Source organism: Dreissena polymorpha, chromosome 5, assembly GCF_020536995.1.
Source record: "Dreissena polymorpha isolate Duluth1 chromosome 5, UMN_Dpol_1.0, whole genome shotgun sequence".
NCBI lineage: Eukaryota > Metazoa > Mollusca > Bivalvia > Myida > Dreissenidae > Dreissena > Dreissena polymorpha.
Genome location: NC_068359.1, coordinates 102,626,171 through 102,914,528, shown reverse-complemented (window position 1 = coordinate 102,914,528; position 288,358 = coordinate 102,626,171). Strand labels below are relative to the sequence as shown.

Genomic DNA, 288,358 nt, shown 5'->3' with positions numbered 1-288,358 from the left:
CCCCAATTTTTTTTTAAAACGGTTAAAAAACAACTATTTATTTTTATTATTTTATGTTTGAAATACCGTCCAACCATCGCACCCAAGAATCCCTCCCCACCCCCCCCCCCCCCCACCCGAATCCCCCCCCCCTATTTTTTTTTTTTTTTTTTAAGATCATCTCACAAATTACCACCACACTCTCACACTATACCCCGCCCCCCCCCCCCCCCCACCTCACCCCCCACCCAATTTTTTTTAAACGGTTAAAAAACACAAATATATTTATTTTTATTATTTTATGTTTGAAATACCGTCCAACCATCGCACCCAAGAATCCCCCCCCCCCCCACCCCTGGATTTTTTTTTTTTGCATTTTTTTCGCATTTTTGGAAGATAATGTAATAAATGTCCACACCCCCACACTATACACCCCTCTTCACTCCGGTGCTCTTGTTTATTTTGATTTCATTAATTCGCGCTTATGAAGTATCATCTTCACCTTAAGTTGTTGAGAATGTGAAAATTGCATAATTATGCAAGTGTATTCAAGTTTGAATATTTGGCAAATTATTATTTAGTAATGTACTTTCACTGCCTTTCGCTGTTGACCGCTAGAATTAAAGCTAAAATCTTTGTTTTGAGGAATTTAAGGGATTTGTCTGTGTCAATATACATTATTGGGACTTTTTAATAGATTTCGTATTTTAGAAAAATTGTCATGAAATGTACTTACTGAAAAATACTGTTAAATTTGGAAGATATAAAACATTGTATCAAGATTTACAATGAATAAATATCATGTAAAAAATAGTTGAACCAAAATATTTTCCTAGCCCTAAGATAACCGTTGGGACCGAAATATTAAGAGTTTCCACCTGGCACTGAAGATTACTTTGTGTGTGCATTTTGAGCGCAATTTTAGTAATACACACATTTATCAACATTGGGAATGAGTCCGCAAAAACGTGTTAAACCATCGTTAATTCAATCTATAAAAATTAGCAAATACGAAAACCGACAGAAAATATACAATTCTGAAAATCCCGATGAATATTGCATGGCACCTAGGTACATCGGAACTCCATAACATACAGGTGTATTTTCGTAACAAAACATAATTATCACATTATTCGTTGTATGGTTTACATTTGTTGGTCAATCAGTTTGATAATTTCATTACAAGTATCAAAACTACTCCTGAGTTAGAGGTTATTGTAAGAAACAACGAAATATTTGAAGAGTTTAATCGAATACTATGTCTTCCGGACGAAACGGTGAACGTGTTTTATGACACTACTTTTTGGTTAGGCGATTTCCATTTATCCGTTATATCTTTTCTTTTGATGTTCCGAGAAAAAACAATTGTACAAATAGCCTTCATGATTCACAAAAGAAAATTTCAAAAGTGCCACGAACAGTTTCTTGATTTAATTTAATCTAATTCTCCGAAGATGGCTACCGGTAATTAAAAATTGTGCGTTACTATGAACAGAGGAATATGAATTGTAAACGCTTTTAAGAATGGCCTTCCAAACAGTAGAGTTTTGATTGGTTGGAAACATATCTTAAAAGATTTTAAGTGTTGACTCATGGTTCATGGCGCTAAAGCGGATGACAAAAAGATTTATGATAAAGATATTCGATCCTTATTAACGTGCGAATCCCTCAAACAATTCAATGTAAAGTATAAAAAGTTAAAAATGAAATGGAGTGAACCGATTGTAGTATACTTGGATAAAAACTGAGCGAAACAATAAGCGAACATGCGGGTAGATGGATTCTCGAACAATATGATTATTACAATCCGTATTCCGACATTACAAACCACGCTGCAGAATCTATTAACGCGAAACTTAAGCGACGTGTTGATTTTGAAGAGAGGGAATAAGAAAGAGAAAAAATAGCACTGTTTTATTTTTTAAATTCTTGCAATGGAACAAAGTAACCGAACGTATACGTGTTTTTTGTGGCGAAACTGAATGGTACTTACTACCGCGATTCCATTACACTAAAAAAGATCCCGACACAGTAGTTATTCCTTAAGCATGTTGTCAACCGGATAAGATCATAGATTTAATAAGAGCTAACATAACTTCTTTAAATCAGCCTACTTCAGTTCCTTGTACGTCAGAAGACATTGTCAATTATGCAGTTTGTACGGCAAAAGACGTCCCTGATCAATTACAAACAAAAATACGTACTCAACTTTCCTTGGCCTTGAATACACATAGTAATATCGGTATTGTTTTAGTACCAGAAATGGGCGCGTTTATGGTGAAATGTTCTAAAAAGTATAAGTATTCTCTGACATTCTTTCCAAACGAAAAATGTAATTGTCCATCAACTACGCGCTGTTATCACATTATCGCTGCTATGCTTGCCATCGGAATGCCAATACGTAGTGAAAAAAAGAAATACAATCTTAGTAAACTTAGGCGAAATTCACGTTCAAAACAGAAAACAAAATGTGATACTAAAAAGGGTCGCCAGGGGGATCGCGATTTTGAATACTAAATAATTCCAGCGCCTGATTCTGCGGTTAAAAATCGTTCATTGGCATCGGCCGAAAGTCCAACATCTAAAAACAATACTTAAGAAATGTCGGTGAAATTCCTAGTACAGCAAAAAAAAAAATTTTTTTAGAATCAACACCAAAATCCGTTCTTAAGAAACGCGACAAACCAAAATGTCAAACTTTTAAATCGGAAAACAAACGAAAATTAACGTTTCATTACAATTTGGAGACACAACTTGAAAAATCCCCAAAATTGATACCGAAAGTAATATCGGCGAAGATTTCTTAGAACTGTCTCATCCGGTTAATATTGAGTCGCAATACGACAACACCGCTAATGATTTAGATGTTTTAGTATATCATAGTTATGTAGAATCCAATATTGAAATAAATCATGTATTGGGTCTGACACAAGCAACGTTGACGAGTAGCTTGAATAAAACTCAAGTAGAGACGACACTGAAGTCGAAGAAATCATTTTCTGGAAAGACACCTCGGTTTAAACGAACAGGACAAAAACGATATGTTAAATAATAAAAAGCCTAATTCGCATCATATGGAGGCAGTAAATATTTTACGTAAGAGAAAAGTTAGTAGTATTAACAGTAAACAGAACAGGTTCGCTTCGGAAAATTCGAATAGATGGGTAACCGCAGTCCCAATTAAGTTGTAACGTAGTAATTAATACATGATTACACGTAGACAAGTCCGTTTCATTTTCTTTGCGTTTTATTTCTATTTATTAAAAACAACACAACGTTTTCAAATGTTTGTCAAATTCAAGATATGATCGAAGACCCCCAACGGTCTCCGCCCGTGACAACCCGTGACAACAAGAAATTATGACCTCTCCTATCCGACTGTGGGCGTGATACTGATTTTACTAAAGTCAAAATACAGATATAAAACAACGAAACAGTCGATTGTTACGTGTGCAATTTTGATTTGTCGTGTTTAAGTCACGTGTCTAAAAACTGCAACGTAAATATGACGTATGCAACGGACACATAACGAATACATACGGAATTGACCGGTGTTTTGACAAACAAGGTACGTGTAATTAAATACTCGTGTCCGGTACTAATTGACGTTTGATATCCCGAGGCAATTGAATGTTGATCTAGGCGTGACTGCCTTGTGAAGATTGTATGAAATTTGGTTTATTGCGTTGATACAAATTTCGCTTATTACATTAATTCAATAGTGCCCCAAATGTTCGTTACGTTACACAGTCAGTAATTGAACCTACTTGTCAAATCCCTCACACACAAAGAGATCATTAGGTTTCGACTATCTTATTCAACAAAAAAATCTATTTCTTGGACAGTTTAGGTATCGAACGCTTGTACGATGCAATTTTTCCAGACGGTTTAAAAATTCAGTTATCATATATATGAGGGCGGGATAGGAAACAAATTTGTATTGAAGTACCCGAGGTTATGCGTCAAAATAATAATACCGATTCATTTTGTTTTCGTAAAGAGCTTTGTTTAGACCTTATATTCGATACGACACAAATGCGCCAACACCTATATATAATTTATTGTAAAATAGACACCGAACAAATGACAGAATTCCCATAAGCAAATAAAACAATCAGCGTACGACGACAAAAACATTGTAAAACGATTATTAATAACAAGAGGCCCATGAGGGCCTGAATCGCTCTACTGGCTTGAATCAATAGGGATCAAGCCCTTGATAGTATGAACAATCTGAGTAAGTTTTAAATAAACAGATCCAAAAGGGGAAATTTATCGCATAAACAAGAAGAAAAGTAAAATTTAAACTTCAAATGGCTCCTTTTCAAAACAATAAGTTGGACAAATTTTCTTCACTCTCAATGAGGTTCTGGCACTTGATGATATAAAACATCCGTTGAAGTTTCAAAAGGATAGAACTTTATATGTAAACAAACAAGAAATGTGTTTGTCGGAAACACTATGTCCCCTTCTGCGCCGCTTTGATTTTTTTTAAACTTTTGACCTTGAAGGAGGACCTTGACCTTTCACCACTCAAAACGTGCAGCTCCATGAGATACACATGCATGCCAAATATGGAGCTGCTATCTTCAATATTGCAAAAGTTATGGCAAAATGTTAAAGATTTTCTTTTTTTCTCAAATTCAAGGGGAGATAATTCTGGACTTATAACTCCGATATTGCTCATTTTCAATAGGGTTTGACTCATCATTCAGATAAAGACACTGTGCAAGTTGGGAAATGATTTGATGAAAACTGTGGACTTTATTGCGTAAACAAGCCTTATTTCAAAATTTTCTCAAATTCAAGGGGAGATAATTCTGGACTGTTTACTCTGATGTAACCCATTATCAATAGGGTTCGAGTCCTCATTAATATAAAGACACTGAACAAGTTTGAAAAGAAACGGTTGAAAACTGTGGACTTTAATGCGTTAACAAGCCTTATTTTACAATTTTCTCAAATCCAAGGGGAGATACTTCTGGACTTTTTACTCTGATGTAAGCCATTTTCAATAGGGTTCGAGTCCTCATTAATATAAAGACACTGAACAAGTTTGAAAATAATCGGATGAAAACTGTGGACTTTATCGCGTAAACAAGAAAAAGTCTAACGCACGCACGCACGGACGGACGACGGAAACCACGCCATGACATAAGCTATTCAGGCCTTCGGCCAGTAGAGCTAAAAACTATTGTATTTGTAATTTGCCTGATTGCGTTGATGTTATGGTTCAATGTGATAACTGCAAAAAAAATGGTTTCATAAAAATTGCGTTTCTGTTCCACAAGATATATCGCTAGAGAAGTTTTATTTCTCGTGTATTGTGTGCCTTGTAAATTTTTACGTACCGGTAGTTGAAATGATCTTCGTAAGAAACCAAGGTCTCATTCTCGTATTTCCACTTTTTGTTTTATATCATTTCGAGAACAACAGTTTGCTTTCATTTAGTGCCACTATAATCTCACGGCTTTTGCAAAAAAAGGGGGTTTCCTGTACGAAATAATGGGGCGGATTCCCATGTTCAGATTCTAAAACATAATTATTTGGGAGTTTTTTATACTTAATTTGTGAGAAGCTGAAAAGGAGACAGACTTCTGAACTTGTGACTAGTGATCATGAATTATACTCTAAGATTTTGCATTTATTGGCATTGCTGTTAAAAAATTCAAAATTTAGGATATAACAATAACACATTTTAATTTTAATTATAACATGATCTACGCTCTAGGAGTGAAATAACGTAATGCTCAATTTAGTTTATTACACGGGTGTTATTACACTAGTTATATAACTGTGAAATAACGTATTTTTTGACGAAATGACGTCATATTATTCCAGCGAATTTCTTCAGTTAAAGTCTTTTACAATGTGAATAAACAGTGAAAAGAACATAAAAAAAAATAATTGTTGGTCATGTTATAAATAGAATCTTAGATTCGTGGTCATTTTGCAAGCCTCGTTTTTATCTTTATTTAGATGACTCATTTAATAAATTCAATACAAATTAAACGTTTAAATGTTTTCTATTGCTGACTTTTACACTTTCCACTTATAATTTTAAGTCTGAGGGATGACCTGATGCATTACAAATCTATTTACACTTATTTTTAATGCAGTCCTTTAATTCTTCTTATTTTTGCAAATTTTGCTCCTTTTTAATTATTATTTCATAATTTCAATAATGACTGTAAGGTTTAAGACTTGGTTGTTTTCATCATTTTAAGGTTTCCTTTAACAAAACATACAACAGTCTAAATAGTTTAATATTATTTGTTTATATCATCAATATGAATGAAGTTTATCTGCATGTTAAACTATAATAGAAATGTATAGTAGTTTAGATTTCCCCAGTCAGGCTTACACTGCATAAAAATGTACAGAAATATACCAATGTTAACTTACATGTAATCAGATAAACACTGACAACCAGCTAACTTGAACTTGTGGTATTTTGCTGCCCCAATACCACTGAGACCTGAGTCACACCTGTACATGTTTATAAACCTAATGCTTATCAGGCTTCAGTGGATTGGTTTGGAGGTTAATATCACACGAAGTTGCTGTTTGAATTGAAATCAAAAGCGGTTAAGCAATTGACTCCGAACTAAATTGAAGGTTTAATGCTTAAGCAATATGAGTACTAAAATGTAGTGAAAAAAATGTCTTGCAATTCTGACATCCAGTGTGTATTGTGTAAAAAACAATTTGTATTTAATTCAATGTGGAAATGAACAATAAGTTTGTAGCAAAAGAGGTTCAAAGTGGCTGGTTTAACTTTTATTTAGATTATTTAATGATTTAATTGTAGTTATATTTGTGTACAGTCTTTGTGTGAAATGTAAAGGATGATGAAAAGTAGATGTTGTATGGCATTTGAAGGAAAAACAACACAATTTGAAACCAAAATAGATGAAAATACACATATTTCTTTAAAATATATATTAAGTACTTAAATTAACATTTCATATTATGTCATAGGATTGGGGAGAAAGGTTGCTGGTGGCGTAACATTTCCCATCTAGGACCTCGAATGCCGCGTCACAAATGGAGGAATGTGTTTGCAAGAAAGCACTGTTGGAAAAAACATCTTGTGAAAAAATGATCATTTTTATATTTGCCGTGACTGTGCCGCGCCCGGATGAGCACAAATGGGCTCTTGACAAAAGAAAGCTGGATTTGTTGATAGGTAAACACATTTTGACTATACAAGTTATTGTATTAATAGTTTAAAATAGTTAAGTTCAAAATAAAAATTAATTTGAATTGTACGGTGCTCCTGGCTGGGCCTTAACAGAGGGTCGCAGTTCCCTGCTGGCCCAAGATCCAAACCTGCCCCCTTGGACCCCCAACATGCCCTTAATTGGATTCAATGAATTTTCAATATAATAATTTTATTTTAACATGAAACTATCAATTATCAATTAAAAAAATATTTTTTTAATGAAAATGCATGATATATTCAATATGTGCATATATAGCACATGTTATTTGAAAATATGCCACAGGGATAATATCGAAGCACGTTCAAAATTGCACTATTGACAAATTAGGATCCTGCTTTTTTCAAAGCCTAGATGGGGCCCTGGATTAGATAAAAAGTTTGAAAAAGCGATTAATTCTATTCTAAATAAGTTATTAACAGTATTTACAAAAGGTGAACTGTATTTGAACTAACTATCAATTTGCATTTCAGATAATGCCATAGCATGGGGGGAGAATCGCGGACCTGAACAATGCTGTGATAGAGAGGAATTCCTACTCAAGAAAGCAGTTTAAAAAACGCCTTGTGAAAGAGTGAACTTTTTTATTTTGGCCGTGTGTGAGAACAGTTTGTTTAAAAAAAAGTGCATGTCTTTCATATTTTTTTTTGTATGTATACATTATGAATATTTGTGTTGTATGTCTTTGAAAGCTTTCTTAAAAGTATCATCGAAATGCGGAACTAAAATGCAAACATTTTCCGCATACCGGTAAGTTCCTTATTTTTTGTGACTGCGGAAAAAAATGCGGGATTTTGGCATTAGTTCCGCATTTGCAGAAGTATAAATTTCATCATTTAATGACGAAGAAAAAAGTTCCGCGTCTAATACTCTGCATTTCGCAGTTTTTCCGCAGTCTGTGATTTCTCCGCATTTCCGCACTCTGGGTTTTTGATGCGGATCTCCGCGTCCAATACTCCGAGTCTTTTCCGCACAAATTGTGGATAAAGTTATGCGGAGAAATTGCGGAATTTCGCATTTGTTTGGGAAATTTGAGATAAGGCTGATTTATCTTTTTAAAATGTATTATCTTAAAATAAATACAAGATAAGTATTGATGCAAAGCATCAAAGGGCGTCGGGAATTTCAGTGTAAAAGGCACTCAATGAAGTTACATGGAACGATTTTTTTTCTACTGTAAATATTAATATATTGGCCGATTATTTTAAACAAAATAGAAAAAGATACTGGTATAACCATTATCTATGATTTTGTGTCATAACCCCCAAATAACCATTATCTATGATTTTGTGTTGTAACTCCCAAATATTTCATAGTTCATTTTATTTACATTGGTTTCCTTTTTTTACTGGCATCCGTGTGCAGTTTTCATTAATGGAACAGCTGTGTAGGTTTTTAAAAATCTGCTTCATCTTGTAAGCGTAATTTCATATATTTTCTCAACTTCAAGGGGAGATGATTCTGAATTTATTCTTACGTTGTTCATTTACGATAGGGGTTGAGTACTCATTGATATGAAAACACTGTAAAAGTTTTAATGTGTTTACGAACCCCCCTCCCCACCCTCTCACAGATATTTCATGGGCATAATAAAAACAAAAAATGGTTACAATTAAACAGCATATTTATTTAAACTAAAATGTCTACATCAAAACAAAAAGTTAACATATAACACATATAAAATAATTTGATTATACTGGGGCTCGAACCATGGGCCTCTCACATGTGAAGCGAGCGTGTAACCACTACACTACGGAACCGCTGTGAAAATCACCTTCTAACTAACATATTAATAAGCAATTAATAGTCGGTTTAAATGTAAACCCGAAAGTTTAAACGCTGGATGGTGAGCGGGGTTAAAGGTCCATACCAAAGGGTCCATACCACTGGCAAGATACGGGTCAGGCCTGCGGCCTTCTATATGTGGTTCTTACAAAAAAAAAACTCTAGGAGGACTTGATAGTAATGAAACTGGGGTGCTGTGATCGTGCTCCTCATTGATAAGCGGCTGCTTCCTTTATCAAGACTCATTATTACAATTAATAATACGTGTCGCGCTTCGCGCTCTATAGCGCCTTTATTAGTAACTAGGTGGTTGCTAGGAACGTGGAACAAAGAAGTTTTGTTTTTATACAAAACCAGAAAGTTTCACCGGTTCGCGTATTTGCCCAGTCCCTGTGATCTTTCCCCTGTGATTAGTTATTAATTAAAACAATTAGCTTTGCATTATTGGCAATAAATGTTGTAGTTAATGTAATAGGCACAAATGCAGTACTTATTCACACTAATTTACACAAAAAATCACCACTATGCAAGATATTCTGACAACAAAAATATATACATTGATCCGTCAAATAACTTCTCCTCCCATAAGCGAAAAAAAACGTATTGCATACTAGTCGCCGCACTTCAGTGCGACGCCAATAAAGATACTATGTTTAAAATAATTTGTCATAATTTTGATTAGTTTTTAGCTAACCTGGGCACAAAGTGCTTATGGTGAGCTTTTGCGATCGCCTTTTGTTTTTTTCAAATGGCCTGTCCTTATATGGGTATATTTACAAAATGCATGTAATCCGATTTCCGCCCGGTATCTTAATTATGCCCGTAATCTAAGTTACGCCCGTAATTTTAAAATTCCGCCTGTAATCTGAATTCCGCCCGTAAACTGCTTTCCGCCCGTAATATATATTTCCGTCCCACCTCATTTACATATTTCGCCCCTGTTTTCCGCCCGGATTACTCCCGAAATCCGCCCCTCTTCTTAAAATTATATATAGAAAAATACGCCCGGAAATATTTTTTAAGCCCGGAATTTAGTTTGCTATTCCGTGCCAACTCCGGGCGGAACATTTCGTACAGGTTAAGACAATTATTAAAGAACAAATGACGAAATAGTAAATTTTATTTAATGGTTCATAATACAGTATGTTATTGCTAATCCTTGTACCATGCGTTCACATTAAAACATTTGAGTATCTTTCATGTAAATGTAAATAAAGGACCAAGATTTAGTAGTTTGTATTGATTTGTTTAATATCTAAAGCTTGCGAGTAAACTGGTAATTGATTTGGTTGCACTTAATCTGCGAAGTATTTTTCGGCGTAAGCTGCATAAGCCAGCTTTTCACCCTGACTTGACCTTTGTAAGTGTCCAATAAAATTCAAATAAAATTTCCCGCGGCTAGGTACGAATGAATACACTTCATTTATTCCATTGGCTGATTTGAGTATACCACCAGAACATTGGAAACATATCCGCGTCTTTGTAACACTGTTTTACTGTATAAAACAATTTTATCTCTAATGAAAAGGCTTAATAGATAGAACAGTTTTACACTCAATTCTCGACATCAATACAGTTTGTGCGTACACCTTTTATTTTCAGAGTATTACCAGCGCAAAAGCGTTTATACTTAAAAGGCTATGTTCTCATATTTAGTACTTACTTCCATATTCCTGTCAACATGTTAACATGTAAAAGTATAAAGAGCAGTGGAAGCGAGGCCTCACTTTAAAGAATTGCATTTCAACCCGCGAGGTTTCGGGTCAAGTCGCGGACATTCAGAGTTTATATACAGGTCATCACCGGAGTTCGCGGTCAGTAAAATAATCGTTATATAATAAAGACGCTATCCGTGAACTAGGTGACCTGGAATTTTCTTTAGACCAGAAATATGTTAAAAGAAGATATTCAGCAATATAATTATGGTATGTCAATAATAGATTCTTAATGTGTTTTCAACAATACAATGATAAATATTATTTTTAATAAATTTAACAATAATTATTCCACCATATTGCCTAATGTACTAAAGTGATATTATGAGCATGTAACAGTTTATAGGTGTCTATCGCAACCGTTGATTATTTTTGATGTTTCTACTTCATATACACTTATAGTAATTAATGCAGCATCAACATACTAAAACAATATACCAGAAAGAGAAAAATAATGCATTTGAATATTAACCGTACTTTCGTTTGACAACTGATCATGCGTTTACGAGTTGAACCTAAATTTAGTTTTAGTGCAGATTTGTTCATACGACACAAAGACACAATATTGTTTTACGGATCATTTCGGCTTACAGGACTGGGTGGGTCACGTAAGAATATCGAATATAAAATATATTTTTATAAACAACTGGTAGCAAGGTGAGTTGCAGATAATTGATCAGTAACCACATTTTAACTAACTATTTTGACCTGTTAATTCTTTTCAGCTCAATTCAACAGTGCAAAATGCCCATAATATCACTTTAAGCATGAGCACGATGATTCTCGATACTGTTAATAATCGAATCAAATAGCAATGCCCGACAGACCACTAAAACAGGTTTGTTCTCGTGTGGCCGGTTGACTCATATGTTTAAATTTCACTTCCATTCTTCTTTTGGTTTTCTGTTTTGTATCTATAGGTTTATGACCAGCAATATGTTATAATGTAAAATAAGCCGCGAAAACTCCCCGTAACATCCCGTACTGCGTGTGATGCAGCTAAGAACTGCACAGAAAAAGACATTCGCTATCCTTGATCTCATTCATTAAACTATTTACGCCGTATATCTTTTTTAAAGAAATTTCTTGTTTAATGTATGTTTTAGTCCCGTATGTGCACGGTAAACTTTAAAAAAAAAACAATAAGAATTATGGAACAGGTCCATGTTTTCTATGATTTACTCGTGTCCTTTTTATGATTTAAGTAGCTATCATAGTTTGTGAATGTTATCTTGTTGTTTTACTATTAGTTTTGTTGTTGTTGGTATAATTGAAATAAAAATAAATTCATAGAAAATATCTGTGCTAATATTTTAATTTTTTTAGTTAGTAGCTATTGTCTTGAGTGATGTTTATCTTTTTGTTTTAAAGGGGCCTTTTTTAACAGATTTTGGCATGTTTTGAGGTTTGTCATTAAATGCTTTATATTGATAAATGTTGGATATAAAAAGCTCCAGTAAACAATCAAGAATAAAAATAAAAATAAAATAAAAAAACTGTAAGTCTCAGCAGGGCTCAAACCACTGGCCCCTGGTGTCCTGAAGTAAATAGTCTATCGTTTAGACCACTCGGCCATCCTTCCGGATACTATGATAGATGTATTTTATACTTTATATCAGCAATCCTCTTAGTTTCACAAAATATAACGATAGCAACAGAACTCTCCAAATTATTAATTCGTTTCGCGTTGCAACGCTTTATTATTATCGGGTTTTAAAATCGTCAAAAGATGCATATAATGGCTATTTTAGAGCATGGTAAATGTTCAGTATTACTGTTTCCTCACAAATATCATAACTAAAACGAAAATTTGCGAATCTGACAGAACTTTTTTCAATTTTGTCAATTTACCCAAACGTGAAAAGGCACCTTTAATATGCTTGTTGTTTCTTATGGAAAACTGGAGGTACAAAAAAATGCTTTGTTTATATTTTGATTATATTTGTTAGTGTTTTGGTGATTGTAATTTATTGTTGCACTATAGTTGGTGTTGCTGATAGAATAATGGAAATACAAAGAAATTAAAAGAAAAACGCTGTGTTTCGATTTTATTTATATTTAATGAGTTACACATGCGTGCATATTACGTGCACGTGAATTACAGGGCAGTATGCAGGATTTTTTTACTGGGGGCGAGGGGCCAACCGGAGAGGGTGCGGAAGGAGTCTTCCCTCCCTATCTTTTAAATTTGTCACTTTTCAGGGTGGTTTTTAATGCTATTTCGTAATATAAATTTATGGAAAATAACAAGTAAATCAGCACCTTTCTTAAGTCTAAAGCTTTAAACATTGGTGTAAAATTCACACCAATGTTTAAAGCATTAGATTTCAGAAATGTATGATGTTTGATGAAGAAAGAAAGCAAACTTTGAAAATCAAAAACCTTTATTAAAAAATGTATCGTAAAGTATGACCCGTCTACTCCATTTGCTTCAAACCATCTGCTGATTTACACGTTAAATGATTTCTTGTCTTTAAGTGCGACATCAAGCCATACGCATAGGCATTTGATTGGCTTTTCAACCAGCTGTGGGATTACCTCTCTCTGAATCATCAGCACAACCCCTGCTCAGGACCAGCAGTCTGGACGCCCTAGGTTTGAAAGCCATCCTTCCGGTCCACGTAACAACGTCTTCAAATGCTGCCAAGATCCAACGTACTTGTACGCGCGATTCTGCAAGCACATTCACTGATTCAGATCATTCATGAATTCTCTCTGCCGTGAAAGCCTAATGTCTGTCTTCATTTTGTTGCAACGCTTCTCTCTGTTTCCTGATCTGATCATAAAATTAATGGCCATGACTAACACTATCAATCCGCCCCGTCGAGTAAAGGCCAGAAGTTCAACGTATCTATCCAGTTCCAGATCCATATCCAAAGTCCCACTACATCAGTATTTTTTTAAGTACAATTGGTCAATCACAGAAGTAGGAAGTCAACAATTTAATGATGTCATCTTTCAAAAAAATGTATTCAAAATAAAGTGAAGTTCACCACCTTAACGGTTGAAAGTACAAGCTTGGGTCGATCTAGATAAAATAAGCGACACTTTTTTCAGTTGTTAATTTATGCTTCTGCTTTTACGTGAAGACTTAGAAGCTGCAGTAGATAATCAAGAATGCAAGAAATATATGTTTAAGAGTGTTCTTTTTCTTATTAATGCGAGGAGTTTGGTTATCAAGTGGGAAAAACTTTTAATCAGCAGACGATTCATTGCCTACATCAATCTGTCATACGACACCACTCTCTTTACACTGCGGTTCATTGCATTCACATGTATGGTGAGGAACGAACGACAACTCTGCTAGGAGAATGATACGACACATGTTTCACGAGTGTTAAAAAGGTATTGTGTAACCTTATGGAAAGAGTTACATCCCTTTCGTGTTCTTCCAGTTTTAAAGAGAAAATAGAGAAAAATAGAACACATCTAACAATTTGCGTTTTTAAATATAAAAAAAAACGTGTAGATCATTCAAATATGGCTGAAATTTTCTTAAGTTCGCTGCTAGAAATGGGTTTTCCAAAGCACAGAGCGTAAGATTTTTAAAGTACATTTTTAGGGGCCCACCAAGTTTAGAATTAAAAATGTTAAATAACATGTCACTTGTTAGTTGCAATAATTCAACTCTCAGCTTAGGCTGAGAGTTGCAATGCGCTCTCTCTTGTCCATGGGTGCAAAATGTTATCAACAATTCAAAGGTTAATGAACACTGAAACTGCAAGAGCTTATTAAAATTTACCTATCTAAACCACAAACTCATCCAAATGGTACCATTAAAGCAAGAAATAATTGATTTGTATTGACAAAGGTTTTGTTTTGCACGCTGTATCCGCCATATTGGAAAATTGACCCAATATGAGCTCCAGATAAGGATTTTTGAAATTAGTAACGGTACTGATACTGACAGAAAGAAAAGGAGTAACGCTTAAAATCAATTAGTACCTGGGTACCCTAGTACCTGTACTACCATACCCAAAAATACAGGTAGTACTGTACTACCCGTGTTCTTGGATATTGAAGGGTGTATAACTGACTTTACAGAAACATTTGCAGCAATTATAATAAATATATGTAGCTTCTAAAACAGTTACTGTATTAGGTTTTCCATTCTGAATTATGATGCTAAAACAACTACACATTAAAACTCATGACTAATACTATTTCTCTCTGATTATACTCCTTTAATTGACGTTTCGGCATAATGCCTTTATCAAAACATTGGAAATTATATGTTTACTACATTTTTACGTCTTCTGACTGCACAATTTAAATAACAAAGAAAAATGTTTTTAAACGTCAAATGACGTTGTACATGATGACGTCATAAATGGCGTTATATAAAATGGCGCCAAAAAAAATGTAAAAATTCGCCAAAAATGAAATGACGTTAAACACTTACATATTGAATCTTAATCTTATGTTAAATGTGTGCTTTATATATTTAATAAATTGATATTTTACAATAAAACAATCATCATCATATGTAATTATAATCTACCTTAACTTATTATCATAAATTAAATAGGGTAAACTTATTTAATGACTCTAATTATTTCAATCCATATCTATGTATAATATTCTAATGATATTTGATTAAATAATCATATATACTTGCTATTCTATATATCATATACACATTATGGACAAGATAAATTGCATAAAGTACTATTATTTTTACATTCATTTATGTTGATGATTAATATAAAATGTTTTTCACATATATTTTTTACAAGATAGTTTCCCGTAGCAGGACATCAAGTTGATTTTTTGTATTTAGTCCATTTGGTGATTGCGTTTGAAACTTCTTTATAAATTCCAATTCTTTAATAAGTCTGTAATAATGGGAACTGTCTCTTATTTGTGTTAACACTGATACACCCATATCCTGCACTCTGTGGCCAGCACCATTGAAATGTTCTGAGATTGGTTTCTCTCTTCGTAGTCGCACGTCAGCCTCGTGTTCTTTGGCACGTTCCTTTAATGATCTGCTTGTCTCTCCGACGTATACCATCTTTTGGCATTTAATACAAAATATACCGTACACCAAGTTATAAATGTTACAGTTCTGTTTTATTGCTTCGTTTGGAATGTCACTTTTTGGGTTGTTATGAAAACCTCTTTTCAACCTTTTACAGACTATACAATTAGTCTTACACGATTGTGGTATTAGTTGAAAACGTTTGTTTATTTCTTTGTTTGTTTTTCCATGAACTAAAATGTCACCGATATTCCTATCTCGTCTGTATGCAACTATTGGTACGTCTGGGAATATATTTTTCATTCTGTCTGACTCAGACCATCCAACAAATGTGAAGAAAGCAATACCCTATGGATTAGGAATACGTTTAAAAAGAATATGTTCTGACGAAAACAAATACAGACATCGTAAAAAAGAACTAAAACAGAATCTACAAAAAAGAGGATATCCAAATAAATTTGTAAACCATGAGCTATCCCGAGTTGATAATTTAAATAGGAAAGACTTACTTAAGAAGAAAGAAACAAATAAAACAGCCAACAAGAGAGTACCACTAGCTATAACTTATTCTAACAACCTTCCAAATATCCACTCAATAATTCGAAAACATACAGACAAACTATATAAATCAGACAGAATGAAAAATATATTCCCAGACGTACCAATAGTTGCATACAGACGAGATAGGAATATCGGTGACATTTTAGTTCATGGAAAAACAAACAAAGAAATAAACAAACGTTTTCAACTAATACCACAATCGTGTAAGACTAATTGTATAGTCTGTAAAATGTTGAAAAGAGGTTTTCATAACAACCCAAAAAGTGACATTCCAAACGAAGCAATAAAACAGAACTGTAACATTTATAACTTGGTGTACGGTATATTTTGTATTAAATGCCAAAAGATGGTATACGTCGGAGAGACAAGCAGATCATTAAAGGAACGTGCCAAAGAACACGAGGCTGACGTGCGACTACGAAGAGAGAAACCAATCTCAGAACATTTCAATGGTGCTGGCCACAGAGTGCAGGATATGGGTGTATCAGTGTTAACACAAATAAGAGACAGTTCCCATTATTACAGACTTATTAAAGAATTGGAATTTATAAAGAAGTTTCAAACGCAATCACCAAATGGACTAAATACAAAAAATCAACTTGATGTCCTGCTACGGGAAACTATCTTGTAAAAAATATATGTGAAAAACATTTTATATTAATCATCAACATAAATGAATGTAAAAATAATAGTACTTTATGCAATTTATCTTGTCCATAATGTGTATATGATATATAGAATAGCAAGTATATATGATTATTTAATCAAATATCATTAGAATATTATACATAGATATGGATTGAAATAATTAGAGTCATTAAATAAGTTTACCCTATTTAATTTATGATAATAAGTTAAGGTAGATTATAATTACATATGATGATGATTGTTTTATTGTAAAATATCAATTTATTAAATATATAAAGCACACATTTAACATAAGATTAAGATACAATATGTAAGTGTTTAACGTCATTTCATTTTTGGCGAATTTTTACATTTTTTTTGGCGCCATTTTATATAACGCCATTTATGACGTCATCATGTACAACGTCATTTGACGTTTAAAAACATTTTTCTTTGTTATTTAAATTGTGCAGTCAGAAGACGTAAAAATGTAGTTAACATATAATTTCCAATGTTTTGATAAAGGCATTATGCCGAAACGTCAATTAAAGGAGTATAATCAGAGAGTTATAATTTTTTAATATCCCTTCGGATAATTCAACTGAGCTAATACTATTTCTTCATTTTTCTTGACAAGAAAACACAAGCCAACTAGTAAGCTAAGTAAATAAACACTTATTTCACTGTCTCATTCGTTTCCGATCGTGTCCAACGTTTAACGCCACCGATGCAATCAAATCGTTTATATTGGGGCGACAATGTCTTTTTCTGGGTTTACAGATTTAATGTCAGGATGGTTAGAACACACCATATGTAGTCATTATATGACAACAAAGTGTTGTTTTGAGCTGCTTTCGGTTAAGCTGGCATTCAATTGCGCGCAGACATATCGTTTTTGACGGATTTACAAGTTACAGGAAATCACGAGACAGAATAGACAATCATATATCAACCCAGTCTACAACTTTTCGGTAATTTAAATTAACAAAAAGCGCCCTTAGGTTAGAGACCAACAAATCATGCGGCGCTGACGCAGACGTATCGGTACGGCCAGATTTTTTATGTAAATGCGTAAAATGGATATTAATGTCGTAATTGGACGTCCAGTTTATAAAAATAAATGCGTAAATCTTCATGAAAAAGGCGTATTTACGGCTGTACGACCCTTATCTGGAGCTCTGATATAGGTCAGGTCGCATTACACCAATATTTTAAATGTCGCGTTATGTGTTGGAGCCAAAAAGTCGATAAAGATGTGGTATTCAAAACAGATACACTGTTTCAAATTTAAACATAACAATTTCAGCGAGAAAAGTGTGTTGAAACATCGTCGTGTTTTTATCGGATGCATGCAAAGGATAACATCCGTAGGTTTCCATTCAGGTAAATTTAACATGGTTATGAAGTTTATTCATTATTTTCCTCAATTTGTCTAAAGCGACGTCTGTAACTTACTCTGTTTAGTGAAGCGCACGGATTCCGTGCGCTGAACTGCACCCATGTGTATGAAGGAGTGCATATGAACTCTCAGAGCCGCCATAGCAAAAAATTATCAAAGGTTCTGGGAGTCCGTTTATATGGACTAGTCACTTGTAAGAAAGAATACAAGCTTTTCAGTGTTCGGGCTGCAGCTAAGATCTACAAAAAAAATAACATTTAAAAATATGAATGGCAAATAGATCTCTTGGTGGTGCTCTTCTCTCCCAGGGCCTTTAAAATGATAAAATTATCCTGTGATGTAGTGCGTGCTAAATGAATGCTCTGAGCTTTTATGAGTACATAGATTGGTACTGCTCAGAGTTCTTCCATATAAAACAAAATTGCATGTCAAAAAAAGTCTTAAGTTTGTCTATAAAATCGAATTCAATTAACCTAGACATTGTAACAAACGACTAGATTGAACTTTACCGGTATGCAGTTGTTTACCAGTATCGACAAAGCAGGGTTTGGGGGCGGTAGCACCCAAAACTAAGGAAATATATTGGATAAAAAGGATTATTAGGTGTTGCATTTGGTGTTTTGTGTTGGTCGCTAAGCAACAATAAAATTATATGATTTTCCAATCTTTTTAACATACTGGGAAAGTTCAAATGTCCCTAACAAACACAATACGTATTCACATCGACATCAATTTGCGCGTTTTTTGTGGTTTAATGCTCATAACAAAAAGTTGATAAAAACCGTTATCAAACCCAAACTGAAGTTTTGAAGTTAGGATTCAATCTAACTTGCGTAAGCCCCGGAGATAGTCAGTGTAGCGCGATTGGTTGATTAGACACAAGATCTATCTTGCCGATGCAGTAGGGTTAGGTAATAGGTAAAAGGAGAACTTATACTGCCTTGCTATATGAGCTAGCTTTATTGAAAACCCGGGGGCAGTGTTTCCATGAAAATTCTTGTTATCAGTTGCAACTCCAAGAGACCCGGAGGGTCAATAGCTGGGAGTTGGATTATTGCAACTAGCTGGATTGGCGGTTGTACACTGGGTTGTAACAATTAACACAGATAGAATTCAAATCTGTTACAGTTCCAACAGTGCACTTGAATATGGCACATAATTTGGCGTGGCAGTATAATTTTTTACCACATTTGCATGTCCTCAATAATGTTCATCATGTCTTTTATATTTTATAATCACAATATAATGCGCAGACTAATCATGTGTACATTGGAATTCTTCTCAGTTACATGTTTGAAATGTATTCTTCTTGTTTTATATTATACAAGATCCCTCCATAGGCAATCACTTTACAAGAAACAAATCAAAAGTGGTGGTATGACAGTTAAAAGAAGTACATAGCCATTTGTGTATTAATTTGATCCCATCTCTTATTTGAAACCTTCAAGGCTGGGAGATATCACAAGGTGATTTGGCTGTTGATTCCACAGTCTTGTTGTTTATATCAATTTTTATAAGATTTATTTATTTTCTTCAGGGAAAAAGCATTGGCAAAGACACACAATGCAGGTGTCCAGCCTGCCATGGAATGGTAAGCTTAGAATAGGATCGTTTGCTTCTATGTCCCTAGGTGATTTTCCTCCCAGTGATGTCATAAAACATAGCTTTTGTTTGCACTTACTTTTCATGGAGTCTGAATATTAAAATTATACATTTCGTAACATCTGGAAAAGTCCCAAAAATCTTACTGGCCACTTGGTTAGATAATTTTGGTTTTAGGTTTCTTATAAATATAGAGATGTAAACAAATATCCACATATCTTGAATACAGGTTAAGTATTCAGATAGTTATAAAGTATCTGAATACGTGATTGAAAAAAAATTGAATGAAATTAATCTTATTGTAATTCACACTCTGTTAATTATCATTTAGTTCTATGTTAATCTGTATGATCTTTGACAGTCTGACATTATTCCATTTATTTGTTTCTGGCGTAAGTGGGAGTCAGTGAGTACGTACATGTATCATTTTAGTGATACTAGTCACGCCACTAAGACTTATGTCTCCCTGTTAGGTTTTAAGGCCTTTTCTTCTTGATAATTGGCACTATTTGGCCACATTGTTTTGGTTTACAGAAAAATAATTTGAAAACATGTTTTCTGTTGAATCGAAATCAAAGTTTCAACATTTTTTTCAATCAAAATTTATTTGAAATAATATGCTGAAAAAATAAAGGATACAGGTGGGAAAACTTACATGTCAGTTTTTTAAAAAGGTTCAGTGCTTGTTTTGTAATCAAAGTGTTGTGGATGTTAAAAGGTTATTTAAAGCATATAAATATGCGGATATGTATTTCGAATACCAAATACAGATATCCGAATACCGATGTTGAAAATGATTCCCATCATTTAATATTTTTTATTTTGTATATATATTAACAGTACCTGGTAAATGATTCCCATCACTAAATAAATATTTAACTGGTAACATTCCATAAAACCAGAAATGTTCACTGTTGTCTTAGATACATTTCTTGCTAATTATAAAACAACTATACGAGTATGTTCAAGTACTGATTAAAAAAAGTATCAAATTTGTATTTATTTTCTTTATTCAGGTTATTTGCTCATGAAGATGATCCAGACATTGATGACCCGTTTACAACCCCCCAGGGTAATACTCTTGGTGCCTCAGGTATGTTCTCCTGCCCCCAAGGCACTCGTCAAGAAAGGTTCCTTAATTAGTTTTTTATACCCCCGGATCGAAAGATCGGGGTTATATTGTTTTTGGCCTGTCTGTCTGTCATTCATTCATTGTATGTGTGCAGTGCTTTCCACAGGATTTTTGTCAGGCGCCCCGGGGCTGATAGGGTTGGTTCGGTAGGGGTGTCCCATCCCGACATTGATTTTAAAATAAATTAACGTGTCAATTCATGTTCTGTGGTGCGTTATAACTCGAAGAAAAACAGCGTCAATAGACGTCATTTGGTGCGCTATGACTCAAGAAAATCCCCCAGTCATTAAAAAATATATAATTTCTTATATTGTTTAATTGTTTTAAAACTTTCCCACACAGATAGTAAAATCCCAACTCAAACGATTCCCCAATACATCCATTTCAACCATACTCTATTACTGTATACTTACTACTTTTCAAGTTTCTATTTAGTACCCGATAATCCTGTTTTTATAATTCACTTTCTGGTAAATATTTGCGATAAAAGCTCTCAATTATTTCTTACAAACCTTGCCATTTTTCTATAGTATCAAATAAATTTTAAGAGACTATTTATAGATTTGATGAAATATTGCCTCTGAACATACGTCTTTCCCTGACGTGTTGTGTGCTTGTTAAAACGCTCAATACACGCACGCTTTCTATGCAAATGACGCAACTTTGTACATGCTGCATAATTTTTGTGCTCTTTTTTATTGAGAAAAAGATTCGACACAAAATAAATTTGCACTGCTAATTTGAAGCAAGAATATTTTAAAGTTGCGGTAACATTACATTCCGAAGTGTGTTTCAGATTAAAAACGCGTTAACATCAACTTACAGAAATGGGTTTCGGATTACAAATTTAATTATTCCCATTTAAGATTTCAACAAATATTAACAGTTGCGTTATGAATTCAACGATAATTTGTTTAAACACATTACGAGTCAAATAAATGTTTTGACGGAATTATGCATGAAATTCACGTTGTCCACGAGGATTAAGGCTGCTTGCCATCATTAGTCTTCTAAGTATCCATTATCGGACGAAAAATTTACAAATGTGCGTAATTAATTCAAAGAAAATTTGTTTAAGCGCATTACGTGTCGAATAAATGTCAGAAAAACAAGAATCAGTTGTATAGATGGACATGATGAAATATACATGTACTGAAATTAAATGGTTATCGCATAATTGTAACCGGGAGTTATTTGCACAACTTACTCGCTATAAGTAATTAATTGTTTACCACTTGCAATTAATTGCTCGTCTTTAATTATGAGTCATAGGTAACACTTGTTTACAGTAAAAAGGTGTGATGATGATACCCGAAACCGTCTTTAATGTACTGTACTGTACTAGTTACCGGTTTTATATTACGTAAAGGGTATATCTTCTTGCTAATCAAGCTGCGATAAACTCTTACTTCGTGCCCGACGTCAATCAAAAGTAATGGTCGATAGTTAACCCCGCCCTCATAAACATTCGCGTAACCCATTGGACAATGAACATCACAGTTTGACGACTGGAAAGTTACCTGATACATCCTTGTCAGCATTTAAATGACTTTGTAATGTGGCTAGAATAATTCATACGCATGTCATGCTATTCTCTTATCAGTGGATTATCCATTACCCCATGTGGTGTTTATGGCGATTACTTGTGAAAGTAGGTGCCGAGTGCTCTTTTAAAACAGGGAATATTGATACACTGATAGAGAAACCTTGATTTTTTTTGACAATCTCCACTTTCTTTTACTAAAAATACACTGGTCTAAAAATTTCAAGCGCCCCCGGGACTCTGATTTCGAAATTCAACTGCCTCGGGGAGGGATCGTAAAATGGCCTTTGGAAAGCCCTGGTGTGTGTCCCAAAACTTTAACCTTGGTTAAAGTTTTGCAATAATTTTTGCATTATTTAAGATAGCAACTTGATATTTGGCATGCATGTGTATCTTATGGAGCTGCACATTTTGAGTGGTGAAAGGTAAAGGTCCTCCTTCAAGGTCAAAGGTCAAATATATGGCTTCAAAGCGGCGCAATAGGGGGCATTGTGTTTCTGACCAACACATCTCTGGTTGCTATTTTAGATGGTTATGTCAGTCTCAACAGGGCAGTCAGTAAACCTATTAACACTTTTTCTGGGTTAGCTGGTTTTCTAGTGCAAAGTGCCTATATGACAGAAATTGAAAACTGCCATACTTATATCGGAGATAGGGTGAGAAACGTTGTAGATATAATTTCATGACCAATCACTGCTTAAGTTATGTGGTGAAGCCGTGAATCGAACCAATGTTCCTCTGATTTTCAGTCCAGCGCTCTACCATCTGAGAAAGTCGTTACAATTGTATTCAAATGTAGAAAGAGCAATTCCGAAATTCTCATATTACTCATTGCAAGCTAAGAAAATGTTGCACACCTGCATATTAACAACTGAGTACCTGAGGAAAAACATTTAAAAACTTTACAGCACATGGCTTACAGGCAGGTGAAAATTTCGACTACTGCCATAGATGATGCTGCTGCTGTCAGCTGATCGTTTTACAACATTATGAAACATTTGTATAAGGAAAGGTTTTGGATTGGAAAATGTATAGGTTGCTGCTAAAAGGTGCAAGACAGAACACAAAACAATGTTCAGGCAAAGTAAATCAAGGGTTTTAAACATATACCTGTTTAATGTTGTAATTAAGGTTTGAAGGTAAGGTCAGTAACATAATTTATCTCAAAGAGCAGTGGTACCACCTCATTTAAGCCTTCTTTTCAATAGTATAAATGTTGCATTATTTTTGAATTCAAGTCACTGTTTTTAAGGGGCATTAACCAGAACCAGAGTGTAAGGGAAAGGCTCACCTTACACAAGCCGGATACAAGGCTCATCCTAATATTCAGCGATCTTCAAAAACAGGGCTTAATGCCTGTGCATAAAATTTCATCCCAGATTAGACTGAGCAGTCAGAGACAATGCTTTCCTCCTAGACTGGATTTTCATATAGAAGATACAACATTTAAACGAGCAATTCTATAATAGTGGAAAGTGTTGTCCCTGATTAGTCTGAGTGGACTTCTTTAAGCCCCATTTTCCTAGATCAAGGCTCAACTGCTTTTCAGACTTAGGTGGCCCTCCTGCAGGGCCTGTCAGTGTTCCCATGGAAACATCAGAGGGGGCCCAAGGGGAGAACACAGCAGGGGGAGATAACCCACAGCCTGAACAGCCCCAGGAGGCCAAGTCCTTTAAATGTGATGAGTAAGTTAACTCTTTCAGTGCTGGAACCGAATTTTGAAGGCCTTTGCAAACAGTTTGGATCCAGATGCCTAGGCCATGTTTGAATTTGTATAAAATGGGGTCAAAAACTAGTTCCTTAAGTCAGATCTAAGAAAAAACATTGTAAACTCTCTGTAAGCCACATTTATTAATCAATCTGAAAGGGGTTTTTCACCTTATATAACATCCACAGTGGCTTCCCCCATTAAAATAAATGTCTGCACTGAAAAAAATCACCCCTCCCAGTGGTAAAAAATTTGAGATAAAATAAATGTATTTACTTAGATTTGTTTCAAAATGCAGGGTTTTTATTCCTAGTAATTCACTCTCACTTATGCACAATTTTCTGAAAATATTTGGTAAATTTTGCATTCATTCTAAATTTAAATTGACTTGTTGATTATTGGTTATTTATAAATGTACATGATGCTTGCACAGTCAGTTAAGAGATTTGCACATATCGAAATGAATAGAATTACATCCTTTGTGCCACAATTTACTTTTTACTTCTACTAATATAAAATATCCGATACTTGTGTTTATGAAATTTGTATACTCATTTATTGTTAATATTGGACATATTTTGCTGTCTAAAATAGAAATGATGAGTTTACTTAATTATTGTTTTTAGGCTTTTGTGTCTTTGAATACCAATGATACTTTCAGCTGACGGAACATCTAAAAAGCGGCTCCCTGCATACAGCAGCCACCTGCATACAGCAACCACTTTGACCACCTCCTTTGACTGGCTGCTGTACACAGGTTGCACTGTATTGCAATTTGAGAAAAACCTTAAGATAATGGTTTCCATTATATATGAGCATCGTTTTGGACAATATAGCTTAATGCATGTGTCTTACGTCGAATAGCCTGCACAGTCCACACAGCTTATCAGGGACTAGTAAGCAAAACTTGCCATGAAAGCTGAAAGTGTCTTTGATTAGCATGTGAATTGAACAGGCTAATCTTTGACCACACTTTACACACACACTTTCAGTCCGGTTCTCATAGAGAGAGGCTCCTATACTTATTGTGCTTTTGTAGATGTGGGAAGCTACTGAAGGATGCAGATGCAGTCCAGTTTCATGCAGCCAAGACTGAACATTCCAGTTTCTCCGAGTCCGTCCAAGAGATCAAACCACTGACTGAGGAAGAAAAAAGGGAGCAACTGGCTAAGTATGCATAGAAAGCTGCAATATTGTTGTTTGCCTCATCTTCTCCTGTAGGTTTCAAAATATTATTTATTATATATATATAAATTTATGGAGTTGACTTCTCACAAGTTTCTTAAGGGTTTAAATTGAAACGTATAACAGGTAATCACCATGAAGTGTAGGTTTGCAAACATTTTTATCCTCAGTGGTTCACACCATCCGGAGTAATTGGAGATATGTGACAAAATGAAGCTGTGATACGTAATATTCACAAGTCTCTTGTTAGAAAATGATACCACTCTGGCTGGGATATCCAGTCTTCTTTTACTGTACCTTGTACCTTTTTATGATCCTAGATCTTTCTCTATAGTAAAGTTACAAATGGTATGCACAGATTGCAGGAGAGATTGAAACAGAAGCGACTGGAGAAAGAAGCAGAGGACAAGAAGCTAGAAATACAAAGAGAGAAACAGCGAAGACACTTTGGCAAGGATGTTGTGGCTGCAAAAGAAAAGTGAGCTTTTTGATGTGGGTTTTATACTATTTGTTAAAATCTTTTAAGGTTATGATAGCATGGTTTGACATTAAAGGTAGTCAGATTGTCGTGGAAAACCAAAACATTAGTCTGGATAAGTATATAAAAAAATTCAAGAAAGAAATAAGACCCCCCCCCCCCCCATTTTCTTATTCAAAATTAGCATGTTTAATCTTTGCTGTGACCATTGTCCCATGTGGCTTAACATGGTGTGGGTTTTTATTCAGACTGGCCGAGCTTGAAATGAAGAAGATAGCAGAACAACGAAAGCGAGAAAAGATGGAGGAGAAGGCTGCAAGGTAGGAGTCTTGTAGCGGGGGGAAACAAGGCTTAATACATTTGCGTTATGTATGGTCCCAGATTAGCCTGTGCAGTTCGAAGTCTTATCTGGGATGCTTTGTTTGTGATTAACCATTAGAGAAGCATCAAATGTGTTCATTTATTTTTATGAATAATACTACCATGTTCTTTTTTATGCCCCCGGATCGAAAGATCGGGGGTATATTGTTTTTGGCCTGTCTGTCTGTCATTCATTGTGTGTGTCCCATAACTTTAACCTTGGTTAAAGTTTTGCGATAACTTTTGCAATATTGAAGAAAGCAACTTGATATTTGGCTTGCATGTGTATCTCATGAAGCTGCGCATTTTGAGTGGTGAAAGGTCAAGGTCATCCTTCAAGGTAAAAGGTCTAAAAAAATAAATCCAAGGAAAGTAATAAGCTTTTAAAGGGAGATAATTACTAAACCTGCCAAATGATATTGAAATTTTATTTCAAAGCAGCGCAAAAGGGGGCATTGTGTTTCTGCCAAACACATCTCTTGTTTACTTCTAAAATGCTTACCACATTGTAGGCCTTTAAAAAACAATAATTGAGCCTTGCCCAGGGAAAACAAGGCTTAATGCATGTGTGTATAGTTTTTGTCCCAGATTAGCCTATGCAGTCTGCACAGACTAATTCCGGATGTCACTTTCCGTCTGAACTGTTTTTGGTTCAGAAGTAACTTCCTTTTTATTATTTTTTTTATAAAAGCCAAGAGTATCGTCCCTGATAAGCCTGTGCTCTTTTAATATTCATTGAAGTAAGAATATAATGAGCACCAGGTATTAACCCTAAAATTTTCATGAGCACCAGGTATTTACCCTCAAATTTTCATTGTACTAAAATTGACCATAAATTGCTATAAGTTTTGTAGCTCACCTGATTGCTCAGGTGAGCTTTTGTGACCGGTCTTTGTCTGTTGTCCGTCCGTTAACATTTGTTCGCAAACACTCTAGAGGGCATATTTCTTTTCCAATCTTCATGAAGCTTGGTCAGAAGCTTTGTCCCAATGATATCTCGGTAGAGTTCAAAACTGGGTCATGCCGGTTCAAAAAGTAGGTCACTAGGTCAAAATAAAGAAAAACCTTGTAAACACTGTAGAAGTCACATTTCATGCCCAATCTTCATGAAACTTTGTCAAAATGTTTGTCTTAATGATATGTTGGTTGAGTTCAAAAGTGGTTTTGGTCTGATGAAAAACATGGCCACCAGTGGGTGGGGCAGTTTTCCTTATTTGGCTAAAGAGATACCTTGTAAGCACACTAGAAGTCACAATTTTTGCCCAATCATCATAAAAGGTGGTCAAGACATTGGTTTTATTGATATCTCGGACGAGTTCGAAAATGGTCCAGATCGGTGAAAAAACATGGCCGCCAGTGGGCGGGGCATTTTTCTCTATATGTATATAGCAGGGATCATATTTTCCCGCAACATCAATCGGTCCGGATATAAATGGGGAAAAGTATCCGAAAATGTATATCCGAAGTCATGACAAATTACGTTAAAATATATACCATTGATTTTGCCATTCATAAAGGTGGTATAATACATGTACAAGTAAAATTCCCTTAGGCATATTTTTAACAGAACGAGTTTTCTCAACTGGTTTTATCATTTGGTATTTCATTGTTGTTTCGTGTGCTGTTTTATCAGACTTTTTTCATCGTTGTCAATATTATTAATCTGTGTAAGTCTATACCGATGTTTTAATGTCATAAATACTGACCTGTTATCGTATGCTTATACTTTCCAAGGGGAAATAACTCATCCGGAATTTTAACTGGGAATCCGCCACCTCAATACCGTAATACAGGCCAGGTTAAACATAGTGCAATGCAACCTAGCCAAAAATCAGTAACCAACCCTCAATATTCTTTCCGGATCAACCAGGTGTATACGTGTCTTTTACGGCTCTGAATTAAAATATTGTTTTTCACTTGGTTGATTGGGGTTTTGAATAGATAAATTGTGTTATTTATCTTTTTATTTCTCATTCGGATTAATTTGTGTGGATTTAATGGATTTTGTTTCATTTGTAAAAGGTAAGCCATGCTTGTTTTTATCGAACAATGGTTTATTTCTACCATGCTGGGTGTTTTCAGGCGCGAACGACCACGTGCAAAACGTGCTCTTCTAATACATTGCTAGAACGTGCAAAGCATGTTCTTCTAATGTGTTACGAGATCGTGCAAAGCGTGTTCTTCTATTGACAGATTGTTTATCATTTGCCATTGTGTGCAATAATGATTTTAACGTTCCGTATGACAATCTAATTGATCGTCATTTTATTTTTCATCTGTTTTGAATTAAACTTTTGTTTAATTTATGATCTACGGCAGTATTATTATAATTTTCATTATGGTCAAATAATGATTTTATGTGCCGTATGATAATCTGGTCTGTGACCAGTTTATGGTTGAATATGCTTTGCTCTTGTTTTTCATATATTCGACTACATGATGGTCGCAGAAACAAGAGTGGATAAATACCCGGTGACTTCGCAGATCATGGATGATAGTTGCAGTATCAGTCACCGGGTATCGGGCACGATCGAGACCGTACTATGCTAAGTCTCTTAGACAGTCGGTCAACATCAGACCATATGGCGACACCCGTCAGCCGGTCTTTGCCCGATGGCATTGGTCAAGGACATCGACCAATGCCGGACCATTTGGCATCCGCCATACGGTCATTATCCGGTGACAACACTGGTCATGATATGACCGGTACGTCACCGGGGACGTTGATCACGGACCATTGATCGACGTCTGACCGGCCGGTCATGTCACCGGTCCGGTCATTGATCACCGGTCATGTCACCGGTCCGGTCCGGTCACCGGTCATGTCACCGGTCCGGTCATTGATCACCGGTCCGGTCCGGTCACCGGTCATGTCACCGGTCCGGTCCGGTCACCGGTCATGTCACCGGTCCGGTCCGGTCACCGGTCCGGTCATTGATCACTGGTCCGGTCACCGGTCATGTCACCGGTCCGGTCACCGGTCATGTCACCGGTCCGGTCACCGGTCATGTCACCGGTCCGGTCATTGATCACCGGTCCGGTCCGGTCACCGGTCATGTCACCGGTCCGGTCACCGGTCATGTCACCCGTCCGGTCATGTCACCGGTCCGGTCATGTCACCGGTCCGGTCATGTCAACGGTCCGGTCACCGGTCCGGTCATTGATCACCGCTCCGGTCACCGGTCAACAGTCAACAGTTAGGCCTGCCACCGATAACACCAGTCACCGGTCAAGAAGAAGAACTCGGTCTTCTTCATTGAATTATTCTCCTATTCTTCGTTAAATACATCGTCTTCATCAAGGATTAGACATCGGACACGCTCTTCTTCGTCGAGCAGTTCTCATCGTCGCGGCTCTCGTAAGCGATCACGTCGTCACTCACGGAGACGTTATTCTAGAAGATCTCGGTCTCATCGCAGCCGATCCACATCTCGGCCGATCCAGATCTCGACATCGCAGGAAACGAGGACGTCGTCAACCTTCACGTAGACATCAGCGGACTGCATTGAGCACCACTGGATAGTTATCGAACATACCTCTCCTTCATTGAGCAGTTCTCGGCGTTGATACGCTTGTAAGCGATCATGTCAATGCTCACGGAGACAATATTGTAGAAGACAATATTTCCAGCGTAGCCGAACAATATTTCGGCATCGAAGTTATATGGATGTCGCCACTTCTCACGTAGCGGTTAATGAACCTACTGGTCATATCGACGTTCTCCATTTTATTCCTTTAGGAATATCATGTCTCCATTCCACGTGTGATGGTTCTTCTTATGGCATCCACACATGTTGCAGTCACCGAGCCGTAGTTGTATACGAACACTAGTTCGTTTAACATTCAGGCTTCTGGATAAGCTGTTCTTTTCTCCACTACGACTACAAGGACAAGTATGCCTATTAATACTGATAATCTACCGTTGTTTTTCCGGTTAACATTATCAGATGACTTCGTGGATGGTCATTCTTCTGCACCAGATATTTCCATTCTGACGCAGTTATATTATACCGGTCCCGATCACCGGACATCGGTCACCATTCATCGGTCATATCACCGGTCACTGATCACCGGTCAGAATAAGTGATGTCTCATCGCCATCGGATTGGATTTTTTTGGCATGATCTTCTTTTCCGAGCAGTGCTTGACATTGATAACAGACCATATGGATTCCACCATTTTTCGGTCTTTAACTGGTAACGTCACCGGTCATATTATGACTGGTCCGTTCACCGGGCTACAGTTACCGGTCATTGACCGGTCCGGTTCGGTCACCACTTACCAATTACCGGTATTCCACTGTGTTTTCATCGGTCAATTTTTAGTATCACGGGTATCGACTACATTACATAGTTGTATACCCCTGGCTATGATTGTATTGAATACTTTATTTTATGGATTCAACAATCTACATGACTTTTTGTGTTTTTCAATACTGATGTTCTACCGGCGACGGTTACCAAATCATGCTATATCTGTTATTTGTACTTCTATCTCAACCGGCTCCATGCAGACTACTGGTCTTGCAGATAGATCGGCTGAAGTGGGCTCGGAGACTAGCATTGAGGTCGAACATTACTATTTGACCTCTATTAATTTATGTTCGAGACCCGAAGGATGAATTGTTTTAACCGCCTTTACCTGTCGGCTACAGACTTTGCAGTCAGTGTCACGGAACAGTTGGGACACATTAATGACGCTAGCAGGATTAGCAAGACGACAATTGTATCGACTTCTGCTTTTCTATTGCTCCTACGGCAGTGCATATTTTCAAGCTACTGGAATCAACAAGAGTTCTGATACCTAGGATTGCCTATCAGATTGACCGCATAGCGGCTACAGTCTTGTAGATGGCTTAGGACCTATTGAACTCAGATCTTAGATCCTAGGATCTGGAGGGACCTCATCTTAAAGTTATTCTTCTATTACACTTCTGGCCATAACAGGCCGTCTTCCTATAACTGGTCGTATTCCTTTCGGAATTCGTCCCGGTTAGAAGTCTTGAAGTAAATGGATTAATCAAGTCAGAATTTAAGACTTCCATGCATTCTACCGGCAAGCGTGGACCCGCTTAAGGTTACCCCTAGGGTTTTCACCTTTTTCTGCCATCACACCTCCGATTCCGGAGGTACCACTATCAATCATATTTCCGTACTTCGTAATCGATGACTTCGTGACCTGTATTATCCAGGATTTTAAAGGCGCCTGTTATTGGTTCAAGAAGAGGCTATATTCTGTAGATAGGTCATAAACTTATAAGTGTTAAACACTGTCCTATTCTACCAATTTTCAAGTGTGTTTGGAGTAGGAAAGTTCGGCTTGCCGTGGTTTCTTTGCCCACCCATCCTTGACAAATGGTTCCGGTCACCGGTCGGTATTTACCGGTCCGGTCACCGGTCCTTCTGCTGAGACGTCTTTTCTTACGTCCGTTTCAGCTTTATTTTTAAGATAATTGTATTAATCTCGGGATTATTTAAGGACACAGATTTCCATCTTTTTGTCATTATTTACCACTATTCAGTGGTGTCTAGACTAGAAGATTATCTTGGCAAGAATATAGTTTATTCTACCACAACCTTCCTTACATCTTATACAGATGTGAGCAGATAAGGTTATGGACGATCACATAGAACAACGTATCTTGATTTTCTCAATTATGTGGTATCCTAACGAATATCACCTGCACATCTACATCTTGAAAAGCGAAAATTCTTTTTAGCTGTTTTTCATTTACAACACATTTTCACGATTCCTTTGTGATGGTTTCAACTATCACACATCGGTCGTGGTTTACTTACAGACACGGAGGTGATCATATTATCACTCCTTGTAACTGGAAATCAGGAACTTATTCGTTCTTTGCAAGAACAACACATTTTCTCTATCGTCTTTCTCATACCAGTTCGTCTCAACGCCCTGTTGGACGTTTTGTCCTGCAGTTCTTTCTTTCGAATTATTTTTCCGTTGGGTTCAATAATGTAATTGCGCATGCGCGGCAGTGAAGTTGCAGACGAGTTGCATGGTGTACATAGTATATCAAAGAATGTTGTTTATCATCAAACGCTAGTTATTAGCGTTATGCGATCGTATATCGCAGTGTATACCGGTATGCTGAACAACGTCAACAATGCAGTTCACAGAAATCGATCCAGCAGGGTGTGCGATTGTTATACATTCGTCCATTGACATAAACTGGAATATCTTGCCTTCTTGGTGAGTTTTTGCAATAACTGAGTTTTTGCCATAATTTCATGAAATATACTTAATGAACCATGGGATTATGGTTCTACGACCTTTTAAGTCTCCTGTACAATTATTTTCAGGAAACTTCTTCACAGGTCAAATATCATATCTCACTGAGACATATTTTTACTGATCCAAACATGTGCCACTTCATGTCTGGCCATTAATAACTTTTAGTTATCTCTACCGAAGAACGTTTTTCTGTTAGAGTATCAATCCTTGTTACTTGTGCAAGGATAATTCCATCAGAACTGTATAAAGGTTCTATGGAAATTCATTTTTTACTGGGTAATTGAGAGCATAGTTATTACCTTAATCACTCTGCTAGATACATAGAGGTTTTTCTCATCTTTTTCTTGATGATAAGAAATTTGTTCTTTTCTTCATCAAAGGATAGAGATTATGCTTTCGTATACCTTGTTTTGTGTAAGTCATCGCAACTCTGTGCTGTCTTACCTATTTTGGAACTGATCCAAACTATGGAACGTCAACACTATGTTTTTCGTTCCTTTACCTTCTTAAGCGGTTTTGACTTGTGTAACATGTTGGGATGCTTAATGAGCTCCCTATGAACCTTTTTCATCAGGCTTATTAACAGTTCCAATATAATTTTAAGACGGTTTTCCTTCTTATTATGGCTTTTACCATACGGAGAAGTGAAATTCATGCTTTTTCTGTTGAATACGACCAATTCTAGTTGGATCTACTGTCGTTTTCACTTTGTTGTGTCAGCCAGGATTCCTTGCTTAATATCAAGTCCTCTATATGGCTTCTACCTTCAAGTTTCCAAGTTTTCTTAAACTGGTAGTCATGAAGATGAGGATAAACTTCTTTGGGCAATCAGGGCTTTGAAGTTCTATCTCAGCAGTGTTAGTCAGAAGTCCATTCGAGGTTCTCACAGACACTCTTCTTTTCCCCAAAAAAGGGGGGGGAGATGTGTCTGCGGCTTCTATTTCTCGGGGTTAGACCTCGACTAAGGAAAGTTAATCTTATCCTATCTAAGGATTCATTCCTTTTTAGGATCTGACCACATGAATTAAGAGCTCTGTCTGTTTTGTGGGCATATATTAATCACACCCCACTTTTTGACGTGCTCTAAGCTGTTTACTGGAGGAATCCGACCACCTTGTCATCTTTTTATCTTCGTTTTCTGAAGTGCCAACAATACAATTTGTATACGTTTGGGCTTGTTGTGGTTTCACTAACGGTAGTGTCTTCTTTACGACATAGACATATTACTCTGTCCGAGAAGTCATAATTAATACCGTTTTAACGAAGATTACTTGATATCATTAGCTGATAACCCTGTTTATGGGTTCTACTGTGTTGGGAAAATATATACGAACCTTCCCACCGCAGCTGCAAAATCAGCATACGATAACAGGTCAGTATTTATGACATTAAAACAATTTTTTTTAATAAAATTCATTTTAATTATTAAATACTTACCTGTTATCGGTACGTCCCACCTCCCACCCCGCTATTCGATTAATATTTTTGTATATATATTGAAAGAATATTGAGGGTTGGTTACTGATTTTTGGCTAGGTTGCATTGCACTATGTTTAACCTGGCCTGTATTACGGTATTGAGGTGGCGGATTCCCAGTTAAAATTCCGGATGAGTTATTTCCCCTTGGAAAGTATAAGCATACGATAACAGGTAAGTATTTAATAATTAAAATGAATTTTATTTAAAAAATTTGTTTTAAATTGTTGTCGACTCGATAATAGCTTACAAACATGCACTGAACCAAACACATGTCTGTGCGTAGGTTGGCTACTGACAATAACAAACCAAATAATTAAGAAATAATTTGTTGTCAAATAACCCCCGGCCGATAGTTTAGATGCGTAGGGATTTAATCACGAGAGCGAAGCATTTGAAACCACGCATCTAATTTTCCGGTCGTGACTTATTCAACAACAAAGTATAAAGTACACGAATTATTTCGATTCTAACACGGTTTTACTAAAGATTTATTCAATGTATATTATTTTTCTTGTGTTCTATTTTATGTGAAGTTCCGCCCATAAAAATAACTTTCGGCTGTTCTGTCGATCAGATCCGCGACTTTCATTCATAATTATATTACCGGATTATTACGCTGGTTGAAAATGTATCGGCATGTTTTGTTTAGTTACAGCGCGTGCATTCAGACGTGTCTTTTCAGATGCGTCTTCAATCCGCTGTTCACAAGTTTTTGATTCTTGGTCTGACGTGCAATAAACCGGTCCAGACCGGTTTAGAGACTGCAGCGAATGTTTTATCACACCTTATCGAGATAAGAATGTCATTAGGGTGTGTTAGCATGTACACTGTGTAATCGATTTCATGACATGGGAATTTTAATAGCAAACTGAATCGGACCGACTGTTTGGGATTTTCAATCGGTCTTTCATGACCCCAATCGGTCTAGGACCGACAAAACCGAAAAAAATATGATCCCTGGTATATAGTGAAAACATGTGAACACTCTTGAAGTCACATTTTTGGCCCAATTTTCATGAAATTTTGTCAGAACATTTGTTTCCTTGATACAAGAGTTGAGTTCAAAAATGGCTCTGGTCATTTGAATAAAAACTTTTGAACACTCTAGAAGTCACATTTTTTGCCCAATCATCATGAAACTTGGTGATAAATTGGTTTTATATACATCTCAGATAAGTTCGCAAATGGTTCCGATCGGTAATAAAACATGGCCGCCAGGGGGGTGGGGCAGTTTTCCTTATGTTACTAGAGAGAAACCTTGTGATCGAACACTATAGAAGTCACATTTTTTGCCTAATCATCATGAAACTTAGTCAATACATTGATTTTATTGATTTCTCAGACAAGTTGGAAAATGGCTCAGATCATTGAAACACACTTTTTAGCTGACCTGATTGCTCAGGTGAGGTTTTAGGATTGGTCTTTGTCCGCCGTCCGTCCGTCCACATTTGGTTTGTAAACACTCTAGCATTCACACTTTTCAAGCATTCTTTATGAAAGTTGCTGAAAGATCTCAGTCAAGTTTGATAATGAGCAAAATCACATAATTAATGCCATAATTATTATCCCCTGCCATAGGCGGAGGGATATTGTTTTGGCGTTTTCTGTCCGTCCGTCTTTCCGTCCGTCTGGAGCCATATCTTGAAAGTGCTTTTGAGGATTTCATTTAAACTTGGTATCTTGAAAAAAATGCTTTTTTTGTGTGTCCGGGGCCATATCTTGGAAGTGCTTTGGCAGATTTAATTGAAACTTGGTATGAGTATATATATGAATAAGAGGATGATGCACGCCAAATAGCATTGTACACCATCTGTAAATAACAGAGTTATGGCCCTTTGTATCTTGAAAAAATGCTTTTTTGAGTGTAAAATGTAACACTTTTGTGTCCAGAAGCATATTGGCGAGGGATATCAATTTAACGAATTTGCTTGTTGCCCTTAGATTGTCCAAATTTTCATTATATTATACAAAATCCTTGTAAACATTCTAGGGGTCACAATTTTGTTTCAGATTTTATGAATCTTGGTCAAAATATTTATTTTTGTAAGCAAAGTTTGATGTTTGGTAAGGGGGGTCAACTCAAAATATAGGTCACCAGGTCAAATCTTACAAAAACAAAATCATTCCATAAGCCAGAGGTTTGGTTCAATAATGATGAAACTTGACCAGGATGTTAGTCTGGACAATATCTAGGTCAAGTTTGACGTTAGGTAAAGATTGAATGAACCGACTCCTCACAGGTGAGCGAACTAGGGCCATCTTGGCCCTCTTGTTTGACATTTACGCGGGTGAAAGTTTTCAATGTTAACATATTTCAGTATTTTGTAATCATCGATAAATTTAAGTGAAAACTATTATTTGGGTATTCTCAAAATTCCATTCATTAACACATGCATTTATTTAGAAAATGAAGAAACACAGTCAGCTTGAATGTTTTCAATTTAACTAGGGATGGGAACGAATATCCGAATACTTGAAAGTCAACCAAATATTCAAATCCACAATTCATATTCGAAAATGTTCATTTTTTTTAAAGCAAACTTCCGAAAAAATGTGTAAGTGCATATTCGCATTTATTAATGAGATGGTAATTGGCACACGGGTGCAAATCAGAAGAGGGGTAGTGCCTCTATTTGTGTTACCTTGCAGTTTGCAAATGTGCTTATACACTGTGTTTGATCTATTGACTTTCTAAGATAATTGACATGTTATTCACAGTTCAGTGTCTCAAAGTTAAGACAATAGAGGCAACCCAACATGTGTTAACATAAAATAATCAGTCATTTTCATTACTATATCCATGTATAAAATCCATTATAATCTACTCAGCATTAAGTTATTCAAATATAAACCAGTCAATTTTGTTTGGAATAAGTATCAATTTATTTAGACTCAAAAGCGTTTATTTAAAACTTGCTATGTTATAGATACATCTTCAATTTAGAGTTAAAGCAAGTGAAATCGATTTACAATGCCATCCTCTCCTGTTCTGAATTCTTGTACATGCTCAGGAGTTAATCAAAATACATAAGAATTACAGCAATATGTGTACTAGAAATATCTGACATATTTTGAAAATTTAAAAATTACGTGAACATGAGGAATATACCGGTAATAATCATTTTCAAGAATGATTACTCTATCTCTTTTTTAAAAGTTACATTTAAGGTTATAGTGTTATTTGTGTCATTTAGGTAACTTACTCCAAACGTTCTGGAGTTTGGACATTTAAATATAATGTAAAAAATCTACTATTTGAATATATTCAAATAAAAAGGAACGAATATTTGATATAATTTTCAGTATTTGTTCACATCCCAAAATTTAACAGTTCTTTATTAAGACTTAAAACAAGTCTTTGTGTGAAATAGTGTGATACAATGTTTTCAGTCTATTGTTTTTCACAGAGAAAAAGTGAAAGCCCAGATAGAAAAGGACAAAAGGGACCGGGCTGCCAAGGTGAGATAACTGCTGGCTTTGCTGTTGAAATGCAAATACTGTTAAATCATAATTATTCGTAATTTTAATTTTTAGCCGGATTTTTTTCGAAAAAATCTCGGCTTATAGATTGATGTTGTCGGGCGGGCGGGGGGGGCGGGCGGGCGGGCGGGGTGGCGGCGTGCTCGAAAATGTTAAAGTTCTTATTTCATGGTATAACTTTGGTATGCTTGGACCTAGAGTCTTCAAACTTGACATGAAGGTTGGCCAGGATTAACAGATGACCACTGGTCATTTCAAGGTCATTCATTTGAAGGTCAAGGTCACTGTGACCTTCAATATAAAAAATGTTAAAGTTCTTATAACTTTGGTATGCTTGGACCTAGAGTCTTGAAACTTGACATGAAGGTTGGCCATAACTAGTTAGTAACCACTGGTCATTTCAAGGTCATTCATTTGAAGGTCAAGGTCACTGTGACCTTGAATGTAAAAATGTTAAAGTTCTTATTTCATGGTATAACTTTGGTATGCTTGGACCTAGAGTCTTCAAACTTGACATGAAGGTTGGCCAGGATTAACAGATGACCACTGGTCATTTCAAGGTCATTCATTTGAAGGTGAAGGTCACTGTGACCTTCAATATAAAAATGTTAAAGTTGTTATAACTTTGGTATGCTTGGACCTAGAGTCTTGAAACTTGACATGAAGGTTGGCCAGAACTAGTAAGTAACCACTGGACATTTCAAGGTCATTCATTTGAAGGTCAAGGTCACTGTGACCTTGAATGTAAAAATGTTAAAGTTGTTATAACTTTGGTATGCTTGGACCTAGAGTCTTGAAACTTGACATGAAGGTTGGCCAGAACTAGTAAGTAACCACTGGACATTTCAAGGTCATTCATTTGAAGGTCAAGGTCACTGTGACCTTGAATGTAAAAATGTTAAAGTTCTTATTTCATGTTATAACTTTGGTATGCTTGTACCTAGAGTCTTCAAACTTGAAATAAAGATTGGCCAGTACTAGAAGATGACCACTGGTCATTTCAATGTCATTCATTTGAAGGTCAAGGTCACTGTGACCTTAAATGTTAAAATGTTAAAATTGTTATAACTTTGGTATGCTTGGACATAGAGTCTTCAAACTTGACATGAAGGTTTGCAAGCACACTTAGATGACCACTGGTCATTTCAAGGTCATTCATTCTAAGGTCAAGGTCACTGTGACCTTGAATGTAAAAATGTTAAAGTTCTTATAACTTTGGTAGGTAAAAATGTTAAAGTTCTTATTCCATGTTATAACTTTGTATATGCATGCATTCAAAACATAACACAAGGTTTGCTCATGCCTTGAAAAGTACTTACATTTCATTTTGACCTTTGAACAATATTTCAGTAATTTAAGTATTGCATTGACAAAAACACGAAAGGTACTTTCCTGTCATTTAAATAAAAAATCCGGCTTCAATGCGGTCATCTCCGACCGCGGAACTCTTGTTTCATTAATTAGTGGATTGACTGATCCACAAATTTAACATAAACGGATCAGAAAATGATCGCTGCAGAGTCCTCATGGTTTTCCTAAATCGGAAATCCACAAATCAACGTGTCCATGAAAGCCTTGTTTTTTTTAAACACAAAATTTCATGCTGACAAATATAAATGATTTTACAGAAGTAAATATTAGAAACACTGGAGCTGATCATGTAATGCAGGGCTTAAAGTATTGTAGTATGAATTGATTCACAGGCACTGGATATTTTAGTACTTATTTATTTCAAATAATATTTGATCTGTAAGTTCATTAGAAATTAAGACTAAACAGGTTTGTGAATGTCAACCATTAGTAAAGTAAATATGCATTTCTAAGGTAACAAAGTCTTGCTGTATTCACTCAATCCTTTGCGGGACTTTGAAGCAATGCACCTTTATTTTCCACATATGTTGAGAAGGGCTTTGTTAAAACAAAAAGTGACATAAAAGAAAACAGAGTTGTTTTGGATTGCCTGATGTAGATTGCTCAGTCTTGTCCAGTGCAAACAATGAAGTGCAGTATTCCCGATGTTCCCACATAACCATCCTTGTTTTCTATGGCAGTTTACAAAAGCCAGCACTGACAGTGCAGGGGCCGGTGCTGCCAGTCCTCCAGTCACCTCTCCCACCCAGACCAGCAACCCTGTACTGGCAGAGAAGAAAGACTACACAGAGACACGCATACAGGTGGGCACACACATGTTCCAATGTGTCGGAAAATCAATATTTGGATTTAAGCATATTCAGCATCTGTGTTGTAGTGTTTTTCCCAGGAGGGCAAAGGGGCATGGCGCATTGCATTCAAAAAGAGCATTTTACCATGCAATTTAGGCAAAAACGGCAAAACGTTTTGTGAATACCTGGTTTTAGAAGAAACATTTAATCTCATCAGAGGCAGTTGTGGGGCAATATAAAAAATATGAACAAGCACATTTAATGGTAATTGATGCATTAAAGCGAGATTATACGATTTTTTATATGTGTTAAATTGTAATATATTGATCAGATATGTTACAATTACACAAAATAGGCATGAAAAATTATACATTGAAGACTAATTTCATAAAATGCAGCAAAGACAAATTAGCGCCCAGAGCCAATTGTGACGAAGATATTTTGTACATATTTTCCTACAATAACCGAAGCATTCGTCTTTTTAGTTAGTGTTCGTGTGTCGTATGAATAGATATCGTTGCAGGAACTTAAAATGAACCGTTAAACTAAATTTAAATTCACATCGTACATGCATGATTTACATGCTGGCAAATTCGACTGTACAGTCTTTTTCGAGTTAAGAATAAAATCTGGCTTATTTCGCATTTTTCGACACATGTTCTTTTTTATTTTAATTTATATTAAAAAATATGTTTTATAAGTTTTTTTACACCTTTTACATAAATTAATAAATATTTGACAAAATCGTATACTCTCGCTTTAAACTTCTTATTATACTTTTTCAAAACTTCATTTGTGATTGCAGATGTGGTCAAGATCAGTTAAGTAAATATGGACTAGTACAGGCTACTCTGGGACCATGTTAAACACACATGCATCATACCTAGTTTTTCCAGAACAATACTCAATTACTGACTTGGTGTTTCAGATTCGTCTCACCAATGGGCAGGCTATCACACAATAGTTACTTGTTTCAGATTTGTCTCACCAATGGGCAGACTATCACACAATTGTTACTTGTTTCAGATTCGTCTCACCAATGGGCAGACTCTCACACAATTGTTACTTGTTTCAGATTTGACTCACCAATGGACAGACTCTCACACAATTGTTACTTGTTTTAGATTCGTCTCACCAATGGGCAGGCTATCACACAATTGTTACTTGTTTCAGATTTGTCTCACCAATGGACAGACTCTCACACAATTGTTACTTGTTTCAGATTCGTCTCACCAATGGGCAGGCTATCACACAATTGTTACTTGTTTCAGATTCGTCTCACCAATAGACAGGCTCTCACACAATCATTACTTGTTTCAGATTTGTCTCACCAATGGGCGGCTATCACACAATAGTTACTTGTTTCAGATTTGTCTCACCAATAGGCAGGCTATCACACAATAGTTACTTGTTTCAGATGTGTCTCACTAATGGGCCAGCTCTCACACAATTGTTACTTGTTTCAGATTCGTCTCACCGATGGGCAGACTCTCACACAATTGTTACTTGTTTCAGATTCGTCTCACCAATGGACAGGCTCTCACACAATTGTTACTTGTTTCAGATTTGTCTCACCAATGGACAGGCTCTCACACAATTGTTACTTGTTTCAGATTTGTCTCACCAATAGGCAGGCTATCACACAATTGTTACTTGTATCAGATGTGTCTCACCAATGGGCAGACTCTCACACAATTGTTACTTGTTTCAGATTCGTCTCACCGATGGGCAGACTCTCACACAATTGTTACTTGTTTCAGATTCGTCTCACTAATGGGCCAGCTCTCACACAATTGTTACTTGTTTCAGATTTGTCTCACTAATGGGCAGACTCTCACACAATTGTTACTTGTTTCAGATGTGTCTCACTAATGGGCAGGCTATCACACAATCATTTCTTGTTTCAGATTCGTCTAACCAATGGACACTCTCTCACACAATTGTTACTTGTTTCAGATTCTCACACAATAGTAACTTGTTTTAGATTCGTCTCACCAATGGACACTCTCTCACACAATTGTTACTTGATTCAGATTCGTCTCACCAATGGACAGGCTCTCACACAATAGTTACTTGTTTCAGATTCCGATCATTCGTCTCACCAATGGGAAGGCTATCACACAATAGTTACTTGTTTCAGATTTGTCTCACCGATGGGCAGACTCTCACGCAATTGTTACTTGTTTCAGATTCATCTCACGAATGGGCAGGCTGTCACACAATAGTTACTTGTTTCAGATTTGTCTCACCGATGGGCAGGCTCTCACACAATTGTTACTTGTTTCAGATTCATCTCACGAATGGGCAGGCTATCACACAATAGTTACTTGTTTCAGATTTGTCTCACTAATGGGCAGACTCTCACACAATTGTAACTTGTTTCAGATTCGTCTCACTAATTGGAAGGCTCTCACACAATCGTTACTTGTTTCAGATTCGTCTCACCAATAGGCAGGCTATCACACAATAGTTACTTGTTTCAGATTTGTCTCACTAATTGGCATACTCTCACACAATAGTTACTTGTTTCAGATTCGTCTCACCGATGGGCAGACTCTCACACAATCGTTACTTGTTTCAGATTCGTCTCACCAATAGGCAGGCTATCACACAATTGTTACTTGTTTCAGATTTGTCCCACTGATGGGCAGGCTCTCACACAATTGTTACTTGTTTCAGATTTGTCTTGCTAATGGGCCGGCTCTCACACAATTGTTACTTGTTTCAGATTTGTCTCACCGATGGGCAGGCTCTCACACAATTGTTACTTGTTTCAGATTTGTCTTGCTAATGGGCTGGCTCTCACACAATTGTTACTTGTTTCAGATTCCGATCATTCGTCTCACTAATGGGCAGGCTCTCACACAATAGTTACTTGTTTCAGATTCGTCTCACCGATGGGTAGGCTCTCACACAATTGTTACTTGTTTCAGATTTGTCTCACCAATGGGTAGGCTCTCACACAATTGTTACTTGTTTCAGATTCCTTTCACCGATGGGCAGACTCTCACACAATTGTTACTTGTTTCAGATTCGTCTCACTAATGGGCAGGCTCTCACACAATTGTTACTTGTTTCAGATTCGTCTCACTAATGGGCCTGCTCTCACACAATTGTTACTTGTTTCAGATTCGTCTCACTAATTGGCAGGCTCTCACACAATCGTTACTTGTTTCAGTTTCGTCTCACCAATAGGCAGGCTATCACACAATTTTTACTTGTTTCAGAATTGTCCCACCGATGGGTAGGCTCTCACACAATCGTTACTTGTTTCAAATTTGTCTCACCAATGGACAGGCTCTCACACATTTGTTACTAGTTTCATATTCGTCTCACCAATGGACAGACTCTCACACAATCGTTACTTCTTTTAGATTCGTCTCACCAATGGACAGGCTCTCACACAATCGTTACTTGTTTCAGATTCGTCTCTCCAATGGACACGCTCTCACACAATTGTTACTTGTTTCAGATTCTCACACAATTGTTACTTGTTTCAGATTTGTCTCACCAATTGACACGCTCTCACACAATTGTTACTTGTTTCAGATTCGTCTCACCAATGGACAGGCTCTCACACAATAGTTACTTGTTTCAGATTCGAATCATTCGTCTCACCAATGGGCGGCTATCACACAATAGTTACTTGTTTCAGATTTGTCTCACCAATGGACAGGCTCTCACACAATTGTTACTTGTTTCAGATTTGTCTCACTAATGCGCCAGCTCTCACAGTCACACAATCGTTACTTGTTTCAGATTTGTCTCACCAATGGACAGGCTCTCACACAATTGTTACTTGTTTCAGATTTGTCTCACCAATGGGCAGGCTCTCACATAATTGTTACTTGTTTCAGATTCGTCCCACCGATGGGCAGACTCTCACACAATTGTTACTTGTTTCAGATTTGTCTCACCAATAGGCCAGCTCTCACACAATCGTTACTTGTCTCAGATTCGTCTCACCAATGTGCAGGCTCTCACACAATTGTTACTTGTTTCAGATTCGTCCCACCGATGGGCAGACTCTCACACAATTGTTACTTGTTTCAGATTTGTCTCACTAATGGACAGGCTCTCACACAATTGTTACTTGTTTCAGATTTGTCTCACCAATGGGCCAGCTCTCACACAATCGTTACTTGTTTCAAATTTGTTTCACTATTGCGACAGCTGTCACAGTCACACAATCGTTACTTGTTTCAGATTGGTCTCACCAATGGGCCAGCTCTACCACAATTGTTACTTGTTTCAGATTTGTCTCACCAATGGACAGGCTCTCACACAATTGTTACTTGTTTCAGATTCTCACACAATAGTAACTTGTTTTAGATTCGTCTCACCAATGGACACTCTCTCACACAATTGTTACTTGATTCAGATTCGTCTCACCAATGGACAGGCTCTCACACAATAGTTACTTGTTTCAGATTCCGATCATTCGTCTCACCAATGGGAAGGCTATCACACAATAGTTACTTGTTTCAGATTTGTCTCACCGATGGGCAGACTCTCACGCAATTGTTACTTGTTTCAGATTCATCTCACGAATGGGCAGGCTGTCACACAATAGTTACTTGTTTCAGATTTGTCTCACCGATGGGCAGGCTCTCACACAATTGTTACTTGTTTCAGATTCATCTCACGAATGGGCAGGCTATCACACAATAGTTACTTGTTTCAGATTTGTCTCACTAATGGGCAGACTCTCACACAATTGTAACTTGTTTCAGATTCGTCTCACTAATTGGAAGGCTCTCACACAATCGTTACTTGTTTCAGATTCGTCTCACCAATAGGCAGGCTATCACACAATAGTTACTTGTTTCAGATTTGTCTCACTAATTGGCATACTCTCACACAATAGTTACTTGTTTCAGATTCGTCTCACCGATGGGCAGACTCTCACACAATCGTTACTTGTTTCAGATTCGTCTCACCAATAGGCAGGCTATCACACAATTGTTACTTGTTTCAGATTTGTCCCACTGATGGGCAGGCTCTCACACAATTGTTACTTGTTTCAGATTTGTCTTGCTAATGGGCCGGCTCTCACACAATTGTTACTTGTTTCAGATTTGTCTCACCGATGGGCAGGCTCTCACACAATTGTTACTTGTTTCAGATTTGTCTTGCTAATGGGCTGGCTCTCACACAATTGTTACTTGTTTCAGATTCCGATCATTCGTCTCACTAATGGGCAGGCTCTCACACAATAGTTACTTGTTTCAGATTCGTCTCACCGATGGGTAGGCTCTCACACAATTGTTACTTGTTTCAGATTTGTCTCACCAATGGGTAGGCTCTCACACAATTGTTACTTGTTTCAGATTCCTTTCACCGATGGGCAGACTCTCACACAATTGTTACTTGTTTCAGATTCGTCTCACTAATGGGCAGGCTCTCACACAATTGTTACTTGTTTCAGATTCGTCTCACTAATGGGCCTGCTCTCACACAATTGTTACTTGTTTCAGATTCGTCTCACTAATTGGCAGGCTCTCACACAATCGTTACTTGTTTCAGTTTCGTCTCACCAATAGGCAGGCTATCACACAATTTTTACTTGTTTCAGAATTGTCCCACCGATGGGTAGGCTCTCACACAATCGTTACTTGTTTCAAATTTGTCTCACCAATGGACAGGCTCTCACACATTTGTTACTAGTTTCATATTCGTCTCACCAATGGACAGACTCTCACACAATCGTTACTTCTTTTAGATTCGTCTCACCAATGGACAGGCTCTCACACAATCGTTACTTGTTTCAGATTCGTCTCTCCAATGGACACGCTCTCACACAATTGTTACTTGTTTCAGATTCTCACACAATTGTTACTTGTTTCAGATTTGTCTCACCAATTGACACGCTCTCACACAATTGTTACTTGTTTCAGATTCGTCTCACCAATGGACAGGCTCTCACACAATAGTTACTTGTTTCAGATTCGAATCATTCGTCTCACCAATGGGCGGCTATCACACAATAGTTACTTGTTTCAGATTTGTCTCACCAATGGACAGGCTCTCACACAATTGTTACTTGTTTCAGATTTGTCTCACTAATGCGCCAGCTCTCACAGTCACACAATCGTTACTTGTTTCAGATTTGTCTCACCAATGGACAGGCTCTCACACAATTGTTACTTGTTTCAGATTTGTCTCACCAATGGGCAGGCTCTCACATAATTGTTACTTGTTTCAGATTCGTCCCACCGATGGGCAGACTCTCACACAATTGTTACTTGTTTCAGATTTGTCTCACCAATAGGCCAGCTCTCACACAATCGTTACTTGTCTCAGATTCGTCTCACCAATGTGCAGGCTCTCACACAATTGTTACTTGTTTCAGATTCGTCCCACCGATGGGCAGACTCTCACACAATTGTTACTTGTTTCAGATTTGTCTCACTAATGGACAGGCTCTCACACAATTGTTACTTGTTTCAGATTTGTCTCACCAATGGGCCAGCTCTCACACAATCGTTACTTGTTTCAAATTTGTTTCACTATTGCGACAGCTGTCACAGTCACACAATCGTTACTTGTTTCAGATTGGTCTCACCAATGGGCCAGCTCTACCACAATTGTTACTTGTTTCAGATTTGTCTCACCAATGGACAGGCTCTCACACAATTGTTACTTGTTTCAGATTCTCACACAATAGTAACTTGTTTTAGATTCGTCTCACCAATGGACACTCTCTCACACAATTGTTACTTGATTCAGATTCGTCTCACCAATGGACAGGCTCTCACACAATAGTTACTTGTTTCAGATTCCGATCATTCGTCTCACCAATGGGAAGGCTATCACACAATAGTTACTTGTTTCAGATTTGTCTCACCGATGGGCAGACTCTCACGCAATTGTTACTTGTTTCAGATTCATCTCACGAATGGGCAGGCTGTCACACAATAGTTACTTGTTTCAGATTTGTCTCACCGATGGGCAGGCTCTCACACAATTGTTACTTGTTTCAGATTCATCTCACGAATGGGCAGGCTATCACACAATAGTTACTTGTTTCAGATTTGTCTCACTAATGGGCAGACTCTCACACAATTGTAACTTGTTTCAGATTCGTCTCACTAATTGGAAGGCTCTCACACAATCGTTACTTGTTTCAGATTCGTCTCACCAATAGGCAGGCTATCACACAATAGTTACTTGTTTCAGATTTGTCTCACTAATTGGCATACTCTCACACAATAGTTACTTGTTTCAGATTCGTCTCACCGATGGGCAGACTCTCACACAATCGTTACTTGTTTCAGATTCGTCTCACCAATAGGCAGGCTATCACACAATTGTTACTTGTTTCAGATTTGTCCCACTGATGGGCAGGCTCTCACACAATTGTTACTTGTTTCAGATTTGTCTTGCTAATGGGCCGGCTCTCACACAATTGTTACTTGTTTCAGATTTGTCTCACCGATGGGCAGGCTCTCACACAATTATTACTTGTTTCAGATTTGTCTTGCTAATGGGCTGGCTCTCACACAATTGTTACTTGTTTCAGATTCCGATCATTCGTCTCACTAATGGGCAGGCTCTCACACAATAGTTACTTGTTTCAGATTCGTCTCACCGATGGGTAGGCTCTCACACAATTGTTACTTGTTTCAGATTTGTCTCACCAATGGGTAGGCTCTCACACAATTGTTACTTGTTTCAGATTCCTTTCACCGATGGGCAGACTCTCACACAATTGTTACTTGTTTCAGATTCGTCTCACTAATGGGCAGGCTCTCACACAATTGTTACTTGTTTCAGATTCGTCTCACTAATGGGCCTGCTCTCACACAATTGTTACTTGTTTCAGATTCGTCTCACTAATTGGCAGGCTCTCACACAATCGTTACTTGTTTCAGTTTCGTCTCACCAATAGGCAGGCTATCACACAATTTTTACTTGTTTCAGAATTGTCCCACCGATGGGTAGGCTCTCACACAATCGTTACTTGTTTCAAATTTGTCTCACCAATGGACAGGCTCTCACACATTTGTTACTAGTTTCATATTCGTCTCACCAATTGACAGACTCTCACACAATCGTTACTTCTTTTAGATTCGTCTCACCAATGGACAGGCTCTCACACAATCGTTACTTGTTTCAGATTCGTCTCTCCAATGGACACGCTCTCACACAATTGTTACTTGTTTCAGATTCTCACACAATTGTTACTTGTTTCAGATTTGTCTCACCAATTGACACGCTCTCACACAATTGTTACTTGTTTCAGATTCGTCTCACCAATGGACAGGCTCTCACACAATAGTTACTTGTTTCAGATTCGAATCATTCGTCTCACCAATGGGCGGCTATCACACAATAGTTACTTGTTTCAGATTTGTCTCACCAATGGACAGGCTCTCACACAATTGTTACTTGTTTCAGATTTGTCTCACTAATGCGCCAGCTCTCACAGTCACACAATCGTTACTTGTTTCAGATTTGTCTCACCAATGGACAGGCTCTCACACAATTGTTACTTGTTTCAGATTTGTCTCACCAATGGGCAGGCTCTCACATAATTGTTACTTGTTTCAGATTCGTCCCACCGATGGGCAGACTCTCACACAATTGTTACTTGTTTCAGATTTGTCTCACCAATAGGCCAGCTCTCACACAATCGTTACTTGTCTCAGATTCGTCTCACCAATGTGCAGGCTCTCACACAATTGTTACTTGTTTCAGATTCGTCCCACCGATGGGCAGACTCTCACACAATTGTTACTTGTTTCAGATTTGTCTCACTAATGGACAGGCTCTCACACAATTGTTACTTGTTTCAGATTTGTCTCACCAATGGGCCAGCTCTCACACAATCGTTACTTGTTTCAAATTTGTTTCACTATTGCGACAGCTGTCACAGTCACACAATCGTTACTTGTTTCAGATTGGTCTCACCAATGGGCCAGCTCTACCACAATTGTTACTTGTTTCAGATTTGTCTCACCAATGGACAGGCTCTCACACAATAGTTACTTGTTTCAGATTCGTCTCACCGATGGGTAGGCTCTCACACAATTGTTAATTGTTTCAGATTTGTCTCACCAATGGGTAGGCTCTCACACAATTGTTACTTGTTTCAGATTCCTTTCACCGATGGGCAGACTCTCACACAATTGTTACTTGTTTCAGATTCGTCTCACTAATGGGCAGGCTCTCACACAATTGTTACTTGTTTCAGATTCGTCTCACTAATGGGCCTGCTCTCACACAATTGTTACTTGTTTCAGATTCGTCTCACTAATTGGCAGGCTCTCACACAATCGTTACTTGTTTCAGTTTCGTCTCACCAATAGGCAGGCTATCACACAATTTTTACTTGTTTCAGAATTGTCCCACCGATGGGTAGGCTCTCACACAATCGTTACTTGTTTCAAATTTGTCTCACCAATGGACAGGCTCTCACACATTTGTTACTAGTTTCATATTCGTCTCACCAATGGACAGACTCTCACACAATCGTTACTTCTTTTAGATTCGTCTCACCAATGGACAGGCTCTCACACAATCATTACTTGTTTCAGATTCGTCTCTCCAATGGACACGCTCTCACACAATTGTTACTTGTTTCAGATTCTCACACAATTGTTACTTGTTTCAGATTTGTCTCACCAATTGACACGCTCTCACACAATTGTTACTTGTTTCAGATTCGTCTCACCAATGGACAGGCTCTCACACAATAGTTACTTGTTTCAGATTCGAATCATTTGTCTCACCAATGGGCGGCTATCACACAATAGTTACTTGTTTCAGATTTGTCTCACCAATGGACAGGCTCTCACACAATTGTTACTTGTTTCAGATTTGTCTCACTAATGCGCCAGCTCTCACAGTCACACAATCGTTACTTGTTTCAGATTTGTCTCACCAATGGACAGGCTCTCACACAATTGTTACTTGTTTCAGATTTGTCTCACCAATGGGCAGGCTCTCACATAATTGTTACTTGTTTCAGATTCGTCCCACCGATGGGCAGACTCTCACACAATTGTTACTTGTTTCAGATTTGTCTCACCAATAGGCCAGCTCTCACACAATCGTTACTTGTCTCAGATTCGTCTCACCAATGTGCAGGCTCTCACACAATTGTTACTTGTTTCAGATTCGTCCCACCGATGGGCAGACTCTCACACAATTGTTACTTGTTTCAGATTTGTCTCACTAATGGACAGGCTCTCACACAATTGTTACTTGTTTCAGATTTGTCTCACCAATGGGCCAGCTCTCACACAATCGTTACTTGTTTCAAATTTGTTTCACTATTGCGACAGCTGTCACAGTCACACAATCGTTACTTGTTTCAGATTGGTCTCACCAATGGGCCAGCTCTACCACAATTGTTACTTGTTTCAGATTTGTCTCACCAATGGACAGGCTCTCACACAATCGTTACTTGTTTCAGAGTTGTCCCACTGATGGGCAGACTCTCACACAATTGTTACTTGTTTCAGATTTGTCTCACTAATGGACAGGCTCTCACACAATTGTTACTTGTTTCAGATTGGTCTCACCAATGGGCCAGCTCTCACACAATTAATACTTGTTTCAGATTCGTCTCACCAATGGACAGGCTCTCACACAATTGTTACTTGTTTCAGATTTGTCTCACTAATGGAAGGCTCTCACACAATTGTTACTTGTTTCAGATTGGTCTCACCAATGGGCCAGCTCTCACACAATTGTTACTTGTTTCAGATTCGTCTCACCAATGGACAGGCTCTCACACAATTGTTACTTGTTTCAGATTTGTCTCACCAATGGACAGGCTCTCACACAATTGTTACTTGTTTCAGATTGGTCTCACCAATGGGCCAGCTCTCACACAATCGTTACTTGTTTCAGATTCGTCTCACCAACGGGCAGGCTCTTACACAATCGTTTTCTGCCAAGGAGCCATTAGCAGCCGTCCGTCTGTACGTTCAGATGCATAGGACAGATCCACCTGGAAACTTCACCCTGATGACCTCATTCCCCAAACAAGTATTCTCTGGAGAAGATTATGAGAAACCTCTACAACAATTAGGTAATGGCTTTAGTGTGGATTGTTGTAGTAAGTTTCCTTGCTGAACTTTCTCCAGAGGAGATTGTATATTTGTCTTCCATCTCTCAGTGCGTCTTCAAAACTGGATCCCGCTATATGGTTACTCCAGTTTTCTGATGAAACTTTTGAAAAGTTTGACACAAAAGTTGCAATTAAATTACAGGTTATTGTGTTTTTATAATTTGAATTATCATGAAATATTTATTAACTTGTTTATTCTCATATGCCCAGTATTGTAGCTTTGGAGAAATACCTGTTCATTGGTTTTCATACTTTGGTTTTCACATTTTTAAGTTGAATGAGTTTTTTGTTACCAGTGTATCTTATTCTCTTTCCACACTTAAACATGTTTTTTTCATTTCTTATGCAACTCCGTGAATATTTATGAAACCTTATTTCCAAATATGCTCTTACATTTAATATGTTAAAACACTACATATGTAAAATTAAATGATTAAATTAATCACATTTTTATATGGAATATTATTTTCTCTTACATATGAGGAAGTGCACAATCTTGAGGTTATTTATAGTGCTTTACTTGACTAACAGAAAAAATAAATAATAATAATTTATGAACCTTATCATTTTCAGATTTTAAGGTTTTCATATACTTATTCAATCAATTTTTCTAGACAAAACACACATAAAGTACTATTAGAATGCAGAAATCAAGCTGTTGCAATAAACCTCTAAATTTGGCTTTGGACACAAGCTGACATAATATAGACCGCTGAACATTTAGTAATAGTTTTTATGAGCAAAGACATATATGCTATACGTCTCAGATTGAAGAACGTGTCCCGCAGTCCCAACAGTTTCATGTCGAAGGCTCAAAATATGTTAAATCTATGTTAAAAGATTAGTTTAAAATTCTGCTTAATGCATGTGCGTTCAATGTGTCATCTCAGATTAGCCTCTGCATTCTGCACAGGCTCATTATGGACACAACTTAATGCTTTAAACAATTTTTTTTATAAAAAAAGTCTCTTCTAAACAAAAAGCGTGTCTAGATGAAAAGTGTTGTCACTGATAAGCCTGTGTGGACTGAACATGCTGATCTTGCACAACACTTTATTCACATGCATTAACTCTTTCAGTGCTGGAACCGAATTTTAAAGACCTTTGCAAACAGTTTGGTTCCAGATGAGACGCCACAGAATGTGGCGTCTCATCAGGATCCAAACTGTTTGCTATTCTATTAGTATTCTTTGAAAAAAAAATAAAGAAAATGCTAATTTTAGAAGTTCAGCAGACAACATATTAGCAGACGACATATTTCCCAGCATGCAAAGGGTTAAGCCCAGTTTTCCCAGACCGAGGCTCATATAACTGATGCCTGTTTTTGTTTCCATTTTCAGGTCTTGTTCCGTCTGCTGTGCTAATTGTTACTAAATCATGATGAACACCTGTGGTTGCTTACAAACATTGTGCGAGTGAATGCCTGCTGTTTTGATTGAAGAACCAAATATAGATGCCATGCAATGTATTTTCCAGTAGGAATAGTGTATTCAGTGATACTATTGTGTAACTGAACAATAATTGAAGTAGATTTAAATTGCAATTCCCTGTTGCAGCCGGTCACTTAAGGAATTAGTTGGTATAGAATTGGTTTATGATTTATTTATAAATAACAAAACAAATGTTTGCCATACAACTGTAGACAAATAATATTACACTTAAAGACATGGGTGAGAAAAAATATGTTTTCTTGTGTAACTGAACAATAATTGAAGTAGATTTAAATTGCAATTCCCTGTTGCAGCCGGTCACTTAAGGAATTAGTTGGTATAGAATTGGTTTATAATTTATTTATAAATAACAAAACAAGTGTTTGCCATACAACTGAAGACAAATAATATTACACTTAAAGACATGGGTGAGAAAAAATATGTTTTCTTGTGGGCGATAGTGTTTAAGGATATGTTGTACATAGAGAATACTAGGTAGATGTTGAATACAGATAAGTTTATTTAGCAGCAGGGCATGACGATTGGTTAATGTTTCGTGCTTAGAAAATAAATGTATCTATAATCAACACTTACCTGGTACCCAATATTCTATTTATCCCATTATTGTCACCTTTTTCTGTCTTCATGTCGAAAGAAAACAAAAGAAAATGGCTGAACACACTCAAACACAGAATTTGTCATATGACATAATGTGCACAAAGAAGTAGGGATTCCCTAAAGTTAGCGTGCCTATTGTATGGTAAAAAGTGTTTTATTGAATTACATAATATTACTCTCTATTTTATAATTCTCTGATTTCCTTGATTTTTTTGTACCACTGTTTCTAAACTGCTGTTTTGGAATTTGTTTTCTCAAATCGTATATATTTGCTTTAATTTATGCTTTTCAATTTTTATGAAAAAAAAAATCAACTACCTTCTTAACTTGGCCTATGTTTTAAATTGTTTGTCTTCAAATTATTATATTTGTCGAAAGTTGTTTGATTTATTTATCTTAATGCAAGCAGGACTGTAAAAAAAATATATATTTTTACTTTAAGAAGTTAATGATTGTGGACAGGAAGATTTGTGCACAGATTGTGTTGTTTCTTTACATGATTTATTGTTTTCTGTGTATAAGGTAAACTTGTATCTGCGTTAATGTGTGTTTCCATCAGATTCACTGATTAATGGATAATAAATGCACAAGAAACTTAATTGTTCATCCCCAGTAACACTAACTATTCTGAAAACAAGTGCATGATCTAGATGATTCTATATCAGAATTTACAAACTAAATGTCTCATTGGTATTTATAATATGTGTGTGTGGTAGTAATAAAAGACTCTTTTATTCTTGTTACAATGGAAACATTACGTTTTGTTAAAATTTGTTTGAACTACCAGTAAATATTTAAATTTGTCTCTTTGTGTTTGTTTAATTTAATTCTTCAGTTACCAACTTGCTTAAAGTTGCAGAGAGAGAATCTCTAAGGAGATGGGATTTGAAATCTTATTGATTGTTCAGTACAACCTAGTGGTATTCAATATAAATTACTAATGAGCCAATGTTGTGTGTAGTCAGTGAAATGTTTTGTTTATTAATTGTAGTACAGCCAACCTTGTTAGTTCTTAGTCCAATGTAACAATTTCGAGCTCATCATAATAAGAATAATAATTTTATAAATTTTCATGCTAGAAAGTAATTTAAAAGTAGCACCCCTTCATACTTTGACTAGACGTAATAAATGTTTATAGTTTGGTGTGATCTAAAATTGTTGTTTAGATTTCACTTTGACTCTGTCAAGTGAACCAAGGGCTTTGTAAGCTTATTGATAGGATACATCCAGTAGGTTCCTTTTGCCTTCCACAATTAGTTTGTTCTCATGCTATGTTTTTACCTACAACCCTTCTTATTGGTAACATAGTTACTTGGGAGGAAATGAAGACGCTTGTGAGGTCAACATATCTTTTTAAGGTCTACAGATCACAGGCTAAGGTCACAGGTCTTGTAACAATAAATGTGATTCTGCACAACATAATGCTTTGACCTATGACCATGCAAATTGATTATAAGGTGTAAGAAAAAACACCTATTAATTTTGAGGTCACTTGGTCCAAGGTAAAGGTTACAAGGCATGATATGATATGAAAATAATATACCTTTTGTTTTTAGGTCACTAGGTCAAATGTTACGGTCACATGAGCTTCTGTCAAGGAATTGGTTTCTGCATTATCTAGAGAATGCTTTTATCTAAGATAAACTATATTTGTATGTCAGTTACTAGGGGGAGAAAATGACATATATTGATTTTAATGTAAAAGTTGAAGGACGTAGAGGCTCGAAATTGGTATATGGTTTCCCCCAACTATCTTGAGAATGCTTTGACCTGCATTCAAGCAAATTGGTATATTGGTTACTTGGGTGGAAAGGAAGAAGCACATTAAATTTTAGACGATGGTGATCTTCAATTTTCATTGGTAAAATTTGGTCAGACTGTTAAAAAAATATTAATAAATGCAACTTTTACAATTTTATTCAATAAATTGAGCAGTTTTTCAATACAACATACGTACATAAATAAATACAAAATTATTATAAATATATGTGAAAAATAAGTTCTATAAAAACATATCAGTAAGAAGTAGCAATCATGTGTAAATAGCAACACATGAAGAAATGCTTATACCTTAAGGATCATCACAAAAGTCTACAAATAGAGGAATACAACAAAACTTCACTCACACAAATAATAAATATATAAGCCAGTCCCGTGGAAAACCGGTCTTAATACATGTGCTTTAAGTATCGTCCAAGGTTAGCCTGTTAAGTCCGCTTCAGCTTTTTAGAGATAACAATTTCCGCTTTTATGGATTTCTCTATAGAAGAAACTCTTTATTTTACAAAAATCTAGTCTATGCATAAAGTGTCATCGCTGATTAAACTGTGTGGACTGCACTGGTTAATCTTGGACTCTTTATTTTACAAAAATCTAGTCTATGCATAAAGTGTCATCGCTGATTAAACTGTGTGGACTGCACTGGTTAATCTTGGGACGTTCATGTATGCACATGCAGTAAGCCCAGTTTTTCCAGAGAGAGCGTCTCCCATATAATCACATTTAATTGGACAAGATGTGAAAAATTACACATTCTAACTAGCATATGATACAAACTTAAAAAAGCATTGATTTTTCTTAGTTAAACACGCATAATATACATGAAGATCAATTCCCTGAAGAATAATACTGAATGTCTGGTCTTGAAACTAACAAATGAGGTTTCATGTACTTATAGTACAGTGATTACTGAGAATGTGCTCTACATTTGATTTCACAGATTTCATGCATATTCAATAATTATTATTATTATTCATCTTCAAAATTACTTTTGTCATAAGTCAAGTTATGTCACTGAAGGGTAACGAAACATCAGCATATTTTTAAAAACTTTGTGATATGATATATCCTAGGCTGTATTAAAGTTAAAGCCACACACCTTGAAATGAAGTACATGTTAATCAATACATATATATCCAATTTGAGAGTGTGCAAAATCCTCATTAAATCTATAGCCTAGTAAGCAAGTAATTTAATTTTGTTTTAAATTTTAAAACCGAAAGTAGAATTTCTATATGTAAACATCCATTTTGACAAACGTGATTATATTTAAGTTTTAAAGCGCAAAAATGACGGATTTCTACCTTGTAACCATCAGATATATTCTAATTGAGATAGATGATATTAAATCTATAGCCTAGTTAGCAAGTTATTTATTATTTTCCAAATGGTACCGCTTTTAAAACCGAAAGTAGGATTTCTAGACGTATACGTACATTTTCGACAAACTTGATTTTTTTTAAGTTTTAAAGCGCAAAAGAGGCAGATTTATACCTTGTAACCACCAGATATATTCTAATTGGCATAGATAAAATAGGCTTCTTATTTATACTTAACTTTACTTTGCCATGTATGTCATTTCAAGGTGTGTGGCTTTAACATTATTGCATAGATGTTAGTTACAATGAATGTGTACCTAAATAAGGTAAACTTCTAAACGCAGATCAAAAGACTGGTAGATATACTGAGGAAGTAATGAGACTCATAAGCATGAAAAACTATTGCCTCTTTCTTAGAATGTGTTATGTGTATAGTTTCCTATCATGGACGTCATAATTTAATGACAAGAGTAAATCAGATAAACAAACGTGATGGTTTGCCTTGTTATTTTATAATGTCTTGAGAACTTGTATTAAAAAATCTAAATTCTGTAGTTGGTGAAAGTAAGAAACAGATAGGCTTTTTACAAGTTCTTGCTCTTAATATTAAAAATTTGGGCACATTAGTCTAACTGCTAACAACTATGACTGTTCATAGCTAATTAAGAAAAAACTGTTTTTGGAATTCCAAAATTACCAGTAGCATAAACCCTTACAGAACTTTAAATTGTGAAGCAAATGTATCAAATTGCATGATTGTCTTGAAGTATTCATATTAGTTAATAAAATTGAGATTGATAGCCTTCACAATGAATATGGAATATTGCTTTATTAACTGCACATAACCCAAACTGCTTTACTCTTGAGTTCTAATTGCCCTTAACACGCTTTGCCCTTGATTTCCATAGAATACCATCACCATCTTGTTCTAATCTGAATGGATATAGGACTAACAAAGGAATGTAAAACACGGAACCAAACACTGACTTCAAATTTTGGTTAACTGTACCCTTATAAGGAAATTTCCGCTGTTTTGCCTCATAATTAGTTGCGCCTTCAACAGATAACAAACTATGCCAGAACAGGAAAAATCCTCCAGTGATGATCATCGGGATGTTCATGAATAGATGGGCGACCACAAAGGCCTGTCCGAAAGTGATGTTTCCCATGATGAGCTTAAACAGAGTGACTGGTGGGAGATAAACAATGAAGCTTGCTTCGCTGACTGGTAACACGATGTTAAGATAGAGCAGCTGAAGATATACCAACCAGCTGCTGGCTATCACAGACCACAAAGAAAACATGATGAAGTATTTCTGGTTGTAGAAGCCGATGCAAGAGCTGGTTACAAAACAGTGATGAGCTCTCTTTAGCATGCACTTTCCACAATAGTCGCAATGGAAAGCCCTTGGAGGTCTGTCCACCTATAAGATACAAAAATCTTTGTTTGCAAATAAAACACATATTTGTATGAGGCTGCATACTACACAATTAACAAGCCATATGTACTTTCAGATCTGTTTGAAAAAGTGGTGGGAATGTTTTAAAAATTATCTAAAATATAATAACATCACTTTCTTTTTTTTATTGAGAGTCTGAATCTGAATGAATACTTTGAAGTAACCAAGTTTGGCTTTTATTAAACGGGGTCTAAAAAGGAATAAACATCAAGTACATCTTGCATGTCAGAGTTGCAATCATTTAAACTATATGAATGAAAGCCACTACACATGGTTTGATAATTGTTCTACTTCAGATTGACAAGTAAATCACATAAGATTTGTAAAACAAACTTATACTACACACAGAAAATTTCGAAGCGACTTTCCGAAGTTACGAGTAAATCAACAATAACAAACGGCCGTAAGTCCAGGACTTTCCACAGAATGTTTTTGTGATTTGATGGGTATGACGGAGATATGTGTTCTGACAGTGAAGGGTTTGTGAGCAGCACATGCACACTTTTTCCACCATTGTTTTTGCCAAGTATTCTCACATAATAAATTTCTATAATTGTACTGGCTTTATTTTTCATCAAAGGCTGCAATGACAGAATTAATATGTTGAACATCTAGTAATCAAACGGTTCCAGGTTTAATTTCTACCCTATGGGCATTCTAAATATTTCCTGGTTCTACCCTGGCTGCCAGGGAACAGACCTGGTGTGTCTCACTAAGCCTTAGACTTTTAATACAACTAAGCTCAATTGAATAAGTTATATATTTATATGCACACAACTTATTATTTATATGTCTCCTACCTGACACTTGAAGCAATGGACCCAGTCTTGTGGGGTGTCTGTGCAGTCAGCGAAGTATTTCTGCTTTGTCTCAGCTTTCACGTAGTTTGCAGTGTCGAAGTAGCTGCGGTGCCAGTTGACCAACGTGATGAACATCACCCAGACAAAGGAGCCGGTCATTATCCAGCGATGATGTCTCTGATACGCGGTGGGTATAAGAACAAACAGGCTTTCAATTAACGATAGAACGAACATGGTTAAGAAATAATAGAGAGCAAATTGGCTTGTTTGCTCCTTTTTCGGTGAAAAGTCACGATTCTGCCACTGCCATTTAATCTTTTCTTTTAAGGATTCGTCGTTCTGTTTCCTTTCTCGCAATTCCATGTTGTCACTTTTGAAAAAAACGTCTGATTTGTGTTGGTATCGAAACAGATTAAAACATGCTTAATTTTAATCCGCGCACCGGCCGGAAGTTTGGAATGCCTGGCAACAGCGTAAATTATTCGACTGGTTTACATGTTACGGTATTATCAAGTATCTTAACAAATAATAATATGTATGCAGTCTAGGGCGCGAAAACAATCGGATAATTCGGTTTCACTCTTGAGATATCGTTAATTAAATAATGTTTGCTAATTCAGTTGTTCTCACTTTTTTGCAAACATCTATTCATATAATATATTCTGTTCTGTTCATGATAGATCTTCACACCAAGTGTCCTAACATGTATGCGATTTGTTTCAGTTGTCCGTCCGGCCTTTCCTTCAGTTTCGAACGCTGCGTTGCTTCAAGCTCCCGTTCCATTTCCGTTAATAATTTAATAATTAATAGTGTATTTTATATTGCATTTGATATGAATATATTTGTGTAATATAAAAAACAGACAGTTCAAGGTGACTTAAACGTGACTTTTTATTTTATTAAAAATATGTTGCACCCGGGGCGAACGTTTTATTTTTCTAAATAGCAAAGCTTATATTTAATATTGCTTACTTTGAAGTGCTCTGTGCAAACTCTATCTGAAATATTTAAATAAGCTTAAGATGAGGAAACTTAGAAATCATATTACATTTTATTGAAAAAGAATGTTTGTTTAGGTCTTATACACGAACTTTTAAAGGAGAACAATCGTTATAATCAGATGTTTCTTAAGTTTCTCACAATATTAATACAACGTTTTAAAGTGTATCACGTGTACAGAAAATCGTCATCAAATCATTGCTTGTTGTTTTGAAGTTGTTGTAAAATGAAAACAGTGTTTATAATCATTATACAATGCTAATCAGCATAATGCCCTAGTATCGCGGTAATGTCTATGTAATGTCTATTGCAATGTTACGGTAATTCAGGTTCACCCGCATTAATTTCTGATTTGCATAACATAATTTTTGTCCCCCGATATTTGATATTCAGCTTCCGAAAACATATACGTATTTTCATTGTCGTTTCCGGTATAAACCAGCAAGCGAATAATAAGTTTCCCGTCGTTAATATACGTCCGGCGGATGGCCATCTAGAATTACATGTCATGTTTAACCGAGTATGTACGTATTCCACAGTTCATGATGAATACAATAATAAGAAGAAATATATGTCAAGATATCTTAGGCAACTGCGCAAAACACTGAAACGCGCACCCTAAGAAAACACTAGATTCCTCGTGGTGAAACAAGGTGATTATAAACGGGTGTGAATTACAAACGAATGCCAGTCCATAAAAGTTTACCACATGAGATTCATTTAACAAGACTGCCGGTATAAACATTTTAAATACGAGCAGTAACACTTAAAACACGTAGATGACCGAAATTGGTTACTTGTTTTATTGGGAGGTCACTTATGTTAAAGACAGGCCGGCAGGCCCTCAATCGTGTTTAGTTGTTTACTATTTCTTATGTTTCAGAGGTGGCTGGGAGGTCAGATGAATCGAAGTGGTGTTTGCTATTTCGTTATACGGCACATTAACCCTTTGCATGCTGGTAAATTTGTCGTCTGCTAAAATGTCGTCTGCAGAAATTCTAAAATTAGCATTTTCTTCGATTTTTTTTCAAAGAATACTATCAGAGTAGCAAACAGTTTGGATCCAGATGAGACGCCACGTTCTGTGGCGTCTCATCTGGATCCAAACTGTTTGCAAAGGCCTTCAAAATTCGGTTCCCGCACTGAAAGAGTTAATTGAACATTTTTTAACGCATTGACACATTTTGAAAGCTTAATAAAACAACAAACACACCAGTTTAATTTCACGATGTATCAGAATGAATATACATAGGACCACTTATACAAGCTTATAACTTGAGGACCGGTAAATTGAGCCGGAGACCTCTGTACAATAAGCGGCGCGGAGCCTAAAGCTTTACTTGCAACATAGTCCTCGACAAATAGTTATCAGTTGCAATAGATTCTTTTGTTCTTCTTTGATGGACGAAAACCGTGTTCAAGACGACATTTTCGTTTTTGACAGTCCTTTAAAAATTAAAGAGGGAATGCGTTCCTGCCTAAATCAGAGATATGCAATCAAGACCATTCATTTTCTTACTGAAATTATTATCCGAAATCAGAAAAGGTTAAATAAGAATGTTTTTTTTTTTTGTTTTCATGTTTTGCTTTCTATCTTAAAATAACGAATTTATTGAGAGACCTAAAAGATATAAATCAGTTTAGGCAATATTTAGAACGCCGCAAGTGTTAAAGCTGAATGAACACATATGAGCTCATTCGGGCAAAATATGTGTATTTATCTTTATAATTATACTAAAATGATTTATTGATACAAATAACTGTAAAAGAAAGGGCAGTTATCAACTTTTCAATACAAAAGTCTGACTCGGCATGAAATCTTTCTGAGAAGTAAGTAAATAATCAACATTTTTGTATCAATTTTGGTATGATGTAAAGCACAGGTGGTTAGCGTGTGGCTATAATATTAATTAGTGAAAACATCATTTTGAATGATAAATAATCATATTATAACGAAAAATTAACTTTTCTAAAAAAAAATATTTCACTATCAAATATATATATAACAAGGTATGCAACTCAAAATCAGCCCAAAACGGGGTGCATCGCTTTGAACAGCCATGTCTTCATCAATTGTGCAGCGATTTTCATGATCTCGGTCTTATTCAACGCAGAAATGAATTTCCTTTCTGGAAATGTATATGTCTTGCAATATTTTTACAAATGCTGGGTCAACTTGTAAGAAATAACACGATACACAACACGCATGACCCAGTTGACAGTGACCATGCATTCTTTATGAATGAAATCTCCAGTTGTAAAGACACACCTCCGCATTGGACCAATGAAATCACTCGTATGTTTAAAATGTCAGTTGAAATGTATGTAAACAAAGGTTTCAAACGGCGCTGGACAGTTAGTCTTGATGCAGAATGAAACGACAAGAACAGTAATAATGTTTTTTTCATACGTTTTATTGAATTATGGTATCGAACTACATGAACTTTGTAGGGAAGTTGCCCTTTACTCCGTGAAGATTTCAGTGTCACTGTCAACTGGGTCATGCGAGTTGTGTATCGTGTTATTTCTTAAAAGTTGACCCAGCATTTGTAAAAATATTGCAAGACATATACATTTCCAGAAAGGAAATTCATTTCTGCGTTGAATAAGACCGAGATCGTGAAAATCGCTGCACAATTGATGAAGATATGGCTGTTCAAAGCGATGCACCCCGTTTTGGGCTGATTTTGAGTTGCATACCTTGTTATATATATATATTTGATAGTGAAATATTTTTTTTCAGACAAGTTAATTTTTCGTTATAATATGATTATTTATCATTCAAAATGAGGTTTTCACTAATTAATATCATAGCCACACGCTACACACCTGTGATGTAAAGTAGACCGATTTTGATATGCCGACTGCTTTTGAAATTTATTGCCTCGTTCGACTCAATTAGCTGAACATGATTCAATTAGCTGATTAGTTGAACATGACCTGTTCAAACCGTTTGCGGGACACATTGCTTACTAACTTACTTCGTTTTAAAATGTACAAGACAACGATTTCCCTACAATCGACATAATAATTATTCCCACAGTTAATTTTCGGTCATTAATACAAAATCCACAATACCTTATATCAGATGCTAATCAATGGGCTGTTAACGCAAGAACATCCAAACGTCAATGCAATAGGTCGACCCTGCTCTGCCGTGTGTTATTATTTAATTATTGAATATTGTCTTTTAACTTTTGGACACTAAATTTTAGCGTATTTTTGGGCATTTGTATTTTTGGAAGAGACAAACAATAATTATTTTTAATGGTCCGAAAAGTTAGAGATATTACGGTGATTAATGTAGTTATGCAAACATGCAGTTATTTTCCCTGTCTACAAAAATGGTCAAAAGTCCAAAGCTATCAACTATCAACCCATTTCCCTCGCCTGCATTGCATCCAAACTTATGGAACACATCATGGTATCAAATATTATGAAGTACTTTGACTCTTACAATATATATTAAGCCACCAGCAGCACGGTTTTAGGTCAAGACATAGCTGCGAGACCCAATTTACAGGTTTCACCCAGAAGATTGCTGACAATCTAGAACTTGGTTAGCAGTCTTATGTCATTATAATTGATTTCAGCAAAGCCTTTGTCAAAGTATTATCATGGATTTCAGCAAAGTCTTTGACAAAGTAGATCACCATAAATTAAACCACTAACTTAAGCATCTTAGTATAGATAATAAGGTCTCCTCTATGGTCCGCTCGTTCCTCCATAACAGGTCATAACAAGTTCTTGTCCAAAAAAAAAGTTCTTATAGGCTACCAGTCCTCTCCGGATTACCGCAGGGTACGGTCCTCGGCCCTTGCCTCTTCCTCGCTTACATAAATGAGCTACCAGATAACATCAAAAGTCGGACCCGCCTCTTTGCGAATGATACTGTCGTTTATCTTACCATCGAATCCTTATCTTCCGCAGAGACCTTACAGCAGGATATGCACCTTTTAGAGTTATGGGAGCGGAATTGGTATATGGAATTTAACTCCGACAAGTGTGAGATCCAATAAAAAAAACGAAAGCCTGTCATATTCCGCTATAGGTTACATGTATATTATAGAACCCAGGTCAACCGAACAGTCAAAATATTTAGGAGTCACTTAGGTCAAAATCTCAATTGGGCCCCTCATATAAACAACATTACCTCTAAGGCCAGAATACTTTCAATACAATAAAAAGGTCAAAGAAGCTGCTTACAAAACATATGTCCGCCCCTAAGTTGAATACTGCTCCACAGTCTGGGACCCCTGGCAATATACCTTATATACAAAACTGAAATGGTCCAGAGATATGCAGCCCGTTATATACTTAATGACTACATTTACACCAGTTGTGTCCCCGATATGATATCGGCCCTAAATTGGAAAACCCTAGAATATAGAAGACGCCAGGTCACTATTGTCATGTTTTACAAAATCAGAAATGAGTGGATCATCATCATCTTATTGAATATCCTGCGTATGGCCCTGTATTCCCACCAGGAACCTAATCCCACATTCCAAAACAAATTAACACATACACTCATTCTTTCCCAGAGCTATCAGGCTATGGAACGGTCTGACCTATGCAAGTTGGTTGGATTCTCATCAACTCTAGACCCCTTACTTCTGATTTTAACTTTAGCTTTCCTGAAGATCTTTTATCTTTTAAACTTAACTTACTCATTTTTTGCACATAATTTTTAAAACTAACACACTCTTTTCCAGACAAGCGCATGTCAGTTATAATCGAGCAGGATTGTAGACAGTATTAAGTTGAAGTTTTAGTCAATATAAACAGTACAGAAAGGTACTTTAAAAAGAGCTATCTCGGCCTTAAATATTTCGTATTTTCTCTGATATTGCTATAAAGACTCAACCTTGTATAAATTATAACGAAGTTTTCTTATATCACTTTAGTAAAGCTGTAATAAATATTGAAACTTTGGTCCATGTTTTACTTGTTTAAATAAACGGTATGCTATCATTAATTCTACCTTATTGGGATCTAGCGGGCTTAAACTCTAAACTCTCTCGTGTAATGCCAGATAACCGCGAGATAAGACGATATATCCCGCTGTGTTAGATTGGTGTTTCCAATCTTTTTTTATACGATAGATCTTTGCTTTGTTAGGTGAATTTATGTTTCTAAGCATGTTGCTGTATATAAAAGCAACGTTTAAGCACTAGCTGTAAACGACTTGACTTTTGTGTATACATCAATATTCCCCAATAATTGTCACGTTCATCCAACTAATTTTATTAATAGATCTTTCCGTTAAAGCACGTGGCCTCTGTGTTTATAATGAATATCACTTGTTTTCTTACATGCTTTATGAACAAAAACACACAAAGAGAGATTTAAACCACATTTTATTCACAGTTTGAACGTGTCATACTCACACAAATCATTTTATAGACATAAACCGGAACTACACAAATTCTTTATTTTTCATTAGCACTATATATTACAAAATCATAGAATTTAAAACAAATATTAATTAATTAAACCAGGGACCCAAACAAACGTTTGTATATAACATGGAATTACATTCATCTATTATAATAAACACATATATAATTTTAGCAAAATGCACATGCCGTTTTGCTTAAGATACATTAATATATAAGTATTCAGTCTTGAAGTTCAAGTACAATGATTGAAAAGACAAAACTAATCAGTGTGTGAACACTATGTATTTTCAATATTTGTTTGCTGCTGTTTTTTAGTGTTTGAGACAATGAATTACCAAATGTATACCAATGATATTTGAATATAGATATATGAACTAATTAATATTTTTTCATATAAAATGATTTAATGGGACAAAAGGTTTATTAATCACTTTCCTAATAAAATGGTATAACATGAACCCGACAGATTAGAAACAATCAGCAGCATGTTGCATTCCATTACCAATGATGCCCCATTGTCATCACTGATTCAAGTCCAAGTCCAAAATAAGGGCAATATCAAGGCCAAATGAGATAAGGTGATATGGGCTTTGTTTTAAATGGAAATATCAAGGTTTTTTAGAAAATGAACTGTTCAAATATGGGTTTATCAACAATTTTAACCTTCTGAATAATTCCAAAATAGGCCAAACATCACAAAAAATAAGGTCAGGTGATGTGTGTGTGTGTGGAGTGTTTATAGGTAACATCATATTGATTAAAACCTAGAATTTGGACCTTCTGAATTTCAAGAAGTCCAAATGTATTATTTTTGATGTTATACAATGTAGAAAGTATTATTTATGTTGTATGACATAGGAGTTAACAATGTAGGAAGCATTATAGATGTTATATGAAACATGTTATTTTGAGTTAACCTTGTATTAACAGACATAAAAAACAAACAAGTGGACAGCCTATATGCCTCCTGCATCAGCAGATTCTGGATCAATACAAACTAGTAGGTCATGGTGGCCATGAATTGCTTACCTGAATTTTCATACAAAAGTGATCTTAGATGGGAGATTTTTTCTGTAAAATTTGGAACGACAGAAACTAGCTAGGTGGGGACTTTATCGACTACATAGTCAAGATTTTAATAAATTTGATAGAAGACATTAATATGATTTAACAAAGCAACTACCAAACCTCCGCTCCGGGCTTTGTGGTTTCAGATGAGATTTTTAGTCACCTTTTGTTCAATCTATAATACCATCTGGTCTCCTGGGACAAGGTGAGTCAGGTTAATAATTCTATACAGAAACACTGATTCTAAATACATAATATATTTGCTCTCATTTAGCTTTATAGTTCTGGAGAATTTTAAAATTTTCACTAAATCTATTAACTTATGAGGGAAACAAGTTATCACCAAGGATAAGACAGATTTGAATCCAGGGGACGATTTTAATAAACTTGGCAGGGGACAATCATATGTTGCTACATAATAAATATAAACTCCTTGGCCGTCCTTTTTTATGAGTTTTCACCATATACATATTTGGAGAAGGAGTAACCACTAGGGCTGGACCAATTGTAAACCAAGGGTAGGATTTGAACACACTTGGTAGAGGACCATCATATGTGTCTTGTTCTGTGAAAGCTGGTCATAATGCATGTGCGTAAAGTGTCGTCCCAGATTAGCCTGTGCAGTCTGCACAGGCTAATCAGAGACGACACTTTCCGCTAAAATGGTATTTTCCGTTTAAAGTCACTTTTTACCAAAAATCTAGTTTAAGCGGAAAGTGTCGTCCCTGATTAGCCTGTGCAGACTGCACAGGCTAATCTGGGACGACACTTTACGCACATGCATTATGCCCAGTTTTCTCAGAACAAGACACATATGATGTCATGCATGCAAAATACCAAACATTTGGGCCCAGCGGTTCCAGAGGACACATTTTCATTATAAGTATTTACAAATAAGGGAAACAAGTAACTCCAGGAATGCCATTTTTAACTACTAAACAATAATACATGCCAAATATCAAATCTACGCTAGAAAAATTTGAAAAAATATCGAATAATAATGATTATCACCAAAGTATCATTCCTGTGAGATTTCATGAAAATCTGAGATATTAGTTGAGATGTGATTTGAAAAAAATAATTGATGACACATGAAGCTGGATGTTCTCCTATCACAATAACTAAGGTAAGCTTGTATGATATTTTACATCATAAATACATTTAAACTGTATTATATGACATTTATATAAATATCTTCCCATTGGTGGTTGCCAATATGTTTGGTACACAAAATACTCCATTGGCCAATATGTCTTTCACCAAGTGAACAAGCATCAAATCATGGTCCTCTAGATAATAATGATATCATTTGTATCTTAATAATAAAATATAATATTGAAGTTCAGATACAAATTTTTGGTTCAAACATAAATAAATAAATAAATAAATTTGTTTGACATTTCATTGGCATTGTAATGCTTATGTTTGAAAATACGAACACAACATCCTGGAGAGGTTGACACAGACATTTATTACAAATACATATTAAAACTCATTGAGACTTTCATACTAAGACACATTCTGATAAGATTTTTTAGCTACTTATAATTTCTGTCAAAATAAAACCTTCATTCTCTTCTGCACATCAATTAATGGATAGTCTCAAATTCTCCCAGCTTTATTTGTCTCAAATTCACCCATTTAAGGAACATTATGTGATAACAATATTCAAAACAAGAGGGCCATGATGGCCCTGAATCGCTCACCTGACTAACCAAATACAATCCCAACCCAGATTTCATCAACATAAACATTCTGACCAAATTTTATGAAGATTGGATGAAAACTGTGCCCTCTATTGTCTACACAAGGTTTTTATAATATTTGACTTATTGACCTTGTTTTTGACCCCAGGTGACCCAAATACAATTCCAACCCAGATTTCATTAAGATAAACATTCTGGTCAAATTTTATAAAGATTGGATGAAAACTGTGACCTCTATTGCCTACACAAGGTTTTTCTATTATTTGACCTAATGACCTAGTTTTTGACCCCAGGTAACCCAAATACAATCCCAACCCAGATTTCTTCATTACAAACATTCTGACCAAATTTCATGAAGATTGGATGAAAACTGTGACCTCTATTGTCTACACAAGGGTTTTCTATTATTTGACATAGTGACCTAGTTTTTTACCTAGTGACCTAGTTTTTGACCCCAGATAACCCAAATACAATCCCAACCCAGTTTTTATCAAGATAAACATTCTGACCAAATTTCACAAAGATTGGATGAAAACTGTGACCTCTACTGTCTACACAAACCAATTGTTTACGGTTTTTCTATTATTTGACCTAGTGACCTAGTTTTTGACCTCAGATGACTCAAATACAGTCCCAAGCCAGATTTCATCAAGATAAACAATCTGACCACATTTCATAAAGATTGGATGAAAACTGCGACCTCTATTGTCTACACAAGGGTTTTCTATTATTTGCTCTAGTTTTTGACCTAGTGACCTAGTTTTTGACCCCAGATGACCCAAATACGATCCCAACCCAGATTTCATCAAGATTAACATTCTGACCAAATTTCATAAAGATTGGATGAAAACTGCGACCTCTATTGTCTATACAAGGTTTTTCTACTATTTGACCTAGTTTTTGACCTAGTGACCGAGTTTTTGACCCCAGATGACCCAAATACAATCCCAACCCAGGTTCCATCAAGATAAACATTCTGACTAAATTTCATAAAGATTGGATGAAAACTGCGACTTCTATTGTCTACACAAGGTTTTTCTATTAGTTGACCTAGTTTTTGACCTAGTGACCTAGTTTTTGACCTCAGATGACCCAAATACAATCCAAACCCAGATTTCATCAAGATAAACATTATCACCAAATTTAATAAAGCTTGGATGAAAACTGCAACTTCTATAGTCTACACAAGGTTTTTCAATTATTTGACCTAGTTTTTGACCTAGTGACCTAGTTTTTGACCCCAGATGACCCAAATACAATCCCAACCCAGATTTCATCAAGATAAACATTCTGACCAAATTTCATAAAGATTGGATGAAAACAGTGACCTCTACTGTCTACACAAACAAATTGTTGACAGACGCACGCATACACGCACGCACGCACATACGGACATCACACGGTCACATAAGCTCGCCATGTCACTTCGAGACAGGTGAGCTAATTAATAATTTTATTACTTATTACTTTTCTACTTATTTTTAGTGGGCATATGATTAAAAAACATGAAATACATTTTCTCAATGATGGAACTAAATGTAATGGTGGCAACTGTTAAAGGTCCGAATCACAGGTGGCTAGCGTGTGGCTATGATATTTATAAGTGAAAACATCATTTTGAATGATAAATAATCATATTATAACAAAAAATTAAATTTTATGAAAAAAAAAAATTCACTATCAAATATATATATAACAAGGTATGCAACTCAAAATCACCCCAAAACGGGGTGCATCGCTTTGAACAGCCATATCTTCATCAATTGTGCAGCGATTTTCACGATCTCGGTCTTATTCAACGCAGAAATGAATTTCCTTTCTGGAAATGTATATGTCTTGCAATATTTTTACAAATGCTGGGTCAACTTTTAAGAAAAAACACGATACACAACTCGCATGACCCAGTTGACAATGATCATGCAGTCTTTAAGACTGAAATCTTCACGGAGTAAAGGGCATCTTCCCTACAAAGTTCATGTATCTCGATACCATAATTCAATAAAACATTATGCATCAAGACTAACTGTTTAGCGCCGTTTGAAACCTTTGTTTACATACATTTCAACTAACTGACATATTAAACACACGAGTGATTTCATTGGTCCAATGCAGAGGTGTGTCTTTACAACTGGAGATTTCATTCATAAAGACTGCATGATCATTGTCAACTGGGTCATGCAAGTTTGTGTATCGTGTTATTTCTTAAAAGTTGACCCAGCATTTGTAAAAAATATTGCAAGACATATACATTGCCAGAAAGGAAATTCATTTCTGCGTTGAATAAGACCAATATCGTGAAAATCGCTGCACAATTGATGAAGATATGGCTGTTCAAAGCGATGCACCCCGTTTTGGGATGATTTTGAGTTGCATACCTTGTTATATATATATTTGATTGTGAATTTTTTTTTCCAGAAAAGTTAATTTTTCGTTATAATATGATAATTTATCATTCAAAATGATGTTTTCACTAATTAATATCATAGCAACATGCTAACCACCTGTGGTCCGAATGAAAAATACGCATATCATTTGCTTCTTAATTGAAACATTCTCAGAGAAATTTGAATTAATGAATGAGAGACATGGATAGTACAGGCTGGAAACATGGTAATTTATAAGATTAAAAAACCATGTCTGCGAATGAGACAGTAATCTTGTGTGGCTTTATAGTGGACAGAAAATGGCCGCATATGGCATAAGATCACATTTTGCATGACAGCGGTCAGGTGATGAAAACTTTTCTTGTTCTTTAATAACACCTTATTTTTATATTTGCATTCATACATAAAGGGTTGTAACAACTCTAACATAATCACAAATGTGTCATACAAAACAATTAACACAAGTAGCACTCAACTGATACATTTTTGTTCAATTAAATAAAACTAACTATTCACATATAAATCAATATAATATAGTGATATTATCATCATTATCATATAGTCCCAGGTGGTCCCTATGCAGGAATAGATATCAGTCGGATATCTTGCTGTCTTCTATCTGTCTGGTGGCGGGAAGGTACACCTTAAAGCTGAAATCTGTCCTTGGGAACGAACCCTGAAAATAGAAAATGACAAGATATTGAACACAACATCATACTGTTTTCAGTCTGTCTGAAAACAAACCAATCACAATTAGAGATCTAATGTTTCAAACATTCTTATTGGTCAATATTTTAGGTTGAGAAATAGTTTGATGTTACAAGGATTCTTATTGGTCAATATATTAGGTTGAACAAAGATGGAATTGTAGTAAGCATAGCCTCATACACATACACTTCAACACCGTTATTTCGAACACCGATAATCCGAAGTCACCGTTATTTCGAAGTATTTTTTCGGGTCCCGATTTTGGTTCTTCTTTGTTTAATACAAAATTTTATTGTTAATCCGAACTTCGTTAAACCGAAGAAATCGTTATTTCGAAGTGATTCAGTCGGTCCAAACACTATAATTCGCACCTTATTATCAATCGTTAATCCAAAGTCAAAACTGCAAAATACTGAGCGTATTTTCACACCTTGTCGTGGCACGTCAAAAGCCGATAATTACACCTTTGTCGTCTGTGCGAATGCTGGTGTTCAGAGAGACATCGCGTATTAGTTCAAAAAACGTTAATTCATTTCCGAAAATGTATTGATGTGTTTGTATGTCTGATAATTTGTGCTATTCGTTATATTGTATATGTTTTGTAATAAGACCAAAATAAAAACAAGAAAAAGAATCTTTTTATTCCTCTGTTTGTTTAAAGTGGAAATATATTGCTATGATTTGCTTACGCTTTAAAATACGCGTGTTACCGAACCATGCGACTTCCACAGCGTTTTATTTTTACAGAATCAAAGAAGTCTTCTGTCAAATGTTTATTTCGAATTTTCGTTAATCCGAAGTTTTTGTAACGGTCCCGACGACTTCGAAATAACGGTGTTGAAGTGTATAGATTCATTAAGCAATAAACAAACAGCTCAAAAATAAAGAATGTTGCAATTGCAATGAGTTCTGAATTAGTAATTCTGAATACAATGTTTTTTATAATATAGCATTTAAATTATTTGCAAAAGCCTTTTAGAACAGAGCTTTTGTACAAATATAATTGTTGAACCTAAAGGGACCTTTTCAGAGATTTCTCTATTTTTGACAAAAGTAATTGAAAGAATTACAAATCATAAAGTAAACAATATAAAATTGCTTAAAATAATAATAATAACAAGGTAAATAATGCAGTTTAAAAAGTGCCATCCATTGGACTCAAACCTGGGACCCCTAGATTCTCTAACAATGCACCAGACAGGCTTTTGATTTAAAATTTAAACAATAATATAAAATGCAACTATTTGTTTAAATGAAGTTTCTTCTATTTTCTTAACAAAAATCCAGTTCAGGGGTAAGTGGCATCCCAGATAAGCCTGTGAGGACTGGCTAATCTGGGATGACACTACGCACATACATTTAGCTCTGTGAGGACTGGCTAATCTGGGATGACACTACGCACATACATTTAGCTCTGTGAGGACTGGCTAATCTGGGATGACACTACGCACATACACTTAGCTCTGTGAGGACTGGCTAATCTGGGATGACACTACGCACATACATTTAGCTCTGTGAGGACCGGCTAATCTGGGATGACACTACGCACATACATTTAGCTCTGTGAGGACTGGTTAATCTGGGATGACACTACGCACATACATTTAGCTCTGTGTGGACTGGCTAATCTGGGATGACACTACGCACATACATTTAGCTCTGTGAGGACTGGTTAATCTGGGATGACACTATGCACATACATTTAGCTCTGTGAGGACTGGTTAATCTGGGATGACACTACGCACATACATTTAGCTCTGTGAGGACTGGTTAATCTGGGATGACACTACGCACATACATTTAGCTCTGTGAGGACTGGTTAATCTGGGATGACACTACGCACATACATTTAGCTCTGTGAGGACTGGCTAATCTGGGATGACACTATGCACATACATTTAGCTCTGTGTGGACTGGCTAATCTGGGATGACACTACGCACATACATTTAGCTCTGTGAGGACTGGTTAATCTGGGATGACACTATGCACATACATTTAGCTCTGTGAGGACTGGTTAATCTGGGATGACACTACGCACATACATTTAGCTCTGTGAGGACTGGCTAATCTGGGATGACACTACGCACATACATTTAGCTCTGTGAGGACTGGCTAATCTGGGATGACACTACGCACATACACTTAGCTCTGTGAGGACTGGCTATTCTGGGATGACACTACACACATACATTTAGCTCTGTGATGACTGGCTAATCTGGGATGACACTACGCACATACATTTAGCTCTGTGAGGACTGGTTAATCTGGGATGACACTACACACATACATTTAGCTCTGTGATGACTGGCTAATCTGGGATGACACTACGCACATACATTTAGCTCTGTGAGGACTGGCTAATCTGGGATGACACTACGCACATACATTTAGCTCTGTGAGGACTGGTTAATCTGGGATGACACTACGCACATACATTTAGCTCTGTGAGGACTGGCTAATCTGGGATGACACTATGCACATACATTTAGCTCTGTGAGGACTGGTTAATCTGGGATGACACTACGCACATACATTTAGCTCTGTGAGGACTGGTTAATCTGGGATGACACTACGCACATACATTTAGCTCTGTGAGGACTGGCTAATCTGGGATGACACTACGCACATACATTTAGCTCTGTGAGGACTGGTTAATCTGGGATGACACTACACACATACATTTAGCTCTGTGAGGACTGGTTAATCTGGGATGACACTACACACATACATTTAGCTCTGTGAGGACTGGTTAATCTGGGATGACACTACGCACATACATTTAGCTCTGTGAGGACTGGCTAATCTGGGATGACACTACACACATACATTTAGCTCTGTGAGGACTGGTTAATCTGGGATGACACTACGCACATACATTTAGCTCTGTGATGACTGGCTAATCTGGGATGACACTACGCACATACATTTAGCTCTGTTTTCTAAGACCAAAGCTAATTATGTTTGGCATGCATATAATACCACAGTGGTAGGGAAGTTAATTTTTTTTAACACCACCTCTTGTTACACCACCACAAAACTCCAACAAACATCAAACAGTCTGGGTTGAAGAGTCTTACGCTGGCCTTTGATTCTGTATGTGCCACCAATACCGTGTCAAACAGTTGATACAAATTGAAATTTCATTTGTATAAACTAATTGTATAAAATATCATCCATACACCAGTTAATCAAACATTAACATATGAGCAGAAATATTCTAAAGAAGAATTCAAACCAATTGCAATGAAAGAATCACCGCCATACAGTCTACTTATGATTCAAAAGAAGCCAAAGCTACATTTTAGTCTTGCTCTGGAAAAATGGAGCTTATTGCATGTGCATAGTGTCATCCCAGAGTAGTCTGATGGAGCTTATTGCATGTGCATAGTGTCATCCCAGAGTAGTCTGATGGAGCTTATTGCATGTGCATAGTGTCATCCCAGAGTAGTCTGATGGAGCTTATTGCATGTGCATAGTGTCATCCCAGAGTAGTCTGATGGAGCTTATTGCATGTGCATAGTGTCATCCCAGAGTAGTCTGATGGAGCTTATTGCATGTGCATAGTGTCATCCCAGAGTAGTCTGATGGAGCTTATTGCATGTGCATAGTGTCATCCCAGAGTAGTCTGATGGAGCTTATTGCATGTGCATAGTGTCATCCCAGAGTAGTCTGATGGAGCTTATTGCATGTGCATAGTGTCATCCCAGAGTAGTCTGATGGAGCTTATTGCATGTGCATAGTGTCATCCCAGAGTAGTCTGATGGAGCTTATTGCATGTGCATAGTGTCATCCCAGAGTAGTCTGATGGAGCTTATTGCATGTGCATAGTGTCATCCCAGAGTAGTCTGATGGAGCTTATTGCATGTGCATAGTGTCATCCCAGAGTAGTCTGATGGAGCTTATTGCATGTGCATAGTGTCATCTCAGATTAGTCTGTACAGTCTCTACTGGCTAATAAGGGATGACACTTTCGGATTTAATGGAATTTTTTGTTTCTTATATATAAAGTCTCTTCTTAAAGAAAATACAGTTTAGGCCAAAAGTGTCGTACCTGATAAGCCTGTGCAGACTTCACAGGCTAATCTGGTACGACAATTTGCGACATGCATTAAACCCAATTTTCTCAGAGAAAAGCACATTTGTTTAGCATGAAATACCCCAGTGACACAGAAGGTTGTTTGAAACTTGAAACCAGCTCACTATGAAACTCCACCTATCATCAAACAGTCTGGGTTCAAGAGCTTTACACTGGCCTTTGATTCTGTATGCGCCACCAATGCCGTGTTAACAAGTTGAAACAGAGTTTAGTCCAATTATGATTGAAAAGCGTCAATAATTTGTACTTAGATCTATCAACAGATAAACTTATGCTGTTTGTATGATTTATGTCACATTCAAATGCCATCATTAATCGTATACTTTCTATTGAATTCAGGGCAATGTGTGTAATCATATACTTTCTTTTAAATTAAAGTCATTATTTTTTTACATTTATTCATGGTTTTAATTTCTTTAACAACATGATCTGATCTGCGGCTAAAAGTTCTTAAATTACTGCCGAACATTTATTCAGTCAAAAGCTTTATCTAACTTTGTCATCAACAAATAAAGTAGCAATTTGGGAAATTTAGTGCATTAAATTCAATGAAATAAAAGACTCAGTTTTAACTTTAGGAAACACGAAAGGAATTTTTTTTATAGGAACACTTTTAAGTTTTTACAAAAGCTTTTAACAATAGTAAAAACTGTCCAATTTAAAAAGGATAAAACAGTGACCTTATTAGCATATTCGAGCAAAAAAAGCACAAAAAGACCATATTAAGAAAGTTAGAAAAAGGCTGGAAGATTTTTTTTCTCTGGCTTATATGCATATAATCTCTAACACCACTGACAACAGTAATATACATTAAGCATCATGTAAGACTGATGGTGGATGATAAGTCCATAACAAGAGGGCCTGAAAGGCCCTAAGTCGCTCACCTGAGATTCAAAGGAACTGACCTGTTCTGTGCATCCCAAGATGTCATTAGATCAAAATGTTCTTACCAACTTTCATGACTAGTGAACACCCTGGCAGCCACGTTTTTCAACATACTAGAAAAAATTTCATACACATCCAAGATATCATTTAAACAAATATACTGACAAAGTTTCATGAAGATTCATAAGTCCATATAAGGAAAAATGTCCCGCCCACTGGTGGCCATGTTTTTCAAGCAACTGGAACCATTTTCGAACTTGTCCAAAATGTCATTGGGACAAATCTTCTGACAAAGTTTCATGATGATCGTACAATAAATATGGCTTCTAGAGTGTTAAGGGGTGTTGCGGCAGTTTATTTAACCGAGAATATTTTTATAGCAACACCGATGATGCTATTATCACAACTCAATATTTTTGTTATCAGTATCATCAGAAATGACCGAGTTGGTTCATAATTCAATTGTCAGTGGTTCGATCCCAGGTGGGGTTAACTTGTTTTTTACTTCTTTAATTTCATTCTTGTTTTATACTGGAGCTTTTTAGTCATGTCGTTTAAATTTATCAATTTAAAGCATTTAATCACAAACTCCAAAACAAGCCGAAATCTGTGAACAAGTACATGTAAGTTATTAATTATTAAGGTCGAGTTTGATACTGTATGGTATTATGTTTGTGATTAAATATTGTTTTTTAAATAATGTCTTTTTGTAAACTGTTGTGAACCCAGTTAAGATTGTAAACAATTTCTAATGTTTATGCATATTTCTATGTACCAGTACTTGGGTATTGCCTAATTGATGTATTTTTATAAAATTTGACGTAGACGGTAGGGATAGTTAAAACCAAAAATCTAGGTTAAAATAGCGGTGACCCCCTTTTTTATTTGTGTTTTATGATGACAACACGTAGATGAACATATCTGAGCAGTTTTGCAGAATTCTATTTGACAGAATTTTTTTAAATTACATTTTGGTGTTAAAAATAGTAAAAAATTGATGTTTTTTCGGGTGACATAAAAATTTAAAAAAATATTATTTTTTTAAATGTAACTTGTGTTCTCCATGTTTTGGGCATTGTGTTGTTTAATTAAATGGTATTTTATGTATCTCAGCTTATATAATATCTATATGTTGTCTATTTCATAGGTTATTAATTGGTTTGAGGCAATTAGAGATTTTCCAGTTTAAATGAAAAAGTACATGTTATAAAATGGTGAATAAAATCAAAACATGGCCGGTGGCCCTATATTTTTATTTCATTTTTCATATAGTATTTGTATATAGTACTTGAATATAAATTTTTAACAAAATCTATTTGGTGGAAAAAAATCAGCAAAACTGCAGCAACACCCCTTAACAAGATTTAACTTTAACTATAGCTATATAATGAAAAATGCCACGCCCCCTTGGCGGCCATGTTTTTCCACCAACCGGAACCATTTTCAAACTCATCCAAGATATCATTGGGACAAATCATCTGACCAAGTTTCATGATGATCCGACAATAAATGTGACCTCTAGAGTGTAATCAAGGTTTTACTAAAGCACGATATATAGCCATATTAGGAAAAATGCCCCGTCCCCTGGTGGCCATATTTTTTAAAAGCAACAGAAACCATTTTCGAACTCATCCAAGATATCATTGGGACAAATCATCTGACAAAGTTTCATGATGATTGGACAATAAATGTGGCCTCTAGAGTGTTAACAAGGTTTTACTAAAGCATGATATATAGCCAAATAATAGGAAAAATGCCCCGCCCCCTGGTGGCCATATTTTTTAGGCAACCGAAACCATTTTCGAACTCATCCAAGATATCATTAGAACAAATCTTCTGACCAAGTTTCATGAAGATCAAAAAATAAATTTTCGAACTCATCCAAGATATCATTGAGACCAATCTTCTGACCAAATTTCATGAAGATTGGACAATAAATGTGGCCTCTAGAGTGTTCACAAGGTTTTACTATAGCCATATATAGCCATATAAGGAAAAATGCCCCGCCCCTTGGCAGCCATGTTTTTCAAGCAAACATAACCATTTTCTAACTCATCCAAGATATCATACAGACCAATCTTCTGACCAAATTTCATGAAGATTGGACAATAAATGTGGCCTCTAGAGTGTTAACAAGGTTTTACTATAGCCATATACGGAAAACTGCTCCGCCCGCTGGCGGCCATGTTTTTTCACCGATCAGGACCATTTTCAAACTCATCCGAGATATCCATGAAACCAATGTTTAGACCAAGTTTCATGATGATTGGGCATAAAATTGTGACTTCTAGAGTGTTCACAAGGTTTCTCAATAGCCATATAAGGAATACTGCCCCGCCCCCTGGTGACCATGTTTTTCAACAGACCGGAACCATTTTTTAACTCAACCAACATATCATTTAGACAAACATTTTGACAAAGTTACATGAAGATTGGGCATCAAATGTGACTTCTACAGTGTTCACAAGGTTTTTCTTTTTTTGGACCAAGTGACCTAGTTTTTGACCCAGCATGAATCACTTTCAAACTCAGTCGAGGTATCAATGGGACAAATGTTCTGACCAAATTTCATGAAGATCAGACAATAAATGTGGCCTCTAGAGAGTTCACAAGGCAAAATGTTGACGACGCACGATGGATGACGCACAAAAGGCGATCACAAAAGCTCACCATGAGCACGTTGTGCTCAGGTGAGCTAAAAACTGCTTGTTAAACAAGAAACTGTTGGAGATGGGTGATGCTCCCCAAAGTTTTTTTTTGTCACAGTATTGAATTATATATTCAAATAAAAGGAAACGTCTTGAGGGGCATAACTTTGGACAAAATAATACGATGGATGGTTTAGTAACTTAAAAATTTCAAAGGGCCATAACTCTCTCAATAAATCATCTAACCAGAACCCACAAATAAGATGCGCATCTCCTCAAGGTATTTAAGCATCCCATAAAGCTTCATTGAACTCCAGTCAGTAGTTGGGGGAACAAGAATTGCACTATATGTACAGTTTATAGAAAATTTCAAAGGGCCATAACTCTGTGAATAATCATCCAACCAGAACCGGCTGATAAAATGCACATCTCCTCTTGGTAGTGAAGCTTCCCATAAAGTTGAATTGAATTCCGGTCATTAGTTGCTGAGAAATAGCCCGGACAAAAATTGTGCACGGATGGACACACACACACAGACGGACAGACGAAGCGGCGACTATATGCTCCCCTCAAAAATTTTGGGGGAGGCTTAATTAATTACATGTAATAAGATAATAATAACTAGACATGTGTTTGAAGGACACAAGTTCCCCTGCATTTGGCTCTATGAAATGACTCTCCCTTCTGCTCAAATGAATTTTTCTGCATTTGATTGAATAAAATGCTCCTGCATTTGGCCCAATTAAATGTCCTGCATTTCGCTCAATACTTTATTTACACGCCCTTGCATTTGGCTCAATTAAATGCCACTGTATTTTGCTCAATTTAATGACCAAGCATTTGGCTCAATTAAATGACCCTGCATTTGGCTCAATTAAATGACCTTGCTTTTGGCTCAATTAAATGACCCTCCAATTGGCTCAATTAAATAAATCTCCATTTGGATCAATTAAATGACCTTGCTATTGGCTCAATTAAATGACCCTCCAATTGGCTCAATTAAATAACCCTCCATTTGGATCAATTAAATGACCCTCCAATTGGCTCAATTAAATAACCCTGCTTTTGGCTCAATTAAATGACCCTCCATTTGGATCAATTAAATGACCCTGCATTTGGCTCAATTAAATTAGCGTCCATTTTGATCAATTAAATGACCCTGCATTTGTCTCAAGTAAATGCCCCTGCATTTAGCAGGTTGAACAATACTCATTTTATATTAATAAAACCTGCGCTAAAATACTAAGAGGAATAGGTCAAAATGCTGATAATTATCTTTATAAAGCCCTTTTTGGGGCAATGACACTAGTGATGAAGAAAAAATTAACCTTAATACCTTAATGTCTTATTAGATGCTATTTTGTTTTTCTATAATAATAAATAATACAACCTATATTTATATTGCAAGCTGAAAGTGATGTTGTAGACATACCTAGGTCATAGAGGGTAAACCGGTGGTGTAAACGAGGTAGCAACAGTCTATAATATCACAGTGAATAAATTATGGAAAGAAAAAAGTGAAAATATGAAATCAGACTGGTGTAGATGAATATTGAACTTTCAAAAGTGATGTGCTTACAATTAAATTGCTCTGCAACAACAGTATTGTGTGAATCCCTGTAAAAGCAAGATTGTACAATATTCTTTTCATATGTTATAAACAAGATGCGTTTGTGAAACACAATGTCCCCCTATATGATGTTTGACCTTGAAGGATGACCTTGACCTTGTGAAGGATGACCTTGACCTTTCACTACTCAAAATGTGCAGCTCCATGAGATACACATGCATGCTAAATATCAAGTTGCTATCTTCAATATTGCAAAAGAATTCATAAAATAAGCGATTTGGGCCACATATATTTGACCTCTGACCTTGAAGGATGACATTGACCTTGACCTTTCACCACTCAAAATGTGCAGCTCCATGAGATGCACATGCATGCCAAATATCAAGTTGCTATCTTTAATTTTGCAAAAGTATTTATAAAATAAGCGATTTTGGCCACATATATTTGACCTCTGACTTTGAAGGATGACCTTGATCTTGACCTTTCACCACTCAAAATGTGCAGCTCCATGAGATACACATGCATGCCAAATATCAAGTTGCTATCTTCAATATTGCAAAAGTATTCATACAATAAGCGATTTTGGCCACATATATTTGACCTCTGACCTTGAAGGATGACCTTGACCTTGACCTTTCACCACTCAAAATGTGTAGCTTTATGAGATACATATGCATGCCAAATATGAAGTTGCTATCTTATATATAGCAAAAGTTATTGCAAAATGTTAAAGTTGGCGCAAACAGACCAACAGACCAACGGACCAACAGACAGACAGGGCAAAAACAATATGTCCCCCACTACTATAGTGGGGGACATAAAAAGCTGAGGCAACAATTTTTAACCAGAGTACTTAGGATTAAATAGCCCCTAATTAGATAGTTCTATTAAAAATTATCATCTTAACATAGCACAAGCCATTACATTGTCACAGTACTGCATAATCATAAATAGCATTTTTTTTTTTTTTTTAATGAGAATTGAAAGACGATTTTCAATTATATTAGGCCATATTTATTACTGCAAAATGTCTGCATTTTACCTGAGCCATATTGGATCCACATTTAATATGTTTTGTGTTGAGAACATTTCTTAATATCGATTTTACATTTATAACTGAAACTACAGGCTACGAAAAATGTGTAAGGGGGTGGGGGACATTTTATTAAACCATGAATTTAATTAGTAAAGGAAGCATGTTTATAAGGGAGGAAGGGTTTAATACGATAAATACAGTAATTTTATTATGGAATAATCAACTCCTTATAATACATTCATTTTTCATTTTTTATTCATTATTCAATAAATTTTTAATGTAGGAATCCAAACAAAAAACACTGCAATAAAAAAAAACTAGCATCAACTTACTTTGTAAAAACAACAATGAATGTCCAAAATGTCCAAGTTAATCAATGGTACACATGGTAACCATAGCTGTATGGGTATCCGTTACCATAGCAGTACCCATAATCCCCAAAATCTCTTTCCTGCTTTATGATTGGCCGATTCAAAACACCCAACTTATCGTTTTTGTAACCCTTTCCAGTGAGAATCTGATGAAGAAATGACTGCTGTGGAGGCTTTATTTCGCACGAGCAATTCCTATTCGAAGTCGTAATGACACGGTCAAGCGAACTTGCGTAGGAATACGGATGGTATGTCCCATAAAAAAATGGTCCCATTGTGCTGGGGTAGTTTTCATATCCATAACCTTGATACAAATCAGGACTCGAGGTTGAGCCTTTGGCAATGCTGCAAGTGGCAGTCTGATCCCCATAGTAACCCGAGGCATTTTCCGACACGGGGTTATTCACCAGCATCATTGACGACGTAACAAGGTTGATTTCCTTTGGTTCTTTCTTCACCTGGGCGGACATTTTCGTGCTCATGGTATGAATATTGAATACTGTTTATTTTCTTAGTTTTCTTCTTTGATTGTCTTTCGTAAAGAAGCAAACTTAAACTTTACAGAACAGAAGCCAGTTTTTCTCATAAAAATTAATACTTCAATTTAATTAATACAACGTCTTTTTTTTAAATGATGAGATAATATTATGCTTGTTTTATACTTTTTACTGGTTTTCTCATCTATCATGTGTTTTTTTTTCAATCTCGCACTCAATTTAACTTTGAGTTACACAATTTTATTATAATATAGATAACAGTTAAGTTCAACTTCAATCAATAAATTATCCAAGTTTTCTATTAGTTCACCGATACTTTTCCCAATATTTCAAGTCCAGATGTCTTTGAAAATAATACATCAAATTCGCGTCTATGTTTGATAAATCAATTCTCACTGCTACTAATTCCCTTTACAATAATCAAATCAATCAAAGATAATTTAAAGATTCATCAAAAGGTTTCCGCATATAATAATGATCCTAGGAAGACACTTATAGTTGTGCCCACCAACCCCAAAATGCTACACTTATTATGAAACCGATATGGGTACCACCATTTAAAAAAAAAAAAAAATTGTCACCAATTGAATAGCATTCAATAGGCTTATAATTATACTGCTTAGGGCAATTACAGGAATATTTGTAAACTTGTCAATTTCAAAACCTTACAAAATGAATCAATTTTCTGCACGTAACAGTATTAATTTAGTTTAATTGGGCCTACAACACTTTGGGGGGGTTCTTATTTTCCAAAGAAGGTCCAGATATGACTAAACCATTTTAAGGGCACACATAAAATTGTACATGAACCTACTTTGATAGGATCAACTTATAGTACATTTTTTAAATACTTTGCAATTGTTCATAAATCTTTGGCTGATTTATTTTTTGCATAAAAACTTCCATCTATTTAAAACAGATAAAACTAGAGCTTTGTCCAATTATGGTGAACAAGTGTACCAAGTCATTTTAAAATCTAACGATAAATGACATAGTTATGGTCCGGACAAGTATTTCAACCTTTGAACTCCAAGTGTGACCTTGACCTTGGAGATATTGACGTACTTCTTTCGCATGACACACCGTCCCATGATGGTGAACAAATGAACCAACTCATTAAAAAATCTAACCATAAATGACATAGTTATGGTCTCGACAAACTTTCGGTTTAAAACCCACTAAGTGACCCCGTGACCTAGTTTTTGACCCGACATGACCCATATTCAAACTTGACCTACACATCATCTAGACACAACTTCTGACCAAGTTTGGTGAAGATTGGATGAAATTTTCGGGACAGACAGACCGTCTAACAGACCGACCGACAGACCGACAAAGTGACTCCTATATAGTCCCCATTACCAATGGTTATGGGGGTATAATTACTGTGCTTGATGTTGGCATGGCCAGGATAACACTTAATTGTTCACCAGTATTATTATGCAGATGTAAATGAATTGGTAAGTTATATTTATCTAACTATTCAATGAAGTGTAGAGTAAAACAAGAGCTGTGTTTGTGAAACACAATGCCCCCACTGTGCTTTGAAGCCATATATTTGACCTTTGACCTTGAAGGATGACCTTGACCTTTCACCACTCAAAATATGCAGCTCCATGAGATACACATGCATGCCAAATGTCAAGTTGCTATCTTCAATATTGCAAAAGTTATGACCAAGGTTAAAGTTTTGGGACAAACACATACAATGACAGACACATACAATGACAGACAGACAGGCCAAAAACAATATATCCCCGATCATTTGATCTGGGGGCATAAAAAGGAAACACCTCCATGTCCAGGACTATTTAAAGATTCTGACTTCCAGGGCTAGATCACTGGTAGGAGTGCTGCGATACAAAGCCCAGGATGGCGGGCTGGATTCCCAGGTCGGCCTAATAGCTTTTTTAGGACAAGCTAATCTAGTGACTTCACTAAGGCCATTTTTCCTCAACCTCTGACTCAATTAAGGCAGTTGTCAGTTACTGGTATAAGTATGTGAACCTAGTATTTGTAAACAATCTTACATCAAAAAGTGTCAGTTGATTAACTGAGATACCATGGCAACTGACACAATATCCAAACAAACAAAATATCCCTACCGGGTTTATTACTGTACAATCAACGGAGGTGCTGTGGAAGGGGTCATGCTTGTCGGCACAGATGACGAGGTCCGGCAAGGGGTACAAGTAGAGGCCGTTGTCATAGGGCCAGTAAACTGGAGACACATGCAGGGGGAGGGGCGTGAGGTGGCCTTGACATATCACTGTCTTTGTGAACTGAAATACAGGAATATCACAGTCATTAAGAACGAATATCAGCATCTTTGTGATCTATAATACAGGAACTGTCTGTGTGAACTGAAATAAATGAACATCATAGACTTTGTGAACTAAAATGCATGAATATCACAGTCTCTTTGAACTAAAATATGGGAATATCACAGTATTTGTGAACTAAAATACAAGAATATCACAGTCTTTGTGAACTGTTGTACACATATATCACAGTCTTTGTGAACTGAAAAACAGAAATAGTAGGATATTTGTGAACTGAAATACAGGAATATCAAAGTCTTTGTGAACTGATATACAGGAATATCACAGTCTTTCTGAACTGAAGAACATGAATATTATGATCTTTGTGAACTTAAATAAATGAATATTACAGTTTGTATGAACTAAAATACATTAAAGTGATATTATGGGCATTTTTCACTGTTGAATTGAGCTTAAAAGAATTAGCAGGTCAAAAGAGTTAGTTAAAATATGGTTACTGACCAATTATCTGCAACTCATCTTGCTTCCAGTTGTTAATAAAAAAATATATTATATTCGATATTTTACATGACTGGTGAGTCCTCTAAGCCGAAATGATCCGTAAAACAAAATAGTGTCTTTGTGTCGTATGAACGAATCTAAACTAAAATCATATTAAGATTCACATCGTAAATCGAATTATTTCTGTCATCAGTTATCAAAAAAATACCAAAAAAATAAATAAAATATTTATGATTTTTTTCAAAGACATATTATAATTTATAAATCTCTTATTAAATTGTTATTAATTTATTCCTCATTGTAGACATTTTATTTGCATGGTTTAATAATAATGGAAACTAGAGCTTTGTCACAGACGTGACAAATACTCACATGCCGCATTGACACAGAATATTTTAAATGTTGTCTTTACAGAAAACAGCAGACAAAATGCTTAAAGGCACTAAGTGACCCTGTGACCTGGTTTTTAATCCGGCATGGCCCATGTTTGAACTTGACCTACACATCATCTAGATACAACTTCTGACCAAGTTTGGTGAAGCTCTGATGAAAGCTATACTTGAATAAGAGAGCGGACACCATGCTCAATGTTTAAAAGGCACTAAGTGACCCTGTGACCTACTTTTTGACCCGGCATGACCCATATTCGAACTTGACCTAGAAATCATCTAGATACAACATCTGGCCAAGTTTGGTGAAGATTGGATGAAAACAACTTGAAATAGAGAGCGGACACTTATTACGGCCCGACCGACAGACAGACAAGCTAACTCCTAACTTCATTTGTGGGGGTATAATAATATATTCTAATAATTATTAATTATTACTAACAAAACAAGAGCACCACATTACGGGTGCCACGCTCGGCTGCGAAAGCTTGTCAGATTTTTTTTTTTAGAGGTCACAGTGACCTTGACCTTTGACCTAGTGACCCAAAATGGGTGTGGCGTGTAGAACTCATCAAGGTGCATCTACATATTAAGTTTCAAAGTTGTAGGTGGAAGCACTTTGATTTTAGAGGCAATGTTAATGTTTTTGTTAAAGTTTTATATTAGAGGTCAGTGACCTTGACCTTTGACCTTGTGACCCAAAAATGGGTGTGGCATGTAGAACTCATCAAGGTGCCACTACATAATGATGTTTCAAAGTTGTAGGTAGAAGCACTTTGATTTTAGAGCCTATGTTAAAGTTTGATATTAGAGGTCACAGTGACCTTGACCTTTGACCTAGTGACCCAACAATGGGTGTGGCGTGTAGAACTCATTAAGGTGCATCTACATATGAAGTTTCAAAGTTGTAGGTGGAAGCACTTTGATTTTAGAGCCAATGATAAGGTTTTAGCAAGACGTCTATGGCGGACGAAGGACGTCGGACGAGCTGGCTATGACAATACTGTGAAACCATTTATTTTCGACAGCACAAAATTTCGTCATTTTTATAAAAATGACGATTTCTTCAGCACTTAAATTCGCCGATTTCTGATTTTGAATTTTTAAAAAATGCGTCAGTCACTATCCGATTTGTGTGTAATACATATTCGCGATCTATCGCATTTGCGAAAAATCGTGGTACGAATGCGGGAACACACTTGAGAATCACTGCAGGAGGTGGGGCCTGTTTGTCACATGCCAATTAACTAGTCTTTTGTTATCAAAGGACAGTAATGGACCCTCTTAATGTATGCCATTCACACGTTCATTGTTATGATTACCGGACAAGTGGGATCGAATAACCGTTAACGAGTGTTTGTAACAACGAAGCCAATTGCCAATTAGTCTTAAAGCTGGGCTGATTTAAAAAAAAATTGTCCATGTTGTGTCGATGAAACAATGTTGTTTCCGTTTTTTTTGCTCTCTGAATGAAATGAAGTCTTTTTTGCAAGCAAATCAAACTAGTCACTTTTGTTTATTTTCTTGGGTTTGTGTTCTAGTTGGTATGATTGTTATTAAAATGCTGTCAATACCGTTTTAAAACTGTTTGTGTTATACGAAAGAGGTTCCAGTTTGTTAAGTGTTTTTTTTTCAAATAAATTGCTTTTTTATTCTGATATCAACATTAAAATTATAAACTCTATGTGTGTGTGTGTTATTAAAAAGTAAACTACCGGTATATAAATCAATAATGTCACTAATTTAAAAATAAATAAATCGATACATATAAAATAGTAATAAGTGTAGCTAAACGCAAACAATCAAACAACAATTAAAATATTCTTTATTAATTTGTGATAAATACGCATGTTGATCACACATCGTCATCTTTGCGTTTGGTTTATTGTCTTTCATCGGCATTCGCTGCGTGATGGCTAATATGCAACACCCCTGAAAAACACAATGCACCTAATGGGTAATACAGTTATAAACAATTAGCGCGAATTCATTACCATTCTACATAAACGAGGTCAACGCATTCGATACAGCTGTACTGTGCACGCGTTTTTAAGAAGTGTCACGTGTCAGTTAAGTACCTTGTGTAATCTACATCCCTTTGTGTCAAAACCGGATTAATCTTAATTACGAAACAGCAGTGAATGTGTGCATGGATTATTTTGAAATTTAATGCCTCATGTCTACGGTAAAGTTTTAATATTGTTCAACTTAGTGTTTGTTTTTGTTCAAACATAGAGCATGATTGTTCGTTAGGATCTTAAATTCGCCGATCGGTCGACTGGCGAAATTTATGAAAATTAATGCCTGACGATTAATAATGGTTTCACAGTAGCTCGGGTTTTCTCCGAAAACAGCTTCGCTCAAAATTAATATGCAACAGAGACCATTCGAGATACGACCGCCCTTTTGACAAAATTCTGCGTCGTGTTGGAAGTGCCCTTATGACAAAAAGCCCCCCCCCTGCCCTTTTCAAATCCTTGCTGGACAGCGACTGAAGTCATCTGTTTGTGAAATTTTACACACAAATGCATGGGTGTCACCATGCAAATAGGCATTACCGGTATCTAACAAAAGAACATTAAAACAAACCAGATTTGACTAATATCCTGTATCATTCATGAAGAGAAAAAAAAATGTGGGGGGTGGGTGGGCTTTTTCTCAATTTGTATTTATGATACTGCTTCCAGTGCACTCTTAAATTGACCAAATTAGATAAGAACCAGTGTTCTCCAGAAAAAATTCTGAAGCCAGTTATATATTCAAAGTAGCCGGCGACTATGCAATACAACTGGTGTATATGCACCATTTAAATTGATATTTTGGGGAAAGTAGCCGGCATCTAGATAGAATGTAACCGGTAAAATCGCCTGCTGCAGATTCTTCATGAGAACACTGAAGAACATGACCTATTAGAGTTAACCCTTTTAATGCTGGGAAATTTGTCGTCTGCTAAAATGTGGTCTGCTGAATTTCTTAAATAAGCATTTTCTTAAAAAAAAATTCAAAGAATACTATCAGAATAGCAAACAGTTTGGATCCTGATGAGACACCATGTTCTGTGGCGTCTCATCTGGATCCAAACTGTTTGCAAAGGGCTTCAAAATTCGGTTCCAGCACTGAAAGAGTTAATTATGTGGATGGCCTTATTGCCAGATTACCCAAGTCTGTTTTGTATACAGGACCAATTTCATGTTTTGCAGAAGAATCATTCTGAACTCTTACTTGTAATCCTTCAAAAGTGAATGACAAATGATTGCATCACTGTTAAACTGACAACAGAATTTCCAACAATTTCCCACTTAACAAGATTCTGAACATAAACAATATGAAATATATCAACTAAACAAGTTGATTATTGACATGATTGTTGAGTGTTGTGGTACCATAAAAAAACAATAATCAAACAAGACTATTAAGGGATAATTTTAGGTCTGGGTCCTGCGTCCTGTACGCATAGAAATCGCAGGGGACGCAAACATTTGCTTGATATGCATCCCGCGGATGCACAATCCTGAAAGTGTATAAATTATGATACTGAAAAATATTTCGCCAACGGAGAAAAAATAATTTAAGACCAAAAAACTTGCAAATTGACGAAAAAATTGCTACCAGTTTACTATTGCGTAAACAATAATCCGGGTCATTGGAAAGATTAATTTTGTATTCAACAATAGGAAGCGTCATTATGGTATGGACAATTTTGTAATTTTCTAGCAACTAATTAACAGTCCTCGTGCATTTCATGTAAAACATGCGAAAATAATAAATCATGTAATTCTTCCTCGGGAAAGCATTGGCTTTTAATTTGAAAGATGAATAAAAACTCATAGTGCTTTGTTTTAAGTGGAAATTTTTTATGTTTATTACGCTGCATTTTAATGGCTACAGTTGTTTAGATATGTCAGTATTGACGTAAAACTGCTCATCTATTATAATGGTCAAGTGGGGTTATTGTTTGTCGCAATACACATGCGTGAATGTGATGTGCAATGGCCTGTTTAAGTCTTGAAAATAATCTAGTCATAAAACTGTTGGGTTGCCTTTTAAAGTTTCCTGTTTAATTGCGACTAGATAGCCATGTGATGTCATTAAAAAGTTGAAATACCCTGATCCACTATGTTTTTTCTTCTGCTCATACATGTAGATGGGACCCATACTTTTTCTCTGGGACCTATAGATTTAAAACCTATGAATCCCTGGGACTCATACTTTTGATTTCTAAAATTATCACTGCTATTGCCAAGCAATTTAAGTCCCCTACCAGGGAAAATCAATCATTTTCAGCAATATTTCTAGTAATTTGTTGCCATAGCAACCAGAATTCTTGACGTTGGAACAAAATGAAATGACGTGCATAATCTCCATATTGCCATCTATCCATATTTCAAGTTTCATGAAAAAATATGGAGAATTTTTAAAGTAATTGCAGGATCCACCATTATCAGCAATATTTATAGTCTATTTGCTGCCATAGCAACCTTATTGACGTAGGAACAAAATGAAATGACGTGCATAATCTCCATATTGCCATCTGTCCATGTTTGAAGTTTCATGAAAAAATATGAAGAACTTTTAAAGTTATCACAGTATCCAGGAAAGTGTGACAGACTGACAGAGCACAAACCATAAGTCCCCTCCAGTTTTACCGGTAGGAGACTAATAATCATAATTATATTAGTGTTCAGGAAATCTCTTCTGTACACCTAAAACTTTTAACATAATTTGTCATATCTTAAATGTAAGTTTCGGAATTAACTCATTGAAATCAATAGACTGTAATAATATTGTGAATTTTATTCTTATAATGATGAAATATTTTATCTTTAACATGAAGTACAAAAAACAAGTACCAAATTTTAATTGTTTTGTCCATAGTCTTAAACTAAAAGTCCAGATTGAGAAAGAAATAGCCCTCAGTAATGACACATTACAAATCTTTGAACAAAAATGGAGTCGGATTAAATTCTCATAATGTTTGTCCACTTATATACATTTCACTCTTATGTTAGTTTATCTTTCTAAAATATTTTTGTATGTTTTTTTTTTCAATCTAATAAGATCATTGTGAATATACAACAAAACACACAAGTCCAGAATGCTTTCTTCCGACTTTATACAACTCATCATTTTTCAAAACTATTCTTCTGTTGCTCTTTTCTTTTCTCTTTAAAAAAATATATATTAGCGTATCTTGTATAACATGTCTGAACTTTATTGCTTTGTACAATCACTATGTTGTATGATCATATACATGTATACATTGTATGTATTATATTGAATAAAAAAATAAAAAATAATAATAATAATTTGTCATATATCGTAGCCATATGTGTTTTTCAACAATAATGTCTATTGCTGAATAAAGTTTTCTTCCAAAGAAAATAAAAGTTTACCATAATTTATCCTAATACTGAGATACTCATTTAACCCATTTGAAGTACCTTAGAAAATTAAAGAAAAGACCTTTCTTACTAGATTCAAAAATGAAAAGTTTCATTGCAACCCCAAGAAAGTGATGAGCAGCAAACAGCATAACACCTGAACAGAGTGCAACCATACTTATTTTAGCATAAAAGCTAGAAGATGCAATAGTTTCAAATCAACAGTCACTATGCCAATCATGAATAAACTGCTGAATAAATTAAGATCTGTTTGTATATATTCTGTCTGCTACATATATACAATCGGGTAATACTTCAATGCCTTTAAGCAACTCATCCGTTTTCATTTTGGCCTCATTCTGGAAAAACAGGGTTTAATACAGAGTTTTCCCAGAGGCTCATTAAATGTTAAACTTTGCAAGTTGATCATACAAACTGGTACATGCAAGACATCCCGATATCGAAGGGACAGTCCCACTTTTTGGGCATTTGTCCCAGCGTCCTGATGACACATTTGTCTCGACATTCGACAAAAACAAAGAACGTTCTTTCAATTCACAATAATATTGCCTATTCAAGCACTGTCTGGCATAAGTTTACCATCGCTTATCCCTTTATACCCCTTTTAAACAAACCATTTCTACTACAGTAGACTCTGCCAATACCGGACTCTTTGAATACCGGAAATCTCCAGATTCTAAACGGTCGGGCCAGTCCCGTATTTTCCCCTTCTATTTCTTTGTTAAAAAATGTTGAATAAACCTAACTCTCTTGAAACCGGAAACCGATCGGATATCCCTGAATTTCATCATTTTCGACGTAAAATACATTGAGTACACCGGACGGTCCACATTCTAAAGATGCCCGAGGTGTGTAAACTACAATTATACCTGGTCAGCATGGCGAGTGCGGTGTTACAAATTCCGCTCGCGCAATTATCGATAATCGGATTAAACATACCATAAAGGTGTCAAGTTACCGCACTATTGAAGTCCGATTAAATAATGTAAAACAAATAGTGAATATCATTTATAGACGTGCGGTAACACCAAAAAGTGATTGACCCCATTGTTTTATTAGTAGGTTTTGACAAGACTTACTGAGATTATAAATGCCTTTAAAATATGACGCTGTTTTTTTGTGTATGTTTTGTGAAATGTGTTATATCTTGAACAATGAATCGTGAGTCCACAACAATCGTTTTTGTGTCGAACTACGTCAAAACTGTCTATGACGTTTAGCGCTTCCTATTTGTAACAAATACAACTTGATTACTTCAGAGCTATTTAAGTATTTATAGCGAACTCGAACACAACTCACTCGCCTATATGACAAATGTCTCGTACGCATGTACATGTACATACATGTATAAAGCACCACACTCACTTTGGGATTAATCAAAACAAGTCGGAATGGAATGTTTTTGGCTTTTAATAAAATAAAAACACATTTTTGAAGAATACTTTAAACATAAACATTACATGAGTTCAGTAATCACATGGTACATGTACATGTATATGTTTTTTTTGTATTCTTTTATGATTTTGTACATAATGCATACAATGTATATTTCGGCAATATGCCTTCTCTTGGTAAACCGGAACTCTCTGAAAACCGGACGATCAGGCCGGTCCCCAGACCGTCCGCTACAGAGAGTCTACTGTACTTGAGTGCACCAGTGTTGTTCTTGACACCTTATCAGCTATTTATCAGAAAATTATAATTGATTTTATCAGGCATTCACACCATGGTGTTATTATGAAAGGAGTCCAAAGCCCAAACATACTATGACGCCCTTTTCAGTGTATTATACCACCCGAGGCTAAATATCCTGTCAAAACACCGATTTTGTATATCAAACTAATTGAATGCTGACCAATACACTTTGATGTTGAACATAAATTTACTTTTGTTTTCGACTAATTTTGTTTGTTCATGCATCAATCCAAATTTAGAGTTAATTGACGATTGGTTGAATAAAACAATGCTCGATGTGCGCATATCGATCGTGTTAGACATGTTAAAATGGGGCCTCTGTCCCGCTTTGATGTAAAATATTGGCCAAAGATTATGTGATTTGAAGGACATGTAACACACTGATTACCGACTACAGTTAAGGTGGCATGATTTATTGTTTTATGTGTCCCGCTTTTTGGTCAAATGTCCCAACATTTTTTTAATGGAATGTCCTGATTTGAATGAAAAATTCTGGCATGTGTATATGATCATTTTACAATTTCATCTCACTGAAACTTTGACCCTAAGCAGCATAGATATTAAACCATCATGCACTGTAAGAGTGACCCACTAACTTGTATTATAAGGTTACAATTCTGATGTACTTAAGAGAAATAAGATACTTAAACTTTATACAATAGGAAGGGATACAATTTTAAACTTACTTAAACGATCACTATGTGGCTTAAGAAAGCTTACTTAAACGATCACTATGTGGCTTAAGAAAGCTTTTGCTATTTCAAATACATTGTTTGAACACATGTTCAGTTTTTTATTTCACATACAAATATAAATTCAGAGTTTTGCTCAATTAATGAGTTACATAATTAGGCTAAATTTGGTAAGCTTCCTTTCCCTATTTATTGTTAACGTGTCTTAAAACTGGATCACAGCTATGTCTTCTCCATTTCTTTTTGCTAAGGCACTTACAAAAGAGGGGTTTCATTATCAACCTGTAACTTCAACAGGAAAATTTGGGCAAAGCTTATTAGGCCATGACTTTTATATTTCTTGGTTTACAAAACCGCCGACCCTAATTTTTGGAAAATGGGAAAAAAAATAAAATCGGAAAATCGTCTTTTTTTTATATATTTTATTCCCGACCGCACTGAAAAACGAGCGAAACGAGAAAAAAAAAACGATCCGGTTTGAGTACGGTTGCGAATAAAATCAAGTAAGTACAATCAACGATTGGTTCACATATATTACAGAGATCGGGATATTTTTCAATGTGACACAGTATGTACCAGTCCTTTTATGGGCACTTCTCAAAATTTATTTAATTACAGACAATAGGAAAATCAGCGTCAGTAAAATGTCGACCGCATCAAAATTTATTTCCGAGTCTGTGACGCAACTATATTGTTTAACATGTTAATTATATTAAACATACCCGATATTATAGTAGATAAAAAGTATTACCTTGCAATTTGATAATTAGTATAAATAATCCAATAAAACACTGCCATTATTTACGATATATGTGTTTAGGAATTTTGTAAACACGTCCGCCATAGTTTATAGGAACTATACAGAAAGTTTGGAAATCGGAACAAATCGGTATATCTCGGAAAATCATTGATAAATGTATTTGTCGTTTTAATGCTTAGGGCCGAGTAATTTCGGCAAATCGGAACTCAACTTGCGTATTAAAAATACTAGCTCAATTAACCGTTAAACTCCGCCTCCGTTCTCTGCAAAAGATTCGAAGGCGGAGCTATGCACGTGCTATTATTAAATTGGAGGATTGCAATTGAGAAACAAACGCACGATTGGTTCGGCATGTTGATTGCTAGACAAAGGAAGCCAATTTTGTCGGCGCGAAATTTGTCGCTTTATTGCTTCAGACAGCAAGCGGCTTTCCTTTGATGACGTCAAACTGTCAATTCACACAGACTGCACATTTTCGGAAGACTTTAACTGGCTCCTTGTTTACAATTCCAGTAAAAACACTTGCTAACATTAAACTTTGGATTAAATTATCAAAATAAAGCAAAAGCCAAGTTGACAAATATGATTGTATTAATTCGCGTCAGTTTAATAAAGACGTGTTGCGTTGTAAATCAACGAGTTTTCATGACAACAACAACTTTAACAAACATTACCGCGACGACGCGGGGATCGATCTACCTCGATTTTTTTCATGGACGATGTCATAAGTCCAATAAGAGCAAACACATACTTTGTGTATGAGTAGTTTATCTTATATAAGATTTATGCAACGGGCATCGCATTGCGTAATGGTGCGCATCGAATTACGGAAATGAAGCGCAGTTTTTCGTTTTAATGGGAGAAGAACGCATGTCATTTAATGGAGTGTTTAAAATTGCCTGATGTTACAAAAGGTGCTTTTAGGTGACTCATTTCATTTGAAGATATAGATGTGTTTCATTGCATAATTAGATTTTTCGTCTCTGTGTTAAGGTTATAAAAGATATGATGTCTTTGTTCTGATGTTATTAGTATTAACTTATTTTTCCAATTTTTTTTTTTTTTTTTTTTTTTTTTCGACCGCCCGATGGACCATTTTCAAAATTATTTTTGTAAACCAATAAAAAAAAAAGTCGTGGCCTTAAGTATTAAGTATTGATGTATCAACTTTGGTTAAAAAGGTTTTGGGGTATAAAGATTTCATGAAAGAGCTTTGAGGAAGAAAAGTTTTTATGTTGGAGCTTTGAGGATGCAAATTTTTCATGTAGGAGCTTTGAGGATGCAAATTTTTCATGTAGGAGCTTTGAGGATGCAAAGTTTTCATGTAGGTGCTTTGAGGAAGCACAGTGTTCATGTAGGGGCTTTGAGGAAGCTAAGTTTTCATTTAGGAGCTTTGAGGAAGCAATATTTTCATTTAGGAGCTTTGATGAGGCAAAGTTTTCATGTAGGAGCTGCAAGGATGCAAAGATTTCATCTAGGAGCTTTAAGGATGCAAAGATTTCATCTAGGAGCTTTGATGATAAAACGTTGGCATCTAGGAGCTTTAAAGATACGAAGTTGTCATGTAGTAGCTTTGAAGATACAAAGTTTTCATGTAGGAGCTCTTAAGATAAAAAGTTTTCATGTCGTAGCTTTGAAGATACAAAGTTCTTATTTGGGAGCTTTGAGGAAGCAAAGTTTTCATGTAGGTGCTTTGAGATTTGTTCATATAGGAGCTTTGGGATTCAAAGTTTTCATGTTGGAGCTTCGGGATTCAAAGTTTTCATGTAGGTCAGGCAATTTATATATATATTTCTATAGATTCTGCAAGTCTCAAGCTCTGTAGGGTGCAAACAAACCTGGTAAAAACCAGAAAATCAGTGTGGTACATATTTTTCTCACTAAGTGGATGGACTTCCCTTTAACTCTTTTCCACTCAAAAGCGAATTGAAAATGGCAATGTGCAATCAGCATAAAACCAGAACAGCCTGCAAGTAACTCGCAGTCTGTTCTGGTTTTATGCTGTTTGCTGATCATCGGTATCTAAAGGTTGGAAATGAAGCCTTTAAAAATTGAATCATGTAAGAAGGTCTTATATTAAATTTGCGAGGGACTATTTTAAGACCACTAGGTGAAAGCCACAAGCAATGCAATGGGTGTTTTGACAGCTTCAAACAATCCTGTAAACGGTTTGTTTGCAAGTAATGTAATTTGGATTAGGTTTCATAACATGTTGAAATCTTTTCACCAGCATCTTGTTGTTTACATAACTAACTCTGCATGTGGTTATAAAAGAATGTGACATTATTGTCAAATTACATAATTTAAATAATATGGACATTAATTGATGGATTCATTGCATAATGCTCGATAAAATTGCAAGAATCAATTTATCATGATTTTCACACATCTACATCTTTTGAGATTTGAAGTACAATGCTAATAATACTATGCACAGTTGTAAAGAGCAAAATGCTGAAATTGTGATTGTCAGTAGTTTGTTGATTGTATGCTGATTGTATGCTGATTGTATGCTGATTGTATGCTGATTGTATGCTGTTTGTATGCTGATTGTATGCTGTTTCTTGTTGTTGAGATATTGAAAACAGTCCATTTTTCTTATTGTTTAGAATAAAAAAATATTTAAGATAATTATTGTGTCTGGGCAAGAGGAATGTTCTTATTCAATAAATTTCACTTGTCAGAATGTGAAAAAAGAAACTGCAAATTTAAGTACAAAATCAGAGATTAATTTAAAATACATTACTAAAAATGTGTTTCATATTATGTTTTTCAAATATTTCTGGATTGATTTGTGTGTTTGAAACGATTCTAAAAGCTCTTTATATTGTAAGAAAGTTATTACTGGCGTAAATTGATAAGACATTACTAATTTTCCTTTAAGTCCTTTAAGCTGTAGGAATTGATAACAATATTAGTTTCATACATTTAAATTGTCAGTCAATAGATGGCCTGTAAATCAAAACATTTTATCCCACTTTTACAGCGAAATGTTGATTAAAGCCCCGTTGATTAAATATCTGCTATAAACCACTGCACAAAATGATGTCATTTGTTCAACAAAATGACGTCATAAATCCAGTGAAATTATCCAGTTAAACTAATTTTGTTTAAATAAAAAGGTTTACTGAATAAAAAGTGGGATAAATAGAATAATAGATTAGTGTTGATAACATCAGGTTTGTCATGTTCGGCACAAAAATGAAAAAGCACTCACCAAGGCTCTGGCTATTTGTTTTCTATTCCGAGCATGATAAACATGATCAACACTAACCTATTATTTTCTATGTTTATGACATCTTGAATTGACAGTCATCTGAAGAAATAAATTAAGCCTAGCTCTGCGAAAATGGACCTTAACCCTTTGCATGCTGGGAAATTTGTCGTCTGCTAAGTTTCTAAAATTAGCATTTTCTTCATTTTTTTTCAAAGAATGCTATCAGAATAGCAAACAGTTTGGATCCTGATGAGACGCCACGTTCTGTGGCGTCTCATCTGGATCCAAACTGTTTGCAAAGGCCTTCAAAATTCGGTTCCCGCACTGAAAGAGTTAATGCATGAACATATAGCGGTGTGCATCAGGAACAGCATTTACCGCTTTTATTGTAGTTTTTGTTTCATAGGAGTCTCTATTAACAAAATTCCAGTTTAAACGTTAAGTGTCGTACCAGATGAGCCTGTGTGGAATGCACAGGCTAATCTGGGATAATACTTTAAATGCACTTTTAAGCCCCAATTCTGGTAAATGCAGTTAAAATTGAAATTTTGTAGTAAGTAAAATACTGAAACGAAAAATTATATTCATGTGTTAATTGGGCTTCACTATAGCCATACAACGAAAACAGACCAAACCTCTTGCAGCCATATTTATCAACAGGCCAGGTTTGTGGCTGAGAAATCATTAGAACAAATATTCTGGCCAAGTTTCAGGAAGATTGGAAAACAAAATGTGACTGCTAGAGAGTAAACAAGTTTTTTAGGCGTAGCTGTTTAACGTCACTTTTGACCTTAGATGACCTTCATTCATGATAGGTCCCAAATGAATAAATCTGAATAGTCAGGGGTTTTTCAGCACTGTCCGCCCCTCCGGAAAACGGAGGCACTCCCAAAGCAAACGGACCCGATCCCAAACCGAAATTATAAAAAAAATCCCAATTTCCAAACAAAAATTATTTTTTTTTAAGCATGAAGTGTCTTATAACTTGTGTGACTAACCAGTGTTGGCTTTTTTCACAAATATCTGCTATAAGGTTTTGACTGTACAGTTCTTATCTCAGAGAGAAACTGTAACTGAAAAACAAAACTGCAGTACTTGAATAAACGTTGAACATGCCCAATATTGCATCTGTTTTATTTAAAGAAGACAAAATAACAAATAAAAACAAATTTATATGTTAAACCACTGAATTATTTAAGCATGATAAATTCCCAATTTTTTCCCAAATGAGCCGTTTCATAGAGGCAAAAATTCCCAAAATGGCCAATTTTGTCGATAAAAAATTCCCAATTTGGTCAGTCTCGACTCCTTTTCCCAAAATAGGCAGAAAAACCCCTGATAGTGCATTGGCTAATAATAAAAAAATCACCGTAAACATTGGATGCATATCATTTGAACTGAAATATGAATATATTGTAAATTATATACATGTAAATTACAATAAATTAAAAACTGTCATGATAGAAAACATCCTCTAAACATTACATCGAAACGTTTCTCCTTAGTTTATGAAGCAGTATAGCATTAATCACATGTCTCTACAATTAAAAGAAGCTATTGTTTACATGCCGTAGCAGTCACACTAAACACTACACAAACAGGCTAGATTGCACTTAACCGGTATGCAGTTGTTTACCACTATCGATAAAGCGGGGGTTTGGGGGCAGTTAAGCCCCCGATACTAAGGAAATATATAGGTGTTGGAAATATCTGTCTTTGATTTATTCTAATCCATATTTGCGTTTATTAGTGTAAATATGTTTCTTTGTACTTTGTTTTATACATTTTTTATATAAAGTTCTGTCTTTCTGCAAAAAATTCATATCACTATGATGCTTGCAATATTGAGTCTTTTATGTTGACATTCTACTAACATCTTTACACATTATAACACATTATCTTTTATTTCATTCCAACATTATGTTCTTAGTATTTCAGTGGCGAAAATGTTTTTTTTTCCTATTGAAACTAATGCATTACTCGTTCAATTATGAAAACCTAGTCATTACAATACTTATTGACAATAAAACATACAATTTCACCTCTTCTTGTTCTTCATTTCTTATTTGTTAATACAGTAAAATATATTATCTTATTATCACTCACTACCTTCACTAAAAGGCATGGTCGCTTCATTCTATATCCTTTCGATGGTCGCAAACATTACAACATCAACGCTGTATATCTTTTTAAAGATATTTCTTGTTTGTATTTGACCTATTGATCTAGTTTTTTACTTAATGTTACCAGTTTAAATTCAGAAGAGATTGAATTGTTACAAATGGTCTTATTAAGTTTGCTAAAGATTGGACAATAAATGTACCAACTTGAGCTTTACAAAGGTTTTGCTATAGCTTTTTAAGAACAACTGCCCCAACCCCTTGAGGCTATTTTTTTGAATAATTTTCCAATCAGCTTAGATATCATTGAATGTTTTCATGAAGATTGGATGTGACTTCTAGAGTGTTAGCAAGCGCTTGTTTTATATCATCCAATCACTTAGGTGTTTAAACCTCATGTGAATCAATTTCAAACTCTGCCAAAAGATCATGGAGACAAATTTTCTTAACAAAATTCATGAAGATCTGACAATAAATGTGGCTTCTAGATTGTTACCAAGGTAAATGTGACAACTCATGACAAAAGGCGATACCAAAAGCTTACTGTAAGCATGCTGTAAGCTTAAATTACTACATATATACCTTTCATTCTAAAAATAACACCCGAAAACTGGGAAGTTTGTTTTCAAGCCAGCTCTTTCATCATTAAGAAGTAGGAAATGCTTATTAATTGTGCACATCATTATGCGACTACACTTCCCCCACTACCATTGTGAGGACCAGCCAAGGCCAGACTGATCTGACCAGTAAATCCTGTTGGTACTCACAGGTGACCAGTTCATACCAGCAGACCATACCCTATGGGGCCCATTATGCAGTGAATGTCTGATCAGTGATGACAGATTCACACTCAAATGGTAATTGTATCTGAAGTAGAATCTGAGCATTAAAAAGAGCATCTCATTAGGCTATGCAGTTTTATTATTTTGTTTCCTGTGTGCGTGCACTGTGGTTTTCAGTTTTTTTCATTAAAAAAAAAACACACCAACAATACTTTGAACAAGAGACAAAATTGTCACAAAACCAGGTTTTCAAAAAAAAATATTTATAACTAGAGCTCTGTCACAGACTTGATGTATAACGCCTTATGCTGCAGAATATTTTGCATGCTGTCGTCACAAAACAAGAGAAGCTAATTTATGGTGATTTTCAAGAATTATTATGCCATTATTATTTATGGCCATTTTGACCTTTGAACTCTTGAATTCTTTGCATGACACATCGTCCAATGACTGCAGGGTCTTCCCCAGGCCATTTAAGCGCCCCTTGCCGGGGCGCTTGAATTTCGAAATCAGAGTCCCCGGGGCGCTTGAAATTTTCCGATTAGTGTATTCTTCAGTAAAAGAAAGTGGAGATTGTCAAAAAAAATCAAGGTTTCCCTATCAGTGTATCAATATTCCCTGTTTTAAAAGAGCACTCGGTACCTACTTTCACAAGTAATCGCCATAAACACCACATGGGGTAATGGATAATCCACTGATAAGAGAATAGCATGACGCGCGTATCGATTATTCTAGCCACATTACACGGTCATTTAAATGCTGACAAGGATGTATCTGGTAACTTTCCAGTCGTCAAACTGTGAAGTTCATCGTCCAATCGGTTACGCGAATGCTTATGAGGGCGGGGTTAACTATCGACCATTATTTTTGATTGACGTCGGGCATGAAGTAAGAGTTTATCGCAGCTTGATTAGCAAGTAGTTGTACCATTTGAGTAATATAAAACCGGTAATTAGTACAGTACAGAACATTAAAGACGGTTTCGGGCATCATCATCACACCTTTTTACTGTAAACAAGTGTTACCTATGACTCATAATTAATACGAGAAATTAATTGCAAGTGGTAAACAATTAATTATTATAGCGGTTACAATTATGTGATAACAATTTATTTAATTCCAGTACATGTATATTTCAACATGTCCATTTATAGAACTGATTAACCTCGTTTTTCTGACATTTATTCGACACGTAATGCGCTTTTAACAAATTTTCGTTGAATTAATTACGCACACTTGTAAATGTTTCGTCCGATAATCGATAGTTAGAAGACTGATGACGGCAACCAGCCGTGATCCTCTTGGACAACGTGATTTTCATGCATAATTCCGTCAAAACATTTATTCGACTCGTAAAGTGTGTAAACAAATTATCGTTGAATTTATAACGCAACGGTTAATATTTGTTGAAATGTCAAATGGGAATAATTAAATTTGTAATCCGAAACCCATTACCGTAAGTCGATGTTAACGCGTTTTTAATCCGAAACACACTTCCGAATGTAAATGTTACCGCACCGTTAAATATTTTTGCTTCAAATTAGGAGTGCAAATTTATTTTGTGTCGAATCTTTTTCTCAATTAAAAAGAGCGCGAAAATTATGCAGCATGTACAACGTCGCGTATATTGCATACAAATGGCGTGTATTGAGCGTTTTAACAAGCACACAACAGGTCAGGGGATTGACGCATATTCAGAGGCAATATTTCATCAAATCTATAAATAGTCACTTAAAAAATGGCAAGGTTTGTGTTAAAGAAATAACTGAAAGCTTTTATCGTAAATATTTACCAGAAAGAGATTGATAAAAACGGAATAAACGGGATTATCGGGTAATAAATAGAAACTTGAAAAATAGTAAGTATACAGTAATAGAGTCGGGTTGAAACGGATGTATTGGGGAATCGTTCGAGTCGGGATTTTACTATCTGTGCGGAAAAGTTTTAAAACAATTAAACAATATAAAAAACTATATGTTTAAATGACTGGGGGATTTTTTTTGAAGAGTCATAGCGCACCAAATGACGTCTTTTGACGCTGTTTTTCTTTGAGTTATAACGCACCACAGAACGTGAATTGACACGTTAAATTAAAAAAAATCAACGTAGGGAGGGGACACCCCTCCCGAACCCACCCCCGGGGCGCCTGAACAAATTCCTGGGGAAGGCACTGGACTGTGAACAAAATTAATGTACAGAGTCATTTTAAAATCTCACAATGAATGACATAGTTATGGCCCGGACAAGCTCATTTATGGCCATTTTCGACTTTTGAACTCCAAGTGTGACCTGGACCTTGGAGATATCGATGTAATTCTTTCGCATGAGACGCCGTCCAATAATTGTGAGCAAATGTACCGAGTAATTTTAAAATCTCACAATGAATGACATAGTTATTGCCCGGACAAGATAATGTATGCTGAATGGGTTAAGTTCCCCACGGGTACTACTTCCCCGTACCCCGGGTACTTTGAAGCATACTTCACCGTACACCGATTTTCAAATGATACTTTTGGGTACCCCGGTATACTAACACATGCTTTTTCCACTCCATTTTGGGAATACGCCACACTGGAATTTTGGGAATTTCGCGTCGTGAAAACCCCCATTTTGGGAAAAAAATATTCGCAAAATTGGCTCAATTGGGAAAAATTATCGCATGTAAATAGTGTTTCTTATATTTCAAAGAAGCCGTTAACTGGTAAATAAAGACTATTTTGATAACTTATTATTAAAATTTTACAAAGTATTATGAACACGTGAGATAAGTGCAGGTTTTTTAATCTGAATTTGGGGAAAAGGCCTGGCCTTTTTGAGGTGAAAAAAATCATGCGAAGCGCCGGCTTTTGAGGAAAATAAGGAAAGTCTTAAATAATCATTAACATATTTTACAGTTTTAAAACAAATTCAAGGCAACAGATAATTTAATTATGCAACACTTTCTATTTTCTACACCGGATCAGGTTAACTAAAATATTTTAAGGTAAAAAAAAAAAAAATTTTTTTTTTTTTTTTTTGGAATTGGGAAAAAATTTTTTCAATTGGGAAAAAAACAACCAGATTTGCATTGGGAATGGGGCCAAATTTCGGACTCGTGGCAATGGGCGGAAAAAGCCTGTAACAGGTACCCCATCTTTCCTAATATAAAAATATTCATACCCAAAATTTTTCATACCCAATTTTTTATGTACCAAATTTATTTTTGGTACCCAAAATTTTCTTACCAACATTTTTTTTCATACCCAAAATTTTTGTACCCACATTTTTTTTCATTAGATTGGTACTTTAAATTAAGAGGGCTTTTATTTCTGTTTTTGTGAGTGGCCTTGGCCCTCCTGTTTTGTGAAAAAAATGAGTCGTGAACTGTTCATAATTGTGTAAAAATTAGTCACAAACTATTCAAAATTGTTAAAAAAAAAGAATTGCGAACGTTCTAAAATTGTGATAATTTGAGTCGCAAACTTCTTGAAATTGTGAAAATTTAAGTCGTAAATTTCCCACATTTGTGAAAAACACCATTCTCACAGAAGGAAAAAAAGCCCTGTAAAATGTTTCTGCCATTACAAAACAACATGGCACACCATGAAAAACAAGACTATTGCCAAGCAATAAAAGTCCCCTACCGGCTCCACAATTGCCAGAAATTCCACCATTGCCAGAATATTTTTTTATTGTTGCCACAGCAACCAGAATTTTTTACGTAGGAACAAAATAAAATGACATGCATAATGTCCAAATTGCCATCTATCCATGTTGGAAGTTTCATAAAAAAAATATGAAGAACTTTTAAAGTTATCGCAGGATCCAGAAAACCACCATTTTCAGCAGTATTTCTAGTCTATTTGTTGCCATAGCAACCAGAATGTTTGACGTAGAAACAAAATTAAATGACGTGCAGTGCATAATGTCCATTTTGCCATATATCCACGATTCAAGTTTCATGAAAAAATATGAAGAACTTTTCAAGTTATCGCAGGATCCAGAAAACCACCATTTTCAGCAGTATTTCTAGTCTATTGGTTGCAATAGCAACCAGAATTATTGACGAAGGAACAAAATGAAATGACGTGCATAATGTCCATATTGCCATCCATCCATGATTCAAGTTTCATGAAAAAATATGAAGAACTTTTAAAGTTATTGCAGGATCCAGAAAACCACCATTTTCAGCAGTATTTCTAGTATATTTGTTGCCAGACAAACCAGAATTTTCGATGTAGGAACAAAATGAAATGACGTGCATAATGTCCTTATTGCCATCTATCCATGTTTCCAGTTTTATGAAAAAATAATAAGAACTTTAAAAGTTATCGCAGGATCCAGAAAAGTAGGACAGACTCACAGACTGACGGACAGACAGAGCGCAAACCATAAGTCCCCTGCAGTGAAACCGGTAGGAGACTAACAATTTTAAATTCCTTGTAAAGAATTATTTACCTTTTTATACATTTCATGGCCTGTGCACATAATTAAGTAAAATTATTAAATTAATATTTCATTTTTATGCTAATTTTTTTTAACTATTAAAAGTTTGTGTTGGTATTTTAAACTTTAGTAATCAAAATTAAAGTATTTATTACTTAAACAATTAATTAATTGACATTAATTATAGGCCTGTCTTTTATTTAAGTATGACAATAATTGTCAATCATTATGCAATAAAAAATTGATTTTTGTTAATAGGTAACGAAATTTTACAAAATGAGGATCATGATTACTGGTAACAAAAGATAAAAACAGAATGGCCTTATGAAACGGTTGTATCTGTTCACCATTTCTGCCTGAATAATTGAGTTTAAAGCAACAAATACTCTCAAATGGTAAACAATGTCATGGTCCCTAAAATACATAAATGTTAACTTAAGTGTTAAATGTGTGTAATATGAATACTGAATGAAACTTTGCAAGTTAGCTACATGAACAATAAACCTTGTCTGCTTTTACCTAGTAAACAAGTAACTGACTTCATGTAATAAAATTAAATAAGTTTTAGAAGACAAAAACATTATCAAATAAATAAACATAATTACAGATTTTTTTTAAATCATTGAAGCAAACAATTAAAAATATAATATGGTTCTACACTTACCATTAATACAACCCTTAACTGACAGTAATGAATTTCATACCCATGGGTTTGGACATTACAAATTACAGTGAATTCTAACACTGACACATGTTGCATAATAATGCACATACAATAATTCGTAGAATTGTTCCTTGTTCTTTATTTAGTTGTTTAACACAAGGTTTCCAAGTCCACATAATTTTTTAAAATTTACTAATATTTCCCGAATGTCCATGAAATATCCTGAACAACAAGATAAATGCAGTGGTCTCACGGCTGGGTCCGCCCTCGACAACAACAAATTGTGTGCCTTCTATATCCAGCTGTTTGCCTAGTTCTGAAAAAACTACTCACATGAAAATAGGTTTTAACACTCATTAGTGATGTGTGCAATTTCCGACAGACACATGTGCGAAAATAATGTGTCCAAAGGTAACAACATCATAAGGCGCATGCAACAGCTGCATATGGATGTTAGCCTGTCATTTACATGATATTACATTTGTATACAACAATTAAATGGGCTGCATGGTACTTAAGACATTACTAATTGGAGAAACCAGCAATGACCAATTACTTGGAGCTTTCTCCTCTTCTAGTTTGACATTAACATATGGTGTCTGTTTGTATATCCATTTAGGTAGACATGATATTGAACTTGATGCACTACAAACATAAACTAGAGCTTTGTCACTGCATGAAGAATACCCCCACATGCCACATTGACACATAATATTTTACATGTCGTCTTCACAAAAAACAGCGGACACCATGACCCCTTGACCTAGTTTTTGACCCAGAAAGGCCCATGTTCTAACTTGGCCTTAAGATCATCTCCATAAAATTTCTGACCAAGCTTGGTGAAGATTGGATGTAAACTACTTAAATTAGAGAGCGGATACCATGCTGAATGTTAAAAAACGCACATTCACTTTAAAAAAAAGTGAACCTGTGACCTAGTTTTAGGCCCGGAATGGCCCATGTTCAAACTTGTCCTAATGATCATTTAGATAAAACTTGTGACCAAGTTTGGTGAGGATTGGATGAAAACTACTTGAATTAGAGAGCGGACAACATGGTGAGGTTAAAAACGCACTAAGATATCCTGTGGCCTAGTTTTTGACCTGGCATGACCCATATTCAAACTTGACCTAGACATCATCTAGATACAACTTCTGACCAAGTTTGGTGAAGATTAGATGAAAACTACTTGAATTAGAGAGCGGACAACATTGTGATGTTTAAAACACATTAAGTGACCCCGTGACCTTGTTTTTGACCCGGCATGACCCATATTCAAACTTGCCCTAGACATTATCAAGATACAACTTCTGACCAGTTTTGGTGAAGATTGGATAAAAACTACTTGAATTAGAGAGCGGACAACATGGTGAGGTTTAAAACACACTAAGTGACCCCGTGACCTAGTTTTTGACCTGGCATGGCCCATGTTCGAACTTGACCTACACATCATCTAGTTACAACTTCTGACCAAGTGTGGTGAAGATCGGATTAAAACTACTTGAAATAGAGAGCGGACACCATGCTCAATGTGTAAAACGTACTAAGTAACCCTGTGACCTAGTTTTTGATCTAGCATGGCCCATGTTTGAACTTGGCCTTCAGATCATCTAGATAAAACTTCTGACCAAGTTTGGTGAAGATCGGATAAAAACTACTTGAATAAGAGAGAGGACACCATGCTGAATGTTAAAAAACCCACTAAGTGACCCCATGACCTAGTTTTTGACCCGGCAAGGCCCATGTTCCAACTTGGCCTTAAGATCATCTACACACAACTTCTGACCAAGTTTGGTGCAGATCTGATGAAAACTTCTTGAATTAGAGAGCAGACAACATGCTGAATGTTTAAAACGCACTTAGTGACCCCGTGACCTAGTTTTTGACCCGGCAAGGCCCATGTTTGAACTTGGCTAAGACATCATTTTGATACAACTTCTGACCAAGTTTGGTGAAGATCGGATAAAAACTACTTGAATTAGAGAGCGGACACTTAATACGGACCGACAGACAGACCAACAGACCGACCGACAGACAGACAAGTTCACTCCTATATACCCCCTAAACTTCGTTTGTGGGGGTATAACAAGAGTTCCAAGAGTCCCGTGGTCAGAGACAAATGCCCCCCAAACAGGGCTTTAAAATAGTGACCTCAATTTCTATAGGGGTCATCTAGTGGCCAAGGCCAATGCACATGTGAAGTATCAAGCCAATCGCTTACCGTAAAAACCCAGTCATAAGTCGAGATTTTTTAACTCCAAAATTTGATTAAAAAACCGGTATCGATTTATGAGGTGGTCCATGAAAAAAAAAAAAAAAAATCCATGAAAAAAAATAATGAAATTCGATGAAGATTGATCTCCGCAGCAATAGTTGTTGTTGTTGTATAAAAATAAAATCGTTGATTTACGACTAACAAAAGTCGTATTTTTACTGATACTTACCAATTAATATAATCACAGTTTGCAATTACTCTTCTTTTTATTTTGATACTTTAGTCCAAAGTCTTCATGTAAGCGGGTGTTGTTTTTTTACTGTTCATGTAAACAAAGAATCAAGGACATCATTTAAAGTCTCGCAAAAATTCGCATTATGTGTGAATCGACAGTTTGACGTCATCAAAGGAAAGCCGTTTCCTGTCAAGAAGCCATAAAGAACACCTTCCTCGCCGACAAAATTGGATTCCTTTGTTTAGAGAAGCGATATGCTTAACCAATTGCGTGTTTGTAACTAGCTTGCAATCGTCCCATTATGCTTGAGCACGTGTATAGCTCCACCTTTGAAACTGTTTCAGAGAAAAAGGTGGAGTTAGCAGTCTCTTGGGTATGTCAATCATTGTTATAAAAACACGTTTTATCGAGACACTAATCAATTGTTTTGACAGTCAGATTAAAAGTACAAAGATTGGATTACAGTGATAATATTGTTTCATCGGATTAAAAGCTGAAAATAGTTTGTGGATAATTACTAGCGTAGATTATTGAGTGCAACCTTTTATTAATTTGATAAACAAAAACACAACTGGACTTACGATAAATCTTTGAAAATGCCTGGCAAACGCAAACGCCAGGCTTATGACAATGCATTTAAAATACGTGTGATAGAGTTTGCGGAGAATTTAAACAACAACAGTGCTGCTGAAGGTGAGTTTGGTATAAGCGAGAAACTAGTGCGTGATTGGCGTAAGAATAAGGACACAATTGTGAGTGGACCTATGCTTTGCTCGTCTATATTGAAAAATATTATTTTCCATTTCCACAATAAATCGTATATTAAACGAAATTTAGAATACATGTGTTGGCTTTGCCTACGTTCAACAGTTCCACAGTGACGTCATGTGCAATGTATAGAATACTACCGCAACTTCATGTACATTTAAAATGGCGTCTGTTAATGAAATTCGTAAACAGAAAATTTCTGACTCGACTTATGAAGCTAACATACTCAAAATCTCCAATTTTGGTACCAAAGTATACCCCCCGACTTATGAGCCGGGTAGACTTATGACTGCGTTTGTACGGTAATTCGTTGGTCAATGACTTATTGATTAAAACAATTTTCACACTTATATTGACAGTGACCATGACCATTGACCTAGTGACGCAAATTTAAATAGCGGTCATCTACTGTCCAAGGCCATTGCACATGGAAAGTATCAAGCCAATTGGTCGATTCGTTGACAAGTTATTGATCAGAAACGATTTTTCCAACTTGTTGTGACAGTGACCATGACCTTTGACCTAGCGACCTCAATTTCAATAGGTCTCATCTATTTTCCAAGTCCAATGCAAATGTTAAGTATTAAGCCAATCAGTCAATTTGTTGACGAGTTTTTGATCGGAAACGATTTTCACACTTATTGTGACAGTGACCTTGACTGTTGACTTAGTGATCCCAATTTTCAAAGGAGTCGTCCACTGTTCAAGGCCAATGCACATGTGAAGTATCAAGCCAATTGGTCTATTTGTTGATGAGTTATTGATCTGAAACGATTTTCACACTGATTGTGAGTGACTTGACATTTGATCAAGTGACCCAAATTTCAATTGAGGTCATCCACTGTCCAAGGCCAATGCACATGTGAAGTACTGTATCAAGCCAATCGGTTAATTCATTGATGAGTTATTGATCTGAAACAATTTTCACACTTGACAGTGACCTTGACCTTTGACCTAGTGACCCAATTTAAAAATGTTTCATCTTCTGTCCCAGGCCAATTCACAAGTGAATTATCAAGCCATTGGTCAATTCGTTGACAAGCTATTGATCGGAAACGAACTAGTCTACTGACAGACCAACTGACAGATTTGACATCCAGCAAAACAATATTCCCCCTCTCCTTCGAAGGGGGGCATAATAAATATGTTTACACTCAAAAATGGTAGGTCAAAGTGTTTTCTAAAATATTGTATGGAAACAAAATGGTCTGCAAACACACCTTCTAGCTGACTATTCAAATGTAGTAAGAACTGTAAAGCGATATACAGTCAACAACCATTTCTTCTGAGCAAGAGACACTAATGTTAAAGAACCAGAATAAACATGGAGAACATTCTTAATCTTCATGCAAGAGAGCCAAATACTGTGAAACCATTTCTTTTCGTCAGCAGCCGAAATTTTGTCATTTAAAAAAAAAAAAACTATTTCGTCTGTACCTAAATTCGCCAATTTTGTAATTTTGAAAAAAAAGAGTCAGTTAATATCTGTATGTTTGTAATACATATCCCCGATAAATCGTGGTTTCATGGTTGCGATAAATTGTGGTGGGGAAAAGAGAGGGCACTTGGGAGTCCTGTTTGTCACATAACAATTAAATCATGTAATCAGGTGATAGTAATGGGCCCTTAGTATAAAATGCCATTGACAGGTTCATTGTTATAATAAGCAGATTAGCAGGACCGAATAATCGTTAACAAGTGTTTGAAACAAAGAAGCCAATTGCCAATTAGTCAACACCCTTGAAAGATACAAAACACAATGGGTAATAAAGTTGTAAACAATTAGCGCCTAAATCATTACTGTTCTACCAAACGAAGTCAAGGCATTTTATACAGCTCAACGGCATCCGCGTTTTACAACAATGCCCCTTGTCAGTTTAGTACACTGTGTAATGTTCACCCCTTTATTTGTGTCAAAATCAGATTTATCTTTACTACGAAATTTCATGAGGTCATAAATGTATCCTCGAGCGTGGTAACAAGATAATTCTAAAATGTGACCTCATTACCTAGTGTTCAGACGCTTGTTTCCCAGATTTGAACTTTGCCTAGATTACATCAAGGTAAATACTATCACAAAGTTTCATGAAAACTAAGTAAGAAACTGTAGACTCCAGAGTTCAAGAAGATTCTTCTAAGATTTGACCTAGTAACCTAGTTTGTTTTGAGCTTATGCAACTCAGTCGTAAACCAAGCATTGATATTCTCGACACTTACATTCTGACCATTTTCATCAGGATAGATGAAACTAGAGCTTTCTCACAGACGTGACAAATACCCCCACATGCTGCATTGACAAAGAATATTTGCATGTTGTCTTCACATTAAACAGCGGACACCATGCTCAATGTTTAAAACGCACTAAGTGACCCCGTGACATAGTTTTTGACCCGGCATGACCCATATTGGAACTTAAACTAGACATCATCTAGATACAACATCTGACCAAGTTTGGTGAAGATCGGATGAAAACAACTTGAATTAGAGAGCGGACACTTAAAACGGACCAACCGACCGACCCACAGACAAGTTCACTCCTATATACCCCCCAAAAATTCGTTTGTGGGGGTATAATAACTCTTAGTTAAGAAAGTGTAGGGTTATGGTTCTGTACATGGCACTTTTACGGACCAACAGACAAGCTCACTCCTATATAAACCCCTAAACTTAGTTTTTTTGGGGTATAAAAAGTGGCCTTTAGTGCGGTTAGGATCTAAACCTTGATGAAACACAGCTGACGATGCTTGCCACTGGACATTCTGAACCACAATGGCTCACCAAGAACACAGCCTGCTCAGGTAAGCTAATAAACTGATTATTTATCTAAAATAATAACAAGAACTATCTTTTTAACCCTTTCCCACTCAGTAGCAAAGTGAAAATGGCTATAATTATGCAAATAGCATTAAACCAGAACAGCCTGCAAGTAACTTGCAGTCTGTTCAGGTTTTATGCTGTTTGCTGCTCATCAGTATGTAAGGGTTGGAGATGAACCCTTAAAAACTTGAATACAGTAAGAAAGGTCTTTAATGATATTTAACTTTCTTAGGGACTAAAAATGCGTAAAAATACGTATCTACCATAATTACTCTAAGTTTTCGGTTTTCGGACTCTCTAAATTTTCGGACACCCTCATTTTAAGCCAAAATAATGATTTTTCAGTAATGTGGATATTTTTGGAATATTATTGTATCAACTAAAAATACCGGGTAAGTTATTCCTAATTTAGTGTGTTTACAGTTTACATGTTCACACGTTTCATTTGCTCTGATTTTTACAGCTTGCTTTAGTTTTACGACATACATGTTTCATACAGATGCTTTAGGACCAAGGTCACGAAAGTAAATATGAAAACCAACAAAAATGTTGCATAACTGAGCTCACTATACCAAGAAACTTAAAGTTTCCGACGCTTAGAATACTAAGAGTATCACGGGAGTTTTCAAGAAATCAACAGCCACTGTCACAAGTGTGTGTAGCCTCAATCTTACTAGAAGTACATCGGATCATGCCAAGGTTGGCACAGAGACAGACTGCGTTGTCACTTCCTCGACCCAGGTTCAAACCATTGATGCCACTAAATCAGCAATCTAAATCCACAGTCAGTGCTATAAGTTGAGTCTTTCACAGATGGAGATTTTGATGCACTCATTGACAAGTTTAAAGGGAATAAAATCGAGAAATGCCATTGTAATATATATTAATCTAAGGCACAGTAAAATTATATGTGTTATAAAGTTTCATGATGTATGAAATAGTTACATGTATATGATGGATGAAATCAGTTACAGTTACATGTATATGATAAATGAAATCAGTTAGAGTTATATGATGACTGAAATCAGTTACAGTTATACGATGAATGAAATCAGATACAATTATTTAAAGCAAATATTGAGATTTAAAAACACCTATTTTATTTTGTTTCTTTTCCCCTATTATTTAACCTTCCTAACTTTGTGGCTACCTGATATAATTTATTTCATGTATCAACTCCATCATCCACATGAAATACAAATGTCTTATTTTCCCCAAAGATGAAAAAATCGCGCTACTTTTGCCCTTAAAAAGGCTGAGGCCCCTTCCCCAAAAAGGGTGTTTTGGCCGTGTAAACCTCATTTTGGATTTGTTTGATAAATTATTCCATTGTGATTATTGCTTACTGGCACATGTATATTTGGAATGTGAAACTCCTTTATGGCTGATTGTCAAGTGGAGCAGGTCAAGTCTAATTTGTTTACAATTACGGATATAGCAAACAGAAGCACAAAATCCATAATTCAAGTAAATGTTATCTTGATTATTTATCTGAATAAATCATACATTGCATTCCATAAATAATGTGTGACAAACTCATGAAATGTCTTATGAAAAAATATACAAAAAAAATAGTAGAATATGGCTCATAATAATGACTAGCAGACATTTATATTTCTCCTGATAATATTTGACTATTTCTATTTAATTGGGCCTTGCTCTGTGAAAAGGGGGTTTAATGCATGTGCTTTAAGTCTCTTCCCAGATTAGCCTGTGCTGTCCAAACAGACTAATCAGGGACGACACTTACAGCTTTTATATTATTTTTGGTTTTAATAAAGTCTCTTCTTTATCAAAATCCAGTAACGGCAGAAAGTGTTGTGCCTGAATAGCCTGTGCAGACTGCACAGGCTTATCTCTAACTACAATTAAGGCTTATGCATTAAACCCCCTTTTCACAGAGCAAGGCCATATTCATAGTAAGTTTAACAATTCAAACAATATTCACACAGAAATATAATGGTTACAAAAACATTATGCAAATCTTTGGGACCTTTTAGTATACACCAAAATACATTCTCTCAGTCCTTTAACTGTTTACAAAAACAGATATAAGAACTATCATTTATACATGAATCTGATTATCATAGGAATTAATTAAATCAAGCAACTTATTATTGACAAACAGATAAACAATTATATTAAAATTTAGGTTCAATCTCACAATTTGCACAAGTGGCGACATTTCAAAAGTCTTAACTTTTAAAATAATTGATTCCAAACAATACTTTTTGAAAATATCCTGCGCGTGGAATACAAGCAACCGGAACATTAGCTGCCAGAGTCTGTTAGCATACATGCCATAATTTTTCAGACCAATTCCGGGACATTGAGTTAAATTGTCCGGGACTTTTGCCGATTTCCCGGGACATGTGTAAAATGTAGCGATATTTATAGACATATGCATTTTTTGTACGTTTTTTTCTGTTTCGCATTGTTAATTGCAAAAGTTCCAAAGCCTATCCGAAATACACTTGATCTATTAACGTCAAATTAAACATTACTACTTCCGTTACTAGATACAAGCCACGTGTTTTCAGTTTAAGCGTTCTAAACATAGATGGTGACGTCACTGCGTTATTGTTATCAAGACCGGTGTGTAACGCGTAGTTGTTGATACGCCTTTATTCATTTATAACATTTATATAATAAAAAATACAACAATACAGTACCGTTAGATCGTCAACTCAAATCAATTCACAATACATACAACCAATCACAATTTTTTTTTTACTCAGCGATGGTGGACTTCAGATGTGTGAACAACTATCCTTTGCCCGTACGCAGCGGGAAATAATGACGTAGTAGATTAAAGTCAATTAACAACCACATTAAACAATGCCGCCTTTTCGGTTTGACCGCGAACGTGAGACAATCGATATGATAACAGGACACCTGTTAATTGATAGATTTTGACACGTAGCGTAGTCTGCCTATTCGGGTAGGCATTGTCATGGAGACGCTGCAGATATACACAGATTCAAGGTGCAGTTAAGCCTAAGATAAGGTATATGTATATATGGATTTTGTAAATTCCGGGACATTTGACAGATTTCCGGGACAGCGGGACAAGTTCTTCATTGCCAGGACTGTCCTGGACAATCCGGGACGTATGGCATGTATGCTGTTAGTAATATATATTGATTCATGAACTCACATGTAACAAACATACAGGTCATAGAGCATTTTTGTGTTTGTAATGAGCAAAAAGTCATTTATGATAAAAATAAAGCTTATTATGACTAACGAATTTGATTTCTTTATATAAATATGTAATTTGTACAAAAATAATAGTCATGCACTTTAATGAAATAATGTTTATTAAATGATTGTTATAAATATAAGGCATACAACACTGCTTGAGAAACCCGTTAACAAATACAAATAATTATTTTTATAAAAGGATTTGAACAAATTATGTTGCTGCCTTGAAATAAAGAGTTAAGTCGTTTCTGGAATGTAAAAAAACAAACAAAAAAAACATATAAGGCATCTTATCTTCATAGAAATATACAACAAAAAAAAGGACAAGAAAAAACAAAGAGAATCTTTAAAATGTGTTGAAAAACTTTGCAAAAACAGCGCAACATGTAGTTGAGCAAAATAACATTGTCTATTCCAAACGCTTAAGAAGGATCCGAATACAGACTGGGTTATCAGCATCGTTAATAGTTTTGATGTCTATTCCAAACGCTTAAGAAGGATCCAAATACAGTCTGGGTTATCAGCATTGTTAATAGTTTTGATGTCTTTTCCAAACACTTAAGAAGGATCCGAATACAGTCTCAGTTATCAGCATCGTTAATAGTTTTGATGTCTATTCCAAACGCTTAAGAAGGATCCGATCACAGTTTGGGTTATCAGCATCGTTAATAATTTTGATGTCTATTCCAAACGCTTAAGAAGGATTCGAACACAGTTTGGGTTATCAGCATCGTTAATAGTTTTGATGACAAGCCTCGTCTGATCAGCAAAGTTCTGTACAACATCATTGGTAAGTCGCACATTTATTGCGGATGGTCCTTGAATGAACACATCACTGACCGTGCACTGACCAATCTTGACAATATCCGTTATTTTTTTAATCAATTCTTGACTAGAACACTGTTCCAGATACACTGCCGTGAATGCTGCATCAGTTTCCTTGCACATGAACACTGTAAGTCTCGATCTAACTGCATGCGAGAGCAGCGCATTGTTAAGGCGGATGCCGTCAGCGAGTCCGCAGATCTGAACCAGGTCATCGCGATTCAGGCGTAGGACATCAGCCCCTGTGAAGTTTTGGAACAGGCTGATGTAGTTGGCAAAGCGGTTGTGGTACAACCAGGCTTTAACTTCATTCGCAGTAGCATAGACAGACATTGTTTTGGGGATCAACGATGTCAACGAGCCATCGCTAGACACGCTGTTTGCGCTGACAGGTGATGATGGCGGGTATTTCAGCTCGTTAAGAGATGTTGAATGCTCCAGTTTAATGTCTGTACTTGGAGGACTGTTTGGGCTAGAGCAAATCGGTAGGCTGTGGTTGCTGAACTGATCGCAACTGCTTGAGACCTTACTTTCCTTGTGAACCAGTGACTGCTGTTTCTCGACCTGGGCATGAATCACTTGTTCAACTGGGATTTCCGTTAAAACAGTGCATTCATATGAGGAATGGTAGTTTTCCTTTTGAATAAGGGTTTTCTTGCTCATTTTTGCCCAATCTGTCTTATGTTTGCGGTCAGCACCTTTTGGTTTAAAGACTCTCATTTTGCAGGAGGCACAGTGAATAAGCTGGGAATCTTGGCTTTCAGAATCTCTGGTCTCAACTTGCAGGCGGAGCGGAACACCTTTCACCCCGCCATGCTTCTGTGCAGTGAATTCTGTGCTTATACAATTCACTCTCACATAAATGCCAGTGTCTTTTGATGGGTCCCAAACAAAGTCAATGGTGTTGTGTTCTCGGGGATTAACAATCACGTCAATCAATCCGTACGACAATGGAATGTCAACATCAAGAATTCTCTCCCCTGGTCGAGACTTTGACCAGAAATCAAGCAGTTCTGTCCCCATGAACTGATGTCGCCTATCGTGGAAGCACACACGTAATGTGCTCCTATACAAAACCTTCGAGCCAATGATAGTGCCAAGTTTCTTTATCTTGACCTCATATGACTGCATTTGGTTAAGATATGTTAATGTCTCCTCGTTCAATTTCACTGCTTGTGAGGTAGCCGCTCCAAGAATGTACTGGAAATTTATTTTGGAAGAGTCTTGTTTAAAAACAGGTAGTGACAGTAGAGCTTCACTCATGTTGTACGAGGCGGCACTGAGTTCAACACCCAATGCCAGATTTGACGCTGAGTTATCTACATAGACAGGCATAGACTTATGAGGGTCTTTCATGCCCCCAGCAGTAGTGGAAGGTGGCTGGTAACTGCTTGATATGTCGTTGTACAATGGATTTTTCAACTCAGTGTAAAATTTGTGGACCAAGGGATACTTGATCTCGGCGTAGTGAGAAGTCTTCATTCGCTTCTCAGGACTCTGCATGTAGGTCTGTTTGTCCATTCCGTTGTCATTGACGGACCACTCATAAGACATGTCACCTTGCAACGATAACTCTGGAAAGCTGAAGCCAGAAGGTACGATTTGTAAACCACTATACAGTTCTGTCCTCTGTGGCCTAAGGCAAACAGACATTATCCACCATTGATGTTTCAGTTGCAGTTTAAAAGGTGTCAATTATTTATTTCAGTATTTATTTCAGTATCAGTTCAACAGAATATTCTAATTTGAATAATGCAGCACTTCACTCTATGAATAATTTGCACAACTGTTCTCCACACAATCTTGTTAACTCAAGTAAATTGGCACCTCTTCAAATGATGTATCACTCCCTAATTCAATAGGCCTTGCTTCATCATGATCTATTTTACTCTCAAACTGCTTTCAACCAGTCTAACTTGAAACTTAAGTAAACAAGGTTTTTAGGCCAAAATATATCATGCTCTAGTGATTTATATATCATTGAGAACAGCTGTTTTCTTCTGTCATTAGCATATCAAAATTCAACACTATGTCCTCCACATTCTGTGCCTATTTACCACTGTCCACAATATGTGCCTATTTTACCTGTTCACCACAACAAACTCCCTGTCATTGGCCTTATTAGAACAGATACAATGCAGTGGATTACAGTGCCTACACAATTTACCTCAACATGTATTACTGTATTTACTCATGTTTTCGGACACTTAAAAATAATAAATTTTTTTTGTTTCCGAAAACTTAGATACGTAAAATATTAACAAAATACAGGTGTCCGAAAACTTAGAGTCGAAAATGGAAGTGTCCGAAAATAGCGTAAATTGTATCAACGACTACCGGTAATAGCAGCGCTTGTATAATACCGTGCTGTATAGTATAAATTACAGTTATACATGTTTGCACTGCATTTTAAATAATTGTAAATGCTTAATTTATTTGACAGAAAGTTACTTCAAGGTTGTACTTTGAGCAACGAGTTAAAAAATGAGCATGTGATGTACCGATACACGCTTGTATGAACCTGTAATTAACATAATAAAAAAAGCAAACTATGAATTCTTAGTTTGTTCATTTCCGATAGTTGTTGTGTAACACCTTCCATTGTTCGTAAAACTTGTAATAGGGTGCATCACAATTTGAAACATTTAGTATTTGTCACAGTTATTTTACTGAGAAGGGGTAGTACCATTGCAGTAGATAATTGAACTGTTAATTGGCACTACCCCTGGTAATTGTCATAACGCTTATGCTATCGGGCGAAACCATTGTTTAATACCAGTTTACAAGGTTATTTACCCAATTACGCAAATGTAAAGGTCCATTGCCCTCAGGCATGCACTCGCAATGTTTTATGATGTTAATCTGGTTGTAAAACCCCATGATCGAAGTGTCATTAGATATCGAAAACAGGTTCGAAATTTGGTAAAATAGCTCTGTAAAATATACTGTCCGAAAACTTAGAGACATAAATAACGGACGAAAACTCGTGTGCCCGAAAATAAAGAGTCACGAAAAATAATTATTTTTGCTAAAAAAGGGGGTGATCGAAAACATAGAGTAATTACGGTACTATGTACCTGACTGAGATATTGGTAAGTGCCCTTGGTCAACCTATTGGAAAGAAAACACCTTTTCAACAACTTGAAATGTTTAACCAATGTGTATTTCAATAGAGCATAATATATCATCTAAAAATAGATGAAGTAGACTTCACAGTTGAGTGCTCACATTCATGGTTCAGTGGTGTCTCTCTGGCCATAATGTAGATGTACAACAGGAAAATCGTTCTGTTTACAGTTCAAAGCTAAACTACAATAGGTTTATAGCATACAGAGCACAAGTTAGAAGGTAGTGTCCACAAAATGTGGAGTGTTATATAGTACATTCATTTTTTGTGGGAAATCTGTCCTCTGTCCAGAGTGCACATTTAAGTCGCAGTATATACTTATTCATATAGGATCTGGCACGAGTTGTCATATCATACCATATTTTATTAAACGAGTTCATGAGTTTCCTGGACGAGTTTAATAAAACATGGTATGATATGACAACGAGTGTCAGATCTTTTTTATCACATGCTTTTAAATGAGCAAATTAAATAAATATTTACGCAAACATAATGATAAATCCCAAATGTTGTTTACATTTCGTGACGTCATTTGACATTTTAGCAAAATAACAAAATGCGATTGGTCAATAAACGAAAACTAAGCCAACGAAAACGCTTAAAAATGTTTACTACACATGTGTAATAAAAAAAAATATGTAATGGTTGTATTACTTTGGAAACAGGGAATAGCATGTGATAAAAATCCTTATGTAATTTAATGTTACACCTTTTAAATGAGTAAAAAATAGGTCAATATTTTGCACATAAAGGCCTCCTTACCATGCATTATTCATTAGAGCGTTATAAGCTGAATGCACTTAAGAAATAACAAAGGGATGTCATGGGATGTAAGAAAGAACTTGACACAAATAAATAAAGTTCCTCTTTTAGTGTAAGCTAATGTTACAGACCATATTTTGCAAATCACTATGTGGTAAGAAGCCTTAGGTACACCATGGGAGACAACCAATGCCTGTTTTAGCAGACGACAAATGCTATATAGAGTGTATGCTAGGAGAGACAACCACCACATTTTCCTGTTAATACTACACTGCAGTGTTTATATGACTTATATTGTTTAACAGCTTGTAAAATAAGATTGGCCAATCTAGTGCTTATCATTGAAATCTGTACATATTGGCTGCTTTCAGGGAAAACGGGGCTTAATGCATGTCAAAAAAGATTAGTCTGTGCATACTGATTAGCCTGTGCAATGTGACATTTTACAACAGCGGACACCTACAGTGCCTTCAGCGCTTTGATTTTCAATGTTTTCAAGTCTCCATAAAAAAATCAGAAAACATAACAGTGATTTCTACCCAAATATCAATTCTTTCCCTGTGCACAGGTAAAAAACGCAAAGAAATACAATATCACATGTATTGAAAACACAACCTATTTGACTTTTACACAAATTTGTCAAATGTGATGCATACAATACAAAAGCTTCGATCGAAAATGATTTGCTGATTTTCAGTATTTTCTCTTTCAAATTATTAGTGTAACCAGGCAATGCTTTCATTCAGCAAGCACCTGGATGATGGAGCAGGAAACAGTCAAAGTTATTCAAACGCTCTGCAGACTAGATTTCATAGTTAAATAAAGTGTCTGACCAAATTATTTACAACGACATACATGCGTTTTCAATCTGACTTAATCCGTCGCTCATTGTGCATGTATATGTAAAGCGTCAGTACTTTCAGTTTCTATTACGATGCGAAGTACATGTCTAATAACTAAGAGGTTCAAAAGACGTCCGCGATTGTTGCGCCAAAATATCAGTCGATCACAAAGAGGTGCCATAACTACTGGAAGTTCTGCCTAAGGGTTTCTTGATTGAGTTAAAAATTTCTAGAACATGTTTATATGTTTGACAATTACAAAGATGTCAGTTTTTTTTCTAAACTTTAAAGTATATATCATGTACAGTTTAAAGGATTAAAGATGTTATGAAAACTTAATTATGCTAGTTTACAGATTATTTTTGAATCAAAACAAGTGTGCAGCTTCAACAGAAGTAAAGCAGCAATCATTTTAAGGTATGCATTTTTATAACTCAGTTCACCCTATTTCAAGAATGAAATCACCTTATTTTTCAAAATCAATGGGTGAAAACCTATTTCCAAAATAATTATCTGGGCAACTGAGTAGATTGACAAAGTAAAATTCTTAGAAACACTACTGATCATTATGAACTGATTGTTTGTACACAGTTTGCAAGATATATGTTCATATATCATCTTTATGCAAATATAATTCTTGCCATGTGTGTTGATTATGTCTCTCTTATACAAAAGAAATTGTTGTTCTAAGTGGTAAAGCGTTAAGTAGTTTTTCAGTACAAATCTGTAGTGCATAGTTTAGCCAAATTATCCGTAGTAGCTACGGCGAATCTACGGCGAATCCGTAGAAGTAAACAGGTCTGGAGTCTTCTCTATCATTTTCATATTTGCATCATCATCATAATAATCATAATCATAAGCCTTATTGTCATGATAATCATCAACATCATCATAATACCAACAGCATCATAATATTAACTTTTTAAACATATAAAAACCAAATGTAATCATTCACTTGTACTTTTTCTATGAGGCAGTATTGTTTTGGCCTCCTCTTGTTCCTACCCTAGTTGATAGGATACTCCATATGTTGTCAGGTATAGAAGCCATAGCAGATCTAAGATGGATCATGAACTCACAGGGTTCAAACCATGTCACGTGATAAAACGTTTAATGACAAATTCTAGTGACTATTTGGTGGCTGAGTTTATCAATGTTAATTATGATTTATCTGTCCATATTGAAGAAGTTTGGGCCTGAATGGTAAGAATTTGACAATTATGTGGATATTGTTTATTAACAATTCAGTCACTCACTCATATTGATTTATTTTCAATAAATTTTTCAAGATTTGGAAATGTATAAAGGCTGTGTATGCATACTTAAAACAGCAAATTATTGAGTTATTTAAAATACGGAAAAATATGAAACCATGTGGATTGTGGATTTGATCAACAAAGTATCACAGCCAACCCGGTCAGCTGGTCATTTATCAATTGACCAACTGGACATATAAATATTGGTCAACTTGTCAATAATAAACATACCAAGTTGACAGAACAAATATCACAAATGAACTATATCACAATATAGGTGACCCATTTATAACAAAAAAATGCGTGACACATCGGTCACCACTAACAAGCTTGCAAAATAAGTTTTACATAAAACTGAAATAGCATAGGTAACTCTGGAAAATGTTACCTCATGTTTATGGCTATTACTGAATACTTGTTGGTTGTTTACTGCAAGCAAGCAGATTTTCCATTGGGGCCATTTTTTGTATTGCAATTTAGAACCTATACACACAGTATTATCATACAAGCTGGATTAGAGAAACCCTTAATGTCATCTTGTGTTTTAAACAGTCCCCAGATCAGTTGATACCATTTGCCTTACGATTAAAGCAATTTTTACATCGAAAAATAACAACACAAGCTGAAGAGGGACAATCTTACAGGGCTTTTGCCCATCTTTGTGAAGTGGTCTTTGGCCTCTCAATATTTGATAAAATCATAATGCGTTGCTTACTATTTAAAATTGTGAAAAAATGTCCAGTTTTGAAGAACCTTGAAATTAAGCACTTGCAGGGTTTCATGTAAACCTGTAAAATATATACTATGGACTTACATGTGTTGGAACGTCACCATCCTCAGGGAATTTCACGCAATTGCGACACATTTTTGTGACTATATCCTCCCGAAAAATAACTATCTCCTGCGTGCAATATTGCACACGACACGGATTACTCGTGAACACAGCATTGGGTACTTTCTTGCGAAACTCTTCTGTGATGGAGTTAGGAATGGCAGGTCTGAAATGGACCCAAAGAAAATATTGGCCTCAAAGCAAAACATGAACACAGGTGAACTATTATTGGACCAAAGACTAATCGTAAGAGTTTTTTATAGGTATCATGATCTTTTTAAACAAATAAGTATTTTTTCAGTAAAGTGCAACCGCGCCTTTGAACGGTTAGAAAAATGTCGGATCAATGTGGAGACTTCATATTACAAACGCGCGGTTGCACTTTACTGAAAAAAATACTTATTTGTCTCACGAATGAGCGGACTCTCCACTTTATCCCACTAAAAATGGTGAAATATTTAAAAAGACATCATTACCAAGAGGGCCTGAAAGGCCCAAAGTCGCTCACCTGAGATAACAAGATATTATTGGGACTAATCTTCTGACCAAGTTTCACGAAGATCGGAAAATAAATGTGGCCTCTAGAGTGTTAACAAGGTTTTACTTTAGCCATGTAAGGAAAAATGCCCCGCCCCCTGGCAGCCATGTTTTTCAACCAACCGGCATCATTTTTTAACTCATCCAAGATATTATCGGGATGAATCTTCTGACCAAGTTTCATGAAGATCGGACAGTAAATGTGGCCTCTAGAGTGTTAACAAGATTTTACTATAGCCATATAAGGAAAAATGCCCCGCCCCTTGGAAGCCATTTTTTTCAAGCAAACATAATTATTTACGAACTCATCCAAAAATATATCATTGAGACCAATCTTCAGACCAAATTACATGAAGATTGGACAATAAATGTCGCCTCTAGAGTGTTAACAAGGTTTTACTATAGCCATATATAGCCATATAAGGAAAAATGCCCCGCCCCTGGTGGCCATGTTTTTAAAGCAACCAAAACAATTTTCAAACTTATCCAAGATATCATTGGGACAAATCTTCTGACCAAGTTTCATGATGATCGGAAAATAAATGTGACCTCTAGAGTGTTAACAAGGTTTTACTTTAGCCATATAAGAAAAATAGCCCGGCCCCTGTGGTGGCCATGTTTTTCAACCAACCGGCATCATTTTTGAACTATTCCAAGATATTATTGGGATGAATCTTCTGACCGAGTGTCATGAAGATCGGACTATAAATGTGGCCTCTAGAGTGTTAACAAGATTTTACTATAGCCTTATATAGCCATATAAGGAAAAATGCCCCGCCCCTTGGCGGCCATGTTATTCACGCAAAAACGTAACCATTTTCAACTCATCCAAGATATCATTAAGACAAATCTTCTGACCAAATTTCATCAAGATTGGACAATAAATGTGGCCTCTAGAGTGTTAACAAGGTTTTACTAAAGCCATATAAGGAAAAATGCCCGGCCCCCTGGCGGCCATGTTTTTCAACCAACCGGCATCATTTTGAACTCTTCCAAGATATTATTGGGATGAATCTTCTGACCAAGATTCATTCAGATTGGACAATAAATGTGGCCTCTAGAGTGTTAACAAGATTTTACTATAGCCATATAAGGAAAAATGCCCAGCCCCTTGGCAGCCATGTTTTTCAAGCAAAGGTTACCATTATTGAACTAATCAAAGATATCAGTGGGAAATATCTTCTGAGCAAGTTTCATGAAGATCGGAAAATAAATGTGGCCTCTTGAGTGTTAACAAGGTTTTACTATAGCCATTTAAGGAAAAATGCCCTGCCCCCTGGCGGCCATGTTATTCAAGCAATCTTCTGACAAATTTCATGAAGATTGGACAATACACAACACACGACGGACAAAAGGCAATCACAAAAGCTCACCACGAGCACATTGTGCTCAGGTGAGCTAAAAATGTTAACTGGGTCGCGCTTTATTCTCCCAACACAGATCTTAAAAAAGCCATAAATAATGTCTCTAAGTTTTTGGACAGTATATTTTACAGTGCTACTTTACCAAATTTCGGTCCTGTTTTCTATATCTAATGACACTTCTATCATGGGGTTTTACAACCAGATTAACATCATAAAACATGGCAGGTGTATGCCTGAGGGCAACGGACCATTACATTTGCGTTATTGGGTAAATAACCTTGTAAACTGGTATTAAACAATGGTTTCGCCAGATAGCATAAGCGTTATGACAATTATAGTGATCGCGTTTAAGATACTCAGCTAAGCCAGGACCACAAATTCAGCTTTTATGGAATGTTTTGTGTAGTGCCAATTAACAGTTCAATTATCTACCGCAATGGTACTACCTCTTGTCAGTAAAATTACTGTGACAAATACTAAACGCTTCAAAGTGTGATGCACCCTATTGCAAGTTTTACGAACAATGGAAGGTGTTAAACAACAACTATTGGAAATTAACAAACAAAGAATTCATCGTTTGCTTTTTATATTGCGTTAATTACAGAGAATCGTACTAGCGAGTATTGGTACATCACATGCTCATGTTTGAACTCGCTTGTCAAAGAACAACCTTGTAGAAACTTTCTGTCAAATAAATTAAGTATTTAAATTATTTAAAATGGGGTGCAAACATATGTAACTGTAATTTATACTATACGGCATGGTATTTTACAAGTGCGTGCTATTACTGGTAGTCTTTGATACAATTGACGCTATTTTCGGACACTTCAATTTCGACTCTAAGTTTTCGGACACATTTAAAGCGCCTCGCAGACTCTGATTAAAAAATTCCAGAGTGAAATGTGATGGACCGTTAAATGGCCTGTGAATAGCACTGCCCCCCCCCCCACACACATACTTTGTTACAGGTATAATAATCACTTTTCTGTTTGTTTTAAAACTCTAAATTATTGTTCTTATTATTAAGCCTAGCTAATGGGTCATTATGCATGTGCGTAAAGTGCTGTCTCAGATAACAAACCTGATTTGTCACAAGACTGCATACTCAGCTAAGCCAGGACCACAAATTCAGCTTTTATGGAATGTTTTGATTAAAGGTCTTCTAAACACAATTTCAATTGAGGGGGAAAGTTGTCCCTGATAAGTTTGTGAAAACCGCACAGGCTAATCTGGGATTGCACTTTATGCACATTCATTAAGCCTCCCTTTTCCTTTAGTGACACTAATATTAATAATCAAGTGAAGAGATCTCACCTTGGCAGTATCGCAGATGGGCCAGGATCCTGGGGGCCGGGGACAAACAGGAATTTGCTGGTCTTCACAAGCTCAGGAAAGTCGCTTAGCAACTCAGCAAGCTTGTGGAAGCATTCTGAAATAGTGCACAGCACCGTCACTGTGATGTCATGTATAGTGCACAGCACCGTCACTGTGATGTCATCTATAGTGCACAGCACCGTCACTGTGATGTCATAGTGCACAGCACCGTCAATGTGATGTCATAGTGCACAGCACCGTCACTGTGATGTCATAGTACACAGCACTGTCACTGTGATGTCATCTATAGTGCACAGCACCGTCACTGTGATATCATCTTTGACAGATTTATTGCTTTCTGTCAGAATCAGACAGTTGCATTGGACTCTGCACTGAACAAGGTTTCAGGAATAACTCCAACACAAAGTGAAACCATTTGCTTAGGAGATTCTAAATACAATTCATCGTTAACAAAACACATCATTGAACATCCTTGAAAATAGTACAACCCCAAACATGCCAAAACAAACCATTGTTTCACTTCATTTTTCAAACATCACACTAGTAACCTGTCTTAATTGCTGTAATTTTCCGACTAAATTGAACTCCTACATGACCATTAAGTATTAAATTTTTCAAGAGAACAGGGAAGTTATGAAATAAGCCCATTTGATTCAATGAAAATGCAGAAAATAATTTTAATTATGCTAAAACTGCAAAGTGGGAAATGTATGCACAGGCAAATCAGGGATGACGCTTTCTGCCATAACTGGATCTAGAAGAGACTGCCTTTAACCATACCATTATAGCTGTCTAGTTTCTGATTTTCTGTGCGGACTGCACAGGCTAATCAGGGACAACACTTTACTCACATGCATTAAACCTAGTTTTCTCATTGCAAGGCTCAATCATTCATATTAACTCCAATAATATTTTATTATGATCAGTGGTACTATAGCCAAGTTCAAAACACTCTTCTCTTATTCCCAATATATCCATGAAGGTAAATCCCAGGACGGCAAACACAAGGAGACTGGATTAACAGTTCTAATGTTCATGAAGGACCAAACACCCTAGACCAATTTCCAACTTAGTGGGCCCAAACCAGAATAGTTCTTGTTCCCTTCAGCTGTTATCTTTGTTATTTTTCTGATCATGCTGATGTAAACACAGAACAAAATACCAAATCAACTGGTTCTGACACAGAATACCCTGTTCAAACATACTAACTTACACTGAATAAAGTGTATATATGTAAAGCAAGTTTGTAGAGGCATTTCAAACACAGCCAGCTTACCAGTACATTACATGTATTTTGGGTGTGTTGAAACTGGATCTGGAATCTGACCAATATTTAATTAAATTTAATTAAAATTTTTAAGGACATTTTCTTAAAATGAATTGCTTAATCTGAAGAATATCTTATTGGATTCTTGTTATTAGGTTTTTTATGCATAGTGCTTTTAAGTTTTTTGACTATTTGGTATTTAAGAAAATAAACTCAATACCAATAGATTTCAAAACTTTTTGTGTTGACCACTTGAAAGCAGCAGGGGTGGGAGGAGGGAAGAGCAAGTCGAAGAAACTTCCTTTTTTGCTGTTGAACTTTCGCTTCCCTTTGCAATTTGTCAACCCAGAAATCTCAAAGAGCTTAAGAAATGTTCAAAATATTCTAACAAATATTTAAGAAATTATTAAATTACATCATATTAACACTATGAATATGAATTATCACTGCTGCTTGGTAAAATTCTGTTTTTGTCCATTGTCTTCAATGAATTAAACTCAGTTTTTGAGTTGTAAGTTATGAACTGCTGACCTCAAAATAATTCCCACCTTACCTTTCCAATAACCATGTTAAAATCAGCATGCTCATAGGTGAAAGATGCTGAAAGTTATTTTAATTTTAAAGCCCCTGTTAACATGACTTTTCACAAGGTGACCTCAAAATCCTGGCCATTTGACCTGTGTTATTTTTTTAAACAATCTTTGTTCCTATAGATTTGTTTCACTGGCATGAACACTACTTATTAGCACTAATTTACCTTATTTATTTTTCTAATACGCAACCCTGTGATCTGGAATATTCAGCTATTGACCTATCTTCAAAGAGGGGCATTACCGGTATTATCAAAATTCAAGAAAATTCCATACAAACCCCATGACATGATTTGCCATAATTGAACACCCTGTATGATAAATTTAAACTTATTTATCACCCTAGTAGCTTTATTTCATAGAAAGCCTTACTTTTTCCCAAACCATATATATATTAGTTCAACACGATTTTCTTCAACTCCATTTTAGCAATACCATCATCCTTGATTGTTCCCAATTAATATTCTTTAAGCATATATACAAAATAACTCATAATTTCAGTAATAACAAGCAAATTTATTGAATTGATATCCCCCGCAAATATGCTTCTTGCCACAAAAGTGTCATATTTGACACTCAAAAAAGCATTTTTTCAAGATACAGGGCCATAACTCCTTTATTAACAGATGGTGTACAATGCCATTTGGCGTGCATCATCCTCTTATCCATATATATACTAATACCAAGTTTCAATGAAATCGGCCAGAGCACTTTAAAAATATGGCTCCGGACACACACAAAAAGCATTTTTTCAAGATACAAAGGGCCATAACTCTGTTATTAAGAGATGGTGTACAATGCCATTTGGCGTGCATCATCCTCTTATCCATATATATACTCATACCAAGATTCAATGAAATCCGCCAAAGCACTTCCAAGATATGGCTCCAGACGGACGGAAAGACGGAAAGACAGACGGACGGACAACGCCAAAACAATATCCCTCCGCCTATGGCGGCGGATAATAATAATTCCCTTGCTCTTAGTCTATTTTTTCAACCTTAACACCAACAATTTTTATTTGTGAGCATTAGCTCACAAATAATGTAGAGGCAATTTTGCAAGTCAGTTTGGGTTAAGTACATGTACGCTAGGAACCGTAACCCGTGACTGCCTGTGTGGATAACTGCAGTAAAATTAAGCAGACAACGAATGCTAGGAGCGTCTGCTCTAACCACCGCATTTGCCTTTTTATAGTTCCCACTGGTACACTACATACATGTAGTGTGTATGCATTCATAAGTATTTATCAGCTTGTAAGACAACGTTGGCCAGTCTAGTGTTTATCATTGAAATCTGTACATATTGGCTGCTTTCAGGGAAAACGGGGCTTAATGCATGTCAAATAAGAATAGCCTGTGCACACTGATTAGCTGTATCAATGATTTGAAAAAAATCACATATCGACCTGTGCTTTTATACACACTCTTTATAAATTTGAATGGGTTGTGGTCATTTCAAACTTGCAATATAAAAAGCTATAACATTATTTTGAAAACTGAGTTGCGTCTAAGATTATACAACAGCGAACAAATTCAGTGCCTTCAGTGCTTTGATTGTATCAAGTGATTGGATCAACATTATTGTTAACCCTTTCATAAATGTGTGTTTTTTGTGAACCAGTTTGTATGCTTGAGTAATTTGCATATGTTTGATAATATTATTGCTTAAAAAATTAATTATATTTACGTCAAAAGTTAACAGACTGCATCTTAATTTGCCATACAGGTTTTTGAGCAACAGCAGGTGAAATGGTGTTTCAAATTTAAACAAAATCATGAGTCCATAGTGGTAACCTGGAAACTGGATGGAACTGAACCAAACTGCTAGTTTCTTGAAGTCTTAATCAGGTCTCATGACCTTTTTAAATCAAACATTGTTATTGGTGAGACAACTTTAACTGGTTGATTGGCAATTGAGGACAGAATGCAGGTAATCTGATGCACTGTAAATTTGTACCTCTCCTTTTAACCCTTTGCATGCTGGGAAATTTGTGGTATGCTAAAATGTCGTCTGCAGAATTTCTAAAATTAGCATTTTCTTTGAATTTTTTTTTCAAAGAATATTATCAGAATAGCAAACAGTTTGGATCCTGATGAGACGCCACGTTTTGTGGCGTCTCATCTGGATCCAAACTGTTTGCACAGGCCTTCAAAATTCGGTTCCCGCACTGAAAGGGTTAAATACGTATTTTGACACTTTTGTAGTACCCTAGAAAGTTACATTTAGTTAAAAACCTTTCTTACTTTATTCAAGTTTTAAAGGCTTCATTTCCAACCATTAGATACTGATGAGCAGCAAACAGCATAAAACCTGAGCAGACCACTGGTTACTCTCAGGCTGTTCTGGTTTTTATGCTGTTGGCACATAGCCATTTTCACTTTGCCTCTGAGTGGGAAAGGGTTTAGCATGAGCATTATGATATTTATTTGAAATCAAACACTTGCAAGAAATTAACCATTAGATACTTTTCAATACCAGTCGAGGTAACCAATCAACCAACACCCAAGTACACACATTTAATTATTTTTAATTAAAAGGAATATAAAGTTACATATCTCTAGCTGTTATACTTTTTGAGTTGTGTACAAGTCGAAAAAGCAAATTTTTGCTAAAACAAAGCCCAGGTTGGAAAAAGAAACTGCACAAAAATATGCAGGTGCAACATCTACTTGTTTTTAAAATAAACTTCATGGTTAAATAATAAAACTCTAATCATTTATGATACTTTTGGAGTGACCTAGGCAAAACATCCACTGATCCTTTTTTTGCTAAAAAATTGGGCCATGTGCACATGTTGACATGCTGATGAAGATTGTTCAGTTCCATCGCCCCAGAATCATATCTCTTTAAGTTACAATGAAACATACTTCAAAATTAAAGTGTTTGCTAAAAATGGCCGAAATCCTCATTATGTAGAATCAAATGAACCAAAATATCCAGATGCCTAAGGTCACATTCTGGTTGATATATTTGTAAATTGTCATCAATCTTTTCAATCTGCGTTTCATGTTTTGTTTCTTTAAAGACATGTTTAGGCTTTAGTATTGTTTAGATTGTTCAATATTATTCAAGCTCGATTGCAGAGAAAACCTTAAGACATGAAGAGAAACTCACAATTGTGTTTGCCTGGGAAGAACCTGAACTTGATGGCCACGCCAAGATAAACTACAATATTTCCAGATTCGGTGAGCCCCCTGCTTCTTTTAGGAAGACTGTATTAAAATATAGTGTTTTAGTCATTGATATTTTGTTCCTAGAAGATCTTTCCAAGTGGCCTTTCTGCAAATCTGCTCAGCTTATATTGCAATGTATTGCAATTGACAATGTAGATCAATTAAGCCTGCCATTCAAAAACCTTGCCTCAGTGCTCCCTGTGCTACAGGGGAACAGATATTACCATTGATTTTTAATATATATATATACTAAATAGTGTAAAACAATTTCAAATAAAGATACCTACGATGATTTAAATGAATATTAATTTGGGCATTCCCTATAATTCTATCATGATTTAAACGTGATTACTACCCCTCATCAGTGAGAAAAGACTTTACTTTACTTTGTTTGCTTGGAGTTGAGACTGTGTTGTGTTTTGTACACACTGTTATTTTCTAAAAGTGGACGTCTTGTTTGCTTGTTTACATTATTATACCCCTAACCCCCTTAGCCATCACTTTTTATTGCATTTTTTTAGTTTGAAACTAAATTATACGCATGGGGGTACTGCCGTATGCCTAGGAACGCCCCTGTAGGGTAACTCGCCCTTGTGTCAGACGGGTTAATGGTATAAGTCTATAATACAAAGCTTTGTGATCAAAGCCGGGACTCAGCTTGTGCAGCCTTTAACAATAATATCAAAGGAGTCTATTTTACAAATAATTATTTGATTCCCAGCTTATTTTAATTGAAAAATAGTTGAATAACAATACCCAATGAATTCAACCATGAGTCGGACACATTCGCCCTTAACACGGACACAGATTTGTATTAAGCATTTAATTGGTTATCCTTTCCCTATAATTATTCCAATGTAAATTGCACAGTAAAAGTCCTGTGTTGATTTTTAAGTTTATTCTTTTGTCAACATGCTGACGAAAATAAGTTATAACAAGAGCTGTCACCATAGGATGACTTATGCCCCCTATAAACGCTTGATAGAAGTTATGAGCTTTTTTCGAAACCTAAACGCAGATTTCGAAACCTTAACATGGACCCTAAGTTCAACGTCAAGGTCTCAGGGGTCAAAATTGCGTATGTGTGCGTATGGAAAGGCCTTGTCCATATACACATGCATACCAAATATGAAGGTTACATCTCAAGAGACATAGAAGTTATGAGCATTTTTCGAAACCTAAACGCAAAGTGTGACAGAAAGACGGACAGACGAACGGACAGTCCCATCACTATATTCCCTCCTACCAATTCATAAAAAGAGGAACAAGAGCACTGCATAACGGGTGCCAACGCTCGGCTGCGAAAGCCTGTCAGAATTTTTTTTTTTTTTTTTTTTAGAGGTCACAGTGACCTTGACCTTTGACCTAGTGAAACAAAATTGGGTGTGGCTTGTAGAACTCATCAAGGTGCATCTACATATGAAGTTTCAAAGTTGTAGGTGAAAGCACTTTGATTTTAAAGCCTATGTTAAAGATTTATATTAGAGGTCACAGTGACCTTGACCTTGACCTAGTGACCCAAAAATGGGTGTGGCTTGTAGAACTAATCAAGGTGCATGTACATTTGAAGTTTCGAAGTTGTAGGTGGAAGCACTTTGATTTTTGAGTGAATATTAAGGTTTATGTAAAAGTTTTATATAAGAAGTCACAGTGACCTTGACCTTAAACCTAGTGACCCAAAAATGGGTGTGGCATGTAGAAATCATCAAAATGCATCTACATATGAAGTTTCAAAGTTGTAGGAGGAAGCACTTTGATTTTAGAGCCTATGTTAAAAGTTTTATATTAGAGGTCACAGTGACCTTGACCTTTGACCTAGTGACCCAAAAATGGGTGTGGCATGTAGAACTTATCAAGGTGCATCTAATCAAGGTGCATCTACATTTGAAGTTTCAAAGTTGTAGGTGGAAGCACTTTGATTTTAGAGCCAATGCTAAGGTTTATGTTAAAGTTTTATATTAGAGGTCACAGTGACCTTGACCTTTGACCTAGTGGCCCAAAAATGGGTGTGGCGTGTAGAACTCATCAAGGTGCATCTACATATGAAGTTTCAAAGTTGTAGGTGGAAGCACTTTGATTTTAGAGCCTATGTTAAAGTTTTATATTAGAGGTCACAGTGACCTTGACCTTTGACCTAGTGACCCAAAAATGGGTGTGGCATGTAGAACTCATCAAGGTGCATCTACATATGAAGTTTCAAAGCTGTAGGTGGAAGCACTTTGATTTTAGAGCCAATGTTAAGATTTTAGCACTATGCCTACGGCGGACGACTAGCTGGCTATGACAATACCTCGGGTTTTCTCCAAAAACAGCCGAGCTAAAAATGACATGGTCACTTGTAGTGTCTATCCCACCTTTACAACAACAGAGCCATTTGTAGCACTGGGGGCTACAAAGAAAAGTAAAGAATTACAAAGATAAAACATTATGCGATCCTTGTTGTTTGTGAGCTATGGGATTCTTAACAGATTGAGTCATGTTAATTTGAATGAAGTTGTTGTTAATTTCTCATCGATATGCCTCTGCCAGTACATAAACACATGTTCGCCATAAGGGCGAATTGCGTTCGCCTCAAGGGCTAATTGAGTTGTAATTCATGTTTTACTATAAAACCTATACAACTGAGCGAACAACTGAGAATTACCTTTCATTTTTATAGAATACGGTTATTTTTTCAATATAAAGTCATTTGTGAATGCTGTGAAGCATTTCTTACCAAAATGCTGATGGTATAAAGATAATCGACAATTGGAAATTCTGAATTTTCCGTCACCAGAAGTTATTATTACTGCAACGAATCCAAATTCATCGTGAGATAATATTCGATAACATTTTATTTCAATTTTTTTTTTTTTTTTAGTATGAAGGGTAAAGTATCGTTATAACGTCACAAATCATGCTTAACAAAACTGATCTTTGAAAATTACATAGATAAAAATGTCCAACTCAAGGGCGAAATCGACTCAAGGGCGAGTTACCCTATATGTTTTCATGACGTAAAACGCAAAAATAAAAGTAAAATGACATTGACTTTCATTCACTAACATTTAGGTAATAACCTTATGGTGTCATAAGTGTTGTTAATTATTATGTTACAAACGTAGGTTAGACATCAAATCAATGAAACATTAACATTTTTGATGTATGGTAGATATAAAACTTGTAACTACTAATGAGTTTTTACTGTAATGCATAATGCAAAAATAATTTGTCAAATTTTTTGGATTATGCATTTAAGCAAGTAAATTTAATCAACATTTTGGGGGGAATTCCTGGAACTAATTTCACCACATTGCGTTCTACCCATGATTTAGTGCATGATATACCATGCAATTTTCATTGTTTGCCTAAAGAAAATAGGTATAATGTCGTTGTAGAATAGGATTAATGTCAACTCTACCTAAATTTAAATATCAAAAATCCCCATAAAAACAGCCGAGCATTGTATCCGAGTTCTGTTTCCTTCCCTCTATGAAGTGCCATTTGGGAAAGTCTACAACTTGTAACATTTTATTAAGTTAATAGACCAGCAAACGTTCAATAATTAATACAAAGAGCATGCTTTAAAAAATCTCAATCAAAAGCATTGTATTCATTTAAGCGAATATTATACTGCGTTTCATGTTTTGTTTCTTTAAAGACATGTTTAGGTTTTAGTATTGTTTAGATTGTTCAATATTATTCAAGCTCGATTGCAGAGAAAACCTTAAGACATAAAAAGAAACTCACAATTGTGTTTGCCTGGGAAGAACCTGAACTTGATGGCCACGCCAAGATAAACTACAATATTTCCAGATTCGGTGAGCCCCCTGCTTCTTTTAGGAAGACTGTATTAAAATATAGTGTTTGAGTCAATGATATTTTGTTCCTAGAAGATCTTTCCAAGTGGCCTTTCTGCAAATCTGCTCAGCTTATATTGCAATGTATTGCAATTGACGATGTAGATCAATTAAGCCTGCCATTCAAAAACCTTGCCTCAGTGCTCCTTGTGCAGGCTGATCCAGGATAACTTTTTACGCACATGCATTAGATCACATTTTACCTTGCCTCAGTGCTCCTTGTGCAGGCTGATCCAGGATAACTTTTTACGCACATGCATTAGATCACATTTTACCTTGCCTCAGTGCTCCTTGTGCAGGCTGATCCAGGATAACTTTTTACGCACATGCATTAGATCACATTTTACCTTGCCTCAGTGCTCCTTGTGCAGGCTGATCCAGGATAACTTTTTACGCACATGCATTAGATCACATTTTACCTTGCCTCAGTGCTCCTTGTGCAGGCTGATCCAGGATAACTTTTTACGCACATGCATTAGATCACATTTTACCGCAACGCACATGATATCAGGATTCCCCTGGGGCAACATTTTCTTCAGAAAAATTAACAGTTGAATTCCGGCTTGTTTGTGAGGTTTTATGAAGAAAAGCTGGTCACCAAGTACAATTGTTTTAGCCTACGTTGTCAATTTGTACGCATCGGATAATTGTGGCAAACATGAAAGGAAGCGCTGATATCATCAAGGGTTGAACTCTAAACTATTGTAGCTGATATGAAATGTGGAGAAGATACAACACCTTAACCCATTTATGCCAAGTGCACTCTCCCATCCTTCGAAATTGGATCAATTTATTTCCAAAATTAGGGATGTCCAGTATATTTATTTCTATATTTAGAATATTTCTTACAGAAATTCCTTTAAGCAAACAGTGTAGACCCAGATGAGATGCCGCATCATGTGGCGTCTCATCTGGGTCTACGCTGTTTGCCAAGGCCTTTTTTCTAGACACTAGGCATAAATGTGTTAACTTTCGCAGGAAAATCTCACCTTTGAGTACTTTTGCGTGGTTGGTTCCGAGAGGGGTGGACAGGAAGTTTCCACACAGAATGAAGCAGGTTGGCGGGAAGTTGGAGTAGCCTGAGAACAGGGTCTTAAGCTTCTCTGTCACCTGAAAGATGTACAAAACAATTGGGCTGTGCTCTGTAAAAAGGAGGTTTAACCCTTTGCATGCTGGGAAATTTGTCGTCTGCTAAAATGTCGTCTGCTGAATTTCTAAAATTAGCATTTTCTTCGATTTTTTCCAAAGAATACTATCAGAATAGCAAACAGTTTGGATCCTGATGGGACGCCATGTTCTGTGGCGTCTCATCTGGATCCAAACTGTTTGCAAAGGCCTTCAAAATTCGGTTCCAGCACTGAAAGAGTTAATGCATGTGCTGAAGTGTCATCCCAGATTAGTCCGTGCAGTCCGCACAGGCTAATCAGGGACTACACTTTCCGCTTTTATTGCATTTTTTGTTTAATGAAAGTATCTTCTAAGCATAAATCCAGTTTAGGCAGGAAAGTGTGGTCTATGATTAGCCTGTGCGGACAACACAGGCTTATCTGGGGCGACTCTTTAGGCACATGCATTAAACCCTTTTTTCACAGAGCATGGTTCAATTATTATTAGAAGGAAGGGCTTATTCTTGTCAAGTTGTTTTCTGCTGAAGTTAAGGCCCATTACCTAATATGGGTTAACAGAGCAATGTCCAAAAGAAGGTAAATGTCAGACTCAAAATGAGGTCAGGTGATGTGGGTGTGTAGATAGAGTTCAAAAACAATATCCCTGGCAGGTATATAAACTTTGTAGGAAGAATAATTTATGTTTAGCAAAACATGTCATGTAGGGTTAACTTTATAAAGATGGATGGATGAACAGACAGAAGGAACGACAGATGGATCTACTGGTCAATTGCTGCATGCCTCAAGGCATCTGTGGAGCCAGGGGAATAACAAATTCAGCAAATCACAATAACTCCAAATACACTCATAAGATATACATTGCGATTTTCTCAAGGTCTTTTATAAAAATTAATTTTTAATTAGGTTTGATTAAAATACCATAAATAACAAGGCTATTGTCAAGCAATATGGTCCCCTACCGGCTCCACCATTGTCAGAAATTCCACCATTTTCAGATTGATTTTTTTTGGTTGCCATAGCAACCACAATTTTTGACGTAGGAACCAAATGAAATGACATGCATAATGTCCATATTGCCATCTATCCATGTTGCAAGTTTCATGAAAAAATATTAAGAACTTTTTAAGTTATCGCAGGATCTAGAAAAGTGTGACAGACAGACAGACTCACAGACAAACTCACAGACGCACAAAGCGCAAACCATAAGTCCCCTCCGGTGAAACCGGTAGGGGACAATAAAGGTTTCATGCTTTGCACAACAAAAATGGACAATCAGGAAATAACCGAGATTTGATTCTTGTACTCTCCACTTCTCCTTGCCATCTATCAAAAATTGGAGTTTCATTCAAATCCATTCAATACTTCAAGAGAAAAGCTCAACAGAAAAAAGCAAGTTTGACTAATAAACAGAATGAACAAAATGAATGATGAAATAATGGACAAAGCAATTACTTTCTGCTTCCTTCAGGGTATAAAATTGCCAAAGGACATCACAGCTCAAAGGTCAACTGCTTCAAGTATTCTCAACAGTCAATAATTTTTGTTGAGACTAAGAGTACAATTCAGAAGCCTTAATTGTCGTAGGAACATAAGAACCTTCTGGTAAAACTGAGCTCAAAGCATGTGTGTAAAGTGTCCTCGAAGATTACCCTGGGCAGTGTAATGTCAAGCTAATCAGGGACCAAACTTTCGACTTTCATGGACTTTTTTTGTTAAAAGGAAGCCTCTTCTTATTTTAGGCAGAAAGTGTTGTCCCAGATTAGCCTGTGCAGATTGTAAACACTTATCTACATCAATTGAGCGCAAATTTCATCCATTTTTCCAGAATGAGGCTCGTTACATTTCTCAGTCACTGCCCCTAGTACCGTACCTTTATCTGGTCTAGCCAGACATCACTGCCCCTAGTACTGTACCTTTATCTGGTCTAGCCAGACATCACTGCCCTTAGTACCGTACCTTTATCTGGTCTAGCCAGACATCACTGCCCCTAGTACCGTACCTTTATCTGGTCTAGCCAGACATCACTGCCCCTAGTGCCGTACCTTTATCTGGTCTAGCCAGACATCACTGCCCCTAGTACCGTTCCTTTATCTGGTCTAGCCAGACATCACTGCCCCTAGTACCGTACCTTTATCTGGTCTAGCCAGACATCACTGCCCCTAGTACCGTACCTTTATCTGGTCTAGCCAGACATCACTGCCCCTAGTACCGTACCTTTATCTGGTCTAGCCAGACATCTGACAGTATGATGAACATGGCGTCCGCATTCTCCTGCTCTATCTGTGCTAGCTTGCTGGAGGCCTTCACACTTGTGCTGGATGGGCCGCCAAAGAAATTGATGTTACCGAAGAATGTCCTGAAAATGAGATCTCTGAAGTTATTTGTTTGATGTTTTTATCACTTTGACACATAGAAAATTGAACTAGAGCTTTGTCACAGACATGACAAATACCCCCACATGCCGCATTGACACATAATATTTTGCATGTCGTCTTCACAAAAAACAGCGGACACCATGCTCAACTTTTAAAACGCACTAAGTGACCCCTTGACCTAGTTTTTGAACCAGAAAGGCCCATGTTCTAACTTGGGCGTAAGATAATCTCCATAAAACTTCTGACCAAGTTTGGTGAAGATCAGATGTAAACTACATGAATTAGAGAGTGGACACCATGCTGAATGTTAAAATACGCACTAAGTGACCCCGTGACCTAGTTTTAGGCCCGGAATGGCCCATGTTCAAACTTGTCCTAGAGATCATTTAGATAAAACTTGTGACCAAGTTTGGTGAGGATTGGATTAAAAATACTTTAATTAGAGAGCGGACAACATGGTGAGGTTTAAAATGCACTAAGATACCCCTTGACCTAATTTTTGACCCGGCATGACCCATATTCATACTTCACCTAGACATCATCTAGAAACAACTTCTGACCAAGTTTGGTAAAGATTGGATAAAAACTACTTGAATTAGAGAGCGGACAACATTGTGATGTTTAAAACGCACTAAGTGACCCCGTGATCTAGTTTTTGACCCGGCATGACCCATATTCATACTTGCCCTAGACATTATCAAGATACAACTTCTGACCAATTTTGGTGAAGATTGGATAAAAACTACTTGAATTAGAGAGCGGACAACATGGTGAGGTTTAAAACACACTTAGTGACCCCGTAACCTAGTTTTTGACCCGGCATAGCCCATGTTCGAACTTGACCTACACATCATCTAGTTACAACTTCTGACAAAGTGTGGTGAAGATCGAATTTAAACTACTTGAAATAGAGAGCGGACACCATGCTCAATGTGTAAAACGTACCAAGTGACCCTGTGACCTAGTTTTTGATCTGGCATGGCTTATGTTAGAACTTGGCCTTCAGATCATCTAGTTAAAACTTCTGACCAAGTTTGGTGAAGATCGGATGAAAACTACTTGAACAAGAGCAACGCCTTGCGGGTGCAGACCGCTCATCTATTTTCTTTTTAAAGGTGAAAGGACTCTCATTTTCAATCACAAAGGAGGGAGGGGTGGAGTGAAGAGGGGTGTATAGTGTGGGGGTGTGGACATTTATTACATTATCTTCCAAAAATGCGGAAAACAAAACAAAAAAAAACGGGGGGGGGTGGGGTGGGGTGGGGGGGGGATTCTTGGGTGCGATGGTTGGACGGTATTTCAAACATAAAATAATAAAAATAAATATTTTTGTTTTTAACCGTTTAAAAAAAAAAAAAAAAATGGGGGGGGGGTGGGGTGGGGGGGGGGGTATAGTGTGAGGGTGTGGTGGTAATTTGTGAGATGATCTTAAAAAAAAAAAAAAAAATTAGGGAGGGGGGGGGGGGGATTCAGGGTGGGGGGAGGGGGGGTGGGGGGGATTCTTGGGTGCGATGGTTGGACGGTATTTCAAACATAAAATAATAAAAATAAATTTTTGTGTTTTTTTAACCGTTTCAAAAAAAAAATTGTGGGGGTGGGGTGGGGGGGGGGTGGGGGATATAGTGTTATGGTGTGGTGGTCATTTGTGAGATGATCTTAAAAAAATATATAAAAAAAAAAATAAAAAAAAATAGGGGGGTAGGGGGGGAGGGGGAAGGGGGGGAGGGCACGGGGGATGGTTTGGGTGGAGTCTATTGTGGTATGTCAGGTAAGAGTAGTTTTGTCAAAGTATCAATCAAATCTAATCATAAATAAAGAAGTTATGGCAATTTTAGCAAAATTTAATAATTTGACCTTGAGAGTCAAGGTCATTCAAAGGTCAAGGTAAAATTCAACTTGCCAGGTACAGTAACCTCATGATAGCATGACAGTATTTGAAGTTTGAAAGCAATAGCCTTGATACTTTAGAAGTAAAGTGGATCGAAACACAAATTTTAACCAAAATTTCAAAGTTACTATGTAAAAAAGGGCCATAATTCCGTAAAAATGACAACCTGAGTTATGCAACTTGTCCCTTTACTGTACCCTTATGATAGTTTGCGAGTGTTCCAAGTATGAAAGCAATATCTATGATACTTTAGGGGTAAAGTGGACCAAAACACAAAACCAAATTTTCAATTCTCTAAGTATAAAGGGCCCATAATTCCGTCCAAATGCCAGTCAGAGTTACATAACTTTGCCTGCACTGTCCCCTTATGATAGTTAATAAGTGTTGCAAGTATGAAAGCAATAGCTTTGATACTGTAGGAATAAAGTGGACCTAAACAAAAAACTTAACCAAATTTTCAATTGTCTAAGTATAAAAAAGGCACATTATTCTGTCAAAATGCCAGTCAGAGTTACATTACTTTGCCTACACAGTCCCCTTATGATAGTTAGTAAGTGCTGCAAGTATGAAAGCAATAGCTTTGATACTTAAGGAATAAAATGGACCTAAACACAAAACTTAACCAAAATTTTCAATTTTTATAAGTATAAAAAGGGCACATAATTCTGTCAAAATGCATGCCAGAGTTATCTAACTTTGCCTGCCCAGTCCCCTCATGATAGTAAGTAAGTGCACCAAGTTTGAATGCAATAGCATTGATACTTTCTGAGAAAAGTGGACCTAAACGCAAAACTTAACCAAAATTTTCAATTATCTAAGTATAAAAAGGGCACATAATTCTGTCAAAATGCACACCAGAGTTATCTAACTTTGCCTGCCCAGTCCCCTCATGATAGTAAGTAAGTGTACCAAGTTTAAATGCAATAGCATTGATACTTTCTGAGAAACGTGGACCTAAACGCAAAACTGAACCGGACGCCGACGCCGACGCCAACGCCAACGCCGATGCCAAGGTGATGACAATAGCTCATAATTTTTTTTCAAAAAATAGATGAGCTAATAAGAGAGAGGACACCATGCTAAATGGTAAAAAAAGCACTAAGTGACCCCGTGACCTAGTATTTGACCCGGCAAGGCCCATGTTTGAACTTGGCCTTAGGATCATCTAGATACAACTTATGACCAAGTTTGGTGAAGATCGGATGAAAACTACTTGAATTAGAGAGCGGACAACATGTTGAATGTTTAAAACGCACTAAGTGACCCCGTGACCTAGTTTTTGACCCAGCAAGGCCCATGTTTAAACTTGGCCTAGACATCATGTAGATACAACTTCTGCCCAAGTTTGGTGAAGATCGGATGAAAACTACTTGAATTAGAGAGCGGACACTTTATACTGACCGACAGACAGACCGACAGACAGACAGACCGACCGACAGACAAGTTCACTCCTATATACCCCCCTAAACTTCGTTTGTGGGGGTATAATTAAATGAAAGACCTTTCTTAATAGTTTAAGGTTTTAAAAAATGAATTTCCAAACGTAAGATACTGGTGAGCAGCAAACAGAATAAATCCTGAACAGCCTGCATGGTACTCGCATACAGCCATTTTTTTGTTTTCATCTGAGTGGGAAAAGGGTTAGTGTTACTACATTAGTCAAGTAGCTTATATTACCAAAAAATGTCCTGTGTTGGAACAGTGTTTAGTTAACAATTATTTTATTTTTTTGTTTCACCAAATACGCTAATAAAGACACTCTTAAAGAACATTATGGGTAGATGCAGTACTTGGTGGTGGGCTGGTTAGAACCAGTGCTCTGTCCCCTGTGCATACAAACAGAATCAAGTTTCCTGGGTAATAATATCGCATCATGCACAAATATGTCTTATAACATCTGCACATCTGGATCTGTACACTCTAGTAAGCAATCATAATGTCTGCTAATTAGACTACCAGACATTGTGTTACTTCATTTTGGCAGTGAAGCTCTTGAAAATATTGCAAATGGTGATGGGAAACAAACTTTTGCTTAGACATGCGCTACTGTATATTCAACAAGCCTTACCAGTTGTATCTCCATCCAGACAAGGCCTTCTCCTTGTTGTGGAGAAACTGGGCTTAATACATGAGCCCCAAGTGTTGTCCCAGATTAGCCTGTGCAGTCCCCACAGGCTAATCAGAGACAAAACTTTCTACCTACACTTAACTGTTGTTAAGAACCTCTTTTCAACAAAAAATTCAACAAAAGGGGAAAATGTTGTTCATGATTAGCCTGTGCCGATAACACAGGCTTATCTGGAAGAACACTTATCGCACATGCATGAAGAACAGTTTTCTAAGAATGAGGCTAATTATTTAATTAAAAGACTTTGCAATACAAAGAGTGAATACCTTGTAGTTTTGGCTGGTTCGGGTGGAGGAAAGCCAAAGGCGTTCACATGGAATACTTCATCTTCGTACCATCCCTCAGCTAACACAAAACAGTTCTCTGTGAATAAACCTGTGTGGAAGTTCTGGAAAACTTGTCAAGGCTTATGTCAAGAAACAAAATGTGTCCATAGGACAGGAATTTCCCTGCTTAGACAGATGTTCTGACACAAACTGGGAGAGTAACACATAGTGCCTTACCATCATTATTCAAACTGGGAGAAATAACACATAGTGCCTTACCATCATTATTCAAACTGGGTGAGAAGTAGCACATATTGCCTTGCCAGCATAATTTAAACTAGGAGAAATGTAACACACAGTGCCTTTACAGCATATTCAAACTGGGAGAAATGTAACACATAGTACCTTACCAGCATTATTCAAACTAGGAAAAATGTAAAATATAGTGCCTTGTCATCATTATTCAAACTGGGAAAAATGTAACACATAGTGCCTTACCAGCATTATTCAAACTGCTAGAAATGTTACATATAGTGCCTTGTCATCATTATTCAAACTGGGAAAAATGTAACACAAAGTGCCTTGCCATCATTATTCAAACTGGGAGAGATGTTACACATAGTGCCGTACCAGCATTATTCAAACTGCTAGAAATGAAACATATAGTGCCTTGTCATCATTATTCAAACTGGGAAAAATATAACACATAGTGCCTTACCTGCATTATTCAAACTGGGAGAAATTAAACGCATAGTACCTTACCATCATTATTCAAACTGGGAGTGCTGTAACACATAGTGCCTTACCATCAATATTCAAACTGGGAGGAATGAAACACATAGCGCCTAACCATCAATATTCAAACTGGGAGAGATGTAACACATAGTGCCTTACCAGCATTATTCAAACTGGGAGGGTTGTAACACAAAGTGCCTTACCATCAATATTCAAACTAGGAGGTATGTAACACATAGTGCCTAACCATCAATATTCAAACTGGGAGAAATGTAACACATAATGCCTTACCATCACTATTCAAACTGGGAGAAATGTAACAAATAGTGCATTGCCATCATTATTCAAACTGGGAGATTAGTAACAAATAGTGCCTTGCCATCATTATTCAAACTGGGAGATAAGTAACAAATAGTGCCTTGCCATCATTATTCAAACTGGGAGAAATGTCACGCATAGTGCCTTACCAGCATTATTCAAACTGGGTGAGAAGTAGCACATATTGCCTTGCCAGCATAATTTAAACTGGGAGAAATGTAACACACAGTGCCTTTTCAGCATTATTCAAACTGGGAGAAATGTAACACATATTACCTTACCAGCATTATTCAAACTAGGAAAAATGTAACATATAGTGCCTTGTCATCATTATTCAAACTGGGAAAAATGTAACACATAGTGCCTTACCAGCATTATTCAAACTGCTAGAAATGTTACATATAGTGCCTTGTCATCATTATTCAAACTGGGAAAAATGTAACACAAAGTGCCTTGCCATCATTATTCAAACTGGAAGATATGTTACACATAGTGCCGTACCAGCATTATTCAAACTGCTAGAAATGTAACATATAGTGCCTTGTCATCATTATTCAAACTGGGAAAAATGTAACACATAGTGCCTTACCAGCATTATTCAAACTGGGAGAAATTAAACACATAGTACCTTACCATCATTATTCAAACTGGGAGTGCTGTAACACATAGTGCCTTACCATCAATATTCAAACTGGGAGGAATGAAACACATAGCGCCTAACCATCAATATTCAAACTGGGAGAGATGTAACACATAGTGCCTTACCAGCATTATTCAAACTGGGAGGGTTGTAACACAAAGTGCCTTACCATCAATATTCAAACTAGGAGATATGTAACACATAGTGCCTAACCATCAATATTCAAACTGGGAGAAATGTAACACATAATGCCTTACCATCACTATTCAAACTGGGAGAAATGTAACAAATAGTGCATTGCCATCATTATTCAAACAGGGAGATTAGTAACAAATAGTGCCTTGCCATCATTATTCAAACTGGGAGATTAGTAACAAAAAGTGCCTTGCCATCATTATTCAAACTGGGAGAAATGTCACGCATAGTGCCTTACCAGCATTATTCAAACTGGGAGAAATGTAACACAAAAAGCCATAACAGCATTATTCAAACTGGGAGAAATGCAACACATAGTGCCTTGCCATCATTTTTCAAACTGGGAGAAATGAAACACATAGTGCCAAACCATCATCATTCAAACTGGGAGAGATGTAACAAAAAGTGCCTTGCCATCATTATTCAAAAGATGCTGATACATAAGAGAAACTAATGAAATTTCTGAATTATTAATACATGTATACCAGTTCTCCTAACAAGATATTCAATACTTAATGAGCTGCACGCTGGGAAAACAATGCCTGATGATTTTGGACTTTGGTTTAAAAGAGAAGGGAAGTGGAAATTGTTGTCCCTGATAAGCCTGTGCAGACTGCTCATATCGCAATTTTCAAAAGGATACAGCTTTTGAGAGGTCGATCTGTACGACTCCAGTAGGATCTTCCAGATACCACTTGCCCTGAAACACCAATAAAATACTGAATGTTGATCTCTCAATAAAGCGAGGATCCCATAGTGTCAACCTATTGCAGACTCCTGATTTGAATTAATTGTTGTACAAATGTTCAATTTTTTTTTTTAACATAAATGTTGCTAAATCAATTAAAGCTCACACATTCTTGTACTGTTTAATAGTAAAAGCACTTAGAAACTAAATAAACAAGTGTCTGGAAAAACAGGATGTATGGCATGTGCATGTGTCGTTCCAGATAAGCCTGTGCAGTCCGCATAGGCTTGTCAGTAATGCCACTTTCTTCGTGCAGGAACATTTTTGTTAAGTCTCTTCTCAATAAATTAATTATACTATAAAAATATGACAATAAGCAATGACAAAGTCTGCTCTGAAAGGATTCATATAACTTTAGCCAATTAAAAAAACTTGAAATGTAAAGTTATTAAATTAAACACGTTGTACAAACTCATTTAGTTGTGCAAATATTGAACAAACATTATTTCTTTAATTTTAATGTCTTTTATACAAGACATATTACGAAATCAGTCAATATTTGAAAGTAGGTAATATTTCTTGGAATAAACAATGGTCATCAAATCAAACAACCAAGATGTTATATATTATAGACACAAAAAGCAACAAAAATAGCACAAAAAAAACAATTAACTAATTGTTAGTGCAAATGCTCATAATGTCATTATTAGCACATCAAACATCATATTCATTCCCGCAAAAAATGCAGCATTGTAAAGATTATATTCCTTTGAAATGGGGACGTAGAGTTATGATAATCAAAATAACAGATTACTTCCCTTTCTTTGTGTAAAATATCAAGGTGAGAATAAAAAGCTTAGAATAAAAGAATGGCGAGGCTTTAGTAATAATATAATTTAACAAGAGATGTGTTCGTTAGAAACACAATGGCCCCTATTGCGCCGCTTTGAAATTAAAAAAAAAAAAATTTGACCTTTGACCTTGAAGGATGACCTTGACCTTAAACTTCCACCACTCAAAATGTGCAGCTTCATGAGATACACATGCATGCCAAATATCAAGTTTCTATCTTCCATAATGCAAAAGTTATGGCCAACGTTTAAGGGTTTTTTTTGGACGGACGGACAGTCTGACATACACACATACTGACATACTGACGGACACTTCAACTGCTATATGCCACCCTACCAGGGGCATAAAAAGAATGCCAAATGCCCAAGGTTGCTCACTTGAGAATAAAAGAACTTTACTATTCTAAGAAGCATTTGTGATGTATTTATGATAAATGAGGCTTCTGACATTCATTTTAAGCCCAAACCGTTTTTTAACTTGTCTAAGATTCCATGTTAATACATTTTTTATGAAGTTTTTATGCAGAAAACACAACAAGTGTGTTCTGAAGCGTTCCCAAGGCTCAACCATTGCCATTTTAGGAACACTGCCATGCGCCCTTTTAAGGGAAGGTCAACCACGAATGATGAAAAAATAAAAGTTCTAAAATACCGTATTTTTTTTAAATTATTAGTTTATATTGATTAAAATATCACCATTGGTACATTACATTACTTGAAAAATTTTATATTTTCAGTATACATTGTATTTGGTAATAAAATTTTGCGATGTGAAATCAAAAGTACATCGCGAAAATAGGTGACATAACGATATACACACTATAAATAACGCAAGTAGATTGATCATTTTATATATAAAATAAATACAATTCATTGCGCATGCACAATTTGCCTTCCTGGTTTTACCACGTGACGATGATGATCAATCTACTTGCGTAATTTATAGTTAACTGGTAGTTACCTGGTACCTGTACCCAGTTAAATTTATGACCGAATTTACTGAAAAGATGAGTACTTAACAACTTTTTTCAAGTAATGTTATAAACCAGTCATGATATTTTAATCAATTTAAACTAATAATTGTAAAAAAAACGTTTTTTTTAGAGCTTTTCTTTTTTTAGTCATTTGTCGTTGACGGTCTTTTTAAGCCCTGTTTTTCAAGGGACCCATTCCAATTTAAAACTCAGCCTATATATCATTAGAAAAATATTCAACACATGCTTCATTTTCTTATTTCTTTTTTTATTTTATTTTATTTGCTGTTTTAACCCTTTCAGTGCGGGAACCGAATTTTAAAGGCCTTTGCAAACAGTTTGGATCCAGATGAGACGCCACAGAACGTGGCGTCTCATCAGGATCCAAACTGTTTGCTATTCTGATAGTATTCTTTGAAAAAATCGAAGAAAATGCTAATTTTAGAAATTCAGCAGACGACATTTAAGCAGACGACAAATTTCCCAGCATGCAAAGGGTTAAACAGTATGTCATTCATATCATTGCAGTCAGTAAACCAACCTCTTTCAACAGTGTAAGCATCCCCAACACAATGACCTCCCCCAGCTTAGCAGTGGTGCCCAGAAGATATTCTATAGGCTTCAACTGTAATATAATTCATGGTTAATAACGATTATAATAAGTATTAACCCTTTACCCCTTAGGTCCGTATTTTCACACATTTGTAGTCCCTTAGACAGTTAAATTTAATTTAAGACCTTTCTTACTGTATTCAAGTTTTAAAGGCTTTATTGCAAACCCATAGATACTGATGAGCTGCAAACAGCATAAAACCTGAACAGACTGCGAGTTACTCACGGGCTGTCATGGTGTTATGCTGTTTGCACATATCCATTTTCACTTTGCCTCTGAGTGGGAAAGGATTAATATTAAACAAATATATATAGATTTTTCTTCATATTGCATGTACAGCATATAGATCTACTTTTCATTTATTAGGAATAAACCCAGTGGTATGAAAATTATGAGGAGGTAATTGCCCAAAGGGAATAAACTGTGTACTGCGTAACAATTATCCTAACAATTTCAAAAGGTTCACTAAAACTAATCATTCTGTAATAGAAACACTATGCACAACAACTACTCAAGATTCATACAATCAAATTTTAAAAGAACATCTTGAAGCAGGAATCAACACAAACACCCACACACAGAAACACAGGCATGAGTTGTACCTGAAATTTCTTAGATTCCGTTGGAGTGCTGCCCAGGGCTGGAGGGGTGAACAGGTCATGTCTCAATGTCCTCTGAAATCAGTAAGAAATCTGGTCATATTCAAATCAGCCCTAGCACTTAACAACACCTTAAACAAATGCTTTGTTACAAATGCAAAATTGGACTATGCTAAAACTAGTATTTTCGCACAAACATGTTCTGCATCAGTACAGGTTAATAAACAGTTTATATAATTATTAGATATGAAACATGTTGCACATTAACCAACAGTAAGAACAAGTTCATCTTACCTATTGTACATTAACAAACAGTGTATACAATTGTATCTAACCTGGTGCAGGTTTACAAACACTAAACCTAATTTCATCTTACCTGTTGCAGGTTAACAAACAGTTAACCTTAGTTCTACTAACCTGTTGCAGGTTAACCCTTTGCATGCTGGGAAATACGTCGTCTGCTAAAATGTAGTCTGCTGAATGTCTAAAATTAGCATTTTCTTCGATTTTTTTTTCAAAGAATACTTTCAAAATAGCAAACAGTTTGGATCCTGATTGGACACCATGTTCTGTGGCGTCTCATCTGGATCCAAACTGTTTGCAAAGGCCTTTAAAATGTTCCAGCGCTGAAAAGGTTAATAAACAGTGAATGTTATATAGTCTGATCTGTTGCAGGTTGACAAACAGTAAATGTACTATGGTCTGACCAGTTGCAGGTTGACAAACAGTAAATGTACTATGGTCTGACCAGTTGCAGGTTAAAACAAGATATGTGTTTGTCAGAAACACTATGTCCCCTTCTGCGCCGCTTTGAAGCTATATATTTGACCTTTGACCTTGAAGGATTACCTTGACCTTTTCCACTCAAAATGTGCAGCTCCATGAGATACACATGCATGCCAAATATGAAGTTGCTTTCTTCAATATTCCAAAAGTTACGGCAAAATGTTGAAGTTGGAGCAAACAAACACACAAACCAACCAACCAACAGACAGGGCAAAAACAATATGTCCCCCACTATAGTGGTGGGGGACATAAAAACAGTAAATGTAAGATTATCTGACCTGTTGCAGATTTTAAACAAGGGACAAAATTGTCACAAAACCAGGTTTTCATTGTGAAAAAAAAATCTGATAAAGGGAGAAAACTCAAACTGAACTTTTGAAATGAACAAACAAAATTAACCCCCTTTGTAAGTTTGTTTTAAAAAAAAATCTATTTTTAGTCAGTGGCGACCTTGACATTGGAGATATTGACGTGATTCTTTCGTGCGACACACCTTCCCATGATGGTGAACAAATGTGCCAAATGATTTTAAAATCTCACAATGAATGACATAGTTATGGCCAGGATAAGCTCATTTATGGCCATTTTTGACCTTTGAACTCAAAGTGTGACCTTGACCTTGGAGATATCGACGTAATTATTTCGCGCGACACACCGTCCAATGATGGTGAACAAATGTGCCAAATGATTTTAAAATCTGACAATGAACGTCATAGTTATGGCCCGGACAAGCTTGTTCCGCCCGCCTGCCAGCCCGCCAGCCAGACCGCCCGCATTCGCCAATCTAATAACCAGTTTTTTCCTTCGGAAAACCTGGTTAAAAAACAGTAAATCTAATATAATCTCACCTATTGCAGGTTAACAAACAGTAAATCTAAGATTATCTCACCTGTTGCAGAATGGTGTATCGCTCTCTGAACAGGTTTGCCTTGTCGTCTGCATTACCATGGAGACAGGGGGGTAGGGTACCCAGCGTGGAGCTACTGTACACAAAGGAAAACTAGATTGACCATGTTGGCTATAGATATTTGACTTTATCCTCATTAATAATATACATGAAATGTACACATCAAAACTTTACCGAAACTATTTTGAGACACTAGAATACTCAGAAACAGATTGATGGGTTATATCTCCTTAAACTATTAAATAGACATCTAAAAATAAATTTAGAATTTGAGAATAGTGTTTTCACAATATTCGCCTTATCTATTGCTTTAAAGGAATCACTTCTCCATTTAAACATTATTCAATGCCATCTTGCAAATGAGAAGTGTTTGTTTGTTTGTTGGGATTTGCTGCTATTTTCAAAAGTATTGCAGTCCTATAACAGCCGCTGCCAATGAACCTATTCAAACTTTTCCTAGGTCATCAGGTTTACCAATATTAAGTACATATAAGTATGCCAGTAACGTTTGATTGGTCATTGTAGGCTTGGGTACTACTTAAATGTACTCCTGGTACTCTGAAGTATACTTAAATATACCTCAGATACGGAAAATATACTGAAATGTACCCTGGCATTGTAATACTAAATTGGTTATTGTTGGCTTTTATTTTCAAATTAATTATATTATTATTTCTGTCAATATTTTGTAAAATGGCCTCTATATTCTCATAACAGATACTAAAAAAAAACATGTGGAGGCAGGTTTGGTTTAAAGAGAGTTTGTTTTCCTATTCAGTAGTGCATTTGACGACTTCAGATTTTTGGTGGTAATAAAACTCGGGCATAGTCTAAATTAGCCGTGTACGCTTTAGTATATTTTCCGTACTCAGGGTACATTTAAGTATACTTATGAGTACCCAGGGTACAGTTAAGTAGTACCCGAGCCGACAATGATTAATCAAGGGCAAGTAACTGACAACTGCTCAACTTGAGGGGGGGGGGGGGTAATGAATTGTGTACATGTAACTCTACTTACGGTATAAACTTTTTCCTGTCCTTCTTATAAGTAAATCTTGGCACAGAAAATGCATCTATCACAGAAAATATCTTGTCACTGAAACAAAAACAGAATCTTTAATCTTTAACCATTTAATACATAAAAGTGTTGTTTTTTAAACTATATGTCAAAAGCTGAACATGGGCTTCTTGACACTTCTTTAAAGACAGCATGTACATATCTTTTTAATTTCAATCAACATTATAATAATATGCTTGTGCTTTCAAAAGCAAATGCAAATCAAACAGAAGCAAAGTGACACATTACATTGCAGCAATGCCCATAGATAAGTTCAAAGAATAAGCCAATCACTATGCTTGAATATTGAGTCCAGCATATCTACAATTCAAGGTGATGATCTATGACCCGTTTCATGCGAAAATGGGTCTTATGCCATATTCAGCAAGAATTGCGTCCACTCTGACTGGTCTGGAGCTACATGTATCTTGTCTGCTATTGAGACAACAAAACTTTGTGTGATTTTGAAGTCCACATCTTGTCTGCTATTGAGACAACAAAACTTTGTGTGATTTTGAAGTCCACATCTTGTTTGCTATTGAGACAACAAAACTTTGTGTGATTTTGAAGTCCACATTGTATCTTCTGACCAGACTGTGCTATTAGGCAGGCGTGTCTGGAGCTAATAAGCATAATGTTTATGACCCATTTTTGCATGTAGTAGTAGTATTTCTTTTGACCTTGCAGACAAGGATAACCCATGAAAGTGCAAGCACTTATTTCCAATGGGGTCCTTTGGTTTTGCTGAAGAGACAGCAAGCAAAAGAGACAGTATTGAGATACAAGAAATCCGGATGCGATAACTTAGCTCTTTGCAAATAGATCCCTTGGTTCTTTTACGTGCTCAGTGTATAGCACCAATACACGCAAGAATTACCTGGGTTTCATACCAGTACATCTCTAGTTGGGTGCAGGCTTCCTGAAAAGGCCAGACTGCCGGTTTTGTCCAGCAAAATTCTTTATGGTCTGGCGAAATTCTTATATCGCCGGTCCTTGTGACAGGCAAAAAAATTCATGACTAAATACCGAAAAGTCAAATACTTGCCAAAAGAATGAAAACTCCCCCATTAAAATCACCATTTTCGTGAATGTCTAGCCTTTTTGTGATTAAGAACACTAATGCCTCACTAGTTCTTAAGAATGCTCTCCATTTGTTGTTTTTTCGACAATGTCAATTTCATTGGTCTGACATATCACTGTGCCATATAAAAACAATCAATATGAAGCGAAACTGTAAACATTTAAATGGGATTATGGAAACATCACAGTTTACTTCGGAACCAAGAATGCAGATGAGCAGAGACTTGTTGAAATCTGCGAGTTAAACATGTGAGTTAAACACGATTCTTTTCAATCCCCTCAAAATCTTCATAAATTAAGCATTTTCAATCCACTGAAAATCTTCGTAAATTAAGAATGTTGATGTGAGGCCTTCTTGTCCCCAGACATAAATCTGATAAAATAGCCTATTACATGCATCTGATCCCTAAAAAAATATACATTTTCCTTTAAGTCTGACTAGAATTAAAGCTGTTGTCCATCATGCATTGTAATCACTAGAACATGCAAGTGTTTTGTTTTACTTTATCAAGTGTACTTATACCCAGGCTGCACATTGCAATAAATATGAGTTCAACTTTACTTAATTATTCAATTATAAACTCATGATGTTCTGTCAGGTGAATTTTTGTCCAGACAGGCTAACTTTTTCATCAGCCTGTCGGGTTGACAGGCATTTTTGGGGACTTTTCAGGAAGCCTGTGGGTGGGAAACACTTGAAGCATTTCTGAAATTTCCAGTGCCCCGACCAGAGTGTTACCACTCGACTACCCCACCACCCGACTACTGCATGATGCCGCTCAAATATAAAAATTCAATTAAATTGCTTAAGAATTGTAGGAGAGGTTGAGTTTGCTCCACATACTTTTTACAAGTTAATTACATGTAGCACAAACATGCACATGGATAAGTTCAAGGGCACATAGTTCCGGAACTATTACTGGAATTGCTGAGGCAAAAATTTGGCGCGATTCAAATGGCTGACATATCTTAGTGGTCATAACTTCTTTTCACACATTTGTATATACAGAAAGATAGACTGACAAATGTCAGTGTTTTTCCTCGTTCAAATTCATAGCCGGTATATGGTCTCATTCCCAATAGAAGAAAGTGTTTTTTCCCCAAATGGCACCTAAAATTCCCAATTGAAGGTTTCCAAAAAAAAAAAATCTTAGGTCAAAACATTTCATCTCCCATTCAGCTCTATATAATTTGAACATTAGTAAATATAATACTGAAAACAATTGTATACTAAATCTTAAAGCATTTGTTAGCAAAACAAAAACAACAGCACTAATTTCCGAATTTTAGTTAAAGTGCGCTTTTTTTCCCAATCCAAAGGGAGACCCCTCAATCCTAAAATGGTGGGAAAAACAATCAATTTACAAAGTCATTCCAGTTTGCTCCTCTTAACCCTTAAAGCGCTGGAGCTGAATTTTAAAGGCCTTTGCAAACAGTTTGGATCCTGATGAGACGCCACAGAACGTGGCGTCTCATCAGGATCCAAACTGTTTGCTATTCTGATAGTATTCTTTGAAAAAAATCGAAGAAAATGCTAATTTTAGAAATTCTGCAGACGACATTTTAGCAGACGACAAAATTTCCCAGCATGCAAAGGGTTAACTTTGTATCGAGTGGTTAACAAATTATCCTACAGAAAACATCAAACTGACAAAATCCCCGTGAAATGACCTATGATGACAGCTTGCTAATTGCAATAAGCATTTGATTTAAGCTCTTGTTTGGCAGTGATTTTCATCTCCATTTCTATATACATGTAATTAACTAAAGACTTTTCATCATATTATGTCTTAATAACACCTTTTTGTTCATTGAATGCCTACTAAATTTCCACTTTTCATCTGCACAAAATTGCTTTACTTAGTATTTTAATTTATGAAACGTTTCATGATGAATTAGTAAAGTTTCTTAAGTTATGTGGTCAGAAAGTTTTGAACAAAAGTAAAGATAACAACTCTATAAAAAAAAATTCCCAACGTTAGTTTATAAAGATCAATAAAGCTCAAACTTAATTATGTATTTGACCCTACCCATCATTTTTACTACCCTCAAAAAGACATTTGTGTTTTTAAAGACTGAAAAAGCCATGCAGTGTCTTCATAAAGTCTCTATAACGCTCAAAATCAACGAAAAATTTCGTTAAGTATTTCGTATAATTAGGTTAACACCTAAACAATCAGTGTTCCTTATAGCAATAGCCACAATTTCAACGCTAGATGTGGTGTGATTACATAGATTTTTGTAGATACAAAATGCTCATTTTTATTTATTTGTGACCACAATAAAGTCCATGTTAATTTCCTGAGAATAAATCTATTGATACGACACACGAACACTAAAATGGTACCATGTTAAAACCATAATAAAAACGAGCATTCTGTATCCACAAACATCTATTTTTACCAGACCACATCTGGCGTTGAAATTTCGACAATGGCCATTAGGAACAATGATTTTTAATTGTTTAGCTTTATTTTACGAAATACTGTACGAAATTTTCGTTGATTTTGAGAAGAAGTGTTACTTTAAAGAAAATCTAGTTTAGACTGAAAGAGGAATCCTTCGTGAGCCTGTGATGACTGCACAGGCTAATCTGGGATGACACTTTACAATCATGCATTAAGCCCTGTATTCCCAGAAAGAGACATAATTCATCACAAGTGCCATGACTGACCCTTCGTCATGCTGCTCTGCATTGCATTCCTGTACAGCTGTCTCACAGATGTGCTTGTCAACTAGAGTGGATGACACTGAAACCAATGAAGCATGAGTTAGGTGCATGTACCAGAATGGAGGAAAGTAAAAGCAATACCGTCACACACATAAGTATGGTTTTAATCTTTTTCCTTCAGATATGCATTATGACCAGTCTGTATTGAATAAGAAAATCTAATAAAATGTAAGACTCTTAAAACTATATTCAAGCTTTAAAGCTTAATTTAAAACCCTAAGATATTGGTGAGCAGCAAAGAGCATAACACCTGAAAAGCTTGCAAGTTTCTTGCAGACTGTTTTGGTTTTATGCTGGTTGCATGTAGCCAATTTCACTTAGCTTCTGAGTGGTAAATAGTAAAGAATTACTTCACAAGAGAGCCAGGATCTCCCTTGGCCGCTAACCTGAGTTCAATAATGATTGCCAATGAATGGTAGTTATTGAATCTTGAATTTGTCTATGTCATATAGGTATTGACACTTGTTAACAATACTGTAATGGATTGTTATCTAAGGAACATTCCTAAAGATTTATTTGAAATCGGGTCTGCCGACCTTCAGATATTCTGTTTACTGAATCCATTATCAACTTTTCAAAATATATAAGAAAAAATGGATGCTGATTGATTACTGATTTTTGTTGGAAAAGTTTTAACAAATAAAAAAAACAAGAGATGTGTTTGTCAGAAACACAATGCCCGCTATTGCGCCGCTTTTAAATAAAATTTCAATATATCATTTGGCAGATTTAGAAATTATCTCCCTTTTAAAGCTTATAACTTCCCATGGATTGTATTTTTTACTTTTGACCTTGAAGGATGACCTTGACCTTTCAACACTCAAAATGTGCAGCTTCATGAGATGCACATGCATGCCAAATATCAAGTTGCTATCTTCAATATTGCAAAAGTTATGGCCGATGTTAAAGTTTTCGGACGAACACACAGACAGACAAAGGGACTGACAGTTCAACTGCTGTATGCCACCCTATGGGAGGCATAAACATTCTATTACATTACTGAAATAACCATAAAGGCATATAGCAATCACATTAATGTTCACAGTCAATATGACAATTCTGTTTATAATAAATACATCAGTGAATATTAATATTGCACAATCACTTCAATTTGTTTTGTAAAAAACTACATAGAATGTAAACAAATATCCTCTTGTTGCACCAACATTCTTACTTTCTGTATGGAAACAATGATATTCACTTAGAAAATTATGAAATATTACTTCAATTTCCAAATTTTTTATAACTAAATCATTTTTCATTATTTTGATATAAAAGTCAAATAAATTATTCCAATCACAAACTTACAGGGTTGCTTTTGCACTATTTCAATTATTTTGTCCAACCATTCTTGAAACTCCTCTTGGTCCACTTGCGAGAAAACGTCCACTAAGTATTTGCTGGCTTCACTGAAATAGGCAAAACTGCATTTGTCAATACCCTAAATAGTGCCCCAACTAGCCATAAACGGCCGTCCCAAGGTCCCACCCTGCCAACTTTAGGTCCCCACTTTGCTCACTTTTTCATCAGATCTTATTTTTACGCAACACAATTTATTTGAAGCTTCAAAAAATAACAACATTTTCAGTTAAACTAGTTTTATTTAGAAGAGAAACTATGTTTTGAATGAAAGTACATGTATATTTTACACGAAATACAATATAAACAAGGGAAAAAATTGTCACAAAACCAGGTTTTCAATTTGAAAAAAAGTCTGATAAAGGGAGACAAGTCAAACTGAGGTCGCCGTGGTGTAATGGATATGGTGTCCGCCTTGCGACCGGGAGGTCAGGGGTTCGATCCCCGCTGTGGGAGCGTTCTTTCGATCTCCCATATAGACACCAAGTACTGGTTCTAGGCCCAGGAAACGGACTCGAGAGCATTTCAAATAAGTACCAATTACTTTCTATGCAATCGAGCTAAAATAAATAGGTTTAAACTAAGTCAAACTGAACTGATTATTTATAATTAACCACCTTTGTTTCAAAATAAATCTATTTTTAGTCGTAGCGACCTTGACCTTGGAGATATTGACGTAATTCTTATGTGCAATAACACCGTCCAATGATGGTGAACAAATGTGCCAAATGATTTTAAAATTTCACAATGAATGACATAGTTATGACCCAAACAAGCTCATTTATGGCCATTTTTGACCTTTGAACTCAAAGTGTGACCTTGACCTTGGAGATATCGATGTGATTCTTTCGTGTGACACACCGTCCAATTATGGTGAACTAATGTGCCAAATGATTTTAAAATCTCACAATGAATGACATAGTTATAACCCGGACAAGCTCATTTATGGCCATTTTCGACCTTTGAACTCAAAGTGTGACCTTGACCTTGGAGATATCAACGTAATTCTTTCGTGCGACACACCGTCTTATGATGGTGAACAAATGTGCCAAATGATTTTAAAATCTCACAATGAACGACAAAGTCATGGCCCAGACCAGTTTGTTCCGCCCGCCAGCCGACATTTGCCAATCTAATAACCAGTTTTTTCCTTCGGAAAACCTTGTTAATTCTCAAAAAAAAACTTTATACAAAAACCGTTATCGAACGGAAAGCCGAAGTTTTGAATTGACGATTCGATCTATTTTACGGATGCTCTGGAGATAGCCGGTATATTACGATACAGTAGATTAGACACGAGATCTATTTTGCCGAGGATTCCGGAGATAGTCTATAGGGTATTTTCGAATTTAGAATACTTGGCTTTCTACATTGCAAAAACAAACACATTTAAATGAACCATGAAAGTGTTTGAAACTTTGGATTCATATCAATATTAAGCGAGCATACCATATCATGTAAGTTGTTTTTATTTGCGCATTATGGATATATTTACGATCTATTTTAATTCATTTATGCCAGAAAACAGTTTATTTGGCTAATATTTCTGATTAAAGTGCCGCCTGGATTCTGGGCGGCATCTTTACATGAATAAAATCAGTTGCAACTCCCAGCGACCTGGAGGGTCAATAGCTGGGAATTTAATTATTGCAACTACCTTCATGTTGACACTTTTAATGACGATAAATGTTGGAACATAATTTACAACTATGTTGATTGAAACATGGTATTAAATAAAAACGAGTCAAACACTAAACTTCATCAAACGAAACATTCCCATAAAACACCCACGCATTAGAGAATTTGCCTTCAAAACCCTGGTCCGCCCACAACTTGAGTATAGTAGCTCAGTGTGGAGCCCACACACACAACACAACATAAACAAGATCGAGATGGTCCAACGCAGGGCCGCTCGATGGGTTACAAATGATTACTCATATCACAACAGTGTCACACACATGCTAGACAAATTAGGGTGGCGTTCACTTGAGAACAGAAGGTATGACTCCCGGCTACTGATGTTCTATAAAATTGTCCACGGACTGGTTGCTGTACCAATGCCTCCCTATGTCACTCCTCCGACCCGGCTCACTAGACATTTGCACCCTCTTTCATTCAGACAAATCCCTACTCCAAGCAACTACTATAAATTCTCCTTCTATCCAGCCACTATTGTCCTATGGAACTCTCTACCAGCCAATATTGTACAGGCACCTACCCTGGACCAGTTTAGGCTGGGGGTGACCAAACTAGACCACAGTTTCTAAGCAGGTTGGCTGTTTTTAACCTTTTATCTGTATATTCCTTCTTTTAACTAACACTATCACCTTTGTTTCTATGTCTCACAAATACATTATGTATTACTTTTATCTCCTATACACTTCTTCCTTAATTTCCTAGCACTGACACGCACCTGCTTGTAATGCTAATTGTTGGCGACTAGCAGTATATATAGATAGATAGAGTTGAAGTTTATGTATTATTGTAGTTTTACTGGCTATCCGTTTCTAATAATGGTACGAATATTCATGGTGGCGATGACTTTCAAACCCTATTACGATTTTAATATGAATTATCGAAAAATCTGTTCGTGACATTGAACTTAACATGACTTGTGTAAACTGATGTTCAACCCACCTCCTTAGGGAAAGCCCGTGCATCTTAAAAGACGATGAAATTTGTGATTTAATCTTTGTTGACATTTTGACGTTCCCGCGTGTTTACATTACGAAATATATTAAAATTGTAATAATCGCATAAATACAAACAAGGGTCTGTTCAACACTGATGATTTAAGTTGATGTTGTGTTTGCAATTTCAAGCAATATAGACTTTGTTTATAATTGTGCAATCTATCTATCTTTTATGTAAATATAACAATTTCTTTTTAAAACATTGTTTATTATATACGATTTTGCGTTGCAGTCTATAGAAACGTGTTGTCATTTAATTCCAATCTTCAATTTTGTCAGTGGACGCTTATTGAACATCACATTAATAATAATGACTTATGTCAATCGATTTATTTCTGACTAGTAAGCAGGTAATGTATTTGACGAATATAACAATTTTTTAATACAGGTAAGATTCTTTTTACCATTTTGAGAAAGACTTGTATTCGGACTGTTTGCTTGCAAAAAGTTCACTGATTTGGGAAAAACTAATTTAATATAACTCTTAATAATATTTTAAGTAAAAAGAACGCTACAAATCCGTTTTATGTACAAACATGTTAACCGTAAATCTAGATTCTAAAACAGTATGATATTTGCAAAAGTTAAAGTTATAACTCGCCAGGCTGCCCAAACCAGAAGAAAAACTACATATATATTTATTTATCTGAAAACTACAAAACATAGGCTTTTTTATGATATATAATTTGTCAAAATCGGCCGAGAAATGAAAGAATAATTTAAAAAAAGATGTGAGTGGGTACATCAAAATGTATACTTGGGCGCTTCGATGTACGCTAATCGATAAAATCGGATTATTCATTTTTGCATAAAATTGAATTTACTACAGTAAGGGTCAAATACTCGATTCAACTCCTGTCAATATAAGCTCCGTGATTCATGGGACTGTTATGGATATCAACCTGGGCCCCTTTTTATTAGCAAAGTGTTCCTTTATTTGTCTAAGAGCTTTCCATTTAATTATTGGCAGCCTGTAAATGACTAATATTTATGATATTTAAGTTACAATTGGGGATTTAATTATCAGTTATTACATTATATCCTTCATAATTTTGGCACATGTTGGACAGGATTTGAAGGATGCTTAAGGATTTGTTCAATTAAAATACATTTATATATATTTCTTTGGTCAAATGTTTTCCCTTTACCCAATCAATCAAAATAAAAAATGTTTGTCACAGTATTTATGTGACATAATTTGTTTTATTTTCAGGTCCATACATTGAGCTGTAAATGAGTTACGTAGATGTCTTTGTTGGCAACTTCATTGTCATAGACTTCGAGCTGTACGACCTGTGGTTGAAAGGATTGTCTGGTAAAAAAAATGCATGATACTGTCTAACCTGACCTTGCGGTCACCTGGCTTAAGTGGTCAGTCTAGATCCCCCTTTGACGATCATACAGAGTCCCAATGACACCTATGTTAGGGATACAAACTAACTTTTTACTATAAGTTGCTCAGGCGGGCGACTCTGATTGAAGTAATCGTTTTTGATATGATAACTATGAACAACTGTGAGATAATGAATTCTAGGTTTTTTGAGGTTTATTTGGCTGTGATAAGTATAGGGGACAATCTTCAAAATAACATTTGTTAGAGTATGTTGCTCATTTAAAATTATTTTGATTTAATTTATTATTGCTGTTTAAAGATGGTTACAATTTCAGAGTAATAATTACAGATGTAAGTCACAGGTGGTTAGCGTGTGGCTATGATATTAATTAGTGAAAACATCATTTTGAATGAAAAATAATCATATTATAATGAAAAATTAAATTTTATGAAAAAAAAAAATCACTATCAAATATATATATACAACAAGGTATGTAACTCAAAATCACCCCCAAAACGGGGTGCATCGCTTAGAACAGCCATATCTTCATCAATTGTGCAGCGATTTTCACGATCTCGGTCTTATTCAGCGCAGAAATGAATTTCCTTTCTGGAAATGTATATGTCTTGCAATATTTTTACAAATGCTGGGTCAACTTTTAAGAAATAATACGATACACAACTCGCATGACCCAGTTGACAATGATCATGCAGTCTTTAAGACTGAAATCTTCACGGAGTAAAGGGCATCTTCCCTACAAAGTTCATGTACCTCGATACCATAATTCAATAAAACGTATGAAAAAACATTATTACCGTTCTTGTCGTTACATTATGCATCAAGACTAACTGTCCAGCGCCGTTTAAAACCTTTGTTTACATACATTTCAACTAACTGACATTTTAAACACAGGAGTGATTTCATTGGTCCAATGCGGAGGTGTGTCTTTACAACTGGAGATTTCATTCATAAAGACTGCATGATCATTGTCAACTGGGTCATGCGAGTAAGGGTATGAAAATAAAGTTTTATGATATTTTTATGCCCCCGGATCGATAGATCGGGGGTATATTGTTTTTGTTCTGTCTGTCTGTCTGTCTGTCTGTCTGTCTGTCTGTCTGTCTGTCTGTCTGTCTGTCTGTCTGTCTGTCTGTCTGTCTGTCTGTCTGTGTCTGTCTGTCTGTCTGTCCCAAACTTTAACCTTGGTTAAAGTTTGATTACTTTAACAATATTGAACATACCAACTTGATATTTACCATGCATGTGTATCTCATGGAGCTGCTCATTTTGAGTGGTGAAAAGTCATGGTCAAGGTCATCCTTCAAGGTCAAAGGTCAAATATCATTGTATTTTTCTTTCCTGAAACTTTAACCTTCGTTAAAGTTGTATCATAACTTTTTTAATATTGAATACAGCAACTTCATATTTGGCATGCATGTGTATCTTGTGGAGCTGCACATTTTGAGTGGTGAAAGGTCAAGGTCATCCTTCAAGGTCAAAGGTCAAAATAAAAAAAAATAAAAATAATTTCTCCATTCAATCTCTTGCTTACTTTTCGTGGAGCTGCACATTTTTAGTGGTGAAAGGTCAAGGTCATCCAGGACATCCTTCAATGACAAAGGTCAAATATATGGCTTCAAAGCGGCGCAATAGGGGGCATTGTGTTTCTGACAAACACATCTGTTGTTTTAAGCAAGTTTGCTGATAGATTTTGCATGCAAGAGAAATAATTAATAAGTTACAGATTTACAATGATCTGTGTATACAAGTATACATGTGTATGTACGTTGTTTTAGACATTGAAAGATTACTGGTATCAGTGTTTTAGTTTTTTTAAATTCTTGTCTCAACCATATCTTTGCCATGTATTGATGGATCAAATAATAAATTTTTCCAAAATAAACCATTCAATGCAATCAAGCTAAAATAAATAGGTCTCAACTAAAAAGTTTACAATTAGAGGTCAAATTTGGCCTAAGTATAGCTTTTACAGATTGTGACTTCGTCATTCATCTTGCAATTTATATATAACTAATCATTAATGACCACCTGTAGAAGACAGTATGTCACATGTCACAAAGGTAACGGTCTTATGTAGAGTTCAAAGATCAAATTTGACAATAACACATAAAAACATTTTTAACAGGAGTTCTGAATTAAAAGAGGAATTTTGGGTCATATGTTCCATCTACAAATGAACTTGTCCCGTGAACAAGTTGGGCTTAATGCATGTGGTAAAGTGTTGTCTCAGATTAACCCGTGCAGTCTGCATAGGCTAATCAGGGACTACACTTTCCGCTTTTATGGAATTTTTTGTTTAAGAAAGTCTCTTCTTAGCAAAAACCCAGTTAAGGGCGGAAAATGGCGTCCCTGATGAGCCTGTACTGACTGCACAGGCTAATCCGGGACGACATTTTATGCACATCTTGTTTCCTCAGTGGATGAGTGTGCCGTGGCTCTCCAGAACAGAGGTGTACTGCAGTCAACAGGAGCCCGCTTTGATGAGTTGATCAGCGACACGAAGGACAGCTTCCGACTGTACGCAAGTCTCGAACAGCTTCTTAAATGGCCAACAAAGTTTGGGGAGCAGCTGGTCTATCAGATCGACCCAGAAACTCAAAAGATCCTCATTGATAAGTAGGTGTTATCACCCATTCGGTTGAGGGATATTGTTTTGGCATTGTCTGGAGCCATATGATAACAGAGGTATGGCCAATTTTGGCAGTTTTTAACTTGAAAATAAGAACACTTTTGTGTGTGGAGCCACATCTTGGAACTGCTTGGGCAGATTTCATCAAAATTTGGTATAAGTAAATATATGGATAAGAGGATGATTGACTACAAATTGAGCACAAACCATTTTTATCTCGACTATTATATATGAAATATATATAGTGGAGCTATCCTACTCAACCCAGCGTTTCCGTTAGCGTTGGCTATAAATGTTTAAGTTTTCGTACTACCCCAATTATTTTCATTGTCCCTTGACATATTGCTTTCATATTTTGCATACTTGTTTACCAACATGACTTCAACATATAAACAAGAGCAGACAACTCTATCAAGCATTTTGTCATAATTATGGCCCCTTTTCCACTTAGAATATGCAGCAAATGTTAAAGTTTTTGTACTACCCCATTTATTTTCATTGTCCCTTGACATATTGCTTTCATATTTTGCATACTTGTTAACCAACATCACCCCAACCTATAAACAAGAGCAGACAACTCTATCAAGCATTTTGTCATAATTATTGCCCCTTTTATACTTAGAATATGCATATTATTGATAAATCTATGTTAAAGTTTGCGAACTATCCCAAATATTTCCTATATCCTTTGACATATTGCTTTTATATGTTGCATACTTGTTTACCAACATGACCCCAACCTATAAACAAGAGCAGACCACTGTATATATTTTACATAATTACGGCCCCTTTTACACTTAGATAATTGAACATTTTGCTTAAATTGCCATAACTTCTTCATTTATGATCACATTTTATTATTACTTTGACAAAACAACACTTACCTGAATACCACAATGGATCCCACTCAAACAATACCCCATGCCCCTACTCAGAATCCCTCCCCCCCCAACCTCCCCCCCCCCCAATTTTTTTTTAAACATCATCTTATAAATTACCAGAGCCCACAGTATACCCCCCTCTCACCCCCTGCCCCCCCTACCCACCCCCATTTTTTTAAACATCATCTAATAAATTACCCCCCCCCCACATTATACCCCCCCCCACTCAGCCCCCTACCAATCCCCCCCCTCCCCCCCCCATAAAAAAAACGTTTTTTTTCCTTTTTGAAAGATCCTCTAATAAATGACCACACCCCACATTATACCCCCTATCAACCCCCCCCCCCCCCCAAAAAAAAATCCTTTTTTTATTTTTGAAAGATCGTCTTATAAATTATTGAATATGAACAAATTCCCCATGATGGCTTATGTTATACTGTCAAGCACTTGAATAGTCGAGCGCGCTGTCCTCTGACAGCTCTTGTTTAACTTGTGGCATATATGGTCATCAAACACAGTGTCTTGCTTGCTTATGAAAATGGTCTGGTGTTGGGAAAATGGGTCGTAATGGATTTAAGTAAATTGTCGCCTGTGATAAGCCTGTGGGGAGAAACTTTCTGCCTAAACTCGATTTTGGCTAAATTGATACTTACTTTGTACTAAATACCATGAAAACCCTCCCTGCACTGGCTTATCTTGGACATGAAAACCCTCCCTGCACTGGCTTATCTTGGCCATGAAAACCCTCCCTGCACTGGCTTATCTTGGGCATGAAAACCCTCCCTGCACTGGCTTATCTTGGACATGAAAACCCTCCCTGCACTGGCTTATCTTGGACATGAAAACCCTCCCTGCACTGGCTTATCTTGGACATGAAAACCCTCCCTGCACTGGCTTATCTTGGACATGAAAACCCTCCCTGCACTGGCTTATCTTGGCCATGAAAACCCTCCCTGCACTGGCTTATCTTGGACATGAAAACCCTCCCTGCACTGGCTTATCTTGGACATGAAAACCCTCCCTGCACTGGCTTATCTTGGCCATGAAAACCCTCCCTGCACTGGCTTATCTTGGACATGAAAACCCTCCCTGCACTGGCTTATCTTGGACATGAAAACCCTCCCTGCACTGGCTTATCTTGGACATGAAAACCCTCCCTGCACTGGCTTATCTTGGACATGAAAACCCTCCCTGCACTGGCTTATCTTGGACATGAAAACCCTCCCTGCACTGGCTTATCTTGGCCATGAAAACCCTCCATGCACTGGCTTATCTTGGACATGAAAACCCTCCCTGCACTGGCTTATCTTGGACATGAAAACCCTCCCTGCACTGGCTTATCTTGGACATGAAAACCCTCCCTGCACTGGCTTATCTTGGCCATGAAAACCCTCCCTGCACTGGCTTATCTTGGCCATGAAAACCCTCCCTGCACTGGCTTATCTTGGACATGAAAACCCTCCCTGCACTGGCTTATCTTGGACATGAAAACCCTCCCTGCACTGGCTTATCTTGGCCATGAAAACCCTCCCTGCACTGGCTTATCTTGGACATGAAAACCCTCCCTGCACTGGCTTATCTTGGACATGAAAACCCTCCCTGCACTGGCTTATCTTGGCCATGAAAACCCTCCCTGCACTGGCTTATCTTGGACATGAAAACCCGCCCTGCACTGGCTTATCTTGGACATGAAAACCCTCCCTGCACTGGCTTATCTTGGCCATGAAAACCCTCCATGCACTGGCTTATCTTGGACATGAAAACCCTCCCTGCACTGGCTTATCTTGGACATGAAAACCCTCCCTGCACTGGCTTATCTTGGCCATGAAAACCCTCCCTGCACTGGCTTATCTTGGACATGAAAACCCTCCCTGCACTGGCTTATCTTGGACATGAAAACCCTCCCTGCACTGGCTTATCTTGGCCATGAAAACCCTCCCTGCACTGGCTTATCTTGGCCATGAAAACCCTCCCTGCACTGGCTTATCTTGGCCATGAAAACCCTCCCTGCACTGGCTTATCTTGGACATGAAAACCCTCCCTGCACTGGCTTATCTTGGACCACACTATATGCACACACATTAAACCCGATTTTCCCAAAAAGGGGCTCATATGGAGCCCCATACTTGAAGGTGTGGAAGATACAAGTCTACCTGTTCTTATTTAGCATTTCACATTTAATTCAGGTTCTGCTTCTTAACCATTTCCCCCTCAGAAAGAAAGTGAAAATGGCTTGATGCAACCAGCTTAAGGCCAGAACAGCCCGTGAGTAACTTGAAGGCTGTTCAGGTTTCATGCTTTTTGCTGCCTAGCTAAGGGTTGGAAATGAAGCCTTTAGAAAAGAATCTTACAAGAAAGGTCTTCAGAGGGGTAAAGAGTTAAAGGGACCTTTTCACAGATTTTGGCACGTATGGAAGTTATTAAATGCTTAAAATTTATAAATGCAAACATGGGAACTAAATAGCTGCAGTAAAAAACAAATAATACAATTAGTTAAAGAAAATAAATAAACCTCAGAAGGACTCGAACCACTGACCCCTGGAGTAAGTCTAGCACATGCACCACTCGGCCATCCGTGCTCATACAGTGAGTGGTGTATTTTTAACTTCATATAAGCAATCCTCATGATGTCACAAATATAACAATAATAACAGAACTCTCCAAATTATTAAATAGTTTCACGTTTGTAACGCTTCATAATTTTTACTTTTTTAAATCGTAAAAAGATGCATATAATGGATATTTTAGAGCATGTTAAATGGTCAGTATTACAGTTTCCTTGCAAATATCACAACTACACTATGTACAACAAAAATGTGCAAATTTTGTCAATTTTGTCAATTTACCTTAACATGAAAAGGTCATTTTAAAGTGGGTTTATACCAGGCAATACATTTTTATTGTACTTTTTAAAACACCAACCAGAAGACCCAAAGGAGAAGAGGTTGACAATTAATAATTTTACTGTGATTCTATTCAAGGCATCACTTTGTATCTTTATTTACAGGTATTATCAGTTTGATGCTCATGTAATTCGAGAGATACTAGGAAAGAAGCTGTCCACTCGCCTCAGGAACAACTTGGACGAAGTTAGTGAGAAGACAAAGGTCCATCTACGCAGCTGTTGTAGACAGGTATTACCTCAAGATAAACCTTAATAATCCTGCTTTAAAAAAAGGGGGAATATATTCCATTGAACCTGTTGGATGATCCATGTGCCATTTCATTTCTGCATGATATATTAAAATCATGTTAACATATTATCATTTAAATCCATAGGCTATTTGCACTGGTTTTGATCAGATGTCAAGAAACTTCTGAAAATGTTTTTATGTCTCCCAGTCTATACTGAGGGACATATTGTTATTGCCTTGTCTGTTGGTTTGTTGTTTTGTTTGTTTGTGTCATTTGGCATGCATGTGTATCTCATGGAGCTGCACATTTTGAGTGGTGAAAGGTTAAGGTCATCCTTCAAGGTCAAATATATGGGGGGGACATAGTGTTTCACAAACACATCTTGTTTATTATAAAATGAAGGCGGAGGTTAATAACCAGTCGAATCCCATAAGGCTCAATTGAGTTATATAGTAAGGGCATGTACAGTGCTTAAAAACCATAACTCTTCAACACTAATTACTAGAATTATTGCCAATTGCTAATTGTTGTATATAATTCTCATGATGACTGCCACCCAACACTCATTTATATGTCCTGATGCATTTGTTAGGTGCATCCATGTATAGTGGACACATGTTTTTCTTTATTCTATTAGAGAGCTTTGTATGGATACAGTGTATTAAGTTTGACTCAAAAAGAGCAGGTTGTAGGGGTCTGAACTGTTCTTTGAATTTGTCTTAAAATATGGTTTATATATTGATTTTGTTAATGTAATGCTTTTAACTAGGATTAGGTAGACTAATAAACATGAATTCTTTATTTATGATTTAAAGTACTCAAGATTTTCCCACCAACTAACATGTATTGCATTTTTAGCATACATGGACGAACAAAAGACACTATGAAATATTCCAAAAAAATCAAAAGAAGATCCTATGTCAATTAAGATTTATTCTGGAAAAACTGTGCATAATGCATATGGGGAAAGTGTCAGAGCAGTCCATACAGGCTGATCAGGGATGACACTTTCTGACTAGACTACAGTTTATGTTTATAAGAGATTTCCTTTGACTTCTTTGCCATTTAAGTAAAAAGTGTCGTCCCTGATTAGCCACTGCAGTCTGATACTTTTTGGATATGAATAAAGCTCTGTTTTAACAAAATGCGACACAATTAATGCATACACTGTTTGTTGACTGTTTCAGTTTGACAATGTGAAGCGCGTGTTTAGACAGGTGGAGGAGAGACCAGGCTCCCTGGAGAAGAACATCATGTCCTGCTTCTGTCTCACATCTGATACACTGGCCAAGTATGCAGTTATGATAGCTCCTTGTAGAAAAATTGGCTCTGGAAAAAAAAGGTCTAAAGTGGGTCTTTTGCCTTAAGTTTTGTCCCAGATTAGCCTGAGCTTAATAGAAACATTTTTTTCTGCTTGTATGGAATGTTTGGTTAAAAGGAAGTCTCTTGTAAACAAAACACCAGTCTAGGTGGAATGTGTAGTCCTTGATTACCCTGTAAACAAAACACCAGTCTAGGTGGAATGTGTAGTCCTTGATTACCCTGTAAACAAAACACCAGTCTAGGTGGAATGTGTAGTCCTTGATTACCCTGTTCACAAAACACCAGTCTAGGTGGAATGTGTAGTCCTTGATTACCCTGTTCACAAAACACCAGTCTAGGTGGAATGTGTAGTCCTTGATTACCCAGTACACAAAACACCAGTCTAGGTGGAATGTGTAGTCCTTGATTACCCTGTTCACAAAACACCAGTCTAGGTGGAATGTGTAGTCCTTGATTACCCTGTAAACAAAACACCAGTTGAGGTGGAAGTTGTAGCTCTTGATTACCCTGTAAACAAAACACCAGTCTAGGTGGAATGTGTAGTCCTTGATTACCCTGTAAACAAAACACCAGTTGAGGTGGAAGTTGTAGCTCTTGATTACCCTGTAAACAAAACACCAGTCTAGGTGGAATGTGTAGTCCTTGATTACCCTGTAAACAAAACACCAGTCTAGGTGGAATGTGTAGTTCTTGATTACCCTATAAACAAAACACCAGTCTAGGTGGAATGTGTAGTCCTTGATTACCCTGTAAACAAAACACCAGTCTAGGTGGAATGTGTAGTCCTTGATTACCCTGTAAACAAAACACCAGTCTAGGTGGAAGTTGTAGCTCTTGATTACCCTGTAAACAAAACACCAGTCTTGGTGGAATGTGTAGTCCTTGATTACCCTGTAAACAAAACACCAGTCTTGGTGGAAGTTGTAGCTCTTGATTACCCTGTAAACAAAACACCAGTCTTGGTGGAATTTGTAGTCCTTGATTACCCTGTAAACAAAACACCAGTCTTGGTGGAATGTGTAGTCCTTGATTACCCTGTAAACAAAACACCAGTCTAGGTGGAATGTGTAGTCCTTGATTACCCTGTTCACAAAACACCAGTCTTGGTGGAATGTGTAGTCCTTGATTACCCTGTTCACAAAACACCAGTCTAGGTGGAATGTGTAGTCCTTGATTACCCTGTAAACAAAACACCAGTCTAGGTGGAATGTGTAGTCCTTGATTACCCTGTAAACAAAACACCAGTCTAGGTGGAATGTGTAGCTCTTGATTACCCTGTAAACAAAACACCAGTCTAGGTGGAATGTGTAGTCCTTGATTACCCTGTAAACAAAACACCAGTCTAGGTGGAATGTGTAGTCCTTGATTACCCTGTTAACAAAACACCATTCAAGGTGGAATGTGTAGTCCTTGATTACCCTGTAAACAAAACACCATTCTAGGTGGAATGTGTAGCTCTTGATTACCCTGTAAACAAAACACCAGTCTTGGTGGAATGTGTAGTCCTTGATTACCCTGTAAACAAAACACCAGTCGAGGTGGAAGTTGTAGCTCTTGATTACCCTGTAAACAAAACACCAGTCTAGGTGGAATGTGTAGTCCTTGATTACCCTGTAAACAAAACACCAGTCGAGGTGGAAGTTGTAGCTCTTGATTACCCTGTAAACAAAGCACCAGTCTAGGTGGAATGTGTAGTTCTTGATTACCCTGTAAACAAAACACCAGTCTAGGTGGAATGTGTAGTCCTTGATTACCCTGTAAACAAAACACCAGTTGAGGTGGAAGTTGTAGCTCTTGATTACCCTGTAAACAAAACACCAGTTGAGGTGGAAGTTGTAGCTCTTGATTACCCTGTAAACAAAATACCAGTCTAGGTGGAATGTGTAGTTCTTGATTACCCTGTTCACAAAACACCAGTCTAGGTGGAATGTGTAGTCCTTGATTACCCTGTAAACAAAACACCAGTCTAGGTGGAATGTGTAGCTCTTGATTACCCTGTAAACAAAACACCATTCGAGGTGGAAGTTGTAGCTCTTGATTACCCTGTAAACAAAACACCATTCGAGGTGGAAGTTGTAGCTCTTGATTACCCAGTACACAAAACACCAGTCTAGGTGGAATGTGTAGTCCTTGATTACCCTGTAAACAAAACACCAGTCGAGGTGGAATGTGTAGTTCTTGATTACCCTGTTCACAAAACACCAGTCTAGGTGGAATGTGTAGTCCTTGATTACCCTGTTCACAAAACACCAGTCTAGGTGGAATGTGTAGTCCTTGATTACCCTGTACACAAAACACCAGTCTAGGTGGAATGTGTAGTCCTTGATTACCCTGTACACAAAACACCAGTCTAGGTGGAATGTGTAGTCCTTGATTACCCTGTAAACAAAACACCAGTCTAGGTGGAATGTGTAGTCCTTGATTACCCTGTACACAAAACACCAGTCTAGGTGGAATGTGTAGTCCTTGATTACCCTGTTCACAAAACACCAGTCTAGGTGGAATGTGTAGTCCTTGATTACCCTGTACACAAAACACCAGTCTAGGTGGAATGTGTAGCTCTTGATTACCCTGTACACAAAACACCAGTCTAGGTGGAATGTGTAGCTCTTGATTACCCTGTAAACAAAACACCAGTCTAGGTGGAATGTGTAGTCCTTGATTACCCTGCGCGGACCGCACACTCTAATCTGGAACAACACTTAACACACATGAACTTAGCCCAGTGTTGCCAGAATGAGGCTTCTTTAATGGCAGGTAAAACACACCTGCCACTGTCAATCTTTTAATCTTTCACAGACTAAGGTAGTCTCGCATACTGCAAGTTAAAATTGGCAAAATGCAAATACAAATGTTAGTTTCTTTGGCATTCTTTTGTTAGAAAGAACTATTTTTTAACTGTTGATTACCAGTACAATGAACATTGGTCCAGCAACTGTTTTTTGTTTATGAATTAGAAAGTCATATTTTAAAATAAATATGCAACAAAAGTGGACATTTGATGCAAACATATTAATTGCCTCCTGAGCCAGAATGTTTAATGTTTAATATTATGTCATATGTTCAGATATTCATATGAAAATTGTAACACAATGTACCTTCTTTGTCATTGTATGCTATTTCTACTTGAAATTAGACCCTTTATTTGTTTTACTTTCAGAGCTTCAACATTTTATGTTTATTACTGTAAAATCATTATTTGTGGGACATAAATTTTGTTTGACTTCATAGGTTGTTCTGTCCACAAATTTAACACAAACACATCGGAAAACTACCACCAAAATTCATCTTTTTTCAAACCAGAAATACACAAATGTTCTTGTGCATGAAAAGCCATGTTTAAAAAAAACACAAACATTTTATGCTGATATCAATTATTTTACAGCATTTCTTTGACATGTCTCCTATCCATGTTTCTCAGGAAGTATGCAGCCATAGTGTTCATGGCCAACCACAGGTTTGAGACATGCAAGAAGCGTCTGGGTCACCTCACCTTTGAAGACTTCTTGTACTGTGCTGAACACATGATCACCAACTGGTCTTACAGTGCTGCAGGTACACTGTCTAGTGGACTATAGAGAATCAACTTTATGGGGTTAACACTTTCCCGCTCTGAAGCAAAGTGAAAATGGCTATATGTAACCAGCATAAAACCAGAACAGCCAGCAAATAACTCGCTGACTGTTCAGGTTTTATGCTGTATGATGCTCATCAGCTTTTTATGGTTGAAAATGAAGTATTTAGGACTTGAATCTAGTAGGAAAAGTCTTAAATTTGATTAGACTTTCTTATGGACTATTGAACTAAAATAAATTAAGTTTATGGGATCAACAGTCTGTAGATATCTATGGTAGTCTATTTGCCTCAAAAATTAATTTGATGGGGTCAATAGTGCTGCAGATATATTGCCTATTGGATTAGAAGGAGGCCGGGACAAGATGCCAATATGCTATGTTCACAAGCAAGATCATTTTAAGTAAACCCAGCTCAAGAAAACAGGCTTTTTGCATGTGAGTAAAGTGAGATGTTCTGCCTTAACAGGATTCTTGCTAAGTAGATACTAAATTTAATTAAAAAAAATACCATTACAGCCAAAAGTGTCGTCCCTGATAAGCTTGTGTAGACTGCACATATTAATCTAGACAGATACTAAACCTGTATGCATTAAGCCTTGTGGAAAGATACTTAACCTTTATGCATTAAGCCTTGTGTTGACTGCACAGATTAATCTATAAAGATACTAAACCTGTATGCATTAAGCCTTGTGTTGACTGAACAGATTAATCTAGAAAGATACTAAACCTGTATGCATTAAGCCTTGTGTAGACTGCACAGATTAATCTAGAAAGATACTAAACCTGTATGCATTAAGCCTTGTGTAGACTGCACATATTAATCTTAAAAAGATACTAAACCTGTATGCATTAAGCCTTGTGTAGACTGCACAGATTAATCTAAAAAAGATACTAAACCTGTATGCATTAAGCCTTGTGTAGACTGCACATATTAATCTAGAAAGATACTAAACCTGTATGCATTAAGCCTTGTGTAGACTGCACAGATTAATCTAGAAAGATACTAAACCTGTATGCATTAAGCCTTGTGTAGACTGCACAGATTAATCTAAAAAAGATACTAAACCTGTATGCATTAAGCCTTGTGTTGACTGCACAGATTAATCTAGAAAGATACTAAACCTGTATGCATTAAGCCTTGTGTAGACTGCACAGATTAATCTAGAAAGATACTAAACCTGTATGCATTAAGCCTTGTGTTGACTGCACAGATTAATCTAGAAAGATACTAAACCTGTATGCATTAAGCCTTGTGTAGACTGCACAGATTAATCTAAAAAAGATACTAAACCTGTATGCATTAAGCCTTGTGTTGACTGCACAGATTAATCTAGAAAGATACTAAACCTGTATGCATTAAGCCGTGGCGTCTCATCTGGATCCAAACTGTTTGCTATTCTGATAGTATTCTTTGAAAAAAATCGAAGAAAATGCTAATTTTAGAAATTCAGCAGACTACATTTAAGCAGATGACAAATTACCCAGCATGCAAAGGGTTAAGCCTTGTTTTCCCAGAGCATGGCTCAAGTATATAGGGTAGTGAAAATGTGATATAAGCAACTCTCCGTGCAGGGCTGCTAGCTGGTAGTAAAAATGTGCTATAAGCCACTCACCATGCAGGGCTGCTAGCTGGGGCAAGTAGTAAAAATGTGATATAAGCTACTCACCATGCAGGGCTGCTAGCTGGGGCAAGTAGTAAAAATGTGATATAAACTACTCACCATGCAGGGCTGCTAGCTGGGGCAAGTAGTAAAAATGTGATATAAGCCACTCACCATGCAGGGCTGCTAGCTGGGGCAAGTAGTAAAAATGTGATATAAGCTACTCACCATGCAGGGCTGCTAGCTGGGGCAAGTAGTAAAAATGTGATATAAGCTACCATGCAGGGCTGCTAGCTGGGGCAAGTAGTAAAAATGTGATATAAGCCACTCACCATGCAGGGCTGCTAGCTGGGGCAAGTAGTAAAAATGTGATATAAGCTACTCACCATGCAGGGCTGCTAGCTGGGGCAAGTAGTAAAAATGTGATATAAGCCACTCACCATGCAGGGCTGCTAGCTGGGGCAAGTAGTAAAAATGTGATGTAAGCTACTCACCATGCAGGGCTGCTAGCTGGGGCAAGTAGTAAAAATGTGATATAAGCCACTCACCATGCAGGGCTGCTAGCTGGGGCAAGTAGTAAAAATGTGATGTAAGCTACTCACCATACAGGGCTGCTAGCTGGGGCAAGTAGTAAAAATGTGATATAAGCTACTCACCATGCAGGGCTGCTAGCTGGGGCAAGTAGTAAAAATGTGATATAAGCTACTCACCATACAGGGCTGCTAGCTGGGGCAAGTAGTAAAAATGTGATAAGCTACTCACCATGCAGGGCTGCTAGCTGGGGCAAGTAGTAAAATGTGATATAAGCTACTCACCATGCAGGGCTGCTAGCTGGGGCAAGTAGTAAAAATGTGAAATAAGCCACTCACCATGCAGGGCTGCTAGCTGGGGCAAGTAGTAAAAATGTGATATAAGCCACTCACCATGCATGGCTGCTAGCTGGGGCAAGTAGTAAAAATGTGATATAAGCTACTCACCATGCAGGGCTGCTAGCTGGGGCAAGTAGTAAAAATGTGATATCAGCTACTCACCATGCAGGGCTGCTAGCTGGGGCAAGTAGTAAAAATGTGATATAAGCTACTCACCATGCAGGGCTGCTAGCTGGGGCAAGTAGTAAAAATGTGATATAAGCCACTCACCATGCAGGGCTGCTAGCTGGGGCAAGTAGTAAAAATGTGATATAAGCAACTCACCATGCAGGCTAGTAAAAATGTGATATAAGCAACTCACCATGCAGGCTTGTAAAAATGTGATATAAGCAACTCACCATGCAGGCTAGTAAAAATGTGATATAAGCCACTCACCATGCAGGGTAGTAAAAATGTGATATAAGCCACTCACCATGCAGGGCTGCTATTTAGGGTAGTAAAAATGTGATATAAGCCACTCACCATGCAGGGCTGCTAGCTGGGGCAAAATTAAGTGGTTGCCCCTTATTTCAGTTTTAATTATCAAGGACAATAACACATGTACATTGTATATAATTATTATATCTGTAAAAACTCTTCAGTCCAAATACATGTTATATGTAAAATGTTTACATTCAGTGGGAAAATAAACAGTGTATATGCAAATAAAACTCCTACGCATTGATATGCATCAGTTATTACAATGTTAAATCAATTTATGTATTGAAACAGTCTAATTAGCAGATCAAACCTGTGACTTATCTGAAAATGGGATTGCCAGATCTAGCGAGTATTTTGGAAACCATACCCAGCCAGAGCACAATAGTATTCGCCTATTGAAATGGAAAAGTGGAGTTTTTAACCACTGGTATTGTGTAGTAGCGACTAGTTCAGGGCAAATTAATTGAAATAAGGAGGAACGTCTTAATTACAATGAGCCTTTGGGAAAAACCAGACTTAATGCATGTGCGTTAATGTGGTCCAGATTAGCCTGTGCAATCAACACACCCAATCAGGGACAACACCTCCGCTTAAACTTTATTTTTTGTTAAGCAGTGATGTTCTTAACAATAAAAAGTCAATAAAAGCGGAAGTGTCCTCCCTGAATAAGTGGACTGTGTAGGCTAATCTTGGATGACACATTAGGCACAAACATTAAGTCTAGTGAGTGGACTGTGCAGGCTTATCTTGGATGACACATTAGGCACATACATTACGTCTAGTGAGCGGACTGTGCAGGCTAATCATTGATGACACATTAGGCACATACATTAAGTCTAGTGAGTAGACTGTGCAGGCTAATCTTGGATGACACATTAGGCACAAACATTAAGTCTAGTGAGTGGACTGTGCAGGCTTATCTTGGATGACACATTAGGCACATACATTACGTCTAGTGAGCGGACTGTGCAGGCTAATCTTGGATGACACATTAGGCACATACATTAAGTCTAGTGAGTGGACTGTGCAGGCTAATCTTAGATGACACATTAGGCACATACATTAAGTCTAGTGAGTGGACTGTGCAGGCTAATCTTGGATGACACATTAGGCACAAACATTAAGTCTAGTGAGTGGACTGTGCAGGCTAATCTTAGATGACACATTAGGCACATACATTAAGTCTAGTGAGCGGACTGTGCAGGCTAATCTTAGATGACACATTAGGCACATACATTAAGTCTAGTGAGTGGACTGTGCAGGCTAATCTTAGATGACACATTAGGCACATACATTAAGTCTAGTGAGTGGACTGTGCAGGCTAATCTTGGATGACACATTAGGCACATACATTAAGTCTAGTGAGTGGACTGTGCAGGCTAATCTTAGATGACACATTAGGCACAAACATTAAGTCTAGTGAGTGGACTGTGCAGGCTTATCTTAGATGACACATAAGGCACAAACATTAAGTCTAGTGAGCGGACTGTGCAGGCTTATCTTGGATGACACATTAGGCACAAACATTAAGTCTAGTGAGCGGACTGTGCAGGCTAATCTTGGATGACACATTAGGCACATACATTAAGTCTAGTGAGTGGACTGTGCAGGCTAATCTTGGATGACACATTAGGCACATACATTAAGTCTAGTGAGTGGACTGTGCAGGCTAATCTTAGATGACACATTAGGCACATACATTAAGTCTAGTGAGCGGACTGTGCAGGCTAATCTTAGATGACACATTAGGCACATACATTAAGTCTAGTGAGTAGACTGTGCAGGCTAATCTTGGATGACACATTAGGCACATACATTAAGTCTAGTGAGCGGACTGTGCAGGCTAATCTTGGATGACACATTAGGCACATACATTAAGTCTAGTGAGCGGACTGTGCAGGCTAATCTTGGATGACACATTAGGCACATACATTAAGTCTAGTGAGTGGACTGTGCAGGCTAATCTTGGATGACACATTAGGCACATACATTAAGTCTAGTGAGTGGACTGTGCAGGCTAATCTTGGATGACACATTAGGCACATACATTAAGTCTAGTGAGTGAACTGTGCAGGCTAATCTTAGATGACACATTAGGCACATACATTAAGTCTAGTGAGTAGACTGTGCAGGCTAATCTTGGATGACACATTAGGCACATACATTAAGTCTAGTGAGTAGACTGTGCAGGCTAATCTTGGATGACACATTAGGCACATACATTAAGTCTAGTGAGTGGACTGTGCAGGCTAATCTTAGATGACACATTAGGCACATACATTAAGTCTAGTGAGTGGACTGTGCAGGCTAATCTTGGATGACACATTAGGCACAAACATTAAGTCTAGTGAGCGGACTGTGCAGGCTAATCTTGGATGACACATTAGGCACAAACATTAAGTCTAGTGAGTAGACTGTGCAGGCTAATCTTAGATGACATATTAGGCACATACATTAAGTCTAGTGAGTGGACTGCTAGGCTAAACTTGGATGACACATTAGGCACAAACATTAAGTCTAGTGAGTGGACTGTGCAGGCTAATCTTGGATGACACATTAGGCACAAACATTAAGTCTAGTGAGTGGACTGTGCAGGCTAATCTTGGATGACACATTAGGCACATACTTTAAGTCTAGTGAGTGGACTGTGCAGGCTAATCTTAGATGACACATTAGGCACATACATTAAGTCTAGTGAGTGGACTGTGCAGGCTAATCTTAGATGACACATTAGGCACATACATTAAGTCTAGTGAGTAGACTGTGCAGGCTTATCTTGGATGACACATTAGGCACATACATTAAGTCTAGTGAGTGGACTGTGCAGGCTAATCTTGGATGACACATTAGGCACATACATTAAGTCTAGTGAGTAGACTGTGCAGGCTTATCTTGGATGACACATTAGGCACATACATTAAGTCTAGTGAGTGGACTGTGCAGGCTAATCTTGGATGACACATTAGGCACAAACATTAAGTCTAGTGAGTAGACTGTGCAGGCTAATCTTGGATGACACATTAGGCACAAACATTAAGTCTAGTGAGTGGACTGTGCAGGCTAATCTTGGATGACACATTAGGCACAAACATTAAGTCTAGTGAGTAGACTGTGCATGCTAATCTTAGATGACACATTAGGCACATACATTAAGTCTAGTGAGTGGACTGTGCAGGCTAATCTTAGATGACACATTAGGCACATACTTTAAGTCTAGTGAGTGGACTGTGCAGGCTAATCTTGGATGACACATTAGGCACATACATTAAGTCTAGTGAGTGGACTGTGCAGGCTAATCTTGGATGACACATTAGGCACATACATTAAGTCTAGTGAGTGGACTGTGCAGGCTAATCTTGGATGACACATTAGGCACAAACATTAAGTCTAGTGAGTAGACTGTGCAGGCTAATCTTGGATGACACATTAGGCACAAACATTAAGTCTAGTGAGTGGACTGTGCAGGCTAATCTTGGATGACACATTAGGCACAAACATTAAGTCTAGTGAGTAGACTGTGCAGGCTAATCTTAGATGACACATTAGGCACATACATTAAGTCTAGTGAGTGGACTGTGCAGGCTAATCTTAGATGACACATTAGGCACAAACATTAAGTCTAGTGAGTGGACTGTGCAGGCTTATCTTGGATGACACATTAGGCACATACATTACGTCTAGTGAGCGGACTGTGCAGGCTAATCATTGATGACACATTAGGCACATACATTAAGTCTAGTGAGTAGACTGTGCAGGCTAATCTTGGATGACACATTAGGCACAAACATTAAGTCTAGTGAGTGGACTGTGCAGGCTTATCTTGGATGACACATTAGGCACATACATTACGTCTAGTGAGCGGACTGTGCAGGCTAATCTTGGATGACACATTAGGCACATACATTAAGTCTAGTGAGTGGACTGTGCAGGCTAATCTTAGATGACACATTAGGCACAAACATTAAGTCTAGTGAGTGGACTGTGCAGGCTTATCTTAGATGACACATTAGGCACAAACATTAAGTCTAGTGAGCGGACTGTGCAGGCTTATCTTGGATGACACATTAGGCACAAACATTAAGTCTAGTGAGCGGACTGTGCAGGCTAATCTTGGATGACACATTAGGCACATACATTAAGTCTAGTGAGTGGACTGTGCAGGCTAATCTTGGATGACACATTAGGCACATACATTAAGTCTAGTGAGTGGACTGTGCAGGCTAATCTTAGATGACACATTAGGCACATACATTAAGTCTAGTGAGCGGACTGTGCAGTCTAATCTTAGATGACACATTAGGCACATACATTAAGTCTAGTGAGTAGACTGTGCAGGCTAATCTTGGATGACACATTAGGCACATACATTAAGTCTAGTGAGTAGACTGTGCAGGCTAATCTTGGATGACACATTAGGCACATACATTAAGTCTAGTGAGTAGACTGTGCAGGCTAATCTTGGATGACACATTAGGCACATACATTAAGTCTAGTGAGTGGACTGTGCAGGCTAATCTTAGATGACACATTAGGCACATACATTAAGTCTAGTGAGTGGACTGTGCAGGCTAATCTTAGATGACACATTAGGCACATACATTAAGTCTAGTGAGTGGACTGTGCAGGCTAATCTTAGATGACACATTAGGCACATACATTAAGTCTAGTGAGTGGACTGTGCAGGCTAATCTTGGATGACACATTAGGCACAAACATTAAGTCTAGTGAGCGGACTGTGCAGGCTAATCTTGGATGACACATTAGGCACAAACATTAAGTCTAGTGAGTAGACTGTGCAGGCTAATCTTAGATGACACATTAGGCACATACATTAAGTCTAGTGAGTGGACTGTGCAGGCTAATCTTAGATGACACATTAGGCACAAACATTAAGTCTAGTGAGTGGACTGTGCAGGCTTATCTTGGATGACACATTAGGCACATACATTACGTCTAGTGAGCGGACTGTGCAGGCTAATCATTGATGACACATTAGGCACATACATTAAGTCTAGTGAGTAGACTGTGCAGGCTAATCTTGGATGACACATTAGGCACAAACATTAAGTCTAGTGAGTGGACTGTGCAGGCTTATCTTGGATGACACATTAGGCACATACATTACGTCTAGTGAGCGGACTGTGCAGGCTAATCTTGGATGACACATTAGGCACATACATTAAGTCTAGTGAGTGGACTGTGCAGGCTAATCTTAGATGACACATTAGGCACAAACATTAAGTCTAGTGAGTGGACTGTGCAGGCTTATCTTAGATGACACATTAGGCACAAACATTAAGTCTAGTGAGCGGACTGTGCAGGCTTATCTTGGATGACACATTAGGCACAAACATTAAGTCTAGTGAGCGGACTGTGCAGGCTAATCTTGGATGACACATTAGGCACATACATTAAGTCTAGTGAGTGGACTGTGCAGGCTAATCTTGGATGACACATTAGGCACATACATTAAGTCTAGTGAGTGGACTGTGCAGGCTAATCTTAGATGACACATTAGGCACATACATTAAGTCTAGTGAGCGGACTGTGCAGTCTAATCTTAGATGACACATTAGGCACATACATTAAGTCTAGTGAGTAGACTGTGCAGGCTAATCTTGGATGACACATTAGGCACATACATTAAGTCTAGTGAGTAGACTGTGCAGGCTAATCTTGGATGACACATTAGGCACATACATTAAGTCTAGTGAGTAGACTGTGCAGGCTAATCTTGGATGACACATTAGGCACATACATTAAGTCTAGTGAGTGGACTGTGCAGGCTAATCTTAGATGACACATTAGGCACATACATTAAGTCTAGTGAGTGGACTGTGCAGGCTAATCTTAGATGACACATTAGGCACATACATTAAGTCTAGTGAGTGGACTGTGCAGGCTAATCTTAGATGACACATTAGGCACATACATTAAGTCTAGTGAGTGGACTGTGCAGGCTAATCTTGGATGACACATTAGGCACAAACATTAAGTCTAGTGAGCGGACTGTGCAGGCTAATCTTGGATGACACATTAGGCACAAACATTAAGTCTAGTGAGTAGACTGTGCAGGCTAATCTTAGATGACATATTAGGCACATACATTAAGTCTAGTGAGTGGACTGTGCAGGCTAATCTTAGATGACACATTAGGCACATACATTAAGTCTAGTGAGTGGACTGTGCAGGCTAATCTTGGATGACACATTAGGCACAAACATTAAGTCTAGTGAGTGGACTGTGCAGGCTAATCTTGGATGACACATTAGGCACATACATTAAGTCTAGTGAGTGGACTGTGCAGGCTAATCTTAGATGACACATTAGGCACATACATTAAGTCTAGTGAGTGGACTGTGCAGGCTAATCTTAGATGACACATTAGGCACATACATTAAGTCTAGTGAGTGGACTGTGCAGGCTAATCTTAGATGACACATTAGGCACATACATTAAGTCTAGTGAGTAGACTGTGCAGGCTAATCTTGGATGACACATTAGGCACATACATTAAGTCTAGTGAGTGGACTGTGCAGGCTAATCTTGGATGACACATTAGGCACATACATTAAGTCTAGTGAGTGGACTGTGCAGGCTAATCTTGGATGACACATTAGGCACATACATTAAGTCTAGTGAGTGGACTGTGCAGGCTAATCTTAGATGACACATTAGGCACATACATTAAGTCTAGTGAGTGGACTGTGCAGGCTAATCTTAGATGACACATTAGGCACATACATTAAGTCTAGTGAGTGGACTGTGCAGGCTAATCTTGGATGACACATTAGGCACATACATTAAGTCTAGTGAGTGGACTGTGCAGGCTAATCTTGGATGACACATTAGGCACATACATTAAGTCTAGTGAGTGGACTGTGCAGGCTAATCTTGGATGACACATTAGGCACATACATTAAGTCTAGTGAGTGGACTGTGCAGGCTAATCTTAGGATGACACATTAGGCACATACATTAAGTCTAGTGAGTGGACTGTGCAGGCTAATCTTAGGATGACACATTAGGCACATACATTAAGTCTAGTGAGTGGACTGTGCAGGCTAATCTTGGATGACACATTAGGCACATACATTAAGTCTAGTGAGTGGACTGTGCAGGCTAATCTTGGATGACACATTAGGCACATACATTAAGTCTAGTGAGTGGACTGTGCAGGCTAATCTTGGATGACACATTAGGCACATACATTAAGTCTAGTGAGTGGACTGTGCAGGCTAATCTTGATGACACATTAGGCACATACATTAAGTCTAGTGAGTGGACTGTGCAGGCTAATCTTAGATGACACATTAGGCACATACATTAAGTCTAGTGAGTGACTGTGCAGGCTAATCTTAGATGACACATTAGGCACATACATTAAGTCTAGTGAGTGGACTGTGCAGGCTAATCTTAGGATGACACATTAGGCACATACATTAAGTCTAGTGAGTGGACTGTGCAGGCTAATCTTGGATGACACATTAGGCACATACATTAAGTCTAGTGAGTGGACTGTGCAGGCTAATCTTGGATGACACATTAGGCACATACATTAAGTCTAGTGAGTAGACTGTGCAGGCTAATCTTGGATGACACATTAGGCACATACATTAAGTCTAGTGAGTGGACTGTGCAGGCTAATCTTGGATGACACATTAGGCACATACATTAAGTCTAGTGAGTGGACTGTGCAGGCTAATCTTGGATGACACATTAGGCACATACATTAAGTCTAGTGAGTGGACTGTGCAGGCTAATCTTGGATGACACATTAGGCACATACATTAAGTCTAGTGAGTGGACTGTGCAGGCTAATCTTAGATGACACATTAGGCACATACATTAAGTCTAGTGAGTGGACTGTGCAGGCTAATCTTGGATGACACATTAGGCACATACATTAAGTCTAGTGAGTGGACTGTGCAGGCTAATCTTGGATGACACATTAGGCACATACATTAAGTCTAGTGAGTGGACTGTGCAGGCTAATCTTGGATGACACATTAGGCACAAACATTAAGTCTAGTGAGTAGACTGTGCAGGCTAATCTTGGATGACACATTAGGCACAATACATTAAGTCTAGTGAGTGGACTGTGCAGGCTAATCTTGGATGACACATTAGGCACAAACATTAAGTCTAGTGAGTAGACTGTGCAGGCTAATCTTAGATGACACATTAGGCACATACATTAAGTCTAGTGAGTGGACTGTGCAGGCTAATCTTAGATGACACATTAGGCACATACATTAAGTCTAGTGAGTGGACTGTGCAGGCTTATCTTGGATGACACATTAGGCACATACATTAAGTCTAGTGAGCGGACTGTGCAGGCTAATCATTGATGACACATTAGGCACATACATTAAGTCTAGTGAGTAGACTGTGCAGGCTAATCTTGGATGACACATTAGGCACATACATTAAGTCTAGTGAGTGGACTGTGCAGGCTAATCTTGGATGACACATTAGGCACATACATTAAGTCTAGTGAGCGGACTGTGCAGGCTAATCTTGGATGACACATTAGGCACATACATTAAGTCTAGTGAGTGGACTGTGCAGGCTAATCTTGGATGACACATTAGGCACATACATTAAGTCTAGTGAGTAGACTGTGCAGGCTAATCTTAGATGACACATTAGGCACATACATTAAGTCTAGTGAGTGGACTGTGCAGGCTAATCTTGGATGACACATTAGGCACATACATTAAGTCTAGTGAGTGGACTGTGCAGGCTAATCTTGGATGACACATTAGGCACATACATTAAGTCTAGTGAGTGGACTGTGCAGGCTAATCTTGGATGACACATTAGGCACATACATTAAGTCTAGTGAGTGGACTGTGCAGGCTAATCTTGGATGACACATTAGGCACAAACATTAAGTCTAGTGAGTGGACTGTGCAGGCTTAATCTTAGATGACACATTAGGCACATACATTAAGTCTAGTGAGTGGACTGTGCAGGCTAATCTTAGATGACACATTAGGCACATACATTAAGTCTAGTGAGTGGACTGTGCAGGCTAATCTTGGATGACACATTAGGCACATACATTAAGTCTAGTGAGTGGACTGTGCAGGCTAATCTTGGATGACACATTAGGCACATACATTAAGTCTAGTGAGTGGACTGTGCAGGCTAATCTTGGATGACACATTAGGCACATACATTAAGTCTAGTGAGTGGACTGTGCAGGCTAATCTTGGATGACACATTAGGCACATACATTAAGTCTAGTGAGTGGACTGTGCAGGCTAATCTTGGATGACACATTAGGCACATACATTAAGTCTAGTGAGTGGACTGTGCAGGCTAATCTTGGATGACACATTAGGCACATACATTAAGTCTAGTGAGTAGACTGTGCAGGCTAATCTTGGATGACACATTAGGCACATACATTAAGTCTAGTGAGTGGACTGTGCAGGCTAATCTTGGATGACACATTAGGCACATACATTAAGTCTAGTGAGTGGACTGTGCAGGCTAATCTTGGATGACACATTAGGCACATACATTAAGTCTAGTGAGTGGACTGTGCAGGCTAATCTTAGATGACACATTAGGCACATACATTAAGTCTAGTGAGTGGACTGTGCAGGCTAATCTTGGATGACACATTAGGCACATACATTAAGTCTAGTGAGTGGACTGTGCAGGCTAATCTTGGATGACACATTAGGCACATACATTAAGTCTAGTGAGTAGACTGTGCAGGCTAATCTTAGATGACACATTAGGCACATACATTAAGTCTAGTGAGTGGACTGTGCAGGCTAATCTTGGATGACACATTAGGCACATACATTAAGTCTAGTGAGTGGACTGTGCAGGCTAATCTTAGGATGACACATTAGGCACATACATTAAGTCTAGTGAGTGGACTGTGCAGGCTAATCTTGGATGACACATTAGGCACATACATTAAGTCTAGTGAGTGGACTGTGCAGGCTAATCTTAGATGACACATTAGGCACATACATTAAGTCTAGTGAGTGGACTGTGCAGGCTAATCTTAGATGACACATTAGGCACATACATTAAGTCTAGTGAGTGGACTGTGCAGGCTAATCTTGGATGACACATTAGGCACATACATTAAGTCTAGTGAGTGGACTGTGCAGGCTAATCTTGGATGACACATTAGGCACATACATTAAGTCTAGTGAGTGGACTGTGCAGGCTAATCTTGGATGACACATTAGGCACATACATTAAGTCTAGTGAGTGGACTGTGCAGGCTAATCTTGGATGACACATTAGGCACATACATTAAGTCTAGTGAGTGGACTGTGCAGGCTATCTGGATGACACATTAGGCACATACATTAAGTCTAGTGAGTGGACTGTGCAGGCTAATCTTAGGATGACACATTAGGCACATACATTAAGTCTAGTGAGTGGACTGTGCAGGCTAATCTTAGGATGACACATTAGGCACATACATTAAGTCTAGTGAGTAGACTGTGCAGGCTAATCTTGGATGACACATTAGGCACATACATTAAGTCTAGTGAGTGGACTGTGCAGGCTAATCTTAGATGACACATTAGGCACATACATTAAGTCTAGTGAGTGGACTGTGCAGGCTAATCTTGGATGACACATTAGGCACATACATTAAGTCTAGTGAGTGGACTGTGCAGGCTAATCTTAGATGACACATTAGGCACATACATTAAGTCTAGTGAGTGGACTGTGCAGGCTAATCTTGGATGACACATTAGGCACATACATTAAGTCTAGTGAGTGACTGTGCAGGCTAATCTTAGGATGACACATTAGGCACATACATTAAGTCTAGTGAGTGGACTGTGCAGGCTAATCTTGGATGACACATTAGGCACATACATTAAGTCTAGTGAGTGGACTGTGCAGGCTAATCTTGGATGACACATTAGGCACATACATTAAGTCTAGTGAGTGGACTGTGCAGGCTAATCTTGGATGACACATAGGCACATACATTAAGTCTAGTGAGTGGACTGTGCAGGCTAATCTTGGATGACACATTAGGCACAACATTAAGTCTAGTGAGTAGGACTGTGCAGGCTAATCTGAGATGACACATTAGGCACATACATTAAGTCTAGTGAGTGGACTGTGCAGGCTAATCTTGGATGACACATTAGGCACATACATTAAGTCTAGTGAGTGGACTGTGCAGGCTAATCTTGGATGACACATTAGGCACATACATTAAGTCTAGTGAGTGGACTGTGCAGGCTAATCTTAGATGACACATTAGGCACATACATTAAGTCTAGTGAGTGGACTGTGCAGGCTAATCTTGGATGACACATTAGGCACATACATTAAGTCTAGTGAGTGGACTGTGCAGGCTAATCTTGGATGACACATTAGGCACATACATTAAGTCTAGTGAGTGGACTGTGCAGGCTAATCTTAGATGACACATTAGGCACATACATTAAGTCTAGTGAGTGGACTGTGCAGGCTAATCTTGGATGACACATTAGGCACATACATTAAGTCTAGTGAGTGGACTGTGCAGGCTAATCTTAGATGACACATTAGGCACATACATTAAGTCTAGTGAGTGGACTGTGCAGGCTAATCTTGGATGACACATTAGGCACATACATTAAGTCTAGTGAGTGGACTGTGCAGGCTAATCTTAGGATGACACATTAGGCACATACATTAAGTCTAGTGAGTGGACTGTGCAGGCTAATCTTAGATGACACATTAGGCACATACATTAAGTCTAGTGAGTGGACTGTGCAGGCTAATCTTGGATGACACATTAGGCACATACATTAAGTCTAGTGAGTGGACTGTGCAGGCTAATCTTAGATGACACATTAGGCACATACATTAAGTCTAGTGAGTGGACTGTGCAGGCTAATCTTAGATGACACATTAGGCACATACATTAAGTCTAGTGAGTGGACTGTGCAGGCTAATCTTGGATGACACATTAGGCACATACATTAAGTCTAGTGAGTGGACTGTGCAGGCTAATCTTAGATGACACATTAGGCACATACATTAAGTCTAGTGAGTGGACTGTGCAGGCTAATCTTGGATGACACATTAGGCACATACATTAAGTCTAGTGAGTGGACTGTGCAGGCTAATCTTGGATGACACATTAGGCACATACATTAAGTCTAGTGAGTGGACTGTGCAGGCTAATCTTAGATGACACATTAGGCACATACATTAAGTCTAGTGAGTGGACTGTGCAGGCTAATCTTAGATGACACATTAGGCACATACATTAAGTCTAGTGAGTGGACTGTGCAGGCTAATCTTGGATGACACATTAGGCACATACATTAAGTCTAGTGAGTGGACTGTGCAGGCTAATCTTGGATGACACATTAGGCACATACATTAAGTCTAGTGAGTGGACTGTGCAGGCTAATCTTGGATGACACATTAGGCACATACATTAAGTCTAGTGAGTGGACTGTGCAGGCTAATCTTGGATGACACATTAGGCACAATACATTAAGTCTAGTGAGGGACTGTGCAGGCTAATCTTGGATGACACATTAGGCACATACATTAAGTCTAGTGAGTCGACTGTGCAGGCTAATCTTAGATGACACATTAGGCACATACATTAAGTCTAGTGAGTGGGACTGTGCAGGCTAATCTGGATGACAATTAGGCACATACATAAGTCTAGTGAGTGGACTGTGCAGGCTAATCTTGGATGACACATTAGGCACATACATTAAGTCTAGTGAGTGGACTGTGCAGGCTAATCTTGGATGACACATTAGGCACATACATTAAGTCTAGTGAGTGGACTGTGCAGGCTAATCTTAGATGACACATTAGGCACATACATTAAGTCTAGTGAGTGGACTGTGCAGGCTAATCTTAGATGACACATTAGGCACATACATTAAGTCTAGTGAGTGGACTGTGCAGGCTAATCTTGGATGACACATTAGGCACATAACATTAAGTCTAGTGAGTGGACTGTGCAGGCTAATCTTGGATGACACATTAGGCACATACATTAAGTCTAGTGAGTGGACTGTGCAGGCTAATCTTGGATGACACATTAGGCACATACATTAAGTCTAGTGAGTGGACTGTGCAGGCTAATCTTGGATGACACATTAGGCACATACATTAAGTCTAGTGAGTGGACTGTGCAGGCTAATCTTGGATGACACATTAGGCACATACATTAAGTCTAGTGAGTGGACTGTGCAGGCTAATCTTAGATGACACATTAGGCACATACATTAAGTCTAGTGAGTGGACTGTGCAGGCTAATCTTGGATGACACATTAGGCACAATACATTAAGTCTAGTGAGTGGACTGTGCAGGCTAATCTTGGATGACACATTAGGCACATACATTAAGTCTAGTGAGTAGGACTGTGCAGGCTAATCTTGATGACACATTAGGCACATACATTAAGTCTAGTGAGTGGGACTGTGCAGGCTAATCTTGGATGACACATTAGGCACATACATTAAGTCTAGTGAGTGGACTGTGCAGGCTAATCTTGGATGACACATTAGGCACATACATTAAGTCTAGTGAGTGGACTGTGCAGGCTAATCTTGATGACACTTAGGCACATACATTAAGTCTAGTGAGTGGACTGTGCAGGCTAATCTTAGATGACACATTAGGCACATACATTAAGTCTAGTGAGTGGACTGTGCAGGCTAATCTTGGATGACACATTAGGCACATACATTAAGTCTAGTGAGTGGACTGTGCAGGCTAATCTTAGGATGACACATTAGGCACATACATTAAGTCTAGTGAGTGGACTGTGCAGGCTAATCTTGGATGACACATTAGGCACATACATTAAGTCTAGTGAGTGACTGTGCAGGCTAATCTTGGATGACACATACATTAAGTCTAGTGAGTGGACTGTGCAGGCTAATCTTGGATGACACATTAGGCACATACATTAAGTCTAGTGAGTGGACTGTGCAGGCTAATCTTGGATGACACATTAGGCACATACATTAAGTCTAGTGAGTGGACTGTGCAGGCTAATCTTGGATGACACATTAGGCACATACATTAAGTCTAGTGAGTGGACTGTGCAGGCTAATCTTGGATGACACATTAGGCACATACATTAAGTCTAGTGAGTGGACTGTGCAGGCTAATCTTAGATGACACATAGGCACATACATTAAGTCTAGTGAGTGGACTGTGCAGGCTAATCTTGGATGACACATTAGGCACATACATTAAGTCTAGTGAGTGGACTGTGCAGGCTAATCTTGGATGACACATTAGGCACATACATTAAGTCTAGTGAGTAGGACTGTGCAGGCTAATCTTGGATGACACATTAGGCACATACATTAAGTCTAGTGAGTGGACTGTGCAGGCTAATCTTGGATGACACATTAGGCACATACATTAAGTCTAGTGAGTGGACTGTGCAGGCTAATCTTGGATGACACATTAGGCACATACATTAAGTCTAGTGAGCGGACTGTGCAGGCTAATCTTAGATGACACATTAGGCACATACATTAAGTCTAGTGAGCGGACTGTGCAGGCTAATCTTAGATGACACATTAGGCACATACATTAAGTCTAGTGAGTGGACTGTGCAGGCTAATCTTAGATGACACATTAGGCACATACATTAAGTCTAGTGAGTGGACTGTGCAGGCTAATCTTGGATGACACATTAGGCACATACATTAAGTCTAGTGAGTGGACTGTGCAGGCTAATCTTGTATGACACATTAGGCACATACATTAAGTCTAGTGAGTGGACTGTGTAGGCTAATCTTGGATGACACATTAGGCACATACATTAAGTCTAGTGAGCTGACTGTGCAGGCTTATCTTAGATGACACATTAGGCACATACATTAAGTCTAGTGAGTGGACTGTGCAGGCTAATCTTAGATGACACATTAGGCACATACATTAAGTCTAGTGAGTGGACTGTGCAGGCTAATCTTGGATGACACATTAGGCACATACATTAAGTCTAGTGAGTGGACTGTGCAGGCTAATCTTGGATGACACATTAGGCACATACATTAAGTCTAGTGAGTGGACTGTGCAGGCTAATCTTAGATGACACATTAGGCACATACATTAAGTCTAGTGAGTGGACTGTGCAGGCTAATCTTAGATGACACATTAGGCACATACATTAAGTCTAGTGAGTGGACTGTGCAGGCTAATCTTAGATGACACATTAGGCACATACATTAAGTCTAGTGAGTGGACTGCTAGGCTAATCTTAGATGACACATTAGGCACATACATTAAGTCTAGTGAGTGGACTGTGCAGGCTAATCTTGGATGACACATTAGGCACATACATTAAGTCTAGTGAGTGGACTGTGCAGGCTAATCTTGGATGACACATTAGGCACATACATTAAGTCTAGTGAGTGGACTGTGCAGGCTAATCTTGGATGACACATTAGGCACATACATTAAGTCTAGTGAGTGGACTGTGCAGGCTAATCTTAGGATGACACATTAGGCACATACATTAAGTCTAGTGAGTGGACTGTGCAGGCTAATCTTAGATGACACATTAGGCACATACATTAAGTCTAGTGAGTGGACTGTGCAGGCTAATCTTGGATGACACATTAGGCACATACATTAAGTCTAGTGAGTGGACTGTGCAGGCTAATCTTGGATGACACATTAGGCACAATACATTAAGTCTAGTGAGTGGACTGTGCAGGCTAATCTTAGATGACACATTAGGCACATACATTAAGTCTAGTGAGTGGACTGTGCAGGCTAATCTTAGATGACACATTAGGCACATACATTAAGTCTAGTGAGTGGACTTGTGCAGGCTAATCTTGGATGACACATTAGGCACATACATTAAGTCTAGTGAGTGGACTGTGCAGGCTAATCTTGGATGACACATAGGCACATACATTAAGTCTAGTGAGTGGACTGTGCAGGCTAATCTTGGATGACACATTAGGCACATACATTAAGTCTAGTGAGTGGACTGTGCAGGCTAATCTTGGATGACACATTAGGCACATACATTAAGTCTAGTGAGTGGACTGTGCAGGCTAATCTTGGATGACACATTAGGCACATACATTAAGTCTAGTGAGTGGACTGTGCAGGCTAATCTTAGATGACACATTAGGCACATACATTAAGTCTAGTGAGTGGACTGTGCAGGCTAATCTTGGATGACACATTAGGCACATACATTAAGTCTAGTGAGTGACTGTGCAGGCTAATCTTGGATGACACATTAGGCACATACATTAAGTCTAGTGAGTAGACTGTGCAGGCTAATCTTGGATGACACATTAGGCACATACATTAAGTCTAGTGAGTGGACTGTGCAGGCTAATCTTAGATGACACATTAGGCACATACATTAAGTCTAGTGAGCTGGACTGTGCAGGCTAATCTTGGATGACACATTAGGCACATACATTAAGTCTAGTGAGTGGACTGTGCAGGCTAATCTTGGATGACACATTAGGCACATACATTAAGTCTAGTGAGTAGGACTGTGCAGGCTAATCTTGGATGACACATTAGGCACATACATTAAGTCTAGTGAGTGGACTGTGCAGGCTAATCTTGGATGACACATTAGGCACATACATTAAGTCTAGTGAGTGGACTGTGCAGGCTAATCTTAGATGACACATTAGGCACATACATTAAGTCTAGTGAGTGGACTGTGCAGGCTAATCTTGGATGACACATTAGGCACATACATTAAGTCTAGTGAGTGGACTGTGCAGGCTAATCTTGATGACACATTAGGCACATACATTAAGGTCTAGTGAGTAGACTGTGCAGGCTTAATCTTGGATGACACATTAGGCACATACATTAAGTCTAGTGAGGGACTGTGCAGGCTAATCTTGGATGACACATTAGGCACATACATTAAGTCTAGTGAGTGACTGTGCAGGCTAATCTTGGATGACACATTAGGCACATACATTAAGTCTAGTGAGTGGACTGTGCAGGCTAATCTTGGATGACACATTAGGCACATACATTAAGTCTAGTGAGTGGACTGTGCAGGCTAATCTTGGAATGAACACATTAGGCACATACATTAAGTCTAGTGAGTGGACTGTGCAGGCTAATCTTGGATGACACATTAGGCACATACATTAAGTCTAGTGAGTGGACTGTGCAGGCTAATCTTAGATGACACATTAGGCACATACATTAAGTCTAGTGAGTGGACTGTGCAGGCTAATCTTAGATGACACATTAGGCACATACATTAAGTCTAGTGAGTGGACTGTGCAGGCTAATCTTGGATGACACATTAGGCACATACATTAAGTCTAGTGAGTGGACTGTGCAGGCTAATCTTGGATGACACATTAGGCACATACATTAAGTCTAGTGAGTGGACTGTGCAGGCTAATCTTGGATGACACATTAGGCACATACATTAAGTCTAGTGAGTGGACTGTGCAGGCTAATCTTGGATGACACATTAGGCACATACATTAAGTCTAGTGAGTGGACTGTGCAGGCTAATCTTGATGACACATTAGGCACATACATTAAGTCTAGTGAGTGGACTGTGCAGGCTAATCTTGGATGACACATTAGGCACATACATTAAGTCTAGTGAGTGGACTGTGCAGGCTAATCTTAGGATGACACATTAGGCACATACATTAAGTCTAGTGAGTGGACTGTGCAGGCTAATCTTGGATGACACATTAGGCACATACATTACGTCTAGTGAGTGGACTGTGCAGGCTAATCTTGATGACACATTAGGCACATACATTAAGTCTAGTGAGTGGACTGTGCTAGGCTAATCTTGGATGACACATTAGGCACATACATTAGTCTAGTGAGTGGACTGTGCAGGCTAATCTTAGGATGACACATTAGGCACATACATTAAGTCTAGTGAGTGGACTGTGCAGGCTAATCTTGGATGACACATTAGGCACATACATTAAGTCTAGTGAGCGGACTGTGCAGGCTAATCTTAGATGACACATTAGGCACATACATTAAGTCTAGTGAGTGACTGTGCAGGCTAATCTTGGATGACACATTAGGCACATACATTAAGTCTAGTGAGTGGACTGTGCAGGCTAATCTTGGATGACACATTAGGCACATACATTAAGTCTAGTGAGTGGACTGTGCAGGCTAATCTTGGATGACACATTAGGCACATACATTAAGTCTAGTGAGTGGACTGTGCAGGCTAATCTTGGATGACACATTAGGCACATACATTAAGTCTAGTGAGTGGACTGTGCAGGCTAATCTTGGATGACACATTAGGCACATACATTAAGTCTAGTGAGTGGACTGTGCAGGCTAATCTTGGATGACACATTAGGCACATACATTAAGTCTAGTGAGTGGACTGTGCAGGCTAATCTTGATGACACATTAGGCACATACATTAAGTCTAGTGAGTGGACTGTGCAGGCTAATCTTGGATGACACATTAGGCACATACATTAAGTCTAGTGAGTGGACTGTGCAGGCTAATCTTGGATGACACATTAGGCACATACATTAAGTCTAGTGAGTGGACTGTGCAGGCTAATCTTGGATGACACATTAGGCACATACATTAAGTCTAGTGAGTGGACTGTGCAGGCTAATCTTGGATGACACATTAGGCACATAACATTAAGTCTAGTGAGTGGACTGTGCAGGCTAATCTTGGATGACACATTAGGCACATACATTAAGTCTAGTGAGCTGACTGTGCAGGCTAATCTTAGATGACACATTAGGCACATACATTAAGTCTAGTGAGTGGACTGTGCAGGCTAATCTTGGATGACACATTAGGCACATACATTAAGTCTAGTGAGTGGACTGTGCAGGCTAATCTTAGGATGACACATTAGGCACATACATTAAGTCTAGTGAGTGGACTGTGCAGGCTAATCTTGGATGACACATTAGGCACATACATTAAGTCTAGTGAGCTGGACTGTGCAGGCTAATCTTGGATGACACATTAGGCACATACATTAAGTCTAGTGAGTGGACTGTGCAGGCTAATCTTGGATGACACATTAGGCACATACATTAAGTCTAGTGAGTGGACTGTGCAGGCTAATCTTGGATGACACATTAGGCCACATACATTAAGTCTAGTGAGTGGACTGTGCAGGCTAATCTTGGATGACACATTAGGCACATACATTAAGTCTAGTGAGTGGACTGTGCAGGCTAATCTTAGATGACACATTAGGCACATACATTAAGTCTAGTGAGTGGACTGTGCAGGCTAATCTTGGATGACACATTAGGCCACATACATTAAGTCTAGTGAGTGGACTGTGCAGGCTAATCTTGGATGACACATTAGGCACATACATTAAGTCTAGTGAGTGGACTGTGCAGGCTAATCTTCGGATGACACATTAGGCACATACATTAAGTCTAGTGAGTGGACTGTGCAGGCTAATCTTGGATGACACATTAGGCACATACATTAAGTCTAGTGAGTGGACTGTGCAGGCTAATCTTGGATGACACATTAGGCACATACATTAAGTCTAGTGAGTGGACTGTGCAGGCTAATCTTGGATGACACATTAGGCACAAACATTAAGTCTAGTGAGTGGACTGTGCAGGCTAATCTTGGATGACACATTAGGCACATACATTAAGTCTAGTGAGCGGACTGTGCAGGCTAATCTTGGATGACACATTAGGCACATACATTAAGTCTAGTGAGTGGACTGTGCAGGCTAATCTTGGATGACACATTAGGCACATACATTAAGTCTAGTGAGTGGACTGTGCAGGCTAATCTTGGATGACACATTAGGCACATACATTAAGTCTAGTGAGTGGACTGTGCAGGCTAATCTTGGATGACACATTAGGCACATACATTAAGTCTAGTGAGTGGACTGTGCAGGATAGTCTTGTATGACACATTAGGCACAAACATTAAGTCTAGTGAGTGGACTGTGCTAGGGCTAATCTTGGATGACACATTGGCACAACATTAAGTCTAGTGAGCTGACTGTGCAGGCTAATCTTAGGATGACACATTAGGCACATACATTAAGTCTAGTGAGCGGACTGTGCAGGCTAATCTTAGGATGACACATTAGGCACATACATTAAGTCTAGTGAGTGGACTGTGCAGGCTAATCTTGGATGACACATTAGGCACATACATTAAGTCTAGTGAGTGGACTGCTAGGCTAATCTTGGATGACACATTAGGCACATACATTAAGTCTAGTGAGTGGACTGTGCAGGCTAATCTTGGATGACACATTAGGCACATAACATTAAGTCTAGTGAGTGGACTGTGCAGGCTAATCTTAGATGACACATTAGGCACATACATTAAGTCTAGTGAGCGGACTGTGCAGGCTAATCTTAGATGACACATTAGGCACATACTTTAAGTCTAGTGAGTGGACTGCTAGTCTAATCTTGGATGACACATTAGGCACATGCATTAAGTCTAGTGAGTGGACTGTGCAGGCATATATTGGATGACACATTAGGCACATACTTTAAGTCTAGTGAGTGGACTGTGCAGGCTAATCTTGGATGACACATTAGGCACATACATTAAGTCTAGTGAGTGGACTGTGCAGGCTAATCTTAGATGACACATTAGGCACATACATTTAGTTTAGTGAGTGGACTGTGCAGGCTAATCTTAGATGACACATTAGGCACATACATGAAGTCTAGTGAGTGGACTGTGCAGACTAATCTTAGATGACACATTAGGCACATACATGAAGTCTAGTGAGCGGACTGTGCAGGCTAATCTTAGATGACATATTAGGCACATACATTAAGTCTAGTGAGTGGACTGTGCAGGCTAATCTTGAATGACACATTAGGCACAAACATTAAGTCTAGTGAGTAGACTGTGCAGGCTAATCTTGGATGACACATTAGGCACATACATTAAGTCTAGTGAGTGGACTGTGCAGGCTAATCTTGGATGACACATTAGGCACAAACATTAAGTCTAGTGAGCGGACTGTGCAGGCTAATCTTGGATGACACATTAGGCACATACATGAAGTCTAGTGAGTGGACTGTGCAGGCTAATCTTGAATGACACATTAGGCACAAACATTAAGTCTAGTGAGTGGACTGTGCAGGCTAATCTTAGATGACACATAAGGCACATACATGAAGTCTAGTGAGTGGACTGTGCAGGCTAATCTTAGATGACACATTAGGCACAAACATTAAGTCTAGTGAGTGGACTGTGCAGGCTAATCTTGGATGACACATTAGGCACATACATTAAGTCTAGTGAGTGGACTGTGCAGGCTAATCTTAGATGACACATTAGGCACATACTTTAAGTCTAGTGAGTGGACTGTGTAGGCTAATCTTGGATGACACATTAGGCACAAACATTAAGTCTAGTGAGTGGACTGTGCAGGCTAATCTTGGATGACACATTAGGCACAAACATTAAGTCTAGTGAGTGGACTGTGCAGGCTAATCTTAGATGACACATTAGGCACATACATTAAGTCTAGTGAGTAGACTGTGCAGGCTTATCTTGGATGACACATTAGGCACATACATTAAGTCTAGTGAGTGGACTGTGCAGGCTAATCTTGGATGACACATAAGGCACATACATTAAGTCTAGTGAGTGGACTGCTAGGCTAATCTTGGATGACACATTAGGCACATACATTAAGTCTAGTAAGTGGACTGCTAGGCTAATCTTGGATGAAACATTAGGCACATACATTAGCAACTGTGCAGGCTTATCTTGGATGACACATTAGGCACATTCATTAGCGGACTGTGCAGGCTAATCTTGGATGACACATTAGGCACATACATTAAGTCTTGTGAGTGGACTGCTAGGCTAATCTTGGATGACACATTAGGCACATACATTAGCGACTGTGCAGGCTTATCTTGGATGACACATTAGGCACATACATTAGCGGACTGTGCAGGCTAATCTTGGATGACGCATTAGGCACATACATTAAGTCTTGTGAGTAGACTGTGCAGGCTAATCTTAGATGACACATTAGGCACATACTTTAAGTCTAGTGAGTGGACTGTGCAGGCTAATCTTGGATGACACATTAGGCACATACATTAAGTCTAGTGAGCGGACTGTGCAGGCTAATCTTGGATGACACATTAGGCACATACATTAAGTCTAGTGAGTAGACTGTGCAGGCTAATCTTGGATGACACATTAGGCACATACATTAAGTCTAGTGAGTGGACTGTGCAGGCTAATCTTGGATGACACATTAGGCACATACATTAAGTCTAGTGAGTGGACTGTGCAGGCTTATCTTAGATGACACATTAGGCACATACATTAAGTCTAGTGAGTGGACTGTGCAGGCTAATCTTGGATGACACATTAGGCACATACATTAAGTCTAGTGAGTAGACTGTGCAGGCTAATCTTGGATGACACATTAGGCACAAACATTAAGTCTAGTGAGTAGACTGTGCAGGCTAATCTTAGATGACACATTAGGCACATACATTAAGTCTAGTGAGCGGACTGTGCAGGCTAATCTTAGATGACACATTAGGCACATACATTAAGTCTAGTGAGCGGACTGTGCAGGCTTATCTTGGATGACACATTAGGCACATACATTAAGTCTAGTGAGCGGACTGTGCAGGCTAATCTTGGATGACACATTAGGCACATACATTAAGTCTAGTGAGTGGACTGTGCAGGCTAATCTTGGATGACACATTAGGCACATACATTAAGTCTAGTGAGTGGACTGTGCAGGCTAATCTTGGATGACACATTAGGCACAAACATTAAGTCTAGTGAGTGGACTGTGCAGGCTAATCTTGGATGACAAATTAGGCACATACATTAAGTCTAGTGAGTGGACTGTGCAGGCTAATCTTGGATGACACATTAGGCACATACATTAAGTCTAGTGAGCGGACTGTGCAGGCTAATCTTGGATGACACATTAGGCACATACATTAAGTCTAGTGAGTGGACTGTGCAGGCTAATCTTGGATGACACATTAGGCACATACATTAAGTCTAGTGAGCGGACTGTGCAGGCTAATCTTGGATGACACATTAGGCACATACATTAAGTCTAGTGAGTGGACTGTGCAGGCTAATCTTAGATGACACATTAGGCACATACATTAAGTCTAGTGAGCGGACTGTGCAGGCTAATCTTGGATGACACATTAGGCACATACATTAAGTCTAGTGAGTGGACTGTGCAGGCTAATCTTGGATGACACATTAGGCACAAACATTAAGTCTAGTGAGTGGACTGTGCAGGCTAATCTTGGATGACACATTAGGCACAAACATTAAGTCTAGTGAGTGGACTGTGCAGGCTAATCTTGGATGACACATTAGGCACATACATTAAGTCTAGTGAGCTGACTGTGCAGGCTAATCTTGGATGACACATTAGGCACATACATTAAGTCTAGTGAGTGGACTGTGCAGGCTAATCTTAGATGACACATTAGGCACATACATTAAGTCTAGTGAGTGGACTGTGCAGGCTAATCTTGGATGACACATTAGGCACATACATTAAGTCTAGTGAGTGGACTGTGCAGGCTAATCTTGGATGACACATTAGGCACATACATTAAGTCTAGTGAGCGGACTGTGCAGGCTTATTTTAGATGACACATTAGGCACAGACATTAAGTCTAGTGAGTGGACTGTGCAGGCTAATCTTGGATGACACATTAGGCACATACATTAAGTCTAGTGAGTGGACTGTGCAGGCTAATCTTAGATGACACATTAGGCACATACATTAAGTCTAGTGAGCGGACTGTGCAGGCTAATCTTGGATGACACATTAGGCACATACATTAAGTCTAGTGAGTGGACTGTGCAGGCTAATCTTGGATGACACATTAGGCACATACATTAATTCTAGTGAGTGGACTGTGCAGGCTTATCTTGGATGACACATTAGGCACATACATTAAGTCTAGTGAGTGGACTGTGCAGGCTAATCTTGGATGACACATTAGGCACATACATTAAGTCTAGTGAGCGGACTGTGCAGGCTCATCTTGGATGACACATTAGGCACATACATTACGTCTAGTGAGTGGACTGTGCAGGCTAATCTTGGATGACACATTAGGCACGTACATTAAGTCTAGTGAGTGGACTGTGCAGGCTAATCCTGTCTGACACATTAGGCACATACATTACGTCTAGTGAGTGGACTGTGCAGGCTTATCTTGGATGACACATTAGGCACATACATTAAGTCTAGTGAGTGGACTGTGCAGGCTAATCTTGGATGACACATTAGGCACATCCATTAAGTCTAGTGAGTGGAATGTGCAGGCTTATCTTGGATGACACATTAGGCACATACATTAAGTCTAGTGAGTGGACTGTGCAGGCTAATCTTGGATGACACATTAGGCACATACATTTAGTCTAGTGAGTGGACTGTGCAGGCTAATCTTGGATGACACATTAGGCACATACATTAAGTCTAGTGAGTGGACTGTGAAGGCTAATCTTAGATGACACATTAGGCACATACATTAAGTCTAGTGAGCGGACTGTGCAGGCTAATCTTAGATGACACATTAGGCACATACATTAAGTCTAGTGAGTGGACTGTGAAGGCTAATCTTAGATGACACATTAGGCACATACATTAAGTCTAGTGAGCTGACTGTGCAGGCTAATCTTGGATGACACATTAGGCACATACATTAAGTCTAGTGAGTGGACTGTGCAGGCTAATCTTGGATGACACATTAGGCACATACATTAAGTCTAGTGAGTGGACTGTGCAGGCTAATCTTGGATGACACATTAGGCACATACATTAAGTCTAGTGAGTGGACTGTGCAGGCTAATCTTGGATGACACATTAGGCACATACATTAAGTCTAGTGAGTGGACTGTGCAGGCTAATCTTAGATGACACATTAGGCACACACATTAAGTCTAGTGAGTGGACTGTGCAGGCTAATCTTAGATGACACATTAGGCACACACATTAAGTCTAGTGAGTAGACTGTGCAGGCTAATCTTGGATGACACATTAGGCACATACATTAAGTCTAGTGAGTGGACTGTGCAGGCTAATCTTAGATGACACATTAGGCACAAACATTAAGTCTAGTGAGTAGACTGTGCAGGCTAATCTTAGATGACACATTAGGCACATACATTAAGTCTAGTGAGTAGACTGTGCAGGCTAATCTTAGATGACACATTAGGCACATACATTAAGTCTAGTGAGCGGACTGTGCAGGCTAATCTTGGATGACACATTAGGCACATACATTAAGTCTAGTGAGTGGACTGTGCAGGCTAATCTTGGATGACACATTAGGCACATACATTAAGTCTAGTGAGTAGACTGTGCAGGCTAATCTTAGATGACACATTAGGCACATACATTAAGTCTAGTGAGTGGACTGTGCAGGCTAATCTTAGATGACACATTAGGCACGTACATTAAGTCTAGTGAGCGGACTGTGCAGGCTAATCATTGATGACACATTAGGCACATACATTAAGTCTAGTGAGTGGACTGTGCAGGCTAATCTTAGATGACACATTAGGCACATACATTAAGTCTAGTGAGTAGACTGTGCAGGCTAATCTTGGATGACACATTAGGCACATACATTACGTCTAGTGAGTGGACTGTGCAGGCTAATCTTGGATGACACATTAGGCACATACATTAAGTCTAGTGAGTAGACTGTGCAGGCTTATCTTGGATGACACATTAGGCACATACATTAAGTCTAGTGAGTGGACTGTGCAGGCTAATCTTGGATGACACATTAGGCACATACATTAAGTCTAGTGAGTAGACTGTGCAGGCTTATCTTGGATGACACATTAGGCACATACATTACGTCTAGTGAGTGGACTGTGCAGGCTAATCTTGGATGACACATTAGGCACATACATTAAGTCTAGTGAGTAGACTGTGCAGGCTTATCTTGGATGACACATTAGGCACATACATTAAGTCTAGTGAGTGGACTGCTAGGCTAATCTTGGATGACACATTAGGCACATACATTAAGTCTAGTGAGTGGACTGTGCAGGCTAATCTTGGATGACATATTAGGCACATACATGTCTGTCTGTCCGTCTGTCCCTGCCACTATCTTCTCTTACACTATAAGCACTAGAACCTTGAAATTTACTCACATGGTAGCTATGAGCATATGTGCGACCCTGCACTATTTGGAATTCTGATCTGACCCCTGGGTCAAAATTTATGGGGGTTTGGGTGGGGCCGGGTCAGAGATTTTCACTCATTTTTATGCCCCGGTATGGTGCATTGGCCATAACTTTTGCGATATTGAAGATAGCAACTTGATATTTGGCATGCATGTGTATCTCATGGAGCTGCACATTTTGAGTGGTGAAAGGTCATTGTCCTCCTTCAAGGTCAAAGGTCTAAAAAACAAATCCAAGGGACGTGATAAGCTTTAAAGGGAGGTAAGTAATGAACCATGGCCCTCAATCCATTTTAGGGGGAATTTTTTGAGGCGTTTCCCTTTTTGGGGGATTTTTTTACTTTCTCTCTCATTATTACATTTGTACATGTTTGCACTATATTCATTTCTTTTTTCATAATTAAGTATGTTTGAAAGATTAAGTTGAAATAGGAATTGAGATATAATAATCATGAGAAACATCTTAAAAAAAAAAAAAATATCGGAATTTTTCCCCCCAAATGGGGAAAAAAGTATACTTTTCAGGTGGGGAACTGCGGGCGAAATTTCGCTGCAGATTTGATAGATTGAGGGCATTGAATGATCCTGCCAAATGATTTTTTTTTTTTTTTATAAATCAAAGCGGCGCAGGAGGGGGCATTGTGTTTCTGACAAACACATCTCTTGTTTTATGTTATTTAACATTAACTTCTTCATTTCTACACCAACTCACTTCCATTTGATACTGAACATCTCTTATGACAATATGGTCAATCTCAATTATGCATGGCCCTATTACCAACCCTGGGGTGCCCCCTGGGTCAAACATGCGGCTGGGGATACGCGTCGGCCTTTGCCGCGCATTTCTAGTTAATGAATTTACCATTTTCATTAATAAGCTGTGGTGGGTTCAGTCACAGGGCTGTTTTATACAAATCAAACATGATACTTGATAATTTTTGTATTTGAAATGAAAAAAAAAACTTGAAAGAATTACTATTAGTTTTAATTTGAATGGCAAAACTACAGCAAAAGGTCATACTCAAACCCAATTGATTTGTGTATTATCATTTACCAGTATGAGCCACAATAATAGGTTTTCTATTTTTGCAAATACTTATTGATTTTATTACATTGTATCTAAACTGCAAATGAGCCTCGTGCTGGGAAAATGAGCTTAATGCATGTGCGTTAATTGTCATCCCAGATAAGCCTGTGCAGTCAGCTCATGGTAATCTGTGATGACTCATTATGCATTAAGCCCAGTTTTCTCAGAATGAGGCTCAAACATCATCCCCCAGTTTCTCCTTTTTCAGAGTGTGACAATCATGAAGACATGGATGTTGACCTGGATAGGGCATTCCTGCAGGACCTACGTGATCTCAAGATTCTCACTGAGAAACAGCATGTAGACGAACATAAATTGTACAGTGGAGTCCCTGTATTTCTTCTATGTAGCATGTAGACGAACATAAATTGTACAGTGGAGTCCCTGTATTTCTTCTATGTAGCATGTAGACGAACATAAATTGTACAGTGGAGTCCCTGTATTTCTTCTATGTAGCATGTAGACGAACATAAATTGTACAGTGGAGTCCCTGTATTTCTTCTATGTTGTACAGTGGAGTCCCCGTATTTCTTCTATGTTGTACAGTGGAGTCCCCGTATTTCTTCTATGTTTCCATACAGTGGAGTCCCCGTATTTCTTCAATGTTGTACAGTGGAGTCCCCGTATTTCTTCTATGTTTCCATACAGTGGAGTCCCCGTATTTCTTCTATGTTGTACAGTGGAGTCCCCGTATTTCTTCTATGTTTCCATAAAGTGGAGTCCCCGTATTTCTTCTATGTTGTACAGTGGAGTCCCCGTATTTCTTCTATGTATTGTTCAGTGGAGTCCCCAAATTTCTTCTATGTTGTACAGTGGAGTCCCCGTATTTCTTCTATGTTGTACAGTGGAGTCCCCGTATTTCTTCTATGTTGTACAGTGGAGTCCCCGTATTTCTTCTATCTTGTACAGTGGAGTCCCCGTATTTTTTCTCTGTTTCCATACAGTAGAGTCCCCGTATTTCTTCTATGTTTCCATACAGTGGAGTCCCCGTATTTCTTCTATGTTGTACAGTGGAGTCCCCGTATTTCTTCTATGTTGTACAGTGGAGTCCCCGTATTTCTTGTATGTTATACAGTGGAGTCCTTGTATTTCTTCTATGTTGTACAGTGGAGTCTGCGTATTTCTTCTATGTTTCCATACAGTGGAGTCCCTGTATTTCTTCTCTGTTTCCATACAGTGGAGTCCCTGTATTTCTTCTATGTTTCCATACAGTGGAGTCCCCGTATTTCTTCTATGTTGTACAGTGGAGTCCCCGTATTTCTTCTATGTTGTACAGTGGAGTACCCGTATTTCTCCTATGTTGTACAGTGGAGTCCCCGTATTTCTTCTATGTTGTACAGTGGAGTCCCCGTATTTCTTCTATGTTGTACAGTGGAGTCCCCGTATTTCTTGTATGTTGTACAGTGGAGTCCTTGTATTTCTTCTATGTTGTACAGTGGAGTCTCCGTATTTCTTCTATGTTTCCATACAGTGGATTCCCTGTATTTCTTCTCTGTTTCCATACAGTGGAGTCCCTGTATTTCTTCTATGTTTCCATACAGTGGAGTCCCCGTATTTCTTCTATGTTGTACAGTGGAGTCCCCGTATTTCTTCTATGTTGTACAGTGGAGTACCCGTATTTCTCCTATGTTGTACAGTGGAGTCCCCGTATTTCTTCTATGTTGTACAGTGGAGTCCCCGTATTTCTTCTATGTTTCCATACAGTGGAGTCCCCGTATTTCTTCTATGTTTCCATACAGTGGAGTCCACGTATTTCTTCTATGATTCCCTACAGTGGAGTCCCCGTATTTTTTCTATGTTTCCATACAGTGGAGTCCCCGTATTTTTTCTATGTTGTACAGTGGAGTCCCCGTATTTCTTCTATGTTGTACAGTGGAGTCCCAGTATTTCTTCTCTGTTGTACAGTGGAGTCCCTGTATTTCTTCTATGTTGTACAGTGGAGTCCCCGTATTTCTTCTGTTTCCAGAAATAAGCCTCGCTCTGGGAAAACTGGGCTTATTGCTTGTGTGTAAAATTTAGTCGCGTTCTGAGAGAACTGGGCATAATGCATGTGCGTAATGTGTCATCCCAGATTAGCCTGTGCTGCAGTCCGCACAGGCTAATCAGGGACGACACTTTTCGCCTAAATTGGATTTTTGCTAAGAAGAGACTTCATTTAAACGAAAAATGTCATAAAAGTGGAAAGTGTCTGCGGACTGCACAGTCTAATCTGGAACGACACTTAACGCACATGTATTAAGCCCCATTTTCACAGAACAAGACTCAATTTATTCCCAGATTTACATGTGCAGTCCCCACATTTAAATCACGGACAACACTTTCTGCTTTAATTGTATTTTTTGTTTAAAGGAAGTGTCTTCTCAGTAAATATCCAGTTAAGTCAGAAAGTGTCATTCCTGATTAGCCTGTGTGGGCTGCATAGGCTATTCTGGGAAGACACTACGAACATGCTATAAGCCCCATTATCCAAGACAGAGGCTCAAATTAAAGGAGTTTTCAGTGTCCTGATAGGTATTACCATATTAACAACAACTTGCACACGAAATACTAGTACACAGAGAAACATTGCTGGAAAAGCCAAATAAACATGAATTTAAATAAATCCTATCTTAAAACACTTTTACTGGTTCTATGTAAAAAAATTATGAACAGGTACACATTAATTTAGAATCCTGATTCAACCTTCAAAATGAATGTAATGAATAATAAGTATCACATCTGAAACAAAAGTGAAGTCTTCCAAGCTGTTTTACCTGATATTTAAAAGATGTCAAACGTAATTATTGTTGCAGGTTTGTGCTGAACATCTTGAAGACATCCCTCAAGAAGAAAAGACATGAGAGTCTGGAAGAAAACTACAAGGTGAGTGGGCAACTGACAACTCCACATGGGAAAATATTGAGTTAATATGAGCCATGCGCTGGAAAAACAGGGGTAAATGTGTGTGCTGACTGCACAGGCTCATCAGGATGATATTTTACACATGTGCATTAACACTCTTTTTTTCTACAGCCAGGCTCATATGTTAAGTATGTGTAATACTTATTACTCTGATAAATTACTAACTTTCTTCGAGGTCTATTTTGTGCTTTTCATGCCCCCACTATTCTGCAACTCTATGACCACCCCTACTATTGATCTATTCAACAATCTTGACAACGCCTCCACCTTATACGTTCCTATGCTAGGAAACTTGTTTGTAGTGAAAGCCATATTTTCGAAGATATTATAACCTGCGTAAACTATTAAGTTGACATAAAATGATTTAATATGAATCAATGAACTGAAGACTCTGTAATAATCCTGTTCACAAATTTAAATCAAAGCGCTGAAGGCACTGAATTTGTTCGCAGTTGTATAATCTTAGACGAACTCAGTTTTCAAAATTAAAGCGTTTATATCGCAAGTTTGAAATGACCACAACCCATTCGAATTTATAAAGAGTGTGTCTTAAAGCACAGGTTGAGATGTGTTGTTTTTTTCAAATCATTGATACAGCTAATCAGTGTGCACAGGCTAATCTTATTTGACATGCATAAAGCCCCGTTTTCCTTGAAAGCAGCCAATATGTACAGATTTCAATGATAAACACTAGACTGGCAAACGTTGTCTTACAACTTGTAAGTTACAAGCTGTTAAATACTTTTGAATACATACACACTATGTAGTGTACCAGTGGGAACTATAAACAGGCAGATGCGGTGGTTGGAGCAGACGCTCCTAGCAGTCGTCTGCTTAATTTTACTGCAGTTACAGGCAGTCACGGGTTACGGTTCCTAGCGTACTTAACGCAGACTGACTTGCAAAATTGCCTCTACAATATTTGCTCACAAATAAAAAAAAATGGTTACAACGTTAGGAGGTTTCTTTTAATTATGTGTTCATATGCTCGTCTTCACTCAACTTTGTTTTTTTTGTTTTTTACAGCACAATTTGTAGAGAATATAATATTTGGTTCTGCTTATCATCAACAATTACTTACTTATGATTGATATAATTTGTAATGTCATTTACCAAAAAGGTGTGTTTTTACATAATGAAAAGTTTATAAAAAATGAAATTGAACTAACAAGAAAGGTGTTTGCAACAATGTGGTTTGGAAATCCAATTGATCTAGTACTTTTTCTTGCGTTTATTACAATAAACAAGATTATAAACTTTTTATTGCTGTTCTTGGTATGTTTTAAACATATTTATTGTTAAGCACTGTTATGTTGGCTTTTTCAAATTGTACCCTCTGGATTTCAAGTGATTCTACAGGAAATGTTAATATGTAAAACAAATAGATTGCAAATATTTCTGGAACAAAGTAATAGTCATTTTTCCGAATAAAGATATAGGCTTTCTTTCTGCCTTGCGCTTTTTTCCCCCAACTTTTTATTTGAAACCTAATTTTTTGTGTATTGGTATGTTGAAGAATAAATAATTAATTTTAACTTAATCTTTTGCATCATTTCCAAATTTCTTAAATTGTGCATTTCAAAGCAATGAAGACAGGAAATATGAATGTGTCTTGAAGTAAAACTTCCCCAGTCTGACATTCAGTGGTAGTATTTCACACATCTGACATTCCTGGTTGAATATCACATGTCTGACATTCAATCATAGATTTTCACATGTCTTACATTTAGTCATAGAATTTCACATGTCTTACATTAAGTCATAGAATATCACATGTATGGCATTGAATAATAGAATTTTACATGTCTGCCACTCAGTCATTGAATTTCACATGTCTTGCATTGAATAGAATTTCACATGTCTGACATTCAATCATAGATTTTCACATGTCTTACATTTAGTCATAGATTTTCACATGTCTTACAGTTAGTCATAGAATTTCACATGTCTGGCATTGAATAATAGAATTTCACATGTCTGACATTCAGTCATATAATTTCACATGTCTGACAATCAATCATAGATTTTCACATGTCTTACATTTAGTCATAGAATTTCACATGTCTGGCATTGAATAATAGAATTTCACATGTCTGACATTCAGTCATATAATTTCACATGTCTGACATTCAGTCATATAATTTCACATGTCTTACATTCAGTCGTATAATTTGACATGTCTGACATTCAGTTGTTGAATTTCACATTTCAAACATTCAGTTGTTGAATTTCACATTTCAAACATTCAGTTGTTGAATTTCACATTTCAAACATTCAGCTGTTGAATTTCACATTTCAAACATTCAGTTGTTGAATTTCACATTTCAAACATTCAGTGGTTGAATTTCACATTTCAAACATTCAGTTGTTGAATTTCACATGTCAAACATTCAGTTGTTGAATTTCACATTTCAAACATTCAGTTGTTGAATTTCACATTTCAAACATTCAGTTGTTGAATTTCACATTTCAAACATTCAGTCATAGAATTTCAGTGCCCTAATAGTGGGGAGGCTTTGCAAACCTGTACATAGGAAAACTGACAGGCTTATCAGGGATGACACTTTCCACCTAAATTGGATTTTAAATTAAAAGAGACTCTTTCAGCTATCAATTCCATAACAGCAAAAGAATGACGTCCCTAATTAGCCTGTGCAGACTGTGCTGGCTAATCTGGGACACACTTTACACACGTGCATTTTCACACGCACCCCTTTTTAGCTCACCTGAGCGATAGCTCGGGGTGAGCTATTGTGATCACTCACCGTCCGGCGTCCGTCCGTCCGTCCGTCTGTCTGTCTGTCTGTAAACAATTTGTAAACATCTTCTTCTACTAAACCATTGAGCCAATTTCAACTCAATTTCATGTGGAGCATCCCTAGGTCATGGGACAAAAGAATTGTTAAAAACAATTTGATCACATAACCAATATGGCCGCCATGACCATATATGGTAAAAACCTTAAAAAATCTTCTTGTCAGAAACCGCTCATCATATTTTCAAACATTTTCACAGGGATGACCTTTGAAGGCTCCCCTGAAAAAGTTGTTCAAAGAAATTTGATTCGTCAAAAAAAACTTTGGACACAGGAGCTCGTTGAACTTTGCATGTTTAATTGTTTTTGCCTATTTTGTGAAAACTTTCAAAAATCTTCCACATTTTTTGTCCGATCCTTTCCAAATTTGCACAGTGTCTTTATATCAATGAGGACACGAACCCTACAAAAAATGAGCATTATTGGTCCATGAAGTACAGAATTACCTCCCCTTGAATTGAGAAAATGGTGTTTATGCAATAAAGTCCAAATTTTTCATCCAATTCTTTCCAAACTTGTAAGGATTTAGCATGGTTCAAACAAGGGAAACAACTACGGTTTATGCATGTTCTTTTTATTACAGATTTGCCTCCCTTTAATTCATTCAAAATCTCATTTTACAGCAGAGATTCCAAATCTGACTTGTAAATGAGCCCCATATTTACTGCCAGTGCTAGGTTACCTTTTCCCATTTGATCATTCTTAAGTATTGGTCTTGTAATGCTGCTTCTGCTTCTGCTACTGCTACTGCTACTACTTCTACTACTACTACTACTACTACTACTACTACTACTACTACTACTACTACTACTACTACTACTTCTACTACTACTACTACTACTACTACTACTTCTACTTCCACTACTACTCCTACTACTACTACTACTACTACTACTTCTACTACTACTACTACTACTACTACTACTTCTACTACTACTACTACTACTACTACTTCTACTACTACTACTACTACTACTACTACTACTACAACTACTATTACTACTACTACTACTACTACTACTACTACTACTACTACTACTACTACTACTACTAACACCACCACCACCAACCACCACCACCACCATTCACAGTGACAAAAAAACGTATTCACACAATGGCTGCTACTTACAAACTTATAGCCCATATAGGGGGGCATGCATGTTTTACAAACAGCCATTGTTTCTATGGGATTTTAACCACAACTGTTCATGTTTATCTCCGACACATATTTTAGGTCACCTGTCATGAAGTGACACGGTGAGCTTATGTGATCGTGTGATGTCCGGCGTCCGTTGTGCGGTGCCTGCGTGTGTCCGTGCGTCCGTCCGTCAACAATTTGTTTGTGTAGACAGTAGAGGTCACAGTTTGCATCCAATCTTGATGAAATTCGGTCAAAATGTTTATCTTGATGAAATCCGGTTTGGGATTGTATTTGGGTCATCTGGGGTCAAAAACAAGGTCACTAGGTCAAATAATAGAACAACCTTCTGTAGACAATAGAGGTCACAGTTTTCATCCAATCTTTATGAAATTTGGTCAGAATGTTTATCTTGATGAAATCTGGGTTGGGATTTTATTTGGGTCATCTGGGATCAAAAACTAGGTCACTAGGTCAAATAATAGAAAAACCTTGTGTAGACATTAGAGATCACAGTTTTTATCCAACCTTTATGAAATTTGGTCAGAATTCTTGATGAAATCTGGGTGGGATTGTATTTGGGTCATCTGGGGTAAAAATCTAGGTCAAATAAATAGAAAAACCTTGTGTTGACAATAGAGGTCACAGTTTTCATCCAATATTTATGAACTGTGGTCAGAATGTTTATCTTGATGAAATCTGGATTGGGATTGTATTTGGGTCATCTAGAGTCAGGAACTAGGTCACTAGGTCAAATCATAGAAAAACATTGTGTAGACAATAGAGGTCATAGTTTTCATCTGATCTTAATGAGTCAGGTGAGCGATTCAGGGCCATCATGGCCCTCTTGTTTCCAGAATGGGGCTGATTTACTAGTTAGTACTTTCATTGTAATGTTGTCATTTACTAGTTGGTACTTTCATTGTAATGTTGTCATTTACTAGTTGGTACTTTCATTGTAATGTTGTCATTTTCTAGTTGGTACTTTCATTGTAATGTTGTCATTTACTAGTTGGTACTTTCATTGTAATGCTGTCATTTACTAGTTGGTACTTTCATTGTTATGTTGTCATTTACTAGTTGGTACTTTCATTGTAATGTTGTCATTTACTAGTTGGTACTTTCATTGTAATGTTGTCATTTACTAGTTGGTACTTTCATTGTAATTTTGTCATTTACTAGTTGGTACTTTCATTGTTATGTTGTCATTTACTAGTTGGTACTTTCATTGTAATGTTGTCATTTACTAGTTGGTACTTTCATTGTAATGTTGTCATTTACTAGTTGGTACTTTCATTGTACTGTTGTCATTAACTAGTTGGTACTTAAATTGTAATGTTGTCATTTACTAGTTGGTACTTTCATTGTAATGTTGTCATTTGCTAGTTGGTACTTTCATTGTAATGTTGTCATTTACTAGTTGGTACTTTCATTGTAATGTTGTCATTTACTAGTTGGTACTTTCATTGTAATGTTGTCATTTACTAGTTGGTACTTTCATTGTAATGTTCTCATTTACTAGTTGGTACTTTCATTGTAATGTTGTCATTTACTAGTTGGTACTTTCATTGTAATGTTGTCATTTCCTAGTTGGTACTTTCATTGTAATGTTGTCATTTACTAGTTGGTACTTTCATTGTAATGTTGTCATTTACTAGTTGGTACTTTCATTGTAATGTTGTCATTTACTAGTTGGTACTTTCATTGTAATGTTGTCATTTACTAGTTGGTACTTTCATTGTAATGTTGTCATTTACTAGTTGGTACTTTCATTGTAATTTTGTCATTTACTAGTTGGTACTTTTATTGTTTTGTTGTCATTTACTAGTTGGTACTTTCATTGTAATGTTGTCATTTACTAGTTGGTACTTTCATTGTAATGTTGTCATTTACTAGTTGGTACTTTCATTGTAATGTTGTCATTTACTAGTTGGTACTTTCATTGTAATGTTGTCATTTACTAGTTGGTACTTTCATTGTAATGTTGTCATTTTCAGACTACATCAAAAGCAATCATCAGTATAGCATACGGCCTCAACCACAGCAAGGAGGTGCGCAACTTCTTCTCAGATGTCATTGAAGAAGTAAGCACGCGCCATACCCCCTAAATTATAGTTAGAGAGGTGTATATATGAGTCACTCTGTCAGTCAATATGTCAGTAAAATGTCTGCATAACCAACTACCCACAATTCTCAGAAATTAAATTTTAACCTAAAATATGTTGTAACCATGATGTGTGCAAGACATTTTTTCAACCCCAGAGATCCACCCATTCCTGTGTTATTTGCCCTTGAACATAGGTTACAAAGCTTTGGGAATATAAGTAATGTTTTGTGTCTTAGCTCTAGTTAAATTACATATTTGTTTGTAGCTCACCATTAAGACTGGAAAGTACAATTCATTCAGTTTTTTGTAACTAGTATGTTATTATTATGCTCTCAGAAATAGGGGAGGGAGATAGTTAATTATGCTCTCTGAAAGGGTGATGGAGGAAGGGCAATTATACTCTCTTAAAGGGTGATGGGGGAAGGGCAATTATACTGTCTTAAAGGGTGATGGGGGAAGGGCAATTGTACTCTCTTAAATGGGGAGGGAAGGGTAATTATGCTTTCTGAAAGGGGGGGGGGAAGGGTAATAGTACTCTCCGAAAGGGGGGGGGCATATATTGTCATTGCTTTCTCAGTCCGACAGAATTATAATTTTAATGAAAATCTATTACATCCTACTTGATAGCCATACTTCCAGTCCCAGCCTTCACAGTGCTTGTTTAAGAATCTTATCTCGGAAGTAATGATCTGAATTTGATTAACTTTATACTCAGCATGCTTATATGGTAGACATGCCATCTCATGTCCTTCTGGTCTATTGATTTTTCAGGGTGTTGTTGATCTTTGATTATTAATGTTCTACCTTTTCTTTCCATGCAAGTTTACATGATATGCAGCAGCCCTGTAGAATGGACATGTGCCTTTGTCAGGACCTTCTGGTCAAATAATTTGCAGGAAGTTATTGCCCTTTGATTAATACAAAAATGTAATATATGATTGTCTCTGCACACGATTTCAAGAACTAATGACCTGAATTTCATAGGCATCTTTGCCAAGTAGTTGCTGTCCAATAATTTTAAAAGAAGTTATTTCCCTTTCATTATTAATATGTATTGTTTCAATTGCATACAAGATCTCAGATATAAAGATACGAATTTGAGGCCAAAATAATATAGTAACCAATATCTATGCTTTCCAATTAATGTAGGAACTAGTGTCTGCCTTTCAAATAAGTGCAGGAAAAATTGTATGAACCAAAGTCAGTGAATCAAGTGTGCACAATATGAAAGTGATTAACTCTTTGGTAAATTGCAAATGATTTTTTGCAAGTAGAAAAGTACTTGTACATTTTTAATATGCTAACCAAGGGAGGCCTGTGGTATTAAAAAAGTCTGCAAGTTTGTCTGTATGCCTTGCCTCTTGAGCGTAGCTCAGGAAGTATTTAATTAATTCATATGACATTTCATACACTGAAAGAGACAAAGGGGAAGTTTTGAGTACAAAAAACATAGCTCTTCTCAGGATTTAAGAGTAATGGACCTTTAGTCCTCAGTTTTTGGCAGAGAATAACATTCTTATTGTTGAAGGTATTTAAAATGTTTAAATATAATTATTTAGATTCATAGAAGACTAAGACAAAGTGCCATGTTCCAGAACCACAACTCTTTTTCTAGTTGTTGTATAGTCTGTTTTATATGCTGATCATAATAGAGATGGTATTGCAGGCATTCAAATGAACCTTTATATTATGATAGATGGCTTAAATAGAAAACACCGAGTGGAGCACCATATCTCTCTCTTGGGTATCTAGAGTTCTTGCCCATTGTTAATTTATATACAAGTGTGCAAAGCATACATTCATAAATATTGATGTGATTAAAATTAAAGTTCCTATATTGATAGATGAATTTTAGAGCAAGCGCAGAGAACAAAGACCACAAATCTAATTTGTTTAGGTATTTCTTTTGGCTTATTGTTGTGTGCTGAACATATATATACAAGCTGTAATTTTCTTGTGCGAAAAAGCTTGAAAAGTATGTAATGACTTTAAATGAAACTTAATACATATATATTGATAGATGGGTTTTAGAGGAAGGCCAGAGTTAAAGTACCAGAAATCTTTTTAATATTAACATAGTTATTTCCTTTGGTTAATTTACTTGTGCACTCTATAATTACACTAAAATTGAAGATATTACAATTAAAATTCATAAATCTTCAGAGACCTTTATGAGACCAGTGTGCAGGGATTATCTCTCTTTGACTTGTTGCTCTTGCTGTTGTTATTGTGCAGAACTCAATAGTGCAGGTTATAACATAAAAGGTATTAAAATGATTAAATGAATCTATTTAATAATCAATGTTGCAGAGGATAAGAACCATAACTCTTGCTTTGATTTGTATGGAGTTATATGCCTCTGTCTAATTTTCATGTTTAAACACAACTATTAGTATAAAACTGACTGTATAAAATATCCATGTGTTATTGGCAGAAAATGAGATCTCATTTTTTGCACCGATATAAAATGTTTAATTGTTCCCCCTTTTGTAAGGGTCAAGATAACTTGTTTGGGGTCAAATCAATACTTTGGGGACACTTACAGTGACATGACTTGTATTTATTTTTTTCTAGGCATTTTAGTAAAAATAACTGTGATCATGGAATGAACAAGTTGGCATCTACCATAATATATTACTTAAAAAAATGGTTAATTAACTCTGTCATTCAGGTGATAGAGCCATTCATGTTGTCCCACTGGACTGTGGAGGAAATGAAGACATTTCTCAGTGTGTACAAGGACTCGGGACACAGGCTATCGGTGTTCAGGTGGGACACCTGACAAGTTTGCACCTTATTGTACTTTTGTTCTCCTTTATTTTAACAGCATTGGCAAGGAAATGTTTCATTATTGATCAAATCTTGAAGAACTCATTTTTCCGTCCACATATTAATGCAGGCAAAAGCTATACATTTTAATATTTGACAAACAAAATTATTTTTTTTTAAATAAGCCATATTACAATAAAATTTAAATTTGTAAAACTACATTATGAAAATAAATTGCACTACAGCAAATTCAGCTGTTTTATGAGCCCCAGTCTTGAAAAACTGGGCTGAATCCATGTGTCATCCCAAATTAGCGTCTGGGTTTTTTGTTTAAAAGGAGGTCTCTTCAAAACAAAAATCCAATGCAGACGGAAAGTGCTGTCCCTGATTATCTGGGGTTACATAACACCAATACATCAAGCCCAGTATGCCCAGACTGCGGCTCTTATAGTTTCCTGGTTATGTTTCAAATGTCAATAACTGTACAGTTGAACATGGTCTCCATTTTCAGATCTGCTCCTAACCTTTCTGTTGTGTGGGACCGTTACATGAACACCTTCATCAAGTGCTGCCTGAAGATGTATCATATGTAACCACGGATATGTGTCGTCATGAAAACTTTTGTGCAATAACCTGGGCATGATAATATACGTGATGAATGTTCTTATGCTGGTGAGAGCGTTCTTAAGATTTCCCAATTGACTCAAAGTACTGGTTCGACCCAGTAAACAGACTCAATGGGGTTTCAATAAACCTTAAGTTTTTGATACATTTAGCTAACATAAATAGGTTTTAAGACCTGTATATTTGATAGTGTCATAACAGATAATAATGACCCCTATTGTACAATGCAGGGTATTTTAACCCTTTGCATGCTGGGACATTTGTCATCTGCTTAAATGTCGTCTGCTGAATTTCTAAAACATTTAGCATTTTCTTCGATTTTTTTTTCAATGAAGACTATCAGAATAGCAAACAGTTTGGATCCTGATGAGACGGCACATTCTGTGGCGTCTCATCTGGATCTAAACTGTTTGCAAAGGCCTTCAAAATTCGGTTCCAGCACTGAAAGGGTTATATCAATAATTATGATTCTTCAACGTATTTGATGGTTTTGTAAAGAGATTTTTGGCTTTCTGCGCCCAACAATATGTTTGAAAATATTCAGCTAGAAATTCTGCAGATGGCTCTGCAAGTAGAGGGGATGTAGCTGTTTCATCAACTTTGTTTGTTACTTGTTATGAATGTTATCTTCCACCATAGGTGGAGGGATATTATTTTGGCCTTGTCTGTCCATCCGACCGTCTTTCCGTCCGGCACTTTTGTGTCCGGAGCCATATCTTGGAAGTGCTTTGGCGGATTTCATTGAAACTTGGTATGAGTATATATATGGATAAGAGGATGATGCACGCCAACTGGCATTGTACACTATCGAATAATAACGGAGTTATGGCCCTTTGTATTTTGAACAAATGCTTTTTTGTGTGTCCAGAGCCATATCTTGGAAGTGCTTTGACGGATTTCATTGAAACTTGGCATGAGTATATATATATATATGGATAAGAGGATGATGCACATTGGCGTTGTCTATCCGTCCAGAAAACTTTTGTGTCCAGAAGTATAATGGCAGGGGATATCAATTCAACGAATTTGCTTGTTATGGTTAATACACTTATTAGGTATACAATTTTATCCCATGCCATACCATGTTTCCCATGTAATATAGCCATTCAGAATATTTTTATCTTACTCAAATGTGTAATATACATTAAGTTTTCGTTTGATTGACTAATCGCATTTTTTTATTTTGCTTAAATGACGTTGCAATGTCAAATGACGTCACGAAATGTAAATAATATTCGGGATTTATAGTTATTTTTGCGAAAATATTTATTAAATTTGCTCATTAAAAAGCATGTAATAAAAAGATCTGACACTCATCATTTCATACCATATTTTATTAAATTCATCCAGGAAATTCGTTAGTAAGCCAGCCTTTGGCAAAAATCCTGAACTCGTTTAATAAAATATCGTATGATATGACATCTCATGCCAGATCCTATTTTTGTTCTTCAGGCTCTGCAAACAATAGCATAAGGTATTAAATGAGCCTCGTTTGTGGATTCTGGGCTATATACATGTGCGTAAAGTGTAGTTCACATTAGGCTGTGCAGTTTCACATTTGGGTAAATTGACAAAATTGAAAAAAGTTGTTTCAGTTTCGCAAATTTTTGTTTTAGTTATGATATTTGTGAGGAAACAGTAATACTAAACATTTACCATGCTCTAAAATAGCCTTTATATGCATCTTTTGACGATTTAAAAGCCCTAAAATTATAAAGCGTTGCAACGCAAAACGAATTAATAATTTGGAGAGTTCTGTTGTTGTCTTAAGATTTTGTGAAACTACGAGGATTGCATATATAAAGTATAAAATGCATCTATCATTTTATCCAGAAGGATGGCCGAGTGGTCTAAGTGGTTGACTTTTTACTCCAGTACTCCAGGGGTCCATGGTTTGAGCCCTGCTGAGGGTTACCTTTTTTTTTTAATTTTACTCTTGTTTTTTTTCTTCAGCTTTTATATCAAATCTTTACATTTATCAAAATAAAGCATTTAATAACAAACTTCAGAACATGACAAAATCTGTGAAAAGGCCCCTTTAATAGCAACATAGTATGTTATTTAAGGACAAGTATATATGTAGATTGTTTTCTTTGTGAAGCTGATTAAAGCATACATTTTCATTGTCCAAGGTTTTTTAAAAAGTTTTGCACCCATAACAGCCAAGTGTTATCAAGATAGGAGCTGCTATGTTTCTTTCAATAGCTTGTATTGATCAGTTGATTGCAAAGAACCCATATCCATGATGGGTACTCAATCAGCAGATTTTGATTTAATTCTATCAGGTATATTGCTAGATGATTTCCCATAAAACTGTAACATAATGTTTTTACTACTTTTTAGTCCTATATATATCGTTCAAGTCGTCATGTTAGTTGCAATACTTAACTAGTTGATATGGCCATGTTTTGGCCTGAATGATCTTACATGGTTATTAAATGAAATAACTTTGATATTAGCCAAAGTCTAAAGACAGTAAACATGCAATGTAGAGTCTCTAAAGAAGACTTCCCAGTCAATATGTAGGAAGACTTCAAGGTTCAGTCAATATGTAGGAAGACTTAAAGATTCATTCATTTTGTAGGAAGACTTCAAGGTTCAATTATAATGTAGGAAGACTTTAAGGTTCAGTCAATATGTAGGAAGACTTCAAGGTTCAGTCAATATCAGGTATGTGTATTAACTATACCTGGTCAATATGTAGGAATACTTTAAGATTCAGTCAATATGTAGGAAGTTTTCAAGGTTCAGTCAATATGTAGGAAGACTTCAAGATTCAGTCAATATGTAGAAAGACTTCAAGGTTCAGTCATTATGTAGGAAGACTTAAAGTTTCAGTCAATATATAGGAAGACTTTAAGGTTCAGTCTATATGTTGGAAGACTTCAAGGTTCAGTTAATATGTAGGATGACTTCAAGGTTCAGTCAATATGAAGGAAGACTTCAAGGTTCAGTCAATATGTTGGAAGACTTCAAGATTCAGTCAATATGTAGGAAGACTTCACGGTTCAGTCAATAGGTAGAAGACTTAAAGGTGCAGTCAATATACAGGAAGACATCAAGGTTCAGTCAATATGCAGGAAGACTTCAAGTTTCATTCAATATGCAGGAAGACTTCAAGGCTCAGTGATTATGTGAGAGACTTCAAGGTTCAGTCAATATGAAGGAAGACTTCAATGTTAAGTCAATGTGTTGGAAGACTTCAAGGTTCAGTCAATATGTAGGAAGACTTCAAGGTTCAGTCAATATGTAGGAAGACTTCAATGTTCATTCAATATGCAGGAATGCTTCAAAGTTCAGTCAATGTGTAGGAAGACTTAAAGGTGCAGTCAATATGTAGGAAGACTTCAAGTTTCAGTCAATTATGAAGGAAGATTTCAAGTTTCAGTCAATATGCAGCAATACTTCAAGGCTCAGTCAATATGTAAGAAGACTTCACGGTTCAACCAATATGCAGGAAGACTTCGATGTTCAGTCAATATGTAGGAAGACTTCAAGGCTCAGTCAATATTAAGGAATACTTCAAGGTCCAGTCAATGTGTTGGAAGACTTCAAGGTTCAGTCAATATGTAGGAAGATTTCAAGTTTCAGTCAATATGCAGCAATACTTCAAGGCTCAGTCAATATGTAAGAAGACTTCACGGTTCAAACAATATGCAGGAAGACTTCGAGGTTCAGTCAATATGTAGGAAGACTTAAAGGCTCAGTCAATATGAAGGAATACTTCAAGGTCCAGTCAATGTGTTGGAAGACTTCAAGGTTCAGTCAATATGTAGGAAGACTTCAAGGTTCAGTCATTATGTAGGAAGACTTAAAGTTTCAATCAATATATAGGAGGACTTCAAGGTTCAGTCATTATGTAGGAAGACTTCAAGGTCCAGTCAATATGTAGGAAGACTTCAAGGTTCAGTTAATATGTAGGAAGACTTGAAGTTTAAGTCAATATGTAGGAAGACTTCAAGGTTCAACCAATATGCAGGAAGACTTCGAGGTTCAGTCAATATGTAGGAAGACTTCAAGGTTCAGTCATTATGCAGGAAGACTTCAAGCTTCAGTCAATGTGCAGGCAGACATCAAGTTTCAGTCAATATGCAGGAAGACTTCAAGGTTCAACCAATATGCAGGAAGACTTCAAGGTTCAGTCAATATGTAGGAAGACTAAAAGGCTCAGTCAATATGCAGGAAGACTTCAAGTTTCAGTGAATATGCAGGAAGACTTCAATGTTCAACCATTATGAAGGAATACTCCAAGGTCAATATTAAGGAAGACTTCAAGATTAAGTCAATATGTTTGAAGACTTCAAGGTTAAGTCAATATGTTGGAAAAGTTCAATGTTCAATTAATGTTGGAAGACTTCAAAGTTTTATCATTATGAAGGAAAACTTCAAGGTTAAGTGAATATAAAGAAAGACTTCAAGACACCAAATACTTAATATACCCAGTAATAACTGAACGTTGGTGTGTGATTCCCAGGATGTAAATCATTTACAGTAATAACATCATTCGTTCTTTTTATTTTAGGTTAAGAGTAATACATCTGTCGTCACTTTGAAATCCTTCCTCATATTTACGGGACTTTAATCGGACCGGATTCATCCAAAATCATTGTCTAAATATTCACATTTTGTGTAGGGTTTGAAATGCAATTGAATACTATTATGTCTTTTACTGGCTTATCGCGGTCTGTATTATGCCGTTAATGAAATCGTCACGAAGTGGGTCCTTTCTTCACATGTGTTTAAACATGATTTGTTAAGTTAAAGTGTGTTTGTTGGTTGTTGTTTGGGGGGACTTAAATCGTTTTTAACAGCATTTCATTAATTCTACGATATCCCGTTTATCAACTAGTAATACTACGGTTGTCCGTTTATCAATTCAATTTCCCAGTGTTAGCTTGTACATCAATACTAAGTGCACATACAAATGCCAGTAACTGACTACAGCTTTACTCGAATTAAAGGTAGTTGAGATGGCCCTTTAAACGATTTCATGACAAATCCCTACATAGGTTATTTTAATAAGTAAAACAATCTGTTAAGTAGCTATGACATTCGCAGAACCGCTGCATCTTCCTTCGAGTGTTTTGTATCATATATGTCGCAGCAAAGTTAACTTACTTGGAGACGACCACATTTTCGCCCACGATGCGTCCAAAAAAATATCCATAGCAACACAATTACTTGAGCAGCTGAAATACGTTCTTTCTGAGAAAATTCTGTCAACGGCTTTTCACACATTACGGCTTTTCACACATTACTTAGAGCTGTTAACAATTATTAATAACATAATTATCATTATTCTTAAAGCGGTGTTCTTAGAACCTGAAGAATACAATTAATTACACGTCACCTTATTGTTTCCTTGGAAACTCGATAGCAAGTAATGCAACGCCTTTTATAGAAGATAACCCATTGTCGATAGCCAATTCTTACGCAAGCCTCTGATACTTTGATTTTAGCCGCAACGTCTAAAGATAGATCGTGGTAAATACCTTTGTAACACCCGTTGGTGAATTACTGGTGTGGAATGGGCGGCAAATGTATTAGAGAAAACCACTGGAAAAGAAAATGAAGCTCGAACGAGATGTGAGATAATAGTCGCGAATTGTTTGGTAATCGATTGGTAAACATTCAAAATGGTCATTACAAACGTTTTTCCGTCGTCCATTAGTGCATGCGTGAGGTGCATTAACGTTGTCTTCTAACAACTTCTTTTACTTTTGATGGATTTTAACGAAATATCACTTTTATGATCACTGGGTGACACTCTTTCAAAGCTGTTTAAATCGTAATTGTCCATAGCATATCTAAAACACAAGAGGTAAAAAAGAATTTTAAAAATAAAACTTAAGAAATACCATACTCTCCTTTTAATTAATCCAATTGAATAAAGGCTTAAGCATTTTGTGTGCTCCACTTTTAACTGTGTTAAAATAATGTCCTTGAGCTAAACTAGACATGGTAAATTACTTTAAAAATCCTCTTCTATTAACCACGTTTGTTTAAATCATACCTATGTGGTTCCCCAACCATAGGGGTTACTTGTTTTCCTTGTATGTATATAGTCAAATCATACATATGTGGTCCAATTAGCCCAACCATAGGGATCACTTGTTTTCCTTATATGTATATAGTGAAAACTAAAATCACCATTTCTACCTTGTTCATTACTTGGTATGAAGCGTGATGTAGTGGTCCTCCTTAAGGTCAGAGGTTTGATATTTGGTGTGTAACATGGTCTAGTTTTCCTCTTCTTAGTTTGTTCAAATCATGTCACTGGGATGAACTAACCTTGTCCCAGGGGTCACATGATTTACATTTGTTTTTAAAATTATTTTACTACTATTTTGCTATTGGTTTCAACAACTGTGAAGTTACAATACAGTAACTTTATTAACAGCACACGATGATTTTCTGCATATGTCGTGACATCCGTCTTTAAATCCTTGAAAGAAATTGCTCGAGTAAAAAACTTTCTGTCCCGCATTAACCCGTATAAAGCGGAGATGATTTTCTTGTTTGCTTTAACTTTCCTCGTGGTATCTTTATTGATGGGTGCCTATCGTCGTCTTATCTACCGGAAATTGACCGCTTCATGCAGTGTTCCAGAAAAATACAAGAAAACTGCATTAGAATTGACAGATTAATGGGCTCGATTGGTAGACTGAACCAGACCTCGAGTCCCCTTACCTGACTTGATTGTGTCTTTATCCGTCGCGTAATTTTACAAGATGTTACTGTTTCGCTTTCTCCCGTTTCCTTCCGGTAGAAGAACGCGTCGTAAAGATGGGTGAAGATAATGACGTCATGCTAATTAACTTTTACGATGTTCTTAAAGGGGCTTTATTTGTGCAGAATTTAAGAGAGTATGGATTTTGTTCCTGAATTTGTTTTAACAAAGTTTGATGGTTTAGTACTTTAGATGTCGTGATACAATAACAAGGTAAGCTAAGTGATAAGGATAAATAATGTGGTAGTTCCGTTAACCGATAACTTTGCTTGTTTGATTGATACATGTAACGGTGTACAAAAATAAACCACAATATACATTTGCTCTGTGAAAGGGGGTTTAATGCATGTGCGTAGAGTGTCGTCCTAGATTAACCTGTGCAATCCACTGAAATAAAAGTCAATATTTTATCAGTACTCAGTGAAATATAAGGCAATATTCAGGGAAAATAAGTCGAAATTCAGTCAAATATAAAAAAATATCCAGTAAAAAAACTGAGCTGTTACGTAAATTTATCTGAAATAAACTTATTTGCCTTTATTGTAAGCAGATTCGCAACATCTTCTTGAACATGATGTCAATTATCGATTTAATTTGCTATAGATAGATTTGAATTCTAAACAAAACTGACAAGTGTTAAATGTTTTGTGCCCAAGAAGTATTCCCTTTGCAAAACCTTTAGAGCGATAACCCATAGCAAAACCAGAACACTACATTTATTATATGCAGTTGGTATGCACATAATTGGTACTACAAAATGCCTGAAGCAAATGTATGTCAAAGGAACAGATCATTTCCAGCTGCAATATAAAGTAGAGTCTGACCTATCAGCAACTGTAAGCAACATACTTTCTGACATACATGTGTGCACTGCTGAAACGCTTAGTCGGCAAAGTTTGATGAGGAAAAGTTGGAAATTATTAACCGACCCTTTTTTATAGCAAGTAGTCGCTAATTGTAACTACGTGTATAGACAAACAAAACAATTTTGTTTTAACTACCAAATAAATACGCAGAAAAAAGTATTTAAATGAACATCGCTTTGGGAAAAGAGGGGTTCAATGCAAGGCCGTAAATTGTGTTGTCGCAAATTAGCATGTGCAGTCCGCACAGGCTTACCAGGGACGACACTTTCCGCTTTTATGGTATTTTTCGTTTAGAGGAAGACTCGGCTTCGCGAAAATCCAGTTTAAGCTGAAAGTGTCGTCTCTTATTAGCCTGTACGGACTGCACATGCATTAACCCGTTCAGTGCGGGAACCGAATTTTAAAGGCCTTTGCAAACAGTTTGGATCCAGATGAGACGCCACAAAACGTCCCTCCTTACCGAAAATCAAGTATAGGCGGAAATTGTCGTCCCTGATTAGCCTGTGCGAAGTGCACAGGCTAATCTGGGACGACACTTTACGCTCATGAATTATGCCCAGTTTTGTCAGAACGCGACACATATGATCAGGTCTTCAACAATTGGGGCCCGTCAATGCGCTGAAGGACTATCGTGGCTCTCATGATATGAATATCTGTATAATAAAATACGGTTCAGTGCGTTTTGTTTTTACTTTCACTTGCGATTACGAGAAAGTATAGGTATTTCAGATGAATACGTTTTTTTTAATAATTAAATCCTGTTGATTAGTATTTTAGAACCGATTTTAAATAGATATGAGATTGTGTACAAAGTTTCATCGTTAATGATGATGAATGGCGACTTTTGACAAGGCTTCATTGTATGCGTCTCATTTACACGTTGGCCCTAAATGGAAATTCTACCTACCATTATCAGGATGCAGGATCGCCTGACTGTGGGGTTCACAGTTAAACGTTAATGGATGTCAACACACCCGTAAGTGGTGCTTTTTAAAAATAACTTTTTAAAATCATTTTTTAAGAATTTCAATTAGTGTATGAAAGACAGTTTGTCCAGACGAGATCTGTTTTCCTGAGGATTCCGAAGACAATCAATGGATTCATATTTTCAAATTTGGATTACTCGGCGTTTTCCATTGCAAACACTTAAACATTGTCGTTAATAACCCTTGACGTGTTTTTAATTTGAGCCTTAGAGATAAATTTATGATCTTGTTGTGTTTATTTATGCCAGAAAATATTAAATTCTGCTCATTTTACCTATTAAAGTGCCGCCTGGATTCCAGACGGAAGACTTGCATGAAAAATCTCGTTACCAGTTGCAACTTCCAGTGACCCGGAAGGTCAAAAGCTGGGAGATGGATTATTGCAACTAGTGTTTAAACACTAAGTCAAAGGCAATTTGTCCAAACAAATTTACGCAGTACCGGTAAGTCGGCTTTAACCGTCACAGTAGTAACTGTATGTATACCTGTTGTTTGAAATTGAAGTTCTGTAAATCTTGCATAAAGTGACCAATGTCCATATGTTAACTTTTATAACAGACTAACACACTTTATACCAAGCAACGTAAATACAAAACATTCAACGACTTGTCTTAACAATCTGATCGATTTGAAGACGATCGATTTGCAGATCTCAATTGGGCCTCGACGTTCCGAGAAGGCTCTGATCGGAAGGAAGAAATACCATAGCACATCGTCAATGGCGCCGTTAATTGAAAATTATTTCTCAAACACCATGGGAGATTTGTTGATAAATACAGAATCCTCGTTTCATTGTATTTGTCGTGATGATGGTAGATAACCCTAGTATTGAACACACCAAGAAGACGGTTGACTTGGGAACGTTACAGGTCGGTCACGTGATTGGCGTTATTGAAATTGCCGTACGGCAACTTCCGGTGCGTTACGTTTCAGTGATTTTACAACGCGGACCGCATTGTGGATGATTCTTTTACCGATAATGAGTTTTCTTTGAAGCGATTTGTAGACTTCCATACAGGAAACAAGTTTGTTAAAGGCGGTCTGACCGAAATGACTGGATTTCCAAGGAAAGAACGTCCAACAACAATTGTTTTGTGATTATGTGGTTTTGGGATTTCGGTTAACGCATAATGTTTGATTCTTACAGCATATTGCCATTCATTTAAACTTGCAACACATTCTTGAAAAGTTTAAATTTCTTCAAGGTATTAAAAAAAGTTATTATTATGCTATTTTGGGATAAGCGTCTCGTGAATTAACTTACAGTCGCTGCCACATAGATCGAGGAATATGGTCATCAACAAATAATTCATAAGCCCCCCCCCCCCACCTACCCGCCAACCTACCCGCCCACCTTTCATCTTACTAAAGTTGGGCAGTTGTCTGTGAGCGGCGTAAGTTTGTGTAATTTTAAAGGGGCCTTTTCACGTTCTGTTAAATTGACAAAATAAAAAAAAGTTTCAGATTCACACATTTTCGTTATAGTTTTGATATTTGTGAGGAACAGTAATACTGAACATTTACCATTCTCTAAAATATCCATTATATGCATCTTTTGACTATTTAAAAACCTGAACATTATAACGCGTTGCAAAGCGAAACGATTGAATAATGTCGTTATATTTTGTGATACTACGAGGATTGCTTACATAAAGTATAAATTCACCACTCATTGTATGAGCACGGATGGCCGAGTTTTTTAAGCGATATACTTTTACTCCAGGGCTCAAGGGGTCAGTGGTTCGAGCCCAGTTTAGGAATACTTTTTTTCTATATTTATTTTCATTCTTGTTTTTTTTACTGGAGCTTTTAAGATCCAATGTTTAGATTTATCAATATAGTGCATTTAATGACAAAGTTCAATACATGCCAAAATCTGTGAAAAGACCCATTTAAGCGGTCGATCGAAGATCGGTATGCTTTTCAAGGAAAATTTGTGAGTATGTAAATTGACCGCCGTTTTAGGAATTACATCAAAGTTCCTTTTAACGGGCGATGTTTTTAACGGTTTGCATTGATAATGTCAATGGTCAGAAACAAAGGGAAGACGACGGGACATAATTATAGGTTGGAAACAACATACATATACGGAAATTATTATGTTCAAGAGAAAATAATACTTCTGGCATAAACCACTTATTTTTATTTTATTTGCCAATTGCTTGTCTTTCATATCCTTGTAATAAATCTTGCTTCCCTAGAAGGAATGAAAATTGAGAAGGGTAGTTATTCACATGCATTATTGTTGCATTACAATAGTGCTAAAGGCTCATTAAGATATGGCATTAATGCATAAGAGTCCTTATTTTTATTTCTAGAAAATAGGAACTAATCTTCGGTCGTTAATTTATCAACAATTGGATTGAATGGAATGTCTTTAATGTCAGCGCTAATCTTGTGGGCGCTTGTTATTTTCTCTGCGAAATTGCATACATAAAGACGCTGTAATGTTCGTGAAGAATTTATACTGGTTTTGTGACATTTAGAAATGATGGCTATTAAGGAATTAGATTTAGAACACAGATATGATGTTTATGAGTAATGAACTGTTACAATTTGTCAACTGCCCTTGACTGTATACGCTTAAACATTTCCAGTCGCGTCGAAAATGAGTGGTGCCTTATATTATTCCGTGTTTTTTTCTAGTAGAACAAATTGCAACGTAACCAATTTATTTAGTAAAACCCCATATCGAGCAAATAACATTTCAATCAAATGTTGGAATATATAAATGAAAAGCAAGTACACAATTATTAATTAACTTTCTCAATAGAAGCATAAAAAAGGCCGCTACTTTCAATTTCTTAATAGCAATTTAATCTTCAATCTATCTAATTGAAGTTTAAGTAAATTGTTCGAAAGAACAATTCATTTTTATACAATCAGCATGATGGGACGGAGACTTCAAGATTTCATGATTGTCTTACCTTTACGAAACTAGTACAGACTGGTGGAACCGTAGTTTTTAGTTGAAATAAAATATTGTCAGATCATCTGACTGTATTCCACTTCTCATTAACATAAGATGACATTGAAATCTGCCTTATGCTCGACATTCAGATGTCAAGGCTGGTCTCGTTTAGTGATTTTACTCGTGTGATCGCTTTGGGATATAATTGCCAATTATGATCATTTTCATTTTTGTAATGCTTACTTATCAATCAACAAAAACATTGCAATAATTAGGAGAATGTGCTTAAACTTAAAAAACATTTTTTATACATTTGTAAGTACAAAATATCACTTTTGAGCGAGAAATTGAACTTGCCCAAACACAAATAGAAATGAATATTGCCGAGGAGTAAAATTATGCGTCCTGTACTTATCAGATTTTCCTCAATCATAGCCAAATTGATTTACGTTGGTTGTCCAGCTTTTGCTTGCTAACCCAAAGACAGCATGGTACTTACGGCTATATTATATCTTCCTTGTTTTATTATGTGTAAGTGCGATAAGGATTCAAAATTAAGCAATCAATAAAACAAACTAACACCACTGACTAAGAATTAAAGTTAAAAATGTCGGGAAATACCGGTACATATATTACTGACATAACAATAACATTTTACAGAATTAGTTATAAAAGAATTCTCTCTGGGGAGGTAACACGTTAATTTGTGCTTGGAATCTGTTATTCATTTTTTTTTCTTGCTTATAGAATAATTTGATACCATTATAATTTAAAGGAGAACATTAATTAAATGCCTTTTTTAGAAATATGAAATCAGTGAAAAAGCCCATTTCACTTAGAATATTGATAAATGATATTCTCATCAACATTAGTTCGGCGTCGATTACTCTTAAATATTTGATGAGAGCAGGCAAGTATATGCTTATTAAAGAAACACAGATTCCCTAATCAAACATTATTGCTTGATGACAAATTCTTTCAGGAATATAATCACTCGTGCAGTATAACAAACACGATTTCCTGAAATGTTGCATTGCAGGTATGCTTTTAAGAGTATAACAATCAGTGATGGCATGCATTAGTGTTGGTATCGATATTTAAAGAATGAACTAACAGTTTTAGTTTCTCCAGTTGTTTTGTGCATGATTTTCTTTAAATTAAAGGCGGAACAAAACACTATTATGCATATTACTGCAATTTACCTTCACAGAGTACAGATTTAAGTCAAAAGGAGAACACACAATGAGTGTTTTAATACTTCATGACTGTGAAACCACTTGACCACTAAATCAAATGTTTTGCGAATATTTACGTCCTTCTAAGTCTCATGTCAGACATAATTTAAAAAAATATTTGTTTCCCTTTTAAACACGTTTACAAAATTACATGTCAATATTAAAAGCCCATTGAAACTTTGTGTGTTCTATTTATTTCATGCATACCCAGCTTTGGGATTTCACATTTATTTCAAATAAAGGTCACTTAAAGGGACCTTTTCACGTTTTGGTAAATTGACAAAATAAAAAAAAATATTTCAGAATCGCAAATGTTCGTTGTAGTTCGTTGTGAGGAAAGAGTAATACTAAACATTTACCATGCTCTAAAATATCCATTATATGCATCTTTTGACGATTAAAAAACCTGAACATTATAAAGCGTTGCAACGCGAAACGATTGAATAATTTGGAGAGTTCTGTTGGTGTCGTAATATTTTGTGACACTACGAGGATTGCTTATATAAAGTATAAAATATATCATTCGTTGAATCAGCACGGATGGCTGAGTGGTCTAAGCGTTAGACTTTTACTCCAGGGGTCAGTGGTTCGAGCCCAGTTGAGGGTTACTTTTTTTCTTAATTTATTTATTTTTTCTTGTTTTTTTTTAGTGGAGCCTTTTAGATCCGATGTTTACATTTATCAATATAAAGTATTTCATGACAAACGCCAATACATGGCAAAATGTGTGAAAAGTTCCCTTCAATCTGTTAAAATTAATATTGAACATTTAGGTTCGTGGCGTTGTCATGTTTCTTGTATAAGTTTTTTAGTCAATATGTTTGCAAACTTTATTTCATATCATTGCAACAGTAAATTGGCCATATACCAAGAGCGGTTCCTAATAGGTCATTTAACATTTGAGTCAATGGTCAAGGACAATCTCACCAAAACATATGACACAGTCCAAATATGCAGAATCTTGTCCGGACCAGAACAAATCCACTGGTCAAAAGTCAACATCACGGTCAGGCTGATCAATTATTTAAATCAGTATTTTAGCATCAAATCAATATATTATCTGTCTTTCTAATACTTGTCTATAAAATATCTTTTTCCTAAAGTCCTCGTGGGTTCATCCCTACACATGTAAACAGAAAACCGTTGTTGATTGTCAAATAAGGGTCGCACTAGGCAAATTGGGTTTAACCTTTTGAGTGCTGGAACCGAATTTAAAAGGTCTTTGCAAACAGTTTGGATCCAGATGAGACGCCACAGAACGTGGCGTCTCATCAGGATCCAAACTGTTTGCTATTCTGATAGTATTCTTTGAAAAAATGAAAGAAAATGCTAATTTTAGAAATTCAGCAGAAGACATTTTAGCAGACGACAAATTTCCCAGCATGCAAAGGTTTAATGCAAGTTTCCAGATAAGCCTGTGTTGTCCGCCATGAAGCTAATTAGGGACGACATTTCCCACATATACTTTATTTTGTTTTCGTTAAAGAGACTTCCTTTTTACACAAATTTCCATAAAAGCGGAATGTGTCGTCTCTTATTAGCATGTGCGGAGTACACAGGCTAACCTGGGTCGGCAGGTACCGAACATGCATTAAGCCCAGTTTTCCCATTGCGAGGCTCATGTTATTTAATCTTCACTTGTAATGTAATAGTGTATTAATGTCTGAGTGTCCTTTAAGGGTCCTTTTCGCGTTTTGGTAAATTGACAAAATTGAAAAACGTTGTTTCATATTCGCAAATTTTCATTTTAGTTTTGCTATGTATGAGGAAACAGTAATAACTGAACGTTTGCCATGCTCTAAAATAGCCATTATATGCATCTTTTAACGATTTAAAAACCTGAAAAGTATAAAGCGTTGCAACTCGAAACGATTGAAGAATTTGGAGAGTTCTGCTGTTGTCGTTATATTTTGTGAAACTACGAGTATTGCTTATATACACACTTATTGTATGAAGAAGGACGGCCGAGTTGTCTAAGTGGTAGACTTTTTACTCCAGGATTCCAGGAGTCAGTGGTTCGAGCCCTGCTGAGGGTTACTTTTTTCTTTTTTAAATATTATTCTTGATTTTTACCTGAAGCTTTTTAGATCCAATGCTTATATTTATCAATATAAAGCATTTAATGACAAACTTCAAAACATGCCAAAATCTGTGAAAAGGCCCCTTTAAACCCTTTCCCACTCAGAAGCAAAGTGAAGTGACTATGTGCTAACAGCGTAAAACCAGAACAGCCTGCGAGTTACTCGCAGTCTGTTCAGGTTTTATGCTGTTTACTGCTCATCAGTTTCTAAGGGTTAAAAATAAAGCGTTTAAAAGTTGAATAATGTATAAGAAGTCTTTAATTAAATGTAACTTTCTAATGGACTCAAAATAAGTATCTAACTGGTAAAGGGTTAAGGAGTTGGGGTTAACCTGTTTTACCGGTGTGCAGTCAGCACACGGACCGATGTGAGGGTTATAAGGCTTATCGTTACTACTTATCAATATAATTATTTTTAAATGAAGATAATAGTCATTATTTGAGCGCTCATCACCGCCAAACCCCTATCATAATCTTCACAATCATTTAACACCTGCCACTAAAGTATATCTTTGTTGTCAATCATAATAATGATTTTCACGAGTGATTTATTGCCTTTTCCGTTTCATACACATTCAGTGCGTGTATTAAACTGGTTGCAAAAGAGTTAAAAGATATAAAATAGTGTATTATTATTGAAATTTGTATATATGACATTTCCGATTTTCCATCATTAGGTAAGCAAGAACAAATCAATGGTATAAAAACAACAACATTGAATTGTAATTGATTTTTTCGATCATTTTTACATGAACGCACGAACGCTTACTTAAATAAATGCAATTCGAATGCAATACCAATGTTAAAAATTTGATTTTATCATGAGATAGTAAAATAAACATGCGTTTATCAAATCATATCGTCTTATGAAGTCATCACTTAAATTGCTCAAGTGATTAATAGAATTGAGATGATTTGCTGATTAGATAAGATGAATATTTGTGAGATACAGCTGTCGTGGTCGGGTACGGGTATCGAAACTGCCTGGGTTCAGAGTCAATCAATGCTGTCACGTGACAGGAACGCAACTATTGGCGGGATGGTCTGGGTGGATTTTGTCAGCATTCTGTTTAAACTATGTGCAAGCAAGTAAAAACTTGAAACGATTTTACTCAACAACAAAAAATCTTAATTATTATTGAACAACGTTGTTGTTAATGACCAAAATTACCCACCTTCATTGTCCCTATACATTTACATGAATAATAATCGTTTGCATCAATTTTACGTGAGTACGGACATACAGTTAAAATTATTGCCAGTATATAAAGTTTTGAAGGCATTTGACTTGGGTCGAAAAGAAATCAGACCATCAAAAAAAAGCATAATCCAAACGTGACAATGTAGTGGAAACCCTTTTTTCTCTCGAATGTATTGATGGTTCAGAAAGTAGATTGCTGTTGTATTCATGTATCTTGAGGGTGCAAAAACCGTATAATTGTTGTATTGTTTATATGTTCATTCAGTTGGCCAGCGAAAAGTTCTGTTAAGGGATTTTTTCCAAATTAGAATATCTCGTCATGTCTTCGCGATGTTCTAGGAATCTGTCATTGCGCTTTCGTAGGAATACTGGAAACTCTTGGACATTCGAAATCGGAATCGAAAGAACGTTGGTATCCGAATTCTAAAAATCATTATGATAATGACGTAACACATTCTTACTGTGTGCCTTAAGTGTACCTTACTGAAGCACTGGCGTTATTTGTCAATTTTGATAGTCTTCTGATTCACGGTCATTTGAAAGAGAAAAAAATCCGGCAATAAGATTGTACATGAGGTTTTCTTTCTTTCGTTCAATATGTCTGCTCTTCACAGCACCACGAGCCGATTGAACACCGATAAAACCCTCCTTAAGTCGTAAGTCTTACGCTAATTTGTCGCGGAATCAGCAGTCCAATCTTCCCAATTAGTGTTCGAAGACATCTCCGTTGACTTCTTAGACTTGAAGTAGGTCTAATAATGCCTTAATCGAGTGGTAATGACTAATTTATCACCGGATCGTGCAATTTGTCATTCTTTAGTGGATGTTAGCCTGTCTAGGTTGTCATTCGGTGTCATTCCGTCTTAGTAGTGTAAAACGGTCAGCCATGTTTAGTCAGGTAAATTGGCACTGCAGCGTCTTTGAAAATCTTGATTAATGGGCAAATCGAATATCACCGTAAGAGAAATTCGTCTTTAACAAATCTAGAAAGAAAACCTTATAAAAACAAACAAGTGGTCAATCTAATATTCATCAAATACATTTGCAATTAACTCGGTGTGAATTGCAATCATAAGTTAAAACACAAACAGTACAACAAAGATATTTTAATAAAGAATATGAGCCGTGTTTTGTGAAAATGGGATTTAATGCATGTCCGCACAGGCTAATCAGGGACGACACTTTCCGTCTAAACTTGATTTTTGCCAAGAAGAGACTTTCTTTTCATAGAAAATATCATCAGCGGAAAGTGTCGTCCCTGACACTTCAAAGTGCACAGGCTAATCTGGGACGACTCTTAACGCACATGCAGTAAACCCCCTTTTCGCAGAGCACGGCCCAAAAGTATTGCATGACTATTTTAAAGTAAAAACAACATCGGCTATAAGCTTTAAGCAAGTTTGTCTCAACGCGGGAGATAATCACAATTTGTCAGTAAGTTAGGTGATAAAAGCATTATTTTATTTTTATTTTGTTTATAAAAAAACACAACGTCAAAAGATTCCAAATAATTGTGTTATACTTGTAACGATAGAGTTGACTTGCGAATGTTATCAAAACTTAACACTTTCTCTAACCAGATTACATTTTATATTGTTAACATTGTAAATACAACAAGATAGTCCTCATTCTTAATAAAATGTAAAGTAAACACCAGCATGGAGCAGAACTAACACTGGAGTGTATGCTTGGTTTGTAATCAATTGATTCGCGTTCTGGGAAAACTGGGCATAATGCATGTGCCTAAAATGTCATTACAGATTAGCCTATGCAGTCCACACAGGCTAATCAGGGACGACATTTTCCGCCTAAATTGGATTTTTGCTAAGAAGAGACTTTCTTTAAACGAAAAATATCATACAAGCGGAAAGTGTCGTCCCTGATTAGCCTGTGCGGACTGCACATGCTAATCTGGGACGACACTTTACGCACATGCATTAAGCCCAGTTTTCTCAGAACAAGACACAATTTAGTACCATGTCATTATTGTTTAATTACACATTATTATTGAGATGTATTTTCTGAAATAAAAGGTTATGTTTTAACTGAAATAAAATATATAAGGGTCATGGCATAATTGTGTACATAATTTCGCACCTATTGCATGATTTATATGGTCGTCTTTAGCCAGATAGTTTGTTTATCCAGGTAAGACATTTAGTACAGTGCCTGGAGCAATTTGTGACGATGACAATGTCATCCGGCAGCGATTATCACAAACTGCAAGTTGCAGTTTCAGTGCTGTTGTTGCCGCTGAAGATGTTTCATTTGATTCACCAGAAAGCTCTTAAAACTTAATTATATACTTTATATATCCCATTATTTTATCTCATTTTATAAAACTGACTGCCATTCTTTTTGGGTTTGTAAGAAACGGTCCTCGACAGAGGAACTCGTAATATTTTATTTATTTGCATTGCTAGCTCATTAATACATCATACCATAAAAGAAGTTGTTTTTCATCAATATACTCCAGAATCACTTACTGCGATTACTCAGCGGTCCAAAATAATAGGCGAAAATGATTTCTTCAAATCTCGCGGGAATCGTTAGAGGAATGAGAAATGGTTGTACCTTTATATCATTAGATGTCCGCCCGTTCATAATGCCCGTCTATCCTCATAATACCCAATAATTTGACATAAATTGCGTATTAATACTTGAAAACGAGGCAAAGAGGCGAGTGAAAATATAACGGGTTACATACCACCGTTTGGCGATAGTATCGCTATTGTACTGCCTTAAATGTCAGGAGTTCGGAGAGTTATATGTGCTTACAAAAACACATGGTTCTTAGCCCATTTAAGCCTAGTTGACTCTCCCATCCTTCAAAATCGGATCAATTTATTTCTGTAATAAGGGATGTCTTGTATATTTATTTCTATATTTAGAATATTTCTTACAGAAATCCCATTTAGCAAACAGCGCAGACCCTGATGAGACGCCGCATCACGCGGCGTCTCATCTGGATCTACGCTGTTTTCCACGGCCTTTTTTCTAGACGCTAGGCATAAATGGATTAATAAATTTCAGCGGTATGATAATTTACAATGTTAAAGAAGTTTAAAGAGTGTCGCGGCAGTTTTGTTTTTGTTAAAAATATAATTGTTTGAAAAATTGTCTGCAAATAATACATATAAATAGTACTTGACATGAAATAAAGGCATAGGGTCACCGGCCTTGGTGTGATTTTAATTCCAGTGACGCAACATGTTCTTTTGCATTAAAACAAACATTACATAAAGAATGCATTACATAAAATGTGAAAAACATATATTATTATAAGTTATATACGATCGATAAATAACTGTGTATACAAGTCACATATTTAAGAATCTGTGAAGTCTGCACAGGCTTATCTATGATGACACTTAACGCTTGTATGGTAATTGTCGTTTAAAGGAAGTTTCTTCTTAGCAAAAATCCAATGTAAACGGAAAGTGTCATACGTGATTAGCATGAGCCGTGCATATTGAATTCCGCGGGAGCCAAAAAGTACCAGGACGAAACAAACCGTCAACTTAATCGTATCAATGATTTATACGACAATATATTGTTGTTAAAATAGACGTTTTACATTAGGACCATATTGAAGGACATGTGAATCGAAACCAATTATAAAATATACTGAAATAATATAAGTTTGTTCTTAGGTTTTATTCTTTTTCGAAAAAGTTGTATAGAAATGCAATAATAGTTAATATGCTGCACGATGCTTGATGAGTCGAGTCTGGACAAACCTACAACTACGAACACAGTTAATGCAAAACACAGTTAATGCAAAAAAAATGGTCTTAGCCAGCGTCGTAGCCACGCTGAGGCACACCGAGGCAGTTGCCACGGCTACAATTTGCAGAGCAATGTTGAGATTACAAGGAAAAAAGGAAAATTTATGTCAAAGAATAAAATCTATATAAGAAATTGAGGCAATTTTAATGAATTTTAGACACTATGATATTCACAAACAAATATTATCATTGAGTACAATTGGCTCATGTTGAGGCAGATAATTATTTCAATTTAATAACTTCAATTGATGCCAAAATGGCTCAGCAAAATGATTTGGAAAATCCGTATATTTAACAAAGCGATCTGTTTTCTTCATATTATAAGGTAGATCTATATTATTTAGTATTTCAATAATAAATATATAAAGCACATTCTATTATCCATATATATATTATGGCTTGTATGAGAGAGCTGCGTCTGAATTGTTTCTTTTTCCATCTGACTTCAAATGAATTATATGACTATTTTTCTGTAGTTAAGGTTGTTACATCATTGTCGCTTCAAACACCGTTTATGGTAACAGAATCTAAAATTGACTATAAACATGTAGCAGATTTTTTTTGGTTAACTTTATTGATACTAAACGGTCATTTGTAGCGTCGACGATTCCGAAAATTTAGGTATAAAATGTGAATTAAATGGCCTTTAAAACGCACCAGAGACGTTCTAGGTATAAACAATTTACGGGGGCGGGGGACATGCCCCCGGAACCCCTAGAATGACCGAAGATACTGCCTCGGCTAAAATTTGGGTCTGGCTACGCCACTTTTAGCACTTATCTGTATACGAAGATGAGAGTCATGATGCCTGCCAATGAGACCACGAAACGTTGCGTGTTTTAAAGCAGATATCGTAATTCCTAACCAGACTGGCCAGACCGGTTTGCAGTGATGTTTAGAGCCCGTGACATAACATCCATTTTTGCGGCTAACGGACCAATAAACGCAACTCCACCGCAGCAAACCGCGGGAAACATGAAATATCAGAGCGGAGCCGGAATGTCTGCGAAGAAATGTCAAGACCATAAATGATCGTTCCGTCAATTGCAGCGCTAGGAAAAGGAATTTGACTCCAGTACCCTTTGGTGGTAATTTCTGTTATTGTTCGAGATTACAGATGAAATGGACGCCCATTATTTCTAGAGCAACAATGAGACATTGATAATTTACTGACTCAATACAAGTCAGCTCTGGAGGGCCATATATTTATATAAATTATGGTTTTAACATGTGAACATTAGGATTTCATCTTCAATAGGCATACAATTTAAGATCGCATGTTTACGCATCATATTCTTATTCTCTACATCTTCTGCGGTCGCGCTTAGTTCTTGACAAAGCAATCAAATCATGCATTTTGCGGTATTGCCGTACAAAGCATACGGACATTACAGCGTTTTTGTTTTTGTTCAGCACATAATTTGTTTGCGAATTGTAATAGTCAGCTGCACAAATATAAGCAATATTTGGCAAATTGATTAGTCCAAATATACATTTAAAGACACCGGAATAGCACTGAATTTACTCGCAGTGGGGATTTATGAAAAATTAAGAATGGCAAACATGTTTTAATATTTAAAACAGTTCAATCATACCTGCTTTAAGAGAATAAAACTTAATGGAAATAGTTATATATGTATAAATAAATTAAACAAACAAATAAAACGCTTATTAATGAAGATTTATTTAACTAGCGTCTTTTTTATCGCTACACTCGTTGGAAAATTTTATGGTTATCTTCAAACGGGCGCTAAATTAGTAATTAAAATTGGAATTGTCTGTCATAAAATCTTCGTTAAAGGACACCCAGTTATTGCACACGTGTGGTGCATGAAATGACATTTACAGCAAAATTGACCCAGACCGTGTACACGTGGCTTTGACGAAAACACGGCGGCTCTAAATGTTTCTCGCAACAGCCTTGTCCGACGGTACCGTGTTAACTCAACTTCCGCCAAATATCGTAGATCACTTAACGAGCGTCGAATGCCATTTATTTTACTCTAGTAATTGCTTAATGAAATATTAAATAGCCCTCTAGAAATTTTCTTCGTAGATTGACAAGATTTGATTGTGGGTTTTATAAACAGTTTATCGATCTTCATAACAGCCAGAAGACAGAACTTCAATAAGTCAGCAGACGACAATTTCTAAGGCGCGCGAGGAGTCTCGGTCGCAGTATTCCTGTTGCGCGCGCATACTTAAGGACGGTTGCTATGGCGATATCCACAGCCTGAGGATCGCACCAATATTGTTGCTCCCCAGGCATTCAGAAGAAGAAATATTTAATTGTCATATCAAGTGAAGAAATTAATTATCTGTCTTGAAACTTCAGGTATAATTGATCAAAACGCTACGGCGCCGGTATTAGGAACGTGCCGATTAAATACGGCCGATTAATTTACAATGAACACATTAGAGTGCATCAAGTGGAACCGATGAAAACAATGGCCTACAAAGACACTTAATCACTGGCTCTGTTTTCGACGCCCAATCGTTGGCTGTTCTTTTTCGTTCTAGATGCATGCAATATTAATGCCCCAGACTGTAAATAACACCGATTGGCAAAAGTCGCCGGGTTTTCAACACGTAATTCAAAACCTTGGAAACTAGCACCAAAGTCATCACATTCAAATTCACAGGTTGTGCAGCATTAGCATCAGCAGCATCGGCAGCAGCAGCAGCTACAACAGAAACAACACCATAATAGTAATCATGACCATTACCTTAAATTGTTTTACCAAAACCATCCAAATCATCGTCGTAGGCTAACGGTTCATCATCACAAAGACCTAAAAAATGCATAACAATGTATTTAATAGGTCTTTGATCATCACGATAAAAAATCGAAATGCCCTCATTATCATCATCACTAGCATAACCATCATAATCGCCGACTTCGCTTCCTTAATCTGAATACATGAAGTTGTATTTTTCATCCCATTTCCATGATGCAGATGTTTACATGTTTTACGCCTGTGGTGTTTCGGACATGAATATGCTGTGCTACTCAGACTCGCGACGGCTTCACAACGGCCAATGTAATCCTCGCTTTTATACCAGTGGTAAATAATTATAATATAACGTGTGCCTCATAATGCGAAAATGGGTTTATATTATATGCGAGTCTGAGTTACTCTTGAATGACCTGCGCGTTTGCGTAATCTGGTCAGGAGCTACCCTGCCCATGACACCTTGCGCAGGCTGGACAGGAGCTACCCTGTCCATGACACCTTGCGCAGGCTGGTCAGGAGCTACCCGGTCCATGACACCTTGCGCAGGCTGGACAGGAGCTACCCTGTCCATGACACCTTGCGCAGACTGGGCAGGAGCTACCCTGTCCATGACACCCTGTGCAGGCTGGGCTGGAGCTACCCTGTCCATGACACCTTGCGCAGACTGGACAGGAGCTACCCTGTCCATGACACCTTGCGCGGACTGGGCATGAGCTACACTGTCCATGACACCTTGCGCAGGCTGGGCAGGAGCTACCCTGTCCATGACACTTTGCGCAGGCTGGTTATGAGCTACCCTGTCCATGACACCTTGCGCAGGCTGGGCATGAGCTACCCTGTCCATGACACCTTGCGCAGGCTGGGCAGGAGCTACCCTTTCCATGACACCTTGCGCAGACTGGGCAGGAGCTACCCTGTCCATGACACCTTGCGCAGGCTTGACAGGAGCTACCGTTCCCATTACACCTTGCGCGGACTGGGCAGGAGCTACCCTGCCCATTACACCTTGCGCAGACCTTGCAGGAGCTACCCTGTATATGACACCTTGCGCAGGCTGGACAGGAGCTACCCTGTCCATGACACCTTGCACAGGCTGGGCAGGAGCTACCCTGTCCATGACACCTTGCGCAGGCTGGACAGGAGCTACCCTGTCCTTGACACCTTGCACAGGCTGGGCATGAGCTACCCTGTCCATGACACCTTGCGCAGACTGAACAGGAGCTACCCTGTCCTTGACACCTTGCACAGGCTGGTTATGAGCTACCCTGTCCATGAGACCTTGCGCAGGCTGGGCAGAAGATACCCTGTCCATGACACCTTGCGCAGGCTGGGCCGGAGCTACCCTGTCCATGAAACCTTGCGCAGGCCGGGCAGGAGCTACCCTGTCCATGACACCTTGCACAGGCTGGGCAGGAGCTACCCTGTCCATGACACCTTGCGCAGGCTGGACAGGAGCTACCCTGTCCATGACACCTTGCGCATGCTGGGCAGGAGCTTCCCTGTCCATGACACCTTGCGCAGACTGGGCAGGAGCTACCCTGTCCATGACACCTTGCGCAGGCTGGGCAGAAGATACCCTGTCCATGACACCTTGCGCAGGCTGGGCAGGAGCTACCCTGTCCATGAAACCTTGCGCAGGCTGGGCAGGAGCTACCCTGTCCATGACACCTTGCGCAGGCTGGGCATGAGCTACCCTGTCCATGACACCTTGCGCAGGCTGGTCAGGAGCTACCCTGTCCATGACACCTTGCACAGGCTGGTCAGGAGCTACCCTGTCCATGCCACCTTGCGCAGGCTGGGCATGAGCTGCCCTGTCCATGACACCTTGCGCAGGCTGGGCATGAGCTACCCTGTCCATGACACCTTGCGCAGGCTGGGCAGGAGCTACCCTGTCCATGACACCTTGCGCAGGCTGGGCAGGAGCTACCCTGTCCATGACACCTTGCGTAGGCTGGACAGGAGATACCCTGTTCATGACACCTTGCGCAGGCTGGGCATTAGCTACCCTGTCCATGACACCTTGCGCAGGCTGGGCAGGAGATGACCTGCCCATGACACCTTGCGATTGCGCAGGCTTGGAAGGAGCCACGCGGGCCACATATGACAAAAGACCCATTTTCACATGAAGCTTGTCATATAGTTATCTTGAGCAGCCTAAGCAATTCTGCTATTATCATTTTCAAATCCAGTCGAATTTTATCAGCGTCTGCTCTTAGATACAAATACAATATACACTAAATCGGGCTTGTGTGACCCAGGTCGTTTACAAAAACGGATATTTGGTCAGCATTCCATGAAAATGGTCGTCTATATGGTGAAAAAAACAACGTTAACTCTTGTACAAAGCTGCACTGCGACACAAAATTATTATTGTAACTGATTGTTAAGATTTTGCACCTCTGTGAAGGTTTTGTGATAAAACAAAGTCTCTGATCAACCTTGATTGCTTTATTGTTCGCGATCGACGGAAATATAAAAGTAATTTAGAAATGCAAAATAACGACACATGTATTAATTTTTTTCGGAGATAATTTTGTTTAAGAGCGAAAGTTCGCGCGCTACCTTTGAACATCATTAATCAAGGCGTTGGGGGTTATCGTTTCCGAGAATCACAGGTAATGAATAGGGCCGCCGAAATCCCGAGGGTCGGGGGACCATCCTTGATCGGTAATAGTTGCTTTTAGCCAAGATTGGATGCGATATCGTCGTGAGGTCCCTAGAAAGCGACTCGGTCATTAATTCAAATAAAGTATCTGTCATTCGCAGTAATATTCTATTGTTTTGTTTCTTGTATTTTCTATTTCTCACCGTTACGCGTGCTTCATTAACGCTGTATCTTGAGCGATGAAGGTATTGTGAAGCTCTATTAATTTCTTGTAATTGCATTTTTGTTATCATTTTATCGCGTTTGTGTGCTGTAAATGCGATGCCGAGTTTTTATATCATTTACTTGAAAGGTTTTATAAAGGAAAAAAAGGAAACGATAATGCATTAACACTCCTTTAGTAGTTAATATATTGAATGAAAGTAATGCAAGTGTTAAAAGTATTATATAGTGAAAGTCTGTATTGCGAGGAATGTCATATGAATGTGATGTATAAGAAGGATATCATAGGTCGGATTACACTTATCCCGATCCCCATTGGGTCCCATTATAAAAATGCCAACTTTCAAGGCATTTGTTTCCTATACTTTAAATTGTGCGAGCTTGGTTTCATTTTAAAGATCAACCTGTCGTCTACCAATAATTTTACTCAAAAGATACCTTCTCACATCTTCTTAAAAATCAAAATTCGCCCAACTGCATGCATCCTCGGTAAACATGGTTAGCAGTGAGTTTTCGACAAACGCGAAGTACTTCAATTAACTCGACCCAAACGTTCATCTTTCAACGTAGTCCCCAATATAAATCACTAAAATGTTGCAGACACATGTACGGTATGATATGGGGAAATAACCGCAAAGGCATGTATCCGATCGCTAGATGGCTTTAAAATCAGAAGAAAAAATGAACTCTTAAGCAATATGCACTACCGGTACTTTCAAATGACCCACGGATGGACACACTATGATTTAGTGGCATGTAACCTTTTCAAACGCTCCTTGAATAACAACACACTAAACTTCAACGGAACGACTTTCCGAATCCAATGTTTTCAGCGTACATACTGATACACTATTCAATAATTTAGCTATATTTACGCATTGTGTATACGTACTAAAAATATATAATCATGAACTAGCCAGCCCTTGAAGGTTTTGAAATTAGGGATTTCTCTGATGTTTGTCGCAAGGTACCATGTAAATACGGATCTGGCTAGATCTTTGTTTTACTACGGACAACACACACTACATGTATTCACCAAATAACTATAAACGAAAGTCTTAGAATTTTTTTAGAATTTTCATAATGTAAAACAAAAACTGACACTTAAACAGTTGGTATATTATCGTTAAAATGTTCAGTCTAACATGGCATTTACCATTAACATCATTCTTGATCACGATTGGTGTACATGCATACGCACATGTGCACTTTATTTAAAGGGGCCTTTTCACAGATTTTGGCATGTATTGAAGTTTGCCATTAAATGCTTTATATTTATAAATGGAAAAATTGGATCTAAAAAGCTCCAGTAAAAAAATAGAGTAATATTAAAGATAGGAAAAAGTAACACTCAACGGGGCTCGAACCACTGACCCCTGGAGCCCTGGAGTAAAATGTCTTTCACTTAGACCACTCGCTCATCCGTGCTCATACCATAAGTGATGTTTTTTTATACTTTATATAAGAAATATCTTTTTTTTTCAATCGTTTCGCGTCGCAACGCTTTATCATTTTCATGTTTTTAAATAGTCAAAAGATGCACATAATGGCTATTTAAGAGCATGGCAAATGTTCAGTATTACTGTTTCCTCCCAAATATCATTACTACAGCGAAAATTTGCGAATCTGAAACATTTTTTTTTAATTTTGTCAATTTACCAACGCGTGAAAAAGGCCTCTTTAAGTTACAGCATCGCCTCTACACAGTTAACAGTCCGTTTGCAATTCAAGTTCAAAGTATAGTTAAATGAATCGGGACTTATTGTTTTAAAACGGTCGATTGAAAATTAATGATACTAACTGCAATACAGAACTTGCAGTTTCAGTTTATTACCATAGCACTTATTAAACATCATAGATATAAACTTGGTTGTTACCATGCGGCTTCTTTTGATCACCGCATTTTACAGCACATTAACCATTAAGTTTAACTGTTGGTACTGGAAGTCGATTTTTCACGCATGCACATAATGCGTCTCTACAATATGTAGATACCAGTGATCACTGACATTATATTTTATTATATCAATAATATCATCGCACCACTGTGGCAATCAGAAACTTTTAACGAAGTCTTCATAGAGATGATAGTGCAACTTCATTATTTAAAAGCTTGTAGGAAATTCATTAGATTTGAAAGATTGATAAACATATTCTTTAGGGAATCTGCCTCATTATTTATTCATTAACGGAATTTCTGTCCTTCGTCTTCCTAATGTCGCAGAACACCTCGACGCCATCTTGTCAATTACTTTCAGCGCCATGTCGAGTGCATTGACTTTTCACGTGAGTGACGTGACGTAAAATTGTTTCACTGGTGTAAAGAAAAAAAATAGTGGCGATTGTGGTAATTGTTTTGATGGTGATATCACTGATGATGATGAAGCTGCTGACAATAATGCTGCTGCATGCTGCTGAAGATGATGATGATGTTGATGATGACGATGTTGTTGTTGTTTATGATGATGATGATGGTGGTGGTGGTGGTGGTGGTGAAAATGAAAAATGTCTTTTAGTAATTAACGTATTTTGAAAATTATCGATGGAAAGGATTACGAAAGCTTTTTTATGTCACCGATTTGATTATCGATATCCATAAAAGAAAGTATATTGTGACATGTTTCTTAGTCAGGAGTGTACTCCCACTTGTTTGAACAATCGGTTTTATTTCTTGTTTAAAGCTTTGGCAATAGTTGTGAAAGTTGACATTTTCTAAAGTACGAACACGGCCTTTTAAATAACAACAACAACGACGACGACGACACAGTTTCTTCATTAAATCAGATCTGCAAAACAATTCCAATAAGGTACTTGTTCAATTATTTCGATGTCAAATGGTCCCTGAACTGCCAAATACAATAATGAAAGACTAATTGGACATATATCACATTCGCTGCCTTCCCACGACCGAATTCTCACCTTTTGCTCTCGAATTTTTGCTTTCCCACAAGAGCTTTTAGCGAACGCATACAACTCGTGATCTTTTCATCTTACAGAAATTAATTCGCCACCTGTATTTTTTAATATCATGCGAAAGTTTCTTTGTCATCGATGTAAGTTTTGCGCAACTGGCTGTTTGCACACACATATCGAATGGGTTTGTCTAATCTAGCGGGGATTTACAGAAACACATCATCATCATCACAATCATTATTATTGTAAGTATCAATATGTATACATAGAGTAGTGCAGACAGCACCATCTAATCTTGAAGGTCATTTCACGTACATGCATTAAGCCCCGTTTTTCCAGAGCGTTGTTAATTTATTTCCATTTCAATAATGACATAGTCTTTTTCCAGTCAGGATGCTCTGTGCGAAGTTTTGTATTTCTGTCATCAGTGATTTATATGCCATGACGGTGCTATAAAATAATGTAATAATTACTAATTATTTATGTGTGTACATGTATTTATCTACAGCTTTTCGTAAAACGATAAAGTAAACTGTGTGTAATATGTTACGAGATTTCGCCTTTTATGGGCCCTTTACGAAGAACATCATCAATACAAGTTTAACGCCTTGTAAATTTGTTTAAATATTAATTATTTTATTCGTGAAATGTTAAAAGAAACTTTTCACAGATTTTGGCATGTATTGAAGTTTGTCATTAAATGCTTTAAAATAATGTTAACACTAGACCTAAATAGCATCAGAAAAGATAATAAAATTAAAGAAATAAAAAAGTTATCAACTGGGCTCGAATCACAGTCCCCTATAGTAAAAACCTTACAAATAAGCCACTGAGTCATGCGTTGAACACTCTTCAATGATTTTTCTTTGAGAGGAAAGTTTATGTCGAATGTGAACAAATTCAATCCCTCTATTTCGCAGATTAATTTTCTGAAATACAGACATAGCCCAATCAGAATCAGGGTGCAGGATCACGTGACTTTATGGGGTTCTCAAATGAATGTTAATGACTGAAAACACACCGGTAAGTGGTGCTTTTTATGCCCCCGAAGGTTGGCATATAGTGATCGCATGTGCGTCTGTCTGTCTGTCTGTCCGTCCGTTTGTTTTTCTGTCTGTCCGTCACACATTTGCGTTTAGGTTTCGATTTTGTTATGCGGCGTATTGAAATGTGAAAAAAAAACATCAGAAGTACTTGAATACGCCTATGTTCTTGTCCAAAAATTCAGAATACCCAATACTAATAAACACAGTTGTGCTGTACGCAACGTGATATTGTCACCGATTTCAGATGTATTCAATGATGTAGTCTTAAATCTGAAGATATCAGCATTAACTGCAAAAATAACGGTCTTTTATGCACTTAAAGTTCTTGCATAAAAATTTCAATAACTTGAGATATTTGCACATATAACGTTCGGTGTGTTTTCATTCTGCCCAGCACCTGTGTAAACCCCGTTGATTCTGCAGCCTGTAATTAATCATTGTGTAATCTATGTCCTATTAACGTTTGTTTTTATAGGTGGAGTTTTCAGGGTGGAATTTCCGTTATAATATTGATGCCGTGTGTTTAATCTCAGAAATAATAACACATAACTTTCATTTACTGTGATCGTTTGTTTTTAAATACACGCACAATGGAAACTCTATTTATCTTATCAAAATCGTTGTCGAGTTAAGGCAAATGAATAATTGTAACATACCAGTACGTTCCTGTAAAATATAACTACCATATCAGGGGGGCACGCGTATGCGGGAGCTTACCGCGTTTAAGTGAGAAAGTTGTTGCAAAACTTCAAAGATGGCGTCGTTTGTTGGATTTTCTTAAAGGAAGGGAGGATATTTTCACCCGGTAAGCCCGTTTGTATTTATAATTATTTTAAATGAATACGCCGTTTCGGCTCTCTTGTGTGTGTGCTTCCCTCGGTTTTTTGTTTCAAGATCGTAGACGTCGGGATAAAAAAGTTATTGAAGGAAAACCGTCCACAAATCTGTTGTCTACTTACGGGACGTTCGAGAAATTGGATGTACAAATATCACTTTCTCTTATAATACACAGTATTGACACAAGTGAACAGTAAAATATAACTAAAATCATGATTATTTCATTTTACCGACGCCGTTTTATCACTGATTATTAATTTATTGGCAAACATTATTGGTTTAACCCCCTTATTTGGAACTGACTTCCTTTTAAGCACATTTTGGGACCTGACTTCCAAATGACAAACAGCTCTTTCATATGTAAAAGAGCTTGACATGATATACCTACCCATCTTAAATAAAGTGTATATGTGTACTTCAATATTATAGTTTTATAGCATGTTACGTGGTGCAATATAAGTGTTTTCTTAATCACGTTACTTACTGTAGAATAATAATAATGCTGTTCGAAAAACCTGCCGACCAATTGAATCAATTCACCTATTTTCAAGAAGATGGGTTGTGTGGTGGCTGATGTACGAGATAATAGAACGTTTATCTTTCAGTAATATTATAATTAATTTCATGTATTTTATGACGTGTCAACCTTATTCTACTATGAACTTTTTTTAACCATTCTTTTACTGTCTTTTCAGATGATGCAGGTTAAAGGGCGAAAATAAGTGCATCTTTCGTTGCAGTATATGTAATGAGGAATATTACATCAGGGGAGGATTGAGATATCATGCCCCATTCATGGACCACATGAGTTTAAATGTAGAATATGCAAGAAAGAATCCTTCAACAGAGCCGGACTAAAACAGCAAATAAAAATCACGAACATAACAAAACATGTACAGCTGATGTTTGTAGTGTTTTTGTTTTATTTATAAAGTCTACATAGACACGTCTGACATATAATTGCTATGAGTGCTACTTACTTACACGTTTTATTCCGAATATGTCATGATGCTAGTTTCTCACTTTGTTTTGAAAATAAACCATTATCTCTGTTACGTCATTTCTTCCTACGATGTCTCTGCATACATTTTCAATTGTATTCAGCACTTACATACATGAAAAAAAAATTTGGGTCGGAATTAATTCGTTATGCATTTAACATATTAACATTACTTACGATTAGAAGGCAATGTTAGGAGCAAACGAAATAATCTTTCTAAGTGAACCAATACTTTATTCCCTCAATACAACAGTCATAAATAATATGTATTCACATAGGTATAAAAGAGAAAAAACATACATGTATAAAAATTATAATGATCACTTCTACTGAAATCATATCGTGTATTACATTTGCACAAATCTTTCTATCCACTACAAATTCACTTTTTGCGATTATAATATAGTGACCAACTCAGAACTGGTTTAAAAGAAGGTCGTCCAAAATGTGTCACATCAAAGTCACATACATGTATCAGTATCGTTATGGTGAAACGCGCCAAATGTCATTGTATTAAATAAACAATTCATATTTAAGTATCATAAAAAAACATCCACCGATATGCATCTTCTAAGCAGATGTCAGGTATTCCAAATTGCTTCATGTATTCCGAATCGCAACAATAGCAGTATTTGGTTACATCAACCTTATACTAGTATCAAACCGGCTTTACCCTCTTTTGTTTTTCATTACACTTTTATTGCACGTATATGTGATTGTTTGACAAGGTACTTCGACGTAATCTTTTTTGTTTGATTGGTGGGTTTTCATGTACCTATCGCATTCTAGAGCGGTACACACTTCGTTACGCCGTCTTTTTTAATCTTGGCATCCTCAACATATATAACTGGCGTCTAGATATCTGGAAATAGTAAGCATAGTATTCCGTTGGATGCATATTCAAACATGAGTATGTCCATATGTGTTAAAATAAACAGGTAAGAATTACACTGTGTTTATAATACCGTTGAATGTCTTATATTACACACACTAAATGTTAGCGTTAAGTACGCGATAAAACATATAATAATACAAATTAATAATAAAACAATTAATAGAAAAAAAGAAAACTCTTTATTTCTTCAAGTGAAAATGTTTTCCAAGACATTCGCACCAATGCGGAATTCATTCACGAAAGTTATTTCGCATAAAACCTTGTAACATAGGAAAGAGCTGTTAATCATTTGGAAGTCACGTCCCAAAATGTGCTTAAAAGGAAGTTTAGTTCCAAAAATGGGGGTTAACCCGTTATAATTCGGCATTAAATGAATTAATAGACATAACAACGCGTCGAGATAATAAAATATTCGTGATTTATGTTATATTTTACTGTACACATGCACAAATACTGTTTATTATGAGAGAAAATGATATTCGAACATCCAACATCTCGAAGGTAAAGAAATTAAACAACAAATTTGTCGACGGTTTTGCTTCAATAACTTTTTTATTCCGACGTCTACGGTTTTGAAAAAAAAAAACGAGGAGAGCACAAACACCGTAGAGCCGAAAGGGCGTATTCATTTAAAAGAAATATAAATATAAACTGGCTTACCGGGTGAAAATATCCGCTACTATTTCACGAAAAACACTTAAACGACGCCATCTTTGAAGTTTTGCAACAACTTTCTCACTTAAACGCGGTAAGCTCCCGTATACGCGTGCCCCCCTGCATATTGGACAAGTATTTCTGTAGACAGAAACTAAACACGCAAACGAAGGAATTAAAAGTGGATTTCTTTGAATTGTTTGCGATGTACAACCATTAGCGTTTTGAGAAAATGGGGGTGGCGCGAAAACAGAATATGCGACGAGAAAAACCATCATCAGATGTTCGAATGAAAAAGAAGTAAGTAGTAAGATGTAAAAAAAAGTACTTTGTAATCGATATTAATCACCTATCCGATTACATCATGTTCACGCCTGGAACATCTGAAACAGCTAAAGTAAGAACTCTCACATACAAGACAAAAAATGATTTGAGCCGCGCTCTGTGAAAAGTGGGTTTAAGGCATGTGCGTAAAGTGTCGTCCCAGATCAGCATGTGCAGTCCGCACATGCTAATCAGGTACGACACTTTCCGCTTATATGATATTATTCGTTTTAAGAAAGTCTCTTCTTAGAAAAAATATAGTTTATTCTGAACGTGTCGTCCCTGATAAGCCTGTGCGGACTGCACAGGCTAATCTGGGATGACACTTAACGCACATGCATCAAACCCCCTTGTTCACAGAGCACGGCCCCATGGTGGCAATTACTCCTGTAATTAAATATGCGTTTCAGTTTCCTTACGCATTTTGTGTGTGTGCGATTACATGCTTGCAGTTTTTATCTTCAAAATAAAGTTACTTGTTTAGCTCTTTTAACAAAGGAACGTGGAAGGATTACACCTATAAGTCAGTAATTTTGTTGTTTAAAAGTAAGTGCTATGTCAACAATTACTCGTTACAAAATACGTTTAGTTGCAAATCGAAATGACAACAAAACGTTGTGAATTAATCAGTTATTTAATCTTAAATAAAACATTTGTTAATATCAAATTACTTTGTATTACATACATTTTACTTTATTTTTGAGTGAGTCAAAGACATTTTGCCTTCGTGTGTTACTTTATGTATGAAAAAGATGAATCTCGTGAAAGTGACTAAATACCTTTGTAAGCAACAACGTAGTGTAAATTGATTTCACAAAGTCATCACAATATATACGTGTAGTTTTAATGCATAAGCGTGATTGAAATACGAAAAAGGCCCCTTTAAGGGGAGGCGGGTTGGGAATTGGGTGGGATGGTACGAATTATCTGCCCCTCTCTTAATCCGTCTAGCAAATGCGACTATGTATATGTTCATTTGAGTAGAATACATGTATATACTATATATAAGCACTTGATTCTAGACAAAATCGAATGCAAACCTGACGTCAATGCTTCCATCGTCTTCATAATAATAATACGTATCAATAAATATACATGTATATATAAATGGACATTCATTTACTACTTATGTCTGATGTTTCATAAGAGATAGTATATTTTTGGACACTAGCTGACTGTAAACAGAACCACTGAGCGCAATTCTAAAATGTCAGATACATTCGACCGTTCTATTGCTGTCGTGGATATTCCTGGAACAAATTTGCTTAATATACTACTTGTTATTCGACAATTTATGCATGCTGCGACTAGGAAATTATTCTTGAGAGTATACAAATAAAGAACACAAGACGAACATACGGAATGTTGGAGTTTTCTTGGTATTCACTACAACAGCTGTATATAAACGTGAATAAAACGACGAAGTCATAATGGTATTGATAATGTACACGGCGTTTCATCAAATATTTGGCATTTAATGAGTATAAAGCTCAGAAGGTAACGCGATGGACTAAAAATCAGAAAATATCGGTTCGATCCCCGACCCGGCCACATAACGTGTGTGGAGACTGGTCATAACATTCTTTCTATGGCCGCTACCATTGATTCCAGTAGGCAAGGAGTCTGTAATTGGCACACGTATCAAGGAAAAGCCACGGCCGTTAATCACGAGCGCCACCTCTTTTTTGAGATGCATTAATAAATGAGCATTGTCCGATTTTTAAAATAATGCGATATATGCTGAAAACCGTATAAAACCTTATCAACCTGTGCAATTATCGATGAAATTTTAAAACATGCGGGCCTGAGCGCCACCTCAGAAGTTGCATTGGCTCATTTATTAATGCATTTCAAAAAGAGGCGCCCGTGATTAACGACCGTGATTGAGCTGGTAAACTGGCCGCCGTGACATGACTAAAATAACGTTAACAACGGCGACCAGTCAAGGTCAACAAACAAACAATTGCGAATAGATAAACTCTAAAACAATTTGTCGGTATTTTATCACTTTAACTTGTGACTCGTTGAGGTCATTTGGTAAGTATTAGTGCACTTATATTCAGGTATCTTTTGGGATTTTTTTCATAATATTTTTCAGATAATATCTGAAAATTATCATGAAAAAAACCCTAAAGATACCATATTAAACTGAAAAAGTTCAATGCGGTTTTTGGGGAAATGTATAGATCCTAGAATATTGAATAAGGAATATTACATGTTTCGGTACAAAGTTTATATAGATATCACAAAACATCGATAACTATCGCCACGTACTAATTGTTGAGTCGCAAGTCTGATTTTAAATAAAATTGTATCAAGTGCTTCGTGCATTGTTTTTAATTAATGACATTCCACATCAATAATTTACATTTATATTATGTCCAGGGATACAAAATCTTTTTAGGTTACGCGAAAATACATTCCTTCCTTAAAATAGTATAATGTTTTATGTCAATTTTAATATATTTTTAATATACCACCACATATTGTTCAAAAGATAAAGGTCAAACAATACAAAAACACCATTTTTGAAACGACTGTAAGTTGTTTCTCAAAATATTAACCGTAACATAAACACATGGGTTTTAAAGGGCCCCGAGACAGCCGTTTTAAGCTAATATAAATGTGCAAAAAATTGTGAAGCTAGAAACCACTATTACAAAGCATCATTGTTAGAATGTTGTAATAGATACAATGATTTAAATCAAGTTTACCGTTTATAAAAGAAGTAAAACATACCATTATATAGCTACATACATTGTAAGTCATTCGTGATCAGCGCATTTCAATAAACTTCAGTTCGAATAGGTATTGGATGACTGCAATACGTATTATGTTATTAAGTTACAGCACACGCACTGTATTACATGTATGGGCCACATTTCTTTGTGTTTTTAATGTTGATATTTTGTTATCAATATGCAAAAAAAGAAAATACACGAGCCAGTGAAGACTTGTGTAATTTATCTCTGTTATCCACGAAATGTACGAAGGTTTAATGCAACACATGTCCGAACGCCTTAGGTAGCCGAATAGCACTCAAGATGTTACCAAGCGCCATTTCGCGGGGATCAAACACACGCATTTGCGAAGGCATTGTGCCTGGGGTGATCGGTGGAGTTTGATATTAGATATATACGATATTGTTTATGTCTGTTTGTTGTAGCATGATTAAACGATGATAATTCAGTGTGTTCTCGTGTTTCGATGGGCGAATGAAGTCGGAGATAAAGTCGTTTTAATATGGGGCTAATCAACTTGAAAACAACTTACGTTCATATTGCTAGCTCAACCATATAAAAGAAAGTACATGTATGCGTCTATCAGATTTATCAGGTTTAAGGGGTAATATTATCAGTATGTTTAATTATTATACATGAATAATTTTCTACGCTGAGCGGATTCTTCAATCCCTTTAGGGTGTTATTACATATTTATCAGGAATACATACGTGTAATTCGAAATATAAATTTTACGAGATGTTTCATTTTTTCCGAACGATAACAACGGTCCTTAATAAGAAGATTAAAAAAAAAAAGTATATTAAATTCATCAAAACTGTAATATCTTTGGTGTTAAACATACCAATAATTAGTTAAGTAAATGTTAGTTTGCAGAACATTTAATTAATAAAACACGGGCCGTTTGCACAGTCACCTTTGGGTACGAACGCGTGGAACATTAATATAATTATATGCTATATTTGAATTTATTTCGATTCTAATATAATCTGGAAAATAAAATGTCAAAGGAGCACGATAAAATATATATACATATATATACATCATTATTGCTGCGTTAAGTACACCGTAGTTTTTTGCATCATAGCTCACGATAGTTTTGCATCGTATCTCACAATAGTCAATACTTTAGTTATATGCTTCATTGGGTATTTATTATAATTGCTTCAAATTCAATTAAGGTAAATTAAATTGCAGTGCACATCAAATGTTTTCAGTCCATTTATTTATATTCATTTATAATTAAAATATAACTATGCAGAGTTATTCAACGTTCCCGTGCGTGAGTGCATGCGTACACTGAAATTAAAGGCATGTTTTGACTGTAGAACACGAATTTCCGTTAGCGTTAAGGTACCTTTTCACAGATTTTGGCATGTATTGAAGTTTGTCATTAAATGCTTTATAAACATTTGATCTAAAAAGCTCCATCAACAAAACAGTAACTCTCAACTGGGCTCGAACCACTGACCCTTGGAGTAAAGGCTATCGCTTAGACGACTCGGCCATCCGTACTCGCACAATGAGTGGTGTATTTTATTATATTTTATATTAGCAATCCTTGTAGTATCACAACATATAAAGATTAACGGCAACAACAGAACTCTCCTAATTATTCAATCGTGTCGCGTTGCAACGCTTTATCATTTTCAGGTTTTTTAATCGTCAAAAGATGCATATAATGGATATTTTAGAGCATGGTAAATGTTCGGTATAACTGTTTCCACACAAGTATCATAACTGCAACGAAAATTTGCGAATCTTAAACAATTTTTTTTTTATTTTGTCAATTTACCAAAACTTGAAAAGGCCCCTTTAAATAAGCTTCATTTGAATAGAAATAATAATAAAGCACTTTATCGGACTTTCTCAATAAACAGTAAAAACATGCGTTAAAGGAGGGTAGAGGATGAGATTCGGTTATCAATCGTACATAGTCTAATCAGATATAATAGATTCACACTACAACAATATTACGCCACATTTCGCCGCATAAATGGGTACCGGCGCGTATATACGTTCCATTTCGTTTTTAATACGTACATGCGGAAAAAGGGATGCACTTGTGCAGACAGCTTTAACGATGGCAGTAGAAAAATGATTGCTTGAGATTGCTTGTTCATATATGAGGCCCGCTCTGGAAAAATGGGGCTTAATGCATGTGAGTAAAGTGTCGTCCTAGATTATACTGTGCGGTCCTCACTGTCAGTGTTTTGTCCACTCTTCTGTCTCCATATTGTTTACAAATATTGTACATGTTTCTGTTTTACACAGTAACCAGCTGCAATAAGTTTGTTTAAGATGAAAACTTAGATCGAAATCATGATCAGATGAACGTGTAAATTGCCGCGTACATCTAATAAGTAATTAGTTGTGTACGAGATGATTTTCTGTCGATGCGCTTTTGGACAAGTGTTTTGTCGTTACTGACTGAAATCACTATCATTTTGAGTATCATAACAAGACGTTGGAGTACCAGAAGCGATGCCATCAGCAACAACTTCGCCACCTCCTCGTCATCATCATTACAATCAACAGTATTGTCCTATGAATTGCATCCGTCTTTACATTTTTTAAATACTATTTAAATATTAGTTAAAAATACCGTCGATATGGCTTTTAAAAATACACGTATGCCAAAGAACGTTTCTAAGTCAACAATACTTATTCAAACCTTCTAGCTTAAATATTTATTATTTTGTATATGTTTAAATAAGACATGCATGCATGTGTAAATATGTATCAGCGGCGAATTGTTATTGTGTCTGTAATTAATTGAACAATATAAAAGATGTGGTAACCTTAAACAAAATCAATATTTAGTAATACAAATCAGGTATGTTTCCATCATTTCAATGCAGCTTCGTTTTTCTGCAGAACCGTGCAGCTTATCACCGGGTGACCAGGTACTGTTCTAAGCCAATCTAATTAGTCGCCAAGTCTAACACATACAGTAATTTATTGTTATTTAAGTGTCAACGAACGTTACAGTCTTTGCGAAGTCGTGATTTTCCTCCACAACACCTGTTTTGCATTGTCAGTTCATTACATAACTTACGTGTAACAACCGAGGGCCTGTAAGCCTCTTTACGAACACGAGATACGAGATCATTGCTTCGTTACACTTCCTTCTACCCACAAACAAATGTCACACTCGTCGCAGCTGTAACCAAATGCAGCCCGCTGTTTATCTGTCAATCACGCGACACTGCGATTGCCTATTGGCCAATCAGAATCGCTCGTTTGTTGCTGCTCGCTGTATCGACCACCAATATTGGCCTTAAGGCGCGTGCGAAGATTCGAAAAGGCGGAGCTAGTGGCACGCGACAAGTATAGTCTATTGTCACGCCTTTTTAGATAGAGTGTAATAATCTTTATATATTTAATCTTCAATCTTTTTCTTCACAACATCCGAGTGATAGTACAGTGTTATACAAAGAGACGGGCAGGTTATGACAATAACGATAACTTGCAATAAAAGTCGAGATATTTTGTGTTTGATGATATTCAGTGGTTTACTTTATTTATTTCGTACCAATCTGTAATGGCGATTTAATAGACTTGAAATTACAGATTTAAATGATTGCGTATTGAAATCACTTACGACGTGCGAATTACAGCTATATTCCAAAGAACAAGACGGACATACATGAGCTTTGGTGAGTTTTTTTTATATAATCTAAGATTAGATAAAATCAAATAAATAATTGTGCAAGTATTTAGTACATATGTTCTATAGATATATGTTATTATTTCTATAGTTAAATATAATCAAGAAAATAGTATAACTGTAGAACAATAACGATCGTTTGGAAAAGTATTTGTCAATATAATAAATATAGATACGAACACTTTGTATGAAACACAGTATTTGTATATTTTATTATCATTTATTAACGCAAATAATTTACGTATAGATTTCATTAGTCTGATTTTACTAAGCTAAGGCTCTTTAAAAAAAAATCCGTTGGAATAATATTTTCTTTACCAGTTTGCACAAGTTTCATATCTAAAAAGCTATTTAGAAATTCAGTATCAATTGTTAAAAATGAAGTAATACATATTTTTAAAATATTGATACTAATTACTATAGAATAAAAAATAGGTCTATCATTTGATATGCTCTGAAAACAAATGTATCAATATATTGCTCACAATCAAGTAACTGTTATGTATAATTATTAAATAATTGCAGATAAGCTTACTGTGTAAAGGTCTATATAACGATACTTAGTTATATTTTATAGAAAGCAGTGCTAGTGTAATGTGCGCATTGAAAATCATATTTGCAGATATCTGCTTATACAATGAAACTAACATAATAATTATACCTGCGTACATGTATTAAGGCAACGCCACTGCAATCGATATATGTGAAAAATATAACTGACTGAATATTTTATTATAGTTTCAAGACCTTATTGGTTAGGATTTGTTGCAAATGTATCGCACTTTAAAAGCATTATTTATAAGATGTCTACAACCGCGTTAGTGCATGAATTGGAAGTAATCAGCTGCATAGCAAGCTCGCATCAAATATGTAGCGATATATATTTCCATTTGTTTGAACATTCAGGCGCTTAAATGCACATGCATGTTGTATTTAGTAAATGAATAATTTATCTCCTTGTGGGGAATCAGTGCGCAAGATAATGTATGTATTTTTTCACTTCCAGATTTTTGCTCAGTTTTTCCTTTATTACTAAAATTAGAAATACTAAGATATACAGATCTAGTGAATATTATTTTAATATCTGGAAAGGCAATTGTAACGCGATTTATTCTCCTGAAACATGTGACACAGATCTATTGTATTTATTCGTTGATCGCTGCATATGTCTTTAACCCATTTATGCCTAGCGTCTAGAAAAAAGCCATTGAAAAACAGCGTTGACCCAGATGAGACGCCGCATGATGCTGGCGTCTCATTAGGGTCTGCGCTGTTTGCTTAAAGGAATTTCTGTAAGAAATATTCTAAATATAGAAATAAATATACTAGACATCGCTGATTTTGGAAATAAATTGATCTTATTTATAAGTCCAATAGGCTTAAATGGGTTAATAAAAATCAACATTGTTCAACTAATGCTCTGCGCTTATTTGCTGTGCCTTTTTTGACTCTGTTGAGCGCCAACCATTTTACGACTCCACAATATTATGCTCGCAGGAAATAAGAAACCATATACACATAAGGAAGTTAACTTAATAGGAGTTAAAACAATCGACACCACACACTTCTTAGCGGTCAACTTAAGACTGGTCATATAGAATTAATCGAATTTTATTTAAAACAATGTGTAACTATTGAGGGTAATCAATCAAAAATACTACCTATGTGAAATACAAATGCAGATGCAAAGCAAATTTCGATGATATTTGAAATTCAGAAAATACACAAAAATATATGTATTTTTTTCTGACGGCAAGTATTTGTGTATATTTATATTTTAGGATGTGTATTTATAAATGTAAACGTTTGAAACATGTCACATATGTTATAAAAATATGCTCCGACATTATGTTATTTGAGATTTTTACATGACTACCTACAACAAATACAATTTATAGATAAAAATGCATGTTCTCAATGACCGAACAAACCGAAACGTCACACAAAAGAACCTAGTTACGTACCGTTCCATATGAGTCGGGACATGTGAAAATGGGCCTTATTCCATAGGCGGCAAGCGTAACTTCATATACAGCCTGCTTAATCGCACAGGGGCTTCCCTGTCCGCTATAGAGGCACACAATGTTTCACGATCTTCGGTGAGTGGAGCTCCTGACCCGACTGCGTCATTTGAAGCCTATTCTTGAGCTACGCTGGTCGCATATGGCATAAGAACCGTTTGCATGACGTGGGTCGTATAGAATACGTAGTCTGTTTCCGACATAGTTGTTACTCTGACCTCTATTCAATTGGTCCAACAAATAATTAGAAACATTCGACTTCTTCTTAAAATAGTATGACACTTGAAACGACGTTTCTATTTTTTGAATCTTTGGTAAATAAACACCGGAAATGGAAAACTGGCATCACTCAAGACATTTCTACATAATATGTTTTTTTTTCTCATACTAAAGCAAGAAATGCTAACTGTTTTAGGACCAGATAACTTTAATTGTTATTACTCAAATTTTGAGCAGTAGAGAAAGCCAAGCCCAAATAAAACAATACAGCAAAGTGTGCATACTAAATACTTTAAATTATTAAATCATTTAAACATGTTTGTGGTCATTCCACATGTTGGTAAAAATAAAAGTAAAAAAGATTAAAGAATGCCGCGTTTAAACTACGATTTCATATATGAATGCATTATAAACGAATTAAATAAAAAAGTATGCTCCCGGTTCATTATATATTTGTCTAGCAGTACATGTATGGGCGTTACGCATATAGTGTCCGCATGGTAATCAAGAGTTCTTGGTTTCGATTCAAAATCTAATTCTGGAGTACTGGCTCTACCCACGAAACGGACTCTATGCAAATAAGGGTGTTTTTTGGTTATGATATTATCGTTCATTTTATGATAACAAAAACAAAGTTCGTTATACATTGTGACAATTTGTTTATTAATATACTTATGACAACCTTTTTCTCAGAAAATTGATCAAACCCTCATAGATATATCAGATGATAAACCGTGTCGCTATCCAAATGGACTTCAGAATGAAAGGGTACTAATTGTGCTTACCAACTGGGGTTACATATCTTATGGTATAATGCGACCTATGTAGATAAAGCTAAGACAAGGAAGATAAAATAACATACGTATCTACAAAATTATTACTCATCAATTAAAATAGAAATCAGATGCAATTTAATTAAGACGCAATTTCTCTATCATATCGAGCACACGTTATCACGGTTGCGTAACAATGTGTATATCGGTAAATATTCATTACCTACATTCGGATATTCTTATGACTACATAACCAAGCAAACTTTCATTAGGATTATGCCACCCCCTGCCCCACCTTCCGGAACAACAACCCCACCAACATCAAACAAACTCAACAACACAGTGACATACCTCACCTGGGTATTTTTTCAAAGTTATTTCCACCTATCCGAAAAGCCATGAATAAATTAATTATCGGCTTTTAATATAATCTGACACGTTTCAGTATGTCTGTCTGCATGGTGCTTCGTATTTCAAAGTTGTTTTCGTTTTGCAGGTACGTCATATACCACAACACGATACATGAGAACTATTGCGTAACGTTCGAAGCTAGAGGGGAGCATTCTCAATAAGATGGTGAACATTGAGACACCGGTAGTGCCAGAATCTCCCGCCATTTTAAGAGAAATCCTCCAGAATAAAGTCCCAATTTCCCATGAATTCCTGCTTACGAAGTCCAAAATGCAAGCGACGCCCGCAGACCTAATCACTGAGCGTGAAAACTCTTCGCCCAAACACGTGACCAGATCTGATCAAGATTCCGAAATCGGAAGTGACGCAGAATCGAGTTTTCTTGACCAAAGTCGAGTCGATGAGACTGAAGTGGATGAAGCCAAGTCAGATATGGATGACAACCAGTCCAATGCTGTGACTTCCGGTGAAGAAAATCGAGATCTGAGGCGGGCGCGCGCGGACAAGATAGAATCCGGGCACCCGCATCACTACGGGGACATGGAAGCCATGTACGGCTTAAACGAGGTGCGTCGTCAGAAGCGGAAACAGAGTCTACCGCAGCAGTACGAACAAGACGCGAAATTTCGTCGTCTGGACGGACATCCGCTCGAGGACGATCTCTGGGCGTTAAGACAGCAGATGAGCGTTGTCCAGAATTATTTCCGTCACTTTGACGAGGGAATCCCGAAACCCATGAATGGTTACGCTGGAATGGAAAATATCCATCACCTTCACCAAGCGTACTTCGCGAACTTACAAGCGGCGAGACATGCAGAGGTGTTGCAGAAGGAACAGCAACAGAACGCACAGGCAAAAGCTGTGCTCGGAGCGTTCGAGAAACGCGTTGCTATTGAACGCGATCATTATAACATCGCCGAACATGTGCGAGAAACGGTCAACTGCAAAAAAGGGCCTCTCAAAAGGCGTGTCTGAACTGAATGAAAGAGAGCTCAATGAGCTCGTTTCGTGTTTAAAATCAAAAATAGAAGAAGCTGTTAGTGCTACCGTAGACTCTGAGCTTTCAAAATTCTTCGATAAGCGTAATAAACAAAAGGAAACAGGGAGTGGCAACTTCCACAGTAAAGAACCACTGAGAAATGGCGAATTAAAACCTGAACTGGAGAAAGAAAAGAAGACGACGGATCATTCGTTGAACCATATTTTGCAACTGCCAGACAGTAAAGTAAATATCAACAACAACAGTCTGTTTAGGCTCCCAGAACGTCATAGTGCTTTTGAGCCTCCAAAGCTCTCCGGAAATGGTATTCAGGACATACAAAGACTGCCATTTCCCCACCATCCTCCACTTGGCTATCCACCCATTTCCTTCTACCTCCCGACATCGCTTCATCCGCCATCCATATATTCGTGCCCGATCATTCCTCCGGAACAGACCGAAGCTCTGTCATTGGTCGTGAATACGCCGAAGAAGAAGCGAACGAAGGTGACGGACACTCGGCTTTCTCCGAGAGCTGCGCGCGCCCTTCTACAAGAGAATGGCTCGCTCAGTGCCGTTTATGACCACGAGCGAGTGTTAAGCGCCAGCTACGGGCACATCAATCCACCATGCCTACCAACCAGTGTTGCAATACCAAACCCTAGTCTCCAGCAATCTGATTTGCTCAACTTTTACAAAGAACAACGGATGTGTGGTTCGCCGGGTAACCTTGACCGCGCCACTCCATGCTCATCGCCGTCAGATGGCGGATACAGCTTCATGAACTTCAATGATTCGGATAGCTTCGACTCTCACGGCAAGCAAACAATATCCTTTTTTGCATATTTTTGCAAGTGCCTGCGTTAGCAAATACTGTTATATCTAATTAAATACGTTTAGATTTTAAAGGAGCATAGATATAGTATAAAATTGCCTATGATGACGACACATACATTGCAAAATACAAAACACATTGTCACGTGTTACACACATAGTTATCTAGTCGGAATAATATGCTGACGGAATCGTAGGAAACAATTGAGCATTTTAGAAATAAATGTACTTAAGAGTACTACAGTAATATACTAAAGGATGTACTATAGAAACTGTAGATTGTAGGCTGAAGTCACATTTGAGTGATTTTCCGAGTGAGATTCTACTTTTTTTATACATGTATGATAAGTTAAACGTTCATTCAATCATTTACAAACATCTTTTTAAATGATGATCGGTAAGTATTAAGTTATTGGGGTTTCACATCGAAAAACTTGCACCAAAAGAATAGAATCGCCCTTATTATACGTCATATAATAAGACTAAAGCTATTAACCATATCTGAATGATGCCTTTTCTAGTTATGACTGGGTAAACAAACATTTAGAAAACCAAACATGTCGCTTCTTTTCCATCAAAGCTTCAACTCTGTCTTCCTATTTACCAACGCGAATCACCAGTATCCGTTTCCATTTGCTACATGGCCACATGTCAATATCTTTTCTTTTCTTTCATCAGTTAGCATTCTTAACGCGCCTCCCCGGGGAGCGGTCCCATAATGGTCTCATATATGATCTCTTATATCAATTTCTCTTACAACTTGTTCCTATAAACCGCTATTATCGCGTCTCTGTTTTGTAAGAAATGAAGTCTTTCTCTACAAGATATATTATTCCCACGAGTTGGCGAGATATGAATGCAAATTGCTTCTTTACACTCACCAGAAGACGGCGACACGGCTTATTTTGATATTTGAGTCGCGTTCTGATGAAACTGGGCATAATGCACGTGGGTAAAGTGTCGTCCCAGATTAGCCTGTGTAGTCCGCAAAGGCTAATCAGGGACGACATTTTCCGCCTAAATTGGATTTTTGCTAAGAAGAGACTTCATTTAAACGAAAAATGTCATAATAGCGGAAAGTGTCGTCCCTGATTAGCCTGTGCGGACTGCACAGGCTAATCTGGGACGACACTTTACGCACATGCATTATGCCCAGTTTTCTCAGAACACGACTCATTTGATCACGTGTCTTGTACAATCCGCCTGTACTTTCCGTTTGTCTCACATATTGATATCTAAGGTAATTTCTGTGTTCCTAGAATGGCGATTCTTATGAGTTTACCTGTTTGTATTTCGCATTGAAATGGACGGATTTGACACACGACTTTCTGTAGATCGATTTTTAATTAAGAACAACCATGCAAGTCATAATAATTTTATTACTAATATAAGATGATTTGCGAAAAAAAAACTAATAAATCTATAGCTTGAAGTTTATACAATTTAATTCCAGAATATAAGCATGTGGTACATTTAGTACGATATTTTAAGTTGCCAAGAAACAAATCTCTCGTTTTCCTGAAATGTAGTGTTCATTTGGTAACATTATTACAATAACATTATATCATTTAACGCTTACTGATTCAGAGTTAATATCGATTTTGAATTAACTGTAATTTATAATGTAGTGGTTAAAGTGCGATCACTTCAAGTTTTTTATCGATGTATCTTTACAAATTACGATGAACGTCGCTTGCATTACATCGAGTCACGCTTAACTCATCGCTATAAGAGTGTAACATATGTTTGCCATCGATTGAAACCGATTTGTAAAGCTGGAAGTCGCATTCGCGAAGAGACTGTCGCAGTTTTCTCGCGTCTGAAACACAATCTCAAAAGTGATCATTAGACTTAAGTTTCATCGGTGGCCGTGTAAACACTTGTAACTCTTGTACACGCGAGAATGGGCTATTAAGAGAATCGCTTAATGGCCGATATTAAATGAACGATAACACTTGAGATGTTCCGAACGAGAACTAATCACGTGACTATCAAGATGGCGGTGAGGGCTTAAAAGATGGAATCGATGGGTTTTAATATTTGTTCTTAAAAATATGATCTTTTAAAGACTATCTTTAGCGCTTTACCTCCAACAATTGTCACAGTTCGAACATTTTTTGTTCGTGGGTTTAGTAAATATTTGCTATTTGCCTAATCAATGAGAGTATTCTGGACAAATTTTACATGTTCTTTTGAATGAGTGACAATACAATCTTTTTGATAACATTTACAATAGAGAAAGTGATTAGTTTGCTGGAAATACGATTCCATTTAAGCATCAAGTCACAAACTGGCATAAATCAATGTTCATACCGTGTTCGTGGTCCCACGAAACCTCTTCTTTATTGGCCGAGACAATACAAAGACTCAATATATTACCATCTGAAATGATCCCTTAAATTACGCAAATTAAACTCTTTATCGAGGAGAAACGGTTAAAATGGGGATAACAAAATGAGCAACTTTCCGTCACGAAAACATCTGCTATCGACAATGGCACTCTCTTAAACCGCTATTTAAAACGTTTCACGTATCGTCATCGGACATGGCAAGTCAATCAATTGACGAAATGCTTTTGTTGTTCTTAATACGCATGTATAGCTCTTTTGATGATTTGATAATGGGCGGAATCAATTGGAAAATGATACTTTAAGTAGAAAGTATGGTGGTTAGATAAAAAAGGGACTATTAGAAGAATTCGTACCGATCAATGGAACCCGGCGTCTTTCTCAATGGAAGGCTTTAAGTTGGCAATACTTGGTTAACAACGGGCGCATTCCATTAAAGATTATTAACCGGTTTGCTAAGGATAATTGAAATCGTTTAACGGAGAAACGACGAAAATTGAAAATGGGGTTTAATGTGAGTGTAAAATATCATCCAAGATTAGCCTGTGCTGTCTGAACAGGCTAATCAGGGACGACACTTTCCACTTGTATGGCATTTTGCGTTTACAGAAGGTCTCTTCGTAGCGAAAATACTATTTAGGCGGAAATTGTCGTCCCTTATTAGCCTGTGCGAACTGCACAGGCTAATCTGGGACGACACTGTACGCACACGCATTACGCCCTCCTTTCACAAAGCACGGCTCATGGAAATTGCTTAGTGTGGTGAGAAGCTACGTACGTTGTCTGCTAGAAAGCCGCGAAAGGTTTCGTTGTCAAAGGGTAGCTTCTGAACAGACTGCGCCAGCCCTCATACAGCACAAGACCCACTTTCGCATGACGCGGTTGATATTTTCAGAGCTGATTAAGGGTGTATTGCGAATTATTGTTCACGGCATTTTTTTTTTTTGTCACAAACTTAACTTGTCTCGTTTTTTTGTGGTTTTGTCTCACTGTCTGGCAATGAGTTCCTCGCCATAAATAAACTACCACGTGTTATATAAAAGGTTTCTTCCCTCATAAGTCTTTGTGCATCTTAGGTTTAACTTTTTGTATCTTTGAATTTGGTACACTTATTAATTATTTATTTAACAGCACGCTCAATACGACATAAAAATTCATGTGTTGAAATCATGTTATTAATATATACATGTACCGGCACTTGCTTCTGTAGAATAATTTTATGACGCCCTTACAAAATAATGTATACGTAATATGTAGTAATAAATATGTGTATACCTGTGAAATCAATAAAATGTTTGTATACAGAACCTCTGTATATTAAAGGGTCTCCTAAACCTAAATTAGTCTGCAATTTTCTCGTTAGAAGTATGAAAATATGAATGGCCACAAATCAATTCTTGCCTACTGTACGATTTCATCATATCGTGAAGAATGCATCTACCACACTGTGCACTTCGGACTCTTTATCCGCCTCAATAAGCATTAGGCTTTCCACGTAATCGAGCTAAAATCAATTGATAACAACGAATTCTCACAAATGATAGGTCCTCTCCCAGTCCCCCACGTAAAAACAGCAGCACACAAACAGCAGCAACAACAACAACAATCAAGAACAAAACACACTTGAAACAAATAACAACTTAATGACGTAAAAACACCAAGGCACCTCTTCTTGATATCTACGTCACCAACGCACTCTGTGTTCACTACCCTCCTTAACGCACGGTTCACACCGACACTCTGACGCCGATGCATCTCCGGAAGGCGAAGCTCATGTTCTTCTACGTCCGCTATCCAAGCTCCGCCATCCTGAAAGTCTACTTCCCGGATGTGCAGTTCAATAAGAACAACACGGCGCAGCTCGTCAAGTGGTTTAGCAACTTCCGGTAAGTGAATGATCCATTAGTGTTTTGTTCGAATTAATTCTTTTATGGCATCTTTTTTCTCAAAATTTGATTGAATTGAAAGAAAAAAGAATATCGTTTGGCTATCATTGCGTGTTGTGTTCATTTTGCTTGGCTTTGTTTGGAAAATATCTTGTTTTGAATTAGGAATTTCTCATCAAAATACATACAAAATTGAGAAAGAAATAATGGGAATAAGTTTATTAGTATCAAAAATAATTTGAAGTTGATTGAAAACTATAACGTGTATGTCTATGCAAACTTGCGATTCTAAAGTCCGTCGATTTGTGTATATATTTGGGAATTCCAGGCAATTACGTGTATGGTGGTCTTTAACATTTAACTGTATGCCACTAACTTGCATAAACAACGTTATTTAGCCATAATTAACGTAAGTGGCCAATGAAGAAAACCTGTTCCCCTTAACCAATGATGTATTGAAAGCCAATTAACGTTTTCTAGAATTACGGTGTTAGATGACTTGCGTTCAAGAGAACGCTCGCCGTTTATGAATTGACCTTCATCCTGATTGTACCAAGTGAACCTTGGCGTTTGATATGTATCCGTGTCTTTTATATACAAACCATATTAACATAATAACTATTTATCCTCGTTAATTTGTTCACCCAATGTAGCGGCATCGAATATTGCACGCATTCCGCTTCTTTGACATGCGATTAGGGTTTCGAAGTCGTCTTTGACGCACGAAGTAAAACGATGTCAAATTAAAATTGACCGTAAATCAGATAGTCCCGTTTTCCAGCTGTTAGTAAAATCATTTGCAATCTGTCACTTCTAATGCGAAAATGGTCACTCATTTTTCCACAAAAAGGATATGCTACTTTAACACGGTAATGGGTGCCGAGCATCAGTAATATTGGGCTTCCCTGTCATACCGATCCACATTTAAACGACTATAGCTGCAGATTAAGGTGGATTTATGTCGCGTTAACATGACAACTCGTTGACCCCCTCCAAGGTTAACATAAGTACATTTTTGGATAGCATGTACAAACTATCGCATTTTAAGAAAACGATATGATGCGCATATAAGAAAATATTTTAAAGAATGAAAACATTTACGATATGCGATAACGTATGCGATATTTGAAACAAATCTCATTGCAAAACAAATTGGCAGAGAATTATGAATTATAAGCTATCATCAACCTATCATTAACCCATTTATGCCTAGCGTCTAGAAAAAGGCCTTGGCAAACAACGTAGACCCAGATGAGACGCCGCATGATGCGGCGTCTCATCAGGATCTGCGCTGTTTGCTAAAAATAATTTCTGTTAAAAATATTCTAAATATAGAAATAAATATACTGGCCATCCCTAATTTTGGAAATAAATTGATCCAATTTAGAAGGATGGGATAGTCCACTAGGCATAAATGGGTTAATTAAGTGCACACCACGGATACAAGCGGCGTATGAGTGTGACAATTCAAAATCAGACAATTCAAACAATAAAAAATAAAATCAGTACGCGATTGGCATCAAATCATCCGTTGTTTTCTGTAATGGATATTAAAAGTACAATTTACTTGACGGCCGGCAAAGAGAAAGCTTTTCTCCGCGATAATGGAAAGTAACACCCTAAATCTTGTTATCCATGAACGGCCGTCATAAGATTGTCATATTTTGCCCCTAAGTGCATGTGACTGGCCAGACATTTCGTTTCTTTGTTTTCTAAAACGGTGCGTAGAAAGAAGTTACATCGCGATAAGAATGACACGGCGTTATGAAGTCGCTCCATTTCGTCGCAGTATTGCTCTTTAAATATCATAATTTATATTGACTTAGGCGGGAAACGTGTAACATTTACACTAACGACGGAAGTCTTTGTCAACTTGGCTACCCTTTGCTTGATGCCTCGATGATGAACACTGCGTGAAACGAATATTTCTGTTCAACATTGTCTGTACAACATACAATAGTTTCACACTTGCACCCTAATCGCGTCATTTTGCGACGAACGAGATTCGCCAACTGGTTTCCGCACTATACACCTGGGGAGTGGCACTGTACTTCCGGTTTTATGTGTCATATATTTTTCGAACACAAAATCAACAACCTATAGTGTTGTTGCTTATCTATATTCAGATTATGTGCTTGATTTCGTGTCCCGCTGGGTTTATGTTTCCTTTAAATCGATCTGATGAAAGTAAATTTGTATGACATTTTGAAAACATTCTGTCATTTTGTGTATATTTGACCTTAAGTGAGTTAAAGAAATTAATGTTGTATGCCCCCGAAGGAGGGCATAGAGTCATTGCCCTGTCCGTCCGTCCGTCTGTCTGTCTTTCCGTCAAACTTTGCGTTTAGGTTACGAAACATTCTCATAACTTCTATGTCGCTTCAGATGTAAATTTCATATATGGTATGAATGTGTATATGGACAAGGCCTTTCCATACGCACACAAATTTTGACCTTGACCTTGAACTTAGGGTCCGCGTTTAGGTTTCGATAAATGTGTTTAGGTTTCGAAATATGCTCATAATTTCTATCAAAGCGTTTATCGGGGGCAAATGTCATCCTATTGAGACAGCTCTTGTTTTCCTTAGAATTTAAAGGTTGATCGTAATGACATAATTTAAGCAATGTTCGATCAACCATTTCCCATCATCAGAACTTAATTTAAGGCACCTATTTTAGTATCGATTAACTGTTAAGCGAAATTCATTAATCAGCTTCTCTTGTTAAAATACCATTTACTACCCAGCAATGGGATTCTTGTACGGATATTGATGAAAACGAAATGAGACCGAAATTAAGTCTTCGTCGCCCAAACGTTTACTTAATGAATTATCCACCACACGCTTGACGATGATCACGTGACGACATCAAATCTTTAAGCGTCTAATGAGCCTTCTATATACACAGATTCGTCAATATCTTTAATAATCTTGAACCGAGAGCAAATAGGCTGCGATTTGTTCTGGGAATTCTTTGTTAGTAATTACCAGGGCAGCTTGTTTCAGGTAAACAAACCGTGTGTGTTTATCGTGAAACAACTTGGGGACATTAATAAGAAATGATTTAAATAAACACGCCGGAAATACGATATTAGCTGGAAAGACTTGATCGTCGTTGACAGGATTGGAGACGAACTCACGCGGTGTTTTTGTTGTTGTAACACGGAGGTACAGCTAAGAATAGCTGACAAATATCCTCGAAAACCTGACCAGTTGCATTATATTCCTTTGTTATTGTCTGTTTTTGCCACTTTCTCAAACATAGGTTAAAGCCACTGTTTAATATTTGAGTCAGTTAGATTTGGATTCAGTTCACGCAATTTATAGTTTTAAATGATTATGTCAAGTTTAAAATAGTACGTTAGATCATGTTTAACTTCAACATTTAACTCATTTCCAAATCTATAAGACAGAAAAGCGAATATGTTAGAAATTAACAAACAAATGAACAGTTAAAAAGTAAACTACGAAAATCACACATCTGTCATTACTAGCCGACAACAGCAAAAACACGTGTTATATCCTGTTTATAAACGGAATGACTAACAAAACACGTGACGAATGCGAACAGAGAAAGATGTCGCAAAGTTGTTAATGCTTGGTGACATAAACAGTATATTATTTATTATATTTTTGCTCTCACGCTCTTTAGTTTTCTATGGATGACAGAAATGTGAATGAACGCTCTCTACGAAAATCAAATTTGGTCTTTTCTCTTCTCGACTTGCCATTTCGGCGACATTTAAATCTTATTGAAAGCTTTTTTTCCCTAAATGTTAAGAAATATTCTCAAAACAAACGAACAGCAAAGCATTTACCAGAGCATTGTGGCAGTTTTTTGTTCCAACAGGCCGGGATTTTAAAGATAACATAACGGAACAATATGGCGAATAACTTTAAGTCTTTATAACGCTCAAAATCAACGAAAATTTCGTTAAGTATTTCGTAAAATAAAGTTAACACCTTAACAATCAGTGTTCCTTATAGCAATAGCCAAAATTTCAACGTTAGATGTGGTATGATTACATAGATTTGTGTAGATACAAAATGCTCGATTTTATTTATTTGTGGCCACAATTAATTCCCGCGAATATATCTATTCATACGACACACGAACACCAATTAGTGTAAATGTGTCGTATGAATAGATATGCAAAACAATAATAAAAACGAGCATTTTGTATCTACAAACATCTATTTTACCAGACCACATCTTACGTTGAAATTTCGACAATTGCCATAAGGAACACTGATTTTTAATTGGTTAAGTTTATTTTTCGAACAATTGTACGAAATTTTCGTTGATTTTGAATAGTAATCTTACATTTGTTTTCAACGAGCGAGTATTTTTTTGAATAATGGTCTGTTTCGACGAAAGTTCTTGGCGTCACCATGTACAAGCGAAATTCCGAAATCATGATCATCGTCGTCGTCGTCATCATCATCAGCATCATCATCATCATCATCATCATCATCATCATCATCATCATCATCATCATCATCCACCATAATGTTTTCAAATTCTCGTTTCAGGGAATTCTACTACATCCAGATGGAGAAGTACGCTCGTCAGGCAATTGCAGAGGGCTGCAAGCGTTCGGAGGATCTCGTAGTCACGACGGATTCCGAACTTTACCGAGTGCTTAACTTGCACTACAATAGGAACAATCAGATTGAGGTAGCGTTGATGTTACATTGAACACTTTGTGAAAACATATGTTGTCCTATCCATTCATATTAATGTTTCCTCTATTAACACCACTATCATCACCGCCACCAACAACCCAACCACTAAACAACAATAACAGCAACAACATCAACAGCAACAAAACAACCACCACATAGACAACAACTACCATCACAACCACCACCACAATCAAACTACCTTTCAACGAAAAATTACATAAAAGCGAAAAGTGTCGATCCATATAAGCCTAAGCGGATCGCACAAGAATTGAGCCCAGTGTTCCAAGAACGAAACTTGTATGATTCCAAGTATCAACAATAGCCCGTAACTTGGCTGGTTGGCTGCTGTCGCTATCGATGTTAGTCAGTCATTGTGACCAGTATAAAAAGATTTCCCAGAATCAACAAATTATGGAAATTACACCTGATACTGTTTTGACAAGTATTACAGGCGCGTGAATAATTTATGTTACTGATGAGCGCTATCAAACTCCTGCATTCATTTAACCTTTTCAACGGGTCTGATAACTGGGCTTTTAGTTTCTTTTCAAGTCTTGTCAAGAGTAATATCAAGATACTTGACGCTGGTTCGATTAAAAAGTATGACCTATCTGTACAACACTTTGGATTTAAATCCAAATGAGATTATTAACCGATTTATGCCTAGCGTCTAGAAAAAAGTCTTTGGCAAACAGCGTAGACCCAGATGCGGCGTCTCATCAGGGTCTGCGCTGTTTGCTTAAAGTCTCTATAACTATCAAATTCAACGAAAATTTCGTTAAGTATTTCGTAAAATAAAATTAACACCTTAACAATCAGTGTTCCTTATAGCAATAGCCAACATTTCAACGCCAGATGTGGTATGATTACATAGATTTTTGTAGATACAAAATGCTCGTATTTAATTATTTGTGGCCACAATTAATTCCCGCGAAAATATCATACGACACACGAACACCATTTTAGTGTTCATGTGTCGTATGAATAGATATGCAAAACAATAATAAAAACGAGCATTTTGTATCTACAAACATCTATCTTACCAGACCACATCTGACGTTGAAATTTCGGCAATTGCCATAAGGAACACTGATTTTTAATTGGTTAAGTTTATTTTACGAACAATTGTGCGAAATTTTCGTTGATTTTGAATAGTAATATTACTTTAAAGGAATTTCTGTACGAAATATATATAGAAATTTATACACTAGACATCCCTAATTTTGGAAATAAATTGATCCAATTTAGAAGAATGGGAGATTCCACTAGGCATAAATGGGTTACTTTATTTAGTGATGTATCCGTTCGTTGAACATCGGATAGAGTGCGAAAAACACACAATATTTGATTTGTATGCATTAAGATGTGCTTGTTTGACTGCTTTGATTTGACTGATTTATTCGATTGAGTGTCTTAGATTGGAAAAGCTCAACTCCCGTTGAGGAATAATGGCAACTAAAACTTGAAAAAAAATAAGATCTGGTAATCATCTTTCTGTCGTTCAAAACAACAACAAAAATCGACTCCATAACTTTAACACGCACTTTTTAAAACACATAAAACCCTAGCGACTAAAATGCCATTGTTCACCTTGAGTTATTAGTTCTAGCGTTACGAAAATATCTTGTGAATATTTCATAACGCGTTTTTTTCTTGAAAATAAATACTTGACTGCGGGCACAAATCGGTATACAATAGAATCTTAACTTTGCAAGGCTTTCAAAGTGCTTTAACTAGATTTCCCTCGCGTATAATATTTTCCGCGCAACTATAACACTAATTAAGAAGAGAACACTTAGAGTACCCTATTAAAAATACATGGGCATCGTATACGTTTCTTTCGTAGAGAATATGGCAATTACGACTTGTCTTTTTAAAATATGATTGCTATTTGTCATAAAGTAATACAAGCTCGTCATCAGGCGGACGAAGAAATTACAGAATTGAGGATGAATTATTAATGGGGCGCCCCTCAATCTGCGATCGACGAGAAAAACACATCAGTATCTCGTCACAAGCAAAAGGTTACATTGCACTAATGTTTCGACAGATTATTGCAAATACTGAGTGCAGTATAGATCGAACGATAAAGCTACTGTGTTTTGCTACTTCCGATTGAAGTATACTTTGAATAGACGTCCGGTTCAAGTATACTTTGAAGTGCAACAACAAAGGTGTATAATATGTAAAATGCAAAAAGACCGTCGATTTGTTTTTACAAGAATATAGTTTCTTATGATAATGTAGTTTCTAAAAAAATTGTTAAATGAAAATCATTTTCAATTTAAAAACAATGTAACATAAAGCTTTTTACAAGAAACAAGAAGACACACACGCCAAAAATAAGTAATTATAATCTGTCGGCACTCGAACCGAAAGTAAAAGATCACCCGAAGCGGTATGGACGAGAATTGTTGGAGACAAATATGCCCAGAAATAAGACGCAATTAACTAATGCACATTTACTTTTCGAATATTAATATCACTTTAAAGTCGCCGGGGAATTTAATTTCAATTCGTCAGAGCGGCAAGCATGGTTATTAAGAATAGCTTAGATACGAGGCCTCTGGCTCCGCAATTGGTGGAAATTTATTTTCTTCTGCTCGCCTGATTCCCATTGGTACCGATATGGGGACGTTATGGCATTTAAATTACAAGGAAAGACTCCTAGGACATCACGGCGTCTTTTATATCAAGATGGATTGCTTGTTTTTGAGGCGGGGAGTCGCTTTCAAGACATTAGTGTATTGATTTTGGATGCGACTGTAATGAGCGCTGTCTTGAAGCGTTATGACAGTAGTGACGGTGTCTACTCTGGAAGCAAGAGGACAGTAGTGACGGGTTTTAGTCGAGCAGGACGCCACGTATTGCGATTGTGTTTAGAAAATTCCGTTTTGTGCGATAGATGTATGACCTGACTATTATCATTTGGCACACTTTTGTAATTATGTTGAAATTAGTAATTAAATGTACACGTGAAATACAATGTATATTACTTGTTGAATGCATACTAGTTACTAGTATACTAATAGATTTAGTATCTTGTTGCGAGTTTCGTTCTACTTTGAAGCACATTTGATACACTTGTCTACGGGTTTTATACGTTGTCCGCATAGATTCTGTAAGGGTCCTTACGAGCATTCTTGATTAAACGTGTGTACGCAATGCAAATACCAAAACGGAATTTCACGATACCATCTTTCACTTAGTATAATACATTGTATCAAGTAGATACAAATACATTGTATCATTCAAATGTCAATTTTCTGGTTAAGCCATACGTATTCGATATTACGTTAAGCGTTCGTGAGCGGGTAGGGTCTCGGGTGCCGGACCGAAAAACAATGACAGACATTCAGGAAAATCGAGTTATCAAATGTATACGGTATGCCTGAAACTCCACATGCGCCAACAACTACAAAACATAAGTTCGCAATTATTGTAATACTCCAGCAGTTTTCTCTAAAGAATGTCTATCCTGATTTTTGTATGCAGTTACCTATATATTACATGGATTTAATAGATGGTCGAAAATGGAACAACTGCGCCTGTTGCGATCTTTAACAGAGGAGTTTCCGTTCACTGCTCTCGCTATTGAAAATTACAGAAATTAAACTTTTAAAAGTTCTATGAGAAATGTGTTTTGTAAGTAACGAACACTTTATAGATTTAAACATAATAAATGTGTATGTTTGTTTTTGTCTCAAAAGGTATCTTTCTAGCTTTGTAGACTTTTAAACGTGCGCAATCATCGTAGATCTAAAATTGTCTCTGATAGTATGGTTTGAAAACGCCCATACGTATAATAATTTCTTAATTGGTATTTCTAATGTTTAAACAAAAAAGTGTTATATGGGATATTGCAGATGCATTTGTTTTTTATACCCCCACAAACGAAGATTAGGGGGGTATATTGGAGTGAGCTTGTCAGTCGGTCTGTCGGCCCTTATTAAAGGGGCCTTTTCACAGATTTTTGCATGTTTTGAAGTTTGTCATTTAATGCTTTATATTGATAAATGTAAACATTGGATCTTAAAAGCTCCAGTAAAAAATCAAGAATAAAATTAAAAAAAGGAAAAATAAGTAGCCCGCAGCAGGGCTCGAACCAGTGATCCCCGGAGTCCTGGAGTAAAAACGCATTAGCCCGCTCGGCCATCCTGCCAAGCATACCTACATTACGTATTTTATACCTTATATAAGCAATCTTCGTAGTTTCACAAAATTAAACGACAACAACAGAACTCTCCAAATTATTCAATCGTTTCGCGTTGCAACGCTTTATAATTTTGAGGTTTATAAATCGTCAAAAGATGCATATAAAGATATAATGGCTATATTAGACCATGGTGAATGTTCAGTAATACTGTTTCCTCACAAATATCATAACTTAAACGAAAAATTGCGAATCTGAAACTACTTTTTTTTTCAATTTTGTCAATTTACCAAAACGTGAAAAGATCCCTTTAAGTGTCCGCTCTCTAATTCAAGTTATTTTCATCCGATCTTCACCACACTTGGTCAGATGTTGTATCTAGATGATGTCTAGGTCAAGTTCGAATATGGGTCATGCCGGGTCAAAAACTAGGTCACGGTGTCACTTAGTGCGTTTTAAACATTGAGCATGGTGTCCGCTCTCTAATTAAAGTTGTTCACATCCGATCTTCACCAAACTTATTAGAAGTTTTATCTAGATGATCTTAAGGCCAAGTTTGAACATGGGCCATGCCAGATCAAAAACTAGTTCACGGGGTCACTTAGTATGTTTTACACATTCGGCATTTTGTCCGCTCTCTAATTCAAGTAGTTTTCATCCGATCTTCACCACACTTAGTCAGAAGTTGTATCTATATGATGTGTAGGTCAAGTTCGAACATGGGCCATGCCGGGTCAAAAACTAGGTCACGGGGTCACTTAGTGCGTTTTAAAAATTGAGCATGATGTCCGCTGTTTTTTGTGAAGACAACATGCAATTGTCAATGCGGCATGTGGGGGTATTCTTCACTTCTTTGACAAAGCTCTATTTTTATAAGAACCGACTTCTCAGATGAGGACACAAGTTATATATTTTTAATTTACCACCCATTGCCATATAAAAAGAAAAAATGGGTAAAATGGTTTGTTACTGTATGCGTAGTTTTATTGTTAAACCTAGTGGACACTACCTGCTAAGAACAATACACTTCCTTGAGGTCTCAATATTGCGCGATCGGGATCTTTCTCGCTCTTGTTTGACAGTTAATCTCTCAATCATATCATTTTCAACTTACTAATAATTAGCCTGCTCCTGCACTTCCGTTAATGGAAGCCCTTCAGTGTGTTTGCGAACAAACACGTCAATATCTTTATTTATGAGATCGCGGGACAACGACCTATCGCCGCCATGGGAACGAATTTGAATTTCGTAATTAATGTCACAGCCAAACCGTAATGTTCAGAGCGTATCTGGCGGCCATGTGTCCTGGAGTATTTTTTAAGTTTACGGCTAATCTAGCCTCCACTTCCAGGCGTTAATCTTTCTACGCCTGCGTTATCAATCCATGCTTATCTTTATTCTTTGGCAAAGAATCGCAATGCTTTCAACGGGCATTCCCATAGGAAATCAAGGAGCTTTTCGAAACCACGCGAAATCTCGTCTGCTTCGGGACTCAAAGATTCAAGATGTATTTTTATGGGCTCCGACGGCGGGAATTGAAGACAGCCAGTTGGTATCTGGCCAAATATGAGCCATATAGGCCTTTATCTGTGATATCTATTGGCTGCCTGTTGGGTAAATGCAATTAAATTTACGGAGAGTCCACTGGAAAATGTCAAGTTTGGGAGGAATCGATCTCGGTCACTCAGAGAATTGCACCGCGGCTGTTAAGGAAAAAATCCCATTCCATCCCATATGTTTAAAATTAAAATCTTTTAAAGTATTTGGTTGAAGCGCCGTTTTCTTTATTTTGGTATTAAGTCATGAAGAAAATGGACAAAGTCAAAGAAGATTAAAAACAATATGGTGTTAAAAAAGACGCCGACGGCGATGATGATTTCATATAATTGCTTTCTCTGGTATTTGAATCTCGTACTTGAATATTTTCAGGTTCCGGAAAACTACCGGCTTACAGTGCAGTCAACTTTGCGCGAGTTCTACCAGGCGCTTGTGGCGAACAAGGACCAGGAACCCTCCTGGAAAAAGCCCATCTATAAGGTGATCGCTCGAATGGATGACGCACTTCCGGAGTTCTTCAAAGCGTCCAACTGGATGGATCAACTCGGAGACGCTTGAATAATTTATTGGTCGGAAATGACGCTTGAATATGTGTCGGAAATGACGTTCAAGTATCTGTCGGACATGACACGCGTTAATAAAACTGTTGAATGGTTTTGAATTAAGTGACGCTGTTTTAAAATCATTCGTCTGATAGGTCAGACAACTGAAATTGAGGGCACGCATTGTATGCACAGAACGGGTGACGCGAACTGCTGATATTGCTAAAGCGTTTTAATTGCCAGCAATTACGTTGACGTTCTATTACGTAAACAAGTTTTATTCGCCATTTTGAACGTACAATTCTTGTTAAACTGTACATTTGGACAAAGGAAAGGATCGGTTATGAAAAATAGACACTGTCGCAAAACTCTATGGTGGTGAAAAACATGCTATTGTTTTCTTTGTCGAGAACAAACCGAGAGACGGTAATTATGTCAGTAAATATACTGTGTATGTAATATGTTTTGATCTGACATTTAGAAATCTGAACGGTTATATAAACAAGCGCGGTGTGCGCTGATAGAAATGTTGTTTGTTCATGGGACAGACGTGGACGATTTTTTGAAATGGCGCGATTTTATACGTTTGTAGAATTTATTTTATACAAAGATTTAAAATGAGCGTTGTTCCACAAATATGACATTTTAGTGAATCGTTCCAAGAACATAGTGCATATTGTTATACAATTGCGTTGGTCAAGTTATATTTATATCAAAACATGTTAGTTACTGCTTAATCCCGGACTGCTGTTTATTATTAATTGATGAATTAGTTGACGACGAATTGTGGTTTGAACTTTCATATTCGTACTCATCTCGAAGCATTAAATCAAAGGCATTGTGCAATTATATTTTGATTATTTTGATTGTATTATTACATATACAATGGTATTGCTTCGTATTTAAGCGCAGTCACCATGTTTTAGTTTTACTGGATTTTGCTGTGTATTTTTTAATTTGTTTCTGTTTTATTGGGCATCATGTTATGTATGGTATATGTAGTGGAGTTGCGTATGTACGACGTTGAACAACTTTGATATTTTTTTAATTAACTCTTTCAGTGCTGGAACCGAATTTTGAAGGCCTTTGCAAACAGTTTGGATCCAGATGAGACGCCACAGAACGTGGCGTCTCATCAGGATCCAAACTGTTTCCTTTTCTTATAGTATTCTTTGAAAAAAATCGAAGAAAAAGCTAATTTTAAAAATTCAGCAGACGACATTTTAGCAGACGACAAATTTCCCAGCATGCAAAGAGTTAAAATACTGAAAATTAGCCGGTCTTTCGAAAAATGTGCATGTGCGTAAAGTACCTGTCAGGTTGCCTTGTGTAATTCGCACAGACTTATCAAGGACGAAACTTTCCGCTTTGATGGAGTTGTTCGTCTTTTCAAAACGGAAATCAAGTCTTTGCGGAAAGAATCGTCTCTGATTAGCTTAAGCGAAATGCGCATGCGTTAAGCCCGTTTTCAAAAAGAGCGGCTGAACAAAATTTTAATGTCTGTTTGATTAAATATAAAATAATATTCGAGTTTGTAAGCAATGTGTGATTCGTGAGTAAGTTTACTGTATCATTGAAAAAAATATTTATGGGGTAACAATGGTTAACGTTTTGTGACATGCACATAGGTTTTACAAATGGCAATTCATTTTGCACGTAATCATTGCAATCTGAATTATTGTGTCGAACCTCTTGGATTTAATGGTTTACAACTTTCCCTACGTGGGTAGTAAATTCTAGTCTATGCGCTTGATATTCACGTTTTTACGTTTTATGCAATTATTACAGTTATAAAGGTTGCTTCATTGTGAAGTGGTCACTAATATTTTACTTTTACATTCGCAGTTGTTTTGTGTTCCCGTTAGTCCATTTCTCTATTGCATATGTGTATTTTTTTATCTTGTTCAATTAGCCCATTTATGCATAGCGTCTAGAAAAAAGGCATTGGCAAACAGCGTAGACCCAGATGAGACGCCGCATGGTGCGGCGTCTCATCAGGGTCTGCGCTGTTTGCTGAAAGGAATTTCTGTAAGAAATATTCTAAATATAGCGAAAAATACACTAGACATCCCTAATTTTGGAAATAAATTGATCCAATTTAGAAGGACGGGAGAGTCCACGAGGCATAAATGGGTTAAATTTGCATCCCATATCAAAACATATTTAAGTACATGCTCAGAGCAGTTATTGATTTATCGCATGAAGATTTAAGTACCATTTTGAGACATCATTTAACGAAACAAAAAGGTCCTTTTTCTAGCTTTACATTCCTGGTACATTCCATACATTTTTAACCCATTTATGGCGAGTGGACTCTCCCATCCTTCTAAATTGAACAATTTATTTCCAAAATTAGGGTTGTCTAGTATATATTTCTATATTTAAAATAGTTCTTACCGAAATTCATTTAAGCAAACAGCGCAGAACCTGATGAGACGCCGCATCATGCGGCGTCTCATCTGGGTCTACGCTGTTTGCCAATGCCTTTTTTATAGACGCTAGGCATAAATGGGTTAAACTAGGCTCTTCATGTAATAAATTTGACCATTATAGTATGAATGTTGAACTTCACCTGAAAGAAATTAAATAATCTTAGTATTTTCGGTGCAGTTCGCAATTAAGTTTTGTGTTACAGTCCCGATTAACGAATTGTAATAATATGTTTTGAGCTCGTTTTTTGTTCTTGTTTATCCTACTGAGTTAGTTAATTGTTATCCTGTATTGTTCCATTTGTTTGGCATTTTGTTAGACTTTTAGAGAAATGCACTTATGTTCTCTTGTTAAAGGCACAAGAAAAAACGCATTATTTTTTTTATTTCACAGGTGAGGTTATAATATGTTAAACAATATTTTAAAACCCGTATAACGAACCTGAGATTGTGTCTGAGTAAACAATTCAGGCATAATCTATATGAAATACAAATAAGGATAGCTTAAAACACCGATTGTTAAGAAAACAAGACTCAATGTGAAATATGTGAGACTTTATATGAATAAGTTTTGCCTTGAAATTGTTTGTGATTATTTTATAAATGGTGGTTTGTTTCATTTCCGACACTGTTTTAGTGTGTTTAAAAAACGGGACTTTTTACTTGAATATGTACGTAACTAGTTCTTTTATTATATACTCATAATATTTTATTTAAATACATAGCCTAATTCTTTTTAGAAATACAAGCTTTTGGATACGAATGATGTATTTCACAGCGTGAACTCCGTTTTAGTATTATAGACTGAAAAAGAGATTGCCAAGCAATATGGTCACCTACCGGTGAAACTCCACCATTGTCAGTAATTTTTATTTTTTATTTGTTGCCATAGCAACCAGAATTTTTGACGTAGGAACAAAATGAAATGACGTGCATAATCTCCATATTGCCATCTATCCATGTTTCAAGTTTCATGAAAAAATATGAAGAACTTTTAAAGTTATCGCAGGATCCAGAAAAGTGTGACGGACTGACAGACAGACTGACAGACAATCAGACTGACATACTGACATACAGACGGAGTGCAAACCATAAGTCCCCTCCGGTTTCATCGGTAGGGGACAAAAAGCAACGTAATTGTATGTGCTATATAAATATAACATGACATTGGTTTTCGCTGGCTCGTATCGCATGATTTGTACGTTAAAGGGACTTGTTCACACTTGGGCAACATGCCATTTTTTCATCGATCCAAAAATGTATGCATCATATTCAGTTAACCAATTGCACTACTGACTAAATAAAAAAGAAAGAAAGCGTTTGTAACGCTTTGCGTCGATAATTCGACAAAACGTGTATTACCGAAACAACCACCCAAATGCAAAAGTTAGCGTGGAGTAATGGTACCGCAGTACATTTGAATCGTGAGATAAGGAGTTCTGATCTGGTAATCAGTATTTGAAATGAAATAATAACTGTATTGCAATAATATTATATATAGGTATGTTATAATAAAAGATATACGTAACGTTCCGATTGATATGGGGAAAAACGGTTCTTAATGTAGAAACGCACAATTCACAACTATTTCATACGAGCGATGTATCAATATGCTTTAGTTGTTAATAAACTATGCTCAAGTTGTTTTTAAAGTTAAACAGTTCCAAATAAATTGTACATGGCTGTGGTGTTCCGATGAGTTGTATGGCAAATATAGAGTTTGTTACATCGAATGTCATTTCCAAATCGGGCTTGTAGAAAAACATCACTCAATAAACTCGTGCGATGTAACTAATCGATCACCATATACATTTAATATTTCCATAATATTTCATACACAATACATGTACACAAAAAGAGTTTTAATCGTTTTATTTACCAAGCAGGATAATTACTATATCGTTAAATCATTTAATTTTCCCAATGGCACTTTTATTATTTATTTTACTATTCTCTGCAAATGGCAAAAAATATCAAAACTAGTATAATCAAATGCTATATTTGCACTTTATCTCTAGTATTCTTCAATACGTTTTTTATTAATATGCTCTTGTGTGTTGGTAGACTCCCACATTATATAACCATAGTTGTAAATATCTTTATTTATTTCACCTTGTCACTGTATTCGTTTTCTACATTTTTTCATTGTTATATCGTTAATGACTAGTATATAATGTTTGTCATTCTTATAAATCAAATAAACATTAATCCTAGTCCGTTGTTTCTTCTTTGTTATCATTATAATGCTATGTAAGAACCACCGGTACATATTCGGTGTAAACATCTATATAATTATTTAAAAATTCATACAGCGATAAAGTGAACATCATTTCAGTTCCGTCACGAGCTGAGAAAATATTTCTGCAATTATATTGCAGATTGCATTGTACAGTTTATCAAACTTGTTATTCGATATTTGTAGTGATAATATTTTTATCTGGTTTAAAGGGGCCTTTTCACAGATTTTGGCATGTTTTAAAGTTTGTCATTTAATGCTTTATTTATTGATAAATGTAAACGCTGTATCTAAAAAGCTCCGGTAAAACATCAAGAATACAATTTTAAAAAAGAGAAAAAAAGTAACCCTCAACAGGGCTCAAACCACTGACCCATTGGAGTAAAAGTTAGACCACTCGGCCATCCTTATTCATACAATGACGAAAGAAATTTTATACTTTATATAAGCAATCTTCGTAATTTCATAAAATATAACGACAGCAACCGAAATCTCCGAAATTATCCAATCGTGTCGCGCTGCAACGGTTTATAATTTTCAGGTTTTTAAATCGTCAAAAGATGCATATAATGGCTATTATAGAGCATGGTAAATGTTTAGTATTACTGTTTCCTCACAAATATCATAACTAAAACGAAAATTCGCTAATCTGAAACAATTTTTTTTTGTCAAATAACACAAACGTGAAAAGGCCCCTTAAACGCAGTCATAAGATTGTGGTATTGCGTATGGGCGGCAAAATGTGGCTTCCGGTCGATAACTTTAGTTAACGATGCCCAAAAGAAAATTAGCAAGCTTCCCTGGTGACCGAGATTATATTTGAAACATATTTGGATTAAAGTCGCTGTTGCAAAATTTATAGTTCCGTTCGATTACTTTTTTGATGCAGATATTGCACTAAAAGTGTGTGTATACGTAGCTCGAATGAATGCCTAGAATGGTATCCATTCGGGGCCAGTCGGGTAAATGTCAAGTCAAATGTTTCGTAAACGGAAAGCCACACAACAGGTCTTTTCAGTAAGTCACTTCGGTTTGCATTGACTATGTATCTAGCAAGCTTCAGGGAGACCAGTTTTGTGATTGATGTCGTGAAGTGTCGGGTCAAGGTCATGGGCATTGCTTGCCAGAGCAAACAGCTAAATAGCTTGAAGTTGAATTCACATTATGCACTGACATAGTTTGTGAAGACACTTGTATAAAGACATTGCTTGCATTTGGGGGCCAGTCGGGTCAAGGTCATTATTATGAAAAATTGAATTAAAAACAACATCAAACAGGTGGTATCCGGTCAATAGCTTTCATCTGAAATGACCAATATCGATTAAGCTTGCGATACACTAAAGTCATTTTTGTGAGGGCAGCTTGCATTAATACTGAGCTTGGAATTGCATTTTTGGGCATATCGGGTAAAGGTCGAAGTCACTGATAATAATAAAAAAGGCTTACTTTCAAATGTACGTAGGTCAGTTACACACATATCTAGCTTAGGGTGAAGGTACTGATTTTTTGTGTGAAGAGGTTTGCGCATAAGAATATCCAGCATTATACTTCATTTGGGCCAAGCCGAATAAATATCAATGCCACTGCTGATTTATATAGAAAAAAAATCTGCTCATTAGGTTTGGATGGAGATATTGTTCAGTAATTGTGTCCGAATGTATGTAGCTTTGATGTTTACATTGCTTGATATGCCATCTGAGACAATTTGGGTCAAGAACAATGTCAATGTTTCTCAAAATAAAAAATCTCAATAGCTTGACTGTTTACGTGGGTAATGTTAAGACATGTATTGGTACCTGCCATACCGACCATGCTTGAGATAACTTTTAGCAACAGTTAGATCATGGTCAGGGAAACAGTTAGGTCAATGTCAAGTAAACAGTTAGATCAAGGTCAGGTCAACAGATAGATAAAGGTCAGGCTCATGCGTTTATTTTATATATTCTTCTCTATCTTAAATTTTGTATTTTATTTATTTATCTTTCAAAAGCTGGCATGATGGAATCAAAAGGTTTGATTCAGTGCGTTTATTGCAAGAATGTGAGTTTGGAAACTATTTTAGCCAAATAACTAATACTGTGAACAATCAGAAAAATGCGTGTTAACAACCTTTCGAATATTTTTCATATTTCAGGTATTACCTTAATTACTAAAATATCTTATAATATAAAACCCAATCAACTATTCTTTGGAATCCATGCACGCAACTGAGCTCGAGGAGCGATAAAGGTGTTGCTTTTTGTCTATGAATAAATAGACCAATAGCACAAATGTTTCATTTTTTACGATAATCAAATGAAATAAAAACAAACAAACAAAATTATCACACATTTTGGGGAATTAAACTTTAGCTTTGGTTCGTGCACTGCGGACTTTTTCAGAAGATTGACATGTTGATGGTTATGTATGCACACGGACATGAAGGTTACCCTTAATTAAACAATTTGACGGTGGTTATCAAGCTTCATATTATATACCTTTTTATTCGTATCTCTAGTTATGCTACGCAAATTAAGCATTATTACATATCTGTGCATTACGTCGATAGTCTTTTGAATCCATCAAAACGCCACTGACGATCTATTGAAAGAATCGAACTCGTGCCTGAAATGGAAGAAACTCAATCAAACGGCCACAGAATTAATTACATTTCTTTAGAAATTAATCCGAGAAAGTCCTCGCTCAATGTCACTGACACTTAGTCGCATTTACGGATTAGAATTTTGTCAAAGACATTTGCGAGCTACCTGAGACGCGATTTAATCTCCTTAGTCCGAAGACTTTTGTGGGCCATTGTCGTCAGGGAATTGTTTTCCAGTACCGTAAATTAAACCATAAAACCGCATGTAATGAGAATTGTGGAGATGTAAAGTACACGGAGTGAGAAGCCTGTACCGACTGACAATCTTTTCAATTTTACGGAAATTAACACTGCTGGAAAAATTGAATATGAAAGAAGTTGGAATTGATTGGATTTGAAATGGAACCTTTTAGAATCAAGTAGAATTATACGCGAAGTCGCGTGCAAAGGAATACGGTAACAAGGCTGAGGAATAAATTGCAAAAACAAGTAACAGCATTAAGGAGCCTGTCGTTCAAATTAATGCCTGCACTTGCTTTATTGCATCGTGGGCAGATATCCTTACACGGGGGGAGTAGTGTGTTCGGTCATGTTTCCGTCGTCTGCTTGTGCATCGGATTAAATAAAGAAAAACATTGCTAAGATATGCCTCTAAAATAATCTGACTAGTTCGTGGGTTTTTAGAAAGGAATTTCAGAAAAATCATGACGCTTACTGTTACTTAAGCAGCCGGTTCAAAACAATACACGATGTGAATGTAAGAAAATGGTTATACAACACCAAAACTTACGGTGGCATAGAGGTGACATTCACTTCTCTTTTTAGTAGAGGTAGTAGCAGTAGTAGTAGTAGTAGTAGTAGTAGTAGTAGTAGTAGTAGCAGCAGCAGCAGCAGCAGCAGCAGCAGCAGCAGCAGTAGTAGTAGTAGTAGTAGTAGTAGTAGTAGTAGCAGCAGCAGCAGCAGCAGCAGCAGCAGCAGTAGTAGTAGTAGTAGTAGTAGTAGTAGTAGTAGTAGTAGTAGTAGTAGTAGTAGTAGTAGTAGTAACAGCAGCAACAACAACAACAACAGCAGCAGTAGTAGTAGCAGTAATAGTAGTACTAATAGTAGTATGCTATGTTATATCAGAGCCTTGCCTGCTTTGACCAGCTATATATATGCGTACAGAATATTTACACATGTTACGCAAAATTTGATTGGCTGACTAACTCGGGATCTCGAGATAGCGAAAATTCTCTCCTCTTTTGTTTAATGCACTTTGCCTTTATTTACTGCACCGCTCTTTTTTGAATTGTAAGCCGCTTTTATTTAGTTTTGCACTCCTCTTTTTTCTATCTCGTGGCCACGACATAGCTAACTCGTGGCCACGAGATAGAAAAAAGAGGAGAGCAATTTTAAAAAAGAGAAGTGAATGTCAACTCTATGCTACCGTAAAAACTTACTGTTTTACCCACTTTTACGTACAGAACAAAGCCTATCTTTTTATACTAGTAAATAAGTCATGTAAAATGTAAATTTATGACAAAATCATACATATTTTTCACGGAAACGGAAAAAAAAGTTACTGTTGCACACCATATGTTTAATAGTGATACTATGCTTAATGAATATTACACTGTTGATTGACAGTAATAGTTAGTATATTCGTGAACTTAAACGTGTTGATACAAAGATACTTCAAGTGTTTTCATATAGAGTGGGCATATGACTTGTGGTCGTCTGCTTCGCGCGTGCGAAACGGCGATGTTTAAACTACCAAATTATTTTACCATTAAACGCCACTGTTATTGGCATCCATTTAAGTGTTTATCTGTACGCCATTAACTTTGTTAAATTTAATATAGGATGCTTCTTACGCGTAACAACGATAAAGAAAATCGTTTAAGCAGACGACAGGCTTTCCGCATGTTTATTACACGGCAGGTGCGCGCGAAATTGAAAGATATCAATTTGGTAATGTTATAAAAATTGAAGGATACTTGACCTTTTGTGCGAAAGTAAAAGCCGTGAAATTTATTTTTAAATCAGGGTCCTTAAATGTTTTTATTCGGCGCTCAGTGCCAATTAGGTCCAATGAACTCGATCTTTGCAAACTTCATGATTTGCGACCATAAATTGCTGTTGGAATAAATAAAACGGTCCGCGGACGGAATTAATCGGGATCTTGGTTAGTTGAAAACTCACTGGCTCCACAACCCATGGGTCGTATGTCCGATGCCCCGCCGAACCGTACTCTAATAATTCGTCTTTGTCATCAGTAATTTAATAACGTAACAGTTTGATCTTTTTGAAGTTCTTCTACTCGGGTACTTAAGACTTTGCCGTACCATATGGGTCAAACGCAGATATACACACAACATTTACATGTGTGTATTCATATATGACTATTTTTCAACATTAACCAATACAACAACCATTAAACAGGCTTGCTCGTTCAAAAACAAACATTGTCGAAAAACAGTTTTCACTTCGGTGTTACCAAATGACCTAATAATTAAGACATAACACGTGTGATTAAAATCACTAACTCAAAATGCCGAAAAACTATCATTTTTATATTCTTTACTATAGTTTGTCGTCTTCTTATACTTTGTGAAGCGATAATTATTCGCAACCAATAAAAAAGCACAGACGAACATTTGAAAATTCATTAACAGCGCGCATTAAGTGTCGTAAACTGTCACTTTCGCTTTCATCCGAGAAAAAAATAGTTCCAGTGATTAGATTTTATGGTATCCTTACATTTATTTCTTGCCTGATTGTAGGTGATTTTGCACCGCATCGCGCCATCTGCCTATTAGAAATGTCGTTTGGATTTAAGTACAAGTTCAGGCACTTCTTTGTGCAGGGTCTTTACTCACCTACTCAATCTTCCGTTTTCACGACAATATCTGATCAATTCTTTAGCCGTCGTTTTTGCAAATTAATAACTGCATTTATCGTTAAGTGGCAAAAAGAAAGCCCGAGTTGTTGGAGAAATCAACACATTTAAGTAGAACTCCACTATCAGCGCATGTTCACCATTAACAGATTTGATTAAATGTCGATATTTTAGCAGTGTTGAGTGTAATTCCTTCGTCTCTATTTATTTTTACGCTAAATTACCTTTTTGATTGCTGCAGTTAATTTTCAGGTATGATTTTTCAAATCCCTTTGTACAGCCGACAATAATAATGTAATTGGGTTGCCATGGATATTGTTTGGACGCTAAAGCGCGTGACCAGACGCGTGGAGCGGCACGCGACTTTAAAACACCGGTCTTGACGTCTTCTGGTTCGTCTAATGTCGAATTAATCACAAAAAAACACAAACCGCCAGCAATAACAGCCACCACCATGATGATGATGATGATGGTGATGCTGGTGGTGGTGTTGATGATGATGTTGTTGATGATAATGATGGTGATGTTGTTGTTGATAATGATGATAATGATGATGATGATGATGATGATGATGATGATGATGATGATGATGATGATGATGATGATGATGATGATGATAATGATGATGATGATGATGATGATGATGATGATGATGATGATGATGATGATGATGATGATGATGATGATGATGATGATGTGATCAAGTTGTGATTGGAATCGATAAACGTTCAACAGAAACGTTTGATTTATCTAAAGGCATCTCAAATTCTTGATCAATCCGTAGATAGACAATGATGAACATTATGATCCCCTGTTATTGTGTGTGTCTCGTGGCTCATTACGATTATAATTCGCTCTAAATTACCTCTGACTACAATTTGATAACTGTTGTTAGCGCTTTAACCATAATGGCTCAGGGTTAACAATTAAACTTCATAAAAAATGGCCTACATTGTTATTGAAAGGCAGATGTTTCAGAAGTATTCCGATGCTCAGCCCAATTTTCGCGACACCAAAGATGGCGTCCCGGCGAACGCCACGCCCCGGGAGGCGAAGCCGAATTATTCACCTGAACGGTGTAATTATACATTGTCACCCAAACCAAAGATCCAATGTCGGAGAAAAGTGTTTTGTGTAATCAATAAGACAAGCAAAGCTGGAAAACATATGACAGCCATCAGCCACTCGAGGTGGGGTCTTTGATAACCTTTCAGCTCAAATGTTACTATTTTACCGCGATGTAGACGACACACTGTGAGTGTCGAAATAATTGCCATTTTGAGTGGTTCATTTGTTGCCAATATTACACTTAAGCGTCTTTCGAAAACCCTTTATTGGTACTTGTAAAATGATTGGATTAGCTTTTACCAATTGCTTTATCTTTTGGTTGGGTGTTATCAATCCCGTAATAAAACGCAATTGAAATATTTTAAGACAGTGCCCTTTGTTCGGGGCTGCCCTGAATAAAAACATAAGCAGCTAAACTTATTAATTCATAATCATCCGCGCCGTTAGAAATAACAGTGACATTTACAACAATCCAAATAATGACAATAAAGAACGACAGCGTCTTTATCTTAATTATGTTTTTTTAATAAAGATGATGCTAATTTTAATCTATATCACATTTTATGATATACCTTAAATTTTGTCATCATTCTCTCATTATTTTTGTATTGTTTGATTCCTTCTGAATTCTATGATGACCAATAGTATAGGGTACGTTCTATGGATTGAGTTAGAAAAATTCATGATTGCTATCACTCAAACGACACCCTAGCGATATTGACATAGGCCAAATTCCATCCACAAAAGAAACAGCGAACTTCTCTAACGTTTACACAAAATGTTACCTAAATCAAACATTTCTGGTAATCGTTTTATTGAATTAGGAAATGAAAACATCTAAAGACGCGCGCCGACAGAGGCTTGTGCGCTTTCAAAATATTCTTACCCGTTCGACCAATATTTAATCAACTAAGATTTCGTTGATAAGCTCTCCGCTGGACCTTCAGCCAAAAAATCCGATACAGCTTCAACTGGACAAAGGTTAACACTATTAACTGCTATTTGATCGAGTCAATATTTATCGTCGACGGCAGGTGGATGCTTAGAGAACAATACCAGTCGCGGATGGCCTTCTCCTGTATGCCGCAACCGCCAGACCGGAGCGCCGAGCTAGCCTCAAGGGCCTTTGTGGCCTTTGTCAGGTACTTGTGAGCAGATATGATTGGTTGACGTTGAGACATATAGAATTTACCAATGTACCTAGGGCTTGGTGGTCATGACCATGAAAAGGTTTAAGTATTTTCCATATATAAAGGTGTTATGACAGTGACTTCGCAAGAATGATATTTATAAGTTTACATCGCACTTGTAGCACTAACTTCTTTAGCAGCAGCAGTAGTAGTACGTAGGCATTACAAAAATGAATAGATTTTCATCTGATTTGCCGCACATAAAAATCGTAAATTGAAATAATAATATTTTTATTTTTTTATTGCGTCCGCATTGTCCATTTCGATTTGTTATTCCGTTTACCGAAGAGCTATTTTAATGGCAAAGACCGTAAGAAAGAGCTCGTGTCTATTGTGGAGCCATCTTGTCTTGAAAGGTGCTGAACCGTGATCCTAGATTTTCCCCTTCAATATTTATTATTATTATTTCCTTACTTAATTGCTCTTCTGCGAATCTAAATAGGATACAGTAATAAAATGAATTCAATTTGTGCTTAACTATGTTTCTCCGTTCAAAAGTTAAAAAGGTCCTTACTACATAATATATAGAAATTATCTTTTATTATATATACTGCTTATGTATAAGGTTTCGTCCTGGTCTGGTCCCCAGTGTGGAGCATTATCGGGTTCTTCTATTCTGTACTGTTTCTTACCAGGTAACAGGCTATAAAGTTCCTAAACAAAACGTGCTTTCTGTGCAATCTAGCTTAAATAGTTTACAACTAATTATTACTATGCTAAACATAGCATTTAAATAACCATCTTTCAGAATTATTAGTGATACCTGTAAACATGCACTATTCCAGTGATGTTGTAAGAGATTTATTTCAAAAGCACCATAACTATGAGACATTACTATGCATACTACAGTTTAACACAGAGGCGATATTAATAGGATCTCAGCATAATGATGAAATATTAGATACTTCAAATAAAATAATCAAATATGTATGCATTCCTTAGTCAATGAATAAACGAATAACTGCTATACATGTAGTTCCATCCCGGAAAGATCAGATCTAAGCAGGGGAACTTAAGAGCAATGCTATGGTTGATAGTTTTAAAGGAACATCTCAATTATTAAAGAATTGGACCGCGCTCTTTGAAAAGGTTGTTTACTGCATGTGCGTAAAGTGTCGTCCCAGATTAGCCTGAGTAAAGCACACAGGCTAATCATGAACGACACTCTCCGTCTAAACTGGATTTTTTACCTTCTTTTAACGAAAAATACCAATAGAATAATGTAATAGAATACTTACGATTTGCGGTTTTCGCCCCTTTTTGACTCAAAGTTTTTCCATAACCAGACTGCAATAATGGAATAAATATAAAATGTTCATTTCATGAGTGTGCCGTAAAAGACGTTCCCGTTTTAAATATCACAACCTTATGCTGTCCTTGGCGTGTTTGTTTGTTTGTTGGGTCGTATAAACAAATCAGAAAGTATCATGTAATGGCCCTATTCCACTACAAGCCCACGATTCGCTACGATTTCTCACACTTATTGAATCGGGAAGACTCGTGACAGTCTGCGATTCAGTTACGACAGTGGTACGATTGAGTTACGACGAATCGTGGGGTTCGGTTGAAGTCTTGCGAATAGGGTCGCGACTTCACTACGATGTGTAAGAATCTACTGCGACTGTACTACGAACGATGCAGATCGGTCACGACTAAGCTAGGACCTCACCGAACGCACCCATGAATTCGGCGCCAATATCAACTGATATTGATTCTAACACGGCACGCGACTTGTTTTTTATAGACAAAGAAGGAAATAAAGTGTGGGTTATTCTGCAAAAAATTATGGGCGGAGCTTAATGTTTCGAAAAAAGTTCCGAAAATAAAGAAAAAAATTGCAGTAAAATGCACGTGCTTAAATCCCGCTCTTAAAGAAATGTAAAAAATGTAGCACGTATATAAATGTAATGAAACAACAAATTGTATATTTGGTGATTAGTGGCATGACCACGCCTGCTAAGAATTTGTTTGTTAAGAAACGTAATTAAGAAAACATTTATAGCGTGTTTGTACAATTCAATGACGTCAATAAAAATTGAACTTTGTACAAAGAAGGGCGGAGAATTGAAAAATATAGTTCACGTCTAAAAGCTTGAAGCAAATCAATCAGAATCGTGTAAGAATAGAAATAATATTTTTTTATGATGGCTTGTTGTCGAATAACCCACAGTTCTCAATACATAGACATCTATACTCCTTACTGTGGGTTATTCGACAACAAAACATGATGGAAAAATATTATTTCTTTATCATTCTTTACAAAATCGTAACTGTTTCGTAACTAAATCGCGAGAATCTTAGCGGGCTCGCAACTCAATCGGGGTGAACTCTTGAGAGTCTTGACAAAGTCGTAAATGATTCGTAGACAAATCACGTGATCACCGATTCCCCGATTGAGTCACGAATTACCTAAGATTCCATTACTACGCCCAAGAACGCACTACGACACTGTTACGAGTCAACTGCGATTAAATTCAGTCTTGGAGGTCTTGGTCAAATTTTTAACGCGTAAAAAAACTGGCCGCGATTTTTTGGGAGCTCACGACTCGCCCGCGACTTGCTACAAATGAGTTAGGACCTTCCCGATTGAGTTACGAATGTCCCCGACCTCAAAATATTGGAAATCGGGACAAATCGTGGGGAATCGGGTCGTAGTGGAATACCCCTATAAGTAGATCATTAACTTAATAGGTAAGCCAGCCACTGACAACGTCTTTTTATTAAAATGACCTTAAAGTAGTTTTACTATTCAAAATCAACGAAAATATCGTACAATTGTTCGTAAAATAAACTTACCCAATTAAAAATTAGTGTTCCTTATGGCTGTTGCCGAAATTTCAACGTCAGATGTGGTCTGGTAAAATAGATGTTTGTAGATACAAAATGCTCGTTTTTATTATTGTTTTGCATCTCTATTCATACGACACATAAACACTAAAATGGTGTTCGAGTGTCGTATGAATAGATATATTCGCGGGAATCAATTGTGGCCACAAATAAATTAAAACGAGCATTTTGTATCTACACAAATCTATGTAATCATACCACATCTAGCGTTGAAATTTTGGCTATTGCTATAAGGAACACTGATTGTTAAGGTGTTAACTTTATTTTACGAAATACTTAACGAAATTTTCGTTGATTTTGAGCGTTATAGAGACTTTAACATTTTACGGTCGTTGACGTACAACTACAATTTCCTTTCGTGTTTCAATAAATC

General features: G+C 36.9%; 7 protein-coding genes and 1 long non-coding RNA gene across 11 annotated transcripts; 3 read left to right on the top strand and 5 right to left on the bottom strand.

Annotated features, from left to right (window-relative positions):
- Positions 1–14,072: 14,072 nt before the first annotated feature.
- Positions 14,073–53,585, top strand: LOC127832648 (UBX domain-containing protein 1-A-like). Of its 2 annotated transcripts, XM_052358250.1 has the most exons (11): positions 14,074–14,238; positions 19,808–19,861; positions 20,889–20,965; positions 24,097–24,232; positions 25,295–25,426; positions 25,799–25,918; positions 26,167–26,238; positions 37,420–37,471; positions 39,544–39,666; positions 50,515–50,695; positions 52,075–53,585. In XM_052358250.1, exons 1-11 carry the CDS (start codon positions 14,183–14,185, stop codon positions 52,113–52,115), a joined length of 1,044 nt encoding a protein of 347 aa, XP_052214210.1. In that variant the 5' UTR covers positions 14,074–14,182; the 3' UTR covers positions 52,116–53,585. The 2 variants fall into 2 exon arrangements, with proteins under 2 accessions (XP_052214211.1, XP_052214210.1); XM_052358251.1 differs by lacking the exons at positions 50,515–50,695; positions 52,075–53,585 and adding an exon at positions 40,926–41,024 and having other exon boundaries at positions 14,073–14,238.
- Positions 53,586–55,883: 2,298 nt separating this feature from the next.
- LOC127832658 (probable palmitoyltransferase ZDHHC24) lies at positions 55,884–58,645 on the bottom strand. The gene is made up of 2 exons (XM_052358270.1): positions 58,141–58,645; positions 55,884–57,304 (listed from the first exon to the last, which is right to left on the bottom strand). Exons 1-2 carry the CDS (start codon positions 58,501–58,503, stop codon positions 56,750–56,752), a joined length of 918 nt encoding a protein of 305 aa, XP_052214230.1. The 5' UTR covers positions 58,504–58,645; the 3' UTR covers positions 55,884–56,749.
- Positions 58,646–67,777: 9,132 nt separating this feature from the next.
- LOC127832669 (uncharacterized) lies at positions 67,778–68,695 on the bottom strand. Its single transcript, XR_008027051.1, has 2 exons — positions 68,543–68,695; positions 67,778–68,071 (listed from the first exon to the last, which is right to left on the bottom strand). It is a non-coding gene; the product is annotated as an uncharacterized LOC127832669 (long non-coding RNA).
- Positions 68,696–70,255: 1,560 nt separating this feature from the next.
- Positions 70,256–157,496, bottom strand: LOC127832647 (DNA polymerase epsilon subunit 2-like). The gene is made up of 15 exons (XM_052358249.1): positions 157,386–157,496; positions 154,698–154,798; positions 153,333–153,408; positions 149,540–149,617; positions 148,504–148,597; positions 146,832–146,903; positions 146,158–146,241; positions 143,747–143,803; positions 141,216–141,337; positions 136,773–136,914; positions 134,421–134,541; positions 124,539–124,653; positions 121,306–121,489; positions 83,617–83,793; positions 70,256–70,375 (listed from the first exon to the last, which is right to left on the bottom strand). Exons 1-15 carry the CDS (start codon positions 157,448–157,450, stop codon positions 70,292–70,294), a joined length of 1,572 nt encoding a protein of 523 aa, XP_052214209.1. The 5' UTR covers positions 157,451–157,496; the 3' UTR covers positions 70,256–70,291.
- LOC127832646 (transcription factor CP2-like) lies at positions 111,938–116,779 on the bottom strand. The gene has a single exon (XM_052358248.1). It carries the CDS (start codon positions 116,155–116,157, stop codon positions 114,361–114,363), a length of 1,797 nt encoding a protein of 598 aa, XP_052214208.1. The 5' UTR covers positions 116,158–116,779; the 3' UTR covers positions 111,938–114,360.
- A 16-nt stretch (positions 157,497–157,512) lies between the features above and the next one.
- LOC127832654 (acidic fibroblast growth factor intracellular-binding protein-like) lies at positions 157,513–215,035 on the top strand. 3 transcript variants are annotated; one of them, XM_052358265.1, is made up of 11 exons: positions 157,513–157,615; positions 158,655–158,756; positions 161,214–161,412; positions 165,314–165,440; positions 166,629–166,732; positions 170,186–170,319; positions 200,764–200,872; positions 203,348–203,417; positions 209,407–209,493; positions 212,188–212,285; positions 212,797–215,035. In XM_052358265.1, exons 2-11 carry the CDS (start codon positions 158,675–158,677, stop codon positions 212,876–212,878), a joined length of 1,092 nt encoding a protein of 363 aa, XP_052214225.1. In that variant the 5' UTR covers positions 157,513–157,615; positions 158,655–158,674; the 3' UTR covers positions 212,879–215,035. The 3 variants fall into 3 exon arrangements, with proteins under 3 accessions (XP_052214225.1, XP_052214227.1, XP_052214226.1); XM_052358267.1 differs by lacking the exon at positions 157,513–157,615 and adding an exon at positions 157,651–157,791; XM_052358266.1 differs by lacking the exon at positions 157,513–157,615 and adding an exon at positions 157,680–157,829.
- A 20,307-nt stretch (positions 215,036–235,342) lies between these two features.
- On the bottom strand, positions 235,343–237,557 carry LOC127831521 (microtubule-actin cross-linking factor 1, isoforms 6/7-like). Its single transcript, XM_052356504.1, has 2 exons — positions 235,887–237,557; positions 235,343–235,390 (listed from the first exon to the last, which is right to left on the bottom strand). Exons 1-2 carry the CDS (start codon positions 237,555–237,557, stop codon positions 235,343–235,345), a joined length of 1,719 nt encoding a protein of 572 aa, XP_052212464.1.
- A 14,538-nt stretch (positions 237,558–252,095) lies between these two features.
- On the top strand, positions 252,096–277,398 carry LOC127881829 (homeobox protein prospero-like). The gene is given in 6 exon segments (XM_052429968.1): positions 252,096–252,337; positions 255,858–256,732; positions 256,734–257,580; positions 261,666–261,819; positions 266,352–266,496; positions 272,587–277,398. Coding segments are annotated over 5 exon segments (2,130 nt in total). The 5' UTR covers positions 252,096–252,337; positions 255,858–255,934; the 3' UTR covers positions 272,773–277,398.
- Positions 277,399–288,358: the final 10,960 nt, after the last annotated feature.

What these genes read in the sequence shown, in the direction of transcription:
- LOC127832648 (XM_052358250.1), top strand. Translation starts at nt 14,183, where the DNA reads ATGGCTGAAATTTTCTTAAGTTCGCTGCTAGAAATGGGTTTTCCAAAG. An exon ending in GTCCAGCCTGCCATGGAATG is followed by an intron (nt 19,862 to 20,888) that starts GTAAGCTTAGAA and finishes TTCTTTATTCAG; the next exon opens with GTTATTTGCTCATGAAGATG. An exon ending in AAGTCCTTTAAATGTGATGA is followed by an intron (nt 24,233 to 25,294) that starts GTAAGTTAACTC and finishes GTGCTTTTGTAG; the next exon opens with ATGTGGGAAGCTACTGAAGG.
- LOC127832658 (XM_052358270.1), bottom strand. Translation starts at nt 58,503, where the DNA reads ATGGAATTGCGAGAAAGGAAACAGAACGACGAATCCTTAAAAGAAAAG. An exon ending in TCCATTGCTTCAAGTGTCAG is followed by an intron (nt 57,305 to 58,140) that starts GTAGGAGACATA and finishes TGTATCTTATAG; the next exon opens with GTGGACAGACCTCCAAGGGC.
- LOC127832646 (XM_052358248.1), bottom strand. Translation starts at nt 116,157, where the DNA reads ATGTCTGTTTGCCTTAGGCCACAGAGGACAGAACTGTATAGTGGTTTA.
- LOC127832647 (XM_052358249.1), bottom strand. Translation starts at nt 157,450, where the DNA reads ATGTCAACAAAGATTAAATCACAAATTTCATCGTCTTTTAAGATGCAC. An exon ending in GAACCAGCCAAAACTACAAG is followed by an intron (nt 136,915 to 141,215) that starts GTATTCACTCTT and finishes TCTCATTTTCAG; the next exon opens with GACATTCTTCGGTAACATCA. An exon ending in ATGGTGACGTTCCAACACAT is followed by an intron (nt 83,794 to 121,305) that starts GTAAGTCCATAG and finishes CCTGTATTTCAG; the next exon opens with TTCACAAAGACAGTGATATG.
- LOC127832654 (XM_052358265.1), top strand. Translation starts at nt 158,675, where the DNA reads ATGAGTTACGTAGATGTCTTTGTTGGCAACTTCATTGTCATAGACTTC. An exon ending in GTCTGGAAGAAAACTACAAG is followed by an intron (nt 203,418 to 209,406) that starts GTGAGTGGGCAA and finishes TGTCATTTTCAG; the next exon opens with ACTACATCAAAAGCAATCAT. An exon ending in CACAGGCTATCGGTGTTCAG is followed by an intron (nt 212,286 to 212,796) that starts GTGGGACACCTG and finishes CTCCATTTTCAG; the next exon opens with ATCTGCTCCTAACCTTTCTG.
- LOC127831521 (XM_052356504.1), bottom strand. Translation starts at nt 237,557, where the DNA reads ATGGGTCTTTTGTCATATGTGGCCCGCGTGGCTCCTTCCAAGCCTGCG. An exon ending in CGCAAGGTGTCATGGGCAGG is followed by an intron (nt 235,391 to 235,886) that starts GTAGCTCCTGAC and finishes TTTCTGTTGTAG; the next exon opens with CTGCTGCTGCTGCCGATGCT.